The sequence below is a fragment of the Bufo gargarizans genome, chromosome 6 (genome assembly GCF_014858855.1).
Source record: "Bufo gargarizans isolate SCDJY-AF-19 chromosome 6, ASM1485885v1, whole genome shotgun sequence".
Lineage (NCBI taxonomy): Eukaryota > Metazoa > Chordata > Amphibia > Anura > Bufonidae > Bufo > Bufo gargarizans.
In genome coordinates this window covers 354,475,430-354,750,493 of record NC_058085.1, presented here as the reverse complement: position 1 = coordinate 354,750,493, position 275,064 = coordinate 354,475,430, and the positions used below count along the sequence as shown (strand labels likewise).

Here is a 275,064-nt window from a genome sequence, read left to right as displayed (position 1 = left end):
AATGAGGGTGGTCGAGTCATTTCTACGGTCCATGACTAAGGGCATGTTCACAAGGCGAATTTTTCCTCTGCGGACCCACTCTGGCTTTAGCCCTATTGAAAGGAGCTAAACCCCAAATGGACACTTGCCACAGCTTCTCTTCTGAAAGCACTGTCCGCATGAACAGCAGCACATTAAAAACAATGGAGGGCGAACACCATGCAGCCACTGCTGGAATTTTGACACGGAATCTGCAACAAAATTGTGGCAGCAAAAATCTGAACAGACTTACTGTGCAGCAAGGGTTGTAGAGATGTGGTCTAGAAATTTTGACTCATTTGATTTAGATGAATAGAACAGATTTTCAGCTGCAGAAATTTCTGCAACAAATTTTTTCGAGTGTCAATTTATCTTACAGCGATGGTATAGCTCTAGGCTTACATTTGGGACCGGTGAGTAACTTCCTGTACCTGATGGTCTAGCTCTAGGCTTACATTTGGGCCCAGTAAGTAACCTCCTGTACCTGATGGTCTAGCTCTATTCTTACATTTGGGCCTGGTGAGTAACCTACATTACCTGATGGTCTAGCTCTAGGCTTACATTTGGGCCTGGTGAGTAACCTCCTGTACCTGATGGTCTAGCTCTAGGCTTACAAATGGGCCCGGTAAGTAACTTCCTTTGCCTGATGGTCTGGCTCTAGGCTTACATTTGGGCCTGGTGAGTAACCTCCTGTACCAGATGGTCTAGCTCTAGGCTTACATTTGGGCCTGGTGAGTAACCTCCTGTACCTGATGGTTTAGCTCTAGGCTTACATTTGGGCCTGGTGAGTAACCGCCTGTTTGATGGTCTAGCTCTAGGCTTACATTTGGGCCCGGTGAGTAACCTCTTGTACCTGATGTGTCACCGCCGGTCCTGGCAGAGATCTTAGAAGTTCAAATAGACGGAAGACTCAGGAGTCTATTTGACAGATCTCTCTTGTTTTCATTGTTACTGACAGGTTTCCACCCCTTCGCAGATGCTGCTCATTATCAGTCAGGTGGCTCTTTATATGGTCAGCCTCTCACTTGTTTCCCTGTGGCTGATAGCTCTTCTGTGGAGTGCTTTGCTTGTGTGGTGGTTCTCCTGTTCCACTCACATCTCAAGCTAAGTCCTTTCCCTTTTCTTTGTGTGTCTGTCCTGACTAGGCCTCAGGGAGACACTAGCTCCTTCAGTTTTGAAGGAGCCGGTTGTCGCTTTCTCTGTTCCCTAAGCTGAGGGTTTGGTGCAGTGTTTCAGCAGTCTCAGGTTCCTGTGCATGTGCATTTCTACCATTGAGATTTGCACATGTTGTTAGCAGCTTAGGGAGAGTATCAGGGAATGCTAGGAGGTGACCTCTTTATTCCATAGGTTTGGGGCCTAGTCTGTTGTTGTTTAGTTGTGGTTCCCTTTGGTTGTCTTTCCTTCCCCGTACTTTCCGTGACATGATGGTCTAGTTCTAGGCTTACATTTGGCCCCTGTGAGTAACCTTCTGTACCTGATGGTCTAGCTCTAGGTTTACATTTGGGCCTGGTAAGTAACCTCCTGTACCTGATGGTCTAGCTCTAGGCTTACATTTGGGCCTGGTGAGTAACCTCCTATACGTATGCTGGTGTTAACTTATAGTAATAATTTGAAATACAATTACTATAATATGAAATATCACTATATTATCAGACTCACTATAAAAGAATGTGTTAATAATAGTAAAACACGAACACACATTTCAATGGAAGGGCTTGCTATAAAGAGCGGGATGGACAGGGGTCATTTCCTGTGTTTGGGTACGCTGTATGTCACATGAGTGAGGGAGAACGCTGCCCATAACACTGTATAAGGATATATATTGTGTGTTTCAATTAAAGCAGAGAGGTCACTCTGAAAACCTTCCAAAGGCCACATTCATTGGGAAAAACATAAGATTTTTGGACTGTGGATGAACCTTTATTCCTAAGAAACATTATACAAACTAACAAACAAAATCAAACATAAAGCCCAAAAAAAATCATGGGGGATTATTATTAAAAATGTTCCAGAATTGTGGTGCAAATTGTCCAAAAAACATGCCAATAATTAATTCATTTTAGACACCTTTGCAACATGATTTAGAAGGGAGGGGGGCTTAGTGCAAACAGGGGGCAGCTAAGGCTGAGTTCACATCAGCGTTCAGCCTTTCCGTTCTTCTGCTCCGTTAGGTTTCTGCTCAGAGGAAGATTTTTGAAGCGGAGACAAAAGTTGTGCGGGCAGAAACCTAACGGACCCCATATAGTCTATAGGCTCCGTTCGCTCAGTTAGGTGCCAAATCCGTCCTTTCCATTCTCCTGCTCCTATGATGGAGCAGAAGAACGGAAAGGCTGAACGCTGATGTGACATTGTGTGCTAAATTTGAACACTTTTTTTTAGGTAAACTAAGGCTACTTTTTACACTTGCGTTGTTAATTCCGTAACATGCGGTTGTGTGAAATCGGAAAAAAACTGGTCCGTCACTAAATATATTGAAAGTCAATGGGTGTTGGATCCAGTTTTTTAGCATTGACTTACATTGTTTTCAGTGCCGATCTGTTTTTTTCCGTTTTTATGACCGGACTTGCAGCGGTTTTGTGTCTGGTCACAAAATGGAACGCTGCCGGAATGTAAGACATCTTGATGCATCCTGAACTGACTAAACGGAAATGTTTTTTTCCGAAATTGAGATCCTCTGCCGGATCTCAATACCGGAAAACAACAACGTAAGTGTGAAAGTAGCCTTAGTAACAATTCTTTTGATTGCGTCCACAGAAGCTGCCGCTTGGACATGATGTAGACAAGTAGTCAGTGATAAACTAGATAATAAACAACACTTATTATACCATCTGGACAAAAGACTATGTACTGTATTCAGCAATGGCTTCATGAAAACCGCATAGTATTTAAAAAAAAAAAATATGGTTTTCCCAGTCACTGAGCCGGCACTTTAGAGTTCCCATGTCACCATGTCAGCTTCACATTGCAGCTCATAAACGTAACCAATGACACACAGGGCCTCCGTTTTTTCTACTCCATCTGCCCATATGTGACTCTGGGGTGATTTAAATTTTAGCAGCTAAAAGAGAGGTTTAAGAACTACGGCGTAATTGTTCTGCTCAGATGTGACGAGTGAGGCTAAGCAGAAAACAACAGGCCTGGTCACACATATCCCGCATGAAAAATCATTTCAGACCAAAAGATTGGAAGATTGGAAAAAATGAAGACTACAGAATTCTGATACTAAATGATTGCTCCATGAGAGAGTTAATGTGAGCAGCCATTCAATACGAGAAGGAAAACCGAGAAATCACTTTTCACTTCTGTATTAAAGGAGATGTCATCAGAAAATGATCTATTGTTTAAATCACATTTTTATGTTTAACACACTTTTATTAAAATGTTATATTATAATAATGTTATTTTTAATTTCCATATCTATGTTTATATAAAAAACATTAAATTCTGCAGTTTTCCCACTAAGCCTAACAATTGGTCTGTACAGATCACTTTACTGCAGTTATCTGCTTATCTGTCATTCTAATCCTGTCTGTACTGATTTCACCTCTGTGTGTAGATAAGACAAGATCCACCATTCACAATAGAGGATTGTCAAAGCTTATGTATTCTTTCCTTGTTCAATGACCTCTGCACAGGTCACAAAGCATGCCCAGAAAATAAGGTCCCCTCTTGTCCATTGTGTCTATGGCCCATGGGGCTGCCATAAAGCAATTTTCTCAATGCTTCCTAAATGTTGTTAAGAACAGCTCAGGGTATGATGGTCGCCCCCATAATCATGTTCAGGGAAGAGAATAAAAAAAATCTGTAATCAGAAAATAAAAATAAAAATGCCCCCATTGTCTGATAGGTGGCCCCTGCTCCCATTCATTTCTATGGGGCAGACAGAAATAGCCGAGCCAGCGCTCGGCTATATTCGGCGGCCCCATAGAAATGAATGAAGGTTGGCTGCGCAGTGCGCCCTCCGTTCATTTCCCTGCTCCGTTCTCATTGTAGGTGCGGGCCCCAGAGATGCCCCCATTGTCTGTGATGGGAAAATCACTTTAAGGCCTTAAGACTCAGACCCCTGTGGTTCTACTTAACTGACCGGGGTTTCTAGATTCAGATTATTGATGGCTTTTCCCCAGAATGGAGCATTAATATCAGACAGGTGATGCTCAGACAAGCACTCCAGACTCTTCATTGTGTAAAAAGACCATCTACCTGCACAGCATCTACCTACAAGTTATCACAGCTTTGTCCCATTTCAAGTGACCAGGGTGCTGGACTTACCCATAAGGAACAATATGCCTGTGCCTATAGGCGATCCTCAGGGGAAGGTCTCCACGTAAATAAATATTTACCCATCAATTAGAACACACACGAAACATTGTGTATTTATATGTAAATGATGCATATTGTATGCTAATTAGGCAATCACATTGCTGTGGAAATGAGCGTAAGATTCTAAGCTTGGGCGGTTCTGCATGACTAAGGAAACAGGGACGGCTGTCAATCACTAAGTAGGTCCGCCCACATGACTCCTAAACAAAGATCAGAATTTAATTAATAAATTACAAGTTATACTAAATATTTTCCCATAAACTGTATATCAATCTGCTCAGCTCCTCCTACTCTATAACATGCTGCCTGCAGATCACACTGTATTTTCATGGTGACAGGTTCCCTTTAAGGACAAGGTCTATTTTAGTTGTTATATACACTGGGGCACATTTATTAAGACCAGTCTCAATAAGCCCTATACCTGGCAGGGGATCCACCAAAGTTATGAATAGACATCAGTCTCTCCATAACTTCGGCACATCCAGCGCCAGTTCTAAAACTAAGACAGCTTCCGAGCTGTCCTACATTTAGACCATTTTCTACGCCTAAACCAGACATAGAAAATTGTAAATGAGACGAGCCTGCCGACCGTCCCCTTTTTTTTTTAGATCTGGCATGAGCGGGGAAAGTCGCAGATTGCTTTGCAATTTAGGCGTATTTCTGTTTAATAAATGACCCCCTGTGTTTTTAGCATGGCATTTCTGGAGCCTAAGGAAATTTTTATTAAAATCTATTTGCAAAACTCCTCCCATCAAGTAGTCTACGCCATGTTCATGGCTTTAACCCTTTCCATGCCAGGGATATATTTCCTATACTTTCCAGCCTCCTTCCCTGGGTTGAAAGGATAGAAGTCTGACTTTTTAACAAGCCTTGGGACACAAAGGGAAATAGCCAAGCCCAAAATCCATCCAAAATATTAAACATGAATATTTTTCCTTGTCTTGACTCATAGGGATCACCTTCCAAAAGGTGGCGCTAGCGAGATGGTTCTCTTTTACTAGGAGATACCTATTTGTATATCATTTTCCCATGCAGCATTGCCACTCAGGGGGTCATTTATTAAGACCCACGTTTTAGACGCCGGTCTTAATAAGCCCCTGTGTTGGTGGTGGATCTGCCGGAGTTATGAAGAAACTGTGGCTTCTACATAACTTCGCCGCTGCTTCTAAATCTACGCCAGCTTCCATTGCTAATGTACATTTAGACCATTTTCTAGCCTAAACCAGGCGTAGAAAATGATGAATGAGATCGGCCTGCAGGCCCCTCCCCGCCCACGCCACGTCCACTTTTTTAGACCTGGCATGAGGGGGGAAAGAACCTTTGCGACGCAATCTGCGCTAGAAATACGCTTAATATAGACATTGTGAGGAATCGCTCTGGTAGGCAGGGTAAGCGAACGCAGAACAGAGGCAAAAGAAACAGTTTGCAAAAAAAAACAAAGCAACAGTTTTCAGTCCTTAGTGTTCGTTCACACAAAGGAAAGTCCAAAGCACAAAGCAGTCACCTTGTTAGCAGTTTTTTTCAGCAGTCCCCAACAGGCTTTAGCATGCGGCTCTCAGCCCTCTAGCACGGCACCATGCCTCAGATCCCAAAACAGAGACCTTGATTCTGAGCCCAGCTGCCTATTTAAAGGACAGCCAGGTGCTGCCAAAACCCGGACCAGCACTTAAACGCCGGTCCGGTATTTGATCTCACCTGGCTGTAAATCAGCCCATGCGCCCAAGTTGGGAGGAAAGTACCTGCCTTACCGAGCAAAACCCCTTGCTATGCACAACATATTTCTGTTAGTAATTAACCCCCTAAGTCTCTATATGCAGCTGGTCTTTTTAAAGGGGTTCTTTTAATATTGATGACTTATCCTCAGGATAGTTGATCACAATCAGATCAGCGGGGGTCCGACACCCGGCACCCCCCGCCTATCAGCTTTATGGTGCGCACTTGCCATCTCCCTTTTCTCTTCCTGTCCGCTGCTGTATGTCTATGGAACAGCAGCAGCAGTGAACAGGAAGAAAGAAGGTAGACAGCATGCGCACACTGCGCGCCGTCTCCTCAAACAGCTGATTGGTGGAGGTGTCGGACCCCCGCTGATTTTGTGGAAACAGGTATATTGAATTTATGAATCAATATTTGGTGGAAGCAGGTATATCACACCTCTCAATCAGTATTTTGTGGAAGCAGGTATATAGAACCCCTCTATCAGTTTTTTTGGGGGGCAACAGGTATATCACACCCGCTGCAAATAGTTGTTCCAATAACGCTTGTCCCTTGACCGCACACAACTGCTGCACAATACAAATACACTATAATATACTTTCTATGTTAGAAAGTATATTATAAGTATATCACACCCCTCAGTATATCACACCTATCGATAGCACACCTATACCAGTCCTTAAAAGGACTTTTCTGGCCCTATTAGCTAGTGATTGGTGTCCTTAACAGCCTGTCCCTGCTCCACAAAGCAACGTCTCTCCCTACACTGGCAAAACACAGAATGTAAAATGGCTGCCAGATCGGGTTCTGTTATATGGTGGGGGTGTGCCCATGTGCTGAAACGTCTCAATTGGCTGTTCTGTCCCACCTGATGGATGTGTCATGGGTCAAAGTTCGGTGCAATGCAAAACAATATGGCACCGGCGGAAATCGTCATATGTTCGCGAACAAGCAAAGTTTGTTGGCGAAGCGACCGCCGGGCGAATCACAAATCCATCGCTAGTAACAACAAAAACAGGAGAGGGAATGAAAGTAACCCTACTGGGAAGTGACTAAACCTGATGCCATAAATATCTCCCGCTGCAATAATAGTTGAAGAAAAGGTCAATCTGTCTTTTCACTGCACATCATTCATGGCGGTATTGACATACTTTTCCAGCCTCAGCTTTCGTATTATGCTGCTCTCAAGACTGAAAAAAAATGGAAGAATTGAATAGGTCTCCTATCAAACTAGATACAAAAATGTGTGCAGCCCCCCTGCTGAGGCCCTTAAAAAAGAAAAAAGTTTTAGTAAGTAATGAAAATATTGCACACGACTATTGCAAATGAATGTTCTTGGGCTCATATGGTTTAAAATGTGTGTTTTTTTTAGCTCCCAGTGGGTGCCAGAACGCGCTCTTCTTTCTACCTTCTTTTCTGATGTATTTTGCATTGCAGTATTGGTAAGGAAAATAATTAAAAAAAAAAATAAAAAACTAACCCTTTGATAGAACGCTGCTGTAAAGATCTGACACAGAGGAGTCTTACAGCTGGTCGGTGGCAGCAGTCACATAGACTCAAAAGAGAACAATATTCATAAAGGACAAAGCAGCAGAAAGAAAGTCATTCGCTCTGCCGTACAATAATACCTGGATTATCTATGGAGATGAGTAATGTCAATTTGGGTGGCAGCTGCCACAGCTAAGTTACTTAAAGGGGTTGTCTCATCACAGACAATAGGGGGCATATCGCTAGGATAGGTGAGATAGATCTGATAGGTGCGGGCCCCAGCTGCTGGGACCAGCTCCAATATCGAGAATGGTGCCCCGAAAGTGGTGGAGAGCGCACTGCACATGTACAGCCGCCCTCCATTTATTTTCTATGTGTCTGCCAAAAATTGCAACTTGCACAGAATAATGAAATTTGCTCCATTATTCTGTGCCGAAATTGCTATATCCCATTTCAGTGCTGCCACCTGCTGGCCTGAACTGGGATATACTAGTAATGGTACATGCTCTGGCTCATTATTAGAACAGGGCGCTTTGCCCTGATCTCTCCGAGAGGTAAGCACGCCTGACCCAGAAGCACGTGCTTCCGGGTTTTAGCCTTCTCAGACGCCATGGTCCCATTTGACCATGGCATCTGAGGGGTTGAAATGCCTGTGGTCGGCATTACCGCCGATTGTGGACATTAGCTGTTGGTGCCTGGTGTATGAAACGCCATCTTTAAAGACTCGCTATCCTCCGTACATGTACAGCAGATGTCAAGAAGGGGTTATTATTGCATACAAATTAGTTGTAAACTGGAAAAATAAATTACAAATGGGGTACTATATTTTTTTTTATTTTTTTTATGGGATTCCCTGATCTTCTTTCTCTGTATTGCCATATTCTGACCCTATAACTTTTTATACAATATTCACTTTGAAGCTGTCATTTATTGTGCAGTGGTCTGTAGTTTTAATTGATACCAATTAGGATTTTGTATGAATTTTTTTATCACTTATTATGACTTTTTTTGTGAAGTGAAACGAAAAAACTTTGAGTCAGCCTTTTTTTTTTTTTACACATTTTAATAGTATGAGCATTTCAGGACAAGGTGATACCTATGATCTTTATTTTTTTACTGTTTATTTTTAAGATGGGGAAACGGGGGTGATTTGAATTTTTATACTTTTGTATTCTTAAAACCTTTATTTTCATTCTTTTTTACAGTCCCCTTAGGGGGCTTGAACATTCGATTGTCTGATATACTGCAATTAATTCATTGTGTTTCTGTAAGGCCTCGTTCACACTTCAGTGTTTGGTCAGTGATTTCCATCAGTGATTTGTGAGCCAAAACCAGGTGCAGCTCTAAACATAGAACAGGAGCAGATCTTTCCCTTCTACCTAATGTCTATGGAGGCTCCACTTCTGGTTTTGGCTCACAAATCACTGATGGAAATCACTGACCAAACACTGAAGTGTGAACTAGGCCTAAGGGGTGCAAGTGGATGGCTACACTCTGACCACTGAGTAACACTGGAACGGCTTTACTGATGATGATTTTGCAGTACAGCGATAAACTCTTGAATCTGTGCAACAGGTACATTTGTATTCGATAGGGACGCTATCTTTTTAAGAAGATGTGTTGATAACAGGGAGGCTATAACTACAGTCTCTGTGAAATGTTTGACTTTATACTGATTCTGCTAGCTCAATCCCTATCTCTCCATGGTAGGACCTTTCTCTTTTCTGCAGTGGAGTATGTGGCACTCCTGAGGCCTTGCTTGTCCGTCACATGTTCTCCACCATCTGCTCCCATGCACTGGTCCTCTTGCACTCTTCCTTCAGTGCCATACAATGCTCTGCATGCTGCAGCCTCTCTGTCTGGGCTCCACTTCTTTACTTGGGTGGCCGTGTGGCGTACCACACCATCCCTGAGCTCTGGTAACGGACCCTGCTCTGGATCTCTGGCACTGCACTCCTCTTCTTCCCCAGGCCCTGGCTGAATGCCATCTTCTGTGCAGCAGGCTTTGTCTTCCCCTGCTATCTCTAGCTGGAAACTGGCTCCCTCTGCTGGATTGGAATAATGACAGGAAGTCTCTATGTTCCCGCACTGCAACAGCTCCCCCTGACACAGAATTCCTATAGAGCCCTCCCTGCCTTCCTAAAGCCTCATTCACATCTGCCTTCACACGTCAGTGTTTCATATACAGTACGTTTGATGGACGTGTTCTCCATAGACAGCACACATACCCATTCATTTGAATGTGTGTATTTACACTTCAGTGTTTTACCACTGTCCATGGGTCCGTTATATTAGCACGGAAGCATCCCCTATTTTGTCCATGTTCATGAATCCATCACACTAGGGTGACCACGTGTGCCGGATCGCCCGGGGACAGTCCCGCATTTGGAGAGTCTGTCCCGGTCACCCTCATTCCGGGACAATGCAGTGTCCCGGAATGACCTGGGGCGCTGTCAGAAGGGGGGCACCGGTAGGGCACAGCAGGAGATGAGCGCTGCGCTTCCATTGTGGAAGCGCTCACTCATCTCTATAGTCATATGTATCGCCGTCCTCAGGTCTGTGCTGTGGCAGCCGGCAGGGGAGGGAGAGGTGTGTCCCCTCCCTGTTCCTCTGATAGGCTGCCGGCAGCCTATCAGAGGCTGGTGCAGGCGGCGCGATGACGTCATTGTGCCGCCTGAGCCAGCGTGGAACACAGGCCGGAAGAGGCCTGCATCGCATCCTGGAGGAGGTAAGTATACTTTATATATATATATATATATATATATATATACATATATATATATACTGTATATATGTATATATATATACAGGGTGGGCCATTTATATGGATACACCTTAATAAAATGGGAATGGTTGGTGATAATCACTTCCTGTTTGTGGCACATTAGTATATGTGAGGGGAAAAACTTTTCAAGATGGGTGGTGACCATGGCGGACATTTTGAAGTCGGCCATTTTGAATCCAACTTTTGTTTTTTCAATAGGAAGAGGGTCATGTGACACATCAAACTTATTGGGAATTTCACAAGAAAAACAATGGTGTGCTTGGTTTTAACATAACTTTATTCTTTCATGAGTAATTTACAAGTTTCTGACCATTTATAAAATGTGTTCAATGTGCTGCCCATTGTGTTGGATTGTAAATGCAACCCTCTTCTCCCACTCTTCACACACTAGTAGCAACACCGCAGGAGAAATGCTAGCACAGGCTTCCAGTTTCCGTAGTTTCAGGTGCTGCACATCTCGTATCTTCACAGCATATGCTGACCCTCTTCCTATTGAAAAAACAAAAGTTGGATTCAAAATGTCCGACTTCAAAATGGCCGCCATGGTCACCACCCATCTTGAAAAGTTTCCCCCCTCACATATACTAATGTGCCACAAACAGGAAGTTAATATCACCAACCATTCCCATTTTATTAAGGTGTATCCATATAAATGGCCCACCCTTTATATATGTACAAATTACAATACTGGCACATAAGGGGGGCTGCTGGCACATAAGGGGGGCTACTGGCACATAAGTGGGGCTACTGGTACATAAGGGGGACTACTGGCACATAAGAGAGACTGCTGGCACATAAGGGGGCTGCTGGCACATAAGGGGGGCTACTGGCATATAAGGGGGGCTACTGGCGGATGATAGGAGGCTACTGGCACATAAGGGGGGCTACTGGCACATAAGGGGGGCTACTGGCACATAAGGGGGGCTAACGGCACTTGATAGGGGGGCTACTGGCACTTGATGGGGGGTGACTGGCGCATAGTGGGGGGGCTACTGGCACATATGAGGGGCTACTGGCTCTTGATGGGGGGCGGATGGCAAATAAGGGGGCTACTTGCACATGATGGGGGCTCTTATTACTGGCACATGATTGGGGGCATCTATGGGGGCACATCTTACTGGCACATGATTAGGGGGCATCTATGGGGGCATATCTTACTGGCACATTATTGGGTGGCACTATAGGAGCATCTACTGACACTAAAAAGAAGGGGTATTTTATATGGGGGGCTCTGTATAGGGGCATTTTATACTGGGGCACATTATGGTTGGTACTATGGGGAAGGGGGAGAGAAGCACTATGGGCTCATCTACGGGGGCACTAAGAAGGGGTATTTTATATTGGCACAATATGGGAACATTAGCTCAACTGGGGGCATTACAACTGGGGGTATGTTTTGCTTATTATAAGGAGAATTATTTCTACTGCAGGGGCATTATGGTGGGCATTATTACTCCCCTATGGTATGACCCCCTAGTAGCAGCACCGGCCTCTTCCTGCTCTGCTATCCCTCTGCCCCTTCTCCAAATCCTTATTATAAAATCTTTCTAATTAGGATAAAACACAACATCAGCTCCGCCGAGCCCCCGGCCAAAGTGTTGAAGTGGCGTCTGAGATCCCCAAGGGCCAAGCCAAGTAATTGTAAGTTTTCATGTGGAGTATGTTTATGTTATACACATATAGCCTACACTGTGCCCCACGATGTACAGTATACCTCTATACTGTGCCCCACAATATACAGTATACCTCTATACTGTGCCCCACAATGTACAGTATACCTCTACACTGTGCCCCACAATATACAGTATACCTCTACACTGTGCCACACAATATACAGTATACCTCTACACTGTGCCCCACAATACACAGTATACCGCTACACTGTGCCACACAATATACAGTATACCTCTACACTGTGCCCCACAATATACAGTATACCTCTACACTGTGCCACACAATATACAGTATACCTCTACACTGTGCCCCACAATACACAGTATACCGCTACACTGTGCCCCACAATATACAGTATACCTCTACACTGTGCCCCACAATATACAGTATACTGCTACACTGTGCCACACAATATACAGTATACCTCTACACTGTGCCTCACAATATACAGTATACCTCTACACTGTGCCTCACAATATACAGTATACCTCTACACTGTGCCACACAATATACAGTATACCTCTACACTGTGCCACACAATATACAGTATACCTCTACACTGTGCCACACAATATACAGTATACCTCTACACTGTGCCACACAATATACAGTATACGGTATAAATCTATTTCTTAAGAGATGTCTAAGTAGCCAGTTAATGTGTGCAAAAATACAGAAAAATGCACAGGCAGATATGTTTTTGCCAGTCTTAAGTATAAGTTTGACGAAATGCACTTGTGAAAGTAAGTGTCCCTCAATGGCAGTTAGGAAATGTGGTCACCCCACATCACACCCATTATAGTCTATGGGTCTGTGAAAACCACGAATGCCACACGGATGCCAACCGTGTTTCACGGTTCATTAGGAAGAGATGCTTTGAAAATTATTTTTCAGCTGCACAGTGTCCGTGAAACACAGTTGACTCATGGATAGCAAAATACGGGCACATGGACCACACAAGGATCCTTGGAGGCATCACTCAATGGCGGATTATAATAGATGCATAGCAGGGGGACCCAACACCAACCCGAACGCCCACATACTGTGGTGGGGCACGGGAATGCATAGTTCCCTGCCCCGCCGCTGATCACCACCATAGGCTTCAAGCCTAGTAGGCCTGATGCCTATGCAGTAGTGAAATCCCGGCGCAGGCGGGCATGATGACGTCATTGCGTGCCTGTGCCAGGACGCAGCACAGTGATGTGTGCGCGTCTGGACGTAGGTGAGTATTTAGCTTTTAGGTTTTATTTAGTTTGTTTTTTTATTTTATGTGCCAACTTTGGGGGACATGGGGGGGTGGCAAAGGAAGACATATTATGGAAGAGACAGTACATCGGGGAAAATTATTATATTGAGGCTGGCTGTGCAGGGTAAAATTATTATGGGGGGATTACTATGTGGGAGCTGTGTGGGGGAAATTACTGTGTGGGGGGAAATTACTGTGTAGGGGGCAAATTACTATATGGGGCAAATTGCTATATGGGGCAGTGTGGGGGCAAATTACTATATGCGGGCAATGGGGTGGAAATTACTATGTGGGGGCAGTGTGGGGGAAATTACTCTGTGGGGGAAATTACTATGTGGGGGGCATTTCTATTGGAGGGGTATTTCTATTATTTTTTGGGGACACTAAAGACCTACCCTGAAAATAAGCCCTAGTGCTATTTTGCAGGTTTTTTGGAGTAGGCTTAAAATATAAGCTCTACTCCAAATATAAGCCCTAGATACAGTGAGTGCCTCCAGCGCTAGGTTATATCGCATGACCTCACTGACGTCACAGGCAAGGAGTATAGGAATACAGTAGCCTTACACTGTGCCAAGGACGGTAGCAGGCACGGCAGAATCCACTCACCCAATTACGTGTCTACTGCCTTCCGTGTCCTGCCTCCTGAGAGGAGATGCTATAAGGGAGCACAGTGCCACTGCTAGAGTGGCTTCAGAGTCCTGCCTCCCGAGTGCAGAGAGGAGATAGAGAGATAGGGCACAGTGCAATTGACTCAGAGAGAATGTGAGAGAGAGAGAGAGAGAGAGAGAGAGAGTGCCAGTAACACACACTGACAGTACACCACCAAATAAGCCCTACCCCGAAAATAAGCCCTAGCCCTTTTTTTAGAGGAAAAAAATAATTTAAGACCCTGTCTTGTTTTTAGAGAAACACAGTATTACCTGGAGCACAATATGGGGTGTTATTATTACTGGGGGCACTCTAGGGTACATTATAACTGCTGTGGACACTATAGGGACATTTGGGGTAATTTATCAAACTGGTGTAAAGTAAAAAATGTTGACAGCTTCTTTGGAAATCCAGTTCTACTTTACACCAGTTTGTTAAATGACCCCCAATTATGTCTATTGGGGTCACTATTTTTTCATGTACCCCAACATGTCTGTGTAACAAACTCTGTAGAGACGAGATGTGGCTGAAAGTATTTGTCATGGCGGTCTGGGTCCAACAGAGGAGAAGAGGAAAGAGAAGGTCTACATGACAGGAGATGTAAGAGGTATGTGGTGCTGTATTCTCCTGCAAGTCTTTTTTTTAATTATAAATATATATATATTTTAAATGTGGCAACCACATTTTTCAGTTTAGGGTATTTTTGGGTATTTTTTTTAGTTTGGAGATGTCATATGGCCTAGGAAGAGACTGTGGCGCTCACGAAGCACTACAGCCTCTTCATACAAAAAAAACCTAAACTTAAATGGAGGGAGGGGCCCAAGTTGGATCGACAGCTCCGGGCCTATCATGCCCTTAATCCGCCCCTGGCATCACTGACCACTTTTTCACGGATTTGAGCATGGACGTGTGAATGAGTCTTAAAGGGATTGTCTCACTTCAGCAAATGATATTCATTATATAGAGAACGTTAATACAAGGCACTTACTAATGTATTATAATTGTCCATATTGCCTCCTTTTCTGTCTGGATTCATTTTTCCATCACATTATACTCTGTTCGTTTCCATGGTTATGAGCACCCTGTAATCAAGCAGTGGTGGCCGTGCTTGCACACTATCGGAAAATGCACTATCCTATATGCAGTGTCCCAGGGGGTCAGTAGTGTATGCTGGGCTTTGTAGTGCAGATTGACCACTAACCTGGGATCCACTGTCGTCTTCAAATCGGGGCGAATGCTGGAACAGGCAGGTAGTTAAAAGTTCGTGACGCCAGTGTCAATTAAACGGTGACACGCCGTGTATGGTATGGTGGAAGAATGAAGCAAGCACAGGATAGCCAACAAAAACTGGAACTTTACTGAATATCAGTGGATACAGCTGGTTCTTGGGAGTACAGAATGGCCGGTCTTAGCAAGGCATTATACAGAGTGTTGATTACAGGAGATGCAGTACAGGCGGTTTGCACACTATTCCTGACTGGTCCTGCTACATGTGACTTTCTCTCCAAGGTCTAATGCCCTATAGCTGGCGTACCCTTGAAGCTGTCTTTATATAGTACCTCCTCTGTTGTCTTGAGTACCTCTTGCTTTATCTGATCGGCCTCTGTGGTATTCTGTGTCTTCAGGCTGTTTAGCTATGCCCTTCTGACTTCTATGCATAAGGACTCAGGAGGGGAACCCTCTCTGTACTGAGTCTGGAAACTTCTACCCTTCTGAGCTAGGCCCTAGCCTATTTATACTGAACTGGGGGCTCCCTCTGCTGGCTGTTATAAGGATTGCCGGTAACCGGCCTGACTGGCTTAAAGGGAACTACACACTCAAATCTAGCAGTGTCGGGTAGCCTACCCGTATGCTGCACACCCCCAGACTTTAACGTGAGTAAGGCCTCGTACTCACACACATGCCTGAACCAACATAAGCGGCTGCATAATTTAAACATTGCATTATAAATATAATAAACAACTATTTCACACAAAAATATAACATTTGCAATAAATGACGCAAGAAAAAGGGGCGTCTTCTTTCTTCTTAGACACGGCCGCTGACCTGGCACAGCGGACTTAAGGTGAACCAGGTTAGTCTATTTTTTTCTTGACTGAAGTATAATAAGGAACTACACAGGGTTTCCCCGTGGGTATAGAACAGGCAAGGGCTCACGTGGAGGAGTCCATTCTTGCGTACAAACGTCAAGCAGGCTATTTCTATTAACAACTGTTCGGGGGGAGACACCACCAGCATAGTCAAAGTCTCCTAAATGGACTGGCAGACGTCCCCTGGTTATCCGGGTGGACCTTCTCAACACAGGGGTCTCCTCTTCCCTTAGCAACGAGGTAGAAGAGAGAGGAGCAACAGGAGGATCTCCGGAACAACTGGAACAACAGGAACAACAGGATCCACTAGAGGGGGAGCTGGATCCGGGGCATCTTGAACCGGCTCTTCTGGAAGTGAAGGTACAGTAGGTGCCGGAGCGGGCACCAACAAGTTCAACCATGGTGTCAGAAGCCAATGCATGGGATCAGCGTCATACCTTAGATCACGGACAGCCTGCATAGGATCCTCGGGCCGTATTGATGACTCTGACACAGGGGGTTCAGAGATAGAACTCTCGGCACTGGGTTCTGGTGTCAGGCAGAGCTTTAACCGGTTTCGGTGTACAATTTGGGATCCCCTGCCTTCCCGGGTGATCTCATAAGTGTGAGTTCCAACATTTGGGATTGCAGTGACAACATAGGGACTTTGTTCCCATTTACTGTCCAGTTTACTGGTGCGGCGGTTATTTTTTAACCATACCACAGCCCCTATTGTCAAGGGTTCTGCATGGGCTGCTTGGTCATAGTCTCTCTGCTGCCGGTCTCTAGCATAGTCCATACGTTCCTGAACAATAGCTTGGGCCGTATTCAATCGCCTTTGGTGTTCAGCAACCCAGTCGGTATTAGGTAATGGGTTGATGCAATCAGGTACGAGTACGTCCAAGGAGTGGTCAGCAGGCAATAACCCTTGGCGCCCAAACATCAAATAGAAGGGGGTATACCCGGTGGAACAGTGTATGGTATGATTGTATGTGAACATGAGCTGTGGCAACAGATTAGGCCAATCTCCCCTGGTTTCAGGAGGCACGGTCCTCAGCATCTCTATCAAGGTCTGATTCATTTTTTCACACAATCCATTACCTTGCGGATGGTAGGCCGTCGTCCGGATCTTCTTACAGTTGTGCAGGCGGCACAGTTCATGGAACAGATGGGACTCAAAAGCAGGACCTTGATCGGTGAGGATCTTTTCTGGACAACCGTAGGGCAGGAGGAAGTGTTTCCAGAACAGTTCGGCTGTAGTCTTGGCCGTCTGGTCTCTCACAGGCACCGCTACAACAAACTTAGTGAAATGGTCAATAATAGTCATAGCGTACACATACCCTGAGCGACTAGGTTCCAGCTTCACATGGTCGATGGCGACAAGTTCAAGAGGACGAGTACTTACAATGGGTCTCAGTGGTGCCCTCTGATCATGGTGTTCACCTCGTTTCAAGGTACAGGCTACACACTCTCGACACCACTTCTCCATGTCTTCTCGCATGCCCACCCAGTAAAACCGCTGGCGGATATTTGCCTCAGTCTTTTGGACCCCAAAGTGACCGGATTGATTGTGGTACATCTCCAACACCAAACCTGCATCTCGTCGGGGTATGAGAATCTGATGCACCCTCTCGTTGGACACTGGGTCTAGGCTTCTCCGCAGCAACAGGCCCTTTTGTATGAAGAGCTGATGGCGCTGTCTCCACAGTTTGATGAGCTCAGGATCTGTACTCTTACGCCGAATCCTCTCAGGGGTTCTGCCACTGGTGATGAAGTCCAACAATTCACCCAGCACTCTACTTTCAGACTGTAGTTTCACCCACCTTTCTTCTTTGAGTTCAGGCCTACTGGAGGGTGAAGGAACTGCAGCTCTGTTACTGGTAGCCCGAGCCTGATCCTTTTGAGCAAATTTATGGTAGAAGGCCGGCATTTCTACATCTTCCCAAGCATCTCGCACATCATCAGGAGCTGTCTCTGTGGGAAGCCTGGATAAAGCATCAGCATTGTCATTAGTACGTCCAGCACGATATTTTACAGAGAAATCATAGTTGGCGAGGCGAGAGGCCCATCTTTGCTCCAAAGCCCCCAATTTAGCTGTATTTAGATGTGCCAGAGGGTTATTATCAGTGAATGCAATGAAGGGGGTAGCGGCTAGATAATCTTTGAATTTCTCCGTCACTGCCCACACTAATGCCAGGAACTCTAGTTTGAAGGAACTATAATTCTGGTCATTTTTCTCAGCTCCTTTCAAGGAGCGGCTTGCATAAGCTATCACTCTTTCTTTTCCCTCTTGGATCTGGGCTAACACAGCCCCCAGGCCTCGCTTGCTAGCATCAGTATACAGATGGAAGGGCTTGCTGTAGTCTGGATAACCTAACACGGGAGGCTCAGTCAGTTTCTTTTTTAACAACTGGAACGCTATCTCTCTTTCTTCATTCCACTCAATGGGCACTGGAGTTCTAGGACTTTTCTTGGGCTGCCCCCTCAAGAGTTCCTGGATAGGATCGGCTATTTGAGCAAAATGGGGGATAAAACGTCTATAGTAGCCGGCAAAACCAAGGAAACCCCTCACTTCTTTGACGGTAGTGGGGACCGGCCAGTTACGGACAGCCGCTAACTTATCAGGGTCAGGTTGTATGCCCTCTCCGCTTACCACATGCCCCAGGTATTTTACCGCAGGTTTGAGCAAGTGGCACTTGGATGGCTTTACCTTCAGGCCATATTTGATAAGGATTTCAAATACCTCTGCTAAGTGTTTCAGATGGTCTTCATATGTTTTTGAGTACACAATGACGTCATCTAGATACAGCAGCACTGTTTCAAAGTTTTTGTGACCCAAGCACCGTTCCATTAGTCTCTGGAAAGTTCCTGGGGCATTACATAACCCGAACGGCATACAATTGAATTCGAACAGGCCCATGGGAGTGGTGAAAGCCGTCTTTTCCCTATCTGCCGGGGCCATGGGTACTTGCCAGTAGCCACTGGTCAAGTCCAACGTGGAGAAATAGGCAGCGGAGCCCAGAGCAGTTAGTGACTCCTCAATGCGGGGCAGTGGGTACGCGTCTTTGTGGGTTATTTGATTAATTTTTCTATAGTCCACGCAGAAACGGATACCACCATCCTTCTTCTTTACAAGGACCAGGGGTGCCGCCCACGGGCTACGACTGTCCCGGATTACATTAGAGTCTTTCATCTCTTGGATCATTTCCTTTACAGTCTGATAGGAAGTAGGCGGTAAGGGTCTGTATCTCTCCTTGATAGGAGGATGGGAGCCAGTAGGTATGGTGTGTTGTATGGCACTAACCTCTCCATAATCAGTAGCATGTTTACTGAAGGCCTGGTGGTGCTCTTTGACAAGCTGTAGTATCCCCTCTTGTTGACGTTGGGGGGTAGTCTCGTCCCCGACATGGAGCTCTTCCCACCAGGGCACTTGTGACTGGGGCACCGGCGGACATCCGCTGACTACAGCTGGCGGCTTTTCTGTCACTGGAAGACGGATGATGTCTTGGAAGAACACCTGAGAAAGCTGGGCAACAGGGTCATGCTTAGTAAGCGCAACAGGATGATCACTCAGGTTAATCAGACGGACAGGTACTTCACCTTGGGAGACGTTCACCAGGCACTTGGCAGCTCTCACGTAAGGGTAGTTCTCCATCTGGATTGGTTCCACCAGGGCTGGATAATCTTGGCCTTGGACTCCCAGGACAGCACGACACCATAAGAGAGTTTGGGAATTAGGAGGCAAAGTCACAGGCTTATTATCACGAATCCTGGCAGTACAAATTTCTCCTTTCCCGTTAGCAAACCTCTGCTGGGCACTTAACACAGTGATAGTCTTTTGAATCACCCTCTTGGATGCAGAGGAAGCGGTGGGCAGAGTCTGGTGTAATACGGCAAGTATTTCTGCATAACAGTTTTTGAAGACATTGGTGCCTAGAATGACAGGATGTCCTCCTCTGTCGCCAGCCTGTACTACTATCACCCCCTGTTGAGGCAAGGTTACTTCTCCCACCTGCAGGGTGGGTTCCCAGTATCCATGGATCTTTACCGGTTTGCCATTGCTGGCGACAATCTCTACCCAGGATTCAGGCGGCTGGGTCAATTGGTTGGTGTCCCAGAATCTTTCAAAGGCGGGCAGCTGAATAGTAGTGACCTGAGACCCAGTATCTAATAGGGCTTCAAAGGAGACCCCGTTAATCTCCACATTGATTTTAGGATGGGATCCTACATACCGTGGCATCCAATTTGGATCTTTTGGACCTAGTGTTCTACCTCCCGAGGGGTGGTCCTCAGCCTCAGGGGTTGCCCGTTTAACTGCCAGCAAGTGGATTCTGTGTGTCCCATCTTTTTGCAGTATGCACACACGGGCCGCTTGCGACCCCTATTGCGCCTCCCAGGATCCCTGGGGTGAGTCTCTTGGTATGGAGGTGGGAACGGCTTAGAGGGTGACAGGAACTCCTCTTCTGACATCATAGGTTTTTCCCATTCCTCCATTTTTCTGCACACTCTCTCTAGGCTTTTAGTGAGGTGATTTACTTGCTCTGTCAGCATGGCGATAGTATCGGTAGCTGTAGCCTGAACAGCTTGACCGGCCTCAGCTCGGTTAATGATAAACGGTTTTGACCTGCAGGCTGATAACTCAGGTGGGGTGTTCAACTCTGTAGATACTGCTGACCCCAGAATTTTTATAGCCAGTTCTTTAAAGTCCAGAAAGGTACTGTTAGGGTGTTGGGCGGACAGCATCTTTAATTGGGTCCTTATTTGCTCACTAGCCACTCCGGTAATAAATTGTTCCCTCAGGGTCTGATCCTGGTTATCAGCTTCCTTGGGATCTATCTGAATTACAGCCCCCAAAGCCTCCTGAAGTGATAGGGCATAGTCACGGAGGGACTCACCGGGCCTCTGTTTCTTGCCAAAGAAGTGCATCTTTATCTCTGAGGCAGTCCTCGTTTCAAAAGTGGCCCTGAGGCGGGTGAATATCTGCTCTAGAGTACTCCGTTCCGCAGCAGGCCAGGATAATACCTCTCTGCGGGCAGCCCCCCCCAGTTGCGCTAGCAAGATTTCCATTTGCTGATCGGCATTTATGGGGTATAGTTTGAATAAGGCCAGCAACTTTTCCTTAAAGTCCCTTAGGGTATGGGCCTCTCCGTTATAGCGGGGAAACCATGGGGCCCCAAAATAGTAAGGCATGGTAAAGGGCATCATGCTGGGGGCTATAGGATGATTAGGAGCCGCAAGCTCTCCTGGGTCCGGCCGCTCGGCAACTCCCGGATCTGACATGTTAACTTATTACGAGGTGGCCGCTGGTGACTAAAGGGGCCGGAACAATCCCCTTCCCTCCGGATACAAGTTCTTACCGGTATCGCCGGGTTCGCGCAGGCCAAATCTCGTGAGACTCCGGACGTCCTGTGTACGCGGTGACGTTGCTGACGCAGGAAAAGCAGGGCCGCGGCGGTGCGATGATGAAGAGGGCGGGATTCTCTGTGTCTTTGAAGGGATCCGCCCACGGAGGTCCTCAGCAGCGCGGGAAACTTTACTCCAGGCGGCCGGTGGCCATCTTGATCACGATTCCCTGACAGCAAGCAGGGTGTTGCAAAGTCCAATAAATCACAGTCCACAAGTACGATTTTCTCTCTGGGGGTAGCGCAACACAGTACAGCGTCTCTGATTCCTCCCAGGCACAATTTCAATCCACCGGCTTGGAAATAAAGGGTACAGTCTTTGTAATACGGTGGTGGAATAGTTAAAGCACACAGTTCACACTTCTCTGCACTGTAGAAGTATGCGGATCCTGTTCGTGACGCCAAAAAGAGCGATGCAGTGTCCCAGGGGGTCAGTAGTGTATGCTGGGCTTTGTAGTGCAGATTGACCACTAACCTGGGATCCACTGTCGTCTTCAAATCGGGGCGAATGCTGGAACAGGCAGGTAGTTAAAAGTTCGTGACGCCAGTGTCAATTAAACGGTGACACGCCGTGTATGGTATGGTGGAAGAATGAAGCAAGCACAGGATAGCCAACAAAAACTGGAACTTTACTGAATATCAGTGGATACAGCTGGTTCTTGGGAGTACAGAATGGCCGGTCTTAGCAAGGCATTATACAGAGTGTTGATTACAGGAGATGCAGTACAGGCGGTTTGCACACTATTCCTGACTGGTCCTGCTACATGTGACTTTCTCTCCAAGGTCTAATGCCCTATAGCTGGCGTACCCTTGAAGCTGTCTTTATATAGTACCTCCTCTGTTGTCTTGAGTACCTCTTGCTTTATCTGATCGGCCTCTGTGGTATTCTGTGTCTTCAGGCTGTTTAGCTATGCCCTTCTGACTTCTATGCATAAGGACTCAGGAGGGGAACCCTCTCTGTACTGAGTCTGGAAACTTCTACCCTTCTGAGCTAGGCCCTAGCCTATTTATACTGAACTGGGGGCTCCCTCTGCTGGCTGTTATAAGGATTGCCGGTAACCGGCCTGACTGGCTTAAAGGGAACTACACACTCAAATCTAGCAGTGTCGGGTAGCCTACCCGTATGCTGCATATATGAGCACCCACGATCCTGGCCACCAGAGAAGCCGGTGCTTTTTCCTCTAGTGTGCAAGCATGGCCCCCGCTGCTGGATTGCAGGGTGGTTGTAACCATGGAAATGAGCAGTGATTGATCGTCTCCCCCAATCTCGGCACTAGATAGTTGTTTGGCCCTGGGACTGCAGCACTCCTGGTGAAAAGCCTCTCAAATGCCATGGTCACAGCTGAGGGTTAAATGTCTCTGATTCGCATTATCCCAGTGGTTATGGCATCCGCTCTGTTCTATGGCACCATCTTTAAAGACTTCCACCATACATGTATGGAAGGAGGTCCGCAAGGGGTTTCTAGAAGTACAATATTAATGACTTATCCACAGGACAGGCCATCAATATCTGACTGGTGGGCGTCCAGCTCCCGACACTACTGCCGATCAACTGTTTGAAAAGCCTCCGCACAGCATACCAAGCACAGCGCCGTACATTGTATAATGGCTGTGTCTGGCACTGCAACTTTTCACTTGAATGGAAATGAGCTGCATATAGGCTATTGTGACCAATGAACATTTGGTCACTGGTCTAGGAAGAGGCCGCAGTGCTCACCAGAATCCGCCATACACGGCCACCAACTAAGTGCCCGCCGTCTGCCGACATGGGCCCATTCACTACTTTTTGGCTGTGCAGAAGCACGGACAGAAAACCCACAGAAGCAGTCCGTAGAGCTCTTGTGGGCTTCTGATCCGTGCCTTCTTTCCACACCATATTTTCCGGATTGCGGACCTATTAAAGTGAATGTGATACGGTGCGCACACAGACTGGCTGTTTATATGCCACAATACGGGCACGGATCTGCTACGGTCCTGAGCATGAGGCCTTGCTTTGTCAATTATTAAGGAATGCTTCCTTTTTGTACCTCCACCCCTGTTCTTTGATTGGTAGTTAGACTGATTGATTAGGGAGGTTGTTACATTAGTTGCGCCAGTCCTTTGTCTTGTTCCTATCCCGAAGATAACAATTACAGGAAGCAAAGCCCAATTTCATTGTGCTTCATTGTTATGAAACATACTCATCCATTTGCGGCCATCTTGATTGCAGAAACCGTGCAAAATTTGGTGCGGGGTGACATATGACGTCACCACGCCAAGGCACTTGCCGGGCAATGACGTCATCAGTGATGACGTCAGCATGCCTGGCCAGCGTGATGACATCATCAGTCAGCACACAAGATTTTGCGCAGTGTCTTCAGTCAAGATTGCTGCAACGGCTTCTATGCGAGCAAATGGATAAGGTAAGTATTTATTTATTTATTTTACCCTGATTAACCCCTAAAGGGCCAAAATTGTAGCCTCAGATGCCGCGATCAGCAATAAACACGGCATCTGAGGGGTTCTATGATGTGGGGCAGCGCGATTGCTGTTCCCCGTCATTGCGCCCGCTACATACAAAGAAATACGCTTTGTGACAACGTTACTCGTCACAAATCAAACTTCTTTGTGAAAATCGTCGAAGCAGCCGAATTTTCCTAACTTCGTTCATCTCTAATTTCCGTTATATATATATATACCCCTAAGATTCATTGTAGTTTTACACTGGATCCAATTGTGTCCAGAAGGAACCAGAACCGCTACAGCAGAAATAAAGAGTTCTGTATGATACAATATGTTGTGTATTGCAGCAGCACCTATTATTGTTCACATTTTCATAATACTTTCTAAGTGATCATTAAATCAAACCATATGTCCCCATGTTCTCACCATGCTGCCAGCGTTTCAGCAGGCACATCGATTCCAATGTCTTTAGCTATTTTGTTTGTTCCATGTGAGAACTTTATGACGTCCATTAACATTTTTATAGCAGGTTTACTGTGTAAAACAACACTTTTGGCCAAGACTGTTTGCAGAACAGTTCGGTGGCACTTAATGATTACCCCCACCTTCTTTTCCTCTGCCAGTCCACTTCACTGCCTAGTAATTAGTTTTCTTAAATGACAAATCTATGCCAAATATACCCCTAGAGAGTTTAAAGGGAACCTGTCATGAACTTTATGCTGACCTCACTGAGGGCACCATAAAATAGTGACAGAAGTGCTGATTTCTGCGGTGTGTCACTCATGAGCTAAATGTAAGAGGTTGCTGAGAACCAGCATCATAATCATTGCAGCCCAGGCCTTAGGCTAGGTTCACACCTGAGCGTTTTACAGCGCGTTCCTACTCGCTGTAAAACGCTCAACAAGGAGAAACCAATGCTTCCCTATCGGCATGGTTCTCACCTGGGCGTTTTACAGCGCGTACGATCGCGCTGTAAAACGCCCGACGCCCCAAGAAGTACATGAGCTTCTTTGGGGCGTCTTGTCGCGCGTTCCTGTACATAGACTTTCAGGAACGCGCGACAATGGGCGTTCGCTTGTCTCTGTATGCGCGATTGCAAACGGCATACACGCATACAGAGCGCTCCATCGCGAACGCTCAGGTGTGAACCCAGCGTTAGTCAAATCTACCTGAGAAGAGTCCTGGTTATACATAATCCCCTGCTCTCCCCGTCTATCTGCTGATGACTGGCAGTTCTCTCCTAGAGAGATAGGGAGAAAACTAGGTAGAAGACTGTCAGTCATCAGCAGGTGGGCAGGAGAGCAGGAATTCATGAAAAACCAGGACTTCTCAGGTGGCCATGACTCTTTTCCAGGCCCAGTCTGCAAGGATTGTGATGTTGTTTCTCAGCAACCACTTACTTTTAACTTATAAAAGACAGACTGCTGACATCATCTCACCTGTCTCTACTTTATGCTGCATTTAGTATGGGCAGCATAGAGTTGATGACAGGTTCCCCTTAAATACTGGAAGGTATGTGGTTGTACTGAATCCTGGTTTTAGTTTCCAAAATTAATCCTGGGATTTTGGAAAATGGCAGCAGAGTCAGACCCAAATGTTTCCTTTCACATTGGATGCACAGCTCCAAACTGTATTTAATGTAGTTTAAATAGTTGTCTCATTTCGAAAAGCCCATTTTAAATATCATAAGTATCATGTTGTTGCAGTCTAAGTTCGGAGATAAAAAGTCCTCACTAAGGATGGCTGAAGTGATAGATCCAGATTGCTGCTTCTCTTTCTGGAGGACCTGGCATGTCAACCATTGATACCAGTAGGCTCCCTTCAGTTCTTCACGGTTTCACCTGTGGTGGCACTGACTGCAGTGGCATGAAAGGCTTGATATCATGCTCCTACTCCAGATCACAACTGATTGCTGGAGGATCCAGCAGCAGGAGATCCAGTGATCAGCCTGTACACAGGTTTAAAGCGTCCTTGAACCCTGCAAGACTGTTCTGCTAAAGGGTTACTGTTAACTCTGTTGCATTGGCAATCCCACCTACCTGAACTGTTATGTGACAGTTGCTGAGGATATGTCAGCTTCACATTTACATCTCCCTCTGTCTGACTGCTCAGATGCAATGGTCACTGTTGACCAGAGTTTTCAAGGGGTTTGACTGCTGGAATTGGAGTTATCTCCTATCCTGACAGTAAGAGCACGGTGCCAGCTGGATAATATAGCAGGCACCTTCAAGTAATGGGGCAGTCACAGCTCCTGAGCTTGCGCCATCACAGCTCTGTAATAGTACCTACTTACTGTGACATACTAGTACAGTGCTGTGGCTTAAAGGGGATATCTGGGCTACAGACACTGATGACCTATCCTCAGTATGGTGGCCAATCTGTCTTAAAGTGTGGTCTTTTAGCAATATTCCCTTCCACAGCAGTAAAGCCTTTCTGCCTCAAATGAGCACAATACCTCACTGTCTAAAGCTTGAACGGCCTTGTGAGTTCTAGATCTTCTTGGATGTCTAGCCTCACAGGTTAGGGTTTTCTGAACTTAACTCTGGCCATGAAGGAGCAGCAACACACACGTTTTCTACTTTGCACTTCTCAGACTAGACTCCCTTAGCACTTACTAGCCAGGGGGTGGACCTAGTCCATCCTCTGACAACCTAGCATAATTTGCCAAATTGTTAACCATATTTTGTTTTGACCATTCAATTCCGTTAAGTGCATGTACAGTACATACCAAAAGTTTGGACACACCTTCTCATTCAAAGAGTTTTCTTTATTTTCATGACTATGAAAATTGTAGGCATCAAAACTATGAATTAACACATGTGGAATTATATACATAACAAAAAAGTGTGAAACAACTGAAAATATCTCATATTCTAGGTTCTTCAAAGTAGCCACCTTTTGCTTTGATTACTGCTTTGCACACTCTTGGCATTCTCTTGATGAGCTTCAAGAGGTAGTCACCTGAAATGGTCTTCCAACAGTCTTGAAGGAGTTCCCAGAGATGCTTAGCACTTGTTAGCCCTTTTGCCTTCACTCTGCGGTCCAGCTCACCCCAAACCATCTCGATTGGGTTCAGGTCCGGTGACTGTGGAGGCCAGGTCATCTGGCGCAGCACCCCATCACTCTCCTTCATGGTCAAATAGCCCTTACACAGCCTGGAGGTGTGTTTGGGGTCATTGTCCTGTTGAAAAATAAATGATGGTCCAACTAAACGCAAACCAGATGGAATAGCATGCCGCTGCAAGATGCTGTGGTAGCCATGCTGGTTCAGTATGCCTTTAATTTTGAATAAATCCCCAACAGTGTCCCCAGCAAAGCACCCCCACACCATCACACCTCTTCCTCCATGCTTCACGGTGGGAACCAGGCATATAGAGTCCATCCGTTCACCTTTTCTGCGTCGCACAAAGACACGGTGGTTGGAACCAAAGATCTCAAATTTGGACTCATCAGACCAAAGCACATATTTTAACTGGTCTAATGTCCATTCCTTGTGTTCTTTAACCCAAACAAGTCTCTTCTGCTTGTTGCCTGTCCTTAGCAGTGGTTTCCTAGAAGATATTCTACCATGAAGGCCTGATTCACACAGTCTCTTCTTAACAGTTGTTCTAGAGATGTGTCTGCTGCTAGAACTCTGAGTGGCATTGACCGGGTCTCTAATCTGAGCTGCTGTTAACCTGCGATTTCTGAGGCTGGTGACTCGGATGAACTTATCCTCCGCAGCAGAGGTGACTCTTGGTCTTCCTTTCCTGGGGCGGTCCGCATGTGAGCCAGTTTCTTTGTAGCGCTTGATGGTTTTTGTGACTGCACTTGGGGACACTTTCAAAGTTTTCCTAATTTTTCAGACTGACTGACCTTCATTTCTTAAAGTAATGATGGCCACTCGTTTTTCTTTACTTAACTGCTTTTTTCTTGCCATAATACAAATTCTAACAGTCTATTCAGTAGGACTATCAGCTGTGTATCCACCTGACTTCTCCACAACACAACTGATGGTCCCAACCCCATTTATAAGGCAAGAAATCCCACTTATTAAACCTGACAGGGCACACCTGTGAAGTGAAAACCATTTCAGGTGACTACCTCTTGAAGCTCATCAAGAGAATGCCAAGAGTGTGCAAAGCAGTAATCAAAGCCAAAGGTGGCTACTTTGAAGAACCTAGAATATGACATATTTTCAGTTGTTTCACACTTTTTTGTTATGTATATAATTCCACATGTGTTAATTCATAGTTTTGATGCCTTCAGTGTGAATCTACAATTTTCATAGTCATGAAAATAAAGAAAACTCTTTGAATGAGAAGGTGTGTCCAAACTTTTGGTCTGTACTGTACATAAATTACAACATTTAACTCAATAAAAATGCATTAACTTTGTCAATGGTAACACTTTGCAGTAGTCCTTCTTGGGGTACTGATGGTTCAGCAGCAGCCGGAAACAGCTGATCGATGGGGGTGCTGGGTTTCAGACCTCCACCGATCTTATAATGTTGACCTATTCTATGGATAGGTCATCGATATTTGTAACTAAGATTAAACTACTGTATATAATAAATTGTGTGAAATGATTGAGAAAATAAAGGGGACATCTTATAATCAAATAGTAAACACACTTTGTATGATGAGTTAGTGATGAGGATGTCCCCATTAGCAGCTTTCTTTCTAGCAGAGCTGTCAGTAAAGTCATGGCTTCCGTACATTTAGGTAGGATTTTTAAAGGGCATCTGTCAGCAGATTTGCACCAATGAGACTGGCTGACCTGTTACATGGCAATGCCCCCATTGCTCCTGGAGGTCATTTGCATATATTAAAACTTCATTTTTCTCAGCAATGCGGACACATATGAACATGGGACCAACACAGACATCTTCAGCTGCCAAGCACACATGTAACAGGTCAGCCAGTGTCATAGGTGCAAATCTGCTGACAGGTGCCCTTTAACTGCCCTATACAGTACATCGCTGAGACAATAGCTGCTTACCTGTTGATCTCACAGTTTCTTCTAATGTGAACAGTTACTACATCTAAGTTATTACTTCGTCCTAAAGAGAAACATATCTTTTAGTGCTTTCGATTCTGAGAATAAAGTATTATGACAATGTGCATGTTTTCTTTTATGGCCGCCAACTTGTCTTGCTTTTATATCTCGGTGGGTGACTTTTATATCAGATGTGAGCTCTTATTGAAGATACAGAATAATGATCAATGGTTGTTATATGAGCACATTAGATGAACACATAGGAGCATTAGAAAGAAGCAGCGATATTCCCTACATTCCTATATTGTATGATGGAAAGATTGTTCTAAAATATTACATCGTTTCATCAGAATGAGGTTCCAAAAACCCGTTTACACCGGGTGGAAACGTGACAATCATAATGGTAATTGCCAGCAGGGGCATAACCAAAAGCTTCTGGGCACTAATGGAAAATCTGTAAGAGGTCCATTCAACCTCAGGTTCCCTGTCCATGCAGTGGCGTCACCAGGGGGGGGGGGGCAGAGGGGGCCACGGCCCCCCTACATCATGCTGTGCCCCCTATGTGCCCCCCCAACTAAAATGCCCCCCACAAGTGAGCCGCCGCAGTCGTCGGGCACAGGGAGATGAGCGCTTCTATTGCGCTCATCTCCATAGTCATCTGCCGGCCTGTGCTGCGGCGGTGCAGGGGAGGGAGAGGCGTGTCCCTTCCCCTTCCTCTGATAGGCTGCAGGCACTAGACCGGCAGCCTATCAGAGGCCGCCGGCCGGCGCAGGCGGCGCGATGACGTCATCGTGCCGTCTGAGCCATACAGCGCGGGACACAGGCCGGAAGAGGCCTGCATCGCATCGCTGACATGGAGGTAAGTATAAGTTTTTTTTGTTTTTTTTACAACAGTGTTACTGGCCCATTGGGGGGGGGGGGGGGCGGCTTATTACTGGCACATTGGGGGGGCGGCTTATTACTGGCACATTGGGGGGGCGGCATATTACTGGCCCATTGGGGGGCAGCTTATTACTGGCCCATTGGGGGGCAGCTTATTACTGGCACATAGGGGGGGGCTTTTTACTGGCACATTGGGGGCCGGCCTATTACAGGCACATTGGGGGGCGGCTTATTATTGGCACATTGGGGGGGCGGCTTATTACTGGCACATTGGGGGGCGGCTTATTACTGGCACATTGTGGGGGCGGCTTATTACTGGCACATTGGGGGGTGGCATATTACTGGCACATTGGGGGGTGGCATATTACTGGCACATTGGGGGGGCTTATTACTGGCACATTGGGGGCGGCTTATTATTGGCACATTGTGGGGGCGGCTTATTACTGGCACATTGGGGGGGCGGCTTATTACTGGCACGTGATGGGGGCTTATTACTGGCACGTGATGGGGGGCTCTTGTTACTGGCACGTGATGGGGGGCTCTTGTTACTGGCACATGATGGGGGGCTCTTGTTACCGGCACGTGATGGGGGCTCTTGTTACTGGCACGTGATGGGGGGCACTTGTTACTGGCACATTATTGGTGGGCACTATAGGGGCATCTACTGAGGCCACAAAGAAGGGGTATTTTATATGGGGGGCTCTGTACAGTAGCATTTTATACTGGGACACATTATGGTGGGTACTATGGGGAAGGGGGGAGAGGAGTACTATGGAGTCATCTACGGGGAGCACTAAGAAGGGGTATTTTATACTTGCAAATTATGGGGGACACTGAGGGCATCTACTGGGGCACTATATATGGGGCATTTTATACTGGTACATTATGGGGGGCACTAGGAGGAAGGGGGGAAAGGGAGCACTATGGGGGCATTTACTGGGGGCACTATATAGGGGTATTTTATACTGGCACATTATGGGGGACATTAGCTCAACTTGGTGCATTACAAGGGGGTATTTTTTGCTCTGTCACATTATAAGGAGAATTATTTCTACTGAGGGGGCATTATGGTGGGCTTTATTACTCCCCCATGATATGACCCCCTAGTAGCAGCACCAGCCTCTGCCTGCTCCGCTATCCCTCCGCCCCTTTTCCAAATCCTTATTATATCTTTATTACATCTTTCTCATTAGGATGAAACAGAACATCTGTTCCGCCGAGTCCCCGGCCAATGTGGTGAAGTGGCGTCCGAGATCCCCAAGGGCCAAGCCAAGTAACTGTAAGTTTTCATGTGAAATATGTTTATGTTGTACACATATAGCATACACTGTGCCACACAATGTACAGTATATCGCTACACTGTGCCACACAATGTACAGTGTAACGCTACACTGTGCCACACAATGTACAGTATACCGCTACACTGTGCCACACAATATACAGTATACCTCTACACTGTGTAGTCTGTTCTGAAAGTGCCCCTCCCGAGACCAGGCTCTGGATCCGTCACTGGACCGCTCACAGGAGTGTACATTTCTTCTAAACTGTAATCCGTATCCTCTAACCTGCAGAAATCATCACTCGCTCGGTAACAACTAACAGGCAGTACCTGAAGGCTGTAGCCTGGCCCTGTTACCGAAGCTAGCCGAGTGGTGTAAGGTTAAGGTACTAGTAGAGATGAGCGGCCACTGAATCCAGATTTAAAGTTAAAGTTACTGCAGGATATGGATTACGGTTTAGAAATGTCAAATGTACACTCCTGTGAGTGGCGGGGAGGGAGATCTGTGGATGACACTGTTATAGAGAGGGGGATCTGTGGATGACACTGTTATGGAGGGGGAAATGGGGATGACACTGTCATGGGGTGGATCTGTGGATGACACATATAGCATAAGATGCTATATACAGTATGTGAACTTTACGTCCAACGTATGGACCTTAAAGGGCGCACTGACACAACCGGTCGTAGTCTGTCTACGACCGGTTGTGTCAGTGCGCCCTTTAAGGTCCATAAGTTGGACGTAAAGTTCACTGTCTCGTTTCTTCTACCGTTACCCGAGTGGCAGGGTGGCTCCTGCCCAAGGCGACCGGACGAATCTAGGCTGCACCAACCGTTGAAATCCTCTGTCTTTCAGTCTTCATTGCGGTTGCGCCCAAACTGGTGCAACCCCAATAGGTGGGCAAACTACCTCCTACAGTAGATATTATTTTCTATTGAACATACTCACCCTATGAGCGCCTTTCTTTATTCTAATCGCCATTACTTGATATACGGTATGTGTCTTCCACAGATCCCCCCCCATAGCAGTGTCATTCACAGATTCCCCCCCCCCCCCCCCCTAGCAGTGTCATCCACAGATCCCCCTCCCTATAAAAGTGTCATCCACAGGCAGCTAGGACATGTTGAAATCTGAATGATTTTTTAAATTTATTTTTTAAACCACAGACAGCAGGACTTTTCTTCCCTGTTGCGGTTTTAGGTATTGGGTAAAGTATCGCAGCATTTCTAAGCGTACTTGTGTAAATGTATTGTTGTTATAGCTGCCCTCCCTACTTTTGTCCTGGCCCCCAGTGTGCCCCCCCCCAAATTTGAAAGCTAGAGACGCCACTGTGTCCATGTAGGAATGTGCAATGCTTAGTGCACAGTTCTTAGCAGAACCCACATAAGAAACGCATTCCTGATGATTGCTTTAATGGAAAACCTCCCCCGAGATTTAGATTTTTTTTTGCCTTGTTACAATTGTCTGTCTCAGCTTTAAAGGGAACCTGTCAGCGTCAAAAACCACCCCACACCGCCAGCAGTACCTTCCAGTAGCCGGCAGTGTGTTTCTAATGATGATTTTCTTCCTGCAGTCAGATGCGGTAAAAGCAGGAAAAAACTTTCTTTTATCCCCTGAACGCGCTATTTTCGAGTCACTCTTGAAGTCAAGCGGACAGCGGCCTCCTTGCTTCAAGTCAAGGTAACCGCGCCCCTTCCCTGCCAAGAGTGACTCGAAAATAGCGCGCATCTGACTGCAGGAAGAAAATCATCATTAGAAACACACTGCCGGCTACTTGAAGGTACTGCTGGTGGTTTGGGGTGGTTTTTTTCCCGCTGACAGGTTCCCTTTAAAACATTATTCTATAGGCTTTAAAGGGGGAAGTCTGGGATTAAAAAAAATCTTTCTGGAATAGCGCCTGATGCACCTGCATGGTCATTAAAATTATTTAATGGGAATATGTCAACTCCAAAATCAGTTTCAAAGTAAGCATTCTACATTGTAGGGTAGGTACCCCAAGACATATCCATACCTTTATTGTGAAAATCCAGCCCTAATCCTGAGAAATGACTCCTTTAGTTTCTAAGCTTTTAGGTTTTCAGTGCATTGTGGCTACATTCATTGCACCTGCAAACATCAGGGACTGAAGATTAAACCAGAGGGGGAGGTCTGGACGGGATTACTGTTGGCCCCACCCATAGTGCACCACAAATGTATTTTGTAAAAATAAAGAGTAGCATTTCTCCGGACCGGATTTTCACAAGAAAGGCATGATGATGTTTCTAGGCACCTACCCCACATGGCAGTATGCTTTCTTTGTAACTGATTTTGGAGGTAAATATATATATTCGACATCTCAGATATAGTCACCCTACTTTTACCTCAACCCCTAAGAATGAGCTTCATTGCACAAAAATACTCTAGGAGTTTAATATACAACATTGCAATTGCAAATAGAACTACAATAAGAGCATTCTATTGTATTTAATGGTTAAAGCTTCAATCACATCTCCATCGGGTATTCCGCTCTTCTGTTCCTTCCTAAAACAGAATTCAAGCCAAAAACAGGTCCGTCACAGGAAAGATATCAACAGTGCCCCACGAACTCTCTGTCGTGGCTGGCATAATTTTATGGGACAAAATAGCACACTATGCCACGCTATTTTGTTTGCCATTTTTGATGGGTTCTGGAACAGACATATGAACGAAGCCTAATGTACAGATGTAGACTCAACTTCATTTTAAGTGATACATTATATTCCAAGAACTTAATTTGAAGGCTATGTTGCACCTTTGGGGACAATTTGTTTTATTATTGCATTGTACTCATTTTTAGCCAAGTATAATTTTTTTCAATTAGTCTTTATTAAATATTTGAAGCCCTTTTCTCTGTACAGGGCTGAGTTTCTCTAGTAGAAGACTCATCATGGATAATATCTTATCTTACTGATAAGATTGTAGCTTAATTAAGGGTTTATGACCTTTTAGTAATTTAGAGATAAGGGTTATTAGATAGACAGGCACAAAGTCAAAGTACCTGTCACACAGCTAAAAAAAAACAGTTAACCCTTTGCTACAGAACAGCTCAATATTTATAATAAAGACCAAATGAAAAAAGCTTTTTAGCCCAAAATGAGTTAAATGCAGTCATTAAAAAAAATTCTCCTGAAGGTGTATAGTACATAACCTTTAAGTATTTGTACCTATTCTCTGATGATCTATAAGCTGCAGATTGAAGCCTCATGCACATGACCAGATCCATTTTGCAGACAGCAAATTCACGGATCCGCAATATATGGATGCAGTCTGTGGGCCGTCCACATTTTTTTACAGACCCATTGACTTGAATTGAATTAACTTGAATCAGTTGAATGGATATACAGATGTGAAAAACACACTTATGATCTGTGTGCTTTCTGCATCTGTATATTCGTTCAGCAAAAAGAATAGAAAATGTGCTATACTTCTCCAAAAAATATAGACCACGAACCCACTGAAGTCAATGGGTACTCAAAAAATGTGGCTGCAATACAGACTGTATCCGTACCGCAAAATACATACGATCATGTGCTTAAGGCCTAGGGGGAGATTTATCAGGAGCAAGTGAAGATAAATGAGGCAGACCCACTGGCCTCACCCATTTCCTACCCTCCACCTGCCCCTCTTCAGAAAGTCGTGAGTAGGAGGGGGCAACGCAGAAACACCACTTGTGACAAGGTTTGCAAGCTCGGGGAGATGATAATTCCCCCTTAGTTTTTCATAGTATTCAGACCCCAGGACAGCTGAATTATATAAAGCCGGGGGTCCTGTAGCTGAGCATATGTTTTTGTAAGCCCTGCCCGCTGCTTTGGAATATTATTTGCACAGTCACTTTCATTCCGCAGAGCCCGGCTGCTTCTCATTACTGAAGACTATTGTCCTAAGCATTTCGAAGTACACCATAAAACGTAAAACAAAATCTGCCCTTAGAGACTTGATCCTTTTACGCGCAGTGGATAAATCACCGCTGCATGTTTTATTACTGTTTTCATGATGAGATTTGTTGAAAATACATATGACATTTGCTGGGCTTTCATTAATGAAACAGACGCAGGGGCTTATGTTTTTTCAAAAATCTGTACAATACATCGGAGTTTTCATTTCTGGTCTGCAGATGCTGGTTAGTGCCCGTTAAATCAGCTAGTGGAGCAGGGACTTCTGAGCAGAGTACGTTTGTAGCTGGTTCCTACACTGCCCTGAATATTGTGGGCTTAAGTAAGTCCAAAGTGAGGCAGTATATTTAGTGATAGGGACCCATTTGCGGAAGCCACCTTGACGGCTGGTAGATGGGCCCGACACGTATGTGCGCTAAGAGCTTCCATTACTCATTTATAGTTGGTATTGTACCACTTTTATCTAGAATGACCCCCATTTCTTAGCTCTATTGTTTGTATATATAATGGTGTGCAGCCATTTTGTTTTTTTGTAATTATGTTTGCTTCATGGATATGCACCTGTGATTCTGAAGGTTCTAGTCTAAATTTTCTTGCAATATATTTAGGGTAGCACCTCTATTAGACTGGACGCGCCCATCTACCTGGGACTTCTGAGCAGAGTACGTTTGTAGCTGGTTCCTACACTGCCCTGAATATTGTAGGCTTAAGTGAGTCCAAAGTGAGGCAGTATATTTAGTGATAGGGACCCATCTGCAGAAGCCACCTTGACGGCTGGTAGATGGGCCCGACACGTATGTGCGCTAAGAGCTTCCATTACTCATTTATAGTCGGCATTGTACCACTTTTATCTAGAATGACCCCCATTTCTTAGCTCTATTGTTTGTATATATAACGGTGTGCAGCCATTTTGTTTTTTGTAATTATGTTTGCTTCACCTGTGATTCTGAAGGTTCTAGTCTAAATTTTCTTGCAGCTAGTGGAGCAGATCACAGCGACGTGATGAAATCCGGACATTTTATGTTTTTGGGGGGCCAGACAAAAAGCTGAATTAGAATCCTGCATAGAAGGATATGTCTGAAAAATTGAAAACTCTAAGGTATCGTAGGAGATACTGAATGGTGCCGATATACTTATCTAAAATATGGAAGACCTCAATCTGAATAAGCATCACAGCCATGACCCAGAGTTTTTCAGTTTGTACGTTCCTCCAATAGGACATGAATGAGGACGTTTTTTTTGGCCAGTATTCTTGACAATGTATGAAGAATCCTGCAATCCATTTTTCCCAGATGTCTGCTTAAATTTACTAGTTCCAGTTGAAACCAGAAGTTTACATACACTATATAAAAAGACACATATGCATGTTTTTCTCAATATCTGACATGAAATCAGAATAAACCTTCCTGTTTTTGGTCAATTAGGATTATTATAATTATTATTATTTGCCAAATGCCAGAATAATGAGAGAGAGAGAGAGAGAGAGAGAGAAAAAGAGAGAGAGAAAATGTTTTAAGGCATTTTTATTACTTTCTGCAAAGTCAAAAGTTTACATACATTTCATTAATATTTGGTACCATTGCCCTTAAACTGTATGACTTGGGTCAAATGTTTTGGATATCCTTCCACAAGCTTCTCACAATAGTTGGACGGAATTTGGGCCCATTCCTCCTGACAAAACTGGTGTAACTGAGCCGTGTTTGTTGGTGGCTTGCTCACACCTGCCTTTTCAGCTTTGCCCATAAATTTTCAATAGAATTGAGATCATGGCTTTGTGATGGCCACTTCAAAACATCGACTTTGTTATCCTTAAGCCACTTTGGAACCGGTTTGGCAGTATACTTCGGGTCAATGTCCATTTGCCCATTTTCGCTCAAGCTTTAACTTCCCGGCTGATGTCTTGAGATGTTGCTTCAGTATTTCCACATAATCTTCTTTCCTCATGAGTCCATCTATTTAGTGAAGTGCACTAGTCCTTCCTGCAGCAAAACAGCCCCACAACATGATGCTGCCATCCCTGTGTTTCACAGTTGGGATGGTGTTCTTAGGCTTCCAAGCTTCTCCCTTTTTCCTCCAAACATAACGATGGTCATTATGGCCAAAAAGTTCAATTTTAGTTTTGTCAGACCACACGACATGTCTCTAAAAATGTAGGTCTTTGTTCCTGTGTGCATTTGTGTGCATTAATCTGGCTTTTTATGTTTCTTTTGGAGTAATGGCTTCTTCCTGGCAGAGTGGCCTTTCAGCCCATGTTGATACTGTGGATATTGACACAATCTTACCAGCTTCCGCCATCATCTTCACAAGGTCTTTTGCTTTTGTTCTTGGGTTGATATGCACATGTCGGACCAAAGCACGTTCATCTCTGGGACACAGAACTCGTCTCCTTCCTGAGCGGTATGATGGCTGGGTATTCCCATCTTGTTTGTACTTGCGTATAATTGTTTGTACAAATAAACGAGGCGCCTTCAGGTATCTTGAAATTGCACCTAAGGTTGAGCCAGACTTGTGCAAGTCCACAATTCTCTTCCTGATATCTTGGCTGATTTCTTTAGACTTTCCCATGATGCTACACAAAGAAGCAGTGTGATCAGGTGTGCATTTAAATACATACACAGGTGTGTCTCTAATTAGCTTCCAAACACATGACACCATCATATGGGCAGTCCAGAATTGTTTAAAGGCAAAGTAATCTTCGTGTATGTAAACTTTTGACTTTGCAGAAAGTAATAAAAATGCCTTAAAACATTCTTTCTTTCATTATTCTGACATTTGACAAATAATAATAATTATGGTAATCCTAATTGATATTGAGAAAAACATGCATATGTGTCTTTTTATATAGTGTATGTAAACTTCTGGTTTTAACTGTACATAAGCTGATAATTGACTCAAGTCCATCAAGTTCAGCTTTTCTTGAATCATTGACCCATGAGATTAATGGGGTTTTCCGGCCTAGGAACAGGCCAACCCAATCCTCGGAACCTGTGCCCAAGTAATAAAAAAATAAATAAAATAAAACCACTCAACTGCTTCCATTTTTTATTTTTACCATTACCGTGCTGTGTCCCTGTTCCCAGCCTCTTAGGGACCCACCGGTTTGGAAGTGGCTTGGTCCCATGACCGCTGCAGCCAGTCACAATCATGTGCTAGTGATGTGCTTTTCAAGCACATATGAACGTTGAGATCAGTGGGCCAATTTAAAAAAAAAAAACACTCACCGGTCCACAATCCTGCCATTCCCACACAGTGACCCTGTTTCCAACCACTTCAGGTCCTGCTGAGCTGGAAGTGGTATGGTTCCATGACTGGTGTGGCCAATCACTGGTCTCAGTGGTCACATGTACTCCCACAGCAGATTGCTAGAACATGATTGTGATTGGCCACAACTGTCACACTACCAAGCCACTCCAGTTTGGCGGATCCCTAACAGCTAAGAATAGAGCCGCAGCATAGGAACAGTGGGACTACAGACAGGTGATTATTTTTCTTTTCAATTGGGCACAGGCTCCAATTGGGCTGGACAGCTTCTAGGCCCACAACCCCATAGACTACAGGTCTTTCTAAAAAAATTGCATATTGTGATAAAGTTCATTATTTTCTGTAATGTACTGATAAACATTAGACTTTCATATATTTTAGATTCATTACACACAACTGGAGTAGTTCAAGCCTTTTATTGTTTTAATATTGATGATTTTGGCATACAGCTCATGAAAACCCAAAATTCCTATCTAAAAAAATTAGCATATCATGAAAAGGTTCTCTAAACGAGCTATTAACCTAATCATCTGAATCAACTAATTAACTCTAAACACCTGCAAAAGATTCCTGAGGCTTTTAAAAACTCCCAGCCTGGTTCATTACTCAAAACCGCAATCATGGGTAAGACTGCCGACCTGACTGCTGTCCAGAAGGCCATCACTGACACCCTCAGGCAAGAGGGAAAGACACAAAAAGAAATTTCTGAACGAATAGGCTGTTCCCAGAGTGCTGTATCAAGGCACCTCAGTGGGAAGTCTGTGGGAAGGAAAAAGTGTGGCAGAAAACGCTGCACAACGAGAAGAGGTGACCGGACCCTGAGGAAGATTGTGGAGAAGGACCGATTCCAGACCTTGGGGGACCTGCGGAAGCAGTGGACTGAGTCTGGAGTAGAAACATCCAGAGCCACCGTGTACAGGCGTGTGCAGGAAATGGGCTACAGGTGCCGCATTCCCCAGGTCAAGCCACTTTTGAACCAGAAACAGCGGCAGAAGCGCCTGACCTGGGCTACAGAGAAGCAGCACTGGACTGTTGCATGTCATTCGGAAATCAAGGTGCCAGAGTCTGGAGGAAGACTGGGGAGAGGGAAATGCCAAAATGCCTGAAGTCCAGTGTCAAGTACCCATAGTCAGTGATGGTCTGGGGTGCCATGTCAGCTGCTGGTGTTGGTCCACTGTGTTTTATCAAGGGCAGGGTCAATGCAGCTAGCTATCAGGAGATTTTGGAGCACTTCATGCTTCCATCTGCTGAAAAGCTTTATGGAGATGAAGATTTCATTTTTCAGCACGACCTGGCACCTGCTCACAGTGCCAAAACCACTGGTAAATGGTTTACTGACCATGGTATTACTGTGCTCAATTGGCCTGCCAACTCTCCTGACCTGAACCCCATAGAGAATCTGTGGGATATTGGGAAGAGAAAGTTGAGAGACGCAAGACCCAACACTCTGGATGAGCTTAAGGCCGCTATCGAAGCATCCTGGGCCTCCATAACACCTCAGCAGTGCCACCGGCTGATTGCCTCCATGCCACGCCGCATTGAAGCAGTCATTTCTGCAAAAGGATTCCCGACCAAGTATTGAGTGCATAACTGAACATAATTATTTGAAGGTTGACTTTTTTTGTATTAAAAACACTTTTCTTTTATTGGTCGGATGAAATATGCTAATTTTTTTAGATAGGAATTTGGGGTTTTCATGAGCTGTATGCCAAAATCATCAATATTAAAACAATAAAAGGCTTGAACTACTTCAGTTGTGTGTAATGAATCTAAAATATATGAAAGTCTAATGTTTATCACTACATTACAGAAAATAATGAACTTTATTACAATATGCAAATTTTTTTTAAAGGACCTCTATAACCCTCAATGTGAATTAATAATAGATACGCATCTCGCCTCATTTCTACCTCTTGGGGTCGGGCATTCCATGGTTTGATTGCTGTAACTGTAGAGAACCCTTTCCTGCATTGATGTCTTAATTGCTTTTCCTCCACACATAACGCCTCCTGGATCTCTGCAAAAGTCTTCCAACAAATGAATTAGTTCGCGGCTGGCCCCATTCACTTTAATGGCAGAAAATATTTGCAGCCACCAAATACTTATTAGAAGTGCACAAATAGTCCCACAACATGGACAGTGACATACCAGAGGGGGATCAATGGCAAAAATTCACACAAAAAATATATATTTTAATCAGGGGCCATTTTTATGCATCTTAAATGGAAACTCTCAAAATGTGCCCTGCTGGAGCCTAGAAAAAATTTATTTTAGGCCACGGGAGTACAGGCATTCATTGGACAGAAAAGAACAAATGATTATGTGGCTGGAGGTATATTAGGCGGTCAGTGGATAACAATTTTACTGTAGGCCAGTGGAGTACAGGCCCTAAAAATTATGCATTCACCTGACAGAAAAGAACAAGTGATTATGTGGCTGGAGGTGCATTAGGCGGTCACTTAATAACAATTTTACTGAAGGCCAGTGGAGTACAGACCCCAAAAATGTTTCAGAAATGTGGGGTAGTACATACTGTCGTGAGCTAGGCGAATGCGCTTATCGGTTATGATCCCCCCTGCTGCGCTGAACATCATTTCGGACAGGACACTCGACGAGGGGCAAGTCAAGAGTTTCACAGCAAATTGTGCCAGCTCTGGCCACAGGTCAAGCCTGCACACCCAGTAGTCCAGGGATCCTTGCTTCTCAGAGCGTCCACATCGGCCGTTAAACCGGTGTAGTCGTACTTTCCCTGAGGCTGGATCCGGAGGGCGGCTATCGATGTGTCGGCTGCAAGAATGATCTCATATCGGAAGTGAACAACACATCTTCAAACCGCCCTCTTCTTGCAGACGCGGTAGGATTGGTACCCGCACCTGTTTTGTTTTGGGTGGAAATTCCTCTGCCAGCGTCCGCAACAGCAGAATGCAGCATCTCTCATAGCAAGGCCTGGAAATGCTGCATTTTGACAGCCCTCTGTGATGCTGGTAACATGTCTACCATTTTGTGTTTGTACCAGGGGTCTAAGTACATTGCCACCCAGTACTGGTCCTTGCCCTTTATACTTTTCATACGGGGGTCCCTCTTTAAACACTGGAGCATGAAGGCCCCCATTTGCACTAAATTGGAAGCAGTGGAGTGCCCTGTCTCCTGCTCATCGCCCAGGAGAATGTCATCCTTGGTCTCCTCCCCCCAGCCAACGACAACACCAGGGATCCCCAAAAAGTTTAAAATCCCCCTCAAAGCCTGCTCTTCTTGCTACTCCTCCTTCCCCCAGCCACCACCCTCCTCTGACTTCTTTTTAGACTCCTGCTGACTTGTCTCAGATGGAGTAGCCCCCCCTGGGAATTCATTCAGCATTGCGACCTCCTCATCTTCCAGCTCCTGCTCCTCGATGGCTTGATCAATGATACAACGCAAAAAGAAGGAGTAAGGTACGATGTCACTGATGGTGCCCTGAGTTACCAGTTTGGTGATCTCATCAAATGGCCGCAGAAGTCTGAATGTGTCGGACATGAGCAGCCACTGCCGCGGTGAAAAGAAACCAAGCTTCCCAGAACCTGTCCTGCTGCAGAGTTCGTACAGTAAGTTGTTAACCGGACGTTGCTGCTAGACCAGCCTATCAAGCATATACAAGGTGGAGTTCCTGCTCATCGGGCTGTCACAAATCAGACGTATGATGGGCAGGTGGTGTCGTCGCTGAACATCAGCAAGGCGAGCCATGGCCGTGCAAGATCTTCTAAAATGGACAGAGATTTTCCTGGCCTGCTGCAAGACATCCTGGACCCCGGGGTATTTGGCAACAAATCTCTACACGACTAAGTTCAGTAAGTGTGCCATGCACACCACGTGTGTCATTTTGCCCTGTTTCAGCATGCTCAGCAGATTGACACTATAATCGCACACCACTTTACCAACTGTCAAATTGAGCAGGGTTAGCTACTGATCGGCCTGTGACGGCAAAGCTGAAATCAGTGCAGGACCGGTGTGGCTCTTGGCTTCCAGGCACAACAGCTGCAGCACAGCATGGCAACGTCTCATCTGGCACATCAAATAGGTTCTGGGGAGCTTGGGGGGTGCAGCGGAAGAGGCGGTACCAGTGGAAAAATACAACAGGCTGCAGATGGCAGCACTATTGTCAGCAGCAGCACTGTGGAGCCATGTGCCAGCGTCCTGGGAGCGCAAGATGTGGCCATGGGTGGTGGATGGCTCGCTCCAGATACATTTGCCTCCTGTGCACTGCGAGTTCTGCCTGTTTCGCCTCCTTCTCCTCCCTATCTGTTGCTCCGTCTCTCCCTCTGAACTCCACTCCTTTTCCTCTCTTGTGGGCACCCACGTGAAGTCCATCGACACGCTATCATCATCACCTTCACCACCACTGACATTAGAGATCTCGGAGTAGGTAGCAACAGCGGGAACCACCCTCATTGGGCTAATACGGGTACTGTCGTCAGACCACTGGGTGGCGGCCGTTGCTGCCTCCTCTTCCTCATCAATGCCAAGAATAGCTGTGCATCGGTACGGTCTGGGAATTGATGGGAAAATATTTCCTCTGACTCGAGTGGAGGGGCTATGGTGGTGGTGTCTTTGGGGGTGTACACAGCAGAGAGTGAGGAGGGTGCAGATACAGAGGATGAGGAGGGTGCAGAAGCGGAAGGCTGAGTGAGCCACTCAACCAACTCTGGTGCGTCATTTGACGTAATCACACGCACCTTCTCCAACTTCCCACTTCTCCAACTTACCACTTAGGCTCCGGCCTGGTGCACCTGCCCGACCCCTACTACCCCTGCGGAACGGCCTACCTGTTCCTCTGCCTGTCATCTTCAAAATGACCCTCTGAACACCTGAATTAATATTTGGTGGAGGCAGGTATATCGAACCCCTCCATCAGTATTTTGTGGAAGCAGGTATATCGCACCCCTCAATCAGTATTTTGTGGAAGCCGGTGTATCACAGGCCTCAATCAATATTTGGTGGAAGCAGGTATCGCACCCCTCAATCAGTATTTTGTGTAAGCAGTTATATAGAACCCCTTAATCAGTATTTTGTGGAAGCAGGTATATCAAACCCCTCTATCAGTATTTTGTGGAAGCAGGTATATCAAACCCCTAATTGGCATTTTGTGGAAGTAGGTATATCGCACCCCTCAATCCGTTTTTTGGGGGGCAACATGTATAATCACACCCGTTGCAAATAGTTGTTCCAATAACGCTTGTCCCTCTATATACCTGTGGTATCACAGCAGAACCGCACACAATGCTGCACAATGTAAATGCACTATAATATACTTTCTATGTTAGGAAATATATTATCCCGTAGGTATATCACACCCCTTAATCAGTTTTTTGGGGGGGCGACAGGTATATGACACCAGTTGCAATTAATTATTCCAATAGCGTTTGTCCCTCTGTTTAGCTGCAGTATCGCAGCAGAACCGCACACAACTTCTGCACAATACAAATGCACTATAATATACTTTCTATGTTAGAAAGTATATTATACATATATCACACCCCTCACCTATCGATAGCACACCTATACCAGTCCTTAAAAGGACTTTTGTGAGCCTATTAGCTAGCGTTTGGTGTCCCTAACAGTCTGTCCCTGCTCCAGACAGCAACCTCTCCCTACACAGGCAAAACACAGAATGTAAAATGGCTGCCAGATCGGGTTCTGTTTTATGGTGGGGGTGTGTCCATGTGCTGAAACGTCTCAATTGGCTGTTCTGTCCCACCTGATGGATGTGTTTTGGGTCAAAGTTCAGCGCAATGCAAAAGAATATGGTGCATGCGAAATGACCGCCAGGCGAACCGTAAGGCCATCTCTCCATGTGGCTCTGCATGTCATCAAATTACACAGTAAACCAATTCATTGGTAGATCAGGAAGCATAAAGATATATTAAAAATTATATACAGTACATTCTGCAACAATTCAAATATAAACCATTGGGTAATATTGCATTATTGTAGCTTAATATTGGACCAAACACAGAGGTCATCTACGGTAGTTACTTTCGTTAAGGAAAATTAGTTAAGTCAAGGTTCCCCATAGGTGCCTCTGTTGTAAAATCATAGGAATAACAGACATATAGACGGCCCTTAAGGGTCCAGAGACTCACTTACCGAATGCCGCTTGTAGAGGAAAAGAAAAGTATAAGCGCTTGTGGAAGAACAGCAGATCACGCTGTGTGGTAGGTAAAGGGCGCTGTGGAGGACATGTGATATTTAAATACGCCCGCTCTTCTCTTCTGTGCGTCTGTGATGCCACCTCCTCCTGCATTTCAGCTAATCGCGGGAAGACCGGAGAACGGTGGAGCGCGCGCTAGTCTGTCTGTGCGTGCCAGCTGCCAGAAGTGTGCAGTCCGGCGAGGCATGGGGTGTGTTCCACAAGCTGTGGATTAATGCTATAAGTGACGGAAATGTCACGACACGCAGCTGTGGATTTATATGAGGATTCACCATATATATTATGGTTTACTGTGTAATTTGATGATATGCAGAGCCAGGGGCGTAGCGTGGGGGGGGCCGGAGGGGCCGTTGCCCCGGGCGCCAAATTGCAGGGGGCGCCAGGCATCCGAAATTTCAATGAGGGCTACGGGAGCCTATGGCTCCCGTCCCCTCCGTTATGCCCCATAGGCTTCAGGCCACTAGGCCTGAAGCCTATAAGGCAGTAGAGGCGAGCGACGCAGGACTCGGTCACGATAACCTCACTGTGACCTCCTGCGTCGGGTCTCGCGAGATGACGCGATGACGCGGCGCAGGAAGGCACAGTGAGGCGTTCGTGACCGCCTGCGGCGGGAACAAGCGGGGATGGAGATAGGTAAGTATTTTTTTTAATGTTAACTTACCTAATTGCAGAGGCTCTGGCGGCAGTATGGGGGGTGGGAGAGGAGAGGAGAGGACTGGAGCAGAAAGGGGCGATTATATTAGCAAAGAGGGGGGCCAGTACATTAATAACAGAGGGGCCATTACATTAATAACAAAGAGGGGGACATTATATTAGCAAAGAGGGGGGCCAGTACATTAATAGCAAAGAGGGGGACATTACATTAGCAAAGAGGGGGCCAGTACATTAATAACAAAGAGGGGGACATTATATTAGCAAAGAGGGGGGCCAGTACATTAATAATAAAAAGGGGGCCATTATATTAATAATAAAGAGGGGGGCCAGTACATTAATAATAAAAAGGGGGCCATTATATTAATAATAAAGAGGGGGCCAGTACATTATTATTATTAATGTAATGACCCCCTCTTCATTATTAATGTAATGACCCCCTCTTTATTATTAATGTAATGACCCCCTCTTTATTATTAATGTAATGGCCCCTCTTTATTATTAATGTAATGCCCCCTCTTTATTATTAATGTAATGCCCCCTCTTTATTATTAATGTATTGGCCCCCTCTTTATTATTAATGTAATGGCCCCTCTTTATTATTAGTGTAATGGCCCCTCTTTATTATTAATGTAATGCCCCCTCTTTATTATTAATGTAATGACCCCCTCTTTATTATTAATATAATGGCCCCCTCTTTATTATTAATATAATGACCCCCTCTTCATTATTAATGTAATGGCCCCTCTTTATTATTAATGTATTGGCCCCCTCTTTATTATTAATGTAATGACCCCCTCTTTATTATTAATGTAATGACCCCCTCTTTATTATTAATATAATGGCCCCTCTTTATTATTAATGTAATGACCCCCTCTTTATTATTAATGTAATGGCCCCCTCTTTATTATTAATGTAATGGCCCCCTCTTTATTATTAATGTAATGGCCCCTCTTTTTTATTAATGTAATGGCCCCCTCTTCATTATTAATATAATGACCCCCTCTTTGTTATTAATGTAATGGCCCCCTCTTTATTATTAATGTAATGACCCCCTCTTTGCTAATATAATGGCCCCCTCTTTGTTATTAAAGAGGGGGCCAGTACATTAATAATAAAGAGGGGGCCATTATAATATACAGGGGGAATGAAAGCTATCTGTCTGGCTCTAGCTCAGTATTGGGGGGCAGCAGGATGACAGTGTTGAAGGAAGGAGAGCATGATAGTAAAGTGAGGAACCTAAATTTTTTTCGGTGAAACTCTGCAGAGACGAGAAGCGGCTGAAAGAAGTTATCATGGTGGTCTTATCTCTGAATGAAGACGTCGAGGAGAGTCTACATCACAGGAGACGTCACTGGATGTAACAGGTATGGTGCGGTATTCTACTGTAATAATAATGTCCATCCACATATCTGTTTCATGGTAGGGTTGGGGGAGAAGATTGAGAATTTGGCCCATACTGCCGCATTCTGGCCCCAGACTTCAGGTCACACTGTGTGTGTTCAGAATTCTGGGGCCTCACACCCATCTACTACATTATCTGTACTCAGAGAGTTATCTCTGTGTTATCTGAGGTGTAACATAGGACTGCTAGTGATCTACTACAGTATCTGTTAAAAGTGGCGTGCCTGGGGTAGGCGCGGGGGGGCGCAATTTTTGGCTTGCCCCGGGTGCTGGCAACCCACGCTACGCCACTGTGCAGAGCCACATAGTAGTGAATGGGAGTGCACCATGCTTGCGCGACCACCGCTCTCATTCATTTTTATGGGGCTCGGCTATTTTCTAGTGATATGCCCCCATTTTTCGAGATGGGGATCTGCCTTAATGAAAATCCTGCCTGTCAGCATCTATTTCTCCAGACACTGTATCTTCACTACAGCCCTTCTAGGACTTTTCACACAGTGATGTCAAAGTTTAGCAGTTCGTTGGCTCTGATGTTTGACATTCAAAAGCAACTCAATCTGGGTCTGGAAGAGAGAGTAAGACATAGGGGCTAAAATAAATCATGGCCTAGGGGACCAGGGAGCCTAGAAGCTCCTCTCTCAATTTTAATATCAGAAAAATATCATATTAAGAAGCAGGAAAAGTTTGTATAGAAAATGGTTGAGATGTGAACAGATAGGCTTTACAATAGTTACTGCACAAGATGATTGTGGAGCACTAGAAAGCATTCATTTATGGCCATTTTATGCACTAATTAGAGCAGTTGTCTCAGTACTCTGGAGCTTGACCCTTCACTGTAACCTAAAGTTTGTTTATGGGTTAAAACTGAAATACTTCTGCAATGAATTCATTTGCTGTGCATCCATCACACAGTATCCTCTAGGATCTCACAGCAGAGTTAACCAAGAATAATAAAACTTGCTGGAAATTTCATCACAATGTTATTATAACATTAACATGCCTGCAAAAGATGGATGAACCCTGGAACACTGGCCTATCCAAACCCATAGCCGATAAAACAGGCGGTGTTTATTCTCTCTTCACCAAGGTTTAATAGGCTATCCCATTTAATGAATGTTTACAAAAGTTTAAGATCCACCGTTCCTTACTCTTGAAAAGTCAGCCAAAGTCCAATTTCTAATGGAGGTCTGAAACGTTTTCCTGCGTATATGAGAGTGTGTTACCAGAGCTGGTATTTATTCTGTAAGTCACTGGAACTCTTAATGTGCATTCGAGAGGACTCTTACATTTCTTATGTTTCTTGAAGTTTCCACTCTCCTGTCGTTTGTTTATAGTTTTTCTCAAGGTTCGAATTCCTTGAGTTAAGGCTAGCATGAACTGCAGTGCTATGGCATGCTAAATCCTCCTCTCTTTTCGTTTTTTTCAGTTGTATATAAATCTTGATGATCGTTTTTGATTTACTTAAATCCTTAAAAGAAATTACTTCTGACATATAACTCTGGTTTATTTCCATTTTCTTCTATAAACATCTAGGAAAACACTCAAAAGGTAACTGTACTTTTTCATTGAAGAGCGTTGCAGATACGAGTGTTCCCAAGATCCAGAGAACGTCTAGTAAACCAAGATCTTCATTCATCTACCAGAAAGTCCATAAAACAGTATTCTATTAGTATAGTTTATGGCAGTATGGATCCCATTTGTGTTTTAAAGATTTTTTTTTAATTATATAAATTAGAGAAGGCAGTAAGGTGCAACAAAAGGTTGTATGATGTGAACCCACCTCTCCACTGTAGGACAATCCCACAGCGCATGAACAGACTTGGAGTTTAGCCTTTTAAACTGTAAAACGATAGAAGGCCAGCAACACACAGAAGTCCCATAAAAGTATCTTTTTTGATGGCTGGCTGCTGCTTTGCTCGCCCACTGATGGTCTTCTGCATCTCAAACCCTCCAGCTTCCCTTTCCTGTGGGCCCAGCCACCAAAATAGTGCTGCTCTACATACTCCACGCGTGTGTGCTTCTGCAGGCTCTTCAGTGACCACCATGCAGGCACCCTAATCTTCCCTAGCCAATGGCTGGCTACCCTGGGTTACTTAAGGAACCTTCCCCTATGCGAGTTGTCTGAGAAATAGGTTTCATGTTTCCTGCAACAATTCGCTGTTTGTCATGTTTCGCTCTCCAGCATTCAGACTTCTGTATGACTCTGGGTTTATCCCCTCGCTGCCTGATCTGAGCTCTCCCTGTTCTCTGTACTGGCCCTGAGCTCCTTGCCCTGACTTTGGATTGCATGGACTCTGCCTGCCCTGACCTCAGCTTGTCCCTGACTACAGTTTTGCCTGATCCCTCGGTGGTCTGCGCCAGTATCTCTTGACCACTATGGATCTACCGAACAAAGACTACTTGAAGACGCAGCGGCCTGGTGGTTCCCCTGCAGCGGAGTCCAAATCCCTTTACAGGTATTAAAGCATGGGTGTCAAACATGCGGCCCGCGGGCCGCATGCGGCCCGCAATGAATATTTTTGCGGCCCGGCAAGTATTTCTGAACATGAGCGCGCTGCTATCGGCGCGCTCATGTTCTCTCAGCAGCACGGGGAGAAGGAAGCTGTCCTCCCTCCCCCTGTGCTGCTGCCGCTGCCACCAATGAGAAGAGAGGGGGGGGGAGGAGGGGCGGGCGCACTGCGCCACCAATGAGAATAGAGGAGGGGAGGAGGGGCGGGCGCACTGCGCCACCAATGAGAATAGAGGGGGGGGCCGCACTGCGCCACCAATGATTGGACTATTTCCACACAGAGCGGCGCCCAGCACTCACCATTAGTCCTGGGTACCGCTCCGTTCGCCCGCAGTGCCCCATTACTGTCTCCTCTCCTGCTCCACATGCTGCTTACTATCGGAGCGATGGGAGGAGACATCAGCTTCACTAGTGGGCGTTCCTTCTCCCTGCGCTGCGATTGGACAGCGCTACAGCCAGGAAGAAGGAACGCCCACTAGTGAAGCTGATGTCTCCTCCCATCGCTCCGATAGTAATCAGCAGCATGTGGAGCAGGAGAGGAGACAGTAATGGAGCACTGCAGTCGAACGAGCGGCGCCCAGGACTAATGGTGAGTGCTGAGACATCGCTGGGCGCCGCTCTGTGTGGCCTGATAGTGAAAGTAGTTTAACACAATACAGGAGGCGGGTGCCGGCAGCAGAATCGCATTGCCGGCACCCTGCCCCTGACAGGGAGCTGCGATCAGAGGCAGTTAACCCCTTAGGTGCCGCACCTGAGGGGTTAACTGCTGATCTGCCAGTACCCGCCTCCTGTATAAAGGGGTAATTTATCATTGGTGGCACAGTGCGCCAGCCCCTCTCAACCCCCCCCAGTATTGAAATCATTGGTGGCAGTGGCCACAGGGACCTCTCCCCTCCCCCTCATTGGTGGTGCAGTGGCAGCTTCTGATCGGAGCCCCAGCTGGGTAAGCCTGGGGCTCCGATCAGTTACCATGGCAGCCAGGACGCTACAGAAGCTCTGGTTGCCATGGTAACATCCCTGATGCTGTGTGCACAAGGCACAGAGCAGTAGGGACAGTGTGAAGTTCTATTCACCCTGATAGAGCTGAATAGGACAAGGGATGAAAGATCCCAGGTTCTCGCCCCTAAGGCTACTTTCACACTTGCGTTCAGAGCGGATCCGTCTGAGACGGATCCGCTCATATAATGCAGACGGTGGATCCGTTCAGAACGGATCCGTCTGCATTATATTGTAAAAAAAATTCTAACTGTGAAAGTAGCCTGAACGGATCCGTCCAGACTTTTACATTGAAAGTCAATGGGGGACGGATCCGTTTGAAGATTGAGCCATATTGTGTCATCTTCAAACGGATCCGTCCCCATTGACTTCCATTGTAAGTCTGGACAGATCCGCACGGCCAGGCTTTTTTATTTTTATGCGGCCCACATAAACTAAAATTTTGTTTTTTTGGCCCATGTTAGCCTTTGAGTTTGACATGCTTGTATTAAAGGGTAAAGACCAGGTGGCCACTTAGACAACACCCTTAGGACTAGCCCTATGTCAAATATGTTCAGGTGACACAGCTGATCCACATCCATTTTGCAACAGTATTCCAATTTATTTTAGATTAATTAAAAAGTATATGTGCAGAATACACAGCATGAAAGGCTACAACTGTTTCAGTAAAACACTATTGTCAAAGCCTAATGTACCATGGGAAAACTCCCCATTAAAACCATCAATTGTAAATGCTAGCCTTAAAGTCAAAGAACGGATGATGAGCTATTCAGAACACTGTTCACACTACCTCTGTGATAATATACAACATTGTTCTTGCATGAGACACTGGAATAAGGGCAGGGTTGCCAACCTAAAGTTTTATTTTTTCTGGACAATTTATACAAAAATCATAGACAGACAGCATTTTTTACAGACAAATTGGAAAACTATGAAGATTATAAGTAATACATGTCTATAGGTCAAATACTAATAGTGAACACATTAATAATTTACAATTAAAGTGACCTGCTAAAGTAGCACCAGCCTAAAAAAATAAATAAAATCATTGGCACATCAAATTTTTTTAACGAACACTTGTAAAAAGTCTCCTATTTTTACAGACTGTCCAGGAACTTCTGGATGGTTGGCAACCCTGAATAATAGAATATTAGACCCAGGCAACTGTTCTACAGGAGTACTATGGCATGGCAGCCTTGGACCTTATGAAAGCTCCCAGGCTTGTGACTGTAATCTTCCAATTAAGCCCTGTCTGTGGCAGGGTTTAAAAATGATCTGTCACCTCTCCTGACATGTCTGTTTTAGTAACTACTTGCATTCCCCATGTACTGTAATAACAATTCTGGAGCATCTATTCTTATGACTCTATATTATTCCATTCCTTTATTATTACTTTCTGGTCGCCGGAATCGAGTAAGCGAGCATGTATAGTCTTCCAAGCATGCGCAGTAGCTCCCGTCCTCAGCCATCTCTATCTGAAGCTCCCCTCACTGGCCACCTTGTATGTCCTATGGATTTTAGTATAGGACATCTCCAGTGCACACGCACTCTCAAGACCTCGGGAGAAGGCAAGAGGTGGGTTTACATTATCACAGTTCCATCACCGCCCCCAACTGCTCTGAAGAGGTACATTATGACCAGTGGAGACAAGCTAAAAGCTCTAAGTGAGAGAACTATAGCTCATCCTGCAAAAAAAGAACAAGCCCTTATAGTGCATTTTTTTCAAAGTTTTTTTTTTTTTTTTAAGTAGCACAGTATAAAACATGTGTAAAATTTGGTAATACTGTCATCGACCCACAGAAAAAAAGGTTAAACATATCATTTATATGAAAACAAAACCCAAAAAACAATGGCATGATTGCGTTTTTTGGGGGGTTTTTTGTGTGTTTTTATCAAAATTTTATGCTCTGTAGCATTTTTTTACATTTTTCAAAACATAACATTATAAATCAAATAGTGGCATTAAAAATTATAATAATAATAATAATAATAATAATAATAATAATAATAATGTCCCGCAAAAATACAAGTGCTAATATGGCTATGTTATGGCTTTTGGAAGGCAGGGGGGAAAAAAGTGGAAAATGGCCTTGTCAAGAAGGGGTTAAGATATCTGTACAACTTTATCCATTAAACTTCATATTGAACATATTAATTGGAATAACTGTAATTTCTGCCAGAACTATTATTATAAAGATGACCTAAATTTCAGGTAACTTTTCAGAAAAAGCTGCCATTAGTGTAAAGTCAGCACTATATAGGAATAGAGATGGCCTTGCGGTTCTCAGGGCGGTCGTTTGGCGGCGACCTTTGCTTGTTAGTGATTTGCCGAACATGCGAATAGTGATGGACGAACATCTGCCGGGGCGGTTCGCAAACGCAATCAAATGTTCGCGAACCGCAAGTTCGCGGCAGGTCCCATTCATTTTAATGGCAGGCGAACCTGAAAAACCTTCAGCTCATATTTGCAGCCAAGAAATAATTACTAGAAGGGCACAAATAGTCCCACAACATGGACGGTGACATACCAGATGTATTATTCGAATTTGCAATCTCCATTCATTTTTGTTTTCAATGCGAAATATCGGCAATATAATTTTTGCGTACACGCATGCGTAAATGCACTATACAGTACCCAAATGCACTATAAAGAAAGTATTTTGGTATATAACACCCCGCTTCAATCAGTTTTTGGGGGGGACGACTGGTATATTAAACTAGTAGAAATTATTTGTTTCAATAACGCTTGTCCCTCTATATACCTGCAGCATCGCAGCAGAACCGCACACAACTGCCACACATAGAAAGTATATTATAACATTGCACAAGGAAGGCAATCCATTAGAATATACATGAAGATAAAACTTAACCTTTAATAATTTTACTATGAGGGTCCATTCACACGTCCGTAAGTGTTTTGCGGATCCGCAAAACACGGACACCGGCAATGTGCATTCCGCAATTTGTGGACAGCGCATCGCCGGCACTATAATAGAAAATGCCTAATCTTGTCTGCAATTGCGGACAAGAATAGGACATGTTCTATTTTTTGGCGGAAACGGAAGCACAGATGCGGAAGTGCAGATCCGCGGATGCGGACAGCACATTCCGGCACCATTGAAAATTAAAGGGTCTGCACCCGTTCCGCAAAATTGCGGAACGGATGCGGACCCATTTTGTGGACGTGTGAATGGAAAAGCTATCCCTCAAAATAAAAAAAAATGAATTTATTAAAGTTAACCAATAAGCATAGATGTGGTAGGCAATAACAAGTGCTTGCGGCACTAAATCAGGTGCTCGGCAGCACCAAATCAGAAACCATATGTCCTACCACAATCCGGGGGGAATCCAGGAGGGAAAGCAAAAAAAAAACATCCCTGGGCTAGATGATGATGTGGTATTGAAGGACAGGGTGGGCAAAGAACTGTCCCTGATATTGCCCTACAGGGGGGTTCTATTCTGGCTCTGATAGCCTAACCACAGACCACCTGCCCTGATAAGAGAGACCCCGTCCGGAACCTTACCCTATATAAAAATGGCCCTAGTAAGCCGATAGCCCCTAGGCCTCTGACTTCCAGGTGATCACTATATAGATCTATGTGTTTTTGACTCATTATAAGAGTACATTATAAGTATATCGCACCCCTTTGTGTATCACACATATCGATAGCACACCTATACTAGTGCTTAAAATGACTTTTGTGGCCCTATTAGCTAGCGTTTGGTGTCCTTAACAGCCTATCCCTGCTCCACACAGAAACCTCCCCCTACACTAGCAAAACACTAAATGTAAAATGACAGCCAGATCAGGTTTATTTATAAAGTAGGGGGTATGTCCATGTGCTGAAATGTCTCAATTGGCTGTCCTGTACCACCTGATGGATGTGTCATGGGTCAAAATTCTTCACAATGTAAAAGAATATGGCAGGCGCGAATTTCTCCATATGTTCGCATGTTTGGTGAATCGTGAACACGGAAAGTTTGTCGCGAAACGACCGCTGGGCGAACCGCCTGGTCATCTCTACATGCGAACATATGGCGATGTTAGCATGCGCCATATTCTTTTGCATTGCGCCGAACTTTGACCCATGACACATCCATCAGGTGGGACAGGACAGCCAATTGAGACGTTTCAGCACATGGACACACCCCCACCCTAATAATAGAACCCGATCTGGCAGCCATTTTACATTCTGTGTTTTGCCCAAAAATACTGATTGAGGGGTGCAATATACCTGCTTCCACCATAAATTGATTCAGGGGTTCTATATACCTGTTTCCACAAAATACTAATTGAGGGGTGCGATATACCTGCTTCTACAAAATACTGATTAAGGGGTTCTATATACCTGCTTCCACAAAATACAGATTTAGGGATGTGATATACCTGCTTCCACAAATTACTGATTAAGAGGTTCTGCTTCAAAAAAATTATGATTAAGGGGTTTGATGTACTTACTTCCACAAATTACAGATTAAAGGTTGAAATATAAATGCTTCCACAAAATACTGATTAAGGAGTTTGATATACCTGTTTCCAAAAAATACTGATTGAGGGGTGAGATATACCTGCTTCCACCAAATATTGATTCAGGTGTTCTATATACCTGCTTCCACAAAATACCTATTGAGGGTTTAGATATACCTGCTTCCACAAAATACTGATTGAGAGGTGTTATATACCAGCCTTCACCAAATATTGATTGAGGCCTGCTATACACCTGCTTCCACAAAATACTGATTGAGGGGTGCGATATATCTGCTTCTACAAAATACTGATTAGGGGGTTCTATATACCTGCTTCCAGAAAATTCTGATTGAGGGGTGCAATACACCTACATCCACCAAAAATTGATTATAGGTTTCTATATAACCGTTTCCACAAAATACTAATTGAGGGGTGCGATATACCTGCTTTTACAAAATGATGATTAAGGGGTTCTATATACCTGCTTCCACAAAATACTATTTAAGGTGTTTGATATACCTGCTTCCACAAAATACTGATTGAGAGGTGTTATATACCAGCCTCCACCAAATATTGATTCAGGTGTTCTATATACCTGTTTCCACAAAATACTGATTGAGAGGTGGGATATATCTGCTTCTACAAAATACTGATTAAGGAGTTATATATACCTGCTTCTACATAATACTGATTGAGGGGTGCAATACACCTGCTTCCACCATAAATAGATTCAGGGGTTCTATATACCTGTTTCCACAAAATACTAATTGAGGGGTGTGATATACCTGCTTCTACAAAATACTGATTAAGGGGTTCTAGATACCTGCTCCCACAAAATACTGATTTAAGGATGCGATATACCTGCTTCCACAAATTACTGATTAAGGGGTTTGATATACCTGCTTCCACAAATTACTGATTAACGGTTCTATATACCTGCTTCTAGAAAATACTGATTAAGGGGTTCTATATACCTGCTTCCACATAATACTGATTGAGGGGTGCGATATAACTACTTTCACCAAATATTGATTGAGGCCAGCAATACACCAGCTTCCAGAAAATATTGATTGAGACGTGCGATATACCTGCTTCCACCAAATATTGATTCAGGTGTTCTATTTACCTGTTTCCCCAAAATATTGATTAAGGGGTGTGATATGCTTGCTTGTGCAAAATACTGATTAAGGAGTTCTATATACCTGCTTCCAGAAAATTCTGATTAAGGGGTGCGATATACCTGCTTCCACAAAATACTGATTGAGGGGTGCGATATACCTGCTTCCACAAACTACTGAATAAGGGGTTTGATGTACCTGCTTCCACAAAATACAGATTGAGGGGTGTGATATACCTGTTTCCACAAAATACTGATTAATAGGTTTGATATACCTGCTTCCACAAAATACTGATTGAGGGGTGCGATATACCTGCTTCTACAAAATATTGATTATGGTGTTCTATATAACTACTTCAAGAAAATACTGATTCAGGGGTGTGATATCCCTGCTTCCCCAAAATACTGATTGAGGGGTGCGATATGCCTGCTTTTACCAAATATTGATTCTGGTGTTCTATATACCTATTTCCATAAAATACTGATTGAGGGGTGCGATATACCTGCTTCCACAAAATATTGATTAAGGGGTGTGATATACCTGCTTTCACCAAATATTGATTCTGGTGTTCTATATACCTATTTCCATAAAATACTGATTGAGGGGTGGGATATACCTGTTTCTACAAAATACTGATTAAGGGGTTCTATATACCTGCTTCCACAAAATACTGATTGAAGGGTGCGATATACCTGCTTCCACCAAATATTGATTCAGGTGTTCTATACACCTGATTCCACAAAATATTAATTGAGGGGTGCGATATACCTGCTTCTACAAAATACTGATTAAGGGGTTCTATATATCTGCTTCAAGAAAATACTGATTGAGGGGTGCGATATCCCTGCCAGAATCAGTATTTTGGGGAAGCAGGGATATCGCACCCCTGAATTTCCTCATGCCAGCCCACACATATCCGCCACCACCCAGAACAAAGAATGGTCCTTGTCCTATGTATACAGTCGTGGCCAAAAGTTTTGAGAATGACGCAAATATTTGTTTTCACAAAGTTTGCTGCTAAACTGCTTTTAGATCTTTGTTTCAGTTGTTTCTGTGATGTAGTAAAATATAATTACACGCACTTCCTACGTTTCAAAGGCTTTTATCGACAATTACATGACATTTATGCAAAGAGTCAGTATTTGCAGTGTTGGCCCTTCTTTTTAAGGACCTCTGCAATTCGACTGGGCATGCTCTCAATCAACTTCTGGGCCAATTCCTGACTGATAGCAACCCATTCTTTCATAATCACTTCTTGGAGTTTGTCAGAATTAGTGGGTTTTTGTTTGTCCCCGAGCCACTTAGTTATCACTTTTGCCTTATGGCACGGTGCTCCATCGTGCTGGAAAATGCATTGATCTTCACCAAACTGTTGTTGGATTGTTGGAAGAAATTGCTGTGGGAGGGTTTTTTGCTACCATTCTTTATTCATGGCTGTGTTTTTGGGCAAAATTGTGAGTGAGCCCACTCCCTTGGATGAGAAGCAACCCCACACATGAATGGTCTCAGGATGCTTTACTGTTGGCATGACACAGGACTGATGGTAGCGCTCACCTTTTCTTCTCCGGACATGCCTTTTTCCTGATGCCCCAAACAATCGTAAAGAGGCTTCATCGGAGAATATGACTTTGCCCCAGTCCTCAGCAGTCCATTCACCATTTTTTCTGCAGAAGATCAATCTGTCCCTTATGTTTTTTTGGAGAGAAGTGGCTTCTTTGCTGCCCTTCTTGACACCAGGCCATCTTCCAAAAGTCTTCGCCTCACTGTGCGTGCAGATGCGCTCACACCTGCCTGCTGCCATTCCTGAGCAAGCTCTGCACTGGTCCCACAGCTGAATCCTCTTTAAGAGACGATCCTGGCGCTTGCTGGACTTTCTTGGACGCCCTGAAGCCTTCTTAACAAGAATTGAACCTCTTTCCTTGAAGTTCTTGATGATCCTATAAATTGTTGATTGAGGTGCAATCTTAGTAGCCACAATATCCTTGCCTGTGAAGCCATTGTTATGCAACGCAATGATGGCTGCATGCGTTTCTTTGCAGGTCACCATGGTTAACAATGGAATAACAATGATTTTCAAGCATCACCCTCCTTTTAACAGGTCAAGTCTTCCATTTTAACCCAATCAGCCTGACATAATGATCTCCAGCCTTGTGCTCGTCAACATTCTCACCTGAGTTAACAAGATGATTGCTGAAATGATCTCAGCAGGTCCTTTAATGACAGCAATGAAATGCAGTGGAAAGGTTTTTTTGGCATTAAGTTAATTTTCATGGGGCCTGTACTGGTCTACAGTAACATTTTTAGCCAGTGACCGCCTATTGTACCTCCAGCCACATCATCACAAGTTCTTTTCTGTCAGGTTAATGCCTAATTCGTGGGACCTGTACTGACCTACAGTAAAAAATTTTAGTCAGTGACCGCCTAATGTATCTCCAGCCACATCATCACAAGTTCTTTTCTGTCAGGTTAATTCCTAATTTGTGGGGCCTGTACTGGCCTACAGTAAAATTTTTAGTCAGTGACCGCCTAATGTATCTCCAGCCACATCATCACTTGTTCTTTTCTGTCAGGTGAATGCATAATTTCTGGGGCCTGTACTCCACTGACCTACAGTAAAATGTTTATCCACTGACCGCCTAATGTACCTCCAGCCACATAATCACTTGTTCTTTTCTGTCAGGTGAATGCCTATTTTTTGGGGCTTGTACTGGCCTACAGTGCAATTTTTATCCACTGCCCATCTAATATACCTCCAGTCACATAATCACTTGTTCTTTTCTGTCAGATGAATGCCTAATTTTTGGGGCCTGTATTCCACTGACCTACAGTAAAATTGTTATTCAGTGGCCACCTAATGTACCTCCAGCCAATATAATCACTTGTTTTTTTCTGTAAGGTAAATGCCTAATTTTTGGGGCCTGTACTCCCTTGGCCTAAAATAAAAATTTTCTAGGCTCCAGCAGGGCACATTTTTGAGAGTTTCCCTTTAAGATGCATAAAAATGGCCCCTGATTAAAATACATATTTTTTGTGGGAATTTTTGCCATTGATCCCCCTCTGGTATGTCACTGTCCATGTTGTTGGACTATTTGTGCACTAGTAAGTATTTGGTGCCTGCAAATATGACCTAAAGGTTTTTTAGGTTCGCCTGCCATGAAAATGAATGGGGGCCGCCGCAAATGCGCGGTTCACGAACATTTGATCACAAACGCACGTTCGCCGATGTTCAGCCATCACTATATATGACTAGGGATGAGCGAACTCGAACTGTATAGTTCGGGTTCGTACCGAATTTTGGGGTGTCCGTGACACGGACCCGAACCCGGACATTTTCGTAAAAGTCCGGGTTCGGGTTCGGTGTTCGTCGCTTTCTTCGCGCTTTTGTGACGCTTTCTTGGCGCTTTTTGAAAGGCTGCAAAGCAGCCAATCAACAAGCGTCATACTACTTGCCCCAAGAGGCCATCACAGCCATGCCTACTATTGGCATGGCTGTGATTGGCCAGAGCACCATGTGACCCAGCCTCTATTTAAGCTGGAGTCACATAGCGCCGCCCGTCACTCTGCTCTGATTAGCGTAGGGAGAGGTTGCGGCTGCGACAGTAGGGCGAGATTAGGCAGATTAACTCCTCCAAAGGACTTGATTAACTGATCGATCTGCAGCTGTGGATCATTGAGCTGCTGATCCTCAATTGCTCACTGTTTTTAGGCTGCACAGACCGTTTGTCAGTCTCATTTTTCTGGGGTGATCGGCGGCCATTTTGTGTCTTGTGGTGCGCCAGCACAAGCTGCGACCAAGTGCATTTAACCCTCAATGGTGTGGTTGTTTTTTGGCTAAAGCCTACATCAGGGTGAAGCTGTCACACCAAGTGCATTTAACCAGCAATAGTCTGTTCATTTTTTGGCCATATACAAAATCAGGGGCAAGCTGCGCCTGTCACCAAGTGCATTTAACCCTCAATGGTGTGGTTGTTTTTTGGCTAAAGCCTACATCAGGGTGAAGCTGTGACACCAAGTGCATTTAACCAGCAATAGTCTGTTCATTTTTTGGCCATATACAAAATCAGGGGCAAGCTGCGCCTGTCACCAAGTGCATTTAACCCTCAATGGTGTGGTTGTTTTTTGGCTAAAGCCTACATCAGGGTGAAGCTGTCACACCAAGTGCATTTAACCAGCAATAGTCTGTTCATTTTTTGGCCATATACAAAATCAGGGGCAAGCTGCGCCTGTCACCAAGTGCATTTAACCCTCAATGGTGTGGTTGTTTTTTGGCTAAAGCCTACATCAGGGTGAAGCTGTCACACCAAGTGCATTTAACCAGCAATAGTCTGTTTATTTTTGGCCATATCCCAGTCTAATTCTGTCACTAAATCCATACCGGTCACCCAGCGCCTAAATACTAGGCCTCAAATTTATATCCAGCTAAATCTGTCCCTAGTGCTGTAGCTGGGCGAGTTATTTAGTGTCCGTTCAAGCACATTTCTTGTTCTGGGTTGAAATACAATTCCCAATTTAGCAATTTCATAATTTAGTGGTTCCTGCTATATCAGAGCTATTTGAAATCTATCCCAAAAAGGGTATATAATATTGAAGGTGCACATTGGGTCATTCAGAATAACTTCACACACACCCGCTACTGTGTATTTCCAAGTCTAATTCTGTCACTAAACCCATACCTGTCACCCAGTGCCTAAATACTAGGCCTCAAATTTAAATCCCTCTAAATCTCTCGTTACCGCTGTACTGTTGTTGCTGGGCAAGATATTTAGTGTCCGTCAAAGCACATTTTTTGTTCTGGGTTGAAGTACAATTCCCAATTTAGCAATTTCATAATTTAGTGGTTTCTGCTATATCAGAGCTATTTGAAATCTATCCCTAAAAGGGTATATAATATTGAAGGTGCACATAGGGTCATTCAGAATAACTTCACACACACGCTTCTGTGCATTTCCAAGTCTAATTCTGTCACTAAATCCATACCGGTGACCCAGCGCCTAAATACTAGGCCTCAAATTTAAATCCCTCTAAATCTCTCGTTACCCACCGCTGTACTGTTGTTGCTGGGCAAGATATTTAGTGTCCGTCAAAGCACATTTTTTGTTCTGGGTTGAAGTACAATTCCCAATTTAGCAATTTCATAATTTAGTGGTTTCTGCTATATCAGAGCTATTTGAAATCTATCCCTAAAAGGGTATATAATATTGAAGGTGCACATAGGGTCATTCAGAATAACTTCACACACACGCTTCTGTGCATTTCCAAGTCTAATTCTGTCACTAAATCCATACCGGTGACCCAGCGCCTAAATACTAGGCCTCAAATTTAAATCCCTCTAAATCTCTCGTTACCCACCGCTGTACTGTTGTTGCTGGGCAAGATATTTAGTGTCCGTCAAAGCACATTTTTTGTTCTGGGTTGAAGTACAATTCCCAATTTAGCAATTTCATAATTTAGTGGTTTCTGCTATATCAGAGCTATTTGAAATCTATCCCTAAAAGGGTATATAATATTGAAGGTGCACATAGGGTCATTCAGAATAACTTCACACACACGCTTCTGTGCATTTCCAAGTCTAATTCTGTCACTAAATCCATACCGGTGACCCAGCGCCTAAATACTAGGCCTCAAATTTAAATCCCTCTAAATCTCTCGTTACCCACCGCTGTACTGTTGTTGCTGGGCAAGATATTTAGTGTCCGTCAAAGCACATTTTTTGTTCTGGGTTGAAGTACAATTCCCAATTTAGCAATTTCATAATTTAGTGGTTTCTGCTATATCAGAGCTATTTGAAATCTATCCCTAAAAGGGTATATAATATTGAAGGTGCACATAGGGTCATTCAGAATAACTTCACACACACGCTTCTGTGCATTTCCAAGTCTAATTCTGTCACTAAATCCATACCGGTGACCCAGCGCCTAAATACTAGGCCTCAAATTTAAATCCCTCTAAATCTCTCGTTACCCACCGCTGTACTGTTGTTGCTGGGCAAGATATTTAGTGTCCGTCAAAGCACATTTTTTGTTCTGGGTTGAAGTACAATTCCCAATTTAGCAATTTCATAATTTAGTGGTTTCTGCTATATCAGAGCTATTTGAAATCTATCCCTAAAAGGGTATATAATATTGAAGGTGCACATAGGGTCATTCAGAATAACTTCACACACACGCTTCTGTGCATTTCCAAGTCTAATTCTGTCACTAAATCCATACCGGTGACCCAGCGCCTAAATACTAGGCCTCAAATTTATATCCCGCTAAATCTCTCGTTACCGCTGTACTGTTGTTGCTGGGCAAGATATTTAGTGTCCGTCAAAGCACATTTTTTGTTCTGGGTTGAAGTACAATTCCCAATTTAGCAATTTCATAATTTAGTGGTTCCTGCTATATCAGAGCTATTTGAAATCTATCCCAAAAAGGGTATATAATATTGAAGGTGCACATTGGGTCATTCAGAATAACTTCACACACACCCGCTACTGTGTATTTCCAAGTCTAATTCTGTCACTAAACCCATACCTGTCACCCAGCGCCTAAATACTAGGCCTCAAATTTAAATCCCTCTAAATCTCTCGTTACCGCTGTCCTGTTGTAGCTGGGAAAGTTATTTAGTGCCCGTCAAAGCACATTTTTTGTTCTGGGTTGAAGTACAATTCCCAATTTAGCAATTTCATAATTTAGTGGTTCCTGCTATATCAGAGCTATTTGAAATCTATCCCAAAAAGGGTATATAATATTCAAGGTGCACATTGGGTCATTCAGAATAACTTCACACACACGCTTCTGTGCATTTCCAAGTCTAATTCTGTCACTAAATCCATACCGGTCACCCAGCGCCTAAATACTAGGCCTCAAATTTATATCCCGCTGAATTTGAATACAATACATTGGGCCAAATAATATATTTGTTGTTGTGGTGAACCATAACAATGAGAAAAACATCTAGTAAGGGACGCGGACGTGGACATGGTCGTGGTGGTGTTAGTGGACCCTCTGGTGCTGGGAGAGGACGTGGCCGTTCTGCCACATCCACACGTCCTAGTGTACCAACTACCTCAGGTCCCAGTAGCCGCCAGAATTTACAGCGATATATGGTGGGGCCCAATGCCGTTCTAAGGATGGTAAGGCCTGAGCAGGTACAGGCATTAGTCAATTGGGTGGCCGACAGTGGATCCAGCACGTTCACATTATCTCCCACCCAGTCTTCTGCAGAAAGCGCACAGATGGCGCCTGAAAACCAACCCCATCAGTCTGTCACATCACCCCCATGCATACCAGGGAAACTGTCTCAGCCTCAAGTTATGCAGCAGTCTCTTATGCTGTTTGAAGACTCCGCTGGCAGGGTTTCCCAAGGGCATCCACCTAGCCCTTCCCCAGCGGTGAAAGACATAGAATGCACTGACGCACAACCACTTATGTTTCCTGATGATGAGGACATGGGAATACCACCTCAGCATGTCTCTGATGATGACGAAACACAGGTGCCAACTGCTGCGTCTTTCTGCAGTGTGCAGACTGAACAGGAGGTCAGGGATCAAGACTGGGTGGAAGACGATGCAGGGGACGATGAGGTCCTAGACCCCACATGGAATGAAGGTCGTGCCACTGACTTTCACAGTTCGGAGGAAGAGGCAGTGGTGAGACCGAGCCAACAGCGTAGCAAAAGAGGGAGCAGTGGGCAAAAGCAGAACACCCGCCGCCAAGAGACTCCGCCTGCTACTGACCGCCGCCATCTGGGACCGAGCACCCCAAAGGCAGCTTCAAGGAGTTCCCTGGCATGGCACTTCTTCAAACAATGTGCTGACGACAAGACCCGAGTGGTTTGCACGCTGTGCCATCAGAGCCTGAAGCGAGGCATTAACGTTCTGAACCTGAGCACAACCTGCATGACCAGGCACCTGCATGCAAAGCATGAACTGCAGTGGAGTAAACACCTTAAAACCAAGGAAGTCACTCAGGCTCCCCCTGCTACCTCTTCTGCTGCTGCCGCCTCGGCCTATTCTGCTGCTGCCGCCTCGGCCTCTTCCTCCGCCTCTGGAGGAACGTTGGCACCTGCCGCCCAGCAAACAGGGGATGTACCACCAACACCACCACCACCTCCGTCACCAAGCGTCTCAACCATGTCACACGCCAGCGTTCAGCTCTCCATCTCACAAACATTTGAGAGAAAGCGTAAATTCCCACCTAGCCACCCTCGATCCCTGGCCCTGAATGCCAGCATTTCTAAACTACTGGCCTATGAAATGCTGTCATTCAGGCTGGTGGACACAGACAGCTTCAAACAGCTCATGTCGCTTGCTGTCCCACAGTATGTTGTTCCCAGCCGGCACTACTTCTCCAAGAGAGCCGTGCCTTCCCTGCACAACCAAGTATCCGATAAAATCAAGTGTGCACTGCGCAACGCCATCTGTGGCAAGGTCCACCTAACCACAGATACGTGGACCAGTAAGCACGGCCAGGGACGCTATATCTCCCTAACTGCACACTGGGTAAATGTAGTGGCAGCTGGGCCCCAGGCGGAGAGCTGTTTGGCGCACGTCCTTCCGCCGCCAAGGATCGCAGGGCAACATTCTTTGCCTCCTGTTGCCACCTCCTCCTTCTCGGCTTCCTCCTCCTCTTCTTCCACCTGCTCATCCAGTCAGCCACACACCTTCACCACCAACTTCAGCACAGCCCGGGGTAAACGTCAGCAGGCCATTCTGAAACTCATATGTTTGGGGGACAGGCCCCACACCGCACAGGAGTTGTGGCGGGGTATAGAACAACAGACCGATGAGTGGTTGCTGCCGGTGAGCCTCAAGCCCGGCCTGGTGGTGTGTGATAATGGGCGAAATCTCGTTGCAGCTCTGGGACTAGCCAATTTGACGCACATCCCTTGCTTGGCGCATGTGCTGAATTTGGTGGTGCAGAAGTTCATTCACAACTACCCCGACATGTCAGAGCTGCTGCATAAAGTGCGGGCCGTCTGTTCGCGCTTCCGGCGTTCACATCCTGCTGCTGCTCGCCTGTCTGCGCTACAGCGTAACTTCGGCCTTCCCGCTCACCGCCTCATATGCGACGTGCCCACCAGGTGGAACTCCACCTTGCACATGCTGGACAGACTGTGCGAGCAGCAGCAGGCCATAGTGGAGTTTCAGCTGCAGCACGCACGGGTCAGTCGCACTACAGAACAGCACCACTTCACCACCAATGACTGGGCCTCCATGCGAGACCTGTGTGCCCTGTTGCGCTGTTTCGAGTACTCCACCAACATGGCCAGTGGCGATGACACCGTTATCAGCGTTACAATACCACTTCTATGTCTCCTTGAGAAAACACTTAGGGCGATGATGGAAGAGGAGGTGGCCCAGGAGGAGGAGGAGGAGGAGGAGGAAGAGGGGTCATTTTTAGCACTTTCAGGCCAGTCTCTTCGAAGTGACTCAGAGGGAGGTTTTTGGCAACAGCAGAGGCCAGGTACAAATGTGGCCAGCCAGGGCCCACTACTGGAGGACGAGGAGGACGAGGATGAGGAGGAGGTGGAGGAGGATGAGGATGAAGCATGGTCACAGCGGGGTGGCACCCAACGCAGCTCGGGTCCATCACTGGTGCGTGGCTGGGGGGAAAGGCAGGACGATGACGATACGCCTCCCACAGAGGACAGCTTGTCCTTATCCCTGGGCAGCCTGGCACACATGAGCGACTACATGCTGCAGTGCCTGCGCAACGACAGCAGAGTTGCCCACATTTTAACCTGTGCGGACTACTGGGTTGCCACCCTGCTGGATCCACGCTACAAAGACAATGTGCCCACCTTACTTCCTGCACTGGAGCGTGATAGGAAGATGCGCGAGTACAAGCGCACGTTGGTAGACGCGCTACTGAGAGCATTCCCAAATGTCACAGGGGAACAAGTGGAAGCCCAAGGCCAAGGCAGAGGAGGAGCAAGAGGTCGCCAAGGCAGCTGTGTCACGGCCAGCTCCTCTGAGGGCAGGGTTAGCATGGCAGAGATGTGGAAAACTTTTGTCAACACGCCACAGCTAACTGCACCACCACCTGATACGCAACGTGTTAGCAGGAGGCAACATTTCACTAACATGGTGGAACAGTACGTGTGCACACCCCTCCACGTACTGACTGATGGTTCGGCCCCATTCAACTTCTGGGTCTCTAAATTGTCCACGTGGCCAGAGCTAGCCTTTTATGCCTTGGAGGTGCTGGCCTGCCCGGCAGCCAGCGTTTTGTCTGAACGTGTATTCAGCACGGCAGGGGGCGTCATTACAGACAAACGCAGCCGCCTGTCTACAGCCAATGTGGACAAGCTGACGTTCATAAAAATGAACCAGGCATGGATCCCACAGGACCTGTCCGTCCCTTGTCCAGATTAGACATTAACTACCTCCCCATAACCATATATTATTGGACTCCAGGGCACTTCCTCATTCAATCCTATTTTTATTTTCATTTTACCATTATATTGCGATGCTACCCAAAGTTGAATGAACCTCTCCTCTGCCTGTGTGCTAGGCCTAAATATATGCCAATGGACTGTTGCAGTGGTGGCTGACATGAAGCCTGATTCTCTGCTATGACATGCAGACTGATTCTCTGCTGACATGAAGCCAGATCCTCTGTTACGGGACCTCTCTCCTCTGCCTGTGTGTGTGCTGGGCCTAAATATATGCCAATGGACTGTTGCAGTGGTGGCTGACGTGAAGCCTCATTCTCTGCTATGACATGCAGACTGATTCTCTGCTGACATGAAGCCAGATTCTCTGTTACGGGACCTCTCTCCTCTGCCTGTGTGTGTGCTGGGCCTAAATATATGCCAATGGACTGTTGCAGTGGTGGCTGACGTGAAGCCTCATTCTCTGCTATGACATGCAGACTAATTCTCTGCTGACATGAAGACAGATTCTCTGTTACGGGACCTCCCTCCTCTGCCTGGGTGCTGGGCCTAAATATATGCCAATGGACTGTTGCAGTGGTGGCTGACGTGAAGCCTCATTCTCTGCTATGACATGCAGACTGATTCTCTGCTGACATGAAGCCAGATCCTCTGTTACGGGACCTCTCTCCTCTGCCTGTGTGTGTGCTGGGCCTAAATATATGCCAATCGACTGTTGCAGTGGTGGCTGACGTGAAGCCTCATTCTCTGCTATGACATGCAGACTGATTCTCTGCTGACATGAAGCCAGATTGTCTGTTACGGGACCTCTCTCCTCTGCCTGGGTGCTGGGTAGTGTTGAGCGCGAATATTCGAAAAGCAAATTTTTTTCGCGAATATCGCAACTTCGCGATTTCGCGAATATTTCGAATATAGTGCTATATATTCGTAAAAACGAATATTCGTTTTTTGTTTTTTCCCCCCCCCCCCCACAAAATTACAGTACACATATAATTGATTGTTTCCCAAAGGTCCAACAGCTCAGATCTTACTCACATTGCCTAGAAAGTGATTGAGGCGCGAATCTTCGTAAGGCGATTTTATTAGCGCACATGCGAATATCGGCACGTCCCAGAACAGAGGCAAAGGGCTTTGCATTCATACATTAGTGAATTGAGTTGCGAATCTTCGTAAGGCGATTTTATTAGCGCACATGCGAATATCTACACTTGTCCCAGAACAGAGGCAAAGGGCTTTGCATTCATACATTAGTGATTGAATTGAGCTGCGAATCTTCGTAAGGCGATTTTATTAACGCAAATGCAAATATCTACACTTGTCCCCAGAACAGAGAGGCAAAGGCCTGTGCATTCATATAGTATAGCACCATATTCGCGAATACGTAGAACTTCGTAAAATTCGATTAACGAAAATTCGTATTTTTTATTTTACTTTCCACCTTACAGATTACATTGATCTGTACTCTGTCAACTACTGTCATCACCCCCCACTGTATCTCGATTGATTCCCAAAAGTCTCACATTCCCTAGAAAGTGATTGAGGTGCGAATCTTCGTAAGGCGATTTTATTAGCGCACATGCGAATATCGGCACGTCCCAGAACAGAGGCAAAGGGCTTTGCATTCATACATTAGTGAATTGAGTTGCGAATCTTCGTAAGGCGATTTTATTAGCGCACATGCGAATATCTACACTTGTCCCAGAACAGAGGCAAAGGGCTTTGCATTCATACATTAGTGATTGAATTGAGCTGCGAATCTTCGTAAGGCGATTTTATTAACGCAAATGCAAATATCTACACTTGTCCCCAGAACAGAGAGGCAAAGGCCTGTGCATTCATATAGTATAGCACCATATTCGCGAATACGTAGAACTTCGTAAAATTCGATTAACGAAAATTCGTATTTTTTATTTTACTTTCCACCTTACAGATTACATTGATCTGTACTCTGTCAACTACTGTCATCACCCCCCACTGTATCTCGATTGATTCCCAAAAGTCTCACATTCCCTAGAAAGTGATTGAGGTGCGAATCTTCGTAAGGCGATTTTATTAGCGCACATGCGAATATCTACACTTGTCCCAGAACAGAGGCAAAGGGCATTGCATTCATACATTAGTGATTGAATTGAGTTGCGAATCTTCGTAAGGCGATTTCATTAGCGCACATGTGAATTTTGCATAAAATATATGTATAATGCGATGCGAAAATTCGAATTATCGCATATGCGAAATAATAACGAATTTGAATAATCGCGAATATTTTACGAATATTCTTTCGAATATTCACAAAATTTCGCGAATTCGAATATGGGACATGCCGCTCAACACTAGTGCTGGGCCTAAATTTATGACAATGGACTGTTGCAGTGGTGGGTGACGTGAAGCCTGATTCTCTGCTATGACATGCAGACTGATTCTCTGCTGACATGAAGCCAGATTGTCTGTTACGGGACCTCTCTCCTCTGCCTGTGTGTGTGCTGGGCCTAAATATATGCCAATGGACTGTTGCAGTGGTGGCTGACGTGAAGCCTCATTCTCTGCTATGACATGCAGACTAATTCTCTGCTGACATGAAGCCAGATTGTCTGTTACGGGACCTCTCTCCTCTGCCTGGGTGCCGGGGCCTAAATATCTGAGAATGGACTGTTCCAGTGGTGGGTGACGGGAAGCCAGATTCTCTGCTATGGAACCTCTCTCCAATTGATTTTGGTTAATTTTTATTTATTTAATTTTTATTTTAATTCATTTCCCTATCCACATTTGTTTGCAGGGGATTTACCTACATGTTGCTGCCTTTTGCAGCCCTCTAGCTCTTTCCTGGGCTGTTTTACAGCCTTTTTAGTGCCGAAAAGTTCGGGTCCCCATTGACTTCAATGGGGTTCGGGTTCGGGACGAAGTTCGGATCGGGTTCGGATCCCGAACCCGAACATTTCCGGGATGTTCGGCCGAACTTCTCGAACCCGAACATCCAGGTGTTCGCTCAACTCTATATATGACCATTATATGACTTGTATCTGGCATTTTAGCAGTGTTCTCTGTTACGGGCTACCAAGGCCGCTTTAACCATAGGGTAAATGTTGGAACTGCACTGGACTCACCAGCAGCAGTCCGCATTACTCTTGCCTTCCTACCGCCCCGAATCCAGCAGCATGGCTGTGGGAGGATGCAGCATGTCCCGTCATGACCAGTATGTCCTACATCAACTTCATCCCGAGGACATTTTAGAGAAGTACTGAGCAGTATAGCTGTGAATAAAGCAGTTGGAATGAGATATAACACTATTAGCTGCAGAATCAAGCATGTCTTGTGCCAGCACAATGCATTTACATATAGTTACATAGTCAATACGGTAAAAAAAAAGACAAACGTCCATCAAGTTCAATTAAGGGATAGGTGGGGACGCGAATCCCAGAAGGAAGTGAGATTTCTACATGTTTTCATAAGCATTTTTGTTTTTTACTTTTAAGAATTCGTCTAAACCCTTTTTGAAACTGTCCACTGTTCCTGCTGTGACCACGTCCTGAGGAAGTCTATTCCACAGATTCACAGTTCTTACAGTAAAGAAGCTTTGATGCTTCTGGAGACTGAACTTTTTCTTCTTCAGTCGGAGGCAGTGCCCCCTTGTCTTTTGTGCACATTTTACATGGAACAGCTTTTCGCTGTATTTTTTGTATGGCCCATTTATATACTTGTACAGGTTAATCATGTCCCCACTTAGACGTCTCTTCTCAAGACTAAATAAATTCAATTCTTTTAATCTTTTTTCATAACTAAGACCCTCAATGCCCCTTATCAGTTTAGTCGCTCTCCTCTGTACTTTTTCCAGCTGCAGTCCATCCTTTCTATGTACTGGTGCCCAGAACTGGACTGCGTATTCCAGATGAGGCTGCACCAGTGCTTTGTAAAGTGGTAGTATTACATCCCTGTCCCGCGAGTCCATGCCTCACTTAATGCATGATAATATCCTGATGGCCTTAGAAGCAGCTGATTGACATTGTATACTATAATTTAATCTACCATCCACAAGGACACCCAAATCGTTCCCTATAAGTGACTCTCCCAGTGCTACATCACCTAGGACATATGAAGCACAGAGATTATTACTACCAAGATGCATAACTTTAAATTTGTCCACATTGAACCTCATTTGTCAAGTTGATGCCCAATCACTCAGAGTGTTCAAGTCAGCTTGTAGTTTGTGGACATCTTCCATAGACCGTACAGTTCTGCACAGCTAAGTGTCATCTGCAAAAATAGATATGATGCTATTAATCCCGTCCTCAATATCATTAATAAATAAATTAAATAATAAAGGGCCCAGCACTGAACCTTGGGGTACACCACTTATAACCTGGGACCATTCTGAATAGGAATCACACGGTCCTTCAGCCAGTTTTCAATCCAATTACAAACTATACTTTCCAAGCCAATAGACCTTACTTTACTTATTAAGCATCTATGTGGGACAGTATCAAAAGCCTTTGCAAAATCCAGAAACTCTACATCCACAGCCGCCCCTCTGTCCAGGCTACTACTCACTTCCTCATAAAAACAAATCAGGTTAGTCTGACAACTTCTGTCCTTGGTAAACCCATGCTGGTTGTCACTTATAATATTATTTATAGTCACATACTCCTGTATATAGTCCCTTAAGATTCCTTCAAACATTTTTTCCCACAACAGAAGTTAAACTAACTGGTCTATAATTACCTGTGGAGGACCTTAATCCTTTTTTGAATATGGGCACCACGTTTGCCTAACGCCAATCACTTGGCACTGTACAAGTCTTTTAAGGCTCTTTTTACAGTATAGTAGCTGTAAGCCATGGGGAGTTTACTTTTAGCCGTTTATACTTGTTACCTAAAGGGATTAAATTTTGCAATTACAAAATGTGGATTTGAAGCTCTCCCATTTATCCTCTGTATTATTATGTGACAGTAGCTGCTCCCAGTCTATGCCCTGAAATTCTGCCCTCAACCCAGGGAAATTATCCTTTTTGAAATTCAGTGTCTTTGCTCTGCCTGACAGAGTTTGCTTCTTATAGTTTAGGGGGAATATAATTATATTGTGGTCACTATTACCTAGTGTTTCTTAAACAGTAACATTTCCAACAAGCTCTGCATCATTAGAAATTACCAGATCCAACAGAGCATCCTACTTCTTCCACCCCTCCTTTCTTCATAGACATGTATTCAATGATGTTATCTGATATTTCAGTGAGCAGGCAGCCAATCTTGGTCTCACAAGTTGAAGTTATCATATATTTCAAAGAGAAAGGTAGCCTACAAAAAGGTGGGGGAGGAAACAGGTTCTTCTGGTTGGGATCTGTTGACAACATTTGACCTCTGGAGACTGCAGTCAATCACCGGCCCCGGTGGTGCACTGAAGAAGCCAGTAATTAGCCGCAATGGTAACGTGTTGCTGACGTAAGTCAACATGTCAGTCTGGAGAACTGGAGCGGCAGTGTGGGATCTGCCAGATAAGTAGGTGCAGTAACCTGCTCAGTCCATAGAGCTTTGCAGTTAAGATGCCAACTTCTGATACACTGAAACAACTGATCAGCGGTGGTGAAGGTTGTCAAACCCAGGCCAGTCAGATAGTGATGGCTTATGCTGAGAATAGGCCGCCACTTGTAAAAAAAAAAGCTGTAATACCCCTTTAAGTTATGCCATGCATTGTATTATAACATAATGCAATCTGATGTGATATTCTGTATTATGATCTAATAGAACAGGGATGCTCAACCTGCGGCCCTCCAGCTGTTGTAAAACTACAACTCCCACCATTTCCTTCTGTAGGCTGATAGCTGTAGGCTGTCCGGGAATAATGGGAGTTGTAGTTTTGCAACAGCTGGAGGGCCGTAGGTTGAGGATGCCTGTAATAGAATATGAAATGTCATACACCTTTCTTCATTACATAAATCAGATGAATATAACAGATCTCCCTTTTTAGTGGCTGTTCATTAGCATTCAGTATTTCTAGGTATGCTTTTGCACAGTGACAGTACATTAGAGATCGATGTCACTGTGTGCATTCCTCTGGTCCATGAGCAGCTGCTAATAAAAGCTATGTGACAACGAGGCTGCTCCATCCTCGGCCTTTCCTGATCCTAATTTAAAATTGAGAGCTCTAGACTGTGAAAGAGACTGTGTGATGTTGTAAAAGAGGAAAAGCTGGTGACAATGATAACAACAAACGCCTTATATCCACTTAGGTAGTGTAAAGAGGACCTGTCAGCTCTCCTGATGTGTCTGTTTTAGTAACTACTTGCATTCTCTGCAAAATAACAATTCTGGAGCATCTATTCTTATGATGCAATGTTGTGCCATTCCTTTATTATTCCTACTGTGGGGATTCGCTCTGGCACTTTGACTACTCCCAGTAAGAGCCCGGATCAGCTATGACAGCCATGCTAAATCTCACGGTGCCAATTAGCCATAGCTGCTGCTGCTGACACATAAAATACTGGTTCTTACTTCACCGAGGCCAGGAACCTCGGGGACACATACCTACCATCCACAATGATTCCAGGTACCTTCTTACGCTACTAAAAGTTTATGAATGAATTGGCAAAAGTCTGCAATAATCGTCCAACTGGGTGTTACCAGTAGTGTTGAGCACAAATATTCGAATTGCGAATTTTTTTCTCGAATATCGCAATTTCGAGATTTCGCGAATATTTAGAATATTGTTCTATATATTCGTGAAATCGAATATTCGTTTTTTTTTGTTTTTTTTTTTAATTGTTATATTTTTTTCTTTCCCACTTCCCTAAAGTTGTTCTTACCTGTCCTTTGGATTCCTGGCTTCCTGGCTGCTCCAGTCAGTGCCCATTGCCTCTTCTGCCGACTTCCGTGCTCATGGAGCGTCCCCATCACCATGGGAACGTCTCCATATACTAGAATGTACTGTCGGATTTAAGAATTACGTTGAAATCGCAATTCGATTAATTCAAGTTATAATAATCGAATTGCGATTTCAACTTGACACTGCTATATTCCATATTCGTTAATTCTAGCCTAATATGGAATATAGCAGTGCTAAGTTGAAATCGCCATGCGATTACTGCGAGTTATATTAATCGCATCGCGATTTCAACTTTTTACGTATATTCTTAATATTGCTCTAACTTCGTCTTTTAGAATATTCGTAATATTCTAAAAGACGAAGTTAGAGCAATATTACAAATATTCTAAAAGATGAAGTTAGAGCAATATTATGAATATTCTAAAAGACGAAGTTAGAGCAATGTTACGAAATTTCGTAAAATACACATAGATTGTAATTTAGCTAATATACTGCTATAGTAATTTTTTTAATAGTGTACATATTTTACAAAACTTAAGTTCAGAAGAGGCAAAAAAAAATTGAGAAAAAAAAAGGATTATAGCACTATATTAGCTAAATTACAATCTATATGTGTATTTTACGAAATTTCGTAATATTGCTCTAACTTCGTCTTTTAGAATATTCGTAATATTCTAAAAGACGAAGTTAGAGCAATATTACGAAATTTCGTAAAATACACATATTAGCCTAGCCATAGTCAATTAGTTATTTCGACAAATATAACACGAATATTCAATCGAATATTCGCGAAATCGAATATGGCACCTCCCGCTCATCACTAGTTACCAGTCGTGGGGTGTCCCTGTACAGTATAAGGCCTCTTTCACACGACAGTATGTCCATTTCAGTGTTTTGCGGTCCGTTTTTCACGGATCCGTTGTTCCGTGTTTTGCTTCCGTTGTGTTTCCGTTTCCGTTCCGTTGTTCCGTTCCGTTTTTCCGTATGGCAAATACAGTATACAGTAATTTCATATTAAAAATTGGGCTGGGCATAACTTTTTCAATAGATGGTTCCGCAAAAAACGGAACGGATACGGAAGACATACGGATGCATTTCCGTATGCATTCCGTTTTTTTGCGGACCCATAGACTTTAATGGAGCCACGGAACGTGATTTGCGGCCAAATATAGGACATGTTCTATCTTTAAACGGAACGGAAAAACGGAAATACGGAAACGGAATGCACACGGAGTACATTCCGTTTTTTTTGCGGAACCATTGAAATGAATGGTTCCGTATACGGACCGTATACGGACCGCAAAAAACGGCCCGCAAAACGGAAAAAATAAACGGTCGTGTGAAAGAGGCCTAACACTGGTAGCACTGATTGGATAGTGTCAAACTGTGCAGGGACACACCTACAGCTGGTAACAGCCAGCTAGACCAGCACTGCCAACTGCAATTTATTCATAAACTTCTAGTAGGAATAATAGAGGATGACACAATATACAGTTATAATAATAGATGCTCCAAAATTGCTATTACATGGGGAATGCAAGTAGTTGCTGAAACAGACAAGTTGTTAGTTATTTTATTTTATATTGCACTTACACAGTAGATCAAAACATGTTATCCACATACATGACTTGGCTGAGCAAGGAATATTTTGCTACATATAAGGCTAGGGCTACACTGGGACATGCGTTGTAACACCTTGGAAGGGCCCTGGGATAGTACCCTGTGCACGCTGCAATTGGCGTCACGGCAAATACAACCTGTATCCTGGCCCATTGCATGTGCACCTCCTAAAGTCATCTTCCTACATTTGCAGAAATGTAAGGAGCCGAAGTGAGATATGGGAGTGGTAATGGCTCTGACTGTCACAATCAATTATGGTAGCTTTCCTCACATAGTTGCTCCCTATGGTCATGCAGTGAAAGGAGGACACACCCTTTCTTCCCCCGTTGAACACCTTGGGAACACCTTGCCTGATGGTAGTTGGGGTGCCCATGATATTAAAGAGGACCTGTCATCACTTCTGACATGCCTGTTGTAATAACTACATGCATTCACCACGTAATAACAATTCTGGAGCATCTATTCTTATGTCTCTATGTTGTGCCATTACTTTATTATTTCTGCTAGAAGTTATGGATGAATTGCTAGCAGTCTGCAGTAAGGGTACAGAGGGGCGGTAACCAGTTTGGGGTGTACCTGCACAGTCTGTCAATCGTAGCACTGACTGGATAGAGTGAGACTGTGCAGGGACACACCCTCAACTGGTTAACACCTCTGTACCCTTACTGCAGACTGCTAGCAATTTATTCATAACATGAATGTCAGGAGAGGTGACAGGTCCTCCTTAAAGGGAACCTGTCACCTCCAAAAACCATCCCAAGCCACCAGCAGTACCTGACGGTAGCCAGCTGCGTATGTCCGACGATAATTTTCTTCCTGAAGGCCGATGCGGCTAAAGCTCAGAAAACGTTCTTTTATCCCTTGCCAGCACGCTTCTCTAGTCATGCTTGAAGTCGAGGGGGCAGCAGCCTCTTTGCTTCAAGTCAAGATAACCACGCCCCCTTCCCTACCCCTTCGCTGTGATTGACAGCTCTGATGCAGAGAGTTCGGCAAAGCCAGCCGAACAGCCGGCTGTCTGTCACAGCGAAGTGACAGGGAAGGGGGCGTGGTTATCCTGACTTGAAACAAGGAGGCTGCTGCCCCCTCGACTTCAAGCATGACTAGAGAAGCGCGCCGGCAGGGGATAAAATAATGTTTTCTGAGCTTTACCCGCCACGGCCTTCAGGAAGAAAATTATTGTCGGACATACGCAGCTGGCTACTGTCATGTACTGCTGGTGGCTTAGGATGGTTTTTGGAGGTGACAGGTTCCCCTTAAGTGTCTGTATGGGTGCAAGGCAGAGGAAAGTGCAAAATGGAGTTTCAATACATCCAACTATAGCAGACATAGTTCCAACTGTACACAGTGAAATTTTTAGCGGGATACGGATTTAGGCAAGGATGGCAAGCAAGGAGTTATGGCCCTCTTTTCTCACTATCTTGCTAACCTTTCTCTCAGTACAATCTATTGCTGGCAACAGTACCTTGGCAATAATGGCTAAAGTGTCCACTGTGGAATGCAGGATTTTGAAGGCAGGTATGGCCAGGATGGATCCAGGTGTGAAGGATGTCTTAACAGTCTCCCTCACTGCAGCAAAGTCAGAATGGCTGTAGTAGCAGGTTACTTTGCTGACTCCTATGCTTGGTCATGCAGATTCTAAATTATATCATTTTCCTTTTTCTCTTTCTGTAGAACTTACAGAGATCTTTTAGTCTCTGAATATTTCTGGGCCCAAAGAGCTGATGATGCGGCAACAACTTTCTCTCTTTCTCAACTCCAGAGTAGACTGACTAACTGATCTGGAGGCAGATCTTAGATCCCCACCCAATCTCCTGCAAAGGACTGAACCAGGATATTTACCCTGTTTGTGCCATCCATACACAGCTATCCTGGGTATAATACAATGACAATACATGACATAACCTTGCATAACATAAAAATAACAAACCATTTGCAGACACCCCCTGCTCTAAGGTACTGCACATTTCCTTCTTACATAGGGTACAATATGTTCCTGAATTGCCATGCATTGGCTTGAATACACGCAGTGCAAGTCAGTTTAATCTGCAACTGTTTTGTGGATGGGATTTCTGAAAATCTTATCCACGTTGCTGGAACTATAAAATGCTGTGGATTTGCCGTATGCAAGTACACTGCAGCAAACTGCTGCATTTTACAGTAGTAGCAAAGTTGATTCGATTTTCAGATCTCATCCACATAAAACTTGCAGAGTAATGCCTGATTCACACGACCATGTTTGGTACGGGAAACGCGGGTCCTGTGTCGGCCACATTTCTTGGACCAACCGCGGCTCCTCTGACCCAAACTAACTGCATCATAGAGATTTATGACGCAGTGAGTTCCTATCTGATCTCAGTTGTATTGTGTGCAGGGTGCAACTGGTTGATTGTGGCAGCCGGGGATCTGACACACATTTTTCAAATGTGTGAAAATAAAATAGAAAGTGGTCCTTTTGTGCCTCCTAGCACATGGACCACATCTGTGAGCTGTCTACGGTTTTTATGGACCCATACATTTTAATAGTTGTGTTTGGTCTGGAAACGGGCACATCTTTCTTCTGGACATCTGAATATACCCATTGAATTCAATGGATCTGTGTACTGTCTTTAGAGAACATTTAGAGCACACGTCTGTGATCCATGGATGTGTGAATGAGGACCTAGGTTGGCCTTAATCAGGGTGTTTGCCGCAGTCTTGTTGAATTTTAAGCCATAAAAAAAAGTATGCTGTTACAAACTGCAATGTTCTGTGCAGGTGGTGATAGTGGTTTCATCAGTTAAAAACTTGGCGATGCAGCGGTATAACAGTGTGAAGCTGGGTTTTTCCATTGGCTTAGAGCTGTAGAGATGAGCCCAGATTTCTTGCAATCATTTCACCTTTTTTGTCAGACAACTAAATACATCAATCCTAAAACCATTTTTTTTTTTTGTTGCTTTGAATGTCTCAGTTTCTAGAGGAATGAGCTTGACAGCTGGCAGTTATATTCCTTCTTTGTATATTGAATATATTGCTGTTGCTTTATAGTGTTGCTACAGTAACTAGTAATAGGATAATATATCATATTAGGAATTCTTATCTCTAAAATACTGACGGCTGATAAACAATCATTATAGCTAAATTCTTATCAAACTGATAACAATTTGGCTTAAATCAGTGTTTATGAGCTGTCAGGTGTTCGGAGATAAGGACTATACATCCAGCTGTCAGAGCAACAACCTGACAGCTCACTTAAACTGAAAGTAAGATGCTCTACAGACACTGTAGGCTGTTGAACCCTTTCTTTTTTTTTTCTTATAAAGAAGACTGATTGGAAAAAATAAAAATAAAAATTTATCCAAAAATTAGTAAAATGCAGTCATAAATAAATTCCCCCTAAAGTGTCCATAGCTTTTAAGATGGGCCTCTTTTAGTTCAATTAGTTTTTGTGTGCGGAACCAAGGCTAATGAAGGAGCAACTACCGGTCCTGATGGTCAGTATTAGCCGGTGAACAACCCATGATAGAGGTGCATCTCAATAAATTAGAATATCATCGAAAAGTTTATTTATTTCAGTAATTCACTTTAAAAAGTAAAACTTATATATAGGGATGAAAGAACCCGTTGAAGTTCGGGTCTGCCAGGTTCGGACGAACTTCAGGTCAAAGTTTGGGTTCGCACTGGTTTCTGTTATGCAGGGCAGGACTCCTGCATAACGGAAACCAGGAGGGATCCATTATGCTGCCCATAGACTTCTATTATGATGGACTGCAAAACAGAAGCCTTTAAAGAGGACCTTTCATGGGTCCAGACATTATGAACTAAGTAGGGGGTTGTGTAGGGCATTTGCATTACTGAAATAAATAGACTTTTGCACGATATTCAAATTTTTGGAGTTTCACCTGTAGATGACCTTCTCTAAACTTTTGAATGCACTTGTCCAACAGGTGTTTGATCCATGAATCACCCAATAAATTTCCTGGTTCAATAAGAAATTGGTATTTAAACAGTCCTCCTCATCATGCTGTTTACAGTTTGACATCATAAGACCAAGATGATACCTAACAATTGGATAACAGTACCAATTGTTCCAAGGCTCAGATAGAAGTTGCCACTGAGCTTAGAGTGTCACAGAGTATCATTAGCAACAGAAATACAGAGAGACTTGAAGAGTCAAGTGGACGTACTTTGGCCACATCCCACGCTGATGACCGATTCATGGTGAACAATGCCCTGCAAAACCAGATGATGATTGCCACACAACTCTAGGCACATTTAAGGGTGGTGAGAGGCGACCAAGTGTCACGTCAGACCATTCAAAACCGTTTACATCACGTGGTCTGCGTGCTAGACGACCTGCAAGGGTACCCAACCACACCACCAGGCACAGGGGTCATCGTCTATTATGGTCCAGGGAGCATCTACGCAGAACGCTACGCAGAAATGATGGCCGCCAACAATGTTGGAAACGTCAGGAAGAGTGCTATGCATCAGCCTCTATTGTTACCAGATCAGCCTTTAGTGGTGGTGGTAGTGTGTGGGCAGGTGTGTCTAGTCAATACAGAACTGCCCTACACTTTGTGAATGGTACAGTGACAAGCCCATACTACTTGAATAACATCATTAATCCAGTCATTGTGCCTCTGCATGGACAACACAGCCCTAATTTCATCTTCATGAACAATAATGCACCAGCTCATCGAGGTGGAGACTGGGGTACCTCAAATGCAGTGGCCTGCACTTTCTCCAGACATGAATCCCATTGAAAACCTATGGGATTAGCTGAGTGCCTGTGTAGATAACTCTGAGCGGCCTTCAGCTCATCTTCATTGTTAGGTCTGGTGTCTCTCATCTTTCTCTTGACAATACCCCATAGACTCTCTATGGTTCAGGTCAGGCAAGTTTGCTGGCCTATCAAGCACAGTGATACCATGGTTATTAAACTAGGTATTGATACATTTAGCAGTGTGGACAGGAGGCAAGTCCTACTGGAGAATAAAATCAGCATCTCCATAAAGCTTGTTAGCCGAGGTAGATAAATTCCTGGTTCATAGCTGTGCTGACTTTGGACTTACATATATAACACAGTGGACCAACATCAGAAGATGGCATGGCTCAGCAAACCATCACTGACTGCGGAAACACTGAACCTCAAGCAACTTGGATTGTGTGCCTCTCCAAAATTTACTTTTATTTGAAAACAGGACTTGGAACCACTTAGCAACAATCTGGTGCTTTTTCTCCTTAGCCTGTCACGAACCAGCGGGTGTGAACCCACTGTGCCACTGACTGGCTATACTCTGGAGGGGCGTGTCTAAGCAACTACCTGGTTTTCACTAGAGCCTCAGATGGTGAGGATAGACTTGAACCGTTAGGGTAGTTGCCAGGGGCTACTCCAGAGCAATCCCCGAATCAGTGGCAGCTGGTCCAGGGGGACCAGGAGATACCTGGGTAGGTACCAGAAGTACACGCATAGTCAGGCAGGTGGGGTCGCTACCAGGAGCAACAGTGCAGTACCGAAGGATGACGCAGAGGCGTAGTCAGACAGGTAAAAGGTCAGGGTAGGCGGCACGGGTACATGTCAGGCAATCCGGATCGGCAACAGGAGAGACAAGGCAAGCAGGCAGGGATCAGATGATAAACAGAGTCCAGGAATGAAGTATAAATCAGGAGCATACGAGAGTATCAGGAACCAACAAACTCAAGGACCTTGACACTGAGGCATCTGGGCAGAGGGCTGAGCCACTTAAATACCTGCAGGAGAGCCAGGGTTGGTCAGCGAGATCACCTGACCTAACCCACACAGCCCAGAAAGTAATGCGCTCCGCCCTTAGAGCAGTGTAACACAAAACCAGCCGACCTCATGCTGTGTCCAGGCCTGAGTGGAAGCTGTGGAGCGGAATCCTCAAAAGCAATAACACCTACAGAAACAGAGCCCAGGACGCAGCAGTGAAATGGGAAGTAAGGACCACAGGTCACCGCTGAGCGAGGCACCCCCGGAACCATGGCGATAAGCGAGGGAACAGCGGAGTACAGCAGCCACTGTTACATAGTCCAGGTCAGACACTTCTGAAGTTGTCGCTGGGTCATGAGTGGCTTGACAGAAGGAATGCAACAGTTATAGCCCATTTCCTGGATATGTCTGTGTGTGGTGGCTCTTGAAGCACTGACTCCAGCTGCAGTCCACCCCTTGCTAATCTCTCTGAAATTCTTGAATGGCTGTTTCTTGAAAATCCTTTTAAGACCTCTTGCACACAACCGTTTTTTTTTCCGTTTATGTTCCGTTTTTGTGGATTCCATTTGCGGTCCGTATGGAGAACCGTTCATTTCAATGGTTCCACAAAAAAAACAGAATGTACTCCGTATGCATTCCGTTTCCGTATTTCCGTATATCCATTCCGCTGAAATATAGAACTTGTCCTATTATTGCCTGCAAATAACGATCCATGGCTCCATTCAAGTCAATAGGTCCGCAAAAAATATGGAATGCATACAGAACACATCCGTATGTCATCTGTTTTTTTCTGATCCATGCCAACTTTGCCCATGTGTATACTGTTAAAGCACATTACTGTACATTACATTAATGATAAAAAAAATTATGTTTCTGTTTGCGATCCACAAACAACGGATCGCATACGGAAACCATACAGACATGTTTTGCTGAACTACGGAACGGAAACACAACAAAAGCAAATAATGGAACAACGAATCCGTTAAAACGGACCGCCAAATAATGAAAAAGCCATACAGTCGTGTGTAAGAGGCCTAAGGCTGTGGTTATCCCAGTTGCTTGTGCAGCTTTTTCTACCACACTTTTTCCTTGTAACAGTCGCGTACACATACATACGGGGGGAGGGAAGTGACCACTGGCCCTGCATACTTGCCTCGCAAGTGCTAGTGACAGGGGACAACTGGACGGCAATCCCTAGTTTGGAATAAGTGCAGAGAGGACAGACCAGACAAACAACAGAACATGAACGGACCGAGTCAATACCAGTAGAGCAACAAAGTACAAATGGAGCAAACAGAGAATAGTCAGGAGAAGCCGGGGTCATAAATACCAGAAGAGTCGTGAAGTACCAAAGGAGTCAGCAGAGGATTGTCAGGAGGAAGCCGGGGTCAGAATACCAGGAGAGCAGCAAAGAACACAAGGAGCAGGCAGAGGATTGTCAGGAAATCAGCAGAAGGTAAGTACGCCAGGTCATAAAATCACAGATGGAATCTAAATAACAGGCAACCTGTGGCCAGCAGGCTGCCTGTTTAAATACTGACTAGCAGGGGTCATGTGACATGGCCAGCGTCACATGACTCACCCTGCTGCAAATGGCTGAGCACCGAGTGCCCAGCTCGGTGCTCAGGCTTAATCTGGTTGCTGGGGGAACTGAGGACGCCGGTCGCACTGAGGAGACGTGCGTGGCCAGGTCCGTCCCACCCCCCATCACCTAGGAGGGGGCGTCGGCGCTGCGGAGGGTAAGCACATCGCCGGCACCCCATGGCATTCCTTTCACTCAACTTTGCATTAAAATGCTGGGATACAGCACTAAATGACTGTCTTCTGGACAACTGTCAAGTCAGCAGTTTTCCCTATCATTGCGTAGTCTACTGAACCAGACTGGGGGACCATTTAAAGGCTTTGTAGATGTTTTCTGTTAATTAGCTGATTGGAGTGTGACACTATGAGTCTACAACATTGAACTTTTTCACAATATAAAAAAAAAGTCTGTGATACTGAATTTTGAGGTTTCATCAGCTGTAAACCATAATTGTCAACAGTAAAATAAATTATCGCTTGAAATAGATCACTCTGTGTGTAATTAATCCATATAATATATGAGTTTTACTTTTTGAATTGAATTACTGAAATAAATTAACTTTTCGATTAATGATATTCTAAATTATTGAGATGCACATGTATTGTTGAGCAGCCGAGGAGGGAGTACAACGTTTTCATCTGTGAGGGTAATGTACGTTTATGGCTAATAGACCTCATAGCTCTGGTCAGGGTTTCTGTTTTGGATTTATGTGCACCACTCAGCTGGCATCATATGTAAGAAATTGTTATGAAGGATTTTTATCTGAAGACTTTGGAGGTAATCCATGGTTCAGTGAGAACTTGTTTAAACTGTACTAAGAATTGTGCCTCCACCATGCATGGAAATATTTGTATCTGCTACCTTCTTCAACTGCACTACGCTTGCTCTGGTCTCCTGTCTTTTATCTGCTTCACTACATCAAGGCCTTCCTTCTTTCAGCCAGGAGACTCCAACCAGGGTGTACCCTGGCAGAAACAATTTCTTCTTCTATTTGAAGCCCCCTCATCACAACGCGAGCTCTGGGAGTGAGTGAGCAAGTGAGTAGGAACCAGCCACCTTGAATACAATTCTCACCTTCCCCTCCTCACTTCCCTTTGGGTTGCTGCTGCCCTTGTAAACCACCAGCAATTCATGTAGAATCCACCCTTATCAGGGAAAATGTGCAGCCCATTAATAAGTTCTTTAAAAACCTTGCCGTAATTCATGTGGATGTGGTTTTAACCTTAAGCAGTCATCGCTGTGTGTGTCCATAGTCGTATCAAAACATGTCAGTAGGTGTCTAGGGAGGCCAATTACAGAGCATAGGCTAAAGTCCCACAGATGTGGTTAGTGGTTACTCAATACCCAAAGAGGTTGTCAGCTTTGAAAAATTCCTTTCTCTTGTAAGGATTGGCTGATGACTGGTTGCCCCTCAAATGAGACCCAGAGCAATCAATTGTAATCTGTGGTGGGAAATGACAGCAAGTGTTCCCTGCAGCACCACCACAAATGATGGAAATTATGGTGATGTGGCCACAAGCAACACATCACCGCTGAAGATGGCGGCAGCGGACCATGTGACCAAACCCATGCACCACCGGATGTAAACAGTCCAGGGAATGGAACATGGTCATGCGGGAGCCAGTGCGGTGGACCAGAGTGGCAGGGAGCGGGTAAGTATGAATTCTCTAATTACAGTAGCAGGCTGGAGGCAGTACAAAAAAATTCTTTATTCCTGGAGAAGCCCTTTAATGTATATAAAACTATTCTCAACTTCTTTAATTTATTGTGTTTTTTGGTTTAGCTTTTTCAATATCACAGAAAACTGTAGTGTCCTCGAAGCACACAGAGCATTTACTCAGGTTGCTGCATTCTGCTCAAGGTTTCTCTATTAATACAAATCAGCGTGTCCGGCCTCTGTTTTCTGCAGAATTTTTGTTATAAGAACATAAAAAAAACTCTCTTCTGCCTCTTTACTCGGTGATGTTATATTTTTTTCCTTCCTGCTGCGTAACGAATACCTGATATCAATGTCTGTTCTTCTCATCATTCAGGTAATGTGGATGTAAGCAGTGAATCATAGTATTAAAGAGCAAATATCATTGCAGGGTTTATATGAGCATTGCCTGCACATTGAGAACGAGGTCGGCTTTTTTAATTGTATTTATTTTATATCCGGGTGGCTTTATGTATCCTTCAGGTGACCCAGATAAATGTCATTTCCTCAATTCAAATGATTTACCATAAAACTGCAATAGCTCAAGTTTAATATGGGATTTGCTGTACAGAGGAAATAAACGTCTGGATTGTTTCCAAGCTTTCCTCATCTGTGTTATCTGCATAGTGTCAGCCCTTTAATGGAAACTTTCAGCCATTTGAGGTCATATAGTCATTAATATGGGTTAACAGGCAATGCATCCCTAGAAACCAGTCTGTCTTAAATTTCTGGTGTAGGTCAAAGTGAATCTGTTGCGTCACAAGAGGCTATACTCACTGTGTCAGTCATGCCTTCCACTTTTCTCCCCACTTTTGGCCCCAAAAAAGTAAAAAATTATAGTGTAGTCATAGGGCCAGATTTATCATGACTCTGACAGCTCACTCCACTTTCACATATGGCTAAAGTCAGTTTTAGCCAAGTCAGATTTATGATCGGCCCTTTAAGACTGTAATAAATGTGGTTTGACGGTAGCAGTTTATCCGTCAGTAAGCAGCTTTTCAAAAGTCGCACATCTTTACGAAAAAGTCGCATGTTTTTATGAAAAAGTCGCATGTTCTATTAAATATTTTTTATGTCCCATAAAATAAGCATGGTCCTCACTGGAGTGAAATTGAGACTTTTTTGTGACTTTTTAAATAGTCCCAATAGTAAATCTGTCTAGAGATTCATTTACATAAGAAAACACGCCCACTTTCAGAAAACTGGCGAGCGTAGTGCAGAGCAAATTTGTGCGCAGTTTTAGCATTTGGGACTTTTTTTGGGACTTTTTCACTCCATTATTCTGACCTGAGCTAATGATAAATCTGGCCCATAGTGTACACCATAATTTTACTTTTTTATGCCAAAAAAGTGGCAAAAAAATTATAAACATGCCTCCAAGTTTTATTATGTCCTTATTCATTTCTCAATTTATCGTTCACAGGTTCTGTTATTTTTTTTTGCTGAGGCAGAGCTCCAAAACCCCTGCATAGAGGTAGCGCTAAATAATAACATTCTAGCTATCTGCAGCAGCCACTAGAGGGAGCCTAAATGGTCATTCTACATTCACACAACTTATGGTTATCTGATAACCAGTGTCCTAAAAATAAAAATATAAATTACTTTATTTAACAAAAAATAATGTCCTTCCTCTCTAAAATGACTGAGAAGTAATGGATATTTCCAGAGGAGAAACCAGGGGATGAAAGCCATAGTGAGTTTACTTTGCAGAGGGTCTGTATGCAGCCAGCAGGAATGAGGGTAATGATGATGAAAAGGACAATCTTGGGGGAGGGGGACACAAGTAATAATCTCACATACTGAGAGCATAGACTGTTAGAGGAGTAATGGACGAGCGTGTGAGAATACTCACCTGTCTGTCCCCAGATCATCATCATCTCCAGCATTCCTGACCCTGTCCATTCTGTCAAATTCAGGAGTGAATCATAAAAGGAGAGAAAAAAGGACAGATGTCTCTTCTCCTCTTTTTTGAATTCACACCGGGTTTTCAAAACTGCATTAAAAAAAACCTGACCGTGTGGCCGTACCCTTGTAGGTTAGACTTGGATAGACCTGTGTCTTCTTCCAAGCTTACCAATTACAGTATGTACAGTAACTATATATTATGATTACAGATGAGCAAAGTTCCTAAAAAATTAATTCGGCTGCTTCGCAGAATTTTACAAAAAGTTAGCTTTATGGTAAATTACTTTGTCACAAAGCACATTTTTTGTAAGTAGCAAGTGCAATGACAGGGAACCGCTAAAATCAATATTAAAGCATTTTAGTGGTTGTTAATAAAAAAAAAAACATACTTACCTTATCCATTTGGTCAGGAAGAGGCCGCTGTAGCCATCTCGCTTCAAGATCCAGCGTGAAATCATGTGGGCCGGCGTGGTGACGTCATGTGTCACAGCGCACAAGATTTTGCGCAAGATCTTCAAGAAAGATGGCCTCGGCAGCCTCTTCATGCTGAAATAGATGAGGTAAGTATGTTTTTTTTTTTTTTTTTTACCCCCATTTCAGGGAAAATCGTTTAATTACCATGAAGCAGGAGAAAATTCGGCTTCACGGCGAATCACATTTTTCCTGAAATTCAGATTGAAGTCCACTTCGTAAACTGGGACACAGAACTGCAAACAGTGAGATACACTGCAGACATGAGTAGCTTCTGAAGGAGAGCAGGAGCACTACGTGTCAATGAGCAGCTGGGAATGGAGGAGGAGATTTCAGGAAAATCAACCCGCAGCCCTGCTAATCTCTGTCTAATCATCACGTTTTGATTCTGACATCAGGTTGTGATATTAAGAAAAATATTATTTACAGACATGTCAATGGAAAATTCCCAATATTGTGTATTATACAGAAATCGCTTTAGGATAAAATAGCTCTGCAGAAATGTTGGAGTTTCCCATGAAAATCATCTGATCCTACAAACAGTTCTGTTATTGTGGTTTAGATATTAATTAAAAAAAACTTAACAAACTAATTGGTTTTAACACATTTCGGTTGTCACGACTATTCATAGACAAGTTTCTAAAAATACGTATTGCACCTATCACAAAACATTTGTTGGAACCATGAAAACATTCTCCAATTTTCTGCCAGCCTGAATGTCAAAATATCAAATTGTGCTGGTACAGAACAGACCTCAGGGACTTAAATTAATCATGTGAAAAGTAATTTCTTAGGAAAAACGTCTCAGAGACTGAAAGCACTGGTATACAGTGGAGGATCCAAGGACAGAGGAGCAGGGGAAGAGAATGTACTGTTGTTTTATAATAGATAGATAGATAGATAGATAGGAGATAGATAGATAGATAGATAGATAGATAGATAGATAGATAGGCAGCACAACTATATCCCAAGTACAGGCGGAGTGCCAGAGGCTGCGGAGACGATCCCCCTCCAAATAATAGGCTGAAGAAATTCCATGGCACATCCAAGGCGTAAAAATAAGTAGAAATCTTTATTCACCAGACATGCAACGTTTCGATCCGCTTCCTGGGATCTTTCTCAAGCAGTGACAACATATGGCAGTGCAATGTGCATATTTATACAGCTTCACATAATTAATCAATGATTGTCTTGAATAATCCAATCAATAAAAAACATCTCAAAATATCATAAAAAACATCATGTGTCAACATTCATAATGTACATAACAAAATCGTGACTCCAATAGATACAGTGCAGTGATTTGGGCATTATTACCAAACGAATAGCAATCATAAATTGATATATTCCTGAATCATCCACATGATTGTAACCAAATGCATCTGTGACCTTTCGAAACTTTGCGGTCACGTGATTGTGTATCCAATCACGTGATCGAGACTCTGTTGTCAGGTGACTTAACTATTGTTCTTGCGAGCGTCTACACAGTAGAATGTCTTGCGTTCCACCATATTGTGAACCTCAAGCCTCACTATGGAGACCGGAAAGCCAATCATATGCGGTCCACAGTATATCCGTCCGTCCGTGTGATCGGACACACGATCACGTGACCGCAAAGTATCAAAAGGTCCTTTGACATGCGCATTAGAGAGATCTACACGCCGACATCCATGTGGACCACATCCCCCGCTCGCTCTAGGACCTTCCTCTTCCTCGGGTTGGCTTGATCCCAGGAAGCGGATCGAAACGTTGCGTGTTTGGTGAAAAAAGTTTTCTACTTATTTTTACGCCTTGGATGTGCCGTGGAATTAGATAGATATATAGATATATAGATAGATAGATAGATAGATAGATAGATAGATAATAGTGCAGCGTCCCACATATGTGTGTAAAAAGGGACACTTTAAATATCTGTGTATTTGCAATGTATGGTATTTCCTATTATCAGGCTGACAATGTCATTACACCCATTCGCCCCTAGGTGGTGCTGGCACCATGTAATATATATATATATATATAGCTTGAAGTGTGCTAGAACAGGAAGTGAAGTAGTGTATTGTAGTGAAGGAGAGAGAGAAGCAAGTGTATAGAGGAGAGAAACAGGCCTTATCCACTATGTAGCTGCAATTTCTTTCCTCCGAGACCTGATCAATCCTGGAGAGGACAAACTAAGAATAGTTACAGCAGCTTAACACTGGTCAGTAAGTCTATGTCTAAATATAAAGCAAGCCTAGTGAAGGCTAGAGCTGAGTCTGGCCTATGGACTTCACAAGCACAAGTGACCAAGAGTAACTTTCCTAGTTCCTGGACACAGCTGGATGACCAAGGCGCCAAGTTGTCCTTATTCACTAGAAGCCTTCCGGGATATAGTGCACCTGAATACTTCAGGAGAGCTTCCTGCAAATAATGTGTCACAACCAGACAGCTGAGAAGCTCTGACAGAGGCCTTTCAGAACCTCCCCCTTGAGTTTCTGTGTTGTGGTATTCAGCTCCTCCTCTCGTTAGTCTCTCTCAGCTGTCATGTGTTGGACTAATTGCTTCCCTTTAAATTCTTCCCCAGAAGGCTTTTCTGGGCGGCTTATATTTCTTCCTGGAGTATGTGTGCATGCCCATCTGGTTCTCCTCTCCTCTACAAAGTTAAATGTTATACTGTTATCTGTTATTTTCTGTTTGCTGGATCCCAGGTGACCCTGACTCCCTCTGTGTCTGGTGTAGGGAGCCGGTGGTCGTGTCCCCTCACTATTGTAGGGTGCTCAGGAGTTATATAGTCAAGGTACGTGGATATGCATACCTCCACCATTCGGATCTATGCATAGGCTGAGCAGCCAGGGAAAGTGCCAGGTCTTCTACAGGGGTCTCCCTTTCGTTCCTTAGCTTTTGGATCCAGCGAGTCATTTATGCATGTTGTTTTGCCTTGTTACCTGTACACATTCCGTGACATTATAAGCCGCCAAAACCGTCTTAAGCATGGATCCGGTTTCACTTTTGGCTGAACGCTTCCAGGGTCTTTCATTGGAGGTAGCTGACCTCCGTAAGACTTTTTCTCAGCTTCAAGTGACCGGTTCAGCTTGCGTTCATGGAGCTTGTTCTGAGCCTAAGATCTCGCTCCCGGATACGTTCTCCGGGGGTAGTGAGAATTTTGTGCGTTTTAGAGGGGCTTGCAAACTCCATTTTCGCCTTCTTCCCCTTTCCTCTGGAGATGAGGAACGGAGGGTGGGGATCATTATATCGCTGCTCAGAGGTAACGCTCAGTCCTGGGCCTTTTCGCTGCCGGAGGGGGCACGGCCTCTCCGTTCAGTGGATGAATTCTTTTTAGCCCTGGGTCAGATATATGATGATCCGGATCGTATTGCTCTGGCGGAGTCTAGACTACGTCTCTTATGCCAGGGTAAACAATCCGCAGAAATATACTGCTCAGAATTTCGGAGATGGGCAGCTGATACTGGTTGGAATGATGCTGCACTCCGAAGTCAATTTTGCCATGGTCTTTCAGAGGGATTGAAAGATGCATTTGCCTTTCATGAAAGGCCTATTTCTTTGGACTCTGCTATGTCTCAGGCCGTTCGTATTGACAGGCGTCTTAGAGAGAGAGGAGAGATCTCTCCTTCCTGTCATACTCGGTCCCAGGACTGTGCAGCGGTCCCATTCTGTGCGCAGGGGTCTCAGTCGCTGTCAGCCCCTTCTGAGCAGGAGCCCATGCAGCTGGGGTTGATTGCTTCTGACAATAGAAGATTCAGCCCGCATGGGACGGTTTGTTTTTGTTGTGGAGGTACTAATCATTTGGCAAATATTTGTCCCTCTAGGAGATTCAGGCAGTTCTCTGGGTATAATAAAGAAACAAAGAGGAAAAAATCTTTGAAAAATGTTCCATCTGTTACTATTGGCAGGGTTGAGGCGGAAATTGAAGGTTTTCCGTTTGCTTGTAGTTCCCGTTTTGTCCTGCCGGCTAGGGTGGCGCTAGAGAGCAAGAACATTTTTTGTGAGATTTTTGTGGATAGTGGAGCAGCGGTCAATCTCATTGATAATCAATTTGCGATAACTCATGGTTTCCAGGTGTGCGCTTTGAGAAAGGATATTCCGGTTTTTGCTATCGATTCCGCTCCACTTTCTCAGAAATCATTAAAGGGCATAGTTCACAATATCCGTTTAATTGTGAGTGATGCTCATGTTGAGGATGTGTCATGTTTCGTCCTTAGCGGTTTGCCCACCCCTCTGGTGTTGGGGCTGCCCTGGCTCACTAAGCATAACCCCACCATTGATTGGCAAGCGAAGCAAATAAATGGTTGGAGTGACTTTTGCAGAGAGAATTGCCTCACGACATCTGTTTCTGAGGTTGCTACTAAGACTATACCATCTTTTCTCTCTGAATTTTCGGATGTCTTCTCTGAGAGTGGAGTTCAGGATTTGCCCCCGCACAGGGAGTACGATTGCCCTATTAATCTCATCCCAGACGCCAAGCTGCCTAAATCTCGTTTATACAATCTTTCCCAACCTGAGAGGATCGCTATGCGTGCTTATATCTCTGAGAGTCTGAGAAAGGGACACATACGACCCTCGAAGTCACCTGTTGCCGCTGGTTTTTTCTTTGTTAAGAAAAAAGATGGTTCTTTGAGACCTTGTCTGGATTTCAGGGAGCTGAACAGTATCACTATTCGTGACCCTTATCCGCTTCCTCTGATCCCGGACTTATTTAACCAGGTTGTTAAGGCTAAAGTCTTTTCCAAATTAGATTTAAGAGGGGCATACAACCTGGTCAGGGTCAGAGAAGGGGACGAATGGAAGAGGGCCTTCAATACCCCTGAGGGCCATTTTGAAAACTTGGTTATGCCTTTTGGTTTGATGAATGCCCCAGCCGTTTTTCAGCATTTCGTGAACAGCATTTTTTATCATTTGATGGGAAAATTTGTATTGGTGTATTTGGATGACATTTTGATTTTTTCTCCCGATTTCAAAACTCATAAGGAACATTTACGTCAGGTCTTGCTCATTCTGCGGGAGAATAAATTATATGCGAAACTGGAAAAATGTGTGTTTGCGGTTCCAGAAATTCAATTTCTGGGGTTTCTTCTCTCCGCTTCTGGTTTTCGCATGGACCCCGAGAAGGTCCGCGCTGTGCTTGAGTGGGAGCTTCCTGAGAATCAAAAGGCGCTGATGCGTTTTTTGGGCTTTGCCAATTATTACAGGAAGTTCATTTTGAATTATTCTTCTATTGTTAAACCACTCACTGATATGACCAGAAAGGGGGTAGATTTTTCTTCTTGGTCAGTAGAGGCGCGTAAGGCTTTTTCTGATATCAAGGAGAGTTTTGCTTCCGCTCCCATCTTGGTGCAACCTGATGTTTCGTTACCCTTCATAGTTGAGGTTGATGCTTCTGAGGTGGGTGTGGGGGCGGTCTTGTCTCAGGGTTCCTCTCCTGCCAATTGGCGACCGTGTGCCTTTTTCTCAAGAAAACTCTCCTCCGCAGAGAGAAATTACGATGTGGGAGATAGGGAATTGTTGGCCATCAAGTTGGCTTTTGAGGAATGGCGCCATTGGCTAGAGGGAGCCAGACACCCTATTACCGTATTTACTGACCATAAAAATCTGGCCTACTTGGAGTCAGCCAAGCGTCTGAACCCGAGACAGGCCAGATGGTCGTTGTTCTTTTCTAGGTTTAGTTTTGTTGTCACGTTCCGCCCTGGAGTTAAGAATGTGAAGGCAGATGCCCTGTCACGTTGTTTTCCGGGAGGCGGGAATTTTGAAGACCCGGGTCCCATTTTGGCTGAAGGTGTGGTGGTCTCTGCTCTTTTTCCTGAATTGGAGGCAGAGGTGCAGGCAGCCCAGTCAGAGGCTCCTGATCTTTGTCCTCCTGGGAGGTTGTTTGTGCCTCTCGCTTTAAGACACAAGATTTTTAAAGAACACCACGATACGGTCCTTGCTGGGCACCCGGGGGTAAGAGCCACACTGGATCTCATCGCTCGGAGATTCTGGTGGCCTGCGCTTCGTAAGTCGGTTGAGGGTTTTGTGGCAGCCTGCGAGACTTGCGCTCGTGCCAAAGTCCCTCATTCACGGCCATCAGGTCCTCTCCTTCCCTTACCCATTCCTTCCCGTCCTTGGACACATCTGTCCATGGACTTCATAACGGACCTGCCTCGTTCCTCGGGGAAGACTGTGATTCTGGTGGTGGTGGACCGTTTTAGCAAAATGGTGCATTTCATCCCTTTTCCTGGTTTGCCCAATGCTAAGACGCTGGCGCAGGCATTTGTTGATCACATTGTCAAATTGCACGGTATTCCTTCAGACATAGTCTCTGATAGGGGCACGCAGTTTGTTTCCAGATTCTGGAAGGCTTTCTGTTCTCGCTTGGGGGTTCGGTTGTCATTCTCTTCTGCTTTCCACCCGCAGTCGAATGGCCAGACAGAGCGCGTCAATCAGAATCTGGAGACATATCTGCGTTGTTTTGTGGCGGAGAATCAAGAGGATTGGTGTTCTTTTTTGTCCCTTGCTGAGTTTGCTTTAAATAACCGTCGTCAGGAGTCCTCTGATAAGTCACCATTTTTGGTGCATATGGGTTTCATCCACAGTTTGGGACTTTCTCGGGAGAGGGGTCTTCTGGTTTACCTGATGAGGACAGATTCTCCTCGTCTTTGTCATCTATTTGGCAAAAGATTCAAGATAATCTAAAGAGCATGAGTGAGAGATATAAGCGTGTGGCTGATAAGAGACGTGTGCTTGGTCCGGACCTGAATGTTGGTGATCTGGTGTGGTTGTCTACCAAGAATATCAAATTGAAGGTTCCCTCCTGGAAGTTGGGTCCTAGGTTTATTGGGCCTTACAAAATCCTGTCTGTCATCAATCCTGTTGCATACCGTCTTGATCTTCCTCAGACTTGGAAGATCCATAATGTTTTTCATAAGTCCTTATTGAAACCTTATGTTCAACCCATTGTACCCTCGCCTTTGCCTCCTCCTCCGATTATGGTTGATGGGAATCTTGAATTTCAGGTCTCTGGGATTGTGGATTCTCTTCTTGTCCGCGGTTCTCTTCAGTACCTTGTTCACTGGGAGGGGTATGGTCCTGAGGAGAGGATGTGGGTCCCAGTGACGGACATTAAAGCCTCTCGTCTCATCAGGGCTTTCCATAGGTCCCATCCTGAGAAGGTGGGTTCTGAGTGTCCGGAGTCCACTCGTAGAGGGAGGGGTACTGTCACAACCAGACAGCTGAGAAGCTCTGACAGAGGCCTTTCAGAACCTCCCCCTTGAGTTTCTGTGTTGTGGTATTCAGCTCCTCCTCTCGTTAGTCTCTCTCAGCTGTCAAGTGTTGGACTAATTGCTTCCCTTTAAATTCTTCCCCAGAAGGCTTTTCTGGGCGGCTTATATTTCTTCCTGGAGTATGTGTGCATGCCCATCTGGTTCTCCTCTCCTCTACAAAGTTAAGTGTTAAACTGTTATCTGTTATTTTCTGTTTGCTGGATCCCAGGTGACCCTGACTCCCTCCGTGTCTGGTGTAGGGAGCCGGTGGTCGTGTCCCCTCACTATTGTAGGGTGCTCAGGGGTTATATAGTCAAGGTACGTGGATATGCATACCTCCACCATTCGGATCTATGCATAGGCTGAGCAGCCAGGGAAAGTGCCAGGTCTTCTACAGGAGTCTCCCTTTCGTTCCTTAGCTTTTGGATCCAGCGAGTCATTTATGCATGTTGTTTTGCCTTGTTACCTGTACACATTCCGTGACATAATGTCGCAGAGAGTTTGCCTGCCAAGAGGGAGAAACGCCCTTATTGGATAGCTCAAGATAAGTAGAAAACAGTATATTTAGTACCTGAGTGCTATGGAAAGTGGACTTAAAGTAAATCTAATTATTCTTCGCCTGTAAAGCTAAAGTACTATAGAACTACCGATAATTGCCTAAACCTGATAAAAAGAATACTACTGAACCTAGTCCTGAGTCATCACTCATGCTTTTCAAATGAACTGTATCTGTACTGACTACCTGAAGACAATTGATTCAGTAAATGTTCAACTGTTTGATTACAACTGACTACTCATCATTTCTACTACTACACTCAACATTTGCACCTTACAGTGCTGGCGTCACGAACACAGGGGCCCAGCCACCAAAGCACCTTTAACACCTACACCATTAAGGGCACCTCAACTTCCATCTGGCTGGTGTTCCCTGCAATAGAAAGTGCCCCAGAGGATTTAGTGCTGTCTTCCCCATCACTGTACACCGGCCCAGGGAGGCTCTGCTAACCGTGAGTAAATGAACCACTACCCCCATTGGCCCACCGTAGCCTCATGTGTTGCCCCTGTGGCCTGGTCATTACGATAGATAGATAGTTTAGAATAGAATTTACTATTGCTTGTTCATATACATAATAGATTTGATAGATATAAGATAGAAAGAGTTAGAGATAATAGCTATGGGATAGATAGATAGATAGATAGATAGATAGATAGATAGATAGATAGATTGCGATCCATTTAATACCATTTACACACAATCAAAGAACCTATTCACAGACGCCATTATAAGGATGGTAAAATAACGACGGCATACACATATGAGCAGTGCATATAATGCACCGAGCTAACAGGTATGCAATGCATGCCATATGTATGAGGCCACCACATCATCATGCTGAGCGAGCACGGTGATGTCATCTGTGATCGCACCTGCCCAGCATGATGATGTGGTGACGTCATCACCTCAGAGCGTGAGAATTGGCACATTTTCTTAAATCAAGATGGCCGCTATGGCCTCTCCGCGATCAAATGGATGAGGTGAGTATGTATTTTTTTGTTTTAATCCCCTGATAGACTAAGTGTGACTCTCAGATGCCGCAATCAGCATTGAACAAGCTATCTGAGGGGTTAACTGACGGGGTATTGCGCCCACTTCATACAATGGAATATGATTTATTACGAAGCCGAAACAAATTCTTTCAAACCAAGAACACTAATCCTGACACATAGTTTCACATTATCCATCCGCCTATACAAAAAGTAAAAGTCAATGTTACAAGTGGGTTACAAAGGGCCCTTATTAGTAGTGATGGACGAACATCGGCCGGGACGGTTCGCAAACGCGATAGTGCGAACACGATCAAATGTTCGCAAACCGCAAGTTTGGGGCGGGCCCCATTTACTTTAATGGCAGGTGAACCTGATAAAACTTCAGCTCATATTTTCAGCCACCAAATACTTAGTAGAAGTGCACAAATAGTCCCACAACATGGACAGTGACATACTAGAGGGGGATCAATGACAAAAATTCCTACAAAAAATATGTGTCTTAATCAGGGGACATTTTTATGCGTCTTAAAGGGAAATCTCTGAAATGTGCCCTGTCGGAGCCTAGAAAAAAATTATTTTAGGCCACGGGAGTATGGGCCTTAAAAATAAGGCATTCACCTGACATAAAAGAAATTCTGATTATGTGGGTCGAGGTACATTATGCTGTCAATGGATAAAACTTTTACTGTAGGCCACTGAACTACAGGTCCCAAACATTAGGCATTCACCGGACAGAAAAGATCAAGTGATTATGTGGCCGGAGGTATATTACAAGGTCAATGGATATCAATTTTACTGCAGGCCAGTACAAATACAGGTCAAATACATATGCTTAAAAGAACTATATAAAATTGGATTAAAAACATGGCTAACGAAATCACCCCTCTTGAAAAAACTCTAATGATAATAGTTGAAATTCTATAACACGTGGTCGTCAAAAAAATATGTATTCAGCGTACAGAAAAGAACAATCAAGTTTGTGGCTGGAGGTAGATTACACGGTCATTGGATATCAATTTTACTGCAGGCCATAGTATTACAGGCCTCCAAAATTATGCATTTACCGTACAGTGAAGATCAAGTGATTATGTGGCTGGAGGTCTATTAGATGGTAAATGGATATAAATTTTACTGAAGGCCAGTACAAATACAGGTCAAATACATATGTTTAAAAGAACTAAAAATATAATATTGGATTAAAAACATGGTTAGCTAAATTTGCCCTCTTGAAAAAAATCCTAATGATAATAGTTGAAACACGTGGTCGTCACAGGTGTTGAATTCCTCTGAGGCCCAAAACATTAGGCATTCCACGGACAGAAAAGGCCTTTTATGCCACTGTATTTACCTAAGACAGGGACCATTATTTGTTCTGGTTGGTGGCGAATATGTGTGGGCTGTCATGAGGAAATTCAATTAAACGTGGCCGACTCGTCACATGTGTTCAATTCCTCCAAGATCCATGTCTCATTCATTTTTAGAAATGTGAGGTAGTCCACACTATCGTGAGCTAGGCGAGTGCGCTTATCTGCCACGATCCTTTCGGACAGGACACCGGACGAGGGGCAAGCCAAGAGTTGCATGGCAAATTGTGCCAGCTCTGGCCACAGGTCAAGCCTGCACACCCAGTAGTCCAGGGGTTCTTTGCTTCTCAGAGAGTCCACATCGGCCGTTAATCCGATGTAGTCGGACACCTGTCGGTCTAGGCGTTCCCTGAGGCTGGATCCGGAGGGCGGCTCTCAATGGGTTGGCTGCAAGAATTATCTGATATCTGAAGGGACCAACACATCTTCAAACCACCCTCTTCTTGCATGCGCTGTTGAATTGGTACCCGCAACTGTTTCTCTGTGAGTGGAAATTCCTCTGCCAGCACCCGCAACAGCAGAATGCAGCACTTCTCGAAGCAAGGCCTGGAAGTGCTGTATTCTGACAGCCCTCTGTGATGTCTGCCATTTTGTGTTGTACCGGGGGTCTAAGTACGTTGCCATCCAGTACTGGTCCTTACCCTTTATGCTTTTTATACGGGGGTCCCTCTTCAAATACTGAAGCATGAAGGCCCCCATTTGCACTAAACTGGAAGCGGTGGAGTGGCCTGGCCCCTGCTTATTATCCAGGATAATGTCATCCTCGGTCTCCTCCCCCAGCCACGGACAACACCAGGGATCCCAGAAAATTTTAAAGCATGCTCTTCTTGCTCCTTCTCAGCCCCAGCACCATCCTCCTCTGACTCCTCTTCAGACTCCTGTTGACTTGTCTCAGATGGAGTAGCCGCCCCTGGGAATTCATCCAGCATTGTTACTTCCTCATCTTCCTGCTTCTGCTCCTCGATGGCTTGATCAATGACACAACGCAAAGCACGCTCCAGGAAGAAGGCGTAAGGTACGATGTCACCGATGGCGCCCTGGCTGCAACTGACCAGTTTGGTGATCTCATCAAATGGCCGCAGAAGTCTGCATGCATCGCACATGAGCAGCCACTGGAGCAGTGAAAAAAAACAAGCTCCCCAGAACCTGTCCTACTGCAGTGTTCGTACAGGTAGTCGTTAACTGCACGTTTCTGCTGGAGCAGCCTATCAAGCATATACAAGGTGGAGTTCCAGCACGTTGGGCTGTCACAAATCAGACGTCTGATGGGCAGGTGGTGTCGCCACTGAACGTCAGCAAGGTGAGCCATGGCCGTGTAAGATCTTCTAAAATGGCCAGAGATTTTCCTGGCCTGATCGCAAGACTGTCATGGACCCCGGAGTATGTGGCACCGAATCGCTGCACGACTAAGTTCAGGGACGTGTGACCATGCACGGCACATGTGTCTATTTTGACCCCTGTTTCAGCCGCCAGCAGATTGGCACCATGTTGTCGCACACCACTTTAACAAACTGTCAAAATTGAGCGGGGTTAGCCCACTGAGTCGGCCTTGTGACCGCAAAGCTGGAAGGAAGTGCAGGACCTGGTGTGGTTCTTAGCTTCAAGGCACAACACCGCAGCACACCATGGCAACATCTCACACTGGAACGTCGAATAGGTTCTGGGAGCTTGAGGGGCGCAGCAGAAGAGGCGGTAGCAGTGGAAAAGGAAGTAGTCAGCCGAGGGGAGACGGAGGTGGAGTAGGATGAGGAGAAGAAGAGGCAGTCCTGCTTGCAATCCGTGGCTGTAACACCAAATCCACACAGGGTGCCACGGGTTTTGCATGGCTTGAGACCGTCAGAATGTTCACCCAGTGTAGTAAAGTTTATGTAACCTTCCCTGCCCGTGTTTGCTAGACCACGTGTCTGTGGTCAGATGTATCTTGGCACCGACACTGTGTGCCAGAGATACATTCACTTGCCGCTGAACGTGGCCATATAGCTCCGGGATGCCTTTCTGGGAGAAATATTTCCTTCCGGGGACCTTCCATTGCGGTGTGCCAATGGCCACAAATTTTCTAAATGCCTCCGAGTCCACCAGTTTATATGGCAGTAGTTGGCGGGCTAGCAGTTCTGTCAAGCCAGCGGTCAGCCTTTAGGCAAGATGTTATCCGGTGTCATCATCTTTTTTCACTCGAACATTTGGACCACGGAAGCCTGCCTTTTGCCAGATGAACGCGACGACAACACGGTGGAAGGTGGAGTGGAGGACAAATGGGAGGACAGAGGAGAAGGAGAAGATGCAGGACGTGGAGCGCCAGGAGTGTGGCATTGTGGGTTCTGACGGTGTTGCTCCTACTGGGCTCGGTGATGGGAGGCCAGGTGCCTTCTAAAGGCGGTTGTCCCTAGGTGAGTGTTGGGCTTACAGCGACTTATGTGTGACAGCACAGGCTGCAGATGGCAACACTATTGTCAGCAGCGGACACATTGAAAAAAGACTACACTGTGGAGCCATGTGCCGGCGTCTTGGGAGCACCAGATGTGACCATGCATGGTGGATGACTCGTTCCAGATGCATTAGCAAAAAGCCCACACTGTGGAGCCATGTGCCGGCGTCTTGGGAGCACCAGATGTGACCATGCATGGTGGATGACTCGTTCCAGATACATTAGCAGTCTGATTTTTGCCTCCTGTGCACTGTACATTCTGCCTGCTTCTCCTCCTTCTCCTTCCTATTTGCTTATCTGTCTCTCCCTCTAAACTCCCCTCCTCTTCCTCTCTTGTCGGCACCCACATGAAGTCCATCGACACGTCATCACCACTGACATTAGAGATCTCAGAGTAGGCAGCAATAGCGGGGACCACCCTCCTTGGGCTGATATGAGTACTTACTTTTTTCATTTTATACTTTTACTGATCTGAGTACTGTTATCAGACTGCTGGGTGGCGACCTTTGATACTTCTTCTTCCTGATCCGATGCCAAGAATGGCTGCGCATCAGTAAGGTCTTGGAATAGATGGGAAAATAATTCCTCTGACTCGAGCGGAGGGGATATGGTGGTGGTGGTGTCTTTGGGAGTGCACACAGCAGAGAGTAAAGAGGGTGCAGATAGAGAGGATGAGGAGTGTGCAGAAGTGAGCCACTCAACCAAGTCTGGTGCGTCCTTTGACGTAATCGCACGCACCTTTCGCAACTTCCCACTTAGGCTCTGGCCTGGTGCACCTGCCCAACCCCTACCACCCCTGTGGAATGGCCTGCCTCTTCCTCTGCCTGTCATTTTCAAAATGACCCTGTGACGAAAGTCCCTATAGAAGAGCAGAATTTGTGAAAGAAGGTATATCACACCCCTGCCTCAATCAGTTTTTTTGCTGGGCAACTAGTATATGACACCATTTGAATTTATTTGTTTTAATAGCGTTTGTCACTCTGTGTAGCTGAGGTAATGCAGCAAAACCGCAAACAAATGCTTCACTACCCAAATGCACTATATATAAAGTATATTATTGGTATATAACACCCCTGCTTCAATCAGTTTTTTGGGGGGCAACTGGTATATCACACCAGTAGAAATTATTTGTTCTAATAGCGTTTGTCACTCTGTGTAGCTGCAGTATCACAGCAGAACCGCACGCAACGGCTGCACAATACAAATGCACTATAATATATTTTCTATGTTAAAAAGTACAAACCGGATTCCCAAAAAGTTGGGACACTAAACAAATTGTGAATAAAAACTGAATGCAATGATGTGGAGATGGCAAATGTCAATATTTTATTTGTAATAGAACGTAGATGACAGATCAAACGTTTAATCCGAGTAAATGTATCATTTTAAAGGGAGTCTGTCACCACATTTGACCATATTAGACAGATCCTATAGCGTTATATGTGCCACCCAGCAGTTAAAAACGGTACCTTTGTTGCATATAACCGAGTCTTCTTTCTGCCAAAAATGAACTTTGAAGACTGTGTAAACAAGCCCTCTCAAGTGCCCAGGGCGGTGTCTCAATCTTCCGAGCCCAAGACCGGACCTCCCTAACGGCTCATAACCCTGCCCTCCTTGTGCCTGTGCCCGCCCGTTTACTCCCCTCCCCTCGCCTTTTCCATTGCGGCTGCGCGGACAAATTCGTAGCCGGCGCATGCGCAGTAGGTATTGCGATGCCCTGCCAGGACCGGGCATCGCATTGCGCATGCGCCTGCTACGAGACTCGTAGCTGGCGCATGCGCAATGCGATGCCCGGTCCTGGCAGGGCATCGCAATACCTACTGCGCATGCGCCGGCTACGAATTTGTCCGCGCAGCCGCAATGGAAAAGGCGAGGGGAGTAAACGGGCGGGCACAGGCACAAGGAGGGCAGGGTTATGAGCCGTTAGGGAGGTCCGGTCTTGGGCTCGGAAGATTGAGACACCGCCCTGGGCACTTGAGAGGGCTCGTTTACACAGTCTTCAAAGTTCATTTTTGGCAGAAAGAAGACTCGGTTATATGCAACAAAGGTACCGTTTTTAACTGCTGGGTGGCACATATAACGCTATAGGATCTGTCTAATATGGTCAAATGTGGTGACAGACTCCCTTTAAAGGAAAAATATGTTGATTCAAATTTTCACGGTGTCAACAAATCCCCAAAAAGTTGGGACAAGTAGCAATAAGAGGGTCGAAAAAGTAAATTTGAGCATAACGAAGATCTGGAAGACCAATTAACACTAATTAGGTCAATTGGCAACATGATTGGGTATAAAAAGAGCTTCTCAGAGTGGCAGTGTCTCTCAGAAGCCAAGATGGGTAGAGGATCACCAATTCCCACAATGTTGCGCAGAAAGATAGTGGAGCAATATCAGAAGGGTGTTACCCAGCGAAAAATTGCAAAGACTTTGCATCTATCATCATCAACTGTGCATAACATCATCTGAAGATTCAGAGAATCTGGAACAATCTCTGTGCGTAAGGGTCAAGGCCATAAAACCATACTGGATGCCCGTGAACTCCCGGCCCTTAAATGACACTGCACCACAAACAGGAATGCTACTGTAAAGGAAATCACAGAATGGGCTCAGGAATACTTCCAGAAACCATTGTCAGTGAACACAATCCACCGTGCCATCCGCCGTTGCCAGCTGAAACTCTACAGTGCAAAGAAGAAGCCATTTCTAAGCAAGATCCACAAGCTCAGGCGTTTTCACTGGGCCAGGGATCATTTAAAATGGAGTGTGGCAAAATGGAAGACTGTTCTGTGGTCAGACGAGTCACGATTCGAAGTTCTTTTTGGAAATCTGGGACGCCATGTCATCCGGACCAAAGAGGACAAGGACAACCCAAGTTGTTATCAACGCTCAGTTCAGAAGCCTGCATCTCTGATGGTATGGGGTTGCATGAGTGCGTGTGGCATGGGCAGCTTGCATGTCTGGAAAGGCACCATCAATGCAGAAAAATATATTCAGGTTCTAGAACAACATATGCTCCCATCCAGACGTCATCTCTTTCAGGGAAGACCCTGCATTTTTCAACAAGATAATGGCCAGACCACATTCTGCATCAATCACAACATCATGGCTGCGTAGGAGAAGGATCCGGGTACTGAAATGGCCAGTCTGCAGTCCAGATCTTTCACCTATAGAGAACATTTGGCGCATCATAAAGAGGAAGGTGCAACAAAGAAGGCCCAAGACGATTGAACAGTTAGAGGCCTGTATTAGACAAGAATAGGAGAGCATTCCTATTTCTAAACTTGAGAAACTGGTCTCCTCGGTCCCCAGATGTCTGTTGAGTGTTGTAAGAAGAAGGGGAGATGCCACACAGTGGTGAAAATGGCCTTGTCCCAACTTTTTGGGGATTTGTTGACACCATGAAATTCTGATTTAACATATTTTTCCCTTAAAATGGTACATTTTCTCAGTTTAAACTTTTGTTCCGTGATTTATGTTCTATTCTGAATAAAATATTAGTAGTTGGCACCTCCACATCATTGCATTCAGTTTTTATTCACGATTTGTATAGTGTCCCAACTTTTTTGGAATCCGGTTTGTATATTATAAGTATATTACACCCGTCAGTAAGTCACACCTATCGATAGCACACCTATACAGTCCTTAAAAGGACTTTTGTGGCCCTATTCCCTATGGCCCTGTGTCCCTGCTCCACACAGCAACCTTTCCCTACACTGGCAAAAGACTGAATATAAAATGGTGGCCATAGAATGGAGACTGAACTGATGCATTCTGAGCGGATCCTTTTCTATTTAGAATGCATTAGAATGCAAACTAATCAGTTTTGGACCGCTTGTGAGAGACCTGAACTGATCTCACAAATGGAAATCCAAAACACGAGTGTAAAAGTAGACTTATATGATATTTTTCCCAGAAGCACAAAGCAGCATTGACTGGACTACAATACTCCTCATGTATACTAGGTGGTCTCTCTAATAAGAAAGAGTTCCCCCAGGAAACCAGGGCAATTTTCTCTTGAGATACAGTTTTGTTTTTGTTTTGTTTGTTTATTTGTTCCTCCAGACAGAGAAGTGACATTTAATACATTTAATTTGGATAGAGTTAATTTGCATCTGAATATAAAATTTCAAAAAGTTGAAAACTATTTCAACTAAAATGTGCTCATTCCCTACTCCAGAGCAAGAGTTACTCTTTAAAGCTGCTTTCTACTCTAGTGAATAACCTTTAATAGTCAAAAATTAATATAATGGACCCTTTAAATATCAAAATATAGATGAACAAAAAACAAAATAAGAACCTATGTGCCACTAATGTTCTTGGTACCAAGGTGAGCAGCCTGTTGTAATTATCGTGGCTAGAATGGGACAATATCCCTAAACTTGCCCTATAAAGGGAGCCCTACCTATAAACGGAATAGCCGCCCTGATAAGGGCGATCCCGTGTCTCGTGCCTCCTGATGTTCCCTGAAGGGCCCTATAGCAGGTGACAAATGATCAGGGGATCCTATCAGATACCGGGACTGTTCTATACGTATACCAAAAACAACAATTAATTTAAATGGGAAGAACACCCCCCCTCGCATAACATGGTGATGGTGAACAGTACACCCATAGTAGATTAGTGCAGGAGATTGTACAAAATGGGTAGAGTGTCAGGTTGGCACTCCTACCCAAAGCGTCCCAACGCGTTTCGCCCAGTTGGTATAAGGGCTCCTCAGGGGACAAATGACCAAAAGAGATATCTGAGTGTTCTATACATATATAGTGATCACTTCAATAACCATAAGAATATCAAGGAGAATCCACAATGAGTCTTATTCTCCAAAGTATAACAAATCAAAGATATGAGAGAACATGATACAATATATGTTTAATATAAAACAGATATGTATATATCACAACTGATCAGGTTAAGGGACTTGATGAAAAACCACATTATTCACAGTGTATCAAGGACGACGCCTGTCTTAAATGAAGCGCTGCATGTCATGGCCATAGATAATCTCCAGCTTGAGAGAATAATAAATACAAATATGAGAGATGTCCTCCTAGTCCATGGAGGTAATAGCTTTACAAGCAAAGAACGAGGACAAAGCAGCCCCACTATTAATCTAGCCACACAAAATATATACTATAATAAGTACTTCACCAACTGGTGAGGTGCATCAGGGAAATAGTGGTTAGCGCTTTAAATGCGCTCAACTTGCGTGATCAACGATTCCGGTTAGTCCAAGTATACTGTGGGAAGGATGGTAGTCTCTCCAGATGCCGGAGCCCTTGTCTGAGTGTGGAGTCCCGGCGTGCTCCTGTCTGGATGGAGGCAAGGCAGCAACTGCAAGAATCACGGCAGTCTATTTAAAGGGACAGCTTCCGGGTATGACGTAGGCGCCGTGGTGATCACATGACCGCATCACTGCGCCCACGTGATCACCAAGAGCGTCCCTGGATACCGGACCTACTACAGGCTCTGGCATCAGTAGTAAGGAGATCACGTGATCGCAGCGACCCTGGGTTTGAAGGCGGCGTCCCCGGTGACAGGTCTGTCTAGATGAGGCTGTGTTATTACAGGTATAACTAGGCCCCTATTTTTGCCAATTACATAAATAACTATATTTGATACCCAATACAGACTAATGACCGAGTGCCAGTCCTATAAGGGTATTATGAATAAGACTAGGTGAGATGGATATATATTGATGAATTAATATTGCCATTCTCTTAGATTTGAAAGAATATTGATTTTAATCCTATTATATTCAAAAATAAATATTGTTGGAATTTATTTGTATAGTTTTGGTATATTATTACATTAAAATTATATTCAAATATAATGAATATACATAGATTTATTTGCTTACTATTATTTATTAATTTTATTACAGATATACCTTCTCATTATGTTTTATTATATTATTCTTGTTTTTGTATATTTTTATTTATTTATTTATTTATGTAAGAGGTATCCTGTCACCATAGTATATGTGGTAACAATTGTTGGTGACTGTCCCTGAAAAAATTATATGTTGTGGGCCCTGATCAATTGAGGGTCCAAGGAATTAATTTACATAGATTACCAATAAGAAATGAAAATAGATACTCTGAATGAAATTTTAGTTGAAAATTTTAGGCACAATACCTCGGGTATAATAACCCCCAAATTTAAGATATATATGACCTCTTTATAAAAAGCACGCAAAGTCAATATATTCATTTACACCAGTAAAAGGACGCCCCATATTTTCGGGCATCGATAGTCTCACTCAACAGGTAGGGACATATATTGATCATATCCTTCGCCCCTTTGTATCTGCTTTACCATCTTATCTGCGTGATACGACGGATTTACTTAAAAGACTAGAGGGTGTTCTGATGGAACCCAACAGCTGGTTTGCCTCGATAGATGTAGAGGCACTCTATACATCCATCCCCCATGACAAGGGCCTAATAGCAGCCAAGTATTTTTTGGATTCTCGATCCACTAACATGCATCATCACAACGATTTTGTCCTGGAATTATTACAGTATGTACTAACACACAACTACTTTGTCTTCGAAGACCGTCTGTACCACCAGCTCAGGGGCACTGCTATGGGTAGCCCTTGTGCACCGACTTATGCAAACTTGCTCTTGGGCTGGTGGGAAGACGTTACTGTATTTTCAGAAGTCATGTTGAAATGGACCAAATACATATCCCTTTGGTCCAGGTTCATTGATGATGTTCTACTCTTATGGTCAGGAACTAAAACAGAATTCCATCTGTTTATGGATGAATTGAATATTAACCAAATAGGTCTCTATTTTACATCTGAGATCCATCGTAACAGCATTACATTTTTAGATGTTGCCCTGGAACGAGATGAAAACAATTACATCAAAACCACACTTTTTAGAAAAAAAACGTCCACTAATAGCCTCTTAAGATGGGAGAGTTTTCACCCCAAGTCCCTAAAAAAGGGTATCCCTAAAGGCCAATTTCTAAGGGTACGACGTAACTGTTCTGACCCTGATACCTTTACACAAGAAGCCTCTAAACTATTTGAACGTTTTAGGGAAAGGGGTTACCCCAGTCAATGCCTTTATGAAGCTTGGAACTGGGCCAAGTCAAGGGATCGATCGTCCCTCTTACAAACAAAAAAGAAAACAATGAATACCCAAGAGCCTATTAGAATAATAGGCACTTTCGACTCTGGATCCCAACAGGTCTGTGACATTTTGAATCGATACTGGTCTTTGATTAAAACAGACCCAGACCTAACCAGAGTACTACCTGAAAATCCCTCCATCACGTTCAGACGAGGCCGGAGTATAGGGGACACCCTTGTCCATAGCCATTTTGATCCACCAGAAACCAGTACATGGCTATCTAATAGACAAGTAGGCACTTTTAGATGTGGCAAGTGCAAAGCATGTAACGACATCTCTCCAGGCAAGACTTTTAAAAATAGTTCCAATGACAAAGTTTTTCTCAGTCGCAGCTTCGCCAACTGCAATACCACTGCAATGGTATACTTGGCTATTTGCAGTTGTGGCCTAAAATACATAGGGAAAACTAAGAGGATGTTTAAAACTAGAATCTTAGAACACATAGGGGACATCCGAAATAGACAGGACAAGCCCATCTCTCGTCATGCCTGGGCTAATCATGCAGGGGCCACAGACGTGGTCCGCTTTTCTATGATTGAAGTTCTGAAATCAACAACCAGAAAAGGTGATGTAGATAAGTCTTTAAAACAGAAAGAATCCAATTGGATTTTTAGACTGAACACTACAACACCAGCAGGACTAAATGAATATATTGACTTTGCGTGCTTTTTATAAAGAGGTCATATATATCTTAAATTTGGGGGTTATTATACCCGAGGTATTGTGCCTAAAATTTTCAACTAAAATTTCATTCAGAGTATCTATTTTCATTTCTTATTGGTAATCTATGTAAATTAATTCCTTGGACCCTCAATTGATCAGGGCCCACAACATATAATTTTTTCAGGGACAGTCACCAACAATTGTTACCACATATACTATGGTGACAGGATACCTCTTACATAAATAAATAAATAAATAAAAATTTACAAAAACAAGAATAATATAATAAAACATAATGAGAAGGTATATCTGTAATAATAAAATTAATAAATAATAGTAAACAAATAAATCTATGTATATTCATTATATTTGAATATAATTTTAATGTAATAATATACCAAAACTATACAAATAAATTCCAACAATATTAATTTTTGAATATAATAGGATTAAAATCAATATTCTTTCAAATCTAAGAGAATGGCAATATTAATTCATCAATATATATCCATCTCACCTAGTCTTATTCATAATACCCTTATAGGACTGGCACTCGGTCATTAGTCTGTATTGGGTATCAAATATAGTTATTTATATAATTGGCAAAAATAGGGGCCTAGTTATACCTGTAATAACACAGCCTCATCTAGACAGACCTGTCACCGGGGACGCCGCCTTCAAACCCAGGGTCGCTGCGATCACGTGATCTCCTTACTACTGATGCCAGAGCCTGTAGTAGGTCCGGTATCCAGGGACGCTCTTGGTGATCACGTGGGCGCAGTGATGCGGTCATGTGATCACCACGGCGCCTACGTCATACCCGGAAGCTGTCCCTTTAAATAGACTGCCGTGATTCTTGCAGTTGCTGAATTGCCTCCATCCAGACAGGAGCACGCCGGGACTCCACACTCAGACAAGGGCTCCGGCATCTGGAGAGACTACCATCCTTCCCACAGTATTCTTAGACTAACCGGAATCGTTGATCACGCAAGTTGAGCGCATTTAAAGCGCTAACCACTATTTCCCTGATGCACCTCACCAGTTGGTGAAGTACTTATTATAGTATATATTTTGTGTGGCTAGATTAATAGTGGGGCTGCTTTGTCCTCGTTCTTTGCTTGTAAAGCTATTACCTCCATGGACTAGGAGGACATCTCTCATATTTGTATTTATTATTCTCTCAAGCTGGAGATTATCTATGGCTATGACATGCAGCGCTTCATTTAAGACAGGCGTCGTCCTTGATACACTGTGAATAATGTGGTTTATCATCAAGTCCCTTAACCTGATCAGTTGTGATATATACATATCTGTTTTATATTAAACATATATTGTATCATGTTCTTCATATCTTTGATTTAGTTATACTTTGGAGAATAAGACTCATTGTGGATTCTCCTTGATATTCTTATGGTTATTGAAGTGATCACTATATATGTATAGAACACTCAGATATCTCTTTTGGTCATTTGTCCCCTGAGGAGCCCTTATACCAACTGGGCGAAACGCGTTGGGTACGCTTTGGGTAGGAGTGCCAACCTGACACTCTACCCATCTTGTACAATAATCTCCTGCACTAATCTACTATGGGTGTACTGTTCACCATCACCATGTTATGCGAGGGGGGGTGTTCTTCACATTTAAATTAATTGTTGTTTTTGGTATACGTATAGAACAGTCCCGGTATCTGATAGGATCCCCTGATTATCTGTCACCTGCTATAGGGCCCTTCAGGGAACAGCAGGAGGCACGAGACACGGGATCGCCCTTATCAGGGCGGCTATTGCGTTTATAGGTAGGGCTCCCTTTATAGGGCAAGTTTAGGGATATTGTCCCATTCTAGCCACGATAATTACAACAGGCTGCTCACCTTGGTACCAAGAACATTAGTGGCACATAGGTTCTTATTTAGTTTTTTGTTCATCTATATTTTGATATTTAAAGGGTCCATTATATTATTTTTTGACTATTAAAGGTTATGTTTTAGAATAAAGGTCATTCTGTGAATTCATGTCTATATACAGACCCTAATTCTACTATATGTCCCTCGAACAGGGTTATGTTCGATCTGTGATTCCTACTCTAGTGAATAGTTAAATAAGTCTCTTCTCTCTAAAAATTATTATAATTTGGTTCACAAAACCAGCCAAGCCCAGTACCTGCCCATGACTTGTGATCATATTTTTTGTTTACTTTATACTATGAAATTTAATGTGCAGCCATGACTTATTTTCTTGGATGACATATTACATCCATAATAATATGAAAGTGGATTATGTGACAGATCATCATGAGTTTTACTTCCAATTGAACTTATTCTAATAGATCGTATTGGTTACAGCTGTGGGGGTCTCTAGTTTTGCCAACTTTTTGTATGTGCATAAAGTACATTTCATCAGTGCCAGTCTGGATATGGGCAATTTAGCATGGAGACTATTTTTTCTTTTTTAATATCCTGTCTTTAAATAATTGATTTATTGGCCAGGTCCTTCTTTAATGTAGAAAAATTGTGTTTTTGAGTCTGTTTTTAATTCTGATATATTTTATTTTCAATCTATGCACAGATAGACATAACAATAGTCTGCGGTTAATCAGATTTAGAAATCAATGTCTAATCTAAAAAGAATTTAACAGAAACTTTTGCAGACATTTTTGAGTTATATCACTTATGTGATAATCTGTTGCAGGGTTCGGCCAACAGGATCTGGCTGGGGTTTATAACTGTTTTCATGAGAACCAGAAGGAATGTAGAGACAAGCCTTCAGTGAAAGGACAAATGTATTACTGTTATTAGACAGGAGACAACCAGCATACTGTGCCATAGTGACACAGCACATCATACATAAATGAGAGCATTAAACATGAAATGGGAAGCAGATGTTGGTCCGATCACTAATGACACCTGAATTGCGGTTTTAGTAAGTCTGCCTGAGCTGTCCAGGAGTTCTGCACATGAGGTAGTATTACTATACCTGGTTCAAATTGTGCATACTTACCAACATTGTCATTGGTAAATTTGGGGTATGTAAACCCAAACCCACCTAAGAATGTCCACTTATGGATGGAACTCAGCTTAGCCCTACCCATTTAGATACAGGACAGTCTGAATTTGCCAAGACCTTTTCTGAAAATTAGGGACAGTCTCAGCAACTTTGAGGCTGTTACCATCTATGATTGTGAGAACGCAGAAAAAAGTTTATTTATTTATTTATTTCTACTTCCAGCAGACCCACTTCCAGTCCCCGTGTCTGTGTGCGGACACCATGTCAGTTACATGTGCAAGATCTAAGGGTAGAAGGTAAGTCCAGCACCAGGTTAGGAGATTAAATTCAACCCTTTATTGAAACATATCAAAATCAACTGATCAACTGTAATCCTCAAAGTGCATAAGCCTACGCGTTTCCCATGCATATCATTAAGGATGCAGAATGCGTCAGAAATGTGTAAGCTTAGGCAGTTTGAGAATTACAGTTGATTTTAATATGCTTCAATGAAGGACTGACTTTTATCTGCGGACCTTGTGCTGGACTTACCTTCTACCCTATGATTGTGATGTACACATACTAACACACTTGGCAGGTTTGCCACATTTTGGTTGATACTGTAGGGAGTATAAACACTTTGCAAGGGTAACTCGAACAAAATATGCCACAGGACCCCCTTCTACTGTGTGCCAAAAATTATCCTATTGTCTTTGCAACATGCCACCCCCCAGGGCCGATCGTGTCCCAGGTTTTTTAAGAATGCCAAGTGGTGTGGTGTGGGCCCAATAGTTTTCTGTGTATGTCTCGGTGCTCCTACCTGGATACTGTCGCTCCCCAGTGTAAGGCTACAAAGCAATAAAAGGGGGAGTAATGTTGAAGGTAGAGAAATAGTCGAGTCCAGACTTTTATAAAATTCAACAACTTTACTTGAATCAACTTACATCTGTACAAGAAGTGGTGTTTCTCTTGACTCCAGCAGGTTTTGGCATAAACTGGCAGGCAAACTTAAATATTCTGCTTTCTTTCCTTGCTGTGTTAAACTCGGCTTTAGTCTGGTCGCTGGACTTTAGGACTGCTCTGGTACCTTTAGAGTGGGGTGCCTTTGGCTGTTGACCCATTCACAATATTCTGTCTGTAAATCGATAAGGAGTCATGGTGCTCTATGAGCTGCTTTCCTAGTCTGGAGTGACTCCTGCTGCCTCCCTTCGCTGCTATATCTTCACGCATCTGCATCCAATGCTAGCTTAGCTAAGACTGAATAGACACTTCTTGCTGCCCCCCTTGGAAGGAAATGGGGTAGGCGGGCACGGATTGGCTGAGAGTCTCAGATTTTATTATTAGAGTGAGGGCTTATTCCATATATTATATTTGCATTCATTGTTTTAGTGCATTATTTTCCGTGTTTTATAAAATTAGCCATGCACATCCTCATATATACTATCATATTGTGCAGGATGTTTTGTATCTTTTTCTGTGTTTTTTTTAAATTAGTCTTGAAGGAGTAGCACCTTTACGTGTGAACGCGCTTCTATCTTGGGAGTAGCATTTTTGTACACTTTTGCCCCTCCTATCTAACAGGCGACCTTGATTAAGGTAGTGCATATAGCTGTGTGTGCTCCTCCTCTCATTGGTTGCTTGATGCACACAGAGTTAACTAGGAGCAGCACACTATATGTGCAGGGTCTGCTCTCCTGAATGTAGATGCCCATATGGCATAGATAGGTTTAGTGTAGGACCTGCCTGACTGAGACCACCTTGGTGTGGGTAGGCGGGCACAGATATGTTTTGATCAAAATATATTGGCTGAGAGTCTCAGATTGTATTATTAGAGTGAGGGCTTAGTCCATATTCAATGTTTGCATCTATTGTTTTAGTTCATTATTTTCCATGATTTTAGGAAATGGGACTAGCCCACTTCTGCCCAAAAGGAGGAGAAAGGAATGGTAAGTTCCATTCTATCTAAAGATCTGTCTGCCATATATCGGCTGCCCACCTGCTGGGGAACCAGGCATATTACATGTACAAAACAGTTTCATAGCAACATTATCAATGCACACAATGGACCTGGAATTAATACACAGATGACATTATGGTTAGCCCATTAAAGACAGTAGCAGGGTGTAGGAATCGTAATACCACTTTGGGGGTATTACATCTTTATATGTGGCAGGGAGTCAAGAACTGCACCCCTTATTGTTTTACCCCCGTGCGTTACCATTTGCAGCAATAATAATGCAAGAGCTTCAGATCCAAGGCACAGCTTGTAGGGTCGCCTTTTTATAAAATTTTATTATCATGCATTTTTCTTCTCGCTCTAGTGCTAATATAAGCCTCTGGTAATGGAAATTAATTTGTTTACCTTCTTTAAGAGGGAAGTGTGATCACAGGGAGCGTTCCTAATCTCTGTACGTTACAGTGAATGCTCACATAGCATGTAGGCTCTTCTTGGAATGCTGTGCCATACAAACACATTTCCCCGGGCATTGTGCTGCATGCAAAATCTGCAAGCAAAATGGAAACTTCAAAGGGACTGAATAGAAGAAGGCAGAAATCAGCATATTATTGCAATAAAATTCCTTACAGCCCACATCGGGGTTAGCTAGTTATTATGTTGTGCGAGCGGCATTATCACAGCATAATCTCTATTGACTGCACATTGAATTGAACATCAGCTGCTGCCTGATTTTTGTCTCAGTTCTCCATGGTCCTAAGTGTATGAATCCAGCCCTCCAAGCAAGCGTTGTGCTTTTATCATTCCACTCTAAGCAGCAGCATAGGTTTGCATGGATTTTAGATTTCTGCTCAGTTCAGCATTTGCAAATGCAGGTTAAACCCTCATTATTTTGCAGAGAACCACAAAAACTATAACTATAAAATTTACAATTACTACAGAGACTGGAGCGGCACAGGGAACATTGAAAATTATCCATCTATATGCATGTAACCTTTAACGGGGGTAACAATCTACTTCACTGTATTTTTACGGACTTACCTTGTACTTGGAAATTTACAGAGGGACAAAACAAATTTGGTTATTTCAATGACAGATTTGTGGTCACGAAGGATTTTTTTTCCTTCTTGCCTTCCTGCATTCTGACAATCCTACGTTTTTTTATTGATGGCTTTTTAGGGCAGTTTTTTTCATGCAGGACATGTTTTTCGTAAAGTTTTCAGATGTACAGTACTGTCCAAACGTTTTAGGCAGATGTGGAAAATACTGCAAAGTAAGAATGCTCTCAAAAATAGAATAGTTATTAGTTTATTTTCCTAATTATCAAAATGCAAAGCGAATGAACAAAAGAGAAATCTAAACCACATCAGTATTTGAGTTGACCACCCTTTGCCTTCATGAGAATCCTGAGTCTCTGGAACCCGCTATGTCTCTTGCAGTATGCATTGATAGATGCCTGAGAGAGAGATCTAGGGGCCCCCACTCTCAGGATGTATTATCACATAACGTATCGTCTTCCTCTAACAGTTCGGGTAAAGATACTCCTGGGTTTATATCTGGGGACGAACCCATGCAGAGCTACTCCCGGATACAATTTTAAGCATTCTGGTCATTGGAAGGGAGCGTGTTTCTTTCTGTGGACAGAAAGGACATTTTATCAATGTATATCCATGCATTCAGCTCCAAAGAGAAAAAAAATGGGAACGTTTTAATTCCCATCTGACTCTTGGAGGGGCGGGAGGAGAGTCATAAAATGTGCATTTGTCTTTTCCTGGTAGTACCCGATTTCTCCTGACTGCTGAGGTGGTGCTAGAGTCCACGACTGTGGGGATTGAGGTGTTTATCAACAGTGGGGCAGGGGTGAACCTGATTGAAGCTCAGTTCGTCCATATGCACGGGTTGTCTCCAAATGCATTAGAGAAAAACATTTCCATTTTTGCTATTGATTCTACATCTGTAACTCAGAAGTGTTTATCTCAGATGGTGCATGACATCTGATTAAGAGTGGGTGACTTTCATCAGGAATTCATCTCGTGTTTTGTGTTGGAGGGTCTCCGTGCTAGGTTGGTTCTGGATTTACAGTAGTTAAGCAAGCTAGACAGATTCTGGATTGGGGTGATTATTGCGTTGACAATTGTCTGAATACATCTTTTTCTGCCTTAACCACTAAAACATTACCCTCTTTTATATCAGATTTTTCCAATGTATTTTCTGAGAGTGGATGCCAGGATTTACCTCTGCATCGGGAATATGATTGCCCTATCAATCTTATTCCCGGAGCTAAATTGTCCAGATCTAGGTTATATAACCTTTCTGGACCTGAAAGAATGACCATGAGAGAGTATATTACCAAGAGTTTGGCTAAAGGACACACAAGACCTTCCAAATCTCCAGTGGCAACAGGGTTTTTCTTTGTTAAAAAAAGGATGTAACACTTAGGTCATGTCTGGATTTCCATGAGCTCAATCGGATTACTGCCCATGATCCTTACCCCCTTCCTTTGATTCCTGATTTGTTTAACCAGATTGTTGATGCCAAGGTGTTCTCCAAGTTGGACTTAAGGGGGACATATCATCTGGTCAGGATCAAGGAAAGGGATGAATGGAAGACGGCTATTAATACCCCAGAGGGTCACTGTGAGAACCTGGTCATGCCTTTTGGGTTGACCAATGCTCCTGCGGTTTTTCAGCATTTTGTGAATAACATTTTTCATCACCTGGTGGGGAGGTTTGTTGTCGTGTATTTAGATGACATACAAATTTATTCTTCCAACGTGGAGACTCATCAGGATCATGTTAGACAGGTCTTACAGATCCTAAGAGATAATAAATTGTACGCAAAATTAGAGAAGTGTGTTTTTGCTGTACATGAGGTGCAATTATTGGGCTACCTTCTGTCATCTTTAGGTTTTCGAAAAGATCCAGAGAAAGTCTGTGCTGTATTGGACTGGGATAGACCTGAAGGCTCTTATGTATTCAAAACTATTCAATAGTGGTGAAACCCTTAACTAACATGACTAAGAAAGGGATGGATGTCTCAGTGTGGTCTGATTCGGCATTGTGAGCCTTTTATGTGGTTAAGGAGTGCTTCTCTTCTGCCCCTATATTGGTGCAGCAGGATGTATCACAACCTTTCATTGTGGAAGTTGACGCGTCCGAGGTGGGGGTAGGAAAAGTCTTATTGCAGGCCCGTCACCTGGTATATGGCGCCCATGTGCCTTTTTCTCTAAAAAAAACTCTCTGCCGCAGAGAGAAATTACAATGTGGGTAACAGAGAGTTGCTGGCCATTAAGTTGGCTTTTGAGGAGTGGCGTCATTGGTTGGAAGGGGCGATTCATCCGATCACGATGTACACAGATCTAGGGCTGCAACGATTAATTGATGTAATCGATAATAATCGATAACTGGATTTGTTGTCGACGAATCCAGTTATCGAATAATCACTGATTCGTTGCTATGCGGGCGGGCGGTCACTGCAACTTTATTTTACCTTTTACAATGACGCTCCAGTAACAGGCAGAGCGGACGGCGGCGTAACGTCACTTACTCATGTGACACGCCTGCTCCGCCTCCTTCATTCATAAAGTGGGCGGAGCAGGTGCGTCACGTGAGTAAGTGACGTTACGCCGCCGTCCGCTCTGCCTGTTACTGGAGCGTCATTGTAAAAGGTAAAATAAAGATGCAGTGATTAGTCCGACTAAGCAGCGGGGCCGGGGCTGTTATGGGGAGGAGGGAGGATCTGTCTATGGCACTGCTATGGGGAGGGGGGGTCTGTGTATGGCACTGCTATGGGGAGGGGGGTCTGTGTATGGCACTGCTATGGGGAGGTGGGTCTGTGTATGGCACTGCTATGGGGAGGGGGGTCTGTGTATGGCACTTCTATGGGGAGGGGGATCTGTGCACTGTTATGGGGAAAGGGATCTGTGCACTGTTATGCCCATAACAGTGCCACCCACAGATCCCCCTCTCTATAACAGCGCCACCCACAGATCCCCCTCTCCATAACAGCGCCACCCACAGATCCCCCTTTCCATAACAGCGCCACCCACAGATCCCCCTCTCCATAACAGCGCCACCCACAGGTCCCCCTCTCCATAACAGCGCCACCCACAGATCCCCCTCTCCATAACAGCGCCACCCACAGATCCCACTCTCCATAACAGCACCACCCACAGATCCCCCTCTCCATAACAGCGCCACCCACAGATCCCCCTCTCCATAACATCGCCACCCACAGATCCCCCTCTCCATAACAGCGCCACCCACAGATCCCCCTCTCCATAACAGCGCCACCCACAGATCCCCCTCTCCATAACAGCGCCACCCACAGATCCCCCTCTCCATAACAGCGCCACCCACAGATCCCCCCCATAACAGCGCCGTCCACAGATCCTCCCCATAACAGCGTCGTCCACAGATCCCCCATAATATTGTTGTCCACAGATCCCCCATAATAGTGTCGTCCACAATTTGTTTTAATATGGCCTTTGAACATAATTTTTCAAGTAAGATCATATAAACCTCTTTGTTTTGTAATTTTGTCGTTTTTCCCGATTAATCGATTAATCGTAGAAATTAATCGGCAACTAATCGATTATTCAAATAATCGTTAGCTGCAGCCCTACACAGATCACAAAAATCTGGCTTACCTGGAGTCAGCTAAATGACTGAATCGGAGGCAGGCCAGATGGTCTTTGTTTTTCACCAGATTCAATTTCATTGTCACTTATCGTCCTGTGGTTAAGAATGTCAAGGTAGATGCCTTGTCACATAGTTTTCCTGGAGGTGGTGATTTTGAAAATTCGAGTCTGATACTGTCGGAAGGGGTGGTGATATCCGCTCTATACCCTGACCTAGAGGTGAAGGTGGTAGAGGTTAAGGGAGGCGCACCGGATTATTGCCCCTCTGGGAAATTGTTTGTTCCATCAGAATTGCATCATAAGGTGTTTGAGGAACATCACTGTACGGTTATCACGGGACACCCTGGGAGTAGATCCACTGCCGATGTCATCTCTCATAGATTCTGGTGGCCGGGGTTGCGTAAGTGTGTTGAGGACTACGTGTCGGCCTGTAGTATCTGTGCAAGTGCTAAGGTGACACATACTCGACCTTCTGGATCTCTACTTCCGTTGCCCATCCTGTCCAGACCATGGACTCACTTGTCTATGGATTTTATTACTGATCTACCTAATTCATCTGGAAAGACAGTTATTCTGGTGGTAGTCAATCGTTTTAGTAAAATGGTGCACTTTATAGCATTGCCTGGCCTACCTAATGCTAAAACACTTGTGCAAGCGTTTGTTGATAACATTGTGACATTTATGGCATTCCCTCTGACGTGGTCTCGGATCATGGGACTCAGCTTGTGTCCAGATTCTGGAAGGCGTTCTGTACTTGGCTGGGTGTACAACTGTCTTTTCCTTCTGATTTTCATCCCCAGACGAATGGACAGACGATGCACACTAATCAGAGTCTCGAGACTTACTTAAGATGTTTTGTCTCTGAGAACCCAGAGGAATGGTCCTTGTTTTTGTCTTTGGCAGAGTTTGCCATAAATAATCGTAGACAAGAGTCCACTGGTAAGTCACTGTAATTTGGGGCATATGGGTTTCACCCGCAATTTGGCACATTCTCTGGTTCGGATACTTCCGGTATCCCTGAGGAGGAACGATTTACGTCATCATTGTCTTCTATATGGCGGAAAATTCAAAATAACTTGATGAATATAGGCAACAAAGTATAAATGTGTGGCTGACACAAGAAATATTAAGTTGAAGGTTCTTTCTTGGAAGTTAAGTCCAAGGTTTATTGGTCCATATAAGATCACTGCCATTATTAATTCTGTAGCTATTCATCTTAAACTTCCTCAGGCTCTGAAAATTTATAATCTGTTTCACAAATCTTTGTTGAAGAGATATGTTGAACCTTTGGAGTTGTCCCCCTTGCCACCCGCTCCTGTCATGGTGGACAGCAGAATTCCAGAACGCCAAGATTATTGACTCTCGAGTTCTCCGTAGATCTCTTCAGTATCTTGTTCACTGGAATAGTTATGGACCAGATGAGATGATGTGGGTACCGGCATCTGATGTGAATGCAAGTCATTTGTTGAAAGCCTTTCACAGGTCTCATCCGGATAAGGTTGGTCCTGGGTGCCCGGAAATCACCCGTAGAAGGGGAGGTGGTACTGTCATGGACGTACTGAGACATTCGGACATTCCTACGACAGGTGGCAGGAGATCTGGGAGACTGGCAACACGTAGTTTGATCTGACATGTTTTCCTTTTGGATCAAATGACTTCTGTGTTGTTTCGGGTGCTTGCCACACCTTCTATCCTCAGGTGTTGCTATTGCGGTCATTTAGCCTTTCCTATTTATTGTTGTTTCTCCCATTATACTATGCGGTTTATAGCTTCTTTTGGACTTGTGGTTAGCTTGTGTTTGGTTCTCGGCTGAGTTCCTGGTGCTACCAAAACTTGACTGAAGATAAGTGTTTCCTTTCCCTTTTGTACTTTTGTATTTTGTTTATATATATATATATATATATATATATATATATAGGTGTGTGTTGCCTTTCCCTGTTGTTTGTCATTAGGCATGAGGGATGCTCCTGTTTATCCTTCCCTTTGGAGGAACAGGTAGACTCAGTCCTGACATTAGTTCCAGGGTCCTAAAGTTGAGATAGGATTCTAGGTATGCGGTGTATGAATTTGCCTACCTTTGGGGCCTGTTCATACTGGTAGTCTGTCAGGACTAAAGTTAGGGTTTTCTCTTAGAGGAGTCCATCTTCCTTCCCTCGTTCCCAGGCCTTATTCCCTTTCCCTCCTATGCTCGGTGTGGTGTTTTCCTCCCACACATGAGCGTGACATTCTCTTCTCCAAACCTGTCCATTACAGCTGTGATCAGCACACCAGGCCATGCAGAGATTTGCCTGACCGTCATAAAGAAGTTATCTATAATCATCCAGTTTTTGTATTGGCGTCCTCTGCTGTCTATGTCTTCTTATGCACAAACATATCCCTATAAATTGTCTATTTTTTGGAACTCATCATTCTAAATAATTGCTACAGCTTTAGAAAATATGAGTACTGTAGTAATGTCAACTTTGATTTGTGATTTACTTTCTTACTATTTGAGCAAGAATGTATTTGTGATTTGGGATGACCAAAGGTGACCAAGAATAATAGAAAGGAATGTATGTGAAAACTTGGGTTGTCTGGGACTGAAGTATTGATGATCTAACATCAATGTACCGTAGGTCATCAACATCTGATCGGTGGGGATCTGACTTCCTTTACATTCACCTATAAGCTGTTACAAGGTAATATGATGCTTAGGAGAGCTCTGTGACCTTTTTCTCGGCCTGTGACATCATGTTTATTGATCACATGGCCTTAATGTAGTTCAGTCCCATTCAAGTGAAAGGCATTGATCTGCAATATGAAACAAAGTGACCATACAATGCACCATGCTTGGTATACAATGAAAAGGTCCTTCAAAAATTAGGAGTCCTGGGAGTTGAACCCCCACCAATCTACAGACAAAAACTGTAAATTGTCTTTTGAATACAGTGTAGGTAACATGTACCTCTCCCCCCCCCCCACATCCTCGCCATCTACATGTCTACAAACTCCCAACTTATCATTATTAATTGGAGGCAGCCCCTTGTCTTCACAGGAGGTTTGTGTTTTTTTATAGCCTGGATTGTAATAATGCTTAGTGACTTAGAGAATTTGAGTTACACCCAACAGGGGTGCACCACCAATGAGTCCAGCTGATGAGATTGCCTCAGGCAGCAAGACCTAGAAACAAGTGGGGGAAGTTGCAGGGCTGTGGAAATATCTCTCTATATTCAACTGTATCACAGTATGCCTTAAACTAGGGATGCTCAACCTCCGGCCCTCCAGCTGTTGTACAACTACAACTCCCATCATGCCCTGCTGTAGGCTGATTGCTGGAGGCTGTCCGGACATGCTGGGAGTTATAGTTTTGCAACAGCTGGAGGGCCGCAGGTTGAGCATCCCTTGCCTTAAACAGTAGGGCTGTAGGGCCCTTGCACCCTTAAACAGTAAATACCTACCATCATTCGTACCATTTGTTTTTTCTCTTAAAAACTTCTGAATAAATTGATTGGTTGTTACTATTTGGTGGAGTGAGGTGTCCCTACATGCCCTGACATAATCCTGTCACTTTTAAGAGTATCACTGGCCTTGCTGGTCACATGAAACTTAGGAACACATCACCGCTGAGGCCAGAGAATGGGAATAGGAGCATAGGGCATGGGATCCTCAGTGCTGGAATGGACCGCGAGTGACTAGGTAACTGTTGTTTATGCTTTACACTGAGCACTTACAGAGCCATAAGTAAAACTGCTGTGGGGGACACAGAATTCTATGAACGGTGCATCAGTATTTAAAAGGGTTGTCCCATCAAGGCCTCTCATGGTTGGGATGGGAATAACTGCATTAAGCGCTGGCCATGGGTTTATGGTCTTATGGAAACATCTGAGCAGTTGGCCACTCAGCCATTTCCTAAACTCCATGACCCTTGGCCTGTGCTTACTGCAGTTACTCGTATACTGGCCATGTGCAGCAAGCCCCTAAAGTCCCAATGCAGAGGATGGCAGTGGTAGTGGCCCTGATGAAGTGCTGTGTCATGATGTACTCCCTAAGGCCATTGCTCTCTGGGGATCAGTGCAGTGGAAATGTAGTTTTGAAGAATGAGGCCAGAAGTGAACATAGAACAGTCTTTTTTACTATGAGCAAAGTGTAACTGCAATTTTAGTACTTATATCGTACTGGCCTAGTAGTAGTCTAGGTGATGGGTATCTTAGGTGTAGTCCCACACGTCACAGCAGCGTCTTTAACTCTGGTTGAAGGCTTGTTTCACATTTGCAGATCCCACCAGATCCATGAATACCGGGCTCTACCGCTGCCAAGATTCCGTCCAGCCCCATTTACTATAATGGGGACCTGTGTCGCAAATATGCCAAGAAGCAGTCGGACAAATACCGCTGCGCACAGTAATTTTCATACTGCCACCTCTCTGCATATTTACCGGGTAGTGGCTGAATCTCCGCCGGTTCCCATTATATCTCGCCAGCACAAGGTAGTACCCAGTATTCACGGATCCGGCAGGCTTTTCCCAACAGGAAATAGTTTTTATTGGTGTTTTTTTTTTACAAAAGAGTTAACATATGCAAAACAAGAAAAACAAACAAAGAACCCTTCCTCCTACCCCCCCCCCCCTCCCCCGTGTGCAGTCCATTGGCTCCTGAAATGTCCATAATGTTCCATAGTCTTCTTTCCATAGGGGAATTCGGGTACGTTATTCCTGTAGATATATCGCTCCCCTATTGTGCCCAATGATAAAGGTATATTTATTCCCCATACATTACGCATCAAAATATCATAAGAGCCTGGCAAGTATTGCCATGATATATATATATATATATATGAGTATTACACAAGAGAGGTATACAGAGGACAATCCACCTAGAAGGCCATCTTCTATCTCTATCCCCCAGAGCCTCATCCCCAATTACCTTCATCTATCTCTAGTTAATACTAGTGGTGCTAGGCCTGGTGTGTCCAGCCACGCACTCCAGATGTCTTCAAATCGTTTAGCGCATCCCCTGTTAGAGTATACAAATGTCTCCAGTCTGAATAACAGATTAATCCTATTAATCAGCCCCCCCCCCCCCCCCCCTTAGTAGGTGGAACTGGATTTATCCAGTAATATGCTATCAATTTGCGGGCTTGGTATAGAATCCGTAGGATAGATAGCCAATGGCCTCCAGTCACATGTAAATCATTGATACATCCTAATATACACACAGCTGGATTTCTATTCAGTTGACAGTGAAATAAGTTATTTATCAGTTCCACCACATCCATCCAATATCTTCGTAGCCTAGGGCAGTTCCACATCATATGAATGAGATCTGCCTGAGATGCGCCACATCTAGGACAGCTATCCTCTGTACGATATCCCATCACGTGCAATAACTCTGTGCAGTAAATACAATCGTGACACCCTCTATGTTTTGCTTACTGCTATATCTAGGTAGCTCTACAATATCTCCAGCCACTGTTCCTCTGACAGCCCTGAAATGTCTTTCTTCCATTTTTCTAGCAGCGCTAATGGGTGCTTTTTAAGATATTCCTCCAACAATCCCCTATAGTGAGCTGATATGACTACTTCTATACTACCCTGAACTGCGAACAGATCATTGAGCACGTTTTTTGGTGCCTGTGTGATAGGGGTATCCTGATTTTGCGTTTGAATAGCATGCCGTAGTTGTAAGTACTGATAAAAGCTATGTCTAGACCAGTGGTTCTCAACCTTTCTAAAGCCGTGACCCCTTAATACAGTTCCTCATGTTGTGGTGACCCCCAACCATTAAATTTTTTTCCTTGCTACGTCATAACTAATTTTGCTACTGTTATGAATTGTAATGTAAATATCTGATAAATCAGCGGGGCTTCAGGTCTCCCCCAAATAAATAAATCAGCGGTGCATCAGGTTTCCCCCAAATAAATAAATCAATGGTGCTCAGGGTCCCCCAAATAAATAAATCAGAAGTGCTCAGGGTCCCCCAAATAAATAAATCAGCGGGGCTTCAGGTCTCCCCCAAATAAATAAATCAGCGGTGCTCAGGGTACCCCCAAATAAATAAATCAGTGGTGCATCAGGTTTCCCCCAAATAAATAAATCAATGGTGCTCAGGGTCCCCCAAATAAATAAATTAGAAGTGCTCAGGGTCCCCCAAATAAATAAATCAGCGGTGCTTCAGGTCCCCCCCCCCCCCCAAATAAATAAATCAATGGTGCTCAGGGTCCCCCAAATAAATAAATCAGAAGTGCTCAGGGTCCCCCAAATAAATAAATCAGCGGTGCTTCAGGTCTGCTTAAAATTTAAGCAGACCTGAAACACCGCTGATTTATTTATTTGGGGGACCCTGAGCTCTTCTGATTTATTTATTTGGGGGGACATGAAGCACCGCTGATTTATTTATTTGGGGGACCCTAAGCACTTCTGATTTATTTATTTAAGCCTTAAATAAATAAATCAGAAGTGCTCAGGGTCCCCCAAATAAATAAATCAGCGGTGCTTCATGTCCCCCCAAATAAATTAAGCCTTGCTCAGCCAAATAATTAAAATAAAATTAGCCAGGCTCAGCCAGGCTCAATTAAATCATTGGTGGCAGTGGTGCTCAGCGGCGGTGTCATTAACGAAAAAACTCGGACCTCAGCAGACAGGCGTCCCGACTTACCCGTCCAGACGTCAGGCTCCTTCAAGCACAGGCAGTGATAGGACATCACTTCCTGTGCGCAAGGATAAGGGGCCGCTGCCGTTGTGTGGGCGACCCACAATAGGAAGCCTCAGGCGACCCCCCGGAAAGGGCCGATCGACCCCCAAAGGGGTCGCGACCCCTAGGTTGAGAACCACTGGTCTAGACAACCCAAACTCCTGCTGCAACTGAGTAAATGTGCAGTATGCAGCCCTGCAGGGTGAGTGATGGTGAGGTCACAGGGGTAGTTACTAACCGAGGGTGTTTTTTGGTACTCACAGTTTTTATATACCCTGGGCAGGCGTACAGCAGTGATGGAGAGGCTGGCACATGGATCCTCTGGGGCACTCTCTATGTATAGGGACCAGGCCGGGTGGTAGGTGAGGTGCCCTTGGTGTTGCAGGTTTAATGTGCCGGTGGCAAGATCCCTTTAAGTTCGTGACGCCAGTGCCGGTAACGGTGGCACACCGATTTAATGTAGTAATAATTGAGGAACACAAGTCGCAGTGAACCAGAACTTCCTTTTTACTGAACAGTTCAACTATTTACAGTCTTTAGTCAGTTCCACGTGTAAAAGGTTGTAACAGGCAGGCTTTATATAAAACGGCAGGCAAAGTCCTTGCAAGATACTCAGAGGGAATAACACTTACAGATCAGGCAGTATTTTTCCTCAGTTCCTGTCTGGCTTTATCCAAGGCCCATATGCCCTATTGCTGGCTTTATCCTTGGGTAGGGAAACCTTCCTCTGGTATATGTCTCCTTGCTGTAGAATATCCTTCTGCCCTTCAGCTCTCTGTTTGGCTGGAATAAACTTGGCTCTGCACTGTACTTTCATAGGAACTTCAGGAGGCAAACTCTTCCCCTGAATGCAACTTCTGAGCTTCTTTTGCTCAGGAAACTCCAGGCAGGCTAGACTGCACTAACTAGCCTCCTGGACTATAATGCACTGACCCTTTCCTGTCTGGGCCTGACTATATATACTAGGGGGTTCCCTAGCTCCCTATACTGTCTAGGAGGAGGAACTACCTCTAACATGCCTGGTACAGGAGATAACAGGAAAATACACACTATAATGCAATACAAAATACCGTATAAAATACAATGACCATGTTCCACAGGAGGTGGAGAATAACGTGGCCATATTGACCCTTGTGTAGTGCCCACATTTACTTAGTGGGACACTACATACCCCGCTGATTTGAGGTTGCCCGTCCTCGGCGCAACACAGAGGGCCCGCCCAGCTGGAAACTGCAACCTGAAAGACAAAAAATGCAAAGCAGGCATATACAATAATCACTACTTTTTCAGTACAAATATATCAAGCAGCTCCGCTGGCAAAGGAACAAGTGAGGTGAAAAGGGGCGTCGTTCACTTCATGCAGGATAGTACAGGGAACAGGGGCGCTGACCTGGTACAGCAAATCAGGAGTAACCAGGATAGTCCGTAATAATAAAATACAGTAGTCCCATAAAACAGCATCTCAGAGGCCCACAAGCACTGTGGTCATCTCTGGGCACAATTCTTGAATTTAATATTGCACATAAAAGTCACAGCACAAAACTCCACATCTCAGGGATATTTTCCTCTGGCAAGTCCTGGTAGCTAAAAGAAGTGCTGTAATATCCCCTACTCAACCTGAAAAGGGGGTTAAAAGGGTAAAGGTGCAAAAACAGCAGGCACAACTTGGATTGGCACTTGAAGCAGGCAGGATGTCCTTGTAAACAGTATGGCAGCAGAGCAATTGGAATTCTCAGTGGCCTTACAACTACCACTGGGTCGTGGGAAACTGGCAGCAGCTCATGGTGCCAAAACTTAGGACTCCAGTCCTGAAACGGTTAAGTTACTGTAAGGGTCCTTCAGCAATTATGGCCTAGCAGGCCTACTCACAGGTACGTGTCCAGTTCATACTGATCGTCAGACGTGGTGCTTCCTGGTTCCGCTCTGAGTCTTGGCCTGGAACGGGCATCCACACTTGGCTGGGCCCATAAAATGGTATTAGCAGGCAACTGTAAAACAAATGGGCCTGTTAATGGTATAGGCTCCGCAAGCCTAGGGGTTAACGATGCAGGAGGCTCCGTGGGTCTGGGTGTCGCCGGCTTTATGCGACGGACCCGACTCCTGGTATAGCAAAGTTTTTCGGGCACAGGGATGGTGGTCGCTGAACTGGTGGCAACGGGATCTTTCTCTGCAGGCCCAGGGACATCAGAGCTCTCGGATGGATTGCTACTGTCAGGTGGTATTGTTGCCACTCTGGACGCAGCAATTTGTCGCAGGCCATCAAGATGGACTTCTAGCCTGGCGATCTGTTCCTCCAGAGTCTCATGCGATGCTCCGCTACAGGGATCCGGTGCAGTCGCAGCAGGTACAGTTGCTGAGTCTTGACTCTTTCCTCGCCGCAAGACATCAAGGGTCTCGTGGAATTTCTGCATGTTTTCCATCTCCGCTTGTGTCTTCTCCCTGCGGGGCAACTCAGGTGAGGGATAGGGACTCACCCATTTCTCTAGCACTGTGGGCTGCCAGAAGAGATTAGGGCCGGTGAAGGAACCACTCTCCTGGTAATATTGCGAGCAGGTTCTGCTGGACTCTCGGGCTCGCATTCCGGACTGGCGGGCTCCTCAGGCTCTTCCCAATCCTCTGGTCCCGGCTTGGGACGGGTTATTGCGATGGCATAGGGACCCCTCAGGCCCTCAGCGGGGGTAAATTCTACTTCTTCCCCTTCGCAGAGGTTATGCAAACGTTCGGGCAGGTAACTGTGTTTCACAGACCTCCGATTCACAAAAAGGTCTCGGCCTGTGGACAAGTCCTTGATGAACCCGAAACCTCGGCTTTTATCAAACGTTACCACCACTCCCATCCTTCTCTCCAGATGGGGCTGAGTATTTGCGTGGCGCTCGTATACTGTTTTCGCAAGCTCCTCGAAGTAGATATTTTTCTCACTGGTCTTTCGTATTGCCACGGCGCGTATCTCGGCCATTAGCAAGGGCCATTGCGCAGAGGGCTTGGCAAATCCCCCACGCGAGCCAAGGCACGGCTTAGGCTGCGACCGCGATGGGAAACAAGGTGGCCTTTCTGGTCCCGGAGTATAGGCAGGCGGTGCTTCTCTCTCGTCGATCATCTCAGGCTCCGGGGTCTGGTTCGCAGGTAAGGCCATTCTGGCAGGAGACTCTCCCCTCTGCAACATCCCCGAACCTTCTTCTGCACTCCACTGGGTGGCACTTAGGACTTCACACAAGACCTCCCACTGCTCCGGGAGGCCGCCCCCTAGGTACTCCAACATGGGGAAGGCGGAGTCCATCTTGAGATAATATGCAAATTAAAGGCGGTGGAGCGAAAATACAGTCCTTCCCACTCTTCTCAGCAGAAGGCGCCAAATTCTTCCCGCCAAAAAAACACAGCGATGGCGCAGCAATAATTTCAGTCAGCTTAGGCGGCCATCTTTAAGCAAAAGGCTGTCCATTCAGTGACAGCAAGCTGTGACTTAGGAAGCAGCAAACAGTCCACAAAATACAGTTTTCACACCGCGGTTTTTCACAGTTCTTTGGCCCAACAATCTTCAAATAAACAGATAGGGCATTTATCACTTTATAGGCAATAATGGCACACAGTTCAGATCCCACTATGACGTAGGAATATTCGGATCCTGTTCGTGATGCCAAAATAAGCAGTATGCAGCCCTGCAGGGTGAGCGATGGTAAGGTCACAGGGGTAGTTACTAACCGAGGGTGTTTTTTGGTACTCACAGTTTTTATATACCATGGGCAGGCGTACAGCAGTGATGGAGAGGCTAGCACATGGATCCTCTGGGGCACTCTCTATGTATAGGGACTAGGGTGGGTGGTAGGTGAGGTGCCCTGGGTGTTGCAGGTTTAATGTGCCGGTGGCAAGATCCCTTTAAGTTCGTGACGCCAGTGCCGGTAACGGTGGCACACCGATTTAATGTAGTAATAATTAAGGAACACAAGTTGCAGTGAACCAGAACTTCCTTTTTACTGAACAGTTCAACTATTTACAGTCTTTAGTCAGTTCCACGTGTAAAAGGTTGTAACAGGCAGGCTTTATATAAAACGGCAGGCAAAGTCCTTGCAAGATACTCAGAGGGAATAACACTTACAGATCAGGCAGTATTTTTCCTCAGTTCCTGTCTGGCTTTATCCAAGGTCCATATGCCCTATTGCTGGCTTTATCCTTGGGTAGGGAAACCTTCCTCTGGTATATGTCTCCTTGCTGTAGAATATCCTTCTGCCCTTCAGCTCTCTGTTTGGCTGGAATAAACTTGGCTCTGCACTGTACTTTCATAGGAACTTCAGGAGGCAAACTCTTCCCCTGAATGCAACTTCTGAGCTTCTTTTGCTCAGGAAACTCCAGGCAGGCTAGACTGCACTAACTAGCCTCCTGGACTATACTGCACTGATCCTTTCCTGTCTGGGCCTGACTATATATACTAGGGGGTTCCCTAGCTCCCTCTACTGTTTAGGAGGAGGAACTACCCCTAACATGCCTGGTACAGGAGATAACAGGAAAATACACACTATAATGCAATACAAAATACCGTATAAAATACAATGACCATGTTCCACAGGAGGTGGAGAATAACGTGGCCATATTGACCCTTGTGTAGTGCCCACATTTACCTAGTGGGACACTACATATGGTTTGAGGGATCTCTCTTGGAACAGCTGTTTTACGTAGATGAGGTTTTTAGACTCCCTAAACTTCTGTATTTTCTGCAGTTCTTTATACATACTATTCAGCCATATCAAAGTGTGTTCCGAGAACCCCCTGATTTCCAGGATTTTCCGTACCTTAGTCCAAACCTTGTGAATAAACGTGGGATACACATTCCCCACAAACATTTCTACCTCCAATGCTGACAGCAGTGCTTCAGTTGATACTAAGGACTGCACTATCTTCCCAGCTGCAGACTCCACCTTGGTACCGTAGCTCCCCAACCTCTCAGATGTTGCATCTGGGATGCTAGGTAATACATTGGCAGGACCAATCCTCCTGTTCTTTAGGTCTCTGTAGTGTTTCCATTCTAATTCTAAGCGTTTTTTTTTGGTTTTTTTTCCATATTAGGTCTCTAAAGAGTACACTAACTTTATGGAAAAAAAAGTGGAATCCATACTGGTGTGTTATGTAGTATATACAGCAATTGGGCATGAGTACCATTTTTATCAAATTTACTCTCCATATAAGTGTTAAGGGGAGCCGTATCCAATCATACACGTTTTTCTGTTTTCTAGAATTTAGCAAGTAGAGGTTGTAAATTTAAAGCATCATTCTCCATGGAATTGAAAGAGAACTGAATTCCTAGGTATTTGAATTGGGTAACTACCTTCAACCTAACCTCAGAAGCAGTTTCTACCTCCTCTCTCTCTCTCCAACTGGCTTCTTAACAGTAGTAGCAATGATTTCGACCAGTTAATGACTAGCCCAGACAATCTCCCAAATGCATAAATAATATCCATGGCTTGCGGTAGAGAGTGTAACCAATTGGCTCTTGCTATAGCAGAACCCCTTCACCTCATCAGAGGCTTGTATGGCTGTGGCCAGGGGTTCTACTACCACCGCAAAGAGGAGAGGTGACAGCGGACACCCCTGCCTAGTTCCCCTCCCAAGGGAGAAGCTACTTCCACAGGTATGCCATCAATCCCGCGAGCTTTATTATTTGCCATATTGCTTAAGGCCACCTCTAGCTCTCCCTCAGTGATGGGCATATCTGGAATATCTTTCTGTTCAGAGGTTAGTCTCCTAAGTGGCAAGTCCTTTAGAAATGTCTGCAATTCCAAGGCGGTTGGGTGAACCTTTGAATCATACAGGTTGGAATAAAACTGCTTCAGTATATTTATTATCCCCTACAGGTCTGATACCAAGGATCCATCCCCAGCTTGTAGCGCCGCAATTTGCGCTGCACTTTGCGCAGGCCTAGACATAAGAACTAACAATCGGCCAGCTATTTCACCTTCCTCATAGTACTTTTGTTTTTGAAAGAAACGTCTATTTTCAGCTGTAGTGAGTAACTGGTCGTCTAATTATTTCTGCGCTTCCTTCCAGGTATCAGCATTGTCTATTGATGGTACTGAGGCAAATGTTGCTTCTGCCCTTTGTGCCCTGCTCGCTAATTCCTGTAGATGTGCTTCAGAAATTGCTTTCACCTTATTAACCTCCCGTTATCAGCAACCCTCTCAGGAATGCTTACATAGTGTCCCATCCTACTAACTTTGACGCTGAGTTTTCGTTTTGGCTAAAAAACATCTATCAGATAAACCAGCAGGTATTGTAATTAAATTTAGCCATTGGGGGTTAACGCGCCACACCGTTCTACCTTGCTGTCTAACTGGTTCAAATTTAGCTTTCAACAGCACTGGAGAGTGATCAGACAGCTTTCTAGAGAGATAGTGGACTGTCTGCACCAACCTACCCATATCCTGATTGCCCAAGACTAGATCTATCCGGGATAGAGATTTGTATGTGGTTGAGCAGCATGAATATTGCCTACTCTCCGGATGTCGCACCTTTCATAGGTCTATCAGGGCTACGTCTTGCAAAATTCGACCAAAGGACGTCAGGTCCGAGTGTGCCCGGGCCACCCCACCCTGATATTTATCCAAAGGAGGACTAATGTCATTATTAAAATCCCCTATTATAAAAGTAGGGATTCCAGGTAATTGGGAGGTAAATAGCAGAACTTTTTGCAGTACCTCAGGGGAGTATGGGGGAGGGACATATACCCCCACTATCAGACACAGGGACATTGAGCAGTCTACCATGTAAACAGACATATCCGCCTTCGCTATCTATATCTGTTGCTATACATTCAAACAAACTGAATATTTTTGTGTATAATTATACTAACTCCTCTGGAGCGAGTCAAGTGAGTGGCGTAATAGCACTGACCCGCCCACGCCGGCGTCAACAACCCAACTCTTTCAGGGATAAGATGTGTTTCCTGTAAACAGCATATCAAAGGGCGATATGTTCTTAGAGTATCTAGGATCGATTCCTACCCCCAGTACATTCCAACTCATAAATGTTACTGGGTTAGCCATTTGGTATAACAGCGCCAAAAGTCATGCAGGATATAGCCGGTGCTTCCCCCCATCTCCCCTCCTCCAATCGCATCCCGCAAAGAAGACTACTGTTCTTAACCCTAATGTCACGTACTGTTGTTGTTCGCCGTGACACGTGTTCCGTGTATACCTGCTGCCAGTGGCAACATGTTGTTGCTGTAGCATGTTTTTACCTTCCTCCTTTCTCCTGGTTCTTTTCCTGTCTGGTTCTTGCCTGCCATTCCAGTTGCAGCTCACTGTCTCCACCTTCCTTTGCATCTAGGCCGGTGGAGACTCCTGTTTTTCCGTGTCTTGGAGAAACAGGATTTCTCAGGCCCTGACATTATCCCTAGGGCTATTCAGGGATTCCAGGGTCTGAGGTTCCTGGGTATGAGCCGTCCTACCATCTGGATCCGCTTATATGGGTAGGAATCAGGGTCAGGATTAGGGTGGCATTCGGAGGTGACCAGCTCCCTTTTGCCAGTGTCCAGGCCTAGTTGCGTCCCTGTTTTCCTCTTGGTGTTTGGTGGGGAGTCCCCCCCCCCACTCCCCACCGTGACACCTAAGCTCTTCGTCTGCACACATTACCATAATAAACCCAACTAACAAACAACCCCCAGAAATATCCCGCCCCTCGAATACTTAACCTGGGTGCGCCCTCCAGCAGCTGTGCAGTCACCCGCTATCGCTGAGACTCATTATGAACCTCAATCCAGAGGCTGTGAGTGCTAACCTTTCAGTGCTAACCAGTAGCAGAAAACCACCGCACTCACAAGGGCCCCATCAGAGCTATATATATTACACTTTAATACAAATGTGAGGAAACATTCAAAACTAGTAATATAACCTGTATTCTGTAGCAAACTACACAGTAGATCGTAGCTAGCTTCCCGCTTATCTACAGTTAGACCCGCCCCCACCACACCGGTATAATACACATTCACCTGCGCAATTCTTAAGACATCAGACTTGTATCCTCCTCTCCGCCAGTAATACACATGCATGATAATATAAGACATGTATCTGTAAATAAGCATGGATCATGATACTCACAACAGCATCCACACATTTAACTCCCTTTATTGTCCCCACTCGACTTTCAGTGGGAGATATTACTGTGTCATTGAGGCCTATTCAGTCCCCGGGATTATCCACTGGTCCAAGTTGGCGTTCATGACGGTCTAACCACCTCATGGCGTCTGAAGGGTTCTCAAAGAAGTGGGTGCTCCCTAGCGCCACCACTCTCAGCTTTGGTGGGTATAACATGGAGTATGGGACCTTTTAAGTTTCGCAGCCTCTTCTTTATGTTTAGGAATGTGGCTCTTTAATTTTGCACCTCCACCAAATAATCTGGAAAAAGCTATATTTTGTGACTATCAATCATGAGGTCTGTCATATCTCTTGCCTTCCTTAGGATGATGTCTCTGTCCTGGTAGTGCAAAATTCTCATCAGCACGGGTCTTGGTGGGCTGCCTGATGGTAGGGGTCTCATAGGCACTCTGTGTGCCCTCTCCACAGCGAACAGGGGTGTAAGGGTATCTTTGCCAAATATATTTTGGAGCCATGTCTCAAAATACTCCGTAGCATGTGCCCCATCCACTTTCTCTGATACTCCCACCATTCTAAAATTGTTGCGCCTTAGTCTATCCTCCAGATCGTCTTGCTTGGCTGCCAAGACGCTCATTTTGTTTGTCTGCGCCCTCATCTCATTTTGAAAAGGGGCAATGGCGTCTTCCATCTCGCCCATCCAGTCCTCTAGCGCTAAGGCGCGCTCAGCAAGTTTTCGTAAGTCGTGACACACAATAGTCAGATCCTGTTTTATGGCCCCCAATTGCACATTCCGTATAGACAGGGACTTACTGAACCGTGCGATAGCTTTCAAGATGTCTTTCAGAGTCGGCTCCTCTGTGTTGGATTGCAATGACTCTGTACCAGATGCATTTGCCGGAGAGGACCGCCCCTGAGCCAGAGCATATTCATTCTCCATGTCTTCGCCACAGTCCTCAGAAGCACTTACATGATTCGGTAATCACACATAATTGTTTCTTGTTACTTGTTTTGCCACCTCTTCCGGTGGATTGTGTGCATGCAAACTTCTCATTGAACCTCTGAGGAGCAGCTTCTGCGGCTCGGGGTTGCTGTCCCGTTGCCATCTTGGATATCTCGTTTGGCTCCTTTATGGTCTTTTCTCTTTGTCATGGCATGATTTTAGTATCAACCCGATGTCTCACACGATAGTGCCTCAGTTCTAGCGTCTGACCATCCACTTTTCACACTTCTAGCATAGGGTTAGCAGGAAAAATAGCCGATGTGTGGCGGGAGCTCACGAGCCGTGCGTCCTCTCACATACTCTGCAAACCACACACCCCCCCCTTCCGGGTCCTTAAATGCAGGTGTGAAGCAGGCCTTAGCTGTTCACTCTTTGTCATGTACTGTATTTGTCATATTTGTCATATTTGTCATGATTGTCATGTACTATATGATCTCAGATTTTCATTGTTTACATTGTCTACATTGTCATAGAATAACCCCTTTAAAGGGGTATTCTCATCTTAATGATCACTGTTAGATCTCTTAATGATTTGACAGTGATCATTTTTCTAAATACATTTTATTACCCAATTCCCACCCTTTTTTAGAAAATAAGTCCCCTCTTACCTGATGTTGTCTTTGGTCTCCCCTGGTTACGGCCACATCTCCTGTCGAATCCCGCCGGGTCGCGCTTGCGCAGAAGACTGAAGATTCTCTCCCGGCCCGGCCGCGCAATGTCCTGAACGCGCACGCCGCCGCGCATGCACCATGATGACCTCTTCCTGGCCAGTATAGTACAGAGCCGCGAACGTGCACGCCGGCTCTGTACTATACGGGCTAGGAATAAGTCACCATGGCGCATGCGCGGCGGCGTGCGCATTATGGACATTGCGCAGCCTGGCCGGGAGAAAATCTTCAGTCTTCTGCGCAAGCGTGGCCCAGCCGGGAGAAGAATGCAGGAAGTGAACGTCGCGCTCAAGGAAGGTAAGTATGAAAAGGGAAGATGAGAATACCCCTTTAAGTTATTTTCTCTGAAGCTCTGGCGTGTGCTTCCTCTCCTCTCTCCGTCTCAACAGGAACAACCCAGCCTGGCAGGAAGCAGGACCAGCCCACTCCTACCATGAGCAGAGGAACAGGTTGGTTAGCCAACCATAGCCATCCACATCCTTAACTAGTGGTAGATACAGCCAAACATACAAAAATACAATACATAGCAATACAATTGTCAGTGCTTCACATGAAAAGCCGAGATGGGACAATCTTTTTAATGGGAAATTCTAAATAAGTATTCACTAAAACAGACATGTGAATAGATGTGGCAGGTCCTCTTTAAGGTAAGTGATGGACTATGACAGGCACATCACGCTAAGGAAATGAGTTGTATAGCGTTATTACACAGGGGCCTTCCACTAGGCGCCCTTTTCCCCACCAATGTGACATGCCCTATTGACATATAATTCATGTCTGTCATCCCTCCTACATAATTCTTTCCCTATAAATCTCAGTCTCTCCCTGACAGAATGACAGAACACATCCTTATGGTTTAATTAAAGCAGATGCAAGAGTCTATTAAGATGCTGCTCATCGATACTTGAAGAATAGGAATTTTTATCTTTCAATACGTGGTTATATCCAGAGCCTCCAAATGCTGAGCCGCAGAGTTGATTCATGGGCTTTAATTCCAGTAAATAAGCACTTATTGACTATGTGTGGGCTCCCTCTACTGGATGTTCACTGATACTGCACTCAGGCGGTTGCACATTTTCTGTTCCCTTGGACAGAGATGATTTAAAGTCGGCAGCATTTTACCATTGTTCTTTATAGACTTTGTAGGAATCTATGGTGGGCTCTGTATTCTACAAGTCTTGAGCACCCCCTGGCTTCCAGAAGAAGTCATGACAGCCATGCATATGCTTGTCCCTGACATATTAACCTTTCAGCATAATGTCTTTGATCCAAACATTTCCTCCCATAGGCTAATAGGAGGGTTTTATGTTATTGAAGCGTAAAAGAGGAAATTACAGCTGGATGATTTAGGAGGGCCGATCAACGTATTAAGCAAACCACACAAAAAAAAATTGGCGTTGAAGGGAAAAATTGGGATTTTAAAGGTTGTAATCTGATGTAGAATGGGTTTAGGCACGCACTGAATATTGCAGGAACTGAAAAAAGCAGTAAAGCCTATTGTATTATTTCAGCATAATACAGAAAATCTATTTATTCACTTTATATTCGGATAAGAAAAGAAAACTTGACACGTAAATCAGGTAATGCGTGTGTTCATTTCAGCAATCCAAGAATAATGTATGCTACTGAACTGTTATGGCGGTGGGCATGGAACCATTGTGTCAACCAAAAGATTTAGCTTTGGGCTACTGCGAAGGTCATTATTCTGGTAGTCCCCTGGTTTTCACCCTTTATCCCCTGTACAGAGATCTGGACTTCACTTCAGGGGAACCACCAGGCTACTACCTCCTGGCATAGTCTTTGTGTAACTGACAGCTGACCCACAGGGAGTACGAACAATCTAATCAACAGTCCAAGGTCCGGGCAGGCAGTGAAAGGTCAATACGGATAACAGGCACAGGTCATGTCAGGAAGCAGAGGGTTAGAATCCAGTAAATGGGCAGAAAATCAGTACACAGGCAGCCAACAGAAACAGCACACCTTCGTAGGACACTAGCAAGCTAGGCAGCATATTGCTGAGGCAGCATCAAATGGAGGAAGGTGCCTTAAAGGGGTTATCCACCTCTTTAGACTTATGATCTATCCTTTTGATAGGTCATCAGCATCTGATCAGCCAGTGACATCATTACTATAGGTCATGTGGCCTAGGCGCAGCTCAAGTCAATTGAAGTGAATGGGGCTAAGCTGCACCCAGGCCACATGACCTATAGTCATGACGTCACTGGCCTACGGGAAGTAACAAGAAGGCCTCAGCATTACTGCAAGCTCCACTACCTTCTCAAACAGCTGATCGGCGGTAGCCGGAACCTCACCGCTCAGATGCTGATGACCTATCTATCATCAGTCTGAAAAAAAGAGTATAATCACTTTAAGTACCCAAAGGTGAACAGCCACTGGCTGGTGTGAATTAGAGTGCACACTGGTTCTTCAAGAGCCAGAAGCTGGACTTGTGGGCGAGACGCAAGCTATGGCCTCCTAGGAAGCACAAACATGTGACTCCAGTGGTAAGGCCTGCCGCAACAGAGGAAGGCCGATGGATCTGTGCTGCCGGAGCAGGAGAAGAAGGCTGGGTGGATCAGAACAGGCCACCGATATAACAGTGTATGTTGTTGGTACACACTGGGATATTTTTCAGACACTGCAAGACAATCAATGCGGGTATAAGAAGCAAGAAACAAAATCCAAGGTACAAGGTCTATAGTGCAAAGAATGAAAATGTGTCATGTTCATAAATATAGAAGGAGCTAAAATACATAATAGCAGAGCATAAAGTGGAAAAAATCAATCGAGTCTATATAATGTTTTAAAGAAGGGAACTATAAATAGTAAGTATAGAGTCTGAACAGAAACAAACCTTGATTGGTATATTAACAGGACCATGATGCCTAAGGCTAGTTTCACACATGCAGCAGAGCAATCCAGCTAAGGAACAGCTTGCTGGAGTTCTCCGGATCCGGCCTAGACAATACTGCCGCCAGAGCCTGTTTACTATTCTGCAAATCGGCAGGAATCAGGCCGCTTCGCAGCATTTATGCTTGGATTCTGCTGGACAAAAACTGTTGTGTGGAGAGATATCTGTCCAGGCAATTTCATGGGTTTCTATCAGTATGTCTTCCTCCTAGCACAGATAGTAGAAGCAGCTTGAATCAAGATGTTTTATTTTTCTCTTCATTACCCTTTCTTTACTAGTGAGTGGGAGGTAGTGCCTATAGCTTCAACCTGGCACTTAAAACCATAATTCCCTGGTAAAACATACCAGGAGCATGCTTCAAGGCAAAGCCCTCCTCTAACTTCAGTCTAATAGGCCTGCAGCTTCACATAAATGCAATAAGCCCACTGCACTGTACAGTGTCTTCTGCGCATGTGCAGGGTCATGGGCAAACATACTCATGGTGGCCACTAGCTTTCAAAGTCCTCTGTTCAGGCCTGATGTTAATGAAATGCACAAAACTACATTTGGGACGTCAGCAAAAAAGCAAATAGACTCACAAAGTATATTGCAAATTGACTGCTTTTGCATGGTTATAGAAGGGGGGGGGACAAAAAAAATTCTAGGATATCCTCTTTAAGCAAGTCCCAGAACAAAGGGAATGTCTCATGTAAGTAATGTTAGCCTCGGTAACTAGAGTTCAGTTATTATTGTTGTCATTATTTTTTATATCTTCCCTAGATGCTGCCGTATTGAAGACACACCACCCTCCTGTATTGTCTGTATTTACAGTGCAGAAGGATATGTGTACTTTATTGCAACTGAAATGAATAGGAGTTAATTAACAGATAAATATCATTACAGAGATATACATTATTAGAGTCTTCAGGAAGAAATAAAGTACAGCTCCTTTTTAATAGAGACCAGAGAGACTGACAGGTCAGTTGCTTACAGAGTCCTATCTGTATGTATACTGTATAACTGTTACAGCAGTGAATGTGGAACCACTGTGTCAACCAAAAGATTTGGTTTTGGGCAACTCCTAGGGGCGATATCCTGACAATTCCCTGGACAGGGATCTGGACTGGCAAAACCAAAGTCAGGGAAAGGCTGAGGTCAGGGCAGGCAGGGAACAAGCAATCTGATAAACAATCTGAGGTCAGGCCAGGCAGATAATGGTCAATACAGAGGTCAGGCACAGGTCAGGCCAGGAAGCATAGGGTCAGAATCCAGTAAACATTCAAAAAGTCAGTACATGGGCAGACAACAGACACAGCACACCTTCACAGGACACTAGCAAGTTAGGAAACCTATTGCCACAAACATGCTCTCATAGGGCAGAAGTGTGAGGCCTGATAGGGAGAACAAATCAATGACTCTGGCAGCTGGTCCCGTTGCAGGAGAGCAGAGGAAACAAGCAGGTTCAGACCACTGGAGCAGGTGCGGGAAGGTGAATGGATAAGCACCCATGCCTGTACAGGAGAGTGGGACAGCTGCAGGCAGAAGCCGTCCATATAACAATATTACTATCCTGCCTAATCTAGGCTTCCAGCAGAACAATAGAGCTGTCACCCAACCTCAAATTATATTATGACTGTGCTCATTCTTTCTCAATCTACACTGCAAAGCTGACAAGTGATCTACAGAAAACAGTATCAACCGACTGTCATACCTCTAGTGGTCAGTGCGAATAATGCAATATTTTATTTTGTACGTGGATATTGTTAGTTATTAGGTATCTTTTCATATATTTCAATCTGCATGTGATCCTTGAGCTTCTCTGCACTGTACCTGTGTGATATGATGGCTTCTCCTTGTTATTTCACAGTCATCTACAACCTTGAGAGCAAGAATCGCTTGTCAATGCCTTACTATCTCCCTCCAACACGTGATATGAGACAAACTCTGGATCAAGAGATTGGCTTTGGTGGTATGGTAGCACTGTAGGACTTGGTTTCCTTGGGTCCACCCGAGGAATTAATTTATCCTAGTTTATTCTAATCTTTGTTATCACAGGACATATCATCTATAGGTTTCAATGGGCTATTTATTAAATCAACCCATAAGAAAACCTATAGACCCTAGTGAAAGTGACTGGTTCCAAAATCAGCTCCTAATGAGATCCTCTTCTGCAGGCTTTTGGGATCCATTATTATACGTAAGCCTGAACCTACCAGAGGATTCTCTGAAGTATGTACCCTGGTCGTTTCAACCCTATTTTTGGATTAGATAAAGTTATATAGAATCATATAATGGTGATTGAATTGTACAAGTTTACTCAAGGTAAAGTTCCTCATGTAAGATATGTAATTGAGTTTGCTGAAGGCATATTGTCAGTATATGAATATCATACAGATCTGTGGTATCAATCTAGCCTTCAGTGGGAAGCATATTGTCTTCTTCTGACCCTGGCTCAGTGGGTGAGAAAAAAGTTTAGCTTTGACAGATAGCAAAGGTTCTTGAAGCACCTTTTCCAAGCTTACAGGCTGTCAGCAATTTCGTTTTACAAGAAGAGACAAGAACACATTTTAAGATTTTCTCATATTTTTCTTCTAAAAATGGGCAGTAAAACTGTCTGGAATGTATCACTGATATGAATAGAAGTATGAAAAGTTCAGATCTATTCATTCCGTCTGCGTTTAAAAACGTGCACCTCATTAGGGATTTGATTTTGTCGAAAACTAGGAAGAATAACCTGTTCAATTTAAAAATATTTTTGTGCTTACAATTTGAATTAACAAAAAAACTAATTTGTGTCAGGGCTGGGTCAAGCGGAAGTGGAACAGCACTTGATTGAGGATCTTATGCACATAAGCCTATGTAAAATTTGCTTGTCTTGGTCCATGTGGGATCATATTTCTGACCAGTCTTTCATATGATATTCTACATAATGGATACTTTATTTCCTGCTTTTTGGTGATGATATCCACCAGTAAGTCCAATAGTGGCTAGCATGGACAATTTTCTGTGATTGGGATCTACAGGTAGTATATTGAAGCGATTATCACATGATTATTGTAAAAAATGAAAATCAGACATCATGACAATTTAATACATGACAATTTCTTGCCAACAAAGCTAGAACCAGCCCTGTATCTCACATGGATCCAAAGATCTCCCCATTTATTGCTCTTCTAGATTTATATATCAAGCTTGCAGCTCAAGGGGGGTATCTATTCTGATGCAGCTCAGGGGGATTGTCTTTTCTGCTGGTGCTCTACCCCTATCACATCTCAGGAGGCAGTTGAAGGATGAAACTGAGCATGTGCGGCCTTCTCATTTAGCAGGACTAACAAAAAAGAAAAAGCAAAGAGCAAGTGGTGCTATTCAGATAAAAAAAATTGAACTAACTATTTTTTGTGGGACAACCCCTTTAGTTACAAATTGAGCCTTCCCATGCTAAAAATGAAATAAGATTTCTTATTTAATTGCTTGATGGTGTTGTGAGGAAGAATTACTTTCCGCAGAATTTGGGGAACCGCGATGGGGAGCAACATCTCCTCTACATATAGAAATGTGTGATTTGGCTTGAACATTGTCATATTTATTCCAGTTGGTGTTCACCAAACACTGCTTAGTTTGGTGGCACTATATCAATGACATACTAGATTTGTAATATGGAGTGACAGTAATCCATTGCAATGTATTGGAGAAGCAATCTAATGATTGCTTTTTATAGCGACCTAGGGTGAGTCTGGCCAGTTTTCTGTCATGTATGTTATCTGCCTGGCCTTTGCTTGTCTTACTATGATATCTGTCTCCCAACTTTGCACTGCATACTGGTATCTAATGCCAACATCACATCAGCTGTTGGTACTGGAGACCACTCCTGTGGGTGTAACCTGGGGCATCCCTTGCAGGGAAGTCCAGATCCTTGTATAGGGGTTAGAGTGTAAATACCAGGGAATTCTGTTGCTACACAGTGGGGGTCATTTATCAAAGATTGGTCTTTGATGCCCCTTGTGCTGGTGGAAGATGTGGTTAATTTAAGACAAGGCATAGAGCCATATGCTTTTCTTTGTTCTTCTATTGAGGAAAGTTGTATAAAAGAGTCAAGTTCTGAGTATGAACCAATTGACAGCAGTGACACATTAACTGCAAGCTCTTGTGACTCCGATTGTGACACTCACATACCCCAAATAATCTAGAGAGGGCAGTAAAGTTTAGCCGACAGTATTAAGGAATGCATGGCAAGTACCAGCAGTGATGTGCCAAGGCCATCTACAAGCCACATGGCACAAAGCTTTAGTTGCAGTACGGGTGAACAGAGCAGTGAATCTGTGTATAGAACTACCAGTGCTGAGGTCCAAAGTCAGCATGAAACACAATCTGCCCCATCTGCTATAAATCCAGTACAGTTTCCCTCATATAACATGCCAAACATTTCACCATTTACAGTACATGCTGGCATTAATCTGCAAACTAAAAAAATTTCCCCACTTGCTTTTTAAAAAAAATTTATTACTCAGGAACTTTTAGAGGAAATTGTACATTATTCTATATGGCAAACAATCCAACTTTATTTTATGTAAAACCCAAATTTTGGAAGCCAGAGAATGTGCCAGGAATAAAAAAATATATATTTGCCCTAATGTTCAACATGGGAATCACCAAAAAAGTTGAGCTGACATCCTACTACAATCCATCTACACATCCCATACCATCATATGCCAATTTTTACATCTATGATGGCCAGGTCATATTACTAAATTCTGATTAGATTTCATCATTTTAACAATAACTCCCTTTGTTGCAGAGACAATCATTTTAGTCTACATTCTTTCAACATCTTGGACTGTCCCTCAGGTACTAGCTATTATGCTCCCTTGCTAGCTTGAATATTAGTTTAGGCAATTTGTTGTGGCATGTATGCAATTATGCCCTTAACCTGGTCTCTCCACAGCAATAGGAGGGAGGGGGTCAGCATGAACGGCAGCTTTGTGTATTTGATGCCAGGCTACTAGGACGGACCACAAGCATAGCCCAAGGATGGCCTGACTTTCACCAAGGGGGTGTGTAGTACCCCTGACCTGGGGGTATTACAATTGTAAATGGTTTGTAATGCAATGCAATTTAATGTCAAGCTATACACTAGCGAATGAGGTATGTTTGGCAGTGTTTGGCAATAGGAATGTGACTTACCATTTTATTCCTCCCCTCTTTGTACGAGTGGGCTTGTCTGACTTCCTGCCAAGGAAGGTGCAGAGCTAGTTAGAGAGGAAGTGGGAAAGTAGAACATTAGTGAGGGAGCCTGTGATCTAGCTCTCACTCATCCAGGCCATAAGGACCACAAAGGCAGCACAAATAAGAGGAACATTGCTCCAGAGAGCCTGCAGGGTGCTGCTATTTTCACCCAGTAAAAAAAGTGTCACGCTTCGATGTGGGAGGGATACACCACACCGAGCATAAGAGGGAAGGGGGAAACAGGGAACCAGGCCTGAGAACTAGGGAAGGAAGAAGGACACCTCCTAGTAAAACCCTAGCCAAGATCCTGACTGACTACCAGTATGAACAGACCCCAGAGGTAGGTGTGTTCATACCCAAAAATACCTAGAGGACCTGGCCCTATAGGACCCTGGTACTAATGGCAGGGACAAGACTACCTGTTCTCCAAAAGGAAGGATGAACAGGAGTCTCAATCAGGCCTAATACAAACAGGGAAATGCAACAAACAGAACCCAAACAAAACACAAGAAGGGAACGGAAAGACTTACAGTTGCAAGAAAAAGTATGTGAACCCTTTAGAATGATATGGATTTCTGCACAAATTGGTCATAAAATGTGATCTGATCTTCATCTAAGTCACAACAATAGACAATCACAGTCTGCTTAAACTAATAACACACAAAGAATTAAATGTTACCATGTTTTTATTGAACACACCATGTAAACATTCACAGTGCAGGTGAAAAAAGTATGTGAACCCTTGGATTTAATAACTGGTTGAACCTCCTTTGGCAGCAATAACTTCAACTAAACGTTTCCAGTAGTTGCAGATCAGACGTGCACAACAGTCAAGAGTAATTCCCGACCATTCCTCTTTACAGAACTGTTTCAGTTCAGCAATATTCTTGGGATGTCTGGTGTGAATCGCTTTCGTGAGGTCATGCAACAGCATCTCAATCGGGTTGAGGTCAGGACTCTGACTGGGCCACTCCAGAAGGTGTATTTTCTTCTGTTTAAGCCATTCTGTTGTTGATTTACTTCTATGCTTTGGGTCGTTGTCCTGTTGCAACACCCATCTTCTGTTGAGCTTTAGCTGGTGGACAGATGGCCTTAAGTTCTCCTGCAAAATGTCTTGATAAACTTGGGAATTCATTTTTCCTTCGATGATAGCAATCCGTCCAGGCCCTGACGCAGCAAAGCAGCACCAAACCATGATGCCCCCACCACCATACTTCACATTTGGGATGAGGTTTTGATGCTGGTGTGCTGTGCCTCTTTTTCTCCACACATAGTGTTGTGTGTTTCTTCCAAACAACTCATCTGTCCACAGAATATTTTGCCAGTACTGCTGTGGAACATCCACATGCTCTTGTGCAAACTGTAAACGTGCAGCAATGTTTTTTTTGGACAGCAGTGGCTTCCTCTGTGGTATCCTCCCATGAAATCCATTCTTGTTTAGTGTTTTACGTATCGTAGATTCACTAACAGGGATGTTGGCATATGCCAGAGACTTTTGTAAGTCTTTAGCTGACACTCTAGGATTCTCCTTCACATCATTGAGCAGTCTGCGCTGTGCTCTTGCAGTCATCTTTACAGGACGGCCACTCCTAGGGAGAGTAGCAGCAGTGCTGAACTTTCTCCATTTATAGACAATTTGTCTTACCGTGGACTGATGAACAGCAAGGCTTTTGGAGATACTTTTATAACCCTTTCCAGCTTTATGCAAGTCAACAATTCTTAATCGTAGGTCTTCTGAGAGCTCATTTGTGCGAGGCATCATTCACATCAGGCAATGCTTCTTGTGAAAAGCAAACCCAGAACTGGTGTGTGTTTTTAATAGGGCAGGGCAGCTGTAACCAACACCTCCAATCTCATCTCATTGATTGGACTCCAGTTGGCTGACACCTCACTCCAATTAGCTCTTGGAGATGTCATTAGTATAGGGGTTCACATACTTTTTCCACCTGCACTGTGAATGTTTACATGGTGTGTTCAATAAAAACATGGTAACATTTAATTCTTTGTGTGTTATTAGGTTAAGCAGACTGTGATTGTCTATTGTTGTGACTTAGATGAAGATTAGATCACATTTTATGACCAATTTGTGCAGAAATCCATATCATTCCAAAGGGTTCACATACTTTTTCTTGCTACTGTATCTTCAAAGGAGCTAAGGAAGCACCAGGAACTCTGCCAAGAACCACACACCAGCAATCCACAACTGAATCTGAAGCTGAAGCTGTAAACCAAACATCATAGTGGGAGAAGCAACTGTAAATAAGGAAGGTTAAATGACCACATTAGCAACACCTGGAGGCAAGGTGTGTGGCCATACCAGAAACAACACAGACACCTATTGATCCACAGGGAAAACCTGTCAGATCAAACCACGGGTTGCCAGTCTCACTGATCTCCTGCCACCTGTCACAGGAATGTCCGTGACAGAAAGACATTCTTAGTTCTATAATCTCTGCCTGGTTCCTTCCCGTTATTTTTTCACTTCACTAAAATCTAGGGAGCAATGGCCTGAGGGAGTACACTGTGAGACATGTCATCAGGGCCACTACTACTTACATCTTCTTTACTGGCTTCTCAGGGGCTTGCTGCATATACATTTTGCGAAAGTGGTACCAGCTACACTTATATATTTAGGGTGTACAAGCAATAAGTTAGATCCGCCTGATTAGGACAAGGCTGTCATCTGTATGTGGACAACTACTATACAAGTATTCCACTGTTCTGACACTTGTATGAGAGGGGTACTCTGTCCTGTAGGACAATTAGAAAAAAACAATAGGGGATTCCCAGAGCCACTTGTCAATAAAAACCTAAAGAAAGAAGAGTCAGCATCTCTGTCCAGCTGAGAATTGCTGGCTGCAAAATAAAAATACTAATATTTTCTTAGCACAATTCATGACAATTTAATAATTCCAGTATGACTTAGTCGAAGAAATGCACATGATGAAAAGTTACTATGTTTCATTGAATATAATAAGTGCATGGGGGCAGTAGAATTCCATGACCAAATGATGAAGCCATACCTGGCACTACGGAAATCCAAGAACTAGTACAAAAAAGTGTCTCTGTATTTCCTGTAATTAGCAATATACAATTCCTATGTGGTATGCAAAAAATCTGGAAATTTTAATCCATTACCATAAAATAAAACCTTTTCCTTAAATTGCATTTCCTGCAATCATAATAAATATATCTTTCTTCCACAAGGAAGAGTGGGTGGGTGGGGAAGGTGTCTACTTATACCTTACGTATTTTGAGGTGCTTTTAATTTTTTGCAGTTCACAACATCTATTCTGGCAGTACAGTGCCATAGACCCAACAATAGAAAAATAGGCCTTCAAATTCCAAAGTGCACTCCAGGCCATACCATTCCATTCATTTGGTAGGTGGTAGGTAAGGAGTGGAGGGAGGAGGTCACATCATAGACATAAACAGGCCATGCGCAGCACTGCTTTCTTACGTCCCCTCTTGTGTGTGTCTCATCTGTGTATGTCCCCCATCAATCACTCCTCTTGTCTAGAGTCCGAGAGATTATTCCTGCAGAGTTTCCAGTGACAGAGCCCAATGGAGAATTCTCTGGTTGCAAAGTTCAAGCCCAGCGCTGATGTGATGGAGTGATACCTGCTGCCAGTTCTCATAATACATGAAGTGGATGGGCTGCAGAGGGTGAGTATGTGACCATACTGCTATCACTGCAGAGGGTCTTGCATGTCAGTGTACCAAGTAATAACTTAAAGGGGTTGTCCAGTTTCCTATATTTATGACCTATCCAGGCACCCCCGTCGATCAGCTCTTTGAAGAGAACGTAGCACTCCTGAGAACATTGCCTTCTCTTCACCGTTTACCTGCTCGCTGTCGACATTACAGCCATGGGCGTAGGAAGCGGGGGGGACGGATCCCCCCCAGGAAATAATGCGGGGGGGACAGGTATGGTCAAATCCCCCCCAGCGGCAGCGGGGCAATGTGTGCGGCGGCGGCGGCGGGACAGGCACTAAGATGAGCACTTCCATTGTGGAAGCGAAGCGCTCATCTCCATAGTCATCTGTTTGTATCGCCGTCCTCAGGACAGCGATACAAACAGAAGGCTGTGCGGAGGAGCAGGGCAGGGAGGTGTGTCCCTTTCCTGTTCCTCCGATAGGCTGCCGGCACTACTAGGCCGGCAGCCTATCAGAGGCTGGCGTAGGCGGCGCAATGGCGTCATCGCGCCGCCTGAGCCGTACAGCGCTGGAGTCGGGACACAGGCCGCAAGAGGCCTGCATTGCATCGCTCCAAAGAGGTAAGTATAAGTGTTAATTTTTTTTGAAATATATACAATACTTAGTTTTACTGGCACATAATGGGGGGTGGCCCTGTTATTACTGGCACATAATGGAGGGGGGGCTGTTATTACTGGCACATGATTAGGGGGGCCCTGTTATTACTGGCACATGATTGGGGGGGGCCCTGTTATTACTGGCACATAATGGGGGGGCCTGTTATTACTGGCACATAATGGGGGGGCGGGGGCCCTGTTATTACTGGCACATGATTGGGGGGGGCCCTGTTATTACTGGCACATGATTGGGGGGGCCCTGTTATTACTGGCACATAATGGGGGGGGCTGTTATTACTGGCACATAATGGGGGGCGGGGGGCCCTGTTATTACTGGCACATGATTGGGGGGGCTATTACTTGCACATGATTGGGGGGGCCCCGTTATTACTGGCACATGATTGTGGGGCCATGTTATTACTGGCACATAATGGGGGGGCCCTGTTATTACTGGCACATGATTGGGGGGGCCCTGTTATTACTGGCACATAATGGGGGGGCCTGGTATTACTGGCACATAATGGGGGGCGGGGGGCCCTATTATTACTGGCACATGATTGGGGGGGCTGTTATTACTGGCACATGATTGGGGGGGCTGTTATTACTGGCACATAATGGGGGGGAGCCCTGTTATTACTGGCACATGATTGGGGGTCTGTTATTACTGGCACATGATTAGGGGGGCTGTTATTACTGGCACATGATTGGGGGGGCCCTGTTATTACTGGCACATAATGGGGGGGCCCTTTTATTACTGGCACATGATTGGGGGGCCGTTATTACTGGCACATGATTGGGGGGGCTGTTATTACTGGCACATGATTGGGGGGGCTGTTATTACTGGCACATGATTGGGGGGGCCCTGTTATTACTGGCACATGATTGGGGGGAGCTGTTATTACTGGCTGATTAGAGGCGCTGGGGGTCTGATAAGAGGCACGGGGGGGCTGATGAGAGGCACTGGGGTGCTGATGAATGGCACTGGGGGCTGCTATGAGGCATGGGGCTCTTATCTGAGGTCTGATTGGGGGTCATTCATATTGGGGTCTGAGCTGAGGTGTGATCTGAGGTCTTATTAACATTGGGGATCTTATTGGGGCTGTTAGCTGAGGTCTGATTAACATTAGGGGTCTGATTGGTGGTCTGACCTGAGGTGTAATGAAAAATATTTTTTTCTTATTGTGCCCACTTCCAGCCCGGAGCCCAGCTGCCCAGAGTGTGTGCAACAGACTAATGGGTCCTACAGGAGGTGGCTACGCTATTTAGATATATAACGAAATTTTTCAAGGGTCATGCGACCAAAGCGTGGCTTGAATCACCTACTGACTAACTTTTTATTTTTAATACATAAAACTTATACTTTTATTATTGCTATTTAAAATTTAACACTCTAAATTAATATTTAAAAATCCTCAAGATGAGCGGTGAGAACTGGTGTGTAAATTTTGTATACCTCTACTCAGTATACACCACTGAGTGGGATAGCTCCTGATAACGTTCTCAGGGCTTACCCAAATTCCTAAACCTTTTCAGCAACTTTATGTTTAGTTGCACGTGTGTCTCTGCTATGGAGACTCACTACGCTCATCTGACTCTAAAATGTAAAGTGCTCCTGCTTCCCTACATGTTTCGCCGAACCTTCGGCGTCCTCAGGGGATATGCAGGTTTAGAGCACTGATCCAGAGCAGCTTGGAGGAAAAGGCCTCACAGTCTCCCACACTCCTTCTGCGCGGCCAAGCTAGCCAGCACCCCTGAGGCCAAGCCAGCCAGCACCCCTGAGTCTTCAGAACTGTAAGTAAATTATATATAAGGGGAGATTATTGATTTGGCGGGGGGGGGGGGGGGAGCCAGAGAAAGTACCCGGAATAACTGAAATATATGCCAAACGTTTGGTTAATTTCTGTGACCTGATAAACAAAGAACTGTTCCTTTTGCATATTTTTTTGTTGTGAGATTTTTCACACACACACACTTAAAATGTAACGATATAAACAACTCGCAGTTTACTGAATAAGAATATACCTGGCGAGCAAAAATGCTGTCCCCCCCAGATTTTTGGGGGTTCCTACACCCATTATCACAGCAGCGAGCAGGTGTAATTATAGCTCCTCTGTCCCATTCACTTCAAGAAAACTATCATCGTTCCTTTAGCGCTGCTATGCTGATGATGAGCAAGTAAACAGCTGATCAGCAGGGGTGTTGGGAGTCGGACCTTCGCCGATCTGATATTGATGACCTGTCCTGAGGATAGGCCATCAATATAGGAAACTGGACAGCCCCTTTATGAACACATATGAGGATATACACAAACCTCACAGGGCAGCACCTGAAATCCAGGACATTTGGGAGGTATGGTGTTATAGAGATCTCTTCCCCAACAGCTATAAGCCGCTAAGGCGATATCCAGGGATTTATGTATAGATGTGCCCAATTTTTGACAGCATGGTGATACAGAGCCTCCGCTGTACCCTTATTTATATCGATTAAGGGCTCATGCACACGACCGTATGTATTTTGCGGTCTGCAAAAAACGGATCCGCCAAAAATACGCATGACGTCCGTGTGCATTCCGTATTTTGCGGAACGGAACAGCTGGCCCTAATAGAACAGTCCTATCCTTGTCCGTAATGCGGACAATAATAGGACATGTTCTATTTTTTGCGGAACGGAAATACGGAAATGGAAGTATCTTCCGTTTTCTGGGGGGGACCCATTGAAATGAATAGTTCTGCATACGGTCCACAAAAAAAACTGAACGAACACGTAAAGAAAATGCGTTCGTGTGCATGAGGCCTAATAGTAATATACTAGTTGGGTCTGACAGTGTTCATAGTGTTGGTTGTGATGCACCCTTGCTACGGTATGTGTTTTGTGACGCCCCATCAAGCATATCAAACTACAAAGCCTTGGTTATAGTCTGTGACTATAGAGACACATAAGTGTGCACAGGAGCCGTAGACACAAATTGCAGGAAATGTTAAATCAATACCTTATTTATTCATTTATTTTATTTTAGATGCATTATACCAATTTAAAAAGAAGTTCTGAACAGTATACAGTATATTCCCTTTAAGAGACAATAAACAGATGTGTCAAGCGTTAACGTGACACGCATCCTGGCAAATACACAGTTCAAGCAATCTTTAAAATGACACTTAGTGCAAGAAAAGCTTTGAAAAAGTTCATGTTTGCTGCACTGTGCATTTGACGTGTTGTTGCGTCTGTGAGACAGTCACACTGTACCTTGTGTCTTGCACTGTTCCCTCTAAATCAGAACATTGTGCCTGTCTGATATACTGAATAATACCAAATTTAATATAATTAATACAGACTCTTAGTATAATTGACAATTTAATAGAAATTTTTTTTATAATTTAGACCAGGTATCCTCAAACTGCGGCCCTCCAGCTGTTGTAAATCTCCAACAAAGCCCTGCTGTAGGCTGATACCTGTAGGCAGTTCGGGCATGCTGGGAGTTGTAGTTTTGCAACAGCTGAAGGGCCGCAGTTTGAGAATGCCTGATCTAGACAGTGCAATATTGGATAAATAGATATAAAACAGATATAAATACATATAGATACATCATTACTATACTGCATCCCAAAATACCGTTGTATGAAATTATAATATGGATAATAGAGTACATAATATGGAAAAATCTGTAGGGTACGTTCAATAAAGGCCAGTGCAGAGGGGGGCCAGCACTGATCTCCTCTTGTTCTTCCGTTAAGAGGTGAAAACACTGTATTTTCATGCAGCTGCCACTAGGGGGAGCTGAGCGCAAAGACATTATTATATCTTCCATTGCACTTAACTTTGTTTGAACTCCTATGTACTAAGCTCCCCCTAGTGGTAGCTGCAGACAGACAGCTTTGTGATATGTGAAGTGAAGCTGGAGAATTTATTAGTGCATTTATGCCAGTTGTCTGGTGTGAATACAATGAATGCCATATTTTCGAAGCACCTATTCCATTTTTCGCTGACACAGAAGTTGGATAAAGTGGGTGAGGCCAACGGCAACTTTTTTATTACAATTTTTTTATGAAAATTCCTTTAGCTTAATAACACATTAAATGTAAATTTGTCAGAAATCTGGGACATTGTGCTTTCCTCATTTCCTATTTCATCTACTAAACTAAGTTTTCAGCAAATGAAGTTGGAGGATTGGTGTCCTCAATGCTGAGAAACAGAGGCAAATAGTTGTCCAATATGCAATACCATCAGTGAGGTGTCCAGTTGGCTCCAAATGTATTCTGCAACAGGACAATGACCCCAAACATACAGCCAGTGTGAAGAAGAACAAGGAGTCCTGGAAGTGATGATATGGCCCCCACAGAGCCCTGATCTCAACATCGAGTCTGTCTAGGATTACATGAAGAGACAGAAGGATCCAAGTAAGCCTACATCCACAGAAGATCTGTTGTCAATTCCCCTAGATGTACTGTACAGGACAACCTCCCTACTGAGTTCCTCATTTCCTATTTCATTTGCTACACTAATCTGGGATTACATAAAGAGACAGGAGGATCTGAGCAAGCCTACATCCACTGAAGATCTGTTGTCAATTCCCCTAGATGTACTGTACAGGACAACCTCCCTGCTTAATTCCTCATTTCCTATTTCATTCACTACACTAATCTGGGATTACATAAAGAGACAGGAGGATCTGAGCAAGCCTACATCCACTGAAGATTCTCCTAGCTATACTGTACAGAACAACCCCCCTGCTGAGTTTCTTCAAAAACTGTGTACAAGTGTACCTAGAAGAACTGATGCTGTTTTGAAGGCTAAGGCCGGTCATACCAAATATTTATTTGTCTTTTCTTGTCTTGTTTTCTTTATTCACTTTGCATTTAATAGAAAATTAACTATTAACACTTCTATTTTTGAAAGGATTGTTACTTAGCAGTATTTTTTCCATTCATTGTTCCCTAATTTTTCTGTCACAGACATGTGGCAGTAAAAAAATAAAATCCAGTCTAATTTAAAGGGATTCTCTTGTGTGTCGCTAGGATCTGTCACCAACGTCTGATAGCAAACCTTCCCCCACCAATGACTATAATAAAGCGGCTGCAGGGCTAGGAAATCAGTGGGAATGACAATAGATGGACCCAGCTGTTCAGACATCTGTGCCAGATTCTATGCATAAGTACATGGTTATTTTCTGAGATGTAACACAGACGTGTCGATTCAGAGGTGGTCTGCTAGATGGACCCCCACCATTAATTTTATGGGAGCACATTCAGTGGTTATCATTACTTCTATTGATTTAAATGATGAGATATGTAAATATGAGGAGAATTTATCTATGACTTTGCTTCAGGATGTTGGAGTAAAAAAAGTAGCAAAAGTTTGCACACGCCAAATTTGCACAAAAATTTGAAACTTCTTGCCCTTTAAGGGGGTCAGGTGCCAATAAGTTTCCTTCAGACGTATCATTGTATAAGTGTGCCTCTTAAAAGGGTTTTCAGACACTTTAGTATTTGATTAATGGGTGTCCGACCCCCGGGACCCTCACCGATCAGCAGTTTGGGAAGGCACCGGCAGTACTGTGAGTGCCGCAGCCTTCTCGCAGCTTTCCCTAAGCCATGTGACGTCATATTCATCGGTCACATGGCCTAGGTGGAACTCAGTCCCATCTACATATTGCTTTCTCATGATACATAGCTTCACAGTCTCCAGACACAGCTGATCTCCTTAAGGAGAGGCAATGCCTCCCCTAAGCTGGCATCCAGAGATAAGGGAAGTTCTTCTAAGTTGGATTCGGCTAGTTTGCTGAATTTTCCCCAAAAATTTGCTTTGAGATGAATTACTTCGTCAAGAGGCTCATTTTTTGTCAGTAGCGGGTGCAATGACAGGGAGCAGCGATTGTGCTGTCCCCCATCATTATACCCCTCAGATGCCATGTTCATCGCTGATCGCGGCATCTGAGATCCATATTAAAGAATTTTTGTGTTTGCTAATTATAAATAAATAAATCATTCTTACCTCCTATCTATCTGATCACGAAGAGGCTGCCACGGCCATCTTGCTTGAAGATCCAGCATGAAATCTCACAAGGCGAGTGATGACGTCATACATCACCGTGCACAAGATTTCTTGTTGGATCTTCGCGCTCAAATGGATAAGGTAAGTATGATTTTATTTTTACCGCCATTTCAGGGAAAATCGATTCGTTACCATGAAGCACGAGGAAATTTGGCTTTGCAGTGAATCTAATGTTTCCTGAAATTCGTATCAAAGTCCACTTCGTGAACTTCAATTCGCCCAACACTACTGGCATCGTCTATGATTTCTTGTCAATGTAATGTTACCTTGATTAAAAAAAAATAAAGTAATGATTATTTCAGTGCTTCACCTCTTGATCTCAAATCTTTATAGCCCAACTCATTGACGGGATTGATGTAGTCTAGTAGTTTTGAGATCTTTCATACAGTAACTATAAAGATAAGCAGCAAGTGACTGTTATGTTACCTGCTATTTACCTCCGGAGCTTATACAAATATATACAGTATATATACATGTATGTATATGTTTGTAACATATTTTTTGCCTATTGTTTTTTTTGTCCCCATCCACACACTTGTAGGAAGCAGCCATATATGGTTCTAACTTTTTACCTTTTGAATGTCTTACTCTTATTGCATTCTGCAGGCAGAGCCAGCCCATTAAAGAAGTCCCATCTCAGAAAGCAATGGCATATTGGTAGTATATACCCTCACTTTCTGATTGGTGTGGTTCTGGCTGCTGGACCCCTGGTGGTCTGGAGAATAAAGGGGCCACAGTTCTGGTTTACAACTAGAGTCGCTTCCCAGTTTTACTCTGCATATTGTGCCCATGAGCATCCACAAGTGAATTGGGCTGGAGCTTCCCTGTGCAAGGATCAGAAAGTGATGCCATAGCTTAGAAAAGTGTGATAACTTGAGATAGGAAAATCCCTTTGTTCATGTGTCACCAATATAAATATTATTGCACTTATTTGCAAAACATTTCCCTAATTAACAGCAATAATTATAATTTCTAGCATTTATTTTACAAAAGAATATTACTATTCGAGTGTGTTTTTTTTTTTTGGGCTTTTAGAGGTACTTTTGTATATTCTGTAGCATAATTGTTTCAGAAATACAAATAATACACCCAGTAAAAAACATTAACTACAATAAAGCACAACGGAAAAGAAAGTCTAGAGTAGTTATCGATGTGATGTGGATTCTTAACCTGGAAGCAATACAAAATACATTGGATTCTCTTCATGTATGACAAGAGAATGCGACCACCCCGGCTCTTCTCATTTTTACTGGTGTCTGTTTTGGTTCGACTGTTTTCCCCACTGGAAACCGCATTAATGGTCCCATTCATGTCAATGTCTTCTTCTTCAAAATCCTGTAGGTAAAATGGATACATCAAACATTATCAGTATTGTTACTACTATTATTAGTATTATTACTAGCAGTAGGAATAGTAGTAGTACTACTAGTTAGTGATGAGCGGCAGGGGTCATATTCAAATTTGTGATATTTCATTTTTTTACTCGAAAATCGGCAAGGTAATGATCGTGTAATATGCGAATATCACGCAATCAATACAGGCGTGGGTCAAAAACGAGTATATAGCACTATAGAATATAGTGCTATATATTCGTTTTTCTAATATTTTTTCCATCTGAACACATGATTCCTTCCTGCTTCTTGCTTGTGGGCCAATAAGTGATTGGCCCACAAGCAACTTAAGCAGGGAGGAATCATGACTTCAGATGGAAAAAAGAACAAATATTCTAAAAAAAAAACTAATATATAGCACTATATTCTAAGTATTTGTGAATTCACGAAGTGGCGATATTCAAGATAAAAATTCACTTTTCGAATATTCGCTCTCAACACTACTACTAATGTATGGACACCAAATACACCCATGTTCAATTTCTTACATTTACGTTTTTAGGAATCTCTTAGATCAATGACCTCGGCAGCTACAATGATTTGTAGATTTTCGACAACATTTACCATGGTAAACCTATTTCCCACTGCCAGCAGTAGTTCTGGTAGGTTGTGCCGGAAGTTAGCGGAATGTCCGCCAGCCCCATTGACTATAATGGGGTCTGGTGGAGATATGGCCGCTACATGCAAGCATGCCAGGATTCAGCAGGCCAAAAAAACACTGCCAGCTTTTTGAATTGATCTCAAATCTTATAGATGCTCCTAGTTAATAATATCTATCTTGGTGACAGATTCCTTTAAAACAATAGAGTCGTCCAATGGGTCCCATTGCTGCAAGGTGATGAATGGATGGTGTTCTTAGTTTGAGGCTCTGTTCTGGGGCATTCGTAAAATAGGCACCCATACAACAGTTTCCTAAAAGATCTCCTTTAGGATGGACCTCCAGGAGTAACATGACCTCCACTTACAATACCAGCAGTCGGGTAGAGTAGGGCTTGTACAAATGTGTGCTGTGTGTCTTTATTTTTGCTCTTGGCTCAACCTATTTAAGATGTGTCGTGTGAGATGAAAAAACAACATATTTTGTGATACTGTATCACGAGATGTCTATCCTACATGTATATGTGTAGCCACCTAGTGTTTGTCATGAGAATTGCAGGATGTTAAAGGGAACCCGTCACCATGAAAATGCAAAAATAGCCACAGGCACCATGTTATGGAGCTGGAGGAGCTGAGCAGATTGCTATATAGTTTTATGGGAAAAGATTAAGTAAAACTGGTAATTAATACAAATTCCTGCTCATTCTGGGCTTTGAAGTCCAGGAGACGGTCCTATCAGTGACTGACAGCCTTCCCTCTATGCCTGTGTATACAGAGAGAGCTGTCAATCACTGATAGGACCGTCTCCTGGACTTCAAAGTCTTGAATGGGCAGAGATTTAAAAGTCTAAATTTCAGGTTTTACTGAACCTTTGCTCTATAAAATGCCTTTAGCTCAAACACTATGTTCAACGTGACAGGTTCCCTTTGCTTGGATGTTACGATGTTATATTGAATTTATTTTGTAAGAAATTGCAAGTCCATAACCAAATCTGATAAAAGAAAAGGGTGGACACATCTACATGCTAGCATTATTTTGATACTGTATGGAGATATTATTTAGATATTGTATGGGGGAATTATTTTGGTACATAAATTGCAGCATTCTTTTAAATATTATTTGGTATTCTAAAACAGTACTGCTTTGGAAGTTGTCTTTTGAATGGATGAATTTTCCATGGATTAACGGCCAAAAAGCCGTCAGTGTCCAGGCTGCATCCGTTACGCCTTGTTTTCAATGGGAGGCAGTGCTGCCATTCATGCAGTTTAAAGCCGCAACCACCCCGAGAAAAGTCATGTTCTTTTTTGGCTCAGTGTCTGGACGGACGCCACTGGCAAATGTCCATTCGCAGTTTCACTCCATTCAATGGGGCTAAACTGAGAATGGGTCCAGAGCATCTGTTGCTTATGTTGCCGATCACCCAACAAACGGGCGAAAAGCTCGTTCATTGGCCCTAGCCTGTTGCTCATGTCAGGGTGCCTGCCTGGGTTAAAAATGGGGATATGTCCCGGTTCTGAACCCGGACAATCCTTTTAAGGCATCTGGCTGATCCCATTGACTTCTCATAGGTTTATCGGTCTATTCACACCATCAAAAAAACGACAGAAAACCAGCAGAATGGAATGCAGTAGTGTGAACAGAGCCTAACGAACGATGTCTCATTCATAAGGATTTCATGGGGGCATCTACTTACACAAATGGTATTATTCCAGTACATTCTACATACATCCATTAGATTAATGATATTAGCAATAATTATGAGAACTTTTTAATTGCATTTTTTATTACTGATTTACTGTATTTTTTTAAATAAAAGTAATAACTGTAAAAAAAAATGAGAACGGAAAGGTCTCAATAAGACAAAGAGATTTCAGTATGAAATAGGAATAAGGAACATCTAAGGAATTAGACAATAAAGAACATCACACAGTCCAACGAGGCTGAGTACGGTGCCCGTCGTGGTTCGCACTGTGCAGTTACTTAATCGAGAGGCAGCAAATGAGCAATTATATTTAAAAGACTCCCGTAAGATGTTGATCTTTACACTTGCTCCGGATGTATTAATTAAGGTTATATAACGCCTATTGCAAAGGAATGAAGCATAAAAGTAACAGAATGGTCAGCAGGGTGGAAACTTAGGGTACTTTTACACTAGTGTTATTCTTTTCCGGTATTAAAATCTGGTAAAGGGTCTTAATACCGGAGAAAAACACTTCAGTTTTGTCCTAATGCATTCTAAAAGGAAAGCAATCCGTTCAGTATGCATCAGGGTGTCTTGCGTTCCGTCCCTTGGACGGTATTTGACCGCTGCAGGTATTTTTTCCGGACAAAATCTCTGAACAATACTGCACTTGCTGGATCCGGCATTCATTTCCATAGAGATGTATTAATGCCGGATACCAAGTGTTCCAGAAATTGCCGCATCGCCAGATCCGGTTTTCCAGTCTGCGCATGCGCCAGGATATAGGAGGAGCGGGTTTCTCTTTTGATCTTTGAAAAAAAAAATTATACCAGATCCGTTACTCCGGATTATACCGGATGAGATGGATCCGGTATTTCACCGGATCAGTCTAACGGATTTGGAAAAAACAGCTTTCCGTTTGTATACGGATTGCCGGATGCGGTAGGCAGCTCCGTTGACGGAACTGCCTGCTGGGTTCTAACAACGCTAGTGTGAAAGTACCCTTAGAAAGTACCCGATAGCAGATCGATGGCAAAAAACTTCTGCCAGTTCCCGTTCCGGCAGCATTCCGTTTTGTGACCAGACACAAAAACTGAAATTTTTTTAAGTCAATGGTGACAGATCCCGATTTTTTTGGAGCCTAAAAAAAAACTGATCCGTCAACCATTGACTTTACATTATTATTTTTTTGTTTTGATTTCACACAACTGCATCCTAACAGAGCCGATGCATCCTGATGTGCAAAATCAAAATTGATCCGTTTAATTCCAGTAGTGAGATCCTCTGCCGGATCTCAATACCAGAATTAACAACGCAAGTGTGAAAGTAGGCTTATCTGCTCCCTACCGCTCCGTTCCGGACGCTTTGGTCCCTGCTTCTCAATTTCTGGAATGGACGGTAATCTCATGTGCTACTGTTGCCAGTGTCTGGCCGTGATGGTGACTTGTTCCCCAAGACAGAACCGGAGGCAGAACTGAGCAGCGTGGAGAAGATAAGTATGCTTTTATTCCCACATCCAGAGGGAGGGGAATGCCCAAAATCATTTCAAAGCTCTTTCAAAAAGATCCAGTCACCTTTCTCGACATGCCTGTAAATACCTGTATTCCCCATTATTTTATAGTTCTGGAGAATATTTTCTTAAAACTGTGCATTGTGTTGTTCCTTTTTTATTCATCCTAGAAATGTATGACTAAATTGACAACTGGGCGTTACCATTTGGAGGGGTCCCCAAATAGTCTGCCACTGTCTAGTCAGTATGGACCCACCTATCTAACAAAAGATGAAAGGTATCATTTATACATTTTAATGAGGAACAGCTATACATTATTACAATGGGAATACAAAGATTTACGTACTAAAACAACATGACCATGGAGCTGATAGGTCCTCTAAACTTTTTTATCAGTTTCACCCAAATTGTTGCCTTAGAGGAAGCTTATCACCATGTAAATGCAGCACAATCTGCCGTCAGCAGGAGGAGTTATAGAGCAGGAGGAGCTGAGAAGATTGATATATAGTTTTATGTGAAAGCATTCAGGAAAACTTGTCATTAATTAATTTAAATCTCCACTTTTTCTATACTTAGGAGTCATGTGGGCGGTCCAATCACTGATAGGACTGCCCACATGACTCCTAAGCATACAAAGAGGAGGAATTTCAATGAATAAATTACAAGTTTTAATGAATTATTTCCCATAAAACTATATATAAATCTGCTCAGCTCCTCCTGCTCTATAACCTGCTGCCTGCAGATTGCACTGCATTTTCATGGTGACAGGTTCCCTATAAAGCCCTGACTTTTAAGTCATGAACAGTTCGCTTACTAATTGTAATACAAGTGTACCGAGGTTCCAAAACACCCTTAATTGCACTTCACACTGATGAACAGATGGGATTTTATTCTGCCTATCAATCTATCCAGGGACTGTGTCTATAAGAAATGAGCGGGACATGAGAGCTGCAAGAGCCAAAGCTTTAGTGGGGAGTGTGCTGGGTGTACTTGACGCTGGACTAAGATTCAGCTGAAATGCCACATATCCTCAAGCTCTGCTATACTTCTGTAGTTTCCAGGCAATGTAAAGAGCTACAGGTTGTGGACCACCACTCTAGAGTGAATTGAGGTGCAGAGTGGGGGTCTCCAACCCAGTGGCATAACTAGAGTGTTATGGGCCCCAGGGCAAACTTTGGATGGGGAGCCCCCCTCCCCCACGCTGTGACCGGTTGTACCCTCTGTGACCGCGATTGTTACACCCCTGGTCCCTCATCCTGCAGTAATGCCCCCAGTAGTGTCCGCCACTGCCCCTAGTAGTGTCCCCCACTGCCCCGGTAATGTCCCCCCTTTCCCTAGTATTGTCCCCCACTTTCCCCAGTAGTGCCCCCCATAGTGTCCCCCACTGCCCCCTAGAAGTGTCCCCCACAGCCTCTAGTAGTTCCCCTCACAGCCCCTAGTAGTGTCCCCCACTGCCCCAGTAGTGTCCCCCAGTGCCCCCCAGAAGTGTCCCCCACAGCCCCTAGTAGTGTCCCCCACTGCCCCCAGTAGTGTCCACCACTGCCCCCAGTAGTGTCCACCACTGCCCCCAGTAGTGTCCACCACTGCCCCCAGTAGTGTCCACCACTGCCCCCAGTAGTGCCCCCCTCTGCCCCCTGTAGTGCCCCCCTCTGCCCCAGTAATTCCTCCCACTGCCCCCAGTAGTGCCCCCACAGTCCCCAGCAGTGCCCCCACAGCCCCTAGTAGTGTCCTCCACTGCCCCCAGTAGTGTCCCCCACTGCCCCAGTAGTGCCCCCCACAGCCCCTAGTAGTGTCCCCCTACTGTCCCCAGTAGTGCCCCCCACTGCCCCCAGTAGTGCCCCCCACTTCACCCAGTAGTGCTCCCCACTGTGCCCAGTAGTGCCCCCCACTGTGCCCAGTAGTGCCCCCCACAGCCCCCAGTATTCACTCACATGTAACAGTGCCCAGTATTGTCACTGTACTTCATGCCAAGCCCCATCAGAGCACTCAATTCACCTGCATCATGCACTCCATGCCTCAAGCATCAGGCCCCAGCGCTGCCATAATTAGTCACAAATTAAGCAGGTGGGCGTGACCCGACTAACATCAGTTAGGCTCCGCCCACCTGCTTAATTTGAGACTAGTTTTAGTAGGGCAGCTTCGGGGCCTGATGCTGGAGGCCTGGAGTGCATGATGCAGTGAACTGAGTGCACTTGTTCTTGTTCCTCTGTCCATGGCATCTAGGATTGCTCCAAACAACATTTCATTGTATTGTACATTGTATTGTACAGTGACAATAAAGGCATCTTATCTTATCTTATCTGACCAGGCCCGGCAGGAAATACTGTGACAATATCGGGCTTCGTTACATCTCCCCCCCGATCGTTACACCCCTGCTCCAACCTGTAGCTCTCCAGCTGTTGTGAAACATAAACTACCAGCATGGGGGGACAGTCAATGGTTTCAAACCAGCTGGAGAACTACAGATTAGAGACTACAGGTGTAAAGTAAGTAGGTGTGAACAAGGCCCTAGTGTCATACTGGTTTAGAGAGAGAAAAGACAGAAGCACAGGAATGGATGGATGTCTTAGAGTTTGTGTACTGAGTACTTACCTTTATGATGTTCTTTTGGTCTAGTCGATGAAGGGTGCAAAAGTGTGCGATTGCATATTCCAAAAGGGCTCCGAATATAAAACTGAAGCAAATGCCAAGGTAGACATCTATTGCCTTTATAAAGCAGTTTGCATTGGGCAGAGAGGTCCTGGCGCCCATCATAAGTGTTGTCATGGTAAGGACTGTTGTGACACCTGCAAAAATTAATCATAGCAGAGACATAACTTTATGTATGGTTGCATTTGGGTATGAAAGGTGCAAAGTAGAAATGAGCAAAGTACAACACAATCTACAATCACAAGAAGGGCACAAACCATCCGTGTAAACCTAAAATGGAGCTGTTCACTCCTTAACCTTGAAATTGGAACACAGAGAAGGAAAAGTCGTGGAATTATAGAACTCACAGGATTGATAGACATGTTCATATTATGCAAATGCTAAAGACGCCGGTCTTAATAAAGCCCCAGCATTGGCGGAGGATTGCCGAAGTTATGAGGAGGCGCAGGCCTCTTCATAACTTTGGCACATCCAGCTCCAGTTCCAAATGTAAGATAACTTCCTTGAATTTTCTAAGCCATTTTTGGTCCGCATCCCAGCCGCCGTTTTGGCGACTCGGATGCAGACCCATTCACTTCAATAGGGCACCAAAAGATGCGGACAGCACTCCGTGCAGAGGTGACGCTTGGTCTTCCTATCCTGGGGCGGTCCGCATGTGAGCCAGTTTCTTTGTAGCGCTTGATGGTTTTTGTGACTGCACTTGGGGACACTTTCAAAGTTTACCCAATTTTTTGGACTGACTGACCTTCATTTCTTAAAGTAATGATGGCCACTCGTTTTTCTTTACTTAGCTGCTTTTTTCTTGCCATAATACAAATTCTAACAGTCTATTCAGTAGGACTATCAGCTGTGTATCCACCTGACTTCTCCACAACGCAACTGATGGCCCCAACCCCATTTATAAGGCAAAAAATCCCACTTATTAAACCTGACAGGGCACACCTGTGAAATGAGAACCATTTCAGGTGACTACCTCTTGAAGCTCATCAAGAGATTGCCAAGAGTGTGCAAAGCAGTAATCAAAGCAAAAGGTGGCTACTTTGAAGAACCTGGAATATGACATATTTTCAGTTGTTTCACACTTTTGTGTTATGTATTGATGCCTTCAGTGTGAATCTACAATTTTCATAGTCATGAAAAGAAAGAAAACTCTTTGAATGAGAAGGTGTGTCCAAACTTTTGGTCTGTACTGTATATAGGCAGTATTTCATGTAACATAGGCGTATTTCAGGTTATTAAATGACCCCCAAAATATTTAAAACATCTTGATTTATTCATTATCGAGTACTTTCAGGATCACAGACTAAGGGTCCATTCACACGTCTGCAAAATGGGTCCGCATCCGTTCCGCAATTTTGCGGGAGAAGATCCATTAATTTTCAATGGGGCCGGAATGTGCTGTCTGCATCCGCATTTTCGGATCCGCACTTCCGCATCCGTGCTTCCGTTTACGCAAAAAAATAGAACATGTCCTATTCTTGTCCGCAATTGCGCACAAGATTAAGCATTTTCTATTATAGTGCCAGCGATGTGCGGAATGTACATTGCCAGTGTCCGTGTTTTGCGGATCCGCAGAACACTTACGGACGTGTAAATGGACCCTTAGATTCAGGATGGGTGTCTGCAGGGTCACCCTGGACCTCCTTCTTTCAGCACTCCGTCATTCACTTCTTCTAAGGTCATGGAATCATTAGAAGACAAGAAGGCTCTTATTAAAGGGAAATGGTCAATGCGTACAAACAATGGGGTTATGAACTTATGATAGAAAACATTATATAAAATACACAGACATATAAATACAGTGCAAAATAACAGTATGGAAGATAAAAGGGATAGAAAGACATTATACAAAGTCCAGTTGCCTGGGGAAGCAGAAATATTGGTCTGTCCATCAAGCTAGTGATCCCAAAAGAAATTACAGTTTGCTATCCTCCATTTCGGCCTTTTAATTAGTATGAATTAAATGTTAAGTTTTATTGAGATACCGAGTAAATTAGTCTGTGATCCCCTTGGTATAAGTCTTGTATAATTAGCATTGACCATAGACACCTGGTCGTGTGATTTTTTTTGGTCTTCAGATCTTGGGGGTTATGGCAGGCTTTTTGACCACTGGTGTGGATAAAAAATCAGTGGCTTTCCGATGCACTAGAAGTCTTCTCAGAGAAGACTTTGGTCCAAAAGAGATATATTCTTTCATTCAAAGCAGCATTCAAAGAACTCACCAAAATTTATAAAGAACAAATAACTTTGTGGTGGGAAGTCCAGTCTTTAGAAAATTATATAAAAGTTTCCAGAGGCCTGAGGATAACTCTAACTCTGGCAAGGAGATGCAGAAACGCCGCATTGATGAGTAAATGGGAAGACAAGGCAACTTAGAGCTCATTGCACTTTATGCTTTTATTATTGGAGGAGAAAAATTATCTGGGCACTCTGGAAACTAAATTGAAGGAGCAGATTGAGTTAACCCAGACATTTAAACAAGAATCTGATTTTTCAAATAAGGAACTGCAACTTAAAAACACTTTAGATAAATTTCAGTTCCACTTAAAGGAACGGAGACATCGTCAATTCATATGAACCTCCAAGATTTTAAAGACAATTGTGTCTATACCACTATTGATTGGGGCACATCTTACACTAAAACACACGAGTCAGAGATTACATCAAGTGACACTGAGGCCTCGGAGAGTGACAAGGAAGGGGAACAGAGTAATCGAGGGAGGGGGAGAACACGTCAGAGAGGCAGAGGCAAACGGGGGGGGGGGGGGGGGGCGTGATGCGAGTGGCCAGTATAATTTTTTAGAACCAGGTGGACCCTATCAACTGTGGAACCGCAACCCACAAAAAACATTCACATACCCCAACACACCTCAAGACAACAAAGTCAAATAGTCAACCTCTCCAGCAAACATCTACAACCATTTGAAATGGGGATCCTCAATAGAGGCCTCTCCTTTGCCCCTACCTCCAGCTTCAATCTATTTAATTAGATCAAAGATATTAATCTTTTTGTAAGAAAACTAAGATAGCACAAATACTTTTCCCTAAAAGCTAAACGAGAAAGTAAAGAATTGGGCATCTCACCTGAGGTTTTACAAGATGTCCAGTTACTGTATAGCTTAAGTGAGAGTAGGCCCCAAAAGGGCAAAGGCCCTTTTACCGCCCTGAAGAATAAAAGTGTTAAGATGCTGTCCCTGAGTGACCCTACTTGTATAGATGTTTTGTTACGCAGGTCTCTTAAGATCTAGAAGACCTGACAATAAGGAAGCCCAACTTCAATTGTTCTAAATCTGAATTCAAAGCCCTTCAGAGTCTAGAAAAAGATCAAGGAATAATAATTAAGCCTTCCGATAAGGGGGGAATATTGTTATTATGGAGTCCTCTCAATACAAAAAATGTGTTTGGACTTGTTGACTGATAGAAACACATATGAGAAACTCGTATGTGATCCCACTTCAGTTTATCAGAAAAAACTATATGAGATCTTATGCACAGCCAAATCAGAGGAACTAATATTGGAACAGGAGTTTGAGTTTATGTCTAAAAAAACAACGCACTGTGGCGACGTTTTACAGCCTGTCAAAAATCCTACAAGGGGACAAGTCCTTTAAAAGGACGCTCTATTGTATCAGGCATAAATAGTTTAAGCCCAAATGTGGGTATTTATGTTGATCACATCTTAGCACCATTTGTAAAAACTTTACCTTCATACCGTACGTTAGAGACATTAGTGATCTCCTTGGACGTCTTAAAGGGGTGTCGATGGAGGAGGGTATGGCACTCGCATCCATTGATGTAGAGTCACTATACTCCTCCATCACCCATCGCCTGGGATTGAAGGCTGTTGAATTTTTTCTTGCTATGAGGGGTTGTCAATATCAAGCCCATAACAGATTGGTGTTACAGTTACTGGAATTTACTTTGACATCCAACTACTTTGTGTTTGGTGGTTCCTTCTACCACCAGCTAAGTGGCATGGCGATAGGGAGTTCATGTGCATCAAAAAGGTGATTGCAGAGACACCCCGAGTCACCTACCGTAGAGGGTGCAGCCTACATGACCGTCTGGTTCATAGTCACTTCAGAGAGGCACCGGCAGGCGCAGGGACTTGGCTTCAGCGCACAGTAGGGTGCTTTGCTGCAGTGGCTGTGTAGCTTGCACATTTATCGCCCAGGGACGTTTTTTTACGAATAGGATCACGAGTAAAAAGTATACCATCCGACACTTTATAAATTGTCGAAATAAAAGCATCATTTACAGGGCGACTTGTGTGTGCGGTTTGGAATACATAGGAAAAACCACACGGGAGTTCCGTAGGCGAGTGGCAGAGCATCTGGGGAATTTGAGACATCAGAGAGATACCCCTTTGGCCAAACACATTCTGATGGAACATGGTGGAGCTTACTCGAACTTGAGGTTTATGGGGATTGAGATGGTCCCTCCATTGAGACTGGGATAAGAGAGTACTCCAAAGAGAAACATGGTGGATCTTTGAACTTAAAACAGTACAGTCGTGGCCAAAAGTTTTGAGAATTACATAAATATTGGAAATTGGAAAAGTTGCTGCTTAAGTTTTTATAATTGCAATTTGCATATACTCCAGAATGTTATGAAGAGTGATCAGATGAATTGCATAGTCCTTCTTTGCCATAAAAATTAATCCCCCAAAAAACTTTCCACTACATTTCATTGCTGTCATTAAAGGACCTGCTGAGATCATTTCAGTAATTGTCTTGTTAACTCAGGTGAGAATGTTGACGAGCACAAGGCTGGAGATCATTATGTCAGTCTGATTGGGTTAAAATGGCAGACTTGACCTGTTAAAAGGAGGGTGATGCTTGAAATCATTGTTCTTCCATTGTTAACCATGGTGACCTGCAAAGAAACGCGTGCAGCCATCATTGCGTTGCATAAAAATGGCTTCACAGGCAAGGATATTGTGGCTACTAAGATTGCACCTCAATCAACAATTTATAGGATCATTAAGAACTTCAAGGAAAGAGGTTCAATTATTGTTAAGAAGGTTTCAGGGCGTCCAAGAAAGTCCAGCAAGCGCCAGGATCGTCTCCTAAAGAGGATTCAGCTGCGGGATCGGAGTGCCACAAGTGCAGAGCTTGCTCAGGAATGGCAGCAGGCAGGTGTGAGCGCATCTGCACGCACAGTGAGGCGAAGACTTTTGGAAGATGGCCTGGTGTCAAGAAGGGCAGCAAAGAAGCCACTTCTCTCCAAAAAAAAACATCAGGGACAGATTGATCTTCTGCAGAAAATATGGTGAATGGACTGCTGAGGACTGGGGCAAAGTCATATTCTCCGATGAAGCCTCTTTCCGATTGTTTGGGGCATCAGGAAAAAGGCTTGTCCGGAGAAGAAAAGGTGAGTGCTACCATCAGTCCTGTGTCATGCCAACAGTAAAGCATCCTGAGACCATTCATGTGTGGGGTTGCTTCTCATCCAAGGGAGTGGGCTCACTCACAATTTTGCCCAAAAACACAGCCATGAATAAAGAATGGTACCAAAACACCCTCCAACAGCAAGTTCTTCCAACAATCCAACAACAGTTTGATGAAGAACAATGCATTTTCCAGCACGATGGAGCACCGTGCCATAAGGCAAAAGTGATAACAAAGTGGCTTGGGGACCAAAACTTTGACATTTTGGGTCCATGGCCTGGAAACTCCCCAGATCTTAATCCCATTGAGAACTTTTGGTCAATCCTCAAGAGGCGGGTGGACAAACAAAAACCCACTAATTCTGACAAACTCCAAGAAGTGATTATGAAAGAATGAGTTGCTATCAGTCAGGAATTGGCCCAGAAGTTGATTGAGAGCATGCCCAGTCGAATTGCAGAGGTCCTGAAAAAGAAGGGCCAACACTGCAAATACTGACTCTTTGCATAAATGTCATGTAATTGTCGATAAAAGCCTTTGAAACGTATGAAGTGCGTGTAATTATATTTCACTACATCACAGAAACAACTGAAACAAAGATCTAAAAGCAGTTTAGCAGCAAACTTTGTGAAAACTAATATTTGTGTAATTCTCAAAACTTTTGGCCATGACTGTACATCCAAACGGTCTAAATGAACAAAGGTTATTCGGCTGCTATATATAAATGACATTGACCCGTATCCCTGAGTAGCATATTGAGACGTGTAATTGCACTCAGGCCGATATATATGGCAGATTCCGAACTCTATATTATGACTCTGTATTATTTTAGATCCCTCCTGTAGTTTTGATATCGAATAACATCATAAATATTTTCTACTAACTCACATCAAGTTTGTTAAGTAAACTTCCTTTTTTATTGGTCCTCTATAGCAGGGGTGCACAACATTTCCTGGTTGGGGGCCACATTGCCAGAATGAACCAATGACGAGGGCCACAATTAAAATTTAAAGGTGTATTAACAACTGAAATATTGTACTTATGGCATATTGAACACACATTATATACCATTAATGTCTAGTTACACTTCTAGGACTCCCATCTAATGGGAGAAATACATGACAAATACATGTGAGCAGCCACAAGACATAGGCATACATGTCTGTTACCAGATGGTTGGGGGCCGCACAGAATGGTATCAAGGGCCGCATGTGGCCCCCGGGCCGCAGGTTGTGCACCCCTGCTCTATAGGTTCTCTATTGAGACACCTCTCATTTTATTGGTAATTATACTTTATATACTTTTTACCATCTGATATCATGTTATGTTCTGGTCCATTATCCCTTGCATTAGAAAAGATATCTACTGATGTTTCCACATTGCTCTGGAACTCAGATTTAGCCTGTACATGCTTAAAACCCTAGCACCTATAGCAGACAGTTACTTTCCCGTCATGCTAGGCTTTGAACTAATACACCTAATCTGGAGATGCATGAGGTAGTGTGAGTGGCCCATCCAGTCCTCATGCACTCCGGTACTTTAGGTCGGCCCACCTCTGACCTCAGGGAAGGGGGCGTGTCTTTATCTGTTAAACACGCTCCCTTCATAATGTCCGGTCACATGACGTATCACGTGACCGGTCATGTGACGCCTTGGGTGCGGACATTGGGCTTGTCAGCGGGGCTCTAAAAAGTTGCGTAGCTGCTGCCACACGCAGGACGTTATGCGCCACGAGACCTACTTGTCCATGTACTTCAACTACGGATAGATAAGTATTCACTGCTGGCGACTGATCACCACCATATATGTACTTTATGATTGTTGATTTGGGCCCCAATATTGGGGCCATATATGCATTTGCATACTATCTTACCAAATGGTCCCCTGATGACTTGGCCTATGCCATAGAAACGCGTTGGGACAGTATATATTCTTTTCAAGTGGACAATAGTGTACCCATTTTTCCATTTCTATTCTTTTGGACGAAGCTGGGCAGTCATCGTCGGACATTGAAAGGGTTAAGTAGGGAAACATAGACATGAGGAGGTAGACATAGGGTTAGGTAGGGTCAGAGACCCAGCACCTGTGTTCCTTCTACCCTTTTTTATCCTCCTCTATCCTTTCCTATCATTACCTTTGTGTGCCTGGGACATAGGCATACAAACCACAACTTGTATGTGTATTTAGCAACATCTGTGGTGGCTTTTTGCGATTTTGACTATTATTTGGGCCTTTTAATTAGTTAAATGAATTAAATGTTAAGTTTTATTGAGATACCGATTTGTAAATTAGTCTGTGATCCCCTTGGTATCAAATCTTGTATAATTAGCATTGACCATAGACACCTGGTCGTGTGGTATTTTTTTATCCTCCATACAGTAAATGTGTGAGGCGAGAGGAGGCCAGTGAGTATAGTAATGAACTTTTATGACCCAGTGACTCAAAATCATTGAATTAAAATATCTTTTCGGGCTTGCATCCAAGCAACTTCATATTACCTCCATCCACTCAGTCTTAATGCCTACCAAAAATGGAGGATGTAATGGCAGGATGGCTGGAGTTATCTAATTGCTCCCTGTTACTAAGCTGGGATCTATTTGACTTTGATACCATGGACGCATATACATGGACTGGGTTTTCAGGATGAAGCATGCGGTCCAAATATGGGTTAGGCCACGTGTTTCTTTGATATATATAGCAAAATAGGGGTTTCATTTGTGACCTTGGCTGGAGAGGATGCTAGCCTTTTCCTGACCCCTGTAACAGTTCTTGACCCTCACCCTATCTTTACATTTTATGATAAGGGTCTCTGGTCTCTGTGAAATGGTTCCATCTTATAGATTTTATGGCTACAATCTCCTGACCTGGCTTTGAGAAGGGAATATGGACAAGGTTATGACCCAATGGCGGAATGTATAGGGAGGGGGGGCCTACTCCTAAAATTAATTCTGATATTTGGATACCTCTATCACAACAAGTACCAAGCGCAGAAATGCAGGCACTTACTTGGCATGCTTTTAATGAGGTTATTATTGGTTGCCAAATTGCAGCCATGGTAGCAGGCACCTGAATGTCCTTTGTAGATAGTTTGGAGGTGCTTTTCTAACCTTTTTGCATTGTATGTGGAGTGGCTTGCCCTTTATAGATCGTGCACTCTCGTCCATCTACTTAGTGCTTTTAATCTGAGTAGCCCATAGCTGGATTCTACATCTGTCATGAGGGTGTCACGACCTATCGCTGACCCTGTTGTGCCTGGGGTCAGAAGGTCACAGCGGGTGGCTACACGCTCAGTTTATCAAGAGATCACTCCATGACCTAGTGGTGAGAATAGATTCCGGTCCAGGTTTTCCTGCTTAGGTTTGAAATCCTTTTTGTCCCAATTAGGAATCTGTAGCTTTTCCTTTCAGCTGTTCTCTGTCAGCCACTCCCAGCTACTATATATTCTCCCTTTCTGCTTCCCTTGTTGCCAGATATAGACCTTCCTTCCAGATCTTCTATTCTGACCTATGGTGGAGTTGGAGTTGCTGTGGAGCCGTTGGATCTCCGGTTCTCTCCTGTTTGTTGTCTCCTGTTTGTTCTCTCCTATTTGTTGTCTCCCTTCGGGGATTGTTTGTGGTGTTTGTATTGTTTGTCCTTCCCCTGTTGTTACCCTAGGCGTCAGTGGTGAGGACTTGTGCTCCCACTGCCCTATTCACTACCTAGGGATTATCTCAGGGTAAGCCAGAGATGAGGCACGTGATCAGCGTACAGGTTAGCAGCCCGTCTAGGGACGTCAGGGCAGCCAGGTGCCAGTGCTAGGTGAGTTAGGGGTCACCACTCCTTCCTCTCCCTAGTGGAAGGATACACCTCTTCACTACCCACTGTGCCGCACGTCTGTTACCTGCTATATCAGACATGATAACATCGCTATGAAATTTGTAGGCCAAAACGGTTAGTGTAGCTCCTGTCTGATGGAAGTCACCTTGTCGCTGGTAGATGGACCCAACATATTTTTGGTCAAAAATATGTGCACAGAGCTTCTAATTTTCATACAGCAGTAATGCAGTTTACATTTATTCATGTTTTCGTGTATCTGTGCATAAAGCAGTGTGCTGCTACTTGTAGTTCTCGTTTGCTTTTGCATTGCAGCCATGGTAGCTTGCACCTGAATATCCTTTATACATAGTTTGGAGGTGCTGATCTAACATTGGCCAAACAGCCTTAGACATGATTTCTGGTCAGATGATCGCCTTGCTCAGCATAGTTAATTTAGGGAGGATATTTTCATTGGTTAGCCTTCATGCTTTCTGATTTTTTGTTGCAGGATACAGCTTGAGTTCTTTACATTTCTATCCAGAATCCTTGCATTCCTCATATCCCGTTCTAGTCTATTTGTGTGGTGTCTGGGTAGCTTGGGACTTGTAGTCATTCTGTCTTTCATTGTTGCCAGCATTGAGACTTGTTGTTAATAGTTTATTGTCTGCTTGTTGTTTTCTTTTTCTCTTGACTTGCTGAGTGTAACTTGCTGATCAGGGTCAGTTTCTTTTAGTGTCTTATTTCTGTTCATCTTCATTCATTCGGTTTTAACCATCACCATCTCTGCGCCGTTGTAGGAATACCATCTCCTTCATTTGTCATGATGATTTAGTTCCTTGTCATTTGGCAGTCAGTTTACTTCTGTGTACTTGTTATGCATCAGTGGTATGTGCTTCATATTATCCTTGTGACAGTCCAGTTGTTATACAGTTCAGCCCTACTGTATGTTCTGGCGGTCTCTGACTATTGGGAGACGCATTACATGGAAAAGGCGACTGTTACAGGTGAAGTCCAATTATGCATATACGGTACCTTACTTTATACTCCACCCTTGCCACATTCCTTCTGTCTCCCTCCGTCTTCCTCTGCCTGCACCCAGCTGTATCTGTCCCAAGGCATCCAGCACAGGTTATGTCATATTAGGCGTAGGTTGTATATGTTGTTATATTAGATTGTAAGCTCTTGGGAGCAGGTTGTATGTGTTGTTATATTAGATTGTAAGCTCTTAGGATAAGGTTGTATATATTGTTACACTTTAAGCTCTTAAGTTGTATATGTTGTAATGTTAGATTGCAAGCTTTTAGGTACAGGATGTATACAGTCAGGTCCATAAATATTAAGACATCAACACAATTGTAACATTTTTGGCTCTATACACCACTACAATGGATTTGAAATGAAACAAACAAGATGTGCTTTAACTGCAGACTGTCAGCTTTATTTTGGGGTATTTACATCCAAATCAGGTGAACGGTGTAGGAATTACAACAGTTTGCATATGTGCCTCCCACTTGTTAAGGAACCAAAAGTAATAGGGCAATTGGCTTCTCAGCTGTTCCGTGGCCAGGTGTGTGTTATTCCCTCATTTCCCAATTACAATGAGCAGATAAAACGTCCAGAGTTCATTTCAAGTGTGCTATATGCATTTGGAATATGTTGCTGTCAACTCTCAAGATGAGATCCAAAGAGCTGTCACTATCAGTGAAGCAAGCCATCATTAGGCTGAAAAAACAAAACAAACCCATCAGAGAGATAGCAAATACATTAAGCGTGGCCAAAACAACTGTTTGGAACATTATTAAAAAGAAGGAACGCATCTGTGAGCTCAGCAACACCAAAAGACCCGGAAGACCACGGAAAACAACTGTGGTGGATGACCGAATAATTCTTTCCCTGGTGAAGAAAACACCCTTCACAACAGTTGGCCAGATCAAGAACACTCTCCAGGAGGTAGGTGTATGCGTGTCAAAGTCAACAATCAAGAAAAGACTTCACCAGGGTGAATACAGAGGGTTCACCACAAGATGTAAACCATTGGTGAGCCTCAAAAACAGGAAGGACAGATTAGAGTTTTCCAAACGATATCTAAAAAAGCCTTGATAGTTTTGGAACAACATCCTATGGACAGATGAGACCAAGATCAACTTGTACCAGAGTGATGGAAGAGAAGAGTATGGAGAAGGAAAGGAACTGCTCATGATCCTAAGCATACCACCTCATCAGTGAAGCATGGTGGTGGTAGTGTCATGGCGTGGGCATGTATGGCTGCCAATGGAACTGGTTCTCTTGTATTTATTGATGATGTGACTGCTGACAAAAGCAGCAGGATGAATTCTGAAGTGTTTCGGGCAATATTATCTGCTCATATTCAGCCAAATGCTTCAGAACTCATTGGAAGGCGCTTCACAGTGCAGATGGACAATGACCCAAAGCATACTGCAAAAGCAACCAAAGAGTTTTTTAAGGGAAAGAAGTGGAATGTTATGCAATGGCCAAGTCAATCATCTGACCTGAATCCGATTGAGCTGCATTTCACTTGCTGAAGACAAAACTGAAGGGAAAATTCCCCAAGAACAAGCAGGAACTGAAGACAGTTGCAGTAGAGGCCTGGCAGAGCATCACCAGGGATGAAACCCAGCATCTGGTGATGTCTATGCTTTCCAGACTTCAGGCTGTAATTGACTGCAAAGGATTTGCAACCAAGTATTAAAAAGTGAAAGTTTGATTTATGATTATTATTCTGACCCATTACTTTTGGTCCCTTAACCACCTCCCGTCCGCCCATAGACTATAAACGTCCGGGAGGTGGATCTCTATCTCCTAATGGATGTTTTAAAACGTCCTTACAGAGATCGCAGCTGCACGCTAATCGTGCAGCTGCTGATCGGGTTGCCCGCTGTCAGTGACAGCAGGGCAACCCAGAGAGAAGGCAGGGACAGTTCCCAGGTGTCCCTGCCTTCTGGATCGCTGCATACACAGCGCTCACCGAGCGCTGTGTATGCAGAGCAGGAAGCGCTATGCGCTTCCTGTTCCGGCCCGGCGGTCATGTGACCGCCGGGACCGGAGAGTGCAGGAGCTGTGTGAGGTCTTTCAGAGACCTCGATCAGCCCTGCTCTGAGGCTGTACAGCGCAGTATTGCGCTGTACAGCCTCTCTGGGGGGTGTATTTCCACTGTAACTGGGGCTACTATGTCAGCCCCAGTTACAGGAGAAATCAACAGTGAAAAAAAAAAGAAAAAGTGAAGTAAATGTCCCCCAGAGGTCTTGTATGACCTTATGGGGGATGAAAAGTGTAAAATAAAAAAATAAAGGGTTGAAAAAATAAAATAAAAAAAAGTTTCACATGTAAAAAAAAAAAAGTCCCCAAGTAAGGAATAAAAAAAATGTTAAAAATAGAAAAAATAAAATAGACATATTTGGTATTGCCGCGTCCGTAAAAACCAGCTCTATAAAAATATCACATGACCTAACCCTTCGGGTGAACACCGTAAAAAAAAAAAAAAATAACAATTTTTGTCACCCTTACATCACAAAAGGTGCAACACCAAGTGATCAAAAACGCATATGTCCCACAAAATGGTACCAATAAAACCTTCACCTCATCCCGCAAAAAATGAGCCCCTACATAAGAAAATCTCTCAAAAAATAAAAAAACTATAGCTCTTAGAACATGGAGACACTAAAACATCATTTTTTTGGTTTCAAAAATGCTATTATTGTGTAAAACTTTAATAAATCTGAAAAAGTATACATATTAGGTATCGCCACGTCCGTAACAATCTGCTCTATAAAAATGTCACTTGACTGAACCCCTCAGATGAACGCTGTAAAAATAAATAAATAGAAACTGTGCTAAAACAACCAATTTTTTGGTCACCTTGCCCCATAAAGTGTTATAATGAATGATCAAAAAATCATATGTACCCAAAAATAGTACTAATAAAACTGGCACCTTATCCCCTAGTTTCCAAAATGGGGTCACTTCTTGGGAGTTTCTACTGTAAGGGTGCATCAGGGGGCTTCAAATGGGACATGGCATCTAAAAACCATGTGGAGTTCTTTTTCTTCTGCGCCCTGCCGTGTGCCCATACAGCAGTTTATGACCACATGTGGGGTGTTTCTGTAAACCGCAGAATCTGGGTAATAAATATTGAGTTTTGTTTGGCTGTTAACCATCGATGTGTTAAAGAAAAAACTTGATTAAAATGGAAAATCTGCCCAAAAAGTGAAATTTAAAAATTTGATCTCCATTTTCCTTTAATTCTTGTGGAACGCCTAAAGGGTTAACAAAGTTTGTAAAATCAGTTTTGAATACCTTGAGGGGTGTAGTTTCTACAATGGGGTCATTTATGGGGGTATCCACTATGTAGGCCCCACAAAGTGACTTCAGACCTGAACTGGTCCTTAAAAAGTGGGTTTTGGCAATTTTCTTAAAAATTTGAAGAATTGCTTCTAAACTTCTAAGCCTTCTAACGTCCTAAAAAAATAAAATGACATTTTCAAAATGATGCCAACATAAAGTAGACATATGGGGAATGTTAAGTAATAAATATTTTATGAGGTATCACTTTCTGTTTTAAAAGCAGAGAAATAGAAATTTCGAAAATTGCGAATTTTTCAAATTTTTTGGTAAATTTGGGTTTTTTTCATAAATAAAGGTGAAATATTTTGACTAAAATTTTTGACTATCATGAAGTACAATGTGTCACGAGAAAACAATCTCTGAATGACTTGGATAAATAAAGGCGTTCCAAAGTTATTACCACATAAAGTGAGATATGTCAGTTTTGCAAAATTAGGCCTGGTCAGGGAGGGGGCAAATGGCCCAGATGGCAAGTGGTTAACAAGTGCGAGGCACATATGCAAACTGTTGTAATTCCTACACCGTTCACCTGATTTGGATGTAAATACCCTCAAATTAAAGCTGACAGTCTGTTTTTAAAGCACATCTTGTTCATTTCATTTCAAATCCATTGTGGTGGTGTATAGAGCCAACAATGTTAGAATTGTGTTGATGTCCCAATATTTATGGACCTGACTGTATGTTGTTGTATACGATTGTAAGCTCTAAGTATCAGGTTGCACAAGTAACTTTCTTTACAGGGTCAGCTTATACAGAATACGTGTGATCCAAGGTGGTATCCAATTGCCACATCTGGGGTCAGGAAGTAATTCCCCCTCCTGTGTGTTAGAATTCTCGGGTGTGTACTCCTCTGTACCATTGGGTCCGGTGGTTCTCATCTCAGCACAAGGCCATTCTCCCCAGCAAATTCTGTGGTCTCAACCAGGCGCTGAGCTGAGAGTCACTGTGATCATTAATTGTAGGAAGTGTCAGAAATAATTGTATAAGCTGTAACAAAGTATAGCTAATATAAAGGTAAAAAAAAAAACAGGTAAAGCACTAGAGGTGAAAATAATAGCTAGAAGGTATGTACTGTATCTTCTTTCTTCAAAATTGCATGTATAAATAATTAAATAGGTGCAGCCTGCAAATCATATATAACTCTGCCACTGTGGTCTCATAATGTTAACTCCTGCCCCAAATGAAATTGCAAGATTATCTCTAACATTTTGTGCTCATTTCTGCACATGCTACTGGGATAAAACAAGTAAAAAGAAAAATATTGCCAAATGCAAAATTAGAAAGGGGGTTTGATCAACAATGGTCAATATCAGAAAGCATGCTGAAAACCATAGAATTTTGTTTGCTTAGTTAAAGACTGATGTGATACTATATGTTTACCAAAATAAACCCCTACAGTAAAGCTACATTAACACGATTGTATTAATGAGTCCGCATCCGCTCCGCAAAATTTCAATGGGGTCGCAAAAGATGTGGACAGCACACGGTGTGCTGTCCGCATCTGTAGTTCCATTCCGCGGCCCTCCAAAAAATATAGAGTATATACTATTCTTGTTTTGTAGACATGAATAGGCATTTTCTATGACAGTGGCGGCCATGTACAGTCCGCAAATTGCGGAACGTACACAAGCCGGTATCCATGTTTTGCGGATCCACAATTTGCGGATCTGCAAAACACTACTGTCATGTGAATGTAGGTCAATTATACAACCGTTTGGATCTGTTCAGAACAGATCCGGTTGTATTATATCCAAAATTAACAAGACGGATCTGGTACTAAACCGTTATAAGTCAATAGGTGCAGAATCAGGTTTTTTTCGTGTCCGAAAAAACGGATCCGGCACCATTGACTTACATTGTGTTTTATGCCGGATTCGTCTTGATCAGTATCCCATGTAGCATCCGTATCCGTTTAGGAGCAGGAGAACGGAAAGGACAGATTCGGCACATAACTGAGCCAAATGGAGCCCTTAGGACGATAATGGGGTCCGTTAGGTTTCCGCTCAGAAGATGATTTTGGAGCGGAGACAAAAGTTGTGCATGCAGGACTTTTGTTTCCGCTTCAAAATCATGTTCTGAGCGGAAACATAATGGACCCCATTATAGTCTATGGCAAGGCTGGCCAACCTGCGGCTCTCCAGCTGTTGCAAAACTACAACTCACAGCATGCCCAGTCTGCCTACAGCTATTAGCCTACAGTAGGGAATGGTGGGAGTTGTAGTTTTACAACAGCTGGAGAGCCGCAGGTTGGCCAGCCCTGGTCTATGGGGTCCTAAGGGCTCAGTTTGGCGTCAGTTATGTGCCGAATCCGTCCTTTCCGTTCTCCTGCTCCTAAACGGAGCAGGAGAACGGAAAGGCTGAGCGGTGATGTGAACAAAGCCTAAGGGATGAAGCTCTGTTTCTTTGTTGCAGTTATCTGTATGACCATCCCAAAGGACCATACCATAAATTGCTGTTTGCCTAAAGCTGCCACTAGGTGGAGCCAACTGCATAACGTTCTTATTCAAATGCATATACAGTAAGCTGCTATGCTCCCCCTAGTGGTAGCTGCAGGCAGTCAGAACTGTAACTGTGTAAAGTTACATCTTAAAAGGAAATAGAACAGAATTTTGTATGGATGATCACTGTAGCAATCTGTAACTTGACGCATACATTACTGTGTTAAATACACGGTTGCAGCAAACCTTAACTTGACCTTTAACACAATAAAAGCCATTGAAAGTGAAGGTAATGTGCTTATTGTGTCAAGTTAATGACTTCATCTGTACTTTAAGTATTTCTCTCACTACTGCCCTGAGTATGAATAAAATGTTTACTTACCTATACAAATTCTGGCTGGTACTGAAGACTGACTGATCCAAAAGGAGACCCAGGAGAGCACAACTAGAAGAATAGATGGTACATAGGTCTCCAGAATAAAGTATAAGATATTTCTCTTGAGATCAAAATGGAAAACCAGCTTTGGATATCTTCCTGTGTAAAACAGATGAATATGCGTTAACACAGTAGCTACTGTTTTGAATAAAGAAAGGCTTTTAAATTGGTTATGATGATTAGACAGGAATACATATTATATTGCCATAAATTATTAACTATAAGTTTAGGTCGAGTTAATTATGTTTTTAGGTGACTATTATATATTTTTTGTTTTCCCACTGAGAACCAATATAGCTGCACTTCCTGTTGGATTCAATTTATTTCCATGATATATGATACTATTTACTGTATTTGGATACAGTATAGAAGATTTATCAAGACATTGAAAGCACTCTCTACACAACAGGGTAAATACACAAAGCCATTTACAGTATTTGGACCCTGAATCCACAGTTTATCTGAATGCTGTGTGCATCTTCTATCCAGGGGCGGACTGGCCATAGACCTAGAGGGAAATATCCCCATGGGCCGATGCCCCGGGAGCAACCCAAGCCCCCCTCACAGCTGCTGGCCAGGTGCATAATGATCTAATGCTCTCAGCATTAAAGAATGTAGGATTGTAGGATTGCAGGTGCCTCCTGAATAGGACATTGATACAGTTGAATACTGCGGCAAGAGCAGCAGTATTTTTGTGCTCCATTGTGGCATTTGGTTCTGTAGGGTCAGTATTTTGTACTGAATTATGGTGTTGCTGGCCCTGCCAACCTATTTTGTCCTTTCTGTTGTTTTGGCCCTGATTACTTGTGCTGTCCCACATTGTGTCATTTAGACCCACCTACAAGATGGGGCCACTTTATTTATTTTCTTTTATTTTTTTAAAATTTTTTTTCAGTCTGCCCCTTTCTACTGTTTATACAACAACATTTATCTGCATCCTGAATCCACTGTTTATCTAAAAGCGGCCTGTAATTATCTTCTATCTAAACAACACCATTTATCTGGTCCCTAAATCCACTGTGTATCTAAATGCTGCCTGTAATCATCTTCTATCTATTCAATACCATTTATCTGGACCCTGAATCCACTGTTTATCTGAATGCTGCCTGCAATCATCTTCTATCTATTCAATACCATTTATCTGGTCCCTAAATCCACTGTGTATCTAAATGCTGCCTGTAATCATCTTCTATCTATACTACACAATTTATCTGGACCCTGAATCCACTGTTTATCTGAATGCTGCTGTCACTGCCAGTTCTGTGAGAAGGTCTGACAGACGTCCTTCTCTACCTCTTGCATGATGTTCTCTGTTTTGGTTTCACTTTCTCATCTCATTTCCTTCTCCCAGGTGTCACCTATTTAGACTAATCCTCTTTCCTTTATATTCCCTCCCATACTGCCTCACTTTGCGGTTTATACTACTTCCTCCGGTTTTTGTTGATGGTAATCTTGAATTCCAGGTCTCTAGGATTGTGGATTCTCGCATTATCCGTGGTTCTCTCCAATACCTTGTTCATTGGGAGCGTTATGGTCCTGAGGAGAGGATGTGGGTCCCAGTGGCGGACATTAAGGCCACTCGTCTCATCAAGGCTTTCCATAGGTCTCATCCTGAGAAGGTGGGTTCTGAGTGTCCGGAGTCCACCCATAGAGGGAGGGGTACTGTCACCGCCAGTTCTGTGAGAAGGTCTGACAGACGTCCTTCTCTACCTCTTGCATGATGTTCTTTGTTTTGGTTTCACTTTCTCATCTCATTTTCTTCTCCCAGGTGTCACCTATTTAGACTAATCCTCTTTCCTTTATATTCCCTCCCATACTGCCTCACTTTGCGGTTTATACTACTTCCTGGATTGAAGTGTTCACTGCTGGAGGCTTCTGCTGCTTGTTCAGATAAGTCCTTTCATGTATTGTGTTTCCTTGCTGGCTTGATTCTAGGGGACCCTGACTCCCTCCGTATGAAGTGCAGGGAGCCGGTGGTCGTGTCCCCTCACTATTATAGGGTTTTCAGGTGTCACACAGGCTTAGGTACGTGGGCATACAATCGTCTACCTTTGAGACCCTTGTATGTGCTTAGCAGTCAGGGTAAGCTGACTGCTAAGCACAATCATCTTCTATCTATACTACACCATTTATCTGGACCCTGAATCCACTGTGTATCTGAATGCTGCCTGTAATCATCTACTATCTATATAACACCATTTATTTGGACCATGTACCCACTGTTTATCTGAATTCTGCCTGTAAGCATCTTCTATCTATACAACACCATTTATCTGGTCCCTGAATCCACGGTTTATCTGATTGCTGCCTGTAATAATCTTCTATCTATACTACACCATGTATCTGGACTCTGAATCCACTGTTTATCTGAATGCTGCCTGTAATCATCTTCTATCTATACTACACCATGTATCTGGACTCTGAATACACTGTTTATCTGAATGCTGCCTGTAAGCACCTTCTATCTATATAACACCATTTTTTCTGGACCCTAAATCCAATGTTTAGCTGAATTCAGCCTGTAAGCATCTTCTATCTATTGAGCACCATTTATTTGGACCCTGTACCCACAGTTTATCTGAATGCTGCCTGTAAGCACCTTCTATCAGTACAACAATTTATCTGATCCTTAATCCACTATTTATCCTAATGCTGCCTGTAATCATTTCCCAACTATAAAACACCATTTATCTGGACCCTAAATCCACCATTTATCTGAATGATGCGTGTAATCATTTCTAGCTATATAACACTGTTTATCTTGACTCTAAATCCACTGTTTATCTGAATGCAGCCTGTAATCAATGTCTATCTCTACTACACCAGTTGCCTGATCCTGAATCCACTATTTAAATGCTGCCTGTAGTCATCTTATAGCTATACAACCCCATTTAACTGGTCCCTGAATCCACTATTTATCTAAATGCTGCTTGTCAAAATATTCTATCTATACAACACCATTTATCTGGCTCTGAATCCACTGTGTATATGAATACTGCCTGTAATCATCTACTATCTATATAACTCAATTTATCTGAACCTTGTACCCACTGTTTATCTGAATTATATCTATAATCATCCTCTATCTATACAACACCATTTATCTGGTTCCTGAATCCACTGTTTATCTAAATGGTGTCGGTAATCATCTTCTATATACACTGATGAGCAAAAAGGTAAGAATATTTTGAACTTCGGACATTCAGGCTCTATATCTCACCATCCTCTACCGCTTTGAATGTGAGACTACCATCATTTTATAGACAATCATCTTGGCTATCTCATACATAAATTGGACTTGCAACTATTTAGCATTTGATTAGTTATGCAGAATCTTGTCATGTAACTGTATTGTTACCGTTTTGCTCCTGGTGGTGGAACTATCTTTTTCTTCTTGTATACTACAAATTACAACCTGTTCTCACATTCCCTAATAGCTCAGTGTGTTATTAGGTTGATTCCCAAGCGAAAAGTCACTGCTTCGAATTGAGGAGCAGCCATGAAATTTTTTTCCCAAGAAAAGAGAAACAGCATCATCATCATCCAGCACATTGATAACGGTATCTCGGCCAAGAAAATTGCCAAACTGCATCATGTAAGTGCCATGACAGTTGCAAGAATACGAAAAAAAATCCATGCATCCATTCTAAAGCCAAGAGGCAGATGTCCAGGCAAAATATCAGAGTCAACAAGTCGGCTCATCACAAGGTCTATCAGTTCTGACGCAACAAGAAAGGTAGTGGAGGTGGCTCGTATGCTTCATAATAGCTAGTTCACAGAGGTCCATGACATGCATTACACAAGTCTGGAATGGTGGCTCGAAAAAAGGTCAAGAAGCCTTGACTGCAATATTGTCATAAGAAGTGTCACCTCGAGTTTGCACAAAAGTACGAACAGTGGACAGTAGAAGATTGGAAACGGGTAATTTGGAGCGATAAGATGAAAGTCAATAGACTGGGCTCTGATGGGTGCAAATGGGTCTGGAAGAAAGAAGGGAAAAGGGGGCTGACAGATGGAGAAATTGAAGGAACCATTAAGATGCGTGGTGGAAGCCTGATGATATGGGGTTGTTTCACAGCCAAAGGCGTTGGATACTTGACCAGGATCAATGGTGGTCTCAATGCTGAGCTATATGTGAGGATCCTACAAGCCGAGTTACTTTGTACCCTCGAGTACTATAGTTATGAAAAGGACGACATAGTGTTCCAGCCGGACAACGACCCAAAGCATACGTCGATATTGGTGAAGAAATGGTTCAATGACAATGAAATACAGGTACTGGATTGGTCACCACAGTCCTCAGACCTCAACCAAATCGAACGCTTGTGGATAGAGTCTAAGAAAAAGCTGTATTCATACCCAAATGAGTCGACCGGTATACACCAAGAGTGGGAACGCGTAGAAGAATCCTGGGGACAGATTTTGGTCGGGACATGCTTAAATCTGACCGAGAGCATGCCCAAAAGAATTCAGGCAGTGTTGAAAGCCAAAAGGTGAATTTACAAATAAAAATTAAAAGTTTGTATTTTAGGAGCAAAACAATAACAATGCAGTTTCAGGACAAGATTCTGCATAACTAGTCATAAGTAGGGATGAGCGAACTCGAACTGTATAGTTCGGGTTCGTACCGAATTTTGGGGTGTCCGTGACACGGACCCGAACCCGGACATTTTCGTAAAAGTCCGGGTTCGGGTTCGGTGTTCGTCGCTTTCTTCGCGCTTTTGTGACGCTTTCTTGGCGCTTTTTGAAAGGCTGCAAAGCAGCCAATCAACAAGCGTCATACTACTTGCCCCAAGAGGCCATCACAGCCATGCCTACTATTGGCATGGCTGTGATTGGCCAGAGCACCATGTGACCCAGCCTCTATTTAAGCTGGAGTCACATAGCGCCGCCCGTCACTCTGCTCTGATTAGCGTAGGGAGAGGTTGCGGCTGCGACAGTAGGGCGAGATTAGGCAGATTAACTCCTCCAAAGGACTTGATTAACTGATCGATCTGCAGCTGTGGATCATTGAGCTGCTGATCCTCAATTGCTCACTGTTTTTAGGCTGCCCAGACCGTTTGTCAGTCACATTTTTCTGGGGTGATCGGCGGCCATTTTGTGTCTTGTGGTGCGCCAGCACAAGCTGCGACCAAGTGCATTTAACCCTCAATGGTGTGGTTGTTTTTTGGCTAAAGCCTACATCAGGGTGAAGCTGTCACACCAAGTGCATTTAACCAGCAATAGTCTGTTCATTTTTTGGCCATATACAAAATCAGGGGCAAGCTGCGCCTGTCACCAAGTGCATTTAACCCTCAATGGTGTGGTTGTTTTTTGGCTAAAGCCTACATCAGGGTGAAGCTGTCACACCAAGTGCATTTAACCAGCAATAGTCTGTTCATTTTTTGGCCATATACTAAATCAGGGGCAAGCTGCGCCTGTCACCAAGTGCATTTAACCCTCAATGGTGTGGTTGTTTTTTGGCTAAAGCCTACATCAGGGTGAAGCTGTCACACCAAGTGCATTTAACCAGCAATAGTCTGTTTATTTTTTGGCCATATCCCAGTCTAATTCTGTCACTAAATCCATACCGGTCACCCAGCGCCTAAATACTAGGCCTCAAATTTATATCCAGCTAAATCTGTCCCTAGTGCTGTAGCTGGGCGAGTTATTTAGTGTCCGTTCAAGCACATTTCTTGTTCTGGGTTGAAATACAATTCCCAATTTAGCAATTTCATAATTTAGTGGTTTCTGCTATATCAGAGCTATTTGAAATCTATCCCTAAAAGGGTATATAATATTCAAGGTGCACATTGGGTCATTCAGAATAACTTCACACACACCCGCTACTGTGTATTTCCAAGTCTAATTCTGTCACTAAACCCATACCTGTCACGCAGCGCCTAAATACTAGGCCTCAAATTTATATCCAGCTAAATCTGTCCCTAGTGCTGTAGCTGGGCGAGTTATTTAGTGTCCGTTCAAGCACATTTCTTGTTCTGGGTTGAAATACAATTCCCAATTTAGCAATTTCATAATTTAGTGGTTTCTGCTATATCAGAGCTATTTGAAATCTATCCCTAAAAGGGTATATAATATTCAAGGTGCACATTGGGTCATTCAGAATAACTTCACACACACCCGCTACTGTGTATTTCCAAGTCTAATTCTGGCACTAAACCCATACCTGTCACCCAGCGCCTAAATACTAGGCCTCAAATTTATATCCCGCTAAATCTGTCCTTAGTGCTGTAGCTGGGCGAGTTATTTAGTGTCCGTTCAAGCACATTTCTTGTTCTGGGTTGAAATACAATTCCCAATTTAGCAATTTCATAATTTAGTGGTTTCTGCTATATCAGAGCTATTTGAAATCTATCCCTAAAAGGGTATATAATATTCAAGGTGCACATTGGGTCATTCAGAATAACTTCACACACACCCGCTACTGTGTATTTCCAAGTCTAATTCTGGCACTAAACCCATACCTGTCACCCAGCGCCTAAATACTAGGCCTCAAATTTATATCCCGCTAAATCTGTCCTTAGTGCTGTAGCTGGGCGAGTTATTTAGTGTCCGTTCAAGCACATTTCTTGTTCTGGGTTGAAATACAATTCCCAATTTAGCAATTTCATAATTTAGTGGTTTCTGCTATATCAGAGCTATTTGAAATCTATCCCTAAAAGGGTATATAATATTCAAGGTGCACATTGGGTCATTCAGAATAACTTCACACACACCCGCTACTGTGTATTTCCAAGTCTAATTCTGGCACTAAACCCATACCTGTCACCCAGCGCCTAAATACTAGGCCTCAAATTTATATCCCGCTAAATCTGTCCTTAGTGCTGTAGCTGGGCGAGTTATTTAGTGTCCGTTCAAGCACATTTCTTGTTCTGGGTTGAAATACAATTCCCAATTTAGCAATTTCATAATTTAGTGGTTTCTGCTATATCAGAGCTATTTGAAATCTATCCCTAAAAGGGTATATAATATTCAAGGTGCACATTGGGTCATTCAGAATAACTTCACACACACCCGCTACTGTGTATTTCCAAGTCTAATTCTGGCACTAAACCCATACCTGTCACCCAGCGCCTAAATACTAGGCCTCAAATTTATATCCCGCTAAATCTGTCCTTAGTGCTGTAGCTGGGCGAGTTATTTAGTGTCCGTTCAAGCACATTTCTTGTTCTGGGTTGAAATACAATTCCCAATTTAGCAATTTCATAATTTAGTGGTTTCTGCTATATCAGAGCTATTTGAAATCTATCCCTAAAAGGGTATATAATATTCAAGGTGCACATTGGGTCATTCAGAATAACTTCACACACACCCGCTACTGTGTATTTCCAAGTCTAATTCTGGCACTAAACCCATACCTGTCACCCAGCGCCTAAATACTAGGCCTCAAATTTATATCCCGCTAAATCTGTCCTTAGTGCTGTAGCTGGGCGAGTTATTTAGTGTCCGTTCAAGCACATTTCTTGTTCTGGGTTGAAATACAATTCCCAATTTAGCAATTTCATAATTTAGTGGTTTCTGCTATATCAGAGCTATTTGAAATCTATCCCTAAAAGGGTATATAATATTCAAGGTGCACATTGGGTCATTCAGAATAACTTCACACACACCCGCTACTGTGTATTTCCAAGTCTAATTCTGGCACTAAACCCATACCTGTCACCCAGCGCCTAAATACTAGGCCTCAAATTTATATCCCGCTAAATCTGTCCTTAGTGCTGTAGCTGGGCGAGTTATTTAGTGTCCGTTCAAGCACATTTCTTGTTCTGGGTTGAAATACAATTCCCAATTTAGCAATTTCATAATTTAGTGGTTTCTGCTATATCAGAGCTATTTGAAATCTATCCCTAAAAGGGTATATAATATTCAAGGTGCACATTGGGTCATTCAGAATAACTTCACACACACCCGCTACTGTGTATTTCCAAGTCTAATTCTGGCACTAAACCCATACCTGTCACCCAGCGCCTAAATACTAGGCCTCAAATTTATATCCCGCTAAATCTGTCCTTAGTGCTGTAGCTGGGCGAGTTATTTAGTGTCCGTTCAAGCACATTTCTTGTTCTGGGTTGAAATACAATTCCCAATTTAGCAATTTCATAATTTAGTGGTTTCTGCTATATCAGAGCTATTTGAAATCTATCCCTAAAAGGGTATATAATATTCAAGGTGCACATTGGGTCATTCAGAATAACTTCACACACACCCGCTACTGTGTATTTCCAAGTCTAATTCTGGCACTAAACCCATACCTGTCACCCAGCGCCTAAATACTAGGCCTCAAATTTATATCCCGCTAAATCTGTCCTTAGTGCTGTAGCTGGGCGAGTTATTTAGTGTCCGTTCAAGCACATTTCTTGTTCTGGGTTGAAATACAATTCCCAATTTAGCAATTTCATAATTTAGTGGTTTCTGCTATATCAGAGCTATTTGAAATCTATCCCTAAAAGGGTATATAATATTCAAGGTGCACATTGGGTCATTCAGAATAACTTCACACACACCCGCTACTGTGTATTTCCAAGTCTAATTCTGGCACTAAACCCATACCTGTCACCCAGCGCCTAAATACTAGGCCTCAAATTTATATCCCGCTAAATCTGTCCTTAGTGCTGTAGCTGGGCGAGTTATTTAGTGTCCGTTCAAGCACATTTCTTGTTCTGGGTTGAAATACAATTCCCAATTTAGCAATTTCATAATTTAGTGGTTTCTGCTATATCAGAGCTATTTGAAATCTATCCCTAAAAGGGTATATAATATTCAAGGTGCACATTGGGTCATTCAGAATAACTTCACACACACCCGCTACTGTGTATTTCCAAGTCTAATTCTGGCACTAAACCCATACCTGTCACCCAGCGCCTAAATACTAGGCCTCAAATTTATATCCCGCTAAATCTGTCCTTAGTGCTGTAGCTGGGCGAGTTATTTAGTGTCCGTTCAAGCACATTTCTTGTTCTGGGTTGAAATACAATTCCCAATTTAGCAATTTCATAATTTAGTGGTTTCTGCTATATCAGAGCTATTTGAAATCTATCCCTAAAAGGGTATATAATATTCAAGGTGCACATTGGGTCATTCAGAATAACTTCACACACACCCGCTACTGTGTATTTCCAAGTCTAATTCTGGCACTAAACCCATACCTGTCACCCAGCGCCTAAATACTAGGCCTCAAATTTATATCCCGCTAAATCTGTCCTTAGTGCTGTAGCTGGGCGAGTTATTTAGTGTCCGTTCAAGCACATTTCTTGTTCTGGGTTGAAATACAATTCCCAATTTAGCAATTTCATAATTTAGTGGTTTCTGCTATATCAGAGCTATTTGAAATCTATCCCTAAAAGGGTATATAATATTCAAGGTGCACATTGGGTCATTCAGAATAACTTCACACACACCCGCTACTGTGTATTTCCAAGTCTAATTCTGGCACTAAACCCATACCTGTCACCCAGCGCCTAAATACTAGGTCTCAAATTTATATCCCGCTAAATCTGTCCTTAGTGCTGTAGCTGGGCGAGTTATTTAGTGTCCGTTCAAGCACATTTCTTGTTCTGGGTTGAAATACAATTCCCAATTTAGCAATTTCATAATTTAGTGGTTTCTGCTATATCAGAGCTATTTGAAATCTATCCCTAAAAGGGTATATAATATTCAAGGTGCACATTGGGTCATTCAGAATAACTTCACACACACCCGCTACTGTGTATTTCCAAGTCTAATTCTGGCACTAAACCCATACCTGTCACCCAGCGCCTAAATACTAGGCCTCAAATTTATATCCCGCTAAATCTGTCCTTAGTGCTGTAGCTGGGCGAGTTATTTAGTGTCCGTTCAAGCACATTTCTTGTTCTGGGTTGAAATACAATTCCCAATTTAGCAATTTCATAATTTAGTGGTTTCTGCTATATCAGAGCTATTTGAAATCTATCCCTAAAAGGGTATATAATATTCAAGGTGCACATAGGGTCATTCAGAATAACTTCACACACACGCTTCTGTGCATTTCCAAGTCTAATTCTGTCACTAAATCCATACCGGTCACCCAGCGCCTAAATACTAGGCCTCAAATTTATATCCAGCTAAATCTGTCCCTAGTGCTGTAGCTGGGCGAGTTATTTAGTGTCCGTTCAAGCACATTTCTTGTTCTGGGTTGAAATACAATTCCCAATTTAGCAATTTCATAATTTAGTGGTTTCTGCTATATCAGAGCTATTTGAAATCTATCCCTAAAAGGGTATATAATATTCAAGGTGCACATAGGGTCATTCAGAATAACTTCACACACCCGCTACTGTGCATTTCCAAATCTAATTCTGTCACTAAACCCATACCTGTCACCCAGCGCCTAAATACTAGGCCTCAAATTTATATCCCGCTAAATCTCTCGTTACCGCTGTCCTGTTGTGGCTGGGAAAGTTATTTAGTGTCCGTCAAAGCACATTTTTTGTTCTGGGTTGAAATACAATTCCCAATTTAGCAATTTCATAATTTAGTCGTTTCTGCTATATCAGAGCTATTTGAAATCTATCCCTAAAAGGGTAGATCATATTGAAGGTGCACATAGGGTCATTCAGAATAACTTCACACACACGCTTCTGTGCATTTCCAAGTCTAATTCTGTCACTAAATCCATACCGGTCACCCAGCGCCTAAATACTAGGCCTCAAATTTATATCCCGCTGAATTTGAATACAATACATTGGGCCAAATAATATATTTGTTGTTGTGGTGAACCATAACAATGAGAAAAACATCTAGTAAGGGACGCGGACGTGGACATGGTCGTGGTGGTGTTAGTGGACCCTCTGGTGCTGGGAGAGGACGTGGCCGTTCTGCCACATCCACACGTCCTAGTGTACCAACTACCTCAGGTCCCAGTAGCCGCCAGAATTTACAGCGATATATGGTGGGGCCCAATGCCGTTCTAAGGATGGTAAGGCCTGAGCAGGTACAGGCATTAGTCAATTGGGTGGCCGACAGTGGATCCAGCACGTTCACATTATCTCCCACCCAGTCTTCTGCAGAAAGCGCACAGATGGCGCCTGAAAACCAACCCCATCAGTCTGTCACATCACCCCCATGCATACCAGGGAAACTGTCTCAGCCTCAAGTTATGCAGCAGTCTCTTATGCTGTTTGAAGACTCCGCTGGCAGGGTTTCCCAAGGGCATCCACCTAGCCCTTCCCCAGCGGTGAAAGACATAGAATGCACTGACGCACAACCACTTATGTTTCCTGATGATGAGGACATGGGAATACCACCTCAGCATGTCTCTGATGATGACGAAACACAGGTGCCAACTGCTGCGTCTTTCTGCAGTGTGCAGACTGAACAGGAGGTCAGGGATCAAGACTGGGTGGAAGACGATGCAGGGGACGATGAGGTCCTAGACCCCACATGGAATGAAGGTCGTGCCACTGACTTTCACAGTTCGGAGGAAGAGGCAGTGGTGAGACCGAGCCAACAGCGTAGCAAAAGAGGGAGCAGTGGGCAAAAGCAGAACACCCGCCGCCAAGAGACTCCGCCTGCTACTGACCGCCGCCATCTGGGACCGAGCACCCCAAAGGCAGCTTCAAGGAGTTCCCTGGCATGGCACTTCTTCAAACAATGTGCTGACGACAAGACCCGAGTGGTTTGCACGCTGTGCCATCAGAGCCTGAAGCGAGGCATTAACGTTCTGAACCTGAGCACAACCTGCATGACCAGGCACCTGCATGCAAAGCATGAACTGCAGTGGAGTAAACACCTTAAAACCAAGGAAGTCACTCAGGCTCCCCCTGCTACCTCTTCTGCTGCTGCCGCCTCGGCCTATTCTGCTGCTGCCGCCTCGGCCTCTTCCTCCGCCTCTGGAGGAACGTTGGCACCTGCCGCCCAGCAAACAGGGGATGTACCACCAACACCACCACCACCACCTCCGTCACCAAGCGTCTCAACCATGTCACACGCCAGCGTTCAGCTCTCCATCTCACAAACATTTGATAGAAAGCGTAAATTCCCACCTAGCCACCCTCGATCCCTGGCCCTGAATGCCAGCATTTCTAAACTACTGGCCTATGAAATGCTGTCATTTAGGCTGGTGGACACAGACAGCTTCAAACAGCTCATGTCGCTTGCTGTCCCACAGTATGTTGTTCCCAGCCGGCACTACTTCTCCAAGAGAGCCGTGCCTTCCCTGCACAACCAAGTATCCGATAAAATCAAGTGTGCACTGCGCAACGCCATCTGTGGCAAGGTCCACCTAACCACAGATACGTGGACCAGTAAGCACGGCCAGGGACGCTATATCTCCCTAACTGCACACTGGGTAAATGTAGTGGCAGCTGGGCCCCAGGCGGAGAGCTGTTTGGCGCACGTCCTTCCGCCGCCAAGGATCGCAGGGCAACATTCTTTGCCTCCTGTTGCCACCTCCTCCTTCTCGGCTTCCTCCTCCTCTTCTTCCACCTGCTCATCCAGTCAGCCACACACCTTCACCACCAACTTCAGCACAGCCCGGGGTAAACGTCAGCAGGCCATTCTGAAACTCATATGTTTGGGGGACAGGCCCCACACCGCACAGGAGTTGTGGCGGGGTATAGAACAACAGACCGACGAGTGGTTGCTGCCGGTGAGCCTCAAGCCCGGCCTGGTGGTGTGTGATAATGGGCGAAATCTCGTTGCAGCTCTGGGACTAGCCAATTTGACGCACATCCCTTGCTTGGCGCATGTGCTGAATTTGGTGGTGCAGAAGTTCATTCACAACTACCCCGACATGTCAGAGCTGCTGCATAAAGTGCGGGCCGTCTGTTCGCGCTTCCGGCGTTCACATCCTGCTGCTGCTCGCCTGTCTGCGCTACAGCGTAACTTCGGCCTTCCCGCTCACCGCCTCATATGCGACGTGCCCACCAGGTGGAACTCCACCTTGCACATGCTGGCCATAGTGGAGTTTCAGCAGGCCATAGTGGAGTTTCAGCTGCAGCACGCACGGGTCAGTCGCACTACAGAACAGCACCACTTCACCACCAATGACTGGGCCTCCATGCGAGACCTGTGTGCCCTGTTGCGCTGTTTCGAGTACTCCACCAACATGGCCAGTGGCGATGACACCGTTATCAGCGTTACAATACCACTTCTATGTCTCCTTGAGAAAACACTTAGGGCGATGATGGAAGAGGAGGTGGCCCAGGAGGAGGAGGAGGAGGAGGAAGAGGGGTCATTTTTAGCACTTTCAGGCCAGTCTCTTCGAAGTGACTCAGAGGGAGGTTTTTGGCAACAGCAGAGGCCAGGTACAAATGTGGCCAGCCAGGGCCCACTACTGGAGGACGAGGAGGACGAGGATGAGGAGGAGGTGGAGGAGGATGAGGATGAAGCATGGTCACAGCGGGGTGGCACCCAACGCAGCTCGGGTCCATCACTGGTGCGTGGCTGGGGGGAAAGGCAGGACGATGACGATACGCCTCCCACAGAGGACAGCTTGTCCTTATCCCTGGGCAGCCTGGCACACATGAGCGACTACATGCTGCAGTGCCTGCGCAACGACAGCAGAGTTGCCCACATTTTAACCTGTGCGGACTACTGGGTTGCCACCCTGCTGGATCCACGCTACAAAGACAATGTGCCCACCTTACTTCCTGCACTGGAGCGTGATAGGAAGATGCGCGAGTACAAGCGCACGTTGGTAGACGCGCTACTGAGAGCATTCCCAAATGTCACAGGGGAACAAGTGGAAGCCCAAGGCCAAGGCAGAGGAGGAGCAAGAGGTCGCCAAGGCAGCTGTGTCACGGCCAGCTCCTCTGAGGGCAGGGTTAGCATGGCAGAGATGTGGAAAACTTTTGTCAACACGCCACAGCTAACTGCACCACCACCTGATACGCAACGTGTTAGCAGGAGGCAACATTTCACTAACATGGTGGAACAGTACGTGTGCACACCCCTCCACGTACTGACTGATGGTTCGGCCCCATTCAACTTCTGGGTCTCTAAATTGTCCACGTGGCCAGAGCTAGCCTTTTATGCCTTGGAGGTGCTGGCCTGCCCGGCAGCCAGCGTTTTGTCTGAACGTGTATTCAGCACGGCAGGGGGCGTCATTACAGACAAACGCAGCCGCCTGTCTACAGCCAATGTGGACAAGCTGACGTTCATAAAAATGAACCAGGCATGGATCCCACAGGACCTGTCCGTCCCTTGTCCAGATTAGACATTAACTACCTCCCCATAACCATATATTATTGGACTCCAGGGCACTTCCTCATTCAATCCTATTTTTATTTTCATTTTACCATTATATTGCGATGCTACCCAAAGTTGAATGAACCTCTCCTCTGCCTGTGTGCTAGGCCTAAATATATGCCAATGGACTGTTGCAGTGGTGGCTGACATGAAGCCTGATTCTCTGCTATGACATGCAGACTAATTCTCTGCTGACATGAAGCCAGATTGTCTGTTACGGGACCTCTCTCCTCTGCCTGGGTGCTGGGCCTAAATTTATGACAATGGACTGTTGCAGTGGTGGCTGACGTGAAGCCTCATTCTCTGCTATGACATGCAGACTGATTCTCTGCTGACATGAAGCCAGATTGTCTGTTACGGGACCTCTCTCCTCTGCCTGTGTGCTAGGCCTAAATATATGCCAATGGACTGTTGCAGTGGTGGCTGACGTGAAGCCTGATTCTCTGCTATGACATGCAGACTGATTCTCTGCTGACATGAAGCCAGATCCTCTGTTACGGGACCTCTCTCCTCTGCCTGTGTGTGTGCTGGGCCTAAATATATGCCAATGGACTGTTGCAGTGGTGGCTGACGTGAAGCCTCATTCTCTGCTATGACATGCAGACTAATTCTCTGCTGACATGAAGACAGATTCTCTGTTACGGGACCTCCCTCCTCTGCCTGGGTGCTGGGCCTAAATATATGCCAATGGACTGTTGCAGTGGTGGGTGACGTGAAGCCTCATTCTCTGCTATGACATGCAGACTAATTCTCTGCTGACATGAAGCCAGATTGTCTGTTACGGGACCTCTCTCCTCTGCCTGTGTGTGTGCTGGGCCTAAATATATGCCAATGGACTGTTGCAGTGGTGGCTGACGTGAAGCCTCATTCTCTGCTATGACATGCAGACTAATTCTCTGCTGACATGAAGACAGATTCTCTGTTACGGGACCTCTCTCCTCTGCCTGTGTGTGTGCTGGGCCTAAATATATGCCAATGGACTGTTGCAGTGGTGGCTGACGTGAAGCCTCATTCTCTGCTATGACATGCAGACTAATTCTCTGCTGACATGAAGACAGATTCTCTGTTACGGGACCTCCCTCCTCTGCCTGGGTGCTGGGCCTAAATATATGCCAATGGACTGTTGCAGTGGTGGGTGACGTGAAGCCTGATTCTCTGCTATGACATGCAGACTAATTCTCTGCTGACATGAAGACAGATTCTCTGTTACGGGACCTCTCTCCTCTGCCTGTGTGTGTGCTGGGCCTAAATATATGCCAATGGACTGTTGCAGTGGTGGCTGACGTGAAGCCTCATTCTCTGCTATGACATGCAGACTAATTCTCTGCTGACATGAAGACAGATTCTCTGTTACGGGACCTCCCTCCTCTGCCTGGGTGCTGGGCCTAAATATATGCCAATGGACTGTTGCAGTGGTGGCTGACGTGAAGCCTCATTCTCTGCTATGACATGCAGACTGATTCTCTGCTGACATGAAGCCAGATCGTCTGTTACGGGACCTCTCTGCTCTGCCTGTGTGCTAGGCCTAAATATATGCCAATGGACTGTTGCAGTGGTGGGTGACGTGAAGCCTCATTCTCTGCTATGACATGCAGACTGATTCTCTGCTGTCATGAAGCCAGATTGTCTGTTACGGGACCTCTCTGCTCTGCCTGTGTGCTAGGCCTAAATATATGCCAATGGACTGTTGCAGTGGTGGGTGACGTGAAGCCTCATTCTCTGCTATGACATGCAGACTAATTCTCTGCTGACATGAAGACAGATTCTCTGTTACGGGACCTCCCTCCTCTGCCTGGGTGCTGGGCCTAAATATATGCCAATGGACTGTTGCAGTGGTGGGTGACGTGAAGCCTCATTCTCTGCTATGACATGCAGACTAATTCTCTGCTGACATGAAGCCAGATTGTCTGTTACGGGACCTCTCTCCTCTGCCTGTGTGTGTGCTGGGCCTAAATATATGCCAATGGACTGTTGCAGTGGTGGCTGACGTGAAGCCTCATTCTCTGCTATGACATGCAGACTAATTCTCTGCTGACATGAAGACAGATTCTCTGTTACGGGACCTCCCTCCTCTGCCTGGGTGCTGGGCCTAAATATATGCCAATGGACTGTTGCAGTGGTGGCTGACGTGAAGCCTCATTCTCTGCTATGACATGCAGACTGATTCTCTGCTGACATGAAGCCAGATCGTCTGTTACGGGACCTCTCTGCTCTGCCTGTGTGCTAGGCCTAAATATATGCCAATGGACTGTTGCAGTGGTGGGTGACGTGAAGCCTCATTCTCTGCTATGACATGCAGACTGATTCTCTGCTGTCATGAAGCCAGATTGTCTGTTACGGGACCTCTCTGCTCTGCCTGTGTGCTAGGCCTAAATATATGCCAATGGACTGTTGCAGTGGTGGGTGACGTGAAGCCTCATTCTCTGCTATGACATGCAGACTGATTCTCTGCTGTCATGAAGCCAGATTGTCTGTTACGGGACCTCTCTGCTCTGCCTGTGTGCTAGGCCTAAATATATGCCAATGGACTGTTGCAGTGGTGGGTGACGTGAAGCCTCATTCTCTGCTATGACATGCAGACTGATTCTCTGCTGACATGAAGCCAGATTGTCTGTTACGGGACCTCTCTCCTCTGCCTGTGTGCTAGGCCTAAATATATGCCAATGGACTGTTGCAGTGGTGGCTGACGTGAAGCCTCATTCTCTGCTATGACATGCAGACTAATTCTCTGCTGACATGAAGCCAGATTGTCTGTTACGGGACCTCTCTCCTCTGCCTGGGTGCTGGGCCTAAATTTATGACAATGGACTGTTGCAGTGGTGGCTGACGTGAAGCCTGATTCTCTGCTATGACATGCAGACTGATTCTCTGCTGACATGAAGCCAGATCCTCTGTTACGGGACCTCTCTCCTCTGCCTGTGTGTGTGCTGGGCCTAAATATATGCCAATGGACTGTTGCAGTGGTGGCTGACGTGAAGCCTCATTCTCTGCTATGACATGCAGACTGATTCTCTGCTGACATGAAGCCAGATTCTCTGTTACGGGACCTCTCTCCTCTGCCTGTGTGTGTGCTGGGCCTAAATATATGCCAATGGACTGTTGCAGTGGTGGCTGACGTGAAGCCTCATTCTCTGCTATGACATGCAGACTAATTCTCTGCTGACATGAAGACAGATTCTCTGTTACGGGACCTCTCTCCTCTGCCTGTGTGTGTGCTGGGCCTAAATATATGCCAATGGACTGTTGCAGTGGTGGCTGACGTGAAGCCTCATTCTCTGCTATGACATGCAGACTAATTCTCTGCTGACATGAAGACAGATTCTCTGTTACGGGACCTCTCTCCTCTGCCTGGGTGCCGGGGCCTAAATATCTGAGAATGGACTGTTCCAGTGGTGGGTGACGGGAAGCCAGATTCTCTGCTATGGAACCTCTCTCCAATTGATTTTGGTTAATTTTTATTTATTTAATTTTTAATTTAATTCATTTCCCTATCCACATTTGTTTGCAGGGGATTTACCTACATGTTGCTGCCTTTTGCAGCCCTCTAGCTCTTTCCTGGGCTGTTTTACAGCCTTTTTAGTGCCGAAAAGTTCGGGTCCCCATTGACTTCAATGGGGTTCGGGTTCGGGACGAAGTTCGGATCGGGTTCGGATCCCGAACCCGAACATTTCCGGGATGTTCGGCCGAACTTCTCGAACCCGAACATCCGAGGTGTTCGCTCAACTCTAGTCATAAGCTAAATAGTTGCAAGTCCAATCTATGTATGAGATAGCCAAGATGATTGTCTATAAAATGATGATAGTCTCACGTTCAAAGCTGTAGTGGATGGTGAGATATGGAGCCCAGAAGTTCAAAACATTGTAACCCTTTTGCTCATCAGCGTTTATAACACCATTTATCTGAAACCTGAATCCACTGTGTATTTCAATGCTGCCTGTAATCATCTTCTATCTATAAAACACCATTTATCTGGACCCTGAATCCATCCAATTATCTGGATGCTGTAAACATCTATGTATTTATCATATATGCTATCTGGATGCTATATGGCACACTGTATCTGTAATCGGTATGCACGTCATATTTCTTTATATAAATAGTATATAAAATATATAATGCAGTGATTTGGGATTTGTGGACTTTTTATCAGGATGTTCTTGCATTAGAGCAGAATAACTGTTCCATTCTCTATAATTGTTGCCATTATGTTGTTGCCCTTGTATACCTATAACTAAAAAACATAATTGACAACGTTTATCTGCTGCTCTATATGATTTAGTAATAGATGGTCATTTCATGTCTTTTTTACCTTTTTGCACAGCCTCTCATAGCCTGCTCTAGTTATGTGATGGCAGAGAAGGCCTGTTAACGTATATATAATGGGAGCACAGGGGCGGCGGGGACAGGCTTCCTCTCCGCATGTTGTCAGCCAGTTTATTTAATTACTTGCTCGCCTGATTTTAATCACCATTAAATGAACAATCCCCTCCCTTCCTCTTCACTGTCTAGTTGCTCAGTGGCCACAGATGGAAGGATCTGTAAAACCTTATTTCTGATGCGCCAAAATAAACTTGCCTATTGAACCTGTCTTAATACGCTGCAAGACAGACCAGTTAAAAAGTATTATTTCCTCCGAGTGCATTTGAAGCTGTCTTCTATGCTGGAAGCAACAGTAGTGAAGCAGATGCGGGTTATGTAAGTCATCATATCATCATATATTTTAACCCAATGCAAGTGAAATCTGCAGAGCACTACATTGCATTTCTTTTTATTTAGCTAGGATGACTTAAAGCAACAACGCCCCTTTTCAGATCCCAAAAACCTATGAGATATTTGACATTTCTTGTAACATCTTAGCCAAGCACAGAGGAGAACGTCATGTATGTATATAAGTGAATGAGTATTATTACCTTAAAGGTGCAGCCCATGACTCACTTTATACAGTAAGACATTTAACCATTTAACCCCTTACCAACTCAGCCAGTTTTGGCCTTTAAGATGCAGCAATTTTTATTAACACTTTTCAGTGGGTGAATGAAAAATACAGCAAATCTGCGATAGGTTTTTTTCCCCTATGACATTCACTGTGCAGTATAAATGACGTCAAAGGGGTTGTCCGGGCTTTTTCATATTGATGACCTATCCTCAGGATAGGTCATCAATATCAAATCGGTATGAGAAGATTGCGCATGCTGTCTCCATCCTCTCTTCCTTCTGTATGTCTATGTGAAAGCAGCAGCGGACAGGAAGACAGAAGGGAGATGGAACGTGCACACTGCGCGCCGTCTACTTGTATAGCGGATTGGCGGGGGTGCTTGGTGTTGGACCCCTGCTGATCTGATATTGATAACTTATCCTCAGGATAGGTCATCAATATCAAATAGGCCGGGGTTCGACACCCGGCACCCCCACCGATCAGCTGTATGAGGAGATTGCGCACAGTGTGCGCATGCTGTCTCCCTCCTCTCTTCCTTCTGTATTTCTTTGGGAAAGCAGCAGCGGACAGGAAGACAGAAGGGAGATGGAACGTGCAAGCTGCGCGCCGTCTACTCGTATAGCAGATTAGCGTGGGTGCTGGTTGTCGGACCCCTGCTGATCTGATATTAATAACTTATCCTCAGGATAGGTCATCAATATCAAATAGGCCGGGGTTCGACACCCGGCACCCCCGCCGATCAGCTGTATGAGGAGATTGCGCACAGTGTGCGCATGCTGTCTCCCTCCTCTCTTCCTGCTGTATGTCTATGGGAAAGCAGCAGCGGACAGGAAGACAGAAGGGAGATGGAACGTGCACACTGCGCGCCGTCTACTTGTATAGCGGATTGGCGGGGGTGCTGGGTATCGGACCCCTGCTGATCTGATATTGATAACTTATCCTCAGGATAGGTCATCAATATGAAAAAGCCCGGACAACCCCTTTAACTGTATTCAGTGTGTTGATACAATTATAGCAATTCTAAATGTATTATTTTTATTTTTATTTTACCACTTTGGGACAATAACAGCAATAAAAAATAAAATAAAATAAAAAGTACCATGATTTGTGTTTGTATCACCATATTCTAAGATCCATACAGGTACAGAACATGGCATTCAGTGATACCCTATATCAATGGATTATTCTACAGCTGTACAATCAATGCTATGTGGGCACCTAATGTGCAGCAAGAGGCGCACAATTCAAGAAGATTTTGGGGAAGATTTATCAAAACTGTTGTAAAGGAATACTGACTTAGTTGATCGTAGCAACCAATCAGATTCCACCTTTTATTTTTTAGATCTCTGTTGGAAAATGAAAGGTGGAATCTGATTGGTTGCTATCGGCAACTAAGCCAGTTTTGATAAATCAGGGTCCTAGTTTCATAAATCTGTCATTGTTGCCCATAACAACCAATCAAAGTGCAGCTTTCATTTTTTCAGGCACAGAATACAATATAAAAGCTTCACTGTGATTGGTTGCTATGGGCAACAAAGCCAGTTTTTTCCTTCTGACAGTTTCATAAATCTGCCCAATGTTAAACAGTCATTATTAGGCCTCATGGACACGACTGTACTTTTCATCCATGTGCTATCTGCATTTTTTAGCTGATAGCACACTGATCTATTCATTTCTATGTCGCCATGCACTAATGCGTGTTTTTGGCGTATCTGTGTGGCCATTCTGCAAATCATAGAACAAGTCCTGTTCTGGTCCACAAAAATGTGGAAAGTGTCCATATTTCGAAGACCTGTTGTTTGTGGACTGAAATATGGACATGATCATGTGCATGAAGCCTTAGGGGCCTTTTACACAGACAGCTGCACCAACATTCCAATAAAATCCCACCTGCTGCCACGTGGTTGCTGCCTCCCATTCATCTCAATGGGGAGCAGCACTGAGGATCATGGAGTGGCGGCTTATAGCCGCAGCCGTGCCAAGAAGGGATATGTCCCTTCTCAGCACAGTGGCACAATCTCCAGCACTGCCTCCCATAGAGACAAAAGGGAGGCAGTAACCAGGGGGCAGCAGGTGGGACATCAGCAGGGATGTCACAGTGCATAGATAATAAACATAGTAATGTCACCGTACAGGGATAATAAACATAGTGATGTCACCGTACAGGGATAATAAACATAGTAATGTCACCGTATAGGGATAATAAACACAGTGATGTCACAGTACAGGGATAATAAACATAGGAATGTCACCGTACAGGGATAATAAACATAGTGATGTCACCGTACAGGGATATTAAACATAGTGATGTCACCGTACAGGGATATTAAACATAGTGATGTCACAGTACAGGGTTAATGAACACAGTGATGTCACAGTACAGGGATAATACACACAGTGATGTCACAGTACATAGATAATAAACACAGTGATGTCACAGTACAGAGATAATAAACACAGTGATGTCACAGTACAGGATAATAAACACAGTGATGTCACAGTACAGAGATAATAAACACAGTGATGTCACAGTACAGGGATAATAAACATAGTGATGTCACCGTACAGGGATATTAAACATAGTGATGTCACAGTACAGGGTTAATAAACACAGTGATGTCACAGTACAGGGATAATACACACAGTGATGTCACAGTACATAGATAATAAACACAGTGATGTCACAGTACAGAGATAATAAACACAGTGATGTCACAGTACAGAGATAATAAACACAGCAATGTCACAGTACAGGATAATACACACAGTGATGTCACAGTACAGGGATAATAAACACAGTGATGTCACAGTACAGAGAAAATAAACACAGTGATGTCACAGTACAGGGATAATAAACACAGTGATGTCACAGTACAGGGATAATACACACAGTGATGTCACAGTACAGGATAATACACACAGTGAGGTTACAGTACAGGGATAATAAACACAGCGATGTCACAGTACAGAGAAAATAAACACAGTGATGTCACAGTACAGGGATAATAAACACAGTGATGTCACAGTACAGGGATAATACACACAGTGATGTCACAGTACAGGATAATACACACAGTGAGGTTACAGTACAGGGATAATAAACACAGTGATGTCACAGTACAGGATAATAAACACAGTGATGTCACAGTACAGGGATAATAAACACAGTGATGTCACAGCACAGGGATAATAAACACAGCGATGTCACAGTACAGTATAATACACACAGTGATGTCACAGTACAGGGATAATAAACACAGTGATGTCACAGTACAGTGATAATAAACACAGTGATGTCACAGTACAGGGATAATAAACACAGTGATGTCACAGTACATAGATAATAAACACTGTGATGTCACAGTACAGAGATAATAAACACAGCGATGTCACAGTACAGGGATAATAAACACAGCGATGTCACAGTACAGGGATAATAAACACAGCGATGTCACAGTACAGGGATAATAAACACAGCGATGTCACAGTACAGGGATAATAAAACACAGCGATGTCACAGTACAGGGATAATAAACACAGCGATGTCACAGTACAGAGATAATACACACAGTGATGTCACAAAACAGGGATAATAAACACAGTGATGTCACAGTACAGGGATAATAAACACAGTGATGTCACAGTACAGGATAATACACACAGTGATGTCACAGTACAGGGATAATAAACACAGTGATGTCACAGTACAGGGATAATAAACACAGTGATGTCACAGTACAGGATAATACACACAGTGATGTCACAGTACAGGGATAATACACACAGTGATGTCACAGTACAGGGATAATAAACACAGTGATGTCACAGTACAGGATAATAAACACAGTGATGTCACAGTACAGGATAATACACACAGTGATGTCACAGTACAGGATAATACACACAATGATGTCACAGTACAGGGATAATAAACACAGGGATGTCACAGTACAGGGTAATATACACAGTGATTCACAGTACAGGAATAATACACACAGTGATGTCACAGTACAGAGATAATAAACACAGTGATGTCACAGTACAGGGATAATAAACACAGTGATGTCACAGTACAGGGATAATAAACACAGTGATGTCACAGTACAGGGATAATACACACAGTGATGTCACAGTACAGGGATAATAAACACAGTGATGTCACAGTACAGGATAATACACACAGTGATGTCACAGTACAGGATAATACACACAATGATGTCACAGTACAGGGATAATAAACACAGGGATGTCACAGTACAGGGTAATATACACAGTGATTCACAGTACAGGAATAATACACACAGTGATGTCACAGTACATGGATAATAAACACAGTGATGTCACAGTACAGGGATAATAAACACAGTGATTTCACAGTACAGGGATAATAAACACAGTGATGTCACAGTACAGGGATAATAAACACAGTGATGTCACAGTACAGGGATAATAAACACAGTGATGACACAGTACAGGGTAATACACATACTAAGGGCTCATGTTTTAGGGCTCATGCACACGACCGTATGCCCTCCGAGACATACAGTCCGTGAGGGGGCCATATGTTCTGGAGCGGCATACATTGTGCGCATGGGAGCGCACAGAATTATAGGTTACTATGATGCTGTGCGCATCGGGCTGCCCACGGGGCTATTGTCCCGTGGGCAGCCCGATGCGCACAGCATCATAGTAACCTATGATGCTGTGCGCTCCCATGTGCACGATGTATGCTGCTCCGGAACATATGGCCCCCTCACGGACTGTATGTCTCGGAGGGCATACGGTCGTGTGCATGAGCCCTAAAACATATAAAACACAAGGTGACCCACCATGTGAACCATTCCCAGATTAGCAACTACACTGGATAGAAATACACTCACCAGCAGTGGCGTAACTAGAACTGATTAGGTCCCACAGCAAATTTTTGAACAGGCTCCCCCACCAACTTCTTCACAACCCCCAACTCACGTACAACCCCACACCCGTGGCTAATCAAGATCGAGCTCTCAGGAGAGTTGTTCGATCCGTCTCAGACAGTGTAAAATTATGTCATTGTATAATACTGTTAAGGGGGCTCTGACAATAAAATGCTTTAGTCCTCCTCCTAAGGAGGCCCCTTTTGAGTTTCAGGCCCACAAGCACCCGGTTCCCATTATAGCTATGCCCCTGCTCATCAGATTGAGTTGTGCAAATATTAGCACAACTCAGTTATCAAACATGATGAGTGTATAATACCTCACAGCACTCGGCATTCCTATAGACCTGGGACACGAGCGGCCCTGTCGGTGGCGTGTTGCAAGTCTATCACCGGAGCCTGTAGCTACCACCTCACCCGTTACTCCACACAGAAGCCAGAGCACAGATTCGAGGAAACAATAGAAGGTGAGGTCCAGAGCGATGTCTTCCAAAATTATACAAGTAGGCATGAATATTTTTATTTTTATATGCATGCCTATTTGTGTAATTTATTCTCTGATCCATGCCATGTTTTATAGATCGCTTATACCTTGTTTTACTTTTTGCATGGTATGGTGATATGTCTGCCATTTTGTTGCATCTGATGAAGGAGGGAGACCGCCTTCAAAACGTATTGCAGTGGCCATTTTATGTAATTTTTAACAATAAATGTTCTTTTGGAAGACAGCGCTTTGGACCTTACCTTCTTTTGTTTTCTTTGATCTAATAAAAACTGTGAAAAGAGTTTTTTCGATAAAGATAACATCCATTGATATAATAATAATAAAAAATAATAACTCCTGAGTGGGAGCAGTTTTAAAGACCTGACCTCTGGCACACATATATACACCCAGTGTCAGGAAGGGGTTAATGTATACTGTGCACGGACCAACAAAAAAAGTAACCACTCTAACCACACATCCTATGATGACGAGGATGCTCAGATTTTTATTCACAGCCCATAGATACACTAAGCTCAGGTTTACTCTATAGCTTATCCATCTTGTGTGCACCGCTATTCCCTGGACAGGTGCACCGGGATGGCAATGCCCTAGGCTGTTAAAGCTTACATCTTTCACAGGATATTTGATATAAGGTTTGATGATGTGTGAATCACACTGCTGCTCCTACCAGTTTCATATACGGCTTCAGACACAGAAGTGTAGTGGTCTTCTACTGTATACTGCGCCAAGCGGAGGGTATTAAGACCTCGCACTGAGTCGTTTCCTCTCGTCCAGTAGAACATTACGTCATTTATGTTATAGCCCCCTGTGGAGATGATAATGTCACATAGACATAAGATAACTAAAATATTATTTCATAGAAGTTTCATTGCTCAAACACAGAAAATCAAGTTAAAAAATCTTTTTAAAACTGCTTTTGTAAGGACTGGAGATCCTAACCGTTCCATAAAATTTATTAAAAGGGTTTTCTGAGATTCTGATATTCATGACCTTTCCTCAGAATAGGTCATCAAAATCAGATTGGCAGAGCTCCGACACCCAGAACCTGCGGAGGCAGTGGCGTTCCTGTGAGCGCCGCTGCCTCCTTGCAGATTACCAAGCACAGCTCCGTCCATCGTATAGTGGCTGTGCTTGGTATCGCAACTCAGTCCCATTTACTTCAATGGGATTAAGCTGCGCCTAGTCCATGTGACCAATGAAAGTGATGTCACAGGCCTAGAAAGAGGTCATGGTACTCTGGCCTCTCCAAACAGCAGATCGGTGGGGGCTCCGGTGACGAGATGGCTAGGTCATCAATCTCAGAAACTCAGAAAATCTTTTTGAAGACTCCAATTTCTTACAAAATTAATACATTATCACATAGTAGCAAAATCCTCAACAAACTCATATCACAACCACTAGGTGGCCATATATAGACAGATATAGCATAAACATCATGCTTTTACCCCAAAGTTGGTCAACTCATGATACTCATCTTAGCCAAGAGCAAAGGTAAGTGTGTGTGAAACCCTAGGATTCAAATAAACTCTAAAAAGTGTATAACATATCAAAGTTTAATACCTCTATGGTTCGGTTTCCATACTGTGTTTTTTTGCTATTCTTATCATTACAATTGCAGCCAGATATGCATTATAGAATAGGAATTGATCAATTCTCAAGGAATCATTGCTTTTGTACAATGACTTTGTGATGGATTTATAGCAAAATGCAGTTACTGTATTGTGGAATTCCTTCTTTCCCATTTGATATCAGTGGGAAAATGTCCTTATGAAATGCACATAGCTTTTAAAGAAATATATATATTTTTTAATCTCACTATGGGTATGTTCACACACAATTTTGAAAATCTGCCTACATAATTCATTGCGGAATTTGCATGTGTTTTTTCCTAGAGCATTTTTTTGTGTTTTTTTGTGGTGTTTTTCACTTTTTTAACCAATGAGTGTTTACTTTAATACCAAAAAAAAAATTTCAGCTTGTGGTTTTTGGTGCGAGTCTGTGCCAAAAAACATGAAAAAACAAACAGAAACACATTTTTGGAGCTGATTTTGAGGTGAAGACAGACAAAAATCAACAGCAAAAGACTCTATCAGAGCTGGCCTTTTTTTGAGGGTGGGGGGAATCTTGCTCTGTTGAGGTGGCCAGTAAGGAATTCCTGTCATCTCTTTCCACTCATTTATACCTACTAGCAGGTCTGCTATTCAGAAATTCTGAATATAATATGATATCATTGCGATTACAATAATTGAATGGAAGATATCTCACAGCTCTCCAGTTGCAGTGTGCAGGTTTGCTTATCCATAGGGTACTTTGTCAAATCCATACTGCATGCAACCGTCGTCGTTATCCTGCAGGAAAAAAACAATTCCCATAAGTTATCAGATAAAAAGACAACTCAAAGGTCGTGTATAAAAACTAGTGCAATCACAGTCCATGGCAATGGTGACAAGCTGTCTGCTTCTGTTCTGTCTTCTTACACGTTCACACAGTGGGCAGTCTGACATTCTGTATAAACCATTCCTGTCTTCCTAATAAGAGGACTGTTCTTTGTAGTCTAACTTGTTTATTGGTCAACAGGTCGTACATATGTGATTGATTGATTATATTTGATTGATTGGTAAAACAGGATTGTTTGGTAAAACAACAAGAATACAAATAACATGTATAAGTATTAAGCATAGCGTGGCATGTACTATAACAATACATTAACACCGAAGCACATGGTAAAATGACTTCCCGTACATAAGATTGCATGGCTAGCTAACAGTAATAACAACTCCCTGAGTAACAATTACAACCATCTGAACAGCTCTGCAAAACACAATATCCCTGAAACAAAGGTAGATCTCTCACCAGATATGCTTTTACAAGGATGGTGGAGTTTGAGAAGGAGATATGCAAAAGGACAGCTCTGCTGATGTGTCCTGGAGACTGGAGGCTTCTTTCCCAGGATGCTTTGCACTCCCACAATGCAGTGCACCACCCACAATGCAGTAGTATTGTAAAAGGCAAACAAAGTGTAATACAATTTAAGACCGCTAGATGGTGCTAAAACCACACTAAACACTTTAGAATTACCCTGACCCTGGCAGAATGAACTAGAATCATTTTCTAACCTTGCTGGGCAGAACAGCTTCCATACAGTATATAATGGTGGAATTACAGCTCAAATCTGATTGGTTGCTGTGGAATTGTCCAGTATGGAGAAACCATTTTTATTATGATGTCCACAATCTTTAATGTTTAGATTAGATTGGCTTTAATGGGGGCCAGTCACATGTAATGCTAATGTGAAAACAAATTTGCCCCTCTGGGCATCTAAAAGGGGACATATATAGTCTTTACAATACTATAGCATGCTATAATATACTGTATACTTTGTGGTTCTTTAGAAGAGTATTAGGCTTCAAAATGCATTAGGCTGGTTACATGAAGTAGGGCCATACCTTAAGGCATAAAGTACTGTTCCGTTTGGATAAATCCTTATGAGACGATTTTCTACAGTGATATCATGAAGAAATGACTTTTTGGAGTCCACTATAAATGTGTCAGGGACCCACAACAGTTCCACCAGACGACCATCTAAACTTAAACTCTTGTTGCCTTCGAAGCAGAGCCGTTCATCAGTCCAGCGCTGTCTCAGGAATATGGTGGCTGTGTAATCCTAGAAAATGTAAAAAATAAAAATACAAAATTATCTGCATGTACGTGTTCTAATAAGATTCCATCCAAGTTTTTATTCAACCAATTTGATTTGGGCCCGGGAAGATTCTACCCAAATCAAAAGTGCTTCAATTGGCCTGAAAATTTGTGTAAAAAACTCTAAGGTTCTTCTTGGACTCTCTCCTTCTCTCTCTCCTCCCTTTAGCTCCTCCCCCTCAAAAAGTCACCCAAATCAAATCATCTAAAATTTGAGTTTGGATCCACTTCAAATTTTTACAAAATTGTGGTTGAATTAATTTAGAATAAATTCGCTCATCTCTAGTTCTAATACCGAGGACGTTTGTATCACAGTCAATAAATGTAGATACTCTGCTGGATATTATATGATTGAGCATGTATATGCTGTTACTGAGCGTTTTCCCCCTAAAAGACAGGACCACCTTTAGAAATTTCAGAGCACCGTACACTTAAATGATCTCTGCATTTCCACATTAAACTTTGAAAGGTACTTAGCTGAGACTATATAAATCCCTATGCAGTAAGCATTTCCCTAGTGGCAGCCATTGGCAGCCAAAATTCAAAAATTTTACATTTTCTTGGAAAAAAAATGTTTTATAAAATATTTTGTAGTATACATTTGATAAATTATTTTTATGCATATAGCTGTAAGGCAGCTTCTCCTACAAAGTGAGCAGACGGAAGGCCCCTGTTTGCCCAGGCCCCTGAATGTATCTTCTCTACTGTCCTGATGGCCTTGCTAATAATAAAAAATAGCCTAATAGAATAAAGTGATAGCCAAAGTCTGGTAATTATATTTTCTACAAGGATGCTGACATTTTTCTGACAGCCTCCATTTGTACCGCCACACGTGTGCTACCAGGGAACTGGACAGATAACCTGTCTTCTCCCTACACCAGACTAGGATATAGCGGAGCCTTACTGTCGATTAGATCACCATACGCGCTTTCTCAGTGAGTTGGACTGATATCTGTATTCTCTTTTTTATTAGCTTTAGCTACCAAGTTAATGGTAGCTCTTGTTTTTATTCACCTGCCCACGTCACCTGATGAGTCTGAAGAAACTATTTCAGACAAAACGCGTTGAAACAATTGTTTTCCACCTAACAGGATCTACACACCTTTCCGCTAGGTAGGGACGTCCAGGGCTTTGTACTTAAGGACAGGTTGCAGATGGGGCCACCCTTGTCAGGGCGATGACTCCGTATTAGGAGGTCATCTAGGGTACTATAGACCTGACAGAGCATTCTAGGGCAAGAATCGTATATATATATCTGGGCCCCACCATATGTCTGATGGTTCACTTCCCGCAACCTGAAAATCACAAATGGTTTCATCATACCGGTAAGACCAATCCATTTTACCGGTGCTTTTGCTACTGTCTGCAGGTTACTATGTTACGCATGAGTTGGCGCATTTGTGTTGATGATGGAGTTTGTGTCTGGTGTGCACAGCACTTCTAATTTTTTTTTTGTTTTGTTTTTTTACAAGTATATCATTAAAAGCCGTGTTATAACTATTATATGATACTACCTTTCTATACTTTCTGTTGAATTCATATAGGTAGTCTGTTGGGGGTGGTTTCTCTCTACGGTTTACAGCATTTTTATATATATTTACTTATTGAGATTTTTCTAGACTATCATGTACATTTTTCCTTACATTCAAATTTTACAAATGATTTTATTATTACATAAAAACAGGCATAAGATCCAGTTCAGGTGGAACAACGGTCCAGAATGGGTGTTTATGACCTAGAAAATTTCAACTTTTCCATTCCAAGAAGAATGACAGATGACATCTTACCATGTTAATTTCTGATATTGTATCAATGCTGGCAATGTCCAAACTCATTCCCACTGTCACAGGCCCATCTGTATGGAATGAATCACAATGAGAATTAGACAGGATCATGGAGATGAACAGCTGCTGGCATCTCTCCAGTAGTAAGTGACCAATTATAGGGGTGATGCCATGAGAAATGTGAAAAATGACAACCTCTTTCTAACAAAGCTAGAACCAGTCCTGTACCTCACATGGATACAGGGATCTCCCTGTTTATTGCTCCAAATGCACTGCTAGATGTATTTCAAGCTAGCAGCTCATGGGTGTGTGTCCTTTCTGCTGCAGCTCTCTTCCTATCACAGCTCAGGTGGTGTGTACTTTATACTTTTAACAGTCGATACTTTTGTTGAGCGGATTGAAGCCAAACAAATTGACTTTGATCTGAATTTCTATTAGGGTGCTTTAATGCCATGTGGCAGATCATGCTGGTGGTGGTGAGGTTTCTATTGTTCACTTATTGACAACTGTGTCTCATCCTCATCATCATCCACCTTGTGAAACACTAACTGCCGTTCCCCACCGTCATCTTCTTCTGACTGTGGATGCTCAAGAGTTTGGGAATCAGTGCACAAGATCTTCTCATGTCCCTCTTCAAGTGAGCTTGGTGAGAGACCCAAATTAAGGAATGGCGCTGAAAAGAGCTCCTCGGAATATCCGAGTGTGGGATCACTTGTTTGCCAAGACTCTCCATGGTGGGAGGAAGGAGGATCAGGGTGAGGATTCTGTTGACCAGACTCTTGGCTACTGAGACTGGACTTTGTGGAAGACAGGGTGGTACTTCACCGACTGGAAGCATTATCTGCTGCAATCCAACCGACCACCTGGTGTGACTTCGAGAGTGGTGTCCTGCGCCTCCCTGCAAACTGGGACATGAAGCTAGGTATCGTGGATGAGTGTGTTTCTTGTGATCTGGCAGCAGGCACAGTTTCACCGCTCCCAGGGCCACGGCCTCTGCATGCACCATCAGCAGCACGGCCACTTCCCTGTCCCTTACTGCTCGCCTTGAGCATATTAAATGGTATATATGCTTGCAGGTATGTCACACGTACAGTAGCACAGGTTTTGTAAGTGTATGCGCAAATAAATTAAACTGAATGTCACAGATATTTAGGATGCGCACACGTTATACAGGAGATGTAGCGCAGGTAATATCTAGTGTTGAGCACGAATATTCAAAAAGCAAATTTTTATCTTGAATATCACCACTTCGAGAATTCGTGAATATTTAGAATATAGTGCTAAATATTCGTTATATTGAATATTAATAATTTTTCCATCTGAACACATGATTTCTCCCTGCTTCTTGCTTGGGGGCCAATGAGCCATTGGCCCACAAGCAATTAGCAGGGAGGAATCATGTGTTCAGATGGAAAAAATTATGATTATTCTAAAAACTAATATATAGCACTATATTCTATAGTGCTATATATTCGTTTTTGACCCACACCTGTATTGATCGCGTAATATTTGCATATTACGCAATCATTATCTTGCCGATTTTCGAGTAAAAAAAAAAAAGAATGTAGAATATAACGAATATTCAACAAATATTCTACAAAATATTCGAGAAATATCACAAATTCGAATATGACCACAGCCGCTCATCACTAGTAATGTCGCTGTCAACAGCGGCCAAACAATTGCGCTGAATGTCACAGATATTTAGGATGCGCTAATGTAACACAACAGATGTAGCAGAGGTTGTGTCACTGTCAGCAGCGGCCAAACAATTGCACGCAATTTAGCGCAGGTTGCGCTAATAATATATATTGCAGCCAGATAAAACAATAGTCCTTAAAAGGACTTTTGGGTCTCTAACACCTTTCAACACTAAACAATTCCTGTCCCTACACTATCTGTCCCTTCTGCTGCAGCTCTCCCTGACTAATAATGAGCCGAACACGTGCCATCGGGTGCTACTGTATATAGCACCCGATGAAGCGTTCCAGCCAGCCAATCACTGTAATGCCAGTAACCAACATGGCTACAGCATTACAGTGAGGACAGTACTTCCCCGCACGTTTATTGGCTGCGTCGCGATGCTCGAGTGAAAATGGTGTTTGGCCGAGCATGCTCGCCCAACACTAAGGCCTCTTGCACATGACAGTATGTATTTTGCGATCTGCAAAAAACGGATCTGCAAAAAATACGGATGACATCCATGTGCATTCCATATTTTGCGGAACAGAACAGCTTGGCCTTCATAGAACATTACTATCCTTCTCCGTAAAGTGGACAATAATAGGACATGTTCTATTTTTTTGCGGAACGGAAATTCAGACATACGGAAACGGAATGCACACAGAGTAACTTCTGTTTTTTTTGCGGACCCATTGAAGTGAATGGTTCCGCAAAGAAAACAGAACGGACACGGAAAGAAAATACGTTCATGTGCAAGAGGCCTAACTAACGCTTTCAAAATTTGGTCTGTATAAAGTGAAAAGGTTTCAGATTTAGAATAAAAAATATGAAGTAAAACTACATAGTATATGAGAAAATTGAAAATTCATCACAGAACTGCCTGATCTATCTAGGGACCATTCTTCTCAAAGAGGTGGTCTTTTAGGGAGGTTGTAGGAGGAGGCTTAGAAAAGCTCCATCGTTCATGTACTGAGGCGTCCGGTCTATAGCATGTCCTAAATCACCAAGACCCACCTTGCACTGACTCTGACTGTCTTTTCAAGGACGTTCTTACATATAGATCTTTTTCTTCATGTTCTTATCTGGGGCGTGCGTGCCAAACAAGTGGAGTGCATCCTGTGATTGTCCTAGCCGCACGCAGCGTTCACACATGCCATCTTGCCAGCAGAAGAGCAGCTGTGCCTGTCATCTGGCTTCCATTACTATTTTTTTCTTAATCCACAGAACACTGGATAGAAAAGTATTTTAAACTGTGTCCGTCTTACTTATTGCATCAATGCTTCAAGAATGCAGAGGAAATACTGTCATACTAGTCCGATTATTAAAGGGTTCGTCCCATCTGCCCTATTAAAGCCATAGATGAGGTTCCCCTCTCATGCTTTTCTGAGGCGAAATGGGCTATAAACACAACATGGGAGAGTTTTTGTAGACATACTGTGGGATCTGTGCAGAGGTCATAGTGCAGGGAGGAGGAGTAGATAGGATGTGACTTCACCTATCGTGAATGCTGTATCCTCTGTTATCTATACAGAGGTGTTTTCTGTCATTGTAAGGGTCTATTCACACATCCGTGTGTGTTTTTTTTAGATCCACGGATCCTCAAAACACGGACACCGGCAATATGCGTTCCGCATTTTGCGGACCGCACATCGCCGGCACTATAATAGAATATGCCTAATCTTGTCCGCAATTGCGGACAAGAATAGGACATGTTCTATTTTTTTCGGGAACGATAATGCGGACCCGGAAGTGCGGGTCTGCATCTCCGGATCCGGGCCGCACATCGTGCGGCCCCATAGAAATGAATGGGTCTGCAATTCTGTTCCGCAAAAAGCGGAACTGAATTGTGGACGTGTGAATGGACCCTAATCCTGTCTGTGATAATGAGATGACTGCTGAAAAGTAATCTGTACAGAACAGAGAAATCTCAGCTTATTTGAGGCTTAGTAACCAGTGCGAAAACGGCAGCATTTTAGGATTTTTTTTTAATAGATAATAATATGGAAAATCAAAAACAGCATCAACAAAATTCTTCAAAATATGTGGGTTGTCCAAGTTATTATTATTGATGACCTATCCTCAGGATCTGCGGGGATCTGACACCCAGCACCTTTGCCGATCAGCTGTAGGAAGAGAAGGCGCACACCGTGCCAGAGCTGCCTCCTCTTGATTGTTTACCTCCTTGCCGTCACATCTGCATTAACTTCTATGGGACGGCTTGATCCTATACACCCTACTCCAAACTGTTCAGTTGGTACTCCATATTGCCAAGGCATCTAGGAACCCAGATTTTCACATCCATGATACTCTTATTGGAAGCAAGGTTTTCTGTTCGGGACTCCAGGTTCCTGACCAATCAGTCCACTCCTCACAGCTCTCTGGTCAGACATTTAAAATCTATTATCTTAGATATATTTTCATGAGTGTAAATAATCCACAAAAATGATCAGTGTGTTTATATCAGTGTTGTCATAAAATGTTTCTCATCCTGAAGATTTGAACTTATGAACTTAGGAGTGACTTATCTGTCAAATCTTAAAAAATGTGGGGAATCTCCCAGGAGGCACATTTTAGACCACATTTATTAACTAAACTAAGAGGAAATTTCCAAATTTAGGACAGGAATCTATTCTAGAGAGGTCAAGTTTGCGGGATACTTTTTTGTGGGTCACCCTGTATAATGCTTTTCATACCAAGGCCAAAATCTGCTGCTTAAAGAGAGTCCGTCACCACCAGTGACCTCCCTATCCAACTGTTTGCATAGACACGCTGTGGTTCTCCTGATTAAAGCAATGCTTTTGTTGATTCAGGCATTCATTCCTGAGTTCTGACACTTTTTCTTAATATGTAAAAAAATTTCGATGGGAGCTGCTGATGAATGTGTTCCCTCCATTGGTGGCCATGTTCTGGATAGGGGCGATGTGCCTAACTTGAAGAAGACTTGTACTTAACAAGTGGGTGGCACCTTACAAATGTAGACATCAGCCCCGATTAAGGCTACTTTCCCACTTGCGGCAGAGAGATCCGGCAAGCAGTTCCGTCGCCGGAACTGCCTGCCCGATCAGGCAAAACATATGCCAACTGATGGCATTAGTAAGACTGATCAGGATCCTTATCAGTCTTAAAAATGCCCGATCAGTCGGATCCGGCATTCAGGCAAGTCTTCAGTTTTTTTTCGCCAGAGATAAAACTGATCAGTTATTTTCTGGTATAGAGCCCCTGTGACGGAACTCTATGTCGGAAAAGAAAAACGCTAGTGTGAAAGTACCCTTAGGCTGCAGCAAACGATTATTTTAGCAATCGAGTATTCTACCAATTTGTTTTCACGGATAATCGATTACCCAAATAAGAAAAATTTAATTATTAGACAGTTTTCCTTTATAAAAACTCATCAGATGAAACAGCATAGGATAGGTCATCAATATCAGATCGGCAGGGGTCAGACACCCAGCATCTCACCCTTCCTCCTTAAACTAACCAAGCTGAGTATTAAGTATTAAGCTAATCAATACTAATGGATCAGGTATAAAGCAGTTGCATAGCAACCATCCTAAACACTACTAATAGACAGGAAAAGATGAGACAGCAGGCAAATCCCTGCTGCTCGTAACACATACAGCATATAATAATTGCATCATATGAATTTTGCCCTTTTACGGCTAGATAATATATGGAAATTGCAAGAGAATTTGTATATTAGATTAGATTACCAAATATACAGTGGAAACCATTTTATTGGCTACGGGAGAAAAAACTGTTTGAATAAAAAAAATTATAATCTTGTTTAAATGTAAACTTTCCTTTTAACCCAATCGCAAAAGAGGGAATATATATATATATATATATATATATATATATATATAAACGAGCTCTGTGTTTTTCACAAGGAAATAACAAATTATCTATCTTCTGCCTAATTTTACATTAGAATTTTACAGCCACTACAGCAAAACAAAATCATCAATCTGCACTAAAATGACTGCATTGTTAAACAGCAACAACTTAGATGAAATGAAATTAAAGCCTGGGCTTCAGTGAAAAAAGCAAAAACTTTATTGTCTTTTCGTTTATTGTAAATTTATTTAACAATGAAGAGAATTTGCACTTCATAAGCGACACACTGCTCCATTTATCTCCATTTTATTGCACCACCCAATAAAGTGCTCTTAATTCTACTGCAGAATGTTTACAATTAATTCAAGTTTTCTTCAATGGATTCTTATTTTGGCTTGAAAGTTACTCAACTCAAAATATTTAAAGGGTTAAAACAATTAACTGCAATTCTTCATTACTTGATATAAGCAAATCGATTCGGCACTAAGAAAAATCACAGAAAATAATGCTCCAACACAATAGATGCAAGCATTATATATAGACTAAGCCCTCATTCTGATATGATGAAATCCACCTACCGGGGCCAAGGTGGACTGTTTTTCAATGAATTGAAAAAATAAATAAATCAGACACCACAGTGTGTTATTAAACGGGCTGTATGATACCGACGGCAACCATGTGTTTACCGTAGCCATATATGTCGCTGTCCCTTTGACATTACTAATGCGGCCTTGGCATTAAAGAGCTTATAGTGGTTGGGTACAGTCCTAGGAGACCTCTGAGTGTCATACATGGCTTTTTAAAGCCATTGGGGCACTTTTAATTTGGACCTGTTGACCTTTATCGATTTAGACCCAAACCAAATACGGGTTCACTCATCTTTATTCATTAGGAATTTTCTCTTGATTAGTTTGGGTGTCCAGATAGCTAGGGCTACTGGGTCATGGGCTGAACAAACCAATTTGCTTCAGCTCAGTGATTTAGATACAGAGCTTGGGTGGGAAACTAAATCTTTGCCCCAGATTACGGAAGCAAAACTATGGATCTTATTTTGCTGTTGCTTAGCAAAAGATACCACAGACAGCAGGTATGACAATCCCGGGATCTTCTTCAATCATCTGCTATATCAAGAAAAGGCCAATGTCACAGATTCATTATTGCCAGCAGCACCTCCAGGCCCACCAGCCGAGAAATGACAATGATTGGTTTAACTACAAATTACTACTTCATGTGTTACATGGCGAATTAGTCTTGCTTTACTTTCCATTACTCCTGTATCCAGTTCCCCGCATTCATGAATTAATTTTGAATTACTCATAATACTGCATGAACTCATTGGAAGATTGGTAGGAATACCAACCATTTCTATTTAGTAGAGCCATTGGAGCACTTTGATTTGGACCTTTTGACTTTTATCAAATCAGACCCGAACCAAATTCGGGTTCACTCATCTTTATTCATTAGTAATTTTCTCTTGATTGTGTGTGCAGATAGCTAGGGCTACCGGGTCGCGGCACAAAGATTGCTTCAGCTCAGTGATTTAGATACAGAGCTTGGGTGGGAAACTAAATCTTTGCCCCAGATTAAGGGAAGAAAATTATGGATCTTATTGAACTGTTGCTTAGCAAAAGATACCACAGACAGCAGGTATGACGATCCTGTGGAGACCTTCTTCAATCATCTGCTATATCAAGAAAAGGCCAATGTCACAGATTCATTATTGCCAGCAGCACCTCCAGGCCCACCAGCCGAGAAATCACAATGATTGGTTTAACTACAAATATTTTTTCATTTGGATCAGGAGGTCGAACAAGTTTTACTACTTCATGTGTTACTTGGCAAATTAGTCACAGCTCTGCCCAGGTACTTGCCTATCTAAAAGTAACATGGTCTTTGTTTTACCCAATAAATCAAATTTAGGTTTTATCCTTTGAATCTAATCAGTATCTTATTCACATAAAAAGCATACCTCAGTTTACATCTCACCAATGATGGTTGCTGCTTCAGAATAGGCTGACAAAGTAGTAACTTGTCCAAGAACACATAAGAGTGCGATAACCAACAATGCCCGAGCGTGCAGTCAGTGCACGTGCAGGGGGTACTTGCTAAATATTTTGTTCATTTAAGTAATGTCATTTTATTTTTTGTATTCTCAGGATGGTAAAGTATAGGAGTGACAGAGTTAACTTGTGACAGCCCCTGGAGGAAGCTGAGATGTGGACTGTTAGCTCCACCCCTAGCTCAGTCTAGAGGACATTTCAGAGGAAGTGAGCAGTTGTTTTCCTCACTCCTCAGGCTAGGCCTGCATCTACGGAGACTAACCATCTCTGAATGATCTAACAAGGCTGAACCATGTTTACACGGAAAGAGAGAGAAAGGAAATTCTTTAATGGCTGAGAAAAATTAGCAGTAAGGCACACACTGCTCTCAAAAGCTACAGGCTTTACTGCTGTGAGTGGAATACTGCTAAGACATTCTAAAATCTTGGCATAGTGATTTTAAATACTAAGACACAATCCACACCTAGATACGCCCTGGTCAGTCATTACCCTGAATCCATACGCCACAATACTGTATTATAGTGTCTTGCCAATAGCATTATTCTGGAGAGGAAGAGTGAAGTACATTGAATCTAAACCCAGCCTATACCCCATATAAAACCATCTGGGGAATATTTAAACTGTACATTCTTGGAACCATGTTCAGAGATGGTTTGAAATACTACAACCTCCATTTTGCAGTACAGTAAAGAGAGATGTTTATTCTGTTAAATCTGACTTGGTTACTAGCTCCTACACCATACATCAGCCAAACAAATGTTAATGCAAAGGGTGCCCCCAAACTACCATCAGACAGGAGTCCTAACATTGGGGAGTGCCCCAAGGAAAGAAAGGTTGCCCCTCCTTTCACTACATGGCCGAAGAGAGCCACTACCACTCCCATCCTGCTCTGCCTCCTCTGTGGCTTGCTGTACAAGCAAGAAATCATAACCAAGAAGAATGGAGAACAAACATGGTCAGAATAACTGGAAGTCAAAGCCAACATCACAAAGAAGACTTTTTTGAATAAGCAATGGGTTGAAGCTAGAAACGCTAAGCAGATGTGGTAAAAAAAAAAAAGTAAGGTCAAAGACCACCAGAAAAAAACATTTTGACAGAACATTTTTATCTATATAGTCAAATACATTATTCTTTAACGAGGGTCCACACAAAAAATGTGTACTGCATGGTGTATTGGGGACCCATGGACAACATATGCCCATATGAATGGAATAGGTTGGAGGCTAACATCTGAAAATCAACACATGTACTGTATATCTCAGATGAACACCGCAATACCAGTGTGACTCTAAACTAAAAGGTACCCAGAACACTAATGATCCACAGTATTCAAGGCAAAGCAGATAGAAGAACAGGCCATAGAAAGCCTGAGGCAATGCCGTAATGAGCACATACATCAAGGATCCAAAGTGTTACCACAAACCCTGCAGTGATGACAAAAATACATGAATTAGTGGACAGAAATATTCTTGATGTAGAGCAGAAATGATAACCTGGAAGAGCTCATGATTCTTGCTTTACTTCCAGTTACTGCTGTATCCACTTCCCCACGCTCATAGGTTAATCTTGAATTACTCATAATACTGCATTACTCAATGAAAGATTGGTAGTTCTATTTGGTAAGCAACATCTCAAGTACAGATGCCCCCATTCTGAGATGTGTGGAGTGAGATTAAAAGGTTTTTAAGAAAACATGATTTTATGAGATCGTGTCATTGGATGCCTGTCCTATCCATGTCTATATGTGACCACCCAGTCGTCGTGTCGTGAATTGCAACAACAAGGTTTTGCTAGCATGTGACAATACTATATTGAGAATTTGTCCTCAACCAAATTCAAGGAGGACATGTCTGTATTATGCCTAGGAGAAATCCACGGCACACCATATGTTCTTCATCAATTAGTGTTTTTAATGCATAGTCATTTTTACATCATTTTCGTTCCATCCAGAGCAAATATTAAAGCAATACAGTTGGCCCAGCAGTACAACCCCAACGTTTCGGTCGGTTGTCGACCTTTATCAAGGGATCTGTGGCTTAAGACATTCCAAATGCGCTCTGGAGGTGACCTGGATGTCTGTATTATGTTGAATACAAAAACCAAGCCATACCTATAGTCCTAAAAATCCAAGAATGCCTTAGCTGGGGCAGGTCTTTTCCTCACACTAGGAGAACCATATTTCCTCTTACTCTACAAAGGACAAGGGAAGTGACAACCATTCCGAACACAATTGATGCTCTAGGCATTAGTCACCACCACTGTCCAAGACACTGCAGCACGGGTGTCATTCATACCGTTAGCACTGCACTACACGGCCCCATTTACAGCTCCAGTTGTACAGTGTCGTTAATGCATTTCATCAGCGCAGGGAACATAAGGACCCACGACTGTGTAGTTAGCGAGTCTCTTTGAATAGATTTGATGACACAAAGATTGTCACCAGACAAATGACGAAAGCAGACAATATTCATGATCAGTAGTACCCTCACACAGTGCGCTGCATTTTAGTTTTTAGATGTATTTCCAGAGAATGCAATGCTTTACTGTGTCCAGAGCGGAGCTCCAGCCATTAGAATATGTTATGTCAGTGCTGCCACATCTATTATCTATGAAGACTATTGTACGTGATAAGATGAGGCACATGGTGATGTGCCCTTCACAACATTAAAATAATACCTGTCCAAAGTAATCCTTCAAACAAGGTCGGGATTTCTACAGTGTATGCTTGTCATCGCTACATTTCATGCTTCCATAGAGAGGTAGAAGTATTGCCGGTTATTTACCAGCGATACATAATGGGCATAAAACAACCGTTACATTATTCTAAAAGTGCAGAGAAATAAGGGAAAAAAGGTCCACCCATGCTGTAGTAGATAAGTGAGAGGTGGCAGTGGAGTGTGGGTGTGTCACTGCTGCCGCACCGGTCATTAAAGGGATATTCGGTTATATTAAAGGGGTTGTCCAATGTCTAACACATCGCCCCCCCCCCATTGCCCGGGCCCCTCCTCTAGATTATACTTACTCCGCACCCACGTCGCTCCTGATCTCCGCACGTCCGGTGCTGAATCTCACCCGGCGGGTAACGCTAGGAAGGCTTATCCCCATCGCAGTCTGCTATTAGCTGCTCTCCCCGTTGCCTGATGTTTTGAGCCGCGCAAGGGGGTTAGATGCAGTGGTCGTGCGGGGATCAGGAGTTACGCAGGTGCCGGAGAGCAGGTAAGTATGATCTACATAAAGGGCATTGGGAGGCATGTTTTAGACATTGGATAACCCCTTACGTTATCCTCTATCCATAGGATTGGGGAAAACGATTAGATTGGTGGGGGTGGTACTGCTAGGATCTCCACCGATCACAAGAACGGGGCCGAATACAGAGTGAAGTCCCCTGAAATTAATGAAGCAGACGGTTGGCAATGTGCTCAGTCACTCCATTTATGTCTATGGGGGATAGCTGAGTACAGTGCCCTGCTATCTCAGGGACTCCCATAGTAGTGAATGGAGCGGCTTTGTGCTCAGTTTAGGGGCTTAATGCGGTGCTTGGCTCATGTTTGTGGGGGTCCCAGCAGTAGGACCACTGCCAATCTAATAGCTCTCCTCTATCTTGTGGATTGGAGATAACTAAATATGACCAAAATACCTCTTTAAAATACCAAATAAGAAGTCATGTGGAGTTGTCTGGCAGGAATCATATAGACACCATGGCACATACAGCGTGAGCAATATGACTTCTGTAACTGTGGCACTGAGGCATTATGACCGGCAAGTATTATATAACCAGTACCACCATTAGTCAGGTGAGCCTACGGCTGGTATTACTGGCTGAGGGAGAACATAAAACCAAACATTTCTGTACCTTCTGTCATCTACATGTCAGAATATACAGATGCTGTAAGATATCAGGAAGTGTTTCCAGTGACTTGAAAGAACGCAGCCAGGCTCTGGAATCTTACTTCCATATGTTCTCAACATTCTTTATTAGACTCTCAAATTGCTCAAGTAATTCCCAGATTTTGATTTGAGTTTCTGCACGACGGACAGAGGACTGCTATCAGTGAAAACCACTATTTACTGCATTCTGATTGCAAATCAATGAATTGTGAGCTAATATTTATTAGAAAGGTATTTCATAGTAACAATGTACATAAGGCTGAAAAAAGACATTTGTCCATCCAGTTCGGCCTGTCATCCTGCAAGTTGATCCAGAGGAAGGCAAACAAAAAACTGTGAGGTAGAAGCCAATTTTCCCCACTTTCGGGGAATAAAAAATTCCTTCCCGACTCCAATCAGGCAATCAGAATAACTCCCTGGATCAACGACCCCTCTCTAGTAGCTATAGCCTGTAATATTATTACACTCCAGAAATACATCCAGGCCCCTCTTGAATTCCTTTATTGTACTCACCATCACCACCTCCTCAGGCAGAGAGTTCCATAGTCTCACTGCTCTTACCGTAAAGAATCCTCTTCTATGTTTGTGTACAAACCTTCTTTCCTCCAGATGCAGAGGATGTCCCCTCATCACAGTCCTGGGGATAAATAGATGATGGGATAGATCTCTGTACTGACCCCTGATATATTTATACATAATAATTAGATCTCCCCTCAGTCGTCTTTTTTCTAAAGTGAATAACCTTAATGTTGATGATCTTTCAGGGTCCTGTAGTTGCCCCATTCCAGTTATTACTTTAGTTGCCCTCCTCTGCACCCTCTCCAGCTCTGCTATGTCTGACTTGTTCACAGGAGCCCATTTCAATAAGATTCCCCCAAATTTCCAGATATTACAAGCTTTACGGAACTATCCTCAAAGGTGATATCTAGTCTGCTCGGAAATAAAATCCAGCAATATGGAAGTGTTTTGGGGATAGATATCATGGGGAATTTCTATAAAAACCATTGTAAATCCTCATGCGTGCACTGCAAGTTCTAGAACAGCATGCATGTGCTGAAAGGACGATGTGTAGCTAGGGTTAGGCTAATGGGGACATGCTTACTGCATGCATATCCCTACAGACTAGCTCAGGAAACCATGCCTGCCCAATGGAAGTCTTAGGCTACATTTACACTAATCCACAAAAAAATACGGATGACATCCTTATTGCATCAGTTTTTTAGCGGATCCATTGTGACAATGCCTATCCTTGTCCACAAAACAGACAAGAATAGGACATGCTCTATCTTTTTTGCGGGGCTACGGAACGGACATACGGATGCGGACAGCAGACGGTGTGCTGTCCGCATTTTTTGCAGACCCATTAAAATGAATGGGCCCTCATCCAATCCGGGGGGAAAAAAAAAACGGAACATGGAAACAAAATACATTTGTGTGCAATTCCCATGTAGATAATTTTCATAGGCTGTTATGTTACAGGTTTGCTGTGAATTTTCTGGAATTTCAGAATGCAAAGGACGAAACGGGCTGCAAATGAGTTACAGGGGAATTCTGGCAGGGACTTTCAGCACCATGGATTGATATCAGTGGAAACCAAAAAATCTGCTATTCACAGCGAAGTGACATTCTGATTGTAAATCACTGAATTTGTGAATTAATATCATTGCAAAATTATTTCAATAAGATTCCTCCAAGTTGCCAGGTATTATAAGCTTTATTGTTAGAAAGGTAACACTTTTCTCCTAGGTAAAAAATAATGAAATATGAAAACGTTTTACAGATAGGTATACAAGTACAATATAGGAAGAACAAGTGTAAATCCCCATGTGTGCACTGCCAATCCTATAGCAGCATACATGTGCTGAAAGTTAGGTGTGGCGCAAGGTTTGGGCTAGAGAGTCATGTGCCTAGGGTGATGCACACATGCTGCATGCATACCCCCACAGACTAGCTCAGGAACGCATGACTGCCCAATGCAGGTATTAGTTATTCCAATCCTAGATTAGAAGTTCAGAGTTTCTCTGTTTAAGGAATGGCAAAGCACTTTACATAGGACTGCGGGTGACATCTACTGCATTATCTGTATTCAGATCACTGTGCTATCTGTGGTGTTACATAGGACATATGCCCAGGAGTCCAATAGATGCAGGTCCAACCACAGGTCTCATCAAGTAAATGGACAGGTCCTCACATGTGGAACCACCCCTCCATACACTGCTCTATTCTCGAGATTACGCATCATTGGACTTTTATAGTATATCGACAGAAGAGCCAGATGAGGAATACCCCTTTAATTGATTGTCACTTAGTATTGTAGGTTTACCCTGTGGTTGCTACATAGGAAAGCTCACTTATCAACAGATTGCCCACCCTTCACCATGTATCGCCCACTTACCCAACTGCTCTGCTCAGCGACTGCAAAGGCTTAGAGGAAACATTGATTTCATCTCTAATGATAAATTATTTCTGACTGAGAGAAAGAAGATAAATGTAAACTGCTGCCATGGACAGACAGAATGGCCATTGATCCTGTCCAATTAACTCAGCTGATGGCTTTCCAATTAATATGCTTAATGTCAAGCATCTCTTGGATCAGATCAGTCACAAGGTTTAATTCTAGACTCCCTGTAGGACTGGAGCAATGGAGAGGTTGATTCTTGCCTGGTGTTCAGTGGGTTACTCGTCTCTCCAGGCTCCAGCAAAGTCCTTGCAGCTTATGACAGGAACCCGTGCTGATCGAAAAGATCAGAGAGATCATTATATGAACGTCAAACAGTCCCATAGTAGACCCAATAACTGGGCAGAGGGCACTAAGGAAGTGGTCTGGGGAGTATAGAACCATGGGGGTCCCCAGTCGTTTCTTGGAGCATTGTTTTGAATAATTGAAATTGGGTTTTTGGTGGCCCCATGCCCCCCAATAGGGGAGTATCCTTGAGAAGGATCCCAGAAATCAGACAATTATGGGATAGACTTGAATTAGGAAGCTTGTTATTCCCTCCTGCCCTACTAACAGTATATCCTGCCTCGTTCTGTGGATGTGTTCTTATTTAAATATGTGTTAATAATTCATTAGAATATATATTGCTTTGACTGATAAAATCTGAACACATAACCAGAGGGCAATGAAAATAAGTAAATATAGAAAATAAATACCAAACTGTCTGATGCAGTTTGGCGCGATTTCTTGAAACCTCTCTAGGGGACAATATCTTGGAATGTTTTATCATCGCTGGAGATGATTATTCAAAATAATCAAATCAGTTTGAGGTTAAATTTACTTTATCCTGACTGCTTAGCCGTGACTCAGGAAGAAACTTACCAGAAAGACTGCAGATAGTAATATAACATGAAAACACAAACATCCCCACGCATTTCTACATCTAGGTGAAGTCCCTTCCGTGTTCTTATCCAAATAGACACCTACGGTACATATACAGCAGTCTAGGTGATTTCACAATGCATACAGTATATTGTGGAGCAGAATTTAGTTTTAATTTGTACCAAAAAACGAATCCCGGCATCTGACAGTAATAATACAGTGCAAAATCAAAAAAATAAAATAAAATCATACTTACCACATCCATTTGCTCACGACGAGCCGGCCGCCCCCAACTTGATTGAAGATTTAGTGCGAAATCTTGCACGGCATGGTGACCGGACACGGGATTTCGTGTGAGAGCTGCGGCTGGCCCTTCGTGAGCAAATGGATGAGGCCAGTATGTTTTTTTTTTTTTGTTTTTACCTCCATTCAAGGAAAATCGATTCGCCTCCACAAAGCACAAGGAAATTCGCCTTCGCTTTCCCTGAAATTTGCCTTGTGACTTAAAATGTGCCACCACATGCCAAAATTGTGCCACGAAAAATACAAGCAAGTTAAGCCAACCGATAAGTGGTGTAAGTTAGACAAAATTTTGTAAATTCAGTACGCACCAGATTTATCATTCACTTTGATTTATCTATTGTATCTTTAGACTGCCTGGTCTCAAGTAATATTATTACATACAGTAGGATAAGTGAATCTCTAAACAACACCAACCATTTAGTCATTTGGTGGTGCAAATGACTAAATCTCCAAAATATCCCTTATGATTCTCACAAAATCACCAAAACATGAAAATAAAAACTTTATTTGATCAATGTTAAAATTGGGCTCAGTTCCCAAAATATATGCTGATGAAAGGGTAAAAACCTGATTTCCCAGTTACCTTTTTCTATCTTTCTTGTTACATACATATATATTACATTTGCAATATTGTACAAACCCGTTGTAACCTATTGTGAATATATTGCATATGCCACTCATTAAGGCCCATTGAGGATGGCCATTCGATTACTCTCCAAGGAGCACATTTTTATCAATTCATGATGTCCTCATGGGGTTAGACCACCTGAGGACAAGACTTTTAACCAGGATTTTAGTAACCAGTCCATTTGTGAAACACTTTGGGACTAGAGCACTCACAGTATACAGGGAGTGCAGAATTATTAGGCAAATGAGTATTTTGACCACATCATCCTCTTTATGCATGTTGTCTTACTCCAAGCTGTATAGGCTCGAAAGCCTACTACCAATTAAGCATATTAGGTGATGTGCATCTCTGTAATGAGAAGGGGTGTGGTCTAATGACATCAACACCCTATATCAGGTGTGCATAATTATTAGGCAACTTCCTTTCCTTTGGCAAAATGGGTCAAAAGAAGGACTTGACAGGCTCAGAAAAGTCAAAAATAGTGAGATATCTTGCAGAGGGATGCAGCACTCTTAAAATTCCAAAGCTTCTGAAGCGTGATCATCGAACAATCAAGCGTTTCATTCAAAATAGTCAACAGGGTCGCAAGAAGCATGTGGAAAAACCAAGGCGCAAAATAACTGCCCATGAACTGAGAAAAGTCAAGCGTGCAGCTGCCAAGATGCCACTTGCCACCAGTTTGGCCATATTTCAGAGCTGCAACATCACTGGAGTGCCCAAAAGCACAAGGTGTGCAATACTCAGAGACATGGCCAAGGTAAGAAAGGCTGAAATACGACCACCACTGAACAAGACACACAAGCTGAAACGTCAAGACTGGGCCAAGAAATATCTCAAGACTGATTTTTCTAAGGTTTTATGGACTGATGAAATGAGAGTGAGTCTTGATGGGCCAGATGGATGGGCCCGTGGCTGGATTCGTAAAGGGCAGAGAGCTCCAGTCCGACTCAGACGCCAGCAAGGTGGAGGTGGAGTACTGGTTTGGGCTGGTATCATCAAAGATGAGCTTGTTGGGCCTTTTCGGGTTGAGGATGGAGTCAAGCTCAACTCCCAGTCCTACTGCCAGTTTCTTCTTCAAGCAGTGGTACAGGAAGAAGTCTGCATCCTTCAAGAAAAACATGATTTTCATGCAGGACAATGCTCCATCACACGCGTCCAAGTACTCCACAGCGTGGCTGGCAAGAAAGGGTATGAAAGAAGAAAATCTAATGACATGGCCTCCTTGTTCACCTGATCTGAACCCCATTGAAAACCTGTGGTCCATCATCAAATGTGAGATTTACAAAGAGGGAAAACAGTACACCTCTCTGAACAGTGTCTGGGAGGCTGTGGTTGCTGCTGCACGCAATGTTGATGGTGAACAGATCAAAACACTGACAGAATCCATGGATGGCAGGCTTTTGAGTGTCCTTGCAAAGAAAGGTGGCTATATTGGTCACTGATTTGTTTTTGTTTTGTTTTTGAATGTCAGAAATGTATATTTGTGAATGTTGAGATGTTATATTGGTTTCACTGGTAAAAATAAATAATTGAAATAAGTATATATTTGTTTTTTGTTAAGTTGCCTAATAATTATGCACAGTAATAGTCACCTGCACACACAGATATCCCCCTAAAATAGCTAAAACTAAAAACAAACTAAAAACTACTTCCAAAAATATTCAGCTTTGATATTAATGAGTTTTTTGGGTTCATTGAGAACATGGTTGTTGTTCAATAATAAAATGAATCCTCAAAAATACAACTTGCCTAATAATTCTGCACTCCCTGTATAGCCACCGGCATCCTTACAGCACTTCCTTCAGACTCTGAAGCCTGCGGCTCTTAATCTATTTCCTAGTGACACCTCTGAGGATTTCATTCTCCAGGACCTGTCTCTTTCTAACTCTCAAACATCCTTGGCATCAGATTAAATATGATTAGAATTGTATAGAAAAAAAAAGCCAGGTATGACCGCTGACAACCTGGGAAGGATGATTTTAAAGGATCCCCAAATAACGTGTTTTGGATGCCCATATAAAAGCAAATGGCATGCAACTAATGTAACACCCACAAAAGCCCACATGATAGACCTCATAAACATATTTTATATTGATTTTAGACTTGTTCCATGACACCATTTTTAGGCTTCAAGTCTTTCCCCCGAACCCATTATCAGTGTTGGATTGGCGTTCTTTAGAAGCACCACAAGAAATGATATTGAAGGTCTACTTCTAACTGCATTGTAATCTTAGTGGTCAGCACTGTATACACAGGACATATCCTCAGTAATGGCTGTACCAATTGACCAATTTCTGTCCAATCAGAACAAATAGTTGGTGTGTGTAATTGGTCATCTGATCAACGATTAGTCAGAAAATCTGTCAGATAATCTGTAGGTCTAACAGGTTATTTGTGAATCATCCCATAAGAAATAGACCCTAATGGCAAGTGATTGGTTCCACAGTCAGTCAAAAGGGATATGCTTCTGCTGAACTTTTGGGGACTCTTATCGTGGTAAAGCCTGGGCCCCATGGAGGATCCCCTTCTACTCTGGGACTGGGAGGTCAATGTGATCCTTCCTATAAAAACTAAGACCTAACATTGTCTAGTAACCATAAGAAAACCATTGCCTATATGAGATGTATGAAGAAACAAGTAAAAAAAGGAAACAAAAGAAACCATCAGTTCTACCTAAATAGAACCAAAACCTAAGTTAATAACAAGTTTGCATTAATGGCTACAGAAAAAAACACGGCGTACAGCTTCGACAAATATGGGTACATTATACTCAGTTGCACATATGCCAACTTCCTAAAAAATCCCTTAGAATTTCTGTGGAATTATGTAAAAAAATATGGATGAGAAGTCACATTTAAATATTTAACAGTTTTAAAAGCAGCACCTTGATCTGAATACCTTTGTAATTAGGCATTTTGTATGACCACTAAGTTATTCAATAAAATCTATCTATATAGTACCACCTGCTGTTTGCTTTTTTTCTAACTTCTTTGTCCACCTCAGTGAGGTGGACACACGTGCTCAGTTCCATCCTTCATCTGCTGAAAGCTGCAGTAGAAAGGACAAACCCCCTGAGAAAAGACACACCTCCTTCTAGCACAGCAATGAATGGGGAGACCTTTGGATCCATATGAGGTATGGGGCTGGTTCTAGCTTTGAAGCTAGAAAGAAATTGTCATGTACTGCATGATGTCTTATTAATTATATTGTCTACTATGACATACTAATTCAAGGTGTCAATGTGGGCGTCACTGTTGCAGGCCTTCCCAATGATGAATGCAAAGGTGAAAGTCCTATAACTCAACTACAGCACCAATCGAAACCACTAAAAATAATATATTCCGGTGACATATCATACATATGGGTAATAAGAAGAAGGAAGGAGCTCAAAAAGTTGACAAAATTACCTTAGCTTCCCTATGCCTCAGATAATACAACACTTAAGGGGCTGTCTGGCCAGTAGCATTTTATAATTTTTTTAAAAAAAATCCATACTCGCCTCTTGGGTCCCATACAGCTCCTGTCTTGACGTTACCTCTGTCTTCCCCCCACCCCCTCTCCACTTCCTGATCCCTCTCCACACAGGAAGTAAGACTGCTCATGTGATCACTGGCCGCAGCATTGACCAGTGATTATAGAGGAAGCAGAGACTGGTGGGGTACCCAGGTAGCATCGGAATGGGAGTAGCGAGGGATTAGTGAGGTGAATATGATTTATTTTATTTTTATAAGCCATTCTGAACTCAGCCAGACAACCCCTTTAAAAGGGATGGTCCCATGAGTATGATCGATCTGACCATCAACCCTACTCTTCTACAAGGAACGAGAAGAACAAGCACCTATCCCACCCCCAAGCCCTGTATCGGTATTTGTGATGGCATGGTTCAGCAATAGGAAAGGAAATGTTTATAGCCCTATAGGAATGACTTTTAGTAGGATTCATTATTGACTTATTAACAGAAATATAATTTATTTTTTAGGACTTAAAGGCTATGTACACCTTCGGACACAATTTTTGTTTATGATTGCATGTTACTCATTTTTTACTAAAAATCATTTTTTTAAATTGGCCTTTATTAAAAATATTGAGCCGTTCTGTCACAAAGGTGACTGGTACTTTCACTTTTCTAATAAACCTTATGTCTAAACGACTAAGAGGACACAAACACTTATTTAAGCCACATTATTTTCAGTAAGATAAGGATCGATAATAATAAGTCATAAGGTCAGAGAGCAGAGATAAGGAGTCCGTCAGCTCTCCAACTGACAGAAAAGAGAGAAATTCCGCAGGCTGCTCCTACAGCATCTCAGCTCTGTACAGAAAAAAGGATTCTATATTTTTAATAAAGACCAATTAAAAACATTTTAGGTCAAAATGAGTACAATGCAATAATAAATAATAAAATGCCCCCAAAGGTGTATATAGCCCTTAAAATCATCACCGTATGATGCACATTATATCAAGTACAGGTGTTGTAAACCTTAACTTGACACTTTGTGTATTCAATACAAGGCTGCAGCAAACTTTTAACTGACACTTACCACAACAAAAGCCATTGGAAATGCAATAGTAAAGTTTGCAGCAACTGGGGATTTAACACATTTAGGGGGTAATTTATTAAGACCGGCGTTTTAGACGGTGTATCCCCCGAAGTTATCCATCCGCCGGTCTAAATCTACGCTAGACTCCTTGCTAGGGCAGATTTTAAAAATGTTCTACCCCTAAAACAGGCATAGAAAATGGTAAATGAGAAAAACATTAAATTCAGTTGACATAAAAGACCCAAGAATCAGCATAAAATTGAATACAATGTATCAGATGTGTTCTTCCGTTTACATACACGTAACAGTACTCACTATCAAAGAAGGGGCGCAGATATTTGTTATATCCTTTCATGAGCTTCTGGATTGTAGGGGGAAGGATCTCTCCCTCCTTTCCTTCTGCATTAACGGTGGGAATGTAAAAGACGCTGGTGGAAATAATAAGAAATAAAGTATAACTATCTTAATACTTTGAAATGACAATGACTGATACGGTCACATTAAAATGTATTGTACATTTGAATATATATGTCTCAAGTAAATATAGTCCGTGAATAATTCAGTTGTCTTGAGTGCTTATTGACCCCATAGTGACAAAACTGGGTTATCCTGTAAATAATATTGATGACCTATCCTCAGGATAGGTTAACAATATCAGATTAGTGGGGGTCTGACACTCAGGAACCCTGCAAATCAGTTAGAAGAGCGCCACAGGCTCTTCCTAAGCCATATGACATCACCGTAAATTGGTCACGTGGCCAAGTTGCAGCTCAGCCCAATGAAGTGAACGGGGCTGAGCTACAATGCCAAGCTCAGCTACTGTACTGCTGGGAGTCTGGCGGCTCCCTTAAGCAGCTGATTGGCAGGGGTACCAGTACTCTGAGCCCGCCGATATGATAATGAAAACCTATCTTTAAGATAAGTTATTATTACCATTTCCTGGATAATCCCTTTAAAGGCTTCTGATAGAGCAGCAGGTCAAGCATGAGCATTGATTCTTTCTCTATGGGAGCGGTGGATATGGCCGAGCGGTGTACTCGGCTACCTTCTACGCTCCCATAGAGAATGAGTAGAATGGCGGTGAGCATGCACAACCTGCCATTCCATCAGAACGTCGGAACAGGACCCCCGTTCTCAGGATTAGTGGGGGAAACAGCGGTGAGACCCCCAACGATTAACTAATTATGAGGATAGCTTATAAACTTGCCACAACCCCTTTGAAGATAATGTCCCTCTTTTACATTCTGTGCTAATTGATTTCTCAGGGGAGATGATGTTGGGGAAAGAAGGATCAGACACGTTGAATTTCAAATTGAACCAAGCATACCTGTGTAAGGGGTAGCTGTAGGAGTGTTTGTCCAACTGTTAAAGGTGTATGGGCATCTTTTAATAGCTGTTGGCCAAAGCTAGCCCTTTGGATTATGCAAAATGACGCATTATAAAATTATGACTAATGTTCAGATTTATGTGGAAAAAAAACTTTTTCATATTTACCTGCAAATTGTGTGAAATTGTTTTTTGAAAACCAAAATAAAATATACATTGCAGAGGCATATCTATAGAAGGTGCAGAGGTAGCTGCCACACTAGGCTATGGTGCCTGAGGAGACCCAAAGACCCTTCTGCTACATAGGTAGACACCACTGTTATAGCTAGTGTTGAGCGAATCAAAGTATCTGAAGTGGACTTCGATCCAAATTTCAAAGGAAACTCTATTGATCACGAAGCCGAATTTCCTCGTGCATCATGGTAATTAATCAATTTTCACTGAAATGAAGGTAAAAAAAAAAAAAACATACTCGACTCATCCATGACGTCACGGCTATCATGATTGAAGAACCCGCGGTGATGTATGACGTCACCACGCCGGCCAACGTTATGATGGCATCATGTGTAACACCCCAGAGTCGTGTTACCACACCTGCTACTGTCTTTATTGGGCTAACGAAATGTCATCTTATGTATGGTTGTCCAGGTCCTATACACTGTGCATTCCTAATCTGTTTGCAACTGTTATGTTCATGTAATATGCCAGGTTCACCAGCATGTTTTTTATTGCTTCGGAGCCAAAGCCTGGGGTCCAGCTGTATCCAGGTAGGACCACCGTGACACACATAAAGAGACATTTAGGTCGCACCACACCACTCGGCAATTCCTACACCTGGGACACGATATATAGAGGGACCTGGAGGGAGGACGCCTGTCGCACATGCACCGTGCAAGATTTTACGTGGAAACTCCAAACATGATGGCTACGACGGCGGATGAGTTGAGTATTTTTTTTAACAGATTAACCTCTGAAAGCCCTAATTTTTTATCTCCGATGCTGCGATCAGCGATGAAAGCGGCATCTAAGGGGTTCAATGATAGGGGGGTGACACAATTGCTGTTCCCCGTCATTGCACCCACTACTTACAAAGAAATGCACTTCGTCACAAAATAATTGTCATGTAGCAAATTTCTTAGTGAAATTTGGCGAAGCAGCCAAATCAAATTTTTGCAAACTTTGCCCATCTCTAGTTATAATGGATACATAGTGGGTACAGTAGGTGACCTGTTAAGGCTTTCATTAGGGCATAGAGGTTTTATGTTATGTCTCTGCCCTTGAGCTTTTAAAAGCAGTAAAGTAACATCTTCTTACCTATAAAACACATTTACTATACAACATTTACAGGAACAAGTAAAATAAACTACTTTACCTGCATAAAACTGATAGCAGTGCTGTGATTGCCAATTCCAGGCAATACATTTTTAGGTCTGAAATGGCAGCAGAGGCAGCGGTACGTCCTGCAATGACAAAGGAAAACCAATATTATGTGACATCAAAATCCAGGTCACACTGATCTACTGGGTTTAGAGCACGGTTGTAATGGGCGATGCTTGACCCAAGGATAGAGAAGAACGAACGTCATAAAATTTGTTTTGGGTCAATTTGTCTGAATCAACCAAGGAATTCAATCCTGGTACAAATAGATTCTGAAAATCACTGAAAAAAATACAAAACATCCTGCACAATATGATAATGAATATGAAAATGTGCATGGCTACATTTATAAAATCACAGAAAATAATGCACTAAGCAAACACAACATATGGACTAAGGGTACTTTCACCCTAGTGTTAGAAGAATAGTGGCAGGCAGTTCCGTTGCCGGAACTGCCTGCCAAATCCGGAAATCCATATGCAAACGGATATCATTTGTTTCCGGATGCGGATCCGTCTGACAAATGCATTGAAATACCGGATCCGTCTCTCTGGTGTCATCCGGAAAAACAGATCTGGTATTAGTTTTTTTCACATTTTTAAAGGTCTGCGCATGTTCAGACCGGAAAATCAGATCCGTCGATGCAGCAATTTCCTGAACACTTGGTACCGGATCCGGCATTAATAAATTTAAATGGAAATCAATGCTGGATCCTGCAGCATTTTTATTTTTGAGGACTTTGTCCAGTTAGTTTAGGCCTATGGCCTCTCTTAGTTGGCTAAATTTAGCTTTTTTGAAGTTTGGTATTTTTGTTCCTCCCTGAAGAAAACACTCTTTTGAATGATAATTAGAAGGTTATTACTTTATGGTCACTATTTCCCAGGTGTCACCCAACCTGCACGTCTGTTGTTCTGTCAGATCTATTGGTTAATACTATGTCCAATATGGCCAGTCCCTCTAGTCGGGTCCTGAACCAGTTGGGATAGGTACTTGTCTTTGGGTATTGCCAAGAACCTGTTTCCTTTATGAGATATACAGGATTCAGTTTCCCAGTCTATATCTGGGTAGTTGAAGTCCCCCATAATAACCACCTCAATATGATTTGCCACCTCGTCTATCTCGTTTAGTAGCAGATTTTCTGGTTTATAATAAACTCCTATTAATAATTTATTATTGTTTTTGACTCCATGTATTTCTACCCACAGTGTCTCCACATGTTCATGTCCCTCACTTATGTCTTCTCGGACTGTGGGCTTTAGACAGGACTTTACATAAAGGCAGACCCCTCCCCCTCTATGTTTCTTGCGATCCTTTCTAAACAGACTGTAACCCTGTACATTAACCGCCCAGTCATAGCTATCATCCAGCCATGTCTCAGTTATTCCCACTATGTCATAGTCCTCCTCACACATCACTAATTCCAGTTCCCCAGTTTTATTAGTCAGGCTTCTGGCATTAGTATACATACATTTAAGAGGTTTATGTATATTTTTTACCCTACACCTTTCCTTCTGAACTGTTCTAGTCCCTCCTTCCATTCCTCCCCCAGTCCCATTACCTTGACCCCAGTCTCTGTCTCTATCTTCCCCTCCTATAACGTAATTACCCTCCCCCCCAGTCCCTAGTTTAAACACTCCTCCAACCTTCTAGCCATCTTCTCCCCCAACACAGCCGCCCCTTCCCCATTGAGGTGCAGCCCATCCCTACGATAGAGCCTGTAGCTGATAGAGAAGTCGGCCCAGTTCTCCAGGAACCCAAACCCCTCCTTCTTACACCAGTTCTTCAGCCACTTGTTAACAACCCTAATCTCCCGCTGCCTTTCTTGTGTGGCTCGTGGTACCTGTAGTATTTTGGAAAATACTACCTTTGAGGTTCTTGCCCTAAGCTTATGACCTAAATCCCTAAAATCGTTTAACTTTGTCATTGGTTCCAATATGGACCATGACCGCTGGATCTTCTCCAGCCCCTCCCAGTAATCTGTCAACCCAATCTGCGATGTGTCGAACTCGAGCGCCAGGAAGACAACACACCGTTCGATGATCCGGGTCTTTGTGACAGATTTCCCTATCTGTTCCCCTAATAATTGAGTCTCCCACTACCAGCACCTGTCTGGCCTGCCCTGCTCTCCTGGTCCCCTGCTTACTGGAGCTGACATTCCCCTGACTGGCAGAAGAAGTGTCCGGCTGCAGCAGTGCTCTCTCTGAACTGACATCCCCCTCATCTGCCAACTGTGCAAACTTGTTGGGGTGTGTCAGATCAGGGCTAGCCTCCTTGGCACTCTTCCCTCTACCTCCGCTTTCTAACGGTTACCCAGCTAACTACCTCACTTTTCAGAGCCTCCTCACTAGCATCCTCCCCCACGTCTACCCCATAGAGTGCTTGCTCAATGAGCAGCAAACTCTTTTCAAAATTGGCAACGCTTCTCAGTGTTGAAATTCACCCGTTTAGATACTTGATGTGTGATTCCAAATGGGCAATTTGCTCGCATTTTGAACAAAGATATACACCCTCAAACAGCTGTTCCACGACTGCATACATTAGACAAGATGTGCAGTGGACTGTGCTGTCAATAATGGAACACATACTAAGTAGGGATTACGCAAGAAAAGAGAAAAATACAATATAGTGCAGTGCTAAGAATCTAACTTACTGTAGTACCCTCCTAAAGTCCCTGAATCTGAAGTCACGTAATCTAAAGTCACACAATTAATACAAACACACACTGGAACTCAAACACGCAAACGATCACAAACTCACATTATTTGCCTGCTTGTATAAATGCAGCTCTCAAACCAGCCTGCTTTTTTCCTATGAATTCAAATTTTGTTTTGATATACAGTATGTGTGTGATGCCTTTCCCTGTTTGTCATTAGGCCTGAGGGAGATTTCTGTGCGTACTTTGGAGGAACAGGTAGACTCAGTCCTCACATTAGTTCCAGGGTCCTACAGGGTGAGATAGGATTCTAGGTATACAGTGTATGAACTTGCCTACCTTTTGGGCCTGTTCATATTGGTAGTTTGTCAGGACAGGAGTTAGTGTTTTCTCTAGGAGGTGTCCATCTTCCTTCCCTAGTTTCCAGTTTCTGGTATCCCCTTTCCCTCCTATGCTCAGTGTGGTGTTTTCCTCCCACACAATTTTTGCAGATGACATTAAACTGTGTAAAGTAATTAACACTGAAGAGGACACTATACAGCTACAGATGGATCTGGATAGATTAGAGGCTTGGGCAGAGAAGTGGCAGATGAGGTTTAACACTGACAAATGTAAGGTTATGCACATGGGAAGGAATAATGCAAGTCACTGGTACATACTAAATGGTAAAACACTAGGTAACACTGACATGGAAAAAGACCTAGGAATTTTAGTAAACAGCAAACTAAGCTGCAAAAACCAGTGTCAGGCAGCTGCTGCCAAGGCCAATAAGATAATGGGTTGCATCAAAAGGCATAGATGTCCAGTTTACAAATCACTAGTCAGACCACACATGGAGTACTGAGTACAGTTCTGGGCTCCTGTGAACAAGGCAGACATAGCAGAGCTGGAGAGGGTTCAGAAGAGGGCAACTAAAGTAATAACTGGAATGGGAGGACTACAGTACCCTGAAAGATTATCAACATTAGGGTTATTCCCTTTAGAAAAAAGACGACTGAGGGGAGATCTAATTACTATGTATAAATATATCAGGGGTCAGTACAGAGATCTCTCCCATCATCTAGTTATCCCCAAGACTGTGACGAGGGGACATCCTCTGTGTCTGGAGGAAAGAAGGTTTGTACACAAACATAGAAAAGGATTCTTTACAGTAAGAGCAGTGAGACTATGGAACTCTTTGCCTGAGGAGGTGGTGATGGTGAGTTCACTAAAAGAGTTCAAGAGGGGCCTGGATGTATTTCTGGAGTGTAATAATATTACAGGCTATAGCTACTAGAGAGGGGTCGTTGATCCAGGGAGTTATTTTGATTGCCTGATTGGAGTCGGGAAGGAATTTTTTTCCCCTTAAGTGGGGAAAATTGGCTTTTACCTCACAAGGGTTTTTTGCCTTCCTCTGGATCAACTTGCAAGATAACAGGCCAAACTGGAAGGACAAATGTCTTTTTTCGGCCTTATATACTATGTTACTATGTTACACGAGTGTGACATTCTAAACAGACGAAGTTGCTGGTTTGTGTGCGATTGCACACAGTAGGGTATTTGTTTGGCGCACAAAAGGACGACCTCAGACAGTGGACTTTGGTGAAATAGCTGTTTTTATTGTTCAGTAGACAACGCGTTTCGGAGTTTATAACTCCTTTATCAAGTCTTAATCGGGCGTCAGCAGAGAGACAGGCCAGATGGCTGGAGCGTCTGGTTTGTGCTGGGAACGCCGCGTTCGAGCGGCGTTCCCAGCACAAACCAGACGCTCCAGCCATCTGGCCTGTCTCTCTGCTGACGCCCGATTAAGACTTGATAAAGGAGTTATAAACTCCGAAACGCGTTGTCTACTGAACAATAAAAACAGCTATTTCACCAAAGTCCACTGTCTGAGGTCGTCCTTTTGTGCGCCAAACAAATACCCTACTGTGTGCAATCGCACACAAACCAGCAACTTCTTCCTTCACAGTCCCTAGGAGTCCCTGGCAACTCCACCTAAGGGACCGAACGGGTATTGGCAGCACCGACCTTTCCAAAATAACCAACGCCCCCTTATTTCTCCACGTGTACCTACCTTCACGGACGTTGAGCTCCAACCAGCACAACACCATAAGGTGAGCACACTTCGACCATTACGCAGAACAACACAACCGCTACCCACCACCCTATGAGCGCCTCTCCCCTTTCTTTTCTCTCTCGCCAAACTGCCATTCTAAACAGACAGAAACCATCATTTTTGCTTGTTTCAGTACAGCCATGGATCCTATTGCTGCACTGGCCAGACAGCTGCATGGGCTGTCTTTGGAGGTAGCTGACCTATGTACGACAGTCTGGCAGATCCAGAGACCACAGGCTGCTGGTCCTAGTGGTGGTGGTGGTGGTTACCAGGCCTGTCTCGAGCCTAAAGTTGCCCTCTGGGGAAAGTGATAATTTCATTTTGTTTAGGGAGGCATGCAAATTGTACGTCCACACTCATCTGGGAATGAGAATCAGAGAGTTGGTGTGGTTATTTCTCTGGGTCTCATCTATGATGACCCGGATCGGATCTCCCTGGCCGAAACCAAGCTATTGTCACGGATGAAGTTGTAGATAGCTGGAACGTATAAATAAACGACCGACTGGCTTGATCCCAAACTAAGGAACATATAGGCGAGCCCTTTAAAACCCTAAGAGCTCTCCCTGACTGCTATGCACATGCAAGGGTCTCAATGGTAGACGATTGCATGCCCACGTACATAAGACTGTGTGACACCTGAAAACCCTATAATAGTGAGGGGACACGACCACCGGCTCCCTGCACTTAATACGGACGGAGTCAGGGTCACCTAGAATCAAGCCAGCAAGGAAACACAATAAAGGAAAAGACTTATCTGAGCAAACAGCAGCAGCAGCCTGCAGCAGTGAACACTTCATCCAAGAAGTAGTATAAACCTCAAAGTGAGGCATTATGGGAGATGACAAAGTGAAACCAAAACAAAGAACATCATACAAGAGGTAGAGAAGAACGTCTGCCAGACCTTCTCACAGAACTGGCGGTGACAGCTACGTGGCTTTCTTCAGGGTGAGCGTTATGATGAGTTCTATTGCTCTGAGTTTAAGAGGTGGGCTATGGATACTGAGTGTAACGGTCCAGCTCTCCGTAGTCAGTTTTGTCAGGGATTATCAGAGAGGCTGAATGACTGTTTGGCCTTTCATGAGAATCCTGAGTCTCTGGAGGCTGCTATTTCTCTTGCAGTACGCATTGATAGACGCCTGAGTGAGAGATCTAGGGGCCCCCCCACTTTTAGCACGTACTATCACATAACGTATCATCTTCCTCTGACACTTTGGGTGAAGATGTTCCTGGGTTCGTTTAAGACGAACCCATACAGTTAGGGGGAGCTACTCCTGGATCCACTTTTAAGCATCCTGGTCGTAGGAAGGGAGTGTGTTTTTTCTGCAGACAGAATGGACATTTTATCAATGTATGTCCATGCATTCTGTCTCAAAAAAAAAAAAAGAGGATGTTTAATTCCCATCTGACTCTTGGACGGGTGGCAGGAGAATTCAGAAAATGTGCATTTTTCTTTGCCTGGTAGTACCCGATTTCTCCTGACTGCTGAGGTGGCGACAGAGTCCAAGACTGTGGGGATTAAAGTGTTTATCGACAGTGGGGCCGGGGTGAACCCTGATTGCTGCTCAGTTCGTCCATATGCACGGGTTGTCTCCAAGTACATTTCTATTTTTGCTATTGATTCTACACATGTAACTTAGAAGTGTTTATCTCAGATGCATGACATCCGATTAAGAGTGGGTAACTTTCATCAGGAATTCATCTCGTTTTTTGTGTTGGAGGGTCTCCCTGCTCCGTCGGTTTTGGGTTTACCGTGGTTAAGCAAGCACAATCCAATCATCGATTGGCAAGCTAGACAGATTCTGGATTGAGGTGATTATTGCATTGACAATTGTCTAAATACATATTTTTCTGTTGTAACCAGTAAAACATTACCTCTTTTACATCTTTTGCCGATGTATTTTCTGAAAGTGGCTACCAGGATTTACCTCCTCATCGGGAATATAATTGTCCCGTCAACCTTATTCCAGGAGCTCAATTGCCAAAATCTATGTTGTATAACCATTCTGAACCTGAAAGAACGGCCATGAGAAAGTATATTACTGAGGGTTTGGCTAAAAGACCTTCCAAGTCTCCAGTGGCAGCAGGGTTTTTCTTTGTTAAAAAAAAGGACGGAGGTCTTCGGCCATGTCTGGATTTCCATGAGCTCAATCGGATTACTGTCCGTGATCCTTACCCCCTTCCTTTGATTCCGGATTTGTTTAACCAGATTGTTGATGCCAAAGTGTTTTCCAAGTTGGAATTAAGAGGGGCATATAATCTGGTCAGGATCAAGGAAGGGGATGAATGGAAGACGGCTTTTAATATCCCTTTTGGGTTGACCAATGCTCCCGTGGTTTTCCAGCATTTTGTGAATGACATTTTTCATCACCTGGTGGGGAGATTTGTTGTTGTGTATTTGCATGACATACTAATTTATTCTCCAGACGTGGAGACTCATCAGGATCATGTTAGACAGGTGTTACAGATCCTAAGAGATAATAAATTGTATGGAAAATTAGAGAAGTAGTGTTTTGCTGTACACGAGATGCAATTATTGGGCTACCTGCTGCCATCTTCAGGTTTTTGAATGGATCCAGAGAAAGTCTGTGCCGTATTTGACTGGGGTCAACCTGACTATACGACAGTGGTGAAACCCTTAACTGACATGACTAAGAAAGTGGCAGATGACTCAGTGTGGTCTGATTCGTCATTGCAAGCCTTTTCTGCGGTTAAGGAGTGCTTCGCTTCTGCCCTTATATTGGTGCAGCCGTATGTATCACAACCTTTCATTGTGGAAGTTGACGCATCCGAGGTGGGGGTAGGAGCAGTTTTATCGCAGGGCCTGTTACCTGGTAAATGGCGCCCATGTGCATTTTTCTAAAATAAAAACCTCTCTGCCGCATAGAGAAATTATGATGTGGGTAACAGGGAGTTCCTGGCCATTAAGTTGGCTTTTGAGGAGTGGTATCATTGGTTGGAAGGGGCGATTTATCCGATCACGTTGTTCACAGATCACAAAAATCTGGCTTACCTGGAGTCGGCTAAACGACTGAACCCGAGGCAGGCCTAGATGGTCTTTGTTTTACACCAGATTTAATTTCATTATCACTTATCGTCCTGGGGTTAAGAACGCCAAGGCAGATGCCTTCTCACATAGTTTTCCTGGAGGAGGTGATTTTAAAAATCCAAGTCTGATACTGTCAGAAGGGGTGATGATATCCGCTCTATTTTCTGACCTAGAGGTGAAGGTGTTAGAGGTTCAGGGAGACGTAAGAGAGTCTCGCCGCTCTGGGAAATTGTTTATTTCATCAGAATTGCGTCATAAGGTATTTGAGGAACATCACTGTACAGTTTTTACGGGACACCCTGGGAGTAGATCCACTACCAACCTCATCTCTCGTAGATTCTGGTGGCCGGGGTTGTGTAAGTGTGTTGAGGACTATGTTTCGGCCTGTAGTATCTGTGCATGCGCTAAGGTGACACATACTCGACCTTCTGGATCTCTACTTTTGTTGCCTGTCCAGGCCACTTGTCTATGGATTTTATTACTGTTCTGCCTGGAAAGACAGTTATTCTGGTGGTAGTTGATCATTTTAGTAAAATTATGCACTTTATAGCATTGCCTGGCCTACCTAATGCTAAAGCACTTGCGCAAGTGTTTGTTGACAACATTGTGAAACTTCATGGCATTCCCTCTGACGTGGTCTCGGATCGTGGGACTCAATTAATGTCCAGATTCTGGAAGACGTTCTGTAATCAGCTGGGGGTACAACTGTCTTTTTCTTCTGCTTTTCATCCTCAGACGAATGGACAAACAGAGCGCAATAATTCAGGAGACTTACTTAAGATGCTTTGTCTCTGAGAACCAGGAGGAATGGTCCTCGTTTTTGTCTTTGGCAGAGTTTGCCATAAACAATCATAGACAGGAGTCCACTAGTAAGTCACCGTTTTTTGGGGCATATGGGTTTCACCTGCAATTTGGCACATTCTCTGGTTTGGATACTCCCGGTATGCCTGAGGAGGAACGTTTTTCATCATCATTGTCTTCTATATGGCGGAAAATTCTAAATAACTTGATGTATATGGGGAACAAGTATAAACGTGTGGCTGAGGAAACGTATGAATAGTCCGGACCTAAGTGTGGGTGATTTTGTGTGGCTGTACACAAGAAATATTAAGTTGAAGGTTCCTTCTTGGAAGTTGGATACAAGGTTTATTGGTCCATTTAAAATCACTGCCATTATTATTCCTGTAGCTTTTCGTCTTGAACTTCCTCAGGCTCTGAAAATTCATACTGTGTTTCACAAATCTTTGTTGAAGATATATGTTGAACCTTTGGAGTCGTTTCCCTTGCCAACCGCTCCTGTCATGGTGGACAGCAGTTTAGAATTCCAGATCGCCAAGACTATTGACTCTCGAGTTCTCTGTAGATCTCTTCAGTTTTGTTGTCCACTGGAAGGGTTATGGACCAGAGGAGAGGATGTGGGTACTGGCATCTGACATGTTTGGTGAAAGCCTTTCACGGGTCTCATCCAGATAATGTTAGTCCTGCGTGCCCGGAGGTCACTCGTAGAAGGGGGGTATTGTCACGGATGCACCTAGACATACGGAGGTTCCCGCAACAGGTGGCAGGAGATCTGTGAGACTAGCAACACATGGTTTGATCTGACATGTTTTCATTTTAGATCAAATGATGTCACTTGTTTCTGGTGATTGCCACAACTTCTATCCCCAGGTGTTGCTATTGTTGTCATTTCTTATTCTCTATTTATTGTTGTTCCTCCCACTATACTGTGCGATTTATAGCTTCCTTTGGACTTGTGGTTAGCTTCTGTTTGGTTCTCGGCTGAGTTAATGGTGCTACCAAAGCTTAATTGAAGTTAAGTGTTTCTGTTCCATTTTGTTTTCATATATGTGTGTGTTGCCTTTCCCTGTTGTTTGTCATTAGGCTTGAGGGAGACTTCTGTTTGTCCTTACTCCTTACCTTTGGAGGAACAGGTAGACTCAGTCCTGACATTAGTTCCAGGGTCCTATAGGGAGAAATAGGATTCTAGGTATCTGATGTATGAACTTGCCTACCTTTGGGGCCTGTTCATACTGGTAGTCTGTCAGGACTGGAGTTAGGGTTTTCTCTAGGAGGTGTCCATGTTCCTTCCTAGTTTCCAGGCCTTATTCTGGTATCCCCTTTCCCTCCTATTCTTGGTGTGGTATTTTCCTCCCACACACGAGCGTGATAAGAGTAAAAAACAAAAATGAAAAAAATGAAAAATCGACCTGTCTTCAAGGGGTTGAAAGGGTTCTCCGGTGTGCAGCTATTGAGGGCCTATCCTCAGGATAGTTTAGCAATATCAGATTGGTGAGAGCCAGAAGCAGGAAGCTCTCAACTCAACCCCCATTCACTTGAATTTGATCTGAGCATCGGTAATCAATATCTACAGACTGGAAAGTCGCATTTAAGCCTCATACTAGGCATCACTCAGATTTGTCCAGTTTCTTTAAAGATGTTGTTCTGCCAGGCAAAAAAAAAATATATATTAAAAGGGGAGCAGAATGGCTTAAAAAGGTAAAGAAAATGAATACCTCTCCAATCCTCAACCATTCTCTACTTTTTCATCCCTATGGATGGACACAGAAATGTGACCACTCAGCTAACATTTCCTGTGTTGGGAGGAACCAAGAATTAGAGTCCAGCAGGTGACCTGGGGAGTATCAGAACAAGAGTGGCAGGAGATCGGTAAGGACAGTAATATTTTTTCTTTTCATTATTTAGCCATTCTGCCCCTTTTTTTAAGCTCTGGAAAATAATACAATATGTATCCACATACCATAACCTGAATCTGAAATTACAAATGTAGCAACCTATGATTTATATACAACTACCCCCAGCCATAAATAAATCATGGTCTTTACTAGAGGGTGATGACTTTCTGGCTAAAGAAGCAATACTTTTTCTAACTTTCTTTTTAACCCTTAACCAAGGAATGGAAAGTAAACCAGAAATACGAATTCTGTTGTATAAGCATGTAAGCAATGGCCAGTGGATGGAAAAGAAGAGAAGCAGATTTCCTAAATTTGTAATATTTCCTAAATAGAAAAAGCCTCCAGCAACACCGCTAAAAGGAATATTATCCCAGGAACACACAAAACTTACCTTAATAATAATCCTTAGCCCTAACCACAATCATAGAAACATAGAAACATAGAATGTGTCGGCAGATAAGAACCATTTGGCCCATCTAGTCTGCCCAATATACTGAATACTATGGATAGCCCCTGGCCCTATCTTATATGAAGGATGGCCTTATGCCTATCCCATGCATGCTTAAACTCCTTCACTGTATTTGCAGCTACCACTTCTGCAGGAAGGCTATTCCATGCATCCACTACTCTCTCAGTAAAGTAATACTTCCTGATATTACTTTTAAACCTTTGCCCCTCTCATTTAAAACTATGTCCTCTTGTAGCAGTTTTTCTTCTTTTAAATATTCTCTCCTCTTTTACCGTATTGATTCCCTTTATGTATTTAGCAGTTTCTATCATATCCCCTCTGTCTCGTCTTTCTTCCAAGCTATACATGTTAAGGTCCTTTGATCTTTCCTGGTAAGTTTTATCCTGCAATCCATGTACCAGTTTAGTAGCTCTTCTCTGAACTCTCTCAAAAGTATCAATATCCTTCTGGAGATATGGCCTCCAGTACTGAGCACAATACTCTAAATGAGGTCTCACTAGTGCTCTGTAGAGCAGCATGAGTACCTCCCTCTTTCTACTGGTAATGCCTCTCCCTATACACCCAAGCATTCTGCTAGCATTTCCTGCTGCTCTATGACATTGTCTTCCCACCTTTAAGTCTTCTGAAATAATTACCCCTAAATCCTTTTCCTCAGATACCGAGGTTAGGACTGTATCACTGATTTTATATTCTGCTCTTGGGTTTTTACGCCCCAGGTGCATTATCTTGCACTTATCAACATTAAATTTTAGTTGCCAGATTTTTGACCATTCCTCTAGTTTTTCTAAATCATTTTCCATTTGTTGTATCCCTCCAGGAACATCAACCCTGTTACAAATCTTTGTGTCATCAGCAATAAGACACTCCTTACCATCGAGGCCTTCTGCAATTTCGCTGATAAAGATATTAAACAATATGGGTCCCAGAACAGATCCCCGAGGTACCCCACTGGTAACAAGACCATGGTCTGAATATACTCCATTGACTACAACCCTCTGTTGTCTGTCCCTCAGCCACTGCCTAATCCATTCAACAATATGGGAGTCCAAGCCCAAAGACTGCAACTTATTAATAAGCCTTCTATGTGGTACAGTATCAAAAGCCTTACTAAAGTCTAGATAAACGATGTCTACTGCACCTCCTCCATCTATTATTTTAGTCACCCAATCAAAAAAATCTATGAGATTAGTTTGACATGATCTCCCTGAAGTAAACCCATGCTGTTTTTCATCTTTCAATCCATGGGATTTTAGATGTTCCTCAATCCTCTCCTTAAAGGGAACCTGTCACCAGGATTTTGTGTATAGAGCTGAGGACATGGGTTCCTAGATGGCCGCTAGCACATCCGCAATACCCAGTCCCCATAGCTCTGTGTGCTTTTATTGTGTAAAAAAACGCAAATGCAAATATGCAAATTAACCTGAGATGAGTCCTGTGCGTGAGATGAGTCAGGGATAGGACTCATCTCAGGTTAATTTGCATATGTATCAAATCTTTTTTTCCCCACAATAAAAGCACACAGAGCTATGGGGACTGGATATTGTGGATGTGCTAGCAGCCATCTAGCAACCCATGTCTTCAGTTCTGTACACAAAATCCCAGTGACAGGTTCCCTTAAGTATGGTTTCCATTAATTTCCCCACTATTGATGTCAGGCTTACTGGCCTATAGTTGCCCGATTCCTCCCTACTACCTTTCTTGTGAATGGGCACAATATTTGCTAAATTCCAATATTTTGGGACAACTCCTGTTACCAGTGAGTGGTTAAATAGATCTGTTAACCACCTCCGGACCGCCTAACGCACATGTGCGTTCCGGAGGTGGCAGGCTGGCGCACAGTCACGCATATATGCGTCATCTCGCGAGACGCGAGATTTCCTGTGAACGCTCGCACACAGGCGCGCGCGCTCACAGGAACGGAAAGTAAGCGAGTGGATCTCCAGCATGCCAGCAGCGATCGTTCGCTGGCAGGCTGGAGATCCGAATTTTTTAACCCCTAACAGGTATATTAGACGCTGTTTTCATAACAGCGTCTAATATACCTCCTACCTGGTCCTCTGGTGGTCCCTTTTGTTAGGATCGACCACCAGAGGACTCAGGTAGGTCAGTACAGTCGCACCAAACACCACACTACACTACACCCCCCCCGTCACTTATTAACCCCTTATAAACCCCTGATCACCCATGATCACCCCATATAAACTCCCTGATCACCCCCCTGTCATTGATCACCGCCCTGTCATTGATCACCCCCCTGTCAGGCTCCGTTCAGACGTCCGTATGATTTTTACGGATCCACGGATACATGGATCGGATCCGCAAAAAGCATACGGACGTCTGAATGGAGCCTTACAGGGGGGTGATCAATGACAGGCGGGTGATCACCCATATACACTCCCTGATCACCCCCTGTCATTGATCACCCGCCTGTAATTGATCACTCCCCTGTAAGGCTCCATTCAGACGTCCGCATGATTTTTACGGATCCATGGATACATGGATCGGATCCGCAAAACACATGCGGACGTCTGAATGGAGCCTTACAGGGGGTGATCAATGACAGGCGGGTGATCACCCATATACACTCCCTGATCACCCCCTGTCATTGATAACCCCCCTGTAAGGCTCCATTCAGACGTCCGCATGCGTTCTGTGGATCCGATACATGTATCCATGGATCCGTAAAAAATCATGCGGATGTCTGAATGGAGCCTTACAGGGGGGGTGATCAGTGACAGGGGGGTGATCACCCTGATTACCCTGATCACCCCCTGTCATTGATAACCCCCCTGTAAGGCTCCATTCAGACGTCCGCATGCGTTCTGTGGATCCGATACATGTATCCATGGATCCGTAAAAAATCATGCGGATGTCTGAATGGAGCCTTACAGGGGGGGTGATCAGTGACAGGGGGGTGATCACCCTGATTACCCTGATCACCCCCTGTCATTGATAACCCCCCTGTAAGGCTCCATTCAGACGTCCGCATGCGTTCTGTGGATCCGATACATGTATCCATGGATCCGTAAAAAATCATGCGGATGTCTGAATGGAGCCTTACAGGGGGGGTGATCAGTGACAGGGGGGTGATCACCCTGATTACCCTGATCACCCCCTGTCATTGATAACCCCCCTGTAAGGCTCCATTCAGACGTCCGCATGCGTTCTGTGGATCCGATACATGTATCCATGGATCCGTAAAAAATCATGCGGATGTCTGAATGGAGCCTTACAGGGGGGGTGATCAGTGACAGGGGGGTGATCACCCTGATTACCCTGATCACCCCCTGTCATTGATAACCCCCCTGTAAGGCTCCATTCAGACGTCCGCATGCGTTCTGTGGATCCGATACATGTATCCATGGATCCGTAAAAAATCATGCGGATGTCTGAATGGAGCCTTACAGGGGGGGTGATCAGTGACAGGGGGGTGATCACCCTGATTACCCTGATCACCCCCTGTCATTGATAACCCCCCTGTAAGGCTCCATTCAGACGTCCGCATGCGTTCTGTGGATCCGATACATGTATCCATGGATCCGTAAAAAATCATGCGGATGTCTGAATGGAGCCTTACAGGGGGGGTGATCAGTGACAGGGGGGTGATCACCCTGATTACCCTGATCACCCCCTGTCATTGATAACCCCCCTGTAAAGCTCCATTCAGACGTCCGCATGCGTTCTGTGGATCCGATACATGTATCCATGGATCCGTAAAAAATCATGCGGATGTCTGAATGGAGCCTTACAGGGGGGGTGATCAATGACAGGGGGTGATCAGGGAGTCTATATGGGTGATCACCCCCCTGTCATTGATCACCCCCCTGTCATTGATCACCCCCCCTGGTAAGGCTCCATTCAGACATTTTTTTTGGCACAAGTTAGCGGAAATTTTTTGTTTGTTTTTGTTTTTGTTTTTTCTTACTAAGTCTCATATTCCACTAACTTGTGTCAAAAAATAAAATCTCACATGAACTCGCCATACCCCTCACGGAATCCAAATGCGTAAACATTTTTAGACATTTATATTCCAGACTTCTTCTCACGCTTTAGGGCCCCTAAAAAGCCAGGGCAGTATAAATACCCCACATGTGACCCCATTTCGGAAAGAAGACACCCCAAGGTATTCCGTGAGGGGCATATTGAGTCCATGAAAGATTGAAATTTTTGTCCTAAGTTAGCGGAAAGTGAGACTTTGCAAAAAAAAACTTATGCAAAAAAAAAAAAATTCTAGGAACTCGCCATGCCCCTCATTGGATACCTTGGGGTGTCTTCTTTCCAAAGTGGGGTCACATGTGGGGTATTTATACTGCCCTGGCTTTTTAGGGGCCCGAAAGTGTGAGAAGAAGTCTGGGATCCAAATGTCTAAAAATGCCCTCCTAGAAGGAATTTGGGCCCCTTTGCGCATCTAGGCTGCAAAAAAGTGTCACACATCTGGTATCGCCGTACTCAGGAAAAGTTGGGGAATGTGTTTTGGGGTGTCATTTTACATATACCCATGCTGGGTGAGAAAAATATCTTGGTCAAATGCCAACTTTGTATAAAAAAATGGGAAAAGTTGTCTTTTGCCAAGATATTTCTCTCACCCAGCATGGGTATATGTAAAATGACACCCCAAAACACATTGCCCAACTTCTCCTGAGTACGGCGATACCAGATGTGTGACACTTTTTTGCAGCCAAGGTGGGCAAAGGGGCACATATTCCAAAGTGCACCTTTCGGATTTTGCAGGCCATTTTTTACACATTTTGATTGCAAGGTACTTCTTACACATTTGGGCCCCTAAATTGCCAGGGCAGTATAACTACGCCACAAGTGACCCCATTTTGGAAAGAAGACACCCCAAGGTATTCCGTGAGGGGCACGGCGAGTTCCTAGAATTTTTTATTTTTTGTCACAAGTTAGCGGAAAATGATGATTTTTCTTTTTTTTTCTTTTTTCCTTACAAAGTCTCATATTCCACTAACTTGCGACAAAAAATAAAAAATTCTAGGAACTCGCCATGCCCCTCACGGAATACCTTGGGGTGTCTTCTTTCCAAAATGGGGTCACTTGTGGGGTAGTTATACTGCCCTGGCAATTTAGGGGCCCAAATGTGTGAGAAGAACTTTGCAATCAAAATGTGTAAAAAATGCCCTGCAAAATCCGAAAGGTGCACTTTGGAATATGTGCCCCTTTGCCCACCTTGGCAGCAAAAAAGTGTGACACATCTGGTATCGCCGTACTCAGGAGAAGTTGGGGAATGTGTTTTGGGGTGTCATTTTACATATACCCATGCTGGGTGAGAAAAATATCTTGGTCAAATGCCAACTTTGTATAAAAAAATGGGAAAAGTTGTCTTTTGCCAAGATATTTCTCTCACCCAGCATGGGTATATGTAAAATGACACCCCAAAACACATTCCCCAACTTCTCCTGAGTATGGCGATACCAGATGTGTGACACTTTTTTGATGCCAAGGTGGGCAAAGGGGCACATATTCCAAAGTGCACCTTTCGGATTTCACCGGTCATTTTTTTACAGATTTTGATTGCAAAGTACTTCTCACACATTTGGGCCCCTAAATTGCCAGGGCAGTATAACTACGCCACAAGTGACCCCATTTTGGAAAGAAGACACCCCAAGGTATTCCGTGAGGGGCATGGCGAGTTCCTAGAATTTTTTATTTTTTGTCGCAAGTTAGTGGAATATGAGACTTTTTAAGGAAAAAAGAGAAAAAAAAAAAATCATCATTTTCCGCTAACTTGTGACAAAAAATAAAAAATTCTAGGAACTCGCCATGCCCCTCACGGAATACCTTGGGGTGTCTTCTTTCCAAAATGGGGTCACTTGTGGCGTAGTTATACTGCCCTGGCAATTTAGGGGCCCAAATGTGTGAGAAGTACCTTGCAATCAAAATGTGTAAAAAATGGCCTGCAAAATCTGAAAGGTGCACTTTGGAATATGTGCCCCTTTGCCCACCTTGGCAGCAAAAAAGTGTGACACATCTGGTATCGCCGTACTCAGGAGAAGTTGGGGAATGTGTTTTGGGGTGCCATTTTACATATAACCATGCTGGATGAGAGAAATATCTTGGCAAAAGACAACTTTTCCCATTTTTTTATACAAAGTTGGCATTTGACCAAGATATTTTTCTCACCCAGCATGGGTATATGTAAAATGACACCCCAAAACACATTCCCCAACTTCTCCTGAGTACGGCGATACCAGATGTGTGACACTTTTTTGCTGCCAAGGTGGGCAAAGGGGCACATATTCCAAAGTGCACCTTTTGGATTTCACCGGTCATTTTTTACACATTTTGATTGCAAAGTTCTTCTCACACATTTGGGCCCCTAAATTGCCAGGGCAGTATAACTACGCCACAAGTGACCCCATTTTGGAAAGAAGACACCCCAAGGTATTCCGTGAGGGGCATGGCGAGTTCCTAGAATTTTTTATTTTTTGTCGCAAGTTAGTGGAATATGAGACTTTGTAAGAAAAAATAAATAAATAAAAATCATCATCATTTTCCGCTAACTTGTGACAAAAAATAAAAAGTTCTATGAACTCACTATGCCCATCAGCGAATACCTCAGGGTGTCTACTTTCCGAAATGGGGTCATTTTTGGGTTTTTCTCTACTGTTTGGGCATTGTAGAACCTCAGGAATCATGACAGGTGCTCAGAAAGTCAGAGCTGTTTCAAAAAGCGGAAATTCACATTTTTGTACCATAGTTTGTAAATGCTATAACTTTTACCCAAACCATTTTTTTTTTTGCCCAAACATTTTTTTTTTATCAAAGACATGTAGAACAATAAATTTGGCGAAAAATTTATATATGGATGTCGTTTTTTTTGCAAAATTTTACAGCTGAAAGTGAAAAATGTCATTTTTTTGCAAAAAAATCGTTACATTTTGATTAATAACAAAAAAAGTAAAAATGCCAGCAGCAATGAAATACCACCAAATGAAAGCTCTATTAGTGAGAAGAAAAGGAGGTAAAATTCATTTGTATGGTAAGTTGCATGACCGAGCGATAAACGGTGAAAGTAGTGTAGTGCCGAAGTGTAAAAAGTGCTCTGGTCATGAAGGGGGTTTCACCTAGCGGGGCTGAAGTGGTTAATGGTTTTGCTGGTGCCTTTGCATATTTATCCTGACTCCCTCATACACATACATGTTTCTTTTTGGGCGATTGTATTTGCATTGTCAATAAGATGGAGTTGTAATCCACTGCCAGACAATTCTAGTGGAGGCTTCTCTCCTGGTAGAACAAAAAGATCAGGTGAAAATATTCACCTCACCTGATCCTTCTCTCCCTCGACAGATGATGTTGGGGGATAGAAGGATTGGGTGAGGTGACTATTTTCACCACATCTTTTTGAGTTTGGAGCTCCCTATACATATGCCGAACCCGCCATTATAAGTGGCTTTGGCCAATAATCCACTCCTTTTGTCCAGGAGCCAACTGTGTCCTTCAACCCTAGACAAAGTAATGTGGAAGGGTGGTGTTATGGGTGAAATTGTGGTTGGTTCTTCCTCATGGTATTACAAGATTCAGACAATTACAGTTTCTGATTGTTCCCACATTGTAATAATGGCATTACCTTCAATGAGATGTGTCAGACATAAGCACTCAAGCTCTACCTTGTTTAATAATAGCAAAAAAAGTAAATGGAGGTCACATGGTGGTCACATAACAATCCTTCCTCCACGTATTCCTTTCTTATCCACAGGTCAGGTGATAAATATCAAATTGCAGGTGTTCTGACTGGTGGGACCCTCCCATGATTTAGAGAACAATAATGCAAACAATGTGCATGTCGGTACACAGATCCATTCACTTGTATGGGGAGTACTGTCAGCCCAGTAGAAGTGAATGCAGCGGCACAGCAACATGTGCACTACCACTCCTGTCAGAGAGGTTACTCATTCTCAGCGGTTGAACTCCCACAATCCAATATTCATCCTGCGATTAGCTGGTAAAAATTTTTGTGGGATACCCTCTTTATTCACAGGACATAGAGCTTTAGTGTATATTCAGAGATAGGATTGGTGTTGAGGTTCTTGCTGCATGGTTGAGAACCATGAGGCTAAATCCACATTGCATTTACTGCAAATTGCCATAGTTCTGCACAGGCATGGGATTCAGCCAGTTCCCTCCAGTTCTCCAGATCCAGTTGTCAAAATTAAAAAAAAACTCAGAGTTGTTGAACGTACTGTTATTTAGAAAAATAGATTTTCAATTGGGGAAAGCATCGTACTGTACACTACGCCTCTTATTTACCAGGTTTTCCATAACCGCTTAGGTACTGAACGATAAGTAATGAATATTTCCGTCTACAGAGTAGTCAATTTCTAAACACCTTTCGGCATATTTACTAAGAGTCTTTATTATTTACCGCATAAAACATGAAAAAAAAATATATATATATGGCTGAAAGATGTCAGGTTCACGTAGTATAATAATCTTCTGCATACATTGTGTGTTAAAAAGTGCAATGTGCCTTCCATTGTAAGTAATTACTGCTAAATCCCATTCCCAAATAAGAGCATTTAATGCGCCCTGGGCCGTTCCGTCCGGCTCGCTGAGCTGGCATTATCCATTCCTAACGTACAGTATCACTTGGATGTAAATAAGCAAAACTATTCAGATTTACTTCATTTCACACCTGACTTAACATGGAGGCGGATTCAAAATAGCTGGAGACATGGATGGAGAATCTGTGGGAGCGATATACTAGCTGTGGCTACAATCCCAACATCTCCATTAGTGTAGATACATAGGATCAACCACATCTATCAATAATGCTAGGGATATGTGCAGTGAGTCTTGGAGGAGCCGGTGCAGAGGTTAGGAGTGGTAGTGGCCCTGATAACGTGCTGTGTCACTGTCAACTGCCTCAGGCCATTGCTCCCTGGAGATCATTGCAGTGGAAATTTAGTTTGAAGACTGAGGGCAGAAGGGAATGTATAACAGTGCAAAATATGACGTATGGTACATCAAATAGCAGCAAATTCTGGCACCTTCTGGTTAAGGAGGTAGTTGGCAACTGAATAGCAATAGCAGGCACTAGTAGATATAGGTGTCCACTGTAAGGTTCAGACCTGAATTGTTTCTGGCCTAGTGTTTGAAATGCAGGATTTTGCTGTTCACTCTACTGTCTCGTCTCTCAAGTGTTTGCCTGAGGCAGGATTGAGTTGGTCTCTATGCAGAGTCTTTGCATGGAGCAGGAGCTCTGCATTTTGCTTCTTCTCCACTCTGTAGCTGAACTTGAACTACCCCTCCTGTTCCTGCTAACCATTGTTATTCATACCTCCTGTGGTGGTATGTATGGTCAAAAGACAAAATACATAACATTTTTTTATTACACTAACTGCATTACAGCCTTGTGCTCCAATGAAAAGCTATTCCATGCAGTCTTAGTTGATTGCGGCCCAGGTTTGGGTGTGATAATGGTGTCCAACGAAGGCCATAACAAACCATTGAGGTTCCGCAGAAGAAACGGGCTCATCAATTAAAAAAAGCCAGAATTTAGTAAATTCTCTGCTACTCTTGGTAAGGCTTAGGGGAAATGCCCGTTCTAAGTAAATGTGCCCCAAATAATCTGAAGATACTTTTGGTCACTTCCCAGTGCACTAATCCAACCACTTTTATAGTTAATGCAATGTACAAATAACCCTTTCAGTTCCAGCATAGTGGTCCAGCCTGGCCGTGTCAATCAATAAGAGGGAAGGGCTGGCCGAGAAAGCAGGAGGAGCAAGGGTGCACAGAGTGGATTGGGCCCGTCCTTGATGCATTTAACTACTCATTTGTAGAGATGAGCGAATTTTGCAAAAATTCGATCCGGCTGGTTCGCCAAATTTCCTGAAAAAAATCTGGTTCGATCCGAATAAAAAAAAAAAGGCTATTTCCTGGCTGCATAGCCTTTATAGTGGTGTAGAACACTGTGCCTTGTAGTAACACACATAGGGAGTCTGCTCTGGTAGTGAAATAATACTGTGATTCCATATGACATGCAGATGACAGGCGTCGCTCTTAGAATCACTGTACACTTCACTTATTTGGGCAGTCACAGGGCCAAAACTGACCAAATAACTCAAGTATGAACTCAGCCTTACAGGTCGATGTTAGCGTCAAGAAGAAGTGCACTCCTTTTACACCGTCGTCAGCTGATTACACAGAGATGTCTGCAGAACCAGTTCTATTAAACGCTTATACAAGTAGAGCCCCCTGACAGTGTGCTGTCCCAGCATTTATTTCTTCCATTTAGATAAATGGCTGTTTGTGTTATGTAAGGGATTGCCTCTTATTTGGGGGTCATTCTCACAGATACGCCTTTAGGACACCAGGTTTCAGGTCCAAACAGTGTATTTATTGTTCAACACCAGCAACAATAAAATGACAAAATAATAAACACTCGCCCGTCCAGGCTCTAACTAAACAAAGTTTCCTGACTCACCTAGGTCCCAGTTCACACCCTGTGAACTCGTGCGGCTTTGTCAGCCAATGTCCCACAGCCTCCTGGCTGTACAGAGCACAGTACGCCCACTGTCTCCAGTTCAGTATTTCTTGTGGGGGATTGGGGCTCAGTAGTCTGCCTGACTATGGCCCTGCGACCCTCCCAGGCGTCGCTGCGTCCCCCAATTCCAGGCTATCGCCCAGCTTTGTGGTCCCTCAGCCTTGCCCAGCTGAGACCACACAGACAGAGCCTCCAGGCCTCTGTCCACAGGTACCACACTCCCCCCTTTCTGACACTCTGGGAGGTGCTTTGTGCCAGGCTGATTACCTCCAGCTTTTCTCACCTGTGGTGGAACAGGGGTGTGGACCGAACTATCCACCCCTTCCTTGCCTCTAACCTGAGTGAGACCTGTCACTGTCTCACAGTTATTATATCATTACCATGTTATGTAATGCTGCCACCCTGTGTTCACTCTTGTTATGTTTCCTGAAATGTATTATGTAAATTCCATTGCCTTTGCTCTCTGTTCTACTCCTCCCTTTCTGTGACATCACATCCTGTGCTCTGTTCGTGTTTCTTCCTTTCCTGCTGCAGACTCAGAGCTGGTGAGAGCATTTCGTTTTGACCTCTAATTTCCTCTATGTGCTTTGCTCAAGGTAAACTCAATAAATTACCAAAGCATCTCCATTGTATTCTCCTCACTGGATTTTCACATACAAATGGTACCACGACCTAGGGATATTAGTGAGTTCAGCTATCTACCATTGCATGTACATAGATTACCACTCACAACCAATCAGAGACTTCTCTAACGTGCATCTGTGGCAGAATAGACAAAGTGAAGTCAGCAGTAAGTTTGTAACGGCAAATATATTTTTCTTTTGCCACTAATACATGACAAAAAGGGCTGTAATTTTAGCACTTCACCACACAACGGCTAATAACCCCTTTTTCCCACTAATACAAGCCAAAAACTGCTTTAGAACAGATAACTGCACCGCACAAGGGCAAATAAGACGTAGAAATATTTCCTTGTAATAAACCCTGTTAATGGCTGTATCAAACAGCACTTGCACCCCAATAACAAGAAAGATTTGCTGGAATTACAGAGCTGTATATGGCAATTTGGATCCCCAGTCAGTGCAGCAAGGTGTAATAGGATTGTTCCTATTATCCAGGCTGTAACCTCCCCTACTGAACCCTGTTCAACAGAAATGCTGTGGAATGATTCCTCCCTATCCTTTCCCTACACCTTGAATAATCTTTCCCTGCACTTGTAAATAATTTTTTTAGCACAATGAAGTTTTTTCTTGCACTGTCCCTGGCGCCTGCTGACATCTCTCCCTGCACTAAGTAGACTGGAAAATGGCGGAATGCAAGATGGCTGAGGCTATTTATAGGGTTGTGACATTGTAACATCCTGAAGTATGTCACTAAAACTACTGTCACCCAGCTACATGATGCTAAGTGTATATGTGTTATCATCCTGTGTAATCTTGCATTGCATTTTCCATTCTATGGATTTCCTATGACCGTTTTATGTAAATTGCTGTAATTCTTCATGTACACCAGTAGGTGGCGGCAATGTGTAGGCAGTCTATAGACAGTTTAGTATTTCTAGCCTGGAATAGTCCATTCCAGTCTAGGCTCCCCTGTATGAGCAGAAGTGGGACGTTCCCATGTCCTGTATCATGAGGAGGAGAAGGAAGTCTTGTGAGTGTACCAGTCACCCCCTGTTGGGGTAGGTTGTGTTGATAGGAGCTCCCAGAACCAGGTATCCCAACCCTGGATCCCGCCTCGGCTGAGGCCAGGATCCATCTTCCAGTTTGAGCTATTCGCCTCAACTGGTCTACCAGAGAAGCAGCCATCTCCAGCCTCCAGGAAGAAGACTACCCTGTGAGACAAGTCCAGGAGAAGCCAAATTCCTCCTCAGCTAGTCAGGCCCATTATAAAGCAGAAGACAGACAGAGCAGAAGACAGATACCTGCCAGATCTACTAGGCATATGATAAGAAGCAGAATAGTTAAATTCCTGCCACATATTGCCAACACCTGCTGGGACCTAAAGACTAAAGCTGTAACTTGTACGGATTTAAGCTGCCATTCAGTAAAGACAAGTTGGATTATATCTCCTGTCTGGATCTCAATTATTCCATCAAAACTCCTATTGACCACACTCAAATTTATTGCAAGTGAGACAGGATTCAGGAGTCCAGCCGTACCAAGGTAGGAGACACCATTGACACTACACAGAGACATTATCCCCCCTCTGGCATTCCTCACCTGGTATATGAGCTATAACATCTTAAAGGGCCCTGCTACAGTACCTGCGCAAGCTGCAATTGGCGTCACGAACTACTACATACAGTCATGTGAAAAAATTAGGACACCCTTTGAAAGCATGTGGTTTTTTGTAACATTTTTAATAAAAGGTTATTTCATCTCCGTTTCAACAATACAGAGAGATTAAAGTAATCCGACTAAACAAAGAAAACTGAAGAAAAGTCTTTTCAAGATCTTCTGTAAATGTCATTCTACAAAAATGCCTATTCTAACTGAGGAAAAAGATAGGACACCCTTGCCCCTAATAGCGAGTGTTACCTCCTTTGGCTGAAATAACTGCAGTGAGACGGTTCTTGTAGCCATCTACCAGTCTTCGACATCGGTCTGAGGAAATTTTACCCCACTCCTCAATGCAGAACTTTTTCAGCTGTGAGATGTTTGAGGGGTTTCTTGCACGTACAGCCCTTTTCAAGTCACCCCACAGCATCTCAATGGGATTCAAATCTGGACTTTGACTTGGCCATTCCAGGACTCTCCATTTCTTCTTTTTCAGCCAATCTTTGGTTGATTTACTAGTATGTTTTGGGTCATTGTCATGTTGCATGGTCCAGTTCCGCTTCAGCTTTAATTTTCTAACTGATGGTCTCACATGTTCTTCAAGCACCTTCTGATACACAGTAGAATTCATCGTGGATTCTATGATGGTGAGCTGACCAGGTCCTGCTGCAGCAAAGCAGCCCCAAACCATGACACTTCCACCTCCATGCTTCACAGTTGGTATGAGGTTCTTTTCTTGGAATGCTGTGTTTGGTTTACGCCAAACATGTCCTCTGCTGTTGTGTCCAAATAATTCAATTTTGGACTCATCTGTCCAAAGAACATTATTCCAGAAGTCCTGGTCTTTGTCAACTTTATCTCTGGCAAATGTCAGTCTGGCCTCGATGTTTCTCTTGGAAAGCAAAGGTTTCCTCCTTGCACACCTCCCATGCAAGTTAAACTTGTACAGTCTCTTTCTGATTGTAGAGGCATGTACTTCTACATCAACAGTAGCCAGAGCCTGCTGTAGTTCTCGAGATGACACTTTAGGGTTTTTGGAGACCTCTTTTAGCATCTTGCGGTCTGCTCTTGGGGTGAACTTGCTGGGGCGACCAGTCCTGGGCATGTTGGCAGTTGTTTTGAAAGCCCTCCACTTGTAGACTATCTTCCGGACAGTGGAATGGCTGATTTCAAAATCTTTTGAGATCTTTTTAAATCCCTTCCCAGACTCATAGGCTGCTACAATCTTTTTTCTGAAGTCCTCTGACAGCTCTTTTGCTGTCACCATGGTGCTCACTCTCACTTCAACAGTCAGGAGCACACCAAACTAAATGTCTGAGGTTTAAATAGGGCAAGCCTCATTCAACATGCAGAGTAACGATCTACTAATTATGTGCACCTGGTGTGATATACCTGTGTGAGATCTGAGCCAATTTAAGAGGGAATACATGTGAGGGTGTCCTATCTTTTTCCTCAGTTAGAATAGGCATTTTTGTAGAATGACATTTACAGAAGATCTTGAAAAGACTTTTCTTCAGTTTTCTTTGTTTAGTTGGATTACTTTAATCTCTCTGTATTGTTGAAACGGAGATGAAATAACCTTTTATTAAAAATGTTACAAAAAACCACATGCTTTCAAAGGGTGTCCTAATTTTTTCACATGACTGTATATATACTGACCCACTGCATAGCAACCCCACTGACCCAGTGTCCTGCTCATTGCAACATCACAGGGCGGGCTGGCTGCATGCATGACATTATGGGTGATCCCACCTTGCCAGAGTTCCTTGCTCTATGTCCTCACATGTGCAGCAGCCATTTTAGGAAAAAATATGATTCGTTACCACGAAGTGTGATAAAATTCAGATTTGGTGCGAATCAAATTTTTCCTGAAATTCGGATCGAATTCCACGTCGTTAACTTCGATTCACTCATCTCTACCCATTTGCATATGGATTACAAGTACTTTTTCTCCAGAATGAAGCAACAGATTAATAACTGAAATGTGTCATTACATTCAACTGAGCTAGCCCTACAAGGCATTGTGCCTGGCTTATCAGTGAATTTCATGGTGACAGACTCCCTTTAAGAGCCCATTCACACGACCATATTTTTTTTCCACATCCGTTCCACAATTTTGAATAGGGGTTTCCGAGATCTGTCTGTCTGCCTACAGGGATTCCACTAAGGGTCAGCACTGGGGAAAATACATCTGCTATACATAAGTTACAGTATTAGGCCTCATGCACACGACAGTATTGCTTTTATTAAGTGTTTTGCGGTCCGTTTTTTACGGATCTGTTGTTCTGTTTTTTGCTTCTGTTTCCTTTCCGTTTTTCCGTTCCGTTTTTCCCTATGCCATATACAGTATACAGTAATTACATAGAAAAAATTGGGCTGGGCATAACATTTTCAATAGATGGTTCAGCAAAAACGGAACGGATATGGAAGACATACGGATGCATTTCCGTATGTGTTCCGTTGTTTTTTTTGCGGACCCATTGACTTGAATGGAGCCAAGCACCGTGATTTGCGGACAAGAATAGGACATGTTCTATCTTTTCACGGCATGGAAATGCGGAAATACTGAAACGGAATGCACACGGAGACACTTCAGTATTTTTTGCTGAACCATTGAAATTAATGGTTCAGTATATGTACCGCATACTGAACTCAAAAAGCGTCCAGTATACTGAACGCAAAATACTGTCGTGTGCATAAGCCCTTAGGCTACTTTCACACTTGCATTTACATTTTCCGGTATTAAGATCTGTCATTAGTAGTTTGTGTACAGTATGTGTCCCATGTGTGAGTGGTGCATGTACAGTATGTGTCCTGTGTGTGAATGGTGCATGTACAGTATGTGTCCTATGTGTGAGTGGTGCATGTATAGTATGTGTCCTATGTGTGAGTGGTGCATATACAGTATGTGTCCTGTGTGTGAATGGTGCATGTACAGTATGTGTCCTATGTGTGAGTGGTGCATGTATAGTATGTGTCCTATGTGTGAGTGGTGCATGTACAGTATGTGTCCCATGTGTGAGTGGTGCATGTATAGTATGTGTCCTATGTGTGAGTGGTGCATTTACAGTATGTGTCCTATGGGGTAGTACTGCATATAGAACATGTGTCCTATGTGGGAGTGGTGCATGTATAGTATGTGTCCTATGTGTGAGTGGTGCATTTACAGTATGTGTCCTATGGGGTAGTACTGCATATAGAACATGTGTCCTATGTGTGAGTGGTGCATGTATAGTATGTGTCCTGTGTGTGAATGGTGCGTGTATGTATGTGTCCTATGTGTGAGTGGTGCATGTATAGTATGTGTCCTATGTGTGAGTGGTGCATGTATAGTATGTGTCCTATGTGTGCGTGGTGCATGTATAGTATGTGTCCTATGTGTGAGTGGTGCATGTATAGTATGTGTCCTATGTGTGAGTGGTGCATGTATAGTATGTGTCCTGTGTGTGAGTGGTGCATTTACAGTATGTGTCCTATGGGGTAGTACTGCATATAGAACATGTGTCCTATGTGGGAGTGGTGCATGTATAGTATGTGTCCTGTGTGTGAGTGGTGCATGTATAGTATGTGTCCTGTGTGTGAATGGTGCGTGTATGTATGTGTCCTATGTGTGAGTGGTGCATGTATAGTATGTGTCCTATGTGTGAGTGGTGCATGTATAGTATGTGTCCTATGTGTGCGTGGTGCATGTATAGTATGTGTCCTATGTGTGAGTGGTGCATGTATAGTATGTGTCCTATGTGTGAGTGGTGCATGTATAGTATGTGTCCTATGTGTGAGTGGTGCATGTATAGTATGTGTCCTATGTGTGCGTGGTGCATGTATAGTATGTGTCCTATGTGTGAGTGGTGCATTTACAGTATGTGTCCTATGTGTGAGTGGTGCATATAGAACATGTGTCCTATGTGTGAGTGGTGCATGTATAGTATGTGTCCTGTGTGTGAGTGGTGCATGTATAGTATGTGTCCCATGTGTGAGTGGTGCATGTATAGTATGTGTCCTGTGTGTGAATGGTGCATGTACAGTATGTGTCCTATGTGTGAGTGGTGCATGTATAGTATGTGTCCTATGTGTGAGTGGTGCATGTACAGTATGTGTCCTATGTGTGAGTGGTGCATATTAGAAAATGTGTCCTATGTGGGAGTGGTGCATATACAACATGTGTCCTATGTGGGAGTGGTGCATATACAACATGTGTCCTATGTGGGAGTGGTGCATATACAACATGTGTCCTATGTGGGAGTGGTGCATATACAACATGTGTCCTATGTGTGACTGGTGCATATACAACATGTGTCCTATGTGGGAGTGGTGCATATACAACATGTGTCCTATGTGGGAGTGGTGCATATACAACATGTGTCCTATGTGGGAGTGGTGCATGTACAGTGTGTGTCCTATGTGTGACTGGTGTATGTACCGTATGTGTCCTATGTGTGACTGGTGTATGTACCGTATGTGTCCTGTGTGTGACTGGTGCATGTACAGTGTGTGTCCTATGTGTGAGTGGTGCATATACAACATAAGTCCTATGCGTGAATGGTGCATGTACAGTATGTGTCCTGTGTGTGAGTGGTACATATACAACATGTGTCCTATGTGGGAGTGGTGCATATACAACATAAGTCCTATGTGTGAGTGGTGCAGGTGCAGCTTGTGTCCTATGCTTAAGTGGTGTGTGTGCAACATGTGTCCTACGTAGGAGTGGTGCGTGCACAGCATGTGTTATATGTGTGAGTGGTGCATGTACAGTGTGTGTGTGCAGCATGTGTCCTATGTGTGAGGCAGATACACAGTTAGGGCCATTGGGACACCTACCAGTGCATCTTCTCAAATCAGGAATGCCATAGCAGAAACTGCACTGATAATGCCATTGACTAGAGGGGGCTTAATGACCTGTAATTCACAGGTCCTGCACCCAGAGAAACATTTAGGATGCTAGTAATAACTCAAAGCAGAGGAAAGAGAGGAGCCTGGAAGGCTCTCCAAAAACATCCCCTCTCGCCTCCAGCATCACCTGTGCTCTTGCTAGCCTGAGAAGGATAGAATTGGAAAGTGTTGTTTCAAGTCAGGAAATGCGGTTTCAGGGAGAATGCTATTGCTGCTGCCAGTGGTGGAGAGGTAGGAACATTGATAATGTAGATACAACCAAGTGAAGGGTGGTTTGGGTTATAACGCTGCTGCCGCCAATGTGGGTGGATGGGAATGAAAAAATGCTGCTTCCAGTGCAGGAATGGTGCAAAGTGAAGGATGCTGCCGCTAGTGGAGAAGGAGTGAGAACAGGGACAATGCTGCTGCCACTGAGAGGAGAGTGGTAAGGAGGACAATCCTGCTGCCAGTGTTTGTGTGTAAGGAGGGGTGACCCTGAGGATAGGTCTTTAATTTTATACCAATGTACAGCCCCTTTAAGACCATGAGCTTACAGTACAAACTCTCAGAGAGGGCACAAATGATTGGCTGCACACAGTATATTGGGGCACAGAGCTTGACAGAGAGCAGATTAATCTCTATACTCCTCAGGTGATTGTCAGTGGTGACAGGATAGTGGGAGGAAGGTCTCTTTACTCAAGCCACAGTGCATCTTACAGTATACTTGTCAGGGTCATATCTCACAGTCCTCAGTAAACACTCAATAGACATTTTCAGGGCACAACAGGCTGGCAGAGCCACAATCTCTGGATACTACTTCCTAAGAGTATCTTGCTCAGGCCTACCATGCTGTGGTCATCAGGCCAAAAGTGGTCAAAAAACACTTGCTTTACTCAGTGGAGTCTCCTTACCAGAGTGAACACTCACTCAAGAGGTCCAGTCAGCAGTATCAGTCCAGAGCAGGTTCACATCATAGTGGGTGTTCCTTCTTCAGCTCTCAGGGTGTCTGCCTCTCTGCCGGTCCAGCTCCAATCATGGAATCTCCACACTGAGCCCTATAGGCAGATATGCTTTGGCTCAGAAGAACTCTACTATAGACACTCTAGCTGACTGACACAAGGTGGTCTAGCTCCTCCCGGTAATGACCTGTGACCTGGCCCCACCTCAGGTACAATCCCTGAGGGGCAAGAATGACCTCTGCTGGGTAAGATATGTACAGTATATACCATTACAGTCTACAGTACATCTCAAATACAGTGTCTGAAATCAATATATGTTAGACTTCACATGCGATCCCACTGTCCAGCACAACTTACGATATGTACAATACCATATCACAGCATACATGTCTGCAAAATACAATATAGTGGCCACCAGTTACAATTCAAGGATACGGTTAGTGGGAGGCGGTAAGTGCTCCGACAGTCCTCACCAGTATACTACCTTACAATTTCAAGTGAATGGGACTGAGCAGCAGTACCAGGTACAAGCAGAATACAATGTACAGCTCTGTGCTTTATAATATTTTCCAAGCACTGTGACCCCTTCAAACAGATGATCGGTGGGGTTGTCGAGAGTCAAATTCCCACCAATCTGAAATTGATAGCCTATCCTGAAGATCGGCTATCAATATGCTCGAGCCAGAATACTTCTTTAAAGAGTATCTGTCGTTAAAAAGGGGGCATAATCAGTATTAGTTTATGATACATTCGTTTGTGACATTCAGGTTACTGATATCCTTTACTTTTTTCGTGCCTCTTTGAATATTTTTTCAGTGACCTCTACTTTGAAGTGAAATAGTCCAGGACCAGGAGGTACCTGAGTAGGTACCAAAAGTACAAGCTTAGTCAGGCAGGCGAGGTCGTTACCAGCAGCAACAGTGCAGGACCAAAGGATGAGGCAGAGGCGTAGTCAGACAAACAAAATGTCAGGGCAGGCGGCACAGGAACATGTCAGGCAATCTGGATCGGCAACAGGAGAGTCAAGGCAAGCAGGCAGGGATCAGACGAGTAGCAGAATCCAGGAACAAGGTATAAGCCAGGAGCACACGTGAGTATCAGGAGCTTAGCAAACACACTGAACACAAACACACTAGGACTGAAGTATCTAGGAAGGGGGCTGAGCCACTTAAGTACCTGCAGGATAGCCTGGGTTGGTCAGCGAGGTCACATGATTAAACCCATGCAGCCCAGGGAGTGATGCACGCCGCCCCTAGGGCAGTGTAACACAAAACCAGCAGCAAGCATGCTGTGGCTAGGGCTGTGTGGAACCTGTGGAGCTGAATCCTCAGCACCACAGCACGGGAAACGATAGAGCCCAGGACTGCAGCAGTGGACGAAAGGATCACCGCTGAGCACGGCGCCCAGGATCATGGCGGTAAGCAGGGGAACAGCGGCGTACTGCAGCCGCTGTTAAAGCACCTAATTGACTCCTGACTCTATTACTCTGTTACACAATACTCATAATTGCTTAAATTATATTAAATGTAACTATGTTGAATAGAAAATTATATATTAAAGGGGTTTTCCAACCCCATAATTTTTTTTCTGCAAACAGCAGACAATGGTTTAAAATAACAAAAAGATTAATACTCGGCTTGCCCAATCCCTGCTGCTGCCGTCCAACCTTTCACTGGTCCCCTGGCGGTCTCTGTTTTTGCCTTGAACCCAACCAGGGCAACAGCTACATAGAGTTAGTATGTTCTTCCCATCTCTGCATGGTTTCCGCCCATACTCTGAAAACATATGGTTTTGTTAGATTCCAGCTGAATTGTACAGTAAAAATAAAATCATTGCACATTCCATCAAACCCCATATGTACAGGGTACTGTATAAAGAATATAAGGCACTGCTTTTAGGGAAGACTATCTCTGTGCACAGTCATTACAATGGTGCCTGTACACTACCTGTATACTGCTCGAAGGAAGACCAAATACTGATCTGTACACATAAGATCAAAAAAACTTTTTAAAAAATTGACATGAGGTATTCTTCCTTTATGACTTCTGCTGATAGTGATAGATTGCTTCTGCTGGAAGTAATGACTACAGGGAGTGCAGAATTATTAGGCAAATTAGTATTTTGACCACCTCATTCTCTTTATGCATGTTGTCTTACTCCAAGCTGTATAGGCTCGAAAGCCTACTACCAATTAAGCATATTAGGTGATGTGCATCTCTGTAATGAGAAGGGGTGTGGTCTAATGACATCAACACCCTATATCAGGTGTGCATAATTATTAGGCAACTTCCTTTCCTTTGGCAAAATGGGTCAAAAGAAGGACTTGACAGGCTCAGAAAAGTCAAAAATAGTGAGATATCTTGCAGAGGGATGCAGCACTCTTAAAATTGCAAAGCTTCTGAAGCGTGATCATCGAACAATCAAGCGTTTCATTCAAAATAGTCAACAGGGTCGCAAGAAGCGTGTGGAAAAACCAAGGCGCAAAATAACTGCCCATGAACTGAGAAAAGTCAGCATCACTGGAGTGCCCAAAAGCACAAGGTGTGCAATACTCAGAGACATGGCCAAGGTAAGAAAGGCTGAAAGACGACCACCACTGAACAAGACACACAAGCTGAAACGTCAAGACTGGGCCAAGAAATATCTCAAGACTGATTTTTCTAAGGTTTTATGGACTGATGAAATGAGAGTGAGTCTTGATGGGCCAGATGGCTGGATTGGTAAAGGGCAGAGAGCTCCAGTCCGACTCAGACGCCAGCAAGGTGGAGGTGGAGTACTGGTTTGGGCTGGTATCATCAAAGATGAGCTTGTGGGGCCTTTTTGGGTTGAGGATGGAGTCAAGCTCAACTCCCAGTCCTACTGCCAGTTTCTGGAAGACACCTTCTTCAAGCAGTGGTACAGGAAGAAGTCTGCATCCTTCAAGAAAAACATGATTTTCATGCAGGACAATGCTCCATCACACGCGTCCAAGTACTCCACAGCGTGGCTGGCAAGAAAGGGTATAAAAGAAGAAAATCTAATGACATGGCCTCCTTGTTCACCTGATCTGAACCCCATTGAGAACCTGTGGTCCATCATCAAATGTAAGATTTACAAGGAGGGAAAACAGTACACCTCTCTGAACAGTGTCTGGGAGGCTGTGGTTGCTGCTGCACGCAATGTTGATGGTGAACAGATCAAAACACTGACAGAATCCATGGATGGCAGGCTTTTGAGTGTCCTTGCAAAGAAAGGTGGCTATATTGGTCACTGATTTGTTTTTGTTTTGTTTTTGAATGTCAGAAATGTATATTTTTTTAAATGTTGAGATGTTATATTGGTTTCACTGGTAAAAATAAATAATTGAAATAAGTATATATTTGTTTTTTGTTAAGTTGCCTAATAATTATGCACAGTAATAGTCACCTGCACACACAGATATCCCCCTAAGGCTACTTTCACACTAGCGTTCGTCGGTCCGCTCGTGAGCTCCGTTTGAAGGGGCTCACGAGCGGACCCGAACACAGCCGTCCAGCCCTGATGCAGTCTGAATGGAGCGGATCCGCTCAGACTGCATCAGTCTGGCGGCGTTCAGCCTCCGCTCCGCTCGCCTCCGCACGGACAGGCGGACAGCTGAACGCTGCTTGCAGCGTTCGGGTGTCCGCCTGGCCGTGCGGAGGCGTGCGGATCCGTGCGGATCCGTCCAGACTTACAATGTAAGTCAATGGGGACGGATCCGTTTGAAGATGCCACAATATGGCTCAATCTTCAGGCGGATCCGTCCCCCATTGACTTTACATTGAAAGTCTGGACGGATCCGTACGAGGCTATTTTCACACTTAGCTGTTATATGCTAAAATAATGCAGACGGATCCGTTCTGAACGGAGCCTCCGTCTGCATTATTATGATCGGATCCGTTCAGAACGGATCCGATCGAACAAAACTAAAAACAAACTAAAAACTACTTCCAAAAATATTCAGCTTTGATATTAATGAGTTTTTTGGGTTCATTGAAAACATGGTTGTTGTTCAATAATAAAATTAATCCTCAAAAATACAACTTGCCTAATAATTCTGCACTCCCTGTATAACAGAGAACCATTAACTGGCACAGTGGCATTGTCATCCAATTACAGTACCTCAGCCCAACTTTTTTTCAACTAAACTTTTGGAAACATTTTAAGAAACTGAATAACTAGGAATTTCTTAATATAGAGTATTGTTAGGGTCCATTCACGCATCCGTATGTGTTTTGCGGATCCGCAAAACATGGACACCGGCAATGTGCGTTCCGCATTTTTTGGACCGCACATCGCCGGCACTCTCATAGAAAATGCCTTTTTTTGTCCTGCGGACAAGAATAGGACATGTTCTATTTTTTTGCGGAACGGAAGTGCGGATCCGCAAATACGGATGCGGACAGCACATGAAAATGAATGGGTCCGCACCTGTTCCGCAAAATTGCGGAACGGATGCAGACGTGTAAATGGACCCTTAGTTAGTATAAAAATAGTATTGAAAAAAACAGGGCACACTAGAACAATGCAACCAGGTGAATTTAACTTTCCGCCATTTGTCTGCAGACTACGGTCCACAAATAAATCACATACAGTATGTCAAGCTGCTGCCTGTTTTCTTTCTCCCCATTTTTCCAGCTGTCCTGCTTGATTTGGAGATTTTTCACAATTCTAAGGCTAGATGCACATGACCGTATGTGTTTTGCGGTCCGCAAATTGCAGATCCGCCCAAAAAACGAATGACGTCTGTATGCCATCCGTTTTATTTTTTTTTGCGGATCCATTGTAACAAAGCCTATCCTTGTCCGCAAAACAGACAACAATAGGACATATTCAATTTTTTTTTTTTTTTGTGGGGCTACAGAATGGAGCAACGGATGCGGACAGTACACGGAGTGCTGTCTGTATCTTTTGAGGATCCGTTGAAGTGAATGGGTCCGCACCCGAGCTGCAAAAAATGCGGCTCGGATGCGGAACCAAACCATGTTTGTGTGCATGTAGCCTAATGGGGATATTTCTATTAATTACATATTCAGAAATTGGTGACTATCCAGTTATTCCTTCACAGGTAGATTTTTGTGGCAGCTTTCTTGGCTAGTAAAAGATGGCATGAAAATTGTGCATTTTTACAGGCTTTTTTTTGTCTGATTACACATTTTTTGCTTGCACTTTTTCCATGTTTTTTTACCCTTTTGAGCAGTCTATGGAAAACATCTGATAAAAACAAAACACACAGAGCATTTTGGGAAGCACACTATGAACCCAAAAAATACAATGCAAGTGTCACATACTTACCCATCTGCCCTGGTTTTGTCTGTCTAAGTTTTGACCTCTTTCTGTCTAACTACTCTTTACCCCATAAGGTTTAGGCCCCTGCATTTAGTCAAGTCAGGGACCGTAGCCAAGTTCTTCAGGGTCGCATTTATTTGGACCCAAATTGAATCTCCCAACCAATTCCGCAGAATGGACAACCCCTTTAAATACTCATGATGGTGTGCTATAGGCAGAGGGAGATGTAAAGTTGGTTCATTAATTAAAAAAAATATATATAAAAACTATACTATGTACTATGTTACTATAGCAATATCATTTGGATGAGTTTACTGCCATTTAGCTTCCATTCTTCTTACATTCAGCATATGTGACTGCTTGGTACAAACTGCTTCCATTAGTGTCTATGAGCGGAGGATTATGGCGCTGAGGATGCAGGGCACATCTGGATGGCAGGCAGCCAGTCGTAGTAAGCAGCTGCAAACCCAGGCTCTGCGCGGAGTCTTTTCTAATAAAGCCTTATTTTATGTCACAATTTTTATATCATGCAGTAAATTAAAATGATTGTTTTACTGTGAAATTACCTATTTTTTTTCCTCTATTAGTAGACAGCTCCATTACACAGAAGATGCTGCGGTGGGAAATATGAGGGTGGGCAACAGGCAATTCAGGCTAGTCCTGTATCCTTTTCTTTAGGCCATGTTATTCACATAAAAATGGGAAGAGAAAATATCCAGATGATAACATGCCACCAACTCTGCTGCCAGGAGACACAATCCGATACCATAGTTGCCATTGCATAGACAGCACCATGATAGCGTCCCGCCCTGCTGTAGACATGACATGCAAGACATGCAGATGTGTCCTTCCCTTTAGTTTGATATATCTCAAGATGAGAGCACAGAGATAGGGAAACATGGGTTCCCGATATTCTATAGGGAGATATCCGTTCTATACTTGTGGCCACCCAGTGGTTGTGATGTGAGTTGCATCCTCTCGTGGGTTTTGCTTGCATGTCGTGATACTGTGCGGAATTTGTTTTGCGAGAAGCTGGAGTCCTCAACCAAATTTTCCAAAATTAAAAATAGACACATCTGTACATTGACTACATTTTTCAATCTACTCTATATGACACCCTTCCTAATTATTAGGCTTAGGTGTTTCAGCTGTACCCATTGCAAACAGGTCCATAAAATAAAGCACATAGCCCTGCAATCTCCACAGACAAACTCTGGTAATAGTATGAATCTATCTATCTATCTATCTATCTATATATCTATATCTGTCTATCTATCTCATATCTATATCTATCTATCTATCTATCTCATATCTATATCTATCTATCTATCTATCTACCTCATATCTATATCTATCTATCTCATCTATCTCTTCTATCCATCCATCTATCTCATATCTATCTATCTATCTATCTATATACCTCATATCTATATCTATCTATCTATCTACCTCATATCTATATCTATCTATCTATCTATCTATGTATCTATCTATCTATCTATCTATAACTATCTATCTATCTACCTCATATCTATATCTATCTATCTATCTATGTATCTATCTATCTATCTATCTATAACTATCTATCTATCTACCTCATATCTATATCTATCTATCTATCTCATATCTATATATATATATATATATATATCTCATATCTCTATCTATCTATCTATCTATCTATCTATCTACCTCATATCTATATCTATCTATCTCATCTATCTCTTCTATCCATCCATCTATCTCATATCTATCTATCTATCTACCTCATATCTATATCTATCTATCTATCTACCTCATATCTATATCTATCTATCTATCTACCTCATATCTATATCTATCTATCTATCTACCTCATATCTATATCTATCTATCTATCTATCTATCTATCTATCTATCTATCTATCTACCTACCTCATATCTATATCTATCTATCTATCTATCTATCTATCTATCTATCTATCTATCTATCCTTTCATCCTGAAAAGCAGATGAGGGACAAAAATATCACCAAGTTCTGCCCTTGCTGGTCTGGGGTGAGGTGATGTTAACCCACCCCCAAAAGTGGGTCACCTTTTATACTGGTTGCTATGAGGGCCCCTCATATTGTACATACCAACTGAGATCTCCAATATCTGTACTCCTAAAGCATAATTGGGGTTGAATATTTTGATTTGCGTTCAGTCTCTTAATTAAGAAAACCTAACCTGCCATGCTCTGTACATAAAGGATATCATCTCATTATAGAGTTGATGAAATTTGGAAGCTATCAATTCTCCACAGGAGTCCTGCTTAGCATCGCCTCCTGCCGTGTTTCTGATATTAACCCCTTAGTGACCACCCCGTTTTGGGCCTTAGGCCTCTTTCACACGGGTGTCGCGGGTGAGGGCCGGATGCGTTCTGGGTGCATTGCAGAAAACCCGCTCTAGTAGGCACGCAATTGCAGTCAGTTTTGTCTGTGATTGCGTTCCGATGCTCAGATTTTTCCATGCGAGTGCAATGTGTTTTTCACGCGCGTGAGAAAAAACTGAATGTGGTACCCAGACCCGAACTCGGACTTCTTCACTGAAGTTCGGGCTTGGGATCGGTGTTCTGTAGATTTTATTATTTTCCATTATAACATGGTTATAAGGGAAAATAATAGCATTCTTAAAGGGAGTCTGTCACCACTTTTTTGCATGTTAGACCATTAAAATAGGGTTATTTGATCCAGCCAGAACATAAAAACGGTACCTTTGTGGTAGAAAACGGACTTTTCAATTTGCAGAAAACGAACTTATAAGATTATTTTCGGAGCCCTCTCAAGTGCCCAGGGCGGTCTCTCAATCCTCGGAGCCCCTGGCTGGCACCTCCTAAACGGCTGATAACTCCGCCCTCCGTGCGCCTCTGCCCGCCCGTTTACTCCCCTCCCCTGTCCCTTTCCACTGCGGCTGTGCGGTCCAAATCGTAGCGGGCGCATGCGCAATGCGATGCCCGCTCCTGGCAGGGCATCGCAATACCTATTGCGCATGCGCCCGCTATGATTTGGACCGCACAGCCGCAGTGGAAAGGGACAGGGGAGGGGAGTAAACGGGCGGGCAGAGGCGCACGGAGGGCGGAGTTATCAGCCGTTTAGGAGGTGCCAGCCAGGGGCTCCGAGGATTGAGAGACTGCCCTGGGCACTTGAGAGGGCTCCGAAAATAATCTTATAAGTTCGTTTTCTGCAAATTGAAAAGTCCGTTTTCTACCACAAAGGTACCGTTTTTATGTTCTGGCTGGATCAAATAACCCTATTTTAATGGTCTAACATGCAAAAAAGTGGTGACAGACTCCCTTTAATACAGAATGCTAAATATAATGTCAATTGAGGGTTAAAAAAATAAAAAAAAATACATAACTCACCTCAGCCACTTGATCGCGCAGACGGCATCGTCTTCTTTCTGCTTCTTTCAGGACCTGCAAAAGGACCTTCTATCTTCATTCAGCAGGACCTTCTGGTGGTGAGAACGATGATGTCTGCGAAGGTTCTTTTGCAGGTCCTTCAAGAAGAACAAAGAAGAGGATCCCGGCTGCGCGATCAAGTGGATGAGGTGAGTTAATGTTGTATTATTTTTTAACCCCTTAAGTGACATTTCACTTTGCATTTTGTATTAAAGAATGCTATTATTTTCTATTATAACCATGTCATAATGGAAAATAATAAAGTAAATGGGGTCCCAGGTCGTTCATCCCTCGTCTCCTTAGCAACCATGCGTGAAAATCGCATTGCATCCGCACTTGTGGATGCTTGCGATTTTCATGCAGCCCCATTCATTTCTATGGGCCTTCGTTGCGTGAAAAACGCAGAATATAGAACATGCTGATTTTCAAGCAATGCACAAGTGATGCATGAAAAACATCACTTATGTACACAGCCCCATTGAAATGAATGGGTCAGTGCGGGTGCTGTGTATTAACCTAACGCATTGCACCCGCGCGGAAATCTCTCCCGTGTGAAAGGGGCCTTACTGACCAAGCACTTTTCTTCCTTTTTTCATCGTCACGTTCCAAGAGCTATAACTTTTTTATTTTTCCGTCTATATAGCTTTATGAGGGCTTGTTTTTTTCAGGACAAGTTGTAGTTTTTAATGGTGCCATTCTGGGGTACACATAACTTTCTGATTAACTTTTATTAACTCTTTCTGGGGGGGAGATAGGAAAAACAGCAATACTGCCACTGCGTTTTTACGTTATGAATTTTACGGTGTTCATTTTTCGGTAATAAATACCATAATATCTTTTTTCTATGGGTCAGTACGATTACAGTGATATCATATAATTTTTTTATGTTTTACTACTTTTTTGCAATAAAACCCCTTTTTTTGTAAAGAAAATTTTTTTTTTGCATTGCTACTTCTAAAGATCCATAACTTTTTTATTTTTCTTTATATGGAGTTGTGTGACAGCTTGATTTTTGTAGGACGACTTGTATTTTTCATTGGTATCATTTTGAAGTAAATGGCGCTTTTTGATCGCTTGTTATTATGTTTTTTCGGTGGCAACTAAGAATAAATTAGGAATTCTGTCTTTTTTTTTTACGGTGTTCACCGCAGGGGATAATTTATGTGATATTTATGTAATCCGGGTCGTTACGGACGCGGCAATACCAAACATATGGGGAAGATTTTGTTTTTGCAATTTTTTCCATTGAAAAGCATATTTTCTATGGAAAAAAAAGGGTCGTTTTTTAATGGGATTTTTTTATTGAATAAATGTTTTTTTTTTACCACTTAATAGTCCCACAAGGAGACTATAACAGATAGCTTTTTGATTGCTTATAAAATGCAATGCACTATACCTATAGTACATTGCATTTTAATGGCAATGCTATTCTGACATTGACCAACAGGCTGTGCCAGAGAGGCGCAGCCTGCTGGTAATTACTCAAAGCTGGTCTGGGGCCTATGTCAGACGCCAGGCAGCCTTTACACACATCGGCAATCCACTATCGCATTTGCGGGGTGCCGATGGGAGACAGAGGGAGTCTGCTCCCTGTGTCAGCACTTTACATGCGGAGGGCGCCATTGCCTGCGGAATGTAAAGTGTTAAACAGCCCAGATCGGCACTCCTGCCAGTCCGGGCTGTTAGAGCATGGCCACGGCTTTCATGTGACAGCCGGGTCTCTGCTCCCCGCGGCGGCCCAGCCTAAGGCCCCTTAGTGACCACCCATACGGCGTTAAATATAAAGGAAATGTTTTTAAGCAGTTCCCAAATATTAATCAAGTTGCCCCAAGGTTCTTCGATTTAGATGATTTAGATGCTACAGCTACAATGTATGTAACTTTACAAAAGGCAACTAAAACACCAAATATAAACACTATCATTAGTTGTTGTGTTTTGTGTCTGTCCTTGCCTTGTGTGCCTGCGCCAAATTCATGAAATGACGAACTGTAAATAATATATTTGGCGTGTGTGCAATATGGTTTACACCTACATGTTTAAATACACCAGGGGCTGCCTGGCTGTGACTATTTTGCAACATTTCACAAATAGTAAAAGTAGTCTAAAACAAGCGTAAACCCGTTTACGTGTCATAAACATAGAAGACTGTGAAAAGTGGAGTCAAGTGGCGTACCGAGGCAAAGGTCACAAGATGAACTAGAAAAGAAAACTGTGTGCGACATTTCATGCAACAAATATACAACAAAAAAGAACAGTAACAGTAAATGTCCCCCTGTATATCCTGGAGGCCATTATCAACAGTTGGTCTTACTGTGATTTGGCCCAGTTCACACTTCAGTTATTTGGTCAGTTATTTTCCAACAGTTAGGCCTCATGCACACGGACGTTTTTTTTCACGGTCCGCAAAACGGGGTTCCGTTGGTCCGTGATCCGTGACCGTTTTTCCGTCCGTGGGTCTTCCTTGATTTTTGGAGGATCCACGGACATGAAAAAAAAGTCATTTTGGTGTCCGCCTGGCCGTGCGGAGCCAAACGGATCCGTCCTGAATTACAATGCAAGTCAATGGGGACGGATCCGTTTGATGTTGACACAATATGGTGCCATTTCAAACGGATCCGTCCCCATTGACTTTCAATGTAAAGTCTGGAGTTCTGTTATACCATCGGATTGGAGTTTTCTCCAATCCGATGGTATATTTTAACTTGTAGCGTCCCCATCACCATGGGAACGCCTCTATGTTAGAATATACTGTCGGATATGAGCTACATCGTGAAACTCATTTCCGACAGTATATTCTAACACAGAGGCGTTCCCATGGTGATGGAGACGCTTCAGGTTAGAATATACAAAAAAACTGTGTACATGACTGCCCCCTGCTGCCTGGCAGGTGCTGCCAGGCAGCAGGGGGCAGACCCCCCCCCTGTTTTTAACTCATTGGTGGCCAGTGGGCCCCCCCTCCCCTGTTGTTAACTCGTTGGTGGCCAGTGTGCGCACCCCCCTCCCTCCCTCTATTGTTTTAATACATTGGGGCCAGTGTGCGCGCGCCCCCCAACCCCCCCTCTATTATTTTAATACATTGGGGCCAGTGTGCGCGCGCCCCCCCAACCCCCCCCCCTCCCTCCCTCTATTGTTTTAATACATTGGGGCCAGTGTGCGCGCGCCCCCCCAACCCCCCCTCCCTCCCTCTCTCTATTGTTTTAATACATTGGGGCCAGTGTGCGCACCCCCCCAACCCCCCCCCCCCCCCCCTCCCTCCCTCTATTGTAATCATCATCGGTGGCAGCGGAGTAGAAGATTTTCATACTTACCTGCTTCTTGCTGCTGCGATGTCTGCGTCCGGCCGGGAGCTCCTCCTACTGGTAAGTGACAGCAATGCGCCGCACAGACCTGTCACTTACCAGTAGGAGGAGCTCCCGGCCGGACGCAGACATCGCAGCAGCAAGAAGCAGGTAAGTATGAAAATCTTCTACTCCGCTGCCACCGATGATGATTACAATAGAGGGAGGGAGGGGGGGGGGGGGTTGGGGGGGTGCGCACACTGGCCCCAATGTATTAAAACAATAGAGGGAGGGAGGGGGGGTTGGGGGGGCGCGCGCACACTGGCCCCAATGTATTAAAACAATAGAGGGAGGGAGGGGGGGTTGGGGGGGGGGGGCGCGCACACTGGCCCCAATGTATTAAAACAATAGAGGGAGGGAGGGGGGTGCGCACACTGGCCACCAACGAGTTAACAACAGGGGAGGGGGGGGGGCCGCACAATGATATTCAAACTGGGGAGGGGGGGGGGGGTCTGCCCCCTGCTGCCTGGCAGCCCTGATCTCTTACAGGGGGATATGATGGGGTTAATTGTGCTATCATATCCCCCTGTAAGAGATCGGGTGCTGCCAGGCAGCAGGGGGCAGTCTTGTACAAAGTTTGCAGTGTATTCTAACTAGAAGCGTCCCCATCACCATGGGAACGCTTCTGTGTTAGAATATACTGTCGGAAATGAGTTTTCACGAAGTGAAAACTTAGATCAGAAAAAGCTTTTATGCAGACGGATCTTCGGATCCGTCTGTATGAAACTAAAACCTACGGCCACGGATCACGGACACGGATGCCAATCTTGTGTGCATCCGTGTTCTTTCACGGACCCATTGACTTGAATGGGCCCGTGAACCGTTGGCCGTGAAAAAAATAGGACAGGTCATATTTTTTTCACGGCCAGGAAACACGGCTCACGGATGCGGCTGCCAAACGGTGCATTTTCCGATTTTTCCACGGACCCATTGAAAGTCAATGGGTCCGTGAAAAAAAACGGAAAACGGCACAACGGCCACGGATGCACACAACGGTCGTGTGCATGAGGCCTTATCATGAGCAAAAACCAGGAGTGAAGCCTCCACAGAGATAAGGTATAATGGAAAGATCTGCAACTGTTCTGTGATTTTGACCTGCACATGGTTTTGGCTCACAATAACTGACCAAATAACTGAAGTGTGAACTAAGCCTTAGACATACAAGATCCTGGAGTCGGTCATCCAGCAGCTCTTCCTCCCAATTTCACCATATACAGTCAGATCCATAAATATTGGGACATCGACACAATTCTATAATTTTTGGCTCTATACACCACCACAATGGATATGAAATGAAACGAACAAAATGTGCTGTAACTGCAGACTGTCAGCTTTAATTTGAGGGTATTTACATCCAAATCAGGTGAACGGTGTAGGAATTACAACAGTTTGCATATGTGCCTCCTACTTGTTAAGGGACCAAAAGTAATGGGACAGAATAATAATCATAAATCAATTTTTCACGTTTTAATACTTGGTTGCAAATCCTTTGCAGTCAATTACATCCTGAAGTCTGGAATGCATAGACATCACCAGACGATGGGTTTCATCCCTGGTGATGCTCTGCCAGGCCTCTACTGCAACTGTCTTCAGTTCCTGCTTGTTCTTGGGGCATTTTTCCTTCAGTTTTGTCTTCAGCAAGTGAAATGCATGCTCAATCGGATTCAGGTCAGGTGATTGACTTGGCCATTGCATAACATTCCACTTCTTTCCCTTAAAAAAACTCTTTGGTTGCTTTTGCAGTATGCTTTGGGTCATTGTCCATCTGCACTGTGAAGCTCCTTCCAATGAGTTCTGAAGCATTTGGCTGAATATGAGCAGATAATATTGGCCGAAACACTTCAGAATTCATCCTGCTGCTTTTGTCAGCAGTCACATCATCAATAAATACAAGAGAACCAGTTCCATTGGCAGTCATACATGCCCACGCCATGACACTACCACCACCATGCTTCACTGATGAGGTGGTATGCTTAGGATCATGAGCAGTTCCTTTCCTTCTCCATACTCTTCTCTTCCCATCACTCTGGTACAAGTTGATCTTGGTCTCATCTGTCCATAGGATGTTGTTCCAGAACTGTGAAGGCTTTTTTAGATTTCGTTTGGCAAACTCTAATCTGCCCTTCCTGTTTTTGAAGCTCACCAATGGTTTAAATCTTGTGGGGAACCCTCTGTATTCACTCTGGTGAAGTCTTCTCTGGATTGTTGACTTTGACACACATACACCTACCTCCTGGAGAGTGTTCTTGATCTGGCCAACTGTTGTGAAGGGTGTTCTGGTGTTAATGAGCTCACTGGTGCGTTCCTTCTTTTTAAGAATGTTCCAAACAGTTGTTTTGGCCACGCCTAATGTTTTTGCTATCTCTCTGATGGGTTTGTTGTTGTTTTTAGCCTAATGATGGCTTGCTTCACTGATAGTGTCAGCTCTTTGGATCTCATCATGAGAGTTGACAGCAACAGATTCCAAATGCAAATAGCAGACTTGAAATGAACTCTGGACCTTTTATCTGCTCATTGTAATTGGGATAATGAGGGAATAACACACACCTGGCCACGGAACAGCTGAGAAGCCAATTGTCTCATTACTTTTGGTCCCAAGTAGGAGGCACATATGCAAACTGTTGCAATTCCTACACTGTTCACCTGGTTTGGATGTTAATATCCTCAAATAAAGCTGACAGTCTCCAGTTAAAGCACATTTTGTTTGTTTCATTTCAAATCCATTGTGGTGGTGTATAGAGCCAAAAATGTTAGAATTGTGTTGATGTCCCAATATTTATGGACCTGGCTGTATTTTTATTTCAATGGGGACAGGGAAATAAACCACTACAGGTAGCTGGTTATCTTCTATGGGAAAAAACAATTGGACATGTTGAAATTCAACACTCTGATCCTTCTTTCACCCAACTTTTGCCTTTGGGGAAGACTCTGAAGACCCACTATTATAGTTGGCCAATCTTACAGATAATCAAATTGGCCGTTTACATCCACAGATATTTTGTTAGGACAGAGCCAATTCTCGTCTTCCTTATTTCTTATGATGGCCCTAAAATAAAAAGTTAGGTTCCACATACCAGGTCCAATGGAAAAAAGGAAAAAACAATTGTTATTACAATTGTTCCTTCCCATTCATTTACTTTGCATATTGACAGCAGCACCTCCCCTATTCATACAGGAAAATGTGCTGCCAACCATTTTGGGTTCCACATCAAAGATGCAATCACCCAACACACAAACATTTTACTTGTCTGTTGGGAGATCGGCAGCACCATTACATGGGCCACTTATCTGGAACACACGTTCTTAAGGTACATGCACACGACATTTATGTGTTTTGCGGATCCGCAAAACACGTATGGCGTCCGTGTGCATTCCGCAATCTGCGGATCGGCACGGACAGCCATTGATATAACTGCCTATTCTTGTCCGCAAAACGGACAAGAATAGGAAAGGTTATATATTTTTTTGCGGCCCACGGGACGGAGCAACGGATGCGGACAGCACACGGAGTGCTGTCCGCATCTTTTGCGGCCCCACTGAAGTGAATGGGTCCGCATCCAAGCCGGATGTGGACCAAAACAACGGTCGTGTGCATGTAGCCTCAGGTAGATATAATAGAGTCCTTACTCGTCAGATCCGTTTTCTGGCAATGAGGCATATCAATCACAGGAATTCCCCATTTACACAATCTGGACTGATTTGGATCTGATTGGACAGAAATTGGTCAGATATCTGTACATGTATGCCCCCTCTTTTAGCATAAATCTCCTTGTAAATGAAAACAGATTTTAATCTATTCCATGGACCATGTATACACATCAATCCAATTGATTTGACATAACGATCATCATCCACAATATCATCATCATTATGTCTATGGGACAACAAAACAACATAATTTCTGACAAATTGGAATCTGAAGTTTTATCTTTGATGCGCAAAAATATTTCTTCGCTGCTGCAATAGGCGATTGGTCAGGAAAATGGGCAAAAATCTGTTTACATTAACCCAGCTATGCCTATAGGAAACCATACATTCAGTTTGTTGATGCAGCAGAGCTGAGTGTGCTATTACCATAAATCAGAGGTTTATCGTAGGTAAATCCAGCGTATTACCGCAGTCTTATTGGGAGGCAAACATATAACGGCAAATGCAAAAATGCTGATTTCCTAGATCTGTATCTGAGGTGTTTCAATTTTTTTGGGGAATGACGTATTTATTAACTAGGACCTTAGTTTTATGGCTGGCCGACCGATGCAGCAGTGCTCAGTTTTTCGCCATAAGTTAGACAAACCATTGAGTAAATTAAACTACATGGCAAGCTGCACTCACGACCTTTGACAAACTCAGCTCTGCTACCTCTGAAATAATGAAAGAAGTAGTGCAAATGACCGTAATTCCACCATCAGCCAACACTTCGTGCAGCAAAATTCCTGAGTCGCTGTCAGTTCCCGTTACATTTTTATTCCACCTAAATTGCTGGCATTTTATGACTTTTTTTCGGAGACGTCACATTAGACAAATGTATCTGCTTTTGCGCTCTCTCTCTTCTGGAGTTCATTACGTTCTTTGCAGGACCATCTGCCGTGTCTTTACGCAGATTAGCACGTATAGACTTATCAAAGGCAGTAAAAGTCTGTTGTAGAATGAAATCCGTCCTGATTGCGCCGCTATCCCAGCCTGACCTGCTGCCTAATACTCTCCGCTACGTACCGAGCACATGCCTTACAGATCTCACACATAGGACTGCACTGTCCATTCAGAAGAGGCAATAAGTTGCAGTCATTCTTACCTAGGAGTTGTTCTTGCGCATGGTGTCCTGGCAGGAGGAGATGCTGGTGAAGTGAGGATTCCCAGGTGCGAGAAGTTGCTCCAGCCCTTGTGCACAGCGAGGGTCGGCGGTCGGGATCACAGCATGTTGGCGGTAGAGATGTGAACAGCAGCCAAGCTCTGGAGGTTTGCAGCTGCAGCAGATAAGAGGGAAGGCTTATGTCAGAGGGAACAGGCGGCAGCACAATAGGAACTGAAGGGTGAAAGAAGGGGGGGAGGTTCTGTATCCTTATCATGGGGGAGATGACCCAGTACATTGCATCTCTAATCTACTGTAGGCTTTCATCAGATTTTTATTTATTTTTTAACTTTGCGTGCATAAGGCGAGATCCGTGACTACTGTGGGATATTTTATTTAGAGTGAGAAAAGATAATGAAATTATGAGATTTTATTTTATAGATTCAGGTTAAGAATTCCTTAGGGCCTCATGCACATGAACGTATTTTTTCTTTCCGTCTCTGTTCTTTTTTTTTTTTACAGACCGTATGCAAAACCATTCATTTTAATGGGTCCGCAAAAAAAACAGAAGTTATTCCGTGTGCATTTCATTTCCGTATGTCCGTGTTTCCGTTCTGCAAAAAAATAGAACATGTCCTATTATTGTCCTTGGACAAGGATAGGACTGCTCTATTAGGGGCCAGATGTTCCGTTCTGCAAAATACGGAATGCATACGGATGTCACCCGTATTTTTTGCGGACCGCAAAATACATACAGTCATGTTCATGAGCCCTAAGGCTGAGTTCACACCTCAGTTATTTAAATCACTTAGGGCTCATGCACACAACCGTATGTATTCTGCGGTCCGCAAAAAACAGATCTGCAAAAAATATACGGATGACGTCCGTGTGCGTTCTGTATTTACTGCACAAGAGGTCAATTTCCACACGGAAGAAAAAAGCTAAGTTTACATAAGATTTGTC

The 275,064-nt window shown here is 43.6% G+C and overlaps 1 protein-coding gene across 1 annotated transcript; it reads right to left on the bottom strand.

The window, feature by feature from the left end:
• Positions 1-151,520: 151,520 nt before the first annotated feature.
• LOC122941453 (gamma-aminobutyric acid type A receptor subunit pi) lies at positions 151,521-274,177 on the bottom strand. The gene is made up of 10 exons (XM_044298718.1): positions 274,105-274,177; positions 227,700-227,787; positions 225,317-225,429; positions 204,749-204,816; positions 202,709-202,926; positions 201,528-201,610; positions 199,930-200,067; positions 174,645-174,797; positions 158,224-158,417; positions 151,521-151,787 (listed from the first exon to the last, which is right to left on the bottom strand). The coding sequence occupies exons 2-10, from the start codon at positions 227,747-227,749 to the stop codon at positions 151,521-151,523; spliced, it is 1,284 nt and encodes a 427-aa protein (XP_044154653.1). The 5' UTR covers positions 227,750-227,787; positions 274,105-274,177.
• Positions 274,178-275,064: the final 887 nt, after the last annotated feature.

Excerpts from the sequence above, each read along its gene's own strand:
- LOC122941453 (XM_044298718.1), bottom strand. The coding sequence starts at position 227,749 with ATGTATTGCCTGGAATTGGCAATCACAGCACTGCTATCAGTTTTATGC. Across the intron at positions 201,611-202,708 it reads ACAGTACTTTATGCCTTAAG|GATAACGACGACGGTTGCAT; the intron begins GTATGGCCCTAC and ends TTTTTCCTGCAG. Across the intron at positions 151,788-158,223 it reads ACCAAAAGAACATCATAAAG|GATTTTGAAGAAGAAGACAT; the intron begins GTAAGTACTCAG and ends TTTTACCTACAG.